Consider the following 255,578-nt stretch of genomic DNA (forward strand, 5'->3'; position numbering starts at 1 on the left):
CTTTTCATGGTGAGGAAGATAATTTTTCTTACAGAGAAAAAAAGTTGGCTTTTTTCCCAAATTGTTTTTCCTATATTAATCCCATCCTTTAATTTCTGAAGAGGATTTTCAAAGCAATGGTTGCCTACAGTTCTAAATAGGAAAAATATATGGGGAAAATGAAAACAGATAGGGAGCAGCCTGGGGATAGAAAGTGATACATTATATGCTGAGTTATGCAAATCAGGAATATCCAGGATTGGTTTAGAAGCTGTTTATTCAGACTTCATCTATTATTATTACACACACATTTTATGCTTCCTTCAGGAGAAGTCCAGACCTCACACAGTATAAGAAACCAAATTTCCCTCCTTCACATCTTTCTTCAGGATAGTACAGGGTCTGTAACTACCTATAGCTTTCATTGGCTTCTGAAGTTCTTAATTTGTATTTTCCTAATTCAAAGCCAGTAACAATTTAGAATACCACCCTAAGTATAATTAATAATATGAGTTTATACAACCAAGGAGAAATTTTACAACATGAGACATGGGGCAGACTTTAAACATAGTTTGCCTAATACTTTATTTCATTCTCTTCCTCAGTGAGTGATTGGGCAGAACATTGTTTCATGCTGTTCTTGACAAGTCCACAGATAAAAGAATTAGAGGTGTACTTTCTAAAAAATAAAAACTGGACATTCAGAAAAGGGCCTGCCAAAAGAATACCCACTTCTTTGAGAAAATGTGTTCTCTCCAATGTAGCCTCACAGCGAATATAGTTTTATAGCCACCCAGATTCATTTGCTTGAGGTGGCCGACTATAGAAATGGAATTAAGCAAATTAGTATTCCAATCACACCCAATTCTAAGAGACTGCCTGGATAATTGCCTGCAATTTTCTTGGCAAGGTTTCTCATAAGTAGTTTGCTATGGAGATTCTCAGTCATCCAGGTCATGGTTGTCCCAAAGGTACTTTTTCAAAAGGCAACTGGACTTTCCTTATTTTTTTTTCTTGAAGACATTTTTCTTCTCATCCAAGAAGCATCCCCAGTTCTGACTGAATGCTGAGGAATGGAAGGATTTATATTCCCTGCAGTCATCTGGTTGTTAGCACTTTGAAGGTGGGTGATTAATTTGCCATTGCCTCCTTCCTAAGATTAAGAGAAAGTAACTAGCCCAAGGTCACTCAGCTGACTTTGTGCCTAAGGTCTCCTTGAATTCTAGACAGATGCCTTAACCACTACACCAAACTGACTTTCAGTTCCCCTTTATTCAAATGAAATGAGCAGATCATAAATATTGGTCTGTCACTTTTGTCTTAGTCCAACTAGTTTTAATTTCAAACTAGCTTCTTAATTGTGCAAATGAGGAAAGAAAAACAATAATATAACCTGGTTACTACAGTATTTTAGAATAGCATTTGGAGACCCCTAGATCAAATCTAACCTTCTAGGACAGTGGTTCTCAACCTTTTTAATGCTGCGACCCCCAACCGGTCGTAAGTTGAGAACTAAACCGGTCGTAAGTTGAGGACTAAACCATTCGAAAATCGAGGACTACCCAACTGGTCGTAAGTTGAGGACTTTCCCTGCCGGGAGCGCTGTGCATGCGTGGTGCCACCCCCTGTGCTGGCTGAGGCGTAGCTGGCAAGTGGCAGAGACGGAGCAGGCCGACCACTAGCTGGCCCAGCCCAAGGGAGGTAAGGCACCCGCCAGAAAAGGGGGAAAAAATGGCAGACAGCCTTGCTTGGGGACCCCCGTTAAATGGTCGATCGACCCCAAATGGGGTCGCGACCCATAGGTTGAGAACCGCTGTTCTAGGAAGAGACACCTCCTAACTCCTCATTCACAAAATTAGAAGCAGAAAAATCACATCTAACATAATTTCCAGCTTTGTTTTACCATCCTTCAGAATAACCCAGTACTAGGGATGGGTGAAAATGTAGTTTAACAATTTTTTTGGCATTCACAAACATTTTCATAAATGGAATGGCAGGGATTTGAGATGAAAGCAATTCAGTATGAGAGAACATAAAGCTGGCAGATTCATTTATTTAGACAAAGATCTGATTGGATGACTATTATATGATTTGCTTTGAATCCCTGGGGCACTTTACCCTGTTGGTGGGGTTCAACTAGGGTTGCCATCTCTGCCTTTCTGAGGAGCTCCTACCTTGTTAGGAGCAAAACAAGCATAACATGGTCCTTTCCATGCTGGGTATAGCTAAGAAAGTGCATCAGATTTGGCCAGCACAGACTGATGAAAAGATTTATTTACTTTTTAACTAAAAATGTATGATTAAATTTCTTCGTAAGTAGCAAGAAAAACAGTGTTGACTTTCCATCTTTTCTCACTGCTGATCTCAAGAACAACACAGCTTAGCAGAAAATGTCCTTGCTCCCTTTTCTCAAGAAGTCAAGAAAGCAACCTGAGAAGCAAAGAAAAACATTGGAGATTAAGGTTGGAGAAGGTCTTGAGAACAGAATGAATTCAGAGATTTAGGAAACATCAAAGAGTTAAACATTTGGATTAGTCAAATGTCACATGGAAACCAAATTTGGGGAGAGGAGAAAAAAGTTTGGCTATTTCTTCTGTTTTTATTTTCATTCCACTAACAATTATTTCCAGTCATCCTCTGATGTTGACCTTGACTCCTTAAAAAGGAAACATGCCAATCTTAGCAAATGAAAAGCAGTAAATTGCACAGAATGAGAGTCTATATTTTAGATGCTTTCCTTTTAATACTTTTCTCACTGAAGGGAATATGGAACAAGCACACATCCCATGATATTTATCTCCATGCATAGTACATAAATGTTTCAAATTTCAGCTAGACTGTGATTATTTTATTTGATTACTTATTTTTCCTTCAGCATAGAAGGAACATGCAGCACAGGTTTATAAGATTAACAAGGGAAGATGCGGTTGGAAAAAGGACAGAAAGAATGTTCTTGCTGTTTATTGCTGTTTATTGCATGATTGATGTTCCTTTTAAGTGTTGAATGCTAAGTAGAACTTTTGGGTGGCAAAATTCTAGGAAGAGAAAATAAGTTTTATCACTAGAGAAATCTCTGCTGTCCAATCAACTGCCTGTTCCAATAGAGCTGCTCTTAGTGATATAGAACTGACTTCCCTTGATGTTCTAAATTAGCTCTTCCATAATCGGAGACAGAATAACTCTTAATTAATACTCACTTAATTAATAGGGGAGAAATAACAAGGGGAACTTCCATCTCTGACATTTAAATTTCAAACTTACCCAGTTACCCACCTTATGTTCATTACCTTACCATTTCCAAACTATTAGTTTTTAGGGAAAAATAGGAAATCAATATTGGTTATGTTACAGAAGGGGAAATTATGAATTGAATCATAATGGCAGGCCTTATAGGATTTCAATAATTCATACAAAAATGCATTGATAATATAAATATTCTAAAGGATTAAAGAAAAGATAGAAAAGGAAAATGTCAAGAAATATTTCTTTTCTTTATGACTGCAATTGGGTGGACATTCTTCATGCACTTGTCCCTACAGGGTTTTTCCTTGTTTAGAGAAAAATTAATGTATGTAGCTAAGTTGATGTCCCTAAGTTGATATCTCCAGGCTAAGAGAAGGGGATGACCAATGGTTAAAGAGGGGGCACTTTATCAGGCCAGAGTTGTTTGTTGACCTTGGAGCAGGCAATATTCTGTCTGAAAAGTTTAATTGTAGCCTTGGATTTTAAAGACACCTGAAGGCTGACCCAATTTTTGCAAACTCTTTCTCATACATTAAATAAAGTTTAACCCTTTTAATATCTTCATTCCTTACGCTCACACTGTTTTTAAGAAATGTATAATTTCAACTAGTAAATTATTCCAATTGCCATTTAATATGCCTGTATAGCTACATACAGTTACAACTGCTAATATTGTCCCAAAAATTTACAATACAATCTCAACAATTACAAGCTGAATAAAAGCCTGATCTTATTATAGTTATTTTAAAAGATAAGCTATTAATTGTGAGTTTTAAAGAAACTCCATAGTATACATTGGATGGCTATTTATATGCCATGAATTCTTTCAATGTAGACTATTTTGACAAAGCTGTTCAGCAGATTCATGCAATTCTTATTACAAAAGCACTCTTTTACAAAAAGTGCAAGTGGGTTAATACCTCCTGAAGAATTTTTTAAGTTAGGAAGCTATTGAATTAATGTAAAAATTTTAGAACAAAATCAGTTTATGAAGTAAGTCAGTAATTCAACTTTAGAGTCATCGCTGACTACCTAGCGCCAAGGTACTCTTGAAATGATATTCAGAGCTTCCAACATTTATTCATCAAGATTGTGTAAACTGAAAAGGCACATCATCAAATCAACCTGATGTACCAGCATTTTGCACAAATCAGCTTAAACTCTGAAGGCCTCTCTGAATAAAAATGAGGCAGCAGAAGGACAATAATGTATAAACAACATGATTTCCAAGAAAAAAAGGGAGAAGGATGCGGCTAAAAAAGTGCTCTCTCTCTCTCTCTCTCACACACACACATCACACATCACACATCACACATCACACTTTCAATTGTGTTCAACAACAGACTGGTAGTCAGTGAAACTCTTTTAACCAAAAGGCACCCATTCCCTAAGTACTCTTTAGTCTAGCCCAGTGTTTCCCAAACTTGACAATTTTAAGGCATGTGGACTTCAACTCCCAGAATTCTGGGAGTTGAAGTCCTCATGCCTTAAAATTGTCAAGTTTGGGAAACACTGGTCTAGCCGTAGCATTCTGGACCAGGTATAATTTCTGGATTTTTTTCACAGGCAGCCCTCAGCAACAACTTGTTATGGCAATCCACAGGATGAAAAACAAGGAATATGCTTCCATGGGCACTTCTGATGTTTGCAAGAAGAGGCACAGTTGTTATATTAATTTTAGTATACATACATACATACATGCATGCATACATACATACATACATACATGTGTGTGTGTATGTGTATGTATATACACAAAAAACATACATACATACATACATAAATACAAATATGGCTCTGAACTTTTTTTTGCCAATTGGGCCCGCAATACTTGCTGATGTTGTTGATCCATCTTGTTTTATATCTCTTTTGTGGATGCTTTTTAACAAGTGGGATCCATTCTATGGCTGCCTTGGTCCACCTGCCATCAGTTCTTCTTGCTATGGGACCAGCCCATTTCCATTTCAATTCTTTTACTCTCTTGAAGATATTGTATACTTTTGTTTGTTCTCTAATCCATGTGCGGGTCTTTCTATCTTGTCTAGTAATGCTGAACATGTAATCTTTCTATGGCTCTTTGCGCCATTCGTAGTCACTTGTCTGAGATGGTATAGCTTCTCTTGCTTGAGCAGGGGGCTGGACTAGAAGACCTTCAAGGTTCCTTCCAGCTCTATTCTATTCTCTTTCCCTAGCATATGTTAGAGCAGGGAGCATACACTGATTGAAAACTTTTATCTTCAGGCATAGGGGGAAGCATTGTTCTTGAAAATTATACTTAGCTTGCTAAATGCCTGCCAACCACATTTAACACACCATTCAATTTCATTTATTGTATCATCCTCCATTGAGATCCGTTGGCCAAAGTATGTATGTATGTATGTATGTATGTATGTATGTATGTATGTATGTATGTATAAATTTTATTACTTGTTTAAAAGAAATATCACACTACAGATTTTGAAAAAGACAAATAAGTAATGAAATTCAGTAAGTTAAAAAATAGTACAATATATACAGTATTTTGTGGGAGAAAGAGTCAGAACCCACTTAGATAGATAATCATCTGTCTGTCTGTCTGTCTGTCTCTTTTAATTTTTTATTCTGACTTCATTATTTTTACAAATAACTCAAGGCAGAAAACATATCCAACACATCTTCCTCTTTTATTTTCCCCACAACAACAACTCTGTGAGGTGAGTTGGGCTGAGAGAGATGACTGGTTCAAAGTCATCCAACTTGTTTTCATGGCTAAGATGGGACTTGAACCCATGTTCTCCCACTTTCTAACCTGATGCCTTAGCCACTAGATCAAACTGGTCCTCATTCCAGTATGTATGAACTTTAACCTTAATGTTTGTAAAAATGATGAGAAAATTCCCCAAAAGCAATTTTTCTAGTAGAATTACTAAAAAATAGCATGCATTATTATAAATGTCAGAAAACAACTACAGTATTGTAATTAGTGCAAAGACAAAGGAAGATTAACAATCAGCTATGCGTGTTATCAATGCCATTGCAAAGGTCTTGTTTGAATAAAAAATCTTAATCTGTCTGAGGAGAATGTCTGAAGTTGGGATTTGATTGGCAATTATTTCATGTGAACAGACAGAACTCCAAGAGAGCTCAGGGCAGAAAGACCTGGTGTAACAGCCTGGAACCTAGATGGAGATGCTCCTCTATCAGAAGATTTTAATAATGAGAAGACTCTCTTACTGACTGTCTGAGAAAGGAGCCATCAAAGCAATATCATGTCAAAAAACTCCATAGGTGAAAATATAAAAACTCAAGGAAGATTATTTCATTGGCCTTTACTTGTGATTCTTCCTCAGAAATTCCCCCAGACCTTAGGATTTGTTCTATCATGTGGCTCTACAGGAAATGAAACCCAAAGAAAAGTCAGCTAGCCATGTCCTAGAGCCAATAAATCCACTGAGATATTAGAACCAGCGAGTTACTCAAGCATATTCTTGGGTTCAAAGCCAATTACTACTGCATCAGTTACAAAAAGAGTCAGGCTGGAAGAGGGGGTGTGATCCAGTGATGTATACATAAGCTTGGGAAATTCTACAGCCAACTCAGAAATCAAGTCAAGGCAGGGGGGTTGTTGTGCAGCAAGGAAGCTGTCCAATAGCAACGATCAGTAACTTATGGAGCAGCACACACACACATACACACACACACACACACACACACACACACACACACACACACACGAAAGCCTTTAGGGACTCCCAGTGACAGTCACCACTCCCTCACCCTTGCCCTCTGGTCTTGGCTGATATTATACCTGAAACCCAACTGGAAACATTTGCAAAAGGGGCACAGCTCCCATTCTGACTCTAATCAAATCTCACAGGTCAGCCCTCTCAACCAAGATCAAGTTACAAATGTGGATTACCACAGATTGACCTGATGTTAAGCAGCAGCGATTGAAAGCCCAGTCCTCTGTGGCATGGGCTATAGCCCAGAGACCTCTGGAACAGTATCACATTCCCCAAGAGTGGCCTGCCCCATGTCTCTCACCATACCTCCCAGTACCTATGACCACAGAGATATTCTTATCTACCCATAACACACCAGAAATCCTTGCCTCCCTCTCCCCCCCCCCATTACATTGATAGGCTGAAAAATAGTTTACATTAGGAGTTCAAAGTGTCATGAAAAGAACATTGTTTCTGGGCATCATCTCAGTCTCAGATGATGCCATTCGTAGCTCCTAACAATTGTCTTCACCAAATTTAGTGATGCTTGTGTAACTGATCCTCAAGGAAGCTATTTGTCCCACATAATCTGATACCACAGCCTTGCACTTTTCTACCATTCAGCCCTTTCTTCCTCCATTCAGTCATGGCAGTGCTGTTCAGAAAGAGTGAATCAGAGATTGGAGATGCAGAGTGCAAAGATATCACAGGGCCTGATTTTGCTCTGGCCTTCACTCCCTGCAATCATGGCTCCTTGTTCTCCTATCCTGCTATATTTTCCTCCTAAGAAAACTCAGAACAGTCACAGCAGGATTCCTCTTTCAACATAATGTAAGTTTGAGAAGCAATAGGAGACCCCTTATTTGACTGAAAAACATGATTCAACAAGAGACTGTTGTTACCTTTACTTAGGAAGAGAAGCTTCCAAGCTACTGAACGGAAATACTTGCCTGCTGTTTTGACTTTGTTACTTAAAACTTACCTTTTACTCCCCGGTATATTGCTCCAATTGTATGTTTCACTCCCACTGCAAGTTCTACTCTGTTGCCTGGTGCTGATCTTGCAGAATGTAGATAAAAAGTAAAGATACCCTCCAGCTGAATATCATTTGTAGTGACTGTTTTCTTGACAGCTTTAAGGAAGCACTTGTCATTGCTATTTTCTCTTTCTGTATTTTTCTTTCTGTTGGACCTTTAGTCTAGCCAAGAACTCTGGAATTACCAGGCAACCTAACGTCCAAAAATTTAGTTTACTTGGTAAGTGCTAGGTGCTGCAAGGTGCTGTCCTCAACAAAAGATAGCACTTAGCAGCACATATACCTCCTTGAGTGAATCCTCTACTCCTGGATAGTGATTGCTCTGCAAATTATACTGATTTTAGATAAAGAGCCTAAAAATCAAGAAACCTAAAAATGTTGAATTGATGGCTATCTTCAGAGGCTAACCATGTAAAGAATATAATATTTTGGAAGTTGCCAAGGCATGAAAGACTATGACTAATTCTTAAAACTAGGGTTTGCAACTAGATTTGCACTACAATCATACTTGCTTCATTTATTTACTGAAATTTTAGTTAATTTCAGTAAATATTAACCTTCCAGCAAATTAGAGTGAGTCATCATAAAATATCCATACAATGGGCTTCCAGTTCCAGATCGCGACACTAGCAGACGTGCGGAGAGACTGCTCTCCCTGCCATCCGGTTTTCCTTCTTTGGGAGACCCTGGAAAGAGTCAAAAGTCGCCCTGGAGGGGCGACCACCATTGGGGAGGACCCTCGCCAGATTGCAAATGGGCGGCAGCCTCTCGGTTTGATCCGAGGCAGCTCCTCAGGACCGAAGAAGAAAAGAGCAGCCATTAACATGGCCACTCACTTAGTTGCACCAGCCAAAAACCCGAAGCACTAACAAGCACGATGAAGCAACTGGAGGAGTTGGGTGAGACTTTATTTTACCTTTTCTCTTTCTCAACTATTTTCCTGTAAAAACCCCTGGAAATACCCTCTTCCCCCAGCTTTATTCTGTGGCTTTTGCCTACTCTGGAAATATAAAGCTAAGAAACAAAAAAAGGACAACAAGATTAAATGACCACATACCTGGACTTGCAATCTCTGGATACCTGGGCTCCCTAGAGGTTCTGCACTTTTACAGAAACTTATTGTTTTACTCCTTTGCTAAGCTGGAAAAGAAAGAAGGAATATTTATTTTCTCCTTCTCTGAGCTGGATAAAAACTACATTCTGTATGTCACTGGGGACATCTTGTTGTGAAATTTGGTACAGCAAGTGAACAAAAAAATTTTTTTCTGACTGGGAGACTTCTGAGACTAAAATTTGTCCTTGACAGCAACAAAAAGATAAGAATTTGAAACAGCTGGGTGGTGAAAATAACTCTTTATAGTGGAGGTGGATAGTTATTGACTTTTATCAAAAATAGCCTCCACTAAAGGACTATTTATAAACATTACAGAAATGGAGGAACACCACCCATATACTTGAAAAAATCCTAGAGGCTACTGAGCTAACGCATTCTAGAATGAAAGATATATGTGCCACCTTAAAGCTACAAAACACAGCTTTAACTTCAACAGATGAACCTACAACCCAAAAAGCAACACAAGAAGAAGGAATTAATAACAAAGTAGATTTTAAAGAATGTCAGCTACAATCTACTCAGAAGTCCGACACCCAAACTTCGACCTCATTTAAAGACTCTACAACTACAACTACAACAGCAACAGAAACTGAAGAAAGCAACACTAAGATGGAACTTGCGGAGGACTTACATATACAATATACTGAGGATCCAGACAATCCAGATGACCCAAAAACAACTAAAACATTGAACATGACTTTTCATCTAAACCAGCTGAAACCAGAAGAAGAAGAAGACCAGCCTGAACGCATGACAAATATATTAAGTCAAATATAGAGTTTTAAACTATTTGGCCAACAATTTAACAATTGTGAAGAGACTAGCGTCCTTGATAGGCTGATGATTGGATGGTCTCCCTTGATTCAAATGATATATGCAGGAATGAAGGGAGATCCACCTGAGGATGTAAAAGCTCTTTTATGGAAGCCGGTTTGGCACAAAAGGAAGGCCAGAGTTAGACTTAAAAAATGGTTTTCCTTATCCAACACTTAACGGAAGATCTTCAAATTTCACGTAATGAGATAAGGAGATTTTAAAAGATATTATTTGATTTAATATTCAGGATTTATATTTATAAGGGAAACAAATTAATTACTAAAATAATTGTTCTGAATTATAAAATAGAAGATGGATTTAGAGACAAAGATTATTTTATGAGTAAGCAATGATATTAGAATGAGAAGTAGAATATGATTGTGAAATAAACTAAGAACTTATTTGAATAAATAATGTGTATTTTAGACATGATAATTATTTTGTAATGAACTAAGGGAACCGTAGGTTATCCGGAACTTAAACATTATGGACATTAAGCTAACTGGAATATTGTAACTGAAATCAGATAAAAATTAAAAACGGGATCTGGAGACATATAAGTTAAATGTTTTAAATGATTGAGTTATAGCTAGCAATCTATTAACATGAATCTGGTATAATAACTAAGGGAAACAGAGAGGAAATTTTGATGATGTAAACTGATATATGTATGGACAAGCGTCTTATTGGACTATGTATTGCCCAACCGCCATGTTGCTTCCTTAATACCCAAAGCTTTGTAAAAATGGAAAATTAATAAAACTTGTATTAAAAAAAGTATCCACACAATAAAACTTTACATGACAAAGATGTTGGGAGAATAAGTAAAAGAATTGTTTAAAATGAAATCCAAAAATCCATTCTAAATGTTTCAATCCTGAAATAGAAAAAGATGAAGATGATCCCACATGTCACCCATATCTTATTTTAAATATATACTTAAAATAATTTGCATGCAGGCTAAACTCAAGGAAGCCTTGTCCCCAATGAAAATAGTAGCAGCATGCATTGGATTCATGTTGCTTCATTGTAATGCCATCCATCTGACTTCAACACTGGAGAGAGAGAGAAGAGCAGATGCTGCAGCATTAGTATAATATATTCCTGGCATCTTAGCCTTGTCAGAAGATGAGCCACCACATTCTCCACCATCTCAAGTTTTCAGAGGGATGTACTGCAAATGGCAACACTATGCCTAATATAAAAGTCATCTTGTCTTAAGATTATGAAAGCATTAATTACAACCGATGTGCCTCTATCTGATAAATAAGCTTTGCAGGTTCCTTACCTTGTGGAATTGGCAAAAAGCTCTTCTCAGGGAAAGCTAAGCCTTCCCCCTTCTGTCTTTTTTTCTAAGAGTTCTGTGAAATTTATATGTGATTCCTAGGTAATTTTCCATAGCAGTTTCCATGGCCCCATTTGACAGCATCATATGCTGTATTTTTAAAGGCAATTTTCTGAAACGAGGCAATTTTGTTCATATAAACTTATAAAGCCTTACCCATTTAGTTTATAAATACTAAAACTGCATCTAAAGACAGCTGTTTTTAAACCATGAAAATGCCATATAAAATGAATTAATAAATACATATTTATATCTTTATTATTTAACAAAGGAAAAGTACTAATACAAAGCATTAAAGGATCAGCACAACCTCAACACTGATAAGCATAGCAATAAGAAAAAAGAGATCACCCATTAATTATCTTAGAACAAGTATAAAACTTGAAATCAAAATATGTATGTTATTAATTCTGATAGTTCTTAATGGAATTTTGCTGATTAGGACTAAATGATGTGTTTTTACCATTTGTTTATTGATAAGTGATGAGATATAAGAAGATCTTTTTTTAATCGTAATACTATAGAAGGTGTTAAATTGCTGAAGTTTTATACTAGTCTGAAGGGTGGAGAAGTCATTTCCTTTATTTTTTTATATTTAATTGTTTTCTTCTCTTTGCACTTTTTCTTTTCTTTTTGTATTTTTCTTCTAGTTTGCATTATCTTTTATCAGGCATACATTTCTCTTTCCAGAATGGTGTAATCATTCTTTTAGAGAAGCCCATTGCTTCCAGATCTACAGTTCTTTATATTTTGGGAGAGTCCTAAGACTGGAGATATGTATAGCTAAGAAGAAAAGAATGGCATATTTAACATATAGTGATTGATCCAGCATCATATTAACATTCCTTTTAGTGCAAGTCTAAAAGACAATAATGGTACATAAATTAAACCTTATTCCAGCTGCTCAATGAGATTCCAACAGAAGATTGTTACTGACCTTTATTGAACTTTTTCCAAAGACCCAGTGTATGCAGAGCATTGTTGTTGTTTCTCTGTCTCATTTTTAAAAAGGAAGCTAATTTTATATTGTTTAATGAAACTCCCAATTAAATACCAAGAAAGAACAAACAAACTCATTATTCAGGTTCTTGTATATAGTTTCCATTTAATAGCTTCTTTCAGCTTCCTACAACAAGAGTTACTGGCTCAGAAGTCAAAGATAATCTCCCTGTTCAAACTTCTAACAATAAAATAAATACTGATTAATTTTTTAAGAAATACTTCTTGATCACTGACTTCTTCTCTGGAATACTTTTCCCTCCCAGAGATTTAATTAGCTCCAACTTTATTGTAATTTAGAAAAACAATTTAAAAAGAGAGGTTTCTTTAAAACGCCTTTAAAAAGAAGACAAATTGGCCTCATATCCATCCTGATTGATAAGTGCAATTAATTACTATTTTTAGCATTGTCCCTCAGTTTTATTTTTCATAAAAGTGTTACTGTTTTCTAAACAAGGTTTGTTATCTCTGTGTTTTATTGTTAGGAATTTTTTTCCTTATATGTAACCAACATCTGCTACATGATGAGTGATAGAGATCAATATCCAAGGAATATGAAAATATGAAATTTGGAATGATGAAAAGCAAACAGTAAATACAAAAGATAGAAAAGATAGAAAAATACGTTGTGTCTCCGTGAACTGAAAAGAAAAGTGTTAATGACTCTGCTGGATGTGTCCTCTGATGAGGACAATGGAGAGGAAGTAGAATCAGGGGTATCTGGGGAGTCTTGGCATGGGTGATTCCCGTAGGGGTGCAGCCAAGGACCAAGGACCCCATTAGGTAAAGCAGTTCCAGCAAGCTTCCAAGACACTTTGCCTGCACTCATTGACAGCCTAACAGCCCAGCCCCCCTGCCCTAATTAGAGGCATGTGATAAAGAATCAACAACAGCAAGCAGTAAAAGTGACAATCTTGTCAACAAATTAGGCCATAGAAGAACCAATGTTGAGAAGTAAGCTACTGCATTTGGATAGACTGTACACAGATTGTGCCAAACTACAGCAGACATACAGCTTGCTAGCTTTTTGGCTGGCATCCACCAGTGCCAAAACCAAAAAGAAAAGAAAAACAGAAGGCCATAATGCACGTGAATGAAGATGGTCTGATCTTAAAGAATGCAGTCGATGAATGCACGCCAGAAGATGAAAGTATAAGCTTAATTATGAATACAAGGGCTTGAAGTATGAAGTTGTGTTATGTGGTATCCATATGAGCACATACAAAACTAAGGATCCATAGGGTGATAGCTGCAGGTCATGCTCCAATAATTGGTAATTATGGAAGAAGCAGGATAAATTTGTGGGGAAATTGTGCAACATTCTCAGTGATTGCAATGAGTGGATGGTTTGTATCAGGCAAGAGAACAGAAAATGCAATTGGGCCATTTCGATGAGTAAAAAAAGAATGAATAAAGCTAGTGAATGTTTGATGAGCATCTGCTTAGAAAAAAGGACTGTTTGAAAAAATTATTATTATTTCATGAGTTAGAAACTGACTTAGAAAAAGTCAGTATGTATAAATATGGAAAAGAAAACAAACAATGTTGTCTATTATTCCATAACTCAAAATGTTATGTTAAGATTGAAATGTTATGTTAAAATCTGCAGCTGTCAATATTAGGAAGAATTGCTACAGTAAAAATGAATGTATTGCGGAAGATTTTATTTCTATTTCAAACGATTCCGATAAAACTTGAGAGAAAATTCTTTCAAGATTTAAATTAATTGGTTTTGAACTTTATTTGGCAGGGGAAAAAAGCTAGAATTAAGATGAAAACATTACAAGATGCTAAGGAAAATGGAGGTTTTGGGTTGCAGAAATGGACGTTGTATTACCAAGCATCTGTGTTAACATGGGTGAAAGAGTGGATAACACTTAGAAATAAAAGGTTATTGTATTTAGAGGGACATGATTTACAATTGGGGTGGCATGCTTTCTTATGGTACAGGAAAAACAGAGTCCATAAGTACTTTCAAAATCATTTTATAAGAAATGCCTTGTCAACAGTATAGGAAAAAATTAAAGCTAAAATATATTTAAAAATTCCAGGGTGGTTATCAACGATGGAGGCATTTATACATCCGAACTTGGTAGACTTTGAAAAAATATGGACATATAAAGATATTCTAGATATTGATGGGAAATTAAAATCTAAACAAGAATTGGAAAATCAGGGAATTAACTTGTCCTGGTGGGCACATTTACAGATACAAAGTAGATATGAAAAAGATGTAAAAATGTATGGATTTTACAAGGATCAAACTGTGTTTGGTAAGATTTTGTTAACCTCAGATAAGAAATTAATTAAGAAAATGTATAACTTTTTGATAATTTTGGATATGGAAAGTGAATAAGTGAAAGAAACAGTGACAAGATGGGCAAAAAATTTTGGCTATAATATAGAATTAGAAAAATGGCAAATGTTATGGGAGAGAAACTATAAATTAACAATGTCAACTTCATACAAAAATAATCTGTATAAAATGTTTTATAGATGGCATCTACCACCAGCAAGATTAGCAAAAATGTTTAAAAATATGTCAGATAGATGTTGGAAATGTAAACATAACATAGGCACGTATTATCACATTTGGTGGACATGTGGTAAGGCAAAGGCCTACTGGAGAAAGATACATATGTGGTTAGAAAAAATATTGGGTGAACAAGTGGATTTTAAACCTGAACTTTTTTTACTAGGCATTATGCCTGAAAAGACTAATAAGCAGAAATTATATTTAATATTACACATCACTACAGCAGCAAGAATAATTTTTGCACAATACTGGAAGAATGAAGGACTGCCATCAGAGGAAGAAAAAATCAGGAAAATATTGGAATGTGCAGAGATGGACAGATTAACTATGAGGTTGAAAGATAAAGAAGATGCAGACTATTATCAAATTTGGAACATTTTATTCTTAGCTAGAGAAAAGAATGAAGGATTAGGAATTGAACATGTATTAGCATAGCAAACTCCAGACAACTTGTTGATTGGAAAAATTAACATATGTTGATGACAAAAACCCAATAAAATCTTTATATAAAAAAAAGATTGAAAGATTTAACAAACTTGTGATGAAGCAATCATGAATATGAGACAGAATAGGTTTTGGTAGTATCAGATGTAGATCTTGGGATAAATGGACATGGAAAAAAATGAAAGAAATGAAAGAAACTGTAATGAAAAGAAAAATGCAAGAAGAGAAAGCATTAGAACTGTATTAAACAACATTAGAAGATATATTAGTGTTCCAATAAACAAATGGAAAACAGATATAAGGGAAAATGATATGGAAGTTACTTGGAATGAAACTGGAAAAAAAATATAGAGTGTTGCTGATGGAGCGAATGGACCAAATGGAAAAGGATGTGGGTGGCATGGGCAAGGAAAATGCATGTAAGATAATAATTGCTGCAAAAAAATTGATGAGAAAAATATACAAGATCATACAAATTATTTTATAATGTATATGAGGAATATATATGGCTCCAAGAACATAGTTAACAAAGAATGACTAAGATTAAATGAGGTAGAGAAAATGCAGAGGAATTTTGATGAAAATAAATGTTTTACAAGTGAGCTAAACAAGGAAGCAGAAGCAGAGCTAACAGAATAAAAAAATAAAAGTGATGAGATCATCTAAATTATTACTGAAGTAAGGGAATGCTAGAAGGAATACATCAAAGATCTGCAGGGGAATGGTAATGATATATCAGACTGGAACAGAAATGAATGATTTAAAATCTTAATGTCAAAAGAAATTTTTGATTTTAAAAAGTCATGCATATTGTGGGCACATTGGAAAAAGTACATTGTAAGTAGATGATTGAACTGCAGAAATATTAAAACATGGATGATGTTTGGTTATGAGACAGCCCCGTGACTTCTTTGGCAGAATAATCCATGTCTTAACAATTGGAGGATTGCAGTAACCCTATATTAAGGGAAATGCAATAAGAATGAATGCAAAAATTGTGGAGGATTAGATTAACTGTGCCTGGATAAGTGTCTGGCAGTATGCTGACTCAAAGATGGACACTGAGCCAACAATTTCAATTATGCATTGCTGAGATGAATATTCTGCATTATAGTTACCAATTTTTCCTCCTGTATTGAACATATTAATCTGAACTATGAGAATCCAATTGTTCATAGTATGATTTGCCAGTAATTGCTATTGCTGAGCTTTGTTCTTATTCTATTTACATTTTCAGGGTTTGGTTTTTTTTTTGAAAAAGTAGAATCCCAAAGATAGAATGTATAGCAATTCTCAATCAGATTGCAAAGTGCGACTTAAGTTGTCTGCCTTGAACTTTTCTCATCAAGTTCTAATTTGTAATATTAATATTTGAAACACACACACACAATTTTTTACACATGCAAAAGTGTCTAGCATTCCTCTCTTATTAGGAGAAAACTGGCAGAATTTTCTGATTCTGCAGTTACCAATCTTCCAATGTAGGTTCAGGTATAGGCTATCCTAACTCTTTGTTATTTAAACTTAGGAAATGCTTCTTCCTAGTCTGAATTCTGCACACAGAATTGACTCTAATAAAAATATTGAGTATGCTTGTATATATCCACTGACAGTTCTGATTATACTTGACTTCCTAGCTACAATGTCTTGATTGGGAATTACAAAGTGGCCATCTCAACAGTCCTGGATAGCATGAGTTGAGGAAGGCCAAGTTGTATAGTAATAGCATTTAGACTTATATATCACCCCATAGCGCTTTACAGTACTCTCTGGGCAGTTTACAATGTCAGCATATTGTCCCCAACAATCAGGGTCCTCATTTTACTGATCTCAGAAGGACGGAAGGCTGAGTCAACCTTGAGCCCCATCAGGATTGAACTCCAGGCTATGGGCAGAGTTTTCCTGCAATACTGCATTCTTACCACTGCACCACCAGCACTCTTGTGTACACATTTAAATATAATATATATTTAACATGTTTAAATATCTTGTATAAACATTTAAATATAAGTTCAAGATCACAACCTACTACTTGACAAGATAGAAAAATGTGGGGTAGGCAGCATCACCACCAGATGGATTTGTAGCTGGCTGACCGGCCATACTCAGTGTGTGGTCCTCAATGGAACCGCATCTACATGGAGGGAAGCGTGTAGTGGGGTGCCCCAGGGTTCTATTCTGGGCCCAGTGCTCTTCAACATCTTCATCAATGATTTGGATGAGGGGATAGATAGGGAACTCATCAAATTAGCAGATGACACCAAGCTGGCAGGAATAGCCAACACTCCAGAAGACAGACTTAAGATACAGAAGGATCTGGACAGACTTGAACACTGGGCACTATCTAACAAAATGAAATTCAATGGTGAAAAAAGCAAGATTCTACATTTAGGCAAGAAAAAACAAATGAACACGTATATTATAGGGGGTACCTTGCTCAATAGTAGTAACTGTGAGAGGGACCTCAGAGTCCTAGTGAACAATCACCTAAATATGAGCCAGCAGTGAGCTGCAGCTGCCAAAAAGGCCAGTGCTAGGGTGCATTAACAGAGGGATAGAATCAAGATCACGGGAAGTGTTAATACTTTACAATGCCTTGGTAAGGCCACACTTGGAATACTGCATCCAGTTTTGGTCACCGCAATGTAAAAAAGATGTTGAGACTCTAGAAAGAGTACAGAGAAGAGCAATAAAGGTGATTAGGGGACTGGAGGCTAAAATATATAAAAAACGGCTGCTGGAATTGGGTATGTCTAGTTTAATAAAGAGAAGGACGAGAGGGGACATGATAGCAGTGTTCCAATATCTCAGGGGCTGCCACAAAGAAGGGGGAGTCAAGCTATTTTCCAAAGCACCTGAAGGCAGGACAAGAAGCAATGGGTGGAAACTAATCAAGGAGAGAAGCAACCTAGAACTAAGGAGAAACTTCCTGACAGTTAGAACAATTAACCAGTGGAACAACCTGCCTCCAGAAGTGGTGAATACTCCAATACTGGAAGTTTTTAAGAAGAGACTGGACAGTCATTTGTCTGAAATGGTATAGGGTATCCTGCCTGAGCAGGGGGTTGGAGTAGATGACCTCCAAGATCCCTTCCAAATTTTTTATTATTATTATTATCAATCATCGCACAGTCAGCCAGATGTTCAGACTGGATTTGGCATTTTGTCTACCTATCGAGTCCTTACCCAGGACCTGGGATAGGCAGATGTGGATGTTTGATGGTATTACAGATATCGTCGCAGGATGGAAGCAGTTCCTAGTAAGGCCGCCTTTTGCAATTGACTAATAGCAAATTTGTCAATGCCAATGGTGTTCAAATGGTACTCCAGTTGTTTTGGGATTGCACCCAAGGAGCCTATCACTATTGGTACTATCCTTGCTTGCTTTTGCCACAGTTTTTCTATTTCTATTTATAGGTCTTTGTATTTTATTATTTTTTTATTATTTATGGATCATCGCACAGTCAGCCAGATGTTCAGACTGGATTTGGCATTTTGTCTACCTATCGAGTCCTTACCCAGGACCTGGGATAGGCAGATGTGGATGTTTGATGGTATTACAGATATCGTCGCAGGATGGAAGCAGTTCCTAATAAGGCCGCCTTTTGCAATTGACTAATAGCGAATTTGTCAATGCCAATGGTGTTCAAGTGGTGCTCCAGTTGTTTTGGGATTGCACCCAAGGAGCCTATGACTATTGGTACTACCCTTGCTTGCTTTTGCCACAGTCTTTCTATTTCTATTTGTAGGTCTTTGTATTTTGTTATCTTCTCCAGTTCTTTCTCTTCTATTCTGCTATCTCCAGGCACTGCCACGTCCACTATCCAGACTTTTTTGTCTTTCTTATCGACAATTGTTAAGTCTGGGGTGTTATGTTGCAGGTGCTTGTCTGTTTGAATTCTGAAGTCCCAGAGCAGTTTAATTTTATCATTTTCTATGACTTTCTCTATTTTATGATCCCACCAGTTTTTGCTTACAGGCAAATGATATTTTTTGCAGATCTTCCAATGCACCATTGTTGCTACTTTGTCATGCCGCTGCTTGTAATCAGTCTGTGCAATCTTCTTGCAACAGCTTACCAAGTGGTCCACTGTTTCTTCAGCTTCTTTGCATAGGCGGCACTTACTGTCTGTTGCTGTCTTCTCAATTTTGACTTTGTATGCATTTGTCCTTAAGGCTTGGTCTTGTGCAGCCAGAATTAGTCCCTCGGTCTCTTTCTTCAATTTTCCTGCTCTTAGCCATTGCCAGGTTTTATTATTATCTGCTTTCCCAGCTATTTTTTTCATGTATTGGCCATGTAGTGCTTTGTCTTCCCATGCCTCTATTCTGTTCTTCATTTGGTCTTTCTTGTAGGCCAGTTTGGTCTCTCCAGTAGTTAGTAAGCCTTCCTGATATACTAATTTCAGTGCATCTTCATCATTGTTCTTCAGATATTCTTCCAAAGCCATTTTTTCTTCTTCAACCATCTGATGTACTTGTAGCATTCCACGCCCACCTATTTGCCTTGGTAGATAAAGTCTATCAATGTCACTGCGTGGATGAAGGGCATGATTCATTGTCATTATTTTTCTGGTCTGCCTATCCATTGCTTTTAGTTCTGCTTGAGTCCAGTCCACTATTCCAGCTGTGTACCTAATGACTGGGATTGCCCAGGTGTTGATTGCCTTTATGGTATTTCCTCCATTGAGTTTGGACTTTAAGATCTTCTTCACTCTCTTGATGTATTCACCTCTAATCTTTTTCTTGACTTCAGTGTGCTTGATGTTGTCAGCTTGAAGGATACCCAAGTATTTGTAGTACTCTTCCTCATCCAGACTCTTAATGTTATTTTCGTGGGGCATCTTGATTCCTTCAGTTTTCACTATTTTTCCTTGTTTGATAGTAAGTGTGGCACATTTGTCCAAGCCAAACTCCATTACAATATCTTGGCTATATATACGGACAGTGTTGAGCAGCGATTCTATTTCAGATGATGTTTTTCCATACAGCTTCAGATCATCCATGTAAAGGAGGTGGGATAGTCTAGCAGATATTTTTGATGTTTGATAGCCATGTCCTGAGTTATTCAGTATTGTTGACAGAGGAAACAGTGCAATAACAAATAGTAATGGTGATAATGAATCTCCTTGAAATATTCCTCTCTTGATATTAACCTCTCCCAGCTCTCACCATTGATCTGCAACTGTGTCTTCCATTGTGCCATCGATCTTTGCACAAATTTTCTGATGTTTCTACTGACTCCTGTTATTTCTAGGCACTTGATTATCCAATCATGTGGCAGAGAGTCAAATGCCTTTTTGTAGTCAATCCATGCAACATTCAGGTTGGTCTTCCTTCTCTTGCAGTTTTCCAAGATCATTTTGTCTATTAGGAGTTGATCTTTTGTTCCTCTGCTATTGGGGCGGTTTCCTTTCTGCTCAGGTGGAAAGAGATTGTTTTCAACTAGATGCTGTTGTACTGCATCAGCTACCACACCAGTTAGTAATTTGAAAGTTGTTGGTAAGCAGGTAATTGGCCTGTAGTTACCTGGTGTTGCCCCTTTTGCTGGATTTTTCATTATTAGGTAGGTTTTCCCAGTTGTTAGCCACTTTTCAATTTCTCCACCTTGTAGTATATTGTTGAACTGTTTGGCAATGAGTGGGTGTATAACAGTTAGATGTTTCAACCAAAACCCATGCAGTTCATCTTCACCTGGTGCTGACCAATTTTTGATTTTCTTTGCTCTTTTTTCTACCATTTTTGTTGTTATTACTAGTTCTTTCATTTCAACTTCTGTTTTATTTGCATCCACCTCTTTTAACCAAGCCGCATCCTTGTTGTATTTCTTTGGGTTATCCCATATCTGCTTCCAGAACTGCACTGTTTCTTCCTTGTCAGGTACTGACTGATTCCTTGCAGTTTCTCCATTGATGGATTGGTAGAAACGTTTCTGATTGGATTGAAATTGGAGGTTCTGCCTATAGTTTGCAATTCGAGCTTCATATCTACTGATTTTCCTGGCTATAGCTGTTATTTGTTGCTTTATTATTTCCAGTGCTTCCTTGATCTTCCTTGTTTCTAAGTGGTATTTCTTGATTAGGTATTCTTTGGTCTTCTTGTTCTTCAGCTTCTTTTCTTTCATCTGTTCTAGCTTGCTTGCATGTGATCTTAACTTGCTGATCTTATTTTCTAGTCTAACCTTCCATTTTTGTGGTGCACTGTTTGTTTGTTTTTCTTCTTTGTTGATTTTGCATCCCAGGTATTCAGTTATAACTGCAGCTGTGCTGTACATTAGTTGGTTTGTTTCTTGCAGTGAATTGGTGCTTATACTTGCTATTGCAGTATTTGCATCTTTTAATGCTTGTGCTAGCTGTTTCTTTGAAACAAGCTTCAATGCAGGCAGCCTTATTCTGTTGTTTTTGTGCTGTTCTAGATGCTCAGTTATTCTTTGTTTCAATTCTTTTATTTCTTTAGTTAGAGGGTTTTGTTCTTCCTGAGGAAGAGGTGCCTGGTTTCCAAATGAGAACAGTTGTATATCTCTACTGGATTCCTTCACTGCCAACTCCCCCTGGTTTGCCTCTACATTCTGAATTACTTCTGGTAAGGCTTTGATTTCTTTGCCCTGGGTAAACCTTTGCAGTTCGTCCAATTCTGTTTCTGTGAATACTTTATTTCATATTATAAATCGGCGTTGATCTGCTAGTCTCTGTTCTGTTATTTCTGATTCTGGATGTTGTTCTTTCCAGAACTGGTGCATTCGTTTTAGATACCCTCGTCTTGTTGGACTTGATCTGTAGTAACAGATCATTATTTCTTTATTTTCCATCACTGTGTATCTGCGACGGGTAAACACCTTTTCTTCCAGTAGTTCTGCAGCTGCTGGCCCTGGTTGCTCAGCCAACAGTCCTGAGTCCTGTAACCCATTTTTCACCAGATATCCAGGAACTCCAATATCTAGTGGACCTTGTTAACCCGGGCGACGTCCGAGCCGGTATGGCATTCTGAAATTTACGTCTCACCATATTTTTTATGGGAGAGACACTCTTTGTCTGACTCCTCTGATGAGACCTGTCCAGTATGGTTGAACCTCTGGCATAGCTCTCATCTTCCTCAGAGTACACAAGCCCCACAACCACGTCAAGGTAGTGCCTCACTGGGGGTTGTTGTTGTTATTATTATTATTATTATTATTATTATTATTATTAGTGTAAGATCATTTGCATCATAGCTGCTAACCAAATTTTGTGTAAGTAAAAGTCTGAGTCAGTAAAAGAAACAAACAAAAAACTTTTTTTTTTTTTAGAAAAAAAGCACATTAAGCATATAAATCAGTAATTGACTAGTGCTCCCAGGGAAAGATATAGCACTTAAAATGACTTTTAACTCAAGACTCAACATTGATTAGATTTGGGATGGCTGTCCCTTTAATAAAGAGTTGTGTATTAAAAAAAAACACTAGACTTGTAAAAGGGCATAAATAATGCATTCAAATAAATAAGTCTGGGAGCAATGTAATTACCAGCTTTGCTACTAACCTCACCTATAAAACTCCCAAAGGCAATTGCCAGAAATTTTGTACATTGCCATAGGAATTAATCATCTAAATGAAACCAAGTGTATCAATTTTGTTGCACAAAGTTTCTTTTAAAAAAAATCACTGGCTTTTGTTTTTTTCATTATAGAAGAACACTAATAAAAATTACAAGATTATTCTGACTAAGAGACCAAAAAACCCATGGTGACACAAAATTATGCAACTATTTTAAATCTAACGGCTCTTAGTTTTAGTGCCAAGACAGGAACTGAAACATAAGAGAGATGCTGCCTGTTGGAGTAAATAATATTGAGCTACATAGGCCTCTGCTTTGACCTGAAATATGGCACCTTCATACATTATCCAAAATGGAGGACATTCAACCTAGAGAATCCCTTTTTTAACATGTTATATATGTTTTTCTTCTACATAAACTACTGCCTTGGCTGTATTCATTTTATTTTGTTCTTGAATGGAAGAAATGAAATTGAGAAGATTGAGGTGGAGCTATGACAGACAGCTTCCTAAATTACTGGGGGAGATATTCTGCATTTATTGGCTCAAATGAACCAGGTGTACCTGATGAACCACCACCCCCAAGTGTGGACTTCAACTCACAGAATTCCCAATTTACAAGAATTCTAGGAATTAAAAGTCTATACTTCTGGAGTGTGACAGGTTGAGAAAGGATAAAAAAGAACAACATTTCCCCCCTATCTAGTGGTGATTGAGTGAAAGAGCCTGAACGAATGGGAAATCATAAATATCTGGTGCTTACAGGTAGACCTTGATTTACGACCACAATTGGGGCCAGAATTTCTGTTGCTAAGCAAAATAGTACTCAATTTTGTGACGTTTTTGCCAAGCTTGTTAAGTGAATCACTGGGGTTGTTCAGTGAATCATGCAGTCATTGAGCAACACTGACTCCCCCCATTGACTTTGCTTCGCAGAAGCTGGCTAGGAGGCCCTAAGTGGCAATCCCATGACCCGGGGGCCACTGTGTCTATCACAAATACCTGCCAGTTGCTAAGCCTCTGGATTTTGAGCATGGGACTGTGGGGATGCAACAAGGGTCATAATTGTGAAGACCAGGTTTTTCAGTGCCATAGTAACTTTAAGCAGTTACTGAATGGATGGTTGTAAGTCAAGGATTATCTGTATCTGAGAAGGCAAAATGGGACAAAAAGTTCAACACTGAGCATTTTCTTATTTCCATATGAGTCAGATTAGAACAGAGAAGTGGGAGTCATTTTTCCTTAAGAAAGAGTGCTCAGTGGTCACTGAGTCCTACCATTATTTACAGTACATTGCTTGGACCACAGAGAAAACACAACCTGTCAAACAAGGTGCTAGTTAGCACCTTAGGAGCTGCAAAAGAACATACAAACGAACCCATAACGTCTAGGTTTTAGCATCCCGGAGCCACTTTCTTCTCCATCAGGTATCCTGAGCAAAAATCAGAAAAGTATAATTTAATATTGCATGATCTATTGAGATTTTTTTGTTTAGGAAAATAAGTGATCTTTTTTTTTTATTGAAAATTTTTTAAAAGTTTTACAAATAAACAACAACCCTCACCCAATCCCTCCCAAACCCACCCCTCCCTCCCCCCTCCCCGAACTTCCCAGAACTGAATATAGGCTTATTTAAAATTTGTTAAAAAAAAAAAACTTAAACAACATTTACAACTTATAAAATAATTAATAATGATATATATATGATATAAGCATTAAGAAAAAAAGAAAATACTTAAAAAAGAGAGAAAAAAGAAAAAGGAAAGACAGAGAGAAAAAAGAAGGAAGAAAGAATAAAATAAAAGTTCATAAGACGGAAACAAAAGAAAAAAAGAAAAAAAAAGCAATCAATACAAATTATGAAAAAGCTAAATAATATTTTTCCATATTCAAATTGTGTTGAATAAAATTTATCCATTTTTCCCATACAACAAAAAATTTCTCTTGAGATTGCTCCTTTAAGAAAGCCGTAATCTTTGCCATTTCTGCCAAATACGAAACTTTATAAAACCACTCTTGTAAAGTAGGCAAAGAATCCTTCTTCCAATATTGTCCAACTAACAGCCTAGCGGCTGTGATCAAATTTAGCATCAGTATAACTTCCTTAGCATCACAGTCAGTAATAATACCTAATAAAAATAATTGCGGAGTAAATTTTACCCTCCTTCTAAAAATTCTTTGAATATTCCACCATATCTTAATCCAAAAGGCTTTTATATTTTTGCACGACCACCAAATATGAAAATAAGTAGCGTCCAAACAACCACATCTCCAACATTTGGGCTGTAGATCAGGGTACATAATGGACATTTTCTTTGGATCAAGGTGCCATCTATAAAACATTTTATAAAAATTCTCTCTTAAGTTCTGTGCTTGTGTGAATTTAACATTCCTCACCCAAATAAGTTCCCAAGTATCCAGTAAAATTGGTTCACCAATATTTTGTGCCCATTTAATCATACAATCTTTAATTAATTCAGATTCTGAATCCATTTCCACTAAAACCCCATAAACCCTCTTAATATGGGTTGGTCTTTGATCCCTTACTTGTTTGATGAGATTTTCATCTTCTCTAAGCCATCCCATATTACAATCCGTCTTCCATCTATCCACTATTTGTCTATATTGAAACCATGAATAAGTAAGATTTTCATGTGTTAAATCTTCCGAAGATTTTAACTGCCAATTTTGACCATCCCATCTAAGTAATTGTATATAAGAAACCGTATCCATCTTGACTCCTTTCTTTATTCCCTCTATCGCATGCCAAGGTATGGCCCATAATGGTATTTTAAAATCACTTCTATAATATTTCCTCCACACCCTAAGCAAAGAAATTCTTATAATATGAGATTTAAAAACCCGGTCCATTTTTTTATTAAAAATTAAATAGGCATGCCATCCAAAAAGTAAATCCCAGCCTTCCAAATGGAGTATTTCTACATTTGTTAAATTCACCCAATCACTAATCAATGTTAGTACCACCGCATCATAATACAATTTCAAATTTGGTACCTTGAGTCCACCTCTCTCACGGAAATCTTGCATAATTTTAAGTTTGACCCTTGGTTTTTTCCCTGCCCAAATAAATTTGTTAATACCTTTCTGCCATTCATTTAGGTTAAGTTCATTCTTTAAAATGGGTAACATTTGAAACAAAAAAAGAAACTTTGGCAGAACATTCATTTTAATAACTGCAATTCTACCCATAAGAGATAACTGTAAATTATTCCAATTCATTAAATCCTTCTGTACCCCAATCCACAACTTTTCATAATTATTTTTATACAGTTTTGCATTAGAAGCAGATAGTGTAACCCCCAAATATTTTACCTTGTCAACAACTTCAAAATCTGTTAAATTGACCAAATTCTGTTTATCACAATTAGTCATATTTTTTGGTAATATTTTAGTTTTATTATTATTAATTTTAAAACCCGAGACACACCCGTATTGCTGAATCAGTTGTAATAATTTAACTACCGAATAAGTAGGTTGATACAAAATAACAACCAAGTCATCTGCAAAAGCTCTTAACTTATATTCTTTTTTATTAATTTCTATTCCTTTTATTTCTTGAGACTCCCGAATTTTAATTAACAAAATTTCCAATGTTAAGACAAACAATAGCGGAGATAATGGACATCCCTGTCTTGTACCTTTTTCTATTGTAAAAATCTCTGATAAACCCCCATTTACAATAAGTTGAGCAGTCTGTTTTTGATATATATTAGATAAAACTTGTAATATATTTTGTCCAAAATTCATCTCCTTAATTAAACATAACATAAACTGCCAATTCAACTGGTCAAAGGCTTTTTCAGCATCCAAAAATATCAGCCCTGCAGGGACTTGGTTGTTTTTATCTAAATATTCTAATAAGTTAATAATTTGTCTAACATTATTTTTCATATACCTTCCAGTTATAAAACCCGATTGGTCCTTATGTATAAGCTGCTGCCAAACCCCCATGAACCTATTGGCTATGATTTTTGCAAAAATTTTATAATCCACATTTAAAAGAGATATAGGCCTATAGTTCTTAGGCAAGGTGAGATCTTGGTCGTCTTTTGGAATCAAAGATATAAAAGCATTACGCCATGATGGAGGGATCTCTAAGCCCTGTAATATATTATTAAAAAGCTCACATAACGGTTGGGTCATCTCTTCTACTAAAGTTTTATAATAAATAAACCATCCGTACCCGGTGCCTTGCCTAATTTCAATTGCTTAATAGCTGTCACAACTTCCTCATTGGTAATTAAACCGTTAATCTCTTTTTTCTGATCTTCTGTTAATTTAGGAAAATTAGCTTTACTTAAGTAATTATTTATATCTGTAGTTTGTACATTAGTACTCTTATATAATTTTTGATAATAATCTAAGAAAGATTTCTTTATCAATTCTTTCTGATAAACCAATTTACCATTATAATTTATTTTGTCTATAATTCTCTGTCTCTGTTTCTTTCTTAACTGATAAGCTAACCATCCCCCTGGTTTGTTAGCATTACAAAATGTATTTTGTTTCATGAACAATAAGTTGGTTGCAGCTTGATCAGCCATCAACATATTAAATTGTGTTTTTAATAATTCTATAGCTCCTTTCACCTTTTCATCTGAAGGATTTGAAATTAAAAGCTTCTCTTTTAATTTAATCTCATCTTCTAATTCTTTATGTTTCTGAGTCTGCTTCTGTCTATGAAAATTGTTCATTTTTATCAAAATCCCACGCATAAAGGCTTTACTTGCATCCCATACCATTGACATTGATGTTCCCTTATTCATATTTAAAGCAAAATATTCCTTTAAACATTCCTTTAGTTTTTGAACATTTTTTTCTTGTTTAAATAAATTCTCATTCAACCTCCAGGATCTCGTCTCTTCTTTCTCAGCGACCAATTCCATCCAAACTGGGCTATGATCTGTCAATGTCCTAGGAAAGATTTTAATATTCTTCACCCTGTTATATAAATCTGTTGTAATCAAAAAAAGTCAATCCTTGAAAAGGATTTGTGTCTGTCTGAGAAAAAGGTAAAGTCTCTTTCCTCTTGATTACGTTCGCGCCAATAGTCTCTCAGTTCCCAATCTTCTTTCAATTCAAAAAAGGCTTTAGGTAGTTTAGCCTGTTTGAAAAAAATAGAAGAACCTTTTTTGTCCTTTTGTGTATCTAAAACACCATTCCAGTCTCCCATTAATATCACAGACCTATAGTCCAACAGAGTTATTTTCTGATGTAACAACTTATAAAATTGTTCCTGTTGCTGGTTTGGTGCATACAGTCCCACAATAAGTATTTTCTTACCATATAAACCAAGTTCAACCATAACATATCTTCCTTGGGGATCTGATTCTACCAAACAAGCTGGTAAATTTTGCTTAACATAAATTACCACACCCCCTTTTTTCCCAGGGGCAGGAGATATGAAATGAGATCCCAAGCGAGGGTTAGCTAAGTATTTTTGATCTTTAAGTAAAATATGCGTTTCCTGCAAACAAATAATGTCATTGTTATGTTGCTTTAGATAATGAAAGATTTTCTTCCTCTTCTGGGGGATGTTTAAACCGTTAACATTCCAGGTCAGGAACTGTGCCATCTCCCTCAACCAGAGCCTGGAGAAGATTCCCTCAAGATCTGCTACTGAAGAATGTGTTGCAGAACTTTTGGGTCTTGCTCCTCCCACCGGCATTGAAACGATCTGATGAGCAGATTCTTTAGCTTCTTTCTTCTGTTGTTCCTTTTCCTTACGTTTATATGCTGCACGGGTCATTCTCTGTTCTTTAACCTCTGCTTGACGCATCCATTCCACCTGCCCAGCAGCCATCAAGCCTGATCCCTCAGACTGCTGTTCCACCTCTTTATCACTCAAGGCTCTCTGAGTAGATGAGGATGAGCCTGCACCCAGGACCGTATTATAAAATTCTTTAGCTTTAGCAACTGTGTTAAGTCTATAACGTGTCCCCGCATGGCTCAAAACAATACCCATCGGAATCTCCCATCTAAATGAAATCAGTCTTGCTTTGAGTTCATTTGCTAAAAAAGCAAAATCTTTTCTGCTTCTTAAGATTTTGGGTGGGATTTCCTTTAAAATAATAATATCTTGAGCAGCAATCTGGAATCTTTTGTTATAAAAAGCTTGTAAAATCTGGTTACGCAGAGACTTCTTAGCAAAATAGATCACCACATCTCTAGGCAAATTCTTCTGTTTCGCAATCCAAGAATTAACTCTGTAGATTTTTTCCACTTCTCCACGTAATTCATCTTTATCTATATTCAGAACAACAGCCAAATCATTGATCACCATTTCCATCAGATCTTGATTCTTATCTTCTTTAAGGCCTCTGATTCTCAAGGCATGTTCCATCTGTCTGTACTGAAACATAAGAATATCATCTTGTGAGGTTTCCACTTTTTTTTCCATATCTTGAAATTTATAATCCAAAAATTCTACTTTTTCTTCAACTTCTTCCACTCTGGAGTCCAGCTTCACAACCACAGAAGCCAATCCAGAATGCCTCTGATTCCAGGAGGTCTACTTTTTTGGTGCCAGCATTGCTGGCTGCTAGCCAGCAAGATAGCAAGCTGGATGCCTCCCACTCCAGCGATAAACTCAGGCAGAACTTTTAGAAGCAAACAGTTCTTTTTAATTCTAGAGCTAAAGAAGGCAGCTGTAACATGAGTCAAGGCTTGGCACAAGTCAAGACCTGGAAACATAAACAAAGCAATGAATCTAAGAGGAAAGGCAAGAAATTAGGTGAGATAAAAGTTCAAAGTACAGCAGGACAAAGTAAACATGATGAGCTGATGCTGGGAAAATTATTTCAAACAAACCTGCCCAATGAAAGCAATCCTTTGGTCTCAATTTTAAGGAATTTCCTCATTTGTGCTTTCTTGGCTTACCTTGGCTTGTCCAAGAGGAATTATTACTCTGATGCTATAAGAACTGTGATTTAATTAATACACTTTTATTAATCATATTTATTCTGGGATTCACCCTTGTGTGAATACAGTATCTGAATAAAAAATTTGAAAGTCAGCGACACAAGTACTGGGAGGTAACTTGTGTTTGTCTTTGAAATATTTCTCCCATTTGGGGAAAAAATAAAATATTAGGTAACTTTGGCACATAACGTGCCTCTCGCTGCAGTGGAAATCAAATATCACACTATTTAAACTCACACTAATTGTGACCTACCTGTAAGTATATAATGATACAATTACAGTTACTACAATTACTGTTTTTCTTTGGGGCTGAATAGCTGTTCCTGTGAACTACTGATTTGCTAATAGTAGCTTTTAATCCTAAAATGTAAGTTGCCTAGAATTTCTTTGGGGATTGAAGCAACATGCAAGTTGAAAGTCTCTAAGCGCAACCTACCTCACAGGGTTCCTGTTGTGATGAAAATAGGAAGAGGAAGGAGTATTATGTATGTATGCTTGTTGCCTTGAGTTACTTATAAAGTAGCAAAGGTGGGATAAAAATCCAGTAAATAAATAAATGAATATGTACACCTGCACAATATGATTTCTAATCTGCTTTAGAGTATCAGAGACTTCATGACCCCAGTCCCAGAGATACAGTGAATATGCTTTTTCCCCCCTTGAAATCTTCCTTTGCTTATATCAGTGAGGAGGGAGAGAGCCTGGTCTCTCACGGCCCTTCCCATATTTAAGAAAAACAGGTTTTTTTTTCTTTTCTTTTTTAAGGGAAAAGTTTGCATAGAACAAACTGCATTGTGACATTTATGTGTTGACAGCTGTCAACTTCCTTATTGCTCTTCACATTGCAATTGGGGAGAGAGAAGCTTTTTAAATTATTATTATTATAACGGCAACATTTGGTTAATAAAAGGCATTAATTGGCAGGAATCTCTTCTGGCACTTGTGCTCAAATAGCTAACTGATTTATGTACAATATGTTAAAAATGATCAGGTTTCCAGAGGCATTCCCCTTTAAAAACCAATGTTTTTTCATTGAAACAAACAAATAAATAATTAGCTCTACCAAGCAGTTATAGATTTTTGTCTCCTCTCCATTAACTGTTCTTTGAATGAAAATATTTCAAGAAATGTTACCACTGTTGCATGAGAAAACGCAAAAACTTAAGATTGCTCTTGCATGCTATCATATCATCTTTGTGGGCCTACTTCCATAAAGAAAAAAAAATGTCTCTGAATGTTGTCGATGAAAGTCTCAGTTGTTCAGCTGATTTGAAACTACACATCTTGCTGGGCTGGGGGGATAGGAGCAACTTCATTGATTGGAACTGCCTATCAGAATTATCTTACCTCTTGGTTCCTGTCTCATCTTCTACGAGATCAAGAAATAAACATTTTTAGAATAACACCTTAGATGATATACTCTTTTTTTCCTTAAGGAAATTTGTAGTCAAAATTTTCTGTAATTTTGGAAGGTACATCTACATTTTCTTTTCCTGAATCATAACTCTGCATTATTTAAATGATAAATATCTGCTCAACTCACCATCAGGTCGTTTCCCCCCTCATCGTAGCTGTCATATGAAGCCAGGTTGGTGGATGATCTGGCTGGAGTTTCCACTCTCTCCTGCTTAGGTGATGTGACCTGGGTGACCGGCTCCTGGGTGACCCAACTTGACTTTTCTTTGGTCGGTTGCTGAGCAGGTTTCTTTTTTTCTGATGGTCCCGATTTACCTCTCTACTGGGGGTATGTGACTGGACAATTTGCTGCTCGATGCCCCTGCTGGCCACACCTAAAGCACTTGATTGCTGGGCCAGTAGATGGCTTAGGAGATTCCATGGCCATGATCACTGGGATTTTCCATGGTGGCAGCCATCTGGGTTATTCTGGCTTCGGTCCAGTTCCTGGAGGAATTGGCTTCTTATAGCGAGCAAGCTCGATGTCTAGTTTCACTGCCATTCGGTACCACTCTTGTAGTTGATCAGGAACCCCCCGATAGATGCAGGCTTGGGATATATGGTCATCTAGCTCCTCTTTGAAGTGATGCACCAGGGAGTGCTTTGGCCATCTCTCAATCTGATCTGCTACTCTCCAGAATTCTCGCACATATTCCAATGCAGCTCTGCCGGCTTGCTTCACCTTGTGAATATATTCCTCGGCCTTGAGCGCTATGGACTCATCCTCAAATTTGGTTCTCAATCCCTGGATGAAGAGATGTAAGTCCCATAGGTCAGGCAATGGTTCATTGTATAAATTATTTAGCCCTCAGATGCTTACCCTTCTAGATTGGCTGCGACAACATCAACCATGTCAGCTGGATCTGGGTAGAAATTGGCATTTCGGTTCATATGGGAACGCACCTGATTAAGGAAGAAAATCAATTTCTCTGGATTACCATCAAAAGTGGCATTAAGAGGTGGCACCATTATGGGTTGTGGTCCGCCTAATTGCTGTTATCCCCCCAGCTGCGGTTCCACACCCAACTGCTGCTGGCCCCCCAGTGGCTGCTGTGTGCCTAGTGGTTGCTGTCTGTCCAGCAGATCATGCAGTCGCTCCAGATGTTGGATCAAGTTGCGTTGAACATCCACATTTGGGTCAGCTCTTCATGCCAGTCCTGTGCTTGGGTGATGGCGGTGGTAATAATCGGGGCTGCGTGACCAATGGTAATGGTCAGGGCTCTCACGGTATCGATGCTGGTCTGGGCTTCAATAATGAGGGCATATCTTGGGGCTGTTGTGATCCCGCCATCTGGGGCTTTCATGATGATGATGCCTGTCAGGAGACCATGACAAACAATGCCGATCAAGGTTTCTCCTATGGCCAGGACTGTCACAAAGGGGTCTCTTGGGGCTGTCAGAATGATCCCACCATTTGGATCTTTCATGATGGTGATGCTTGTCAGGAGACCATGACAAACGATGCCGATCAGGGCTTCTCTGACGACCAGGACTGTCACGTTGCGAGTGGTGGTTTGGACTTCTTGACGATTGACAATGACCCAGATTGTCGTGCCATGGGTGATGATGAGGTCTCTTCCTCCCCACTGGGCTTGAGGTCAATGCTGGTGCCTCCAAACGCAGAGTGGCCACCAAGCTCTGCCAGTAGGGCTAGGGCTTCTTCTGGGCATAATTTAGCACTGACTCCACCGGCTGTCACACTCATAGTAGGTAAGGAGCCAGTGACCTGCCCCTCACTTCCCATTTCTAGCCCCTTGAATTTTTCTACCAACTTCTCCACCGATTAGCTGCAGACTACTGACAGGTACTTCCACTACCTGAATCTTCTGCTGCTGCCAATCTTTTTGCTCCTCTATGATCGGGAGGAGGCACCTGCTTGCAACTCTGACTCAGCTACTTTTGAAGAACTCTTCTTCAGTTGGGTTGTCTCGGATGCTTAGAGTCTCCACCAGGCAGGGTCCACTCCAAAGACCACAATAGGTCCTGCATTTTGGGTCTCGCTTTCACTGCCAGAACTTCCAAACCCACTTTCTCCAACGACACAAGGGCTTGCTTTCCCTCCACTGAGGCAGCGGCCATGGCCAGGATGCGGGTTGTGAGTGCTTCTTTTCTCTCCATACTCATCCTCCAACCTCTCTCCTGGTTTTGGGAAGGTGACTGGAGATCAGGACCCCAATGATGTTAATGTAGATGTGAATTTTGAGTTAATGTCATGGTTCTGATAGATGAAACAGTAAAAGAACTTCAAGGCAAGAATTCTTCCTTAAAGAACATTTATTCAGAAACAAAATATCGGCACTTACATAGTTGAACCCAAAACTGAGATTCCCTTCCCCCAGATAAAAAGTAACGTTGCAATTCCCATCCCACAAATGCTGTCATAAATCACATTCCCCAATTAAGGCAAGATGCGGGCTTTTGTCACTGGTCTCTCAGCCTGCCAAAATCTTACCAGATCATATCCTTGAGTTCCCACACTTCTACATTGTTATGGCTAGCTAAAAACCTTCAAGCATTCATCCCATCTCCCCTCCTTTCTACATCTGAACTCTAAAAGAATAGAAAAGGCACATTAGAAGCAAAAGTAAAAATGGCTGCTGATTTTCAGTTGTCAGAGCGATGACATTCATTGTCACAGTGTTGACACTCAGTCTCTTGGTTTCTAGACCAGCACCTTAAGTACTAGACAAAACTGGGTCATATTGTATGTATACAGCCACTGCAATGTATAAATCATAACTTATGTCATAGCATTTTGTGTGAAGGCCCCAGTGTTCCCCCCCCCCAAAAAAAGCCTTGTCTTCATGTAGTATAGCAATCCACCCATTATTTAATGCATATATAGGAATATCTATGAAAGGGAAACGGGTGTAAGAGAAAATTGCTTCAAGATTATGTTTACGTGATATATTATTTCCTGCATGCTAATCTGCAGAATTAACTTGGCAGTGTGAAAATAAAATAAAATATGTCTTTGCCTACTAGCAGGGGAAAAAAACTCTTCAGAATGGGGGAAAATGTAATTAAAACAATTTTGACCTACATCAAAGTATACATAAATTTCAATGACAGAGAATTTATTTCATATTTGGTAGCAAATGTATACATATTCAAGATACTTTACTTAGAAAAAGTAAGCTATACATAATGGAATACCTTCTTTAAAAACTGGAAGCATTACATTCACTTATGTTCTATACATAAGTAGAGGCTCTGGAGAAATACTACCAGTATAGAGAAAAAAAGCTTACAGCAAAATATTCTAGAACAAAAATTATGGAGGGATTGTTGGTCCCCCCAAAGGACTAAGATGTTGCAAACCTCATTGTAGACAAAAATAAATACATAGGCCATATTTTGTCCTTCGGATATCTTGGGATGGGGCTCTAAACCAAATCCATCTCCCACATTATATGGCTCACAGGCATATGCACATAGTAACTTACAATTATCCAATCCAGATTTCTAAGAGTGCTATTCCACGAAATGTTCTGCATTTTAAATGCAGCAACCTGTTTAGAAAGTGGGATGAGCCCCCTGAGATTTAAGATCTGCATATGCCGGCTCTACTTCTGTCTCAAGCTTTATTTTTCTAGAGATTTCTTGGCCACCACGATCCTTCTAGAGCTTTTCCCTCTTTCTGGAAAACTAAAATTCAGACTGATCCATGCTTCTTGTGCCATGGGACCTATCACAAACTAGAGCTGGCATTTGGCAGTGGGTGTTTCAGAGAGCTCACCAGGTACAGCAGGGTGTTCCAGGCAATTACTACTGACAGGATATAAATAGAAACTCTTTTGTGCCAACAAATTACCCATTCAGTACTACTTGCTAAAAGCACTGTAAAGTTCTTTCTTTAGCCCATTTCATGGCCTTGCTCCCTATGATACAGGAGGGAAGATATAACAATACAGTTTGCAGAGTGAACCTGCTTATGACATGAACAAAACTGAGACTGCAGACTACAGTATGTATTTTTTCTATGTCCTTTCTAACATAAAGTTTACCCTAGCTTTGCTTGTTCATAGAAGTCCAACCTGTTCTGAGAATGATTTCAAGTGTTGTTGTTGGTTTTTTTTTTTTACTATCTGACTGAGACCTTAACATCTCTAGGGAAGTAACAAAATTTGTTTTAGCTGCCAGTTACAAAGGAAACTATTTTTCTCCTTTTAGGACTTTATGGATATACGAAGTGTCCTTCTGCTACTCATCCAGTTTTATGGACCGAATCAACATCTTCACTAATAAATTTCATAATTTGACATTTCAGTATTTCAGTATTTTATTTACAAAGCTATTTTATCATTCAAATCATTTTAAACATTTTAATATTCTACTTTTAGACATCTATTTACTGTGTATTTTAGTTTGATCCATTTTATGTCCATCAATTATTTAGTAAATGTTTATGTATCTTAATTTGAGCTCAATAACCCTTTCCCAAAACTGTATAAAATACTGGTTAGTGACTACAATAAAAATACTATTACTATAAATAATTGAATCCATATGTAAATAGTCAATTTTAATTATATTAGAAAGGGATGAAAAATGAGCAAAAGATGATTGCAAATTACATTTCAAAGCCTTAATAAAAATAGGGATATATAGCTACTATCAAAGCAATTGCTGGACATACATTTCTGGGCACACTATGCTCATACAATTAGGTGATTTTAATAAGACTGAAACTGGTGAATAAATGTGATGATATTTAAGTACTTATTTTCTCATAATCTGAGCATTTGCTAAGATGGCCTATTTTGTTGACACAGCTCATTGTAACTGCTATGTCTGGAAATGTTTGAATATTTTCTTTGTAACCTTGACAACCCTTTATATCAAAAAGGATAATTTTCCTAGCAATACACTGAATATATTCATACACACACACACACACACACACACACACAAACATTTAGTTTCAATTTTAAACGAGTCAGCTAGATTTGATTCAGTGATTTGCCACGGGAATTCTTGGTGTGAATCTGTTGAAATCAATAATAAATAAAAAAATATTTCATGAAATTTTAAGAACATTCAAACCAACCATAGTTTTTTTAATCATTAAATTCTCAGATTATGAACTGCATATTAACAAATTGAGCAATTAAAAAAGCTCAGAATGTTTGAATGCAGTACAATTATTAGAAGTAATTTAGAATGTTAGAAAAATGTCCCACATGTGATTTTCAGCTTAGGCTGAAAGCCCTAATATGCTATATCAAGAGAATAATTAATTCATTAATTATTCCCTAAATATATTTATTTTATAGCAGTCTGTCTTATATTAAGGTAGTTTGCCAATTTCTGGAGAAAATCATGGTTCAGTCTTGATTTGAATTGGGAAATTGTCTGCTGTCTTTAATGAGTTGCTATTGATCTCTTGGTGGTTTTAGAAGTACTAATAGAAATAATGAGGCAAATATAGTTATTCATTTGCAGAACTATGCAATCTTTGTTCCTTCTAAAGCTCTTTCACATTCTGTATTTTCTATCCATGAATATAGTGCTGATTTTTACCTTAGAGATCTGGATTCAAATGTCACTGCATTTCTTTATGCAACCAAGTACTTCGTAAAATAGCTTTCTAGTGTAGATGTTAATATTTGTACTGAGAAAGTAGTTTTTATGCTGTGAGTGGATGACAATGGAAAAACCGAGTCATTTTGTTTAAAATTTTGGCAAATTGGGAAGAAGTAGAATTTGGAAGCAACTACCTGCAAGTCAAGGTTTTTTTTTTGGAGATTCTTGAGAAAGTCTTTACATATTAATCTACTTTACAGGTTTTAAGGATGGCATCTTAAACGTTGTCTCAAAATAGACATTGTCTGTGATAGAAGAAGTAGGTTGTTTAGCAATCTAGGAGCTTCAGCTTGAAGTAATGGTTTGTTCATGGAGTCACAAGATAAAAGTGAATGGGAATATCTATGTAGGTTTCTGTGGATTCCATCAATTCAAATACTCCAATGTGCACAGAATATAACTGCCCTAATAGTAAATACAATACAAATGAGCACTGTTTTTATTCAGTTTTATAACTGGGGAAGTTGCTGGGAACTCACAATAAGGTTGGTAAGTTGGTTATGGACAAGAAAACATTGAAGAACAAAGCCAGCTAACACTCACTCCACCGTTCCCCAGAATGATCTCAAGCAGATCAAGTTCAGAGATCTTTGCTAATGAACCAGTAGGTCCATATGGAAGGATGCATGGAAACAAGTCATTTGATTCACAAAATCCACTTTTTGGAAAGCCTTTAAATGTTAAGTATTTTTACTCCACATTAAAGGAAATGCAGCACTATTCCCTAAGATCAGTGAAGCAGAAATAAGTAAATGCTGTGAAGCCATATGAGCACAATCCTGTGGAATCTTCTTGATAGCACTACATGAGTGATTGTTGCTGTTGCCGTAATTGTCTTTAATCTTAAGGTGATTAAAAATAATTCTAATTCTACCATCCTGAGATTTCTTAGTCAATTTCCCATTCCCACCCTGCTTAGTTTTGTAGGAAACATTTAAGGAAAGCCACATTGCCACTCTGATGGCTTACAAAGGATAAATAAAAAAACAAAAAGCTTCATTCAGTTAAAGAAAATAAAACAATAAAGTTTCCTTCAAGTTCAGTTCCCTTCCTGGTGATTTCATGGACAGGTTTTTTTTTTTTTTTTTTTTGCCAAAATGGAAATGGCTTTGATTCCTTTACTTTGGGTTTTGTGCTAATGTTAAAAGGATGGATAGGCCTAGCAACAGTATTCACCACCGTAGCTAAATTCAAAGGCAGTGTATTCTATCAAGTGTTGGCATGCAGTTGTGGTTTACATTTGACTTGTGTAATTCTCAGAAACCTCTAGTTTGCAAATCAGAAAAAGGGGTTGAACTGAATGGAAGTTGGGTCTGGCAGGATGCGTACCAGGTGCGCCTCTCAATTGCCAGGGTCCTGGGAAAGCTTTGAAAACAATTTTGCATGGTAAAATATAGCTGCAGCTTCCCTCCCCACCAAGCGTTGTATAATCCAGGTGGAGACTAGCCGCCTGTGTGCGTGAGTGAGCTGAGAAGATGCAAAGGAGGAGGAAGGCAGCCAACTCGGAGACAAACCCGCTCGCCTGATCTTCTCCTCCGCCTGCCTTCGCTCCGTTGCAGCGCCTTGGAGACAAAGAGCCTCCCACAATCCGCCCCTTTCCTGATTGCACCGCAACTGCAAGCCCCTTTCTGGACCAGGGATCTTCCTCCCCGCCCCCTCGGCCGGCTCCTCTGTGCCTGCAAGGCGAGGCGGATCAGGCGCAAGATGGCTTTAGCTGGCGTTTGCATCTGGCTTTCTTGCTGCTGCTGCCTCACGGCCGCCGCGGCTAATGCAGCCGCTGCCGCTGCCGCCGCCGGGCCCGCGGCTGCCGGGCCGGCTGAAGCAGACGGGGACCCTTCCAAGGAGATGGAGTGCAAGCTGAAGAGCATCACCGTGTCAGCGTTGCCCTTCTTGAGGGAGAACGACCTAAGCATCATGCATAGTCCCTCGGCCTCTGAGCCCAAGCTGCTCTTCTCGGTCCGCAATGATTTCCCCGGCGAGCTGGTGGTGGTCGATGACTTGGAGAACACCGAGCTGCCCTACTTCGTGCTGGGTGAGTCCCCCCTCCGGCCTAGTTGCCCCTTAATTTAACAGGCCCGGTCCCCAAACTCTTCCTGGTCTTCTCTGGATTCTGGAGCTCTGAGATCCCAAGTGACGACCACTCCAAGTTGGCAATCAGGTTGATTCTTTGCCCCCCCCCCCTCCGGCCTTTTGTGTCAATGAGGCGGCCACGGGCAGCTGTCCCCTGGCTGAGAGGCCCTCCGTGGCCCGCTTTCCCCAAGCCTAGGAGACGAGGAGAGAAAGGGAAGCAGCGCTGGCTGCGGTTGCTAGAAACTGGCTCCATAGCTCGCTCACTGCACCCTCCGTGCCCTTTCTCCAGTCGTGCGGCGGAGTGAGAGAGGGAGCCGGTAAGTGAGCGCACGCAGGTGGTAGCTGGAAGACTCGAACGGGCGGTCTGGACTCCAGAGCAACCGCTGCCCCTGCCTCGGTTTTCCTGGAGTGGGTAGCATTTGGGAGAGGCTACGCTAGGCCCAGCGTTACTGCGCGTTGCTTAGAGAAAGAAGGGGTGAACAAGTGGAGAGATGCTACTCCTGCTCCTGGCGATCACCTTTATTATTCGCTTGTTGAACCGAGTGATAGGAAGCTGCGAGGGAGATTGCCCTGAGCAGGCTCTTTGCCTCCGTGCGCACAGCAGGTGGAGCTGTGGGGGTGAGGACCTGCGATGTCACTGTTGCTCCTTGCTCATCAGAATGAGCTCCTAAGAGGATGACAAGGAGTCACCTGAAACTGCTTGCATGCCCCACTCAAACATAAACTACTCAAGTCCACTTGGCCTTGTTCTATTTTATATAAACCCAGTCTCTGTGATTACTTTCTGGATCAGTGTGTCATGTAAAACTCAGAAATGGGTTATCTATAGGTAATCTCATAAGAATACAGCCACTATCTCCATTTTCTCATTAAGGTGGCAGATAGAACTAAGCTTATCCAAGCAGACTGGATATTGCAGGATGTGAAATGAATGGAAGTAATCAAAATTTCAGTATATTTTCATGTTTGGGATCTTTGCTGTTATTAGGTTTTTGCTGTATCAGTTTAACTTTTTGTTCATTAGTGGAACATTGTTTTGATGTCTTCTTGGGAGCGGATGCTGTTGTATAATGACAATCCAATGACATACATTTCCTGCATTTTGTTCTAAAGTATAGGCATTTCCCTTCAGAAATTACCAATGATTGATCAAAGCTGATATAGTCAGATAACATTTAATCGCCAAGTTAGGGGGTGGAGCGGGGTGGTAAAAGAAGCATGTTTACACACCATGGCTATATGTAGATTAAAAATGAAGAATTGCTTATATTCCAGAAGAAGAGGAATTGGAATAAGGCTGTTTAAAGCAAGAACGGGCTGAGATATGCCCATCACTTGACATTTTTTGGGTTGCTAGGAAATTCTGATTAAGGACCATGATCTTACTCAAATAGTGAGCAGTAATGGACCCATATGGAATTGGGCCCATTTAGGTAATTAAATTCAATCTAGGTTTCAGTAGAGAGATACCAGTCAATGCATCCCCTCAGTATTCCTACTTGAATTGCTTTGAGAATAAATCTCAGTGAGAGAGGTAGGATAAATAAGTATGAATGGCTCCACCATTGAAACTGCGCTGGCTTGCTTTTGGCAAAAATGTAGGAAGGCCACACGTTGTCATTAAACTGATGATTATAATAGCCAGGCATAGAGGCAGCACATACACTAGCACAGTGGTTCTCAACCTTTTTAATGCCGTGACCCCCAACCAGTCGTAAGTCGAGGACTACTCAACCGGTCATAAGTCGAGGACTACTCAACTGGTGCAGCACCGTTTGCAGGATGGGACTTTTGGCGGGCTCAGCAGGGCAGAGACAGCGACAGCCTGGACAATTCCTATTGGCTTTTGAAAGCCAATAGAATTAGATTCTATTCAAGAAAGTCTATTCTATTGGCTTTCAAAAGCCAATAGAATAAAAGGGAGTAGCACAGCTAAGGAAAAGGGGAAAAAAATGGCAGACTGCGTTGTTTGGTGACCCCCGTGAAATGGTTGTTCGACCCCAAATGGGGTCCCGACCCACAGGTTGAGAACCGCTGCTCTAGCACCCTAGACCTAGAGGGTTAGTTGTGGCTCATTTTCTTCACTAGCAGCTGGCATAAAGCTAGGGCTGGGGAATGATCCTGAGCTAACCTTTGTTACCCAATTATTATTATATTATGTATTGATTTAATGAAGCATTTAGTATTTGCACTCATTGTTCATTCCAAAGGTGTCTCACTCTCAGTACAGAATCTTAAAACCAGATAATTAAAATGTGATGACAGTTACAGTCACATTAAACATAGTTTATGAAATAAAAATATTTTATTTATGCCAATGAAACAGATTTGGTACCAAATATCTTTTGGTAAAAGAGTTCCAGAGTCAAGGTCCCATCCCAGAAAGATAGCCTGATCGGTGTCCCTTAAGTTTTATTTTCTTTGTCTTGCAGAAACATGCATGTGTCCTGATCGTTGATTACATCTTTTTGGAAATAATTTCTTTCTTGCAGTAGCTATGCATTCTGGTGAGCAAATTGATCAAATGTGAACAAATTTATTAAGTTTCAGAGTTTAGGGGTGGGTTTTTTTTTTTTTTTTTTTTTTTTTTTTTTGCCTTTTGGGCTTCCCTAGAAATTTAGAAAAGGGGTTTTGAGATTCAACAGAAAAGAAAGGCTCAACGTCTACTATTTCCTCCAATTTCTTCATCCAAATTTCAGTATGGGCTATGTTGATTGTACTGCTGGAAATTTTATTCAGGAATATCTAGGGGTCTGAAAGTTTTTTACCCTTCCTCTTTAATGGCATACATTTCCATCCCAATTCTACAGGATCTATCCATTTTCTACTTGACAAACCCTCCTCTTTGCACTCATGTCAGCAAAAAAAGTAGAACAGGAAAAAGTATTACACAGGAAATGTAAAAGAAGGGAAGACTTGATATAGTTGTCCTTTGCTATATTGTAGTCCCAAAGGAACAGTGTCCCTCCCATCCCTCTGGTTTAAAATTAGCCTTGGGAGAGAAATCTTCTTCTGTGCTGCTGGGCTGAAAGAAGCTTCCTGTGTCCAGAATATTTTATGCAGTTGTGTGCCACCTATGGCTATATGCAGTGCTTTTTTTTTTGAAAAAAAAAAAAAAGGCGCCGGAACTCTCACACGTCATACAACTCGCCTTGCCTATCCTACAAGGTTCCATTCAAAAAAGGTGCCAGAACTCCATTCTGGGCGTTCTATGAGAAAAAAAGCCCTGGTTATATGTGTCTTCCTTTTCTTGGTTCATTCATTTGGGTGTATGATGGTGCCAGATATGGAAATGTGGTGGAGGCTGGGTTAAGAGGAACTACTACATCAACCAAATCATGTCCTTTGCTACACTTTATGACATAGAAGAGATGGCCAATCAAAGCCAAAGAGGGGGAAAAAATCTCAGGTATACTGACAATGTGACCTAAATTAAAAAGATAAAGGTTATATGCAATGTATAATAGAAAAATTGGAGAAGAAAAAGAGGGCAACAATTTTCTTTCCGCCTTTTCTTACAAAAGAATAGATTCAAAGGTGAACAAAAGAAATATATATCATGTGTATTTTACCTTAGTAATCTATGTTAAGTATCTTCTTACATCCTGTCAGCAATGAACCTGTGTAATGAAACTTGATACATAAAATTTGTGATGTGTATCCTTAATTATTACCTGACATCCTATACAACTGCAAAACATTTCCATAGAAATTCTCCTGGGCAATCTTTCTTTCATTTAATATCTGGTTATCTAGCCCATCAAATAGATGAGGTATGTTTTACACAGAAATGGTTCCTTGAAAATAGGGAGTTGAAAAACATCAAGTTTTTTTTTCAATGCATACAACAGAAATTGTTCCAGATTTTTTTCCCATATTTTTTTCTGTGTGACTCACTGATAGGGTATCATAAAGAACTTATACTGTATTATTGATGTTGTGTTTGTTATGTTTTTGAAACTTGATTCTAAATGTTATTTCATAATGGTGAGGCAAGGCACCAATCTTCATGACAGATCTGGAACTGAAGCTAATTGCAACCTTCTTGCAAATGCTATTTTTTACCACTGTACTGAAGAAAAAGAAGTGTTCTGCTTTGCATTATTGGGATAAGTAGCAGAAAGTTAGATTTTTCTTATCTTCTCACTCTGCTAGAGAGAATGGTCTATAAGTAATAGAACAATATCCAAACAAACAATAATATTATGCATGTGTTCTTCGCAATGTAGCAAAAAATTGAGTAAACTATGCCACTCCATTAATTTACAGAATGGATTGTTTTCTTTTTAAAGGATAAAGTTGCCATTCAGTTATGTAATTAGCCATTTGCTATCTAACAATCAAACTACATGTGATGCTGAGATGTATGCGTGCTAAAAATAAAATAGAGTAATAAGAGACAATAATAATAATAGAGGAATAAAAATTCCCTGGTGACAAGATATTCTATTAACTTAGCTTGTGTTTCCTTCGAGGAGGTGAATTTTAACATTTTAAGTATTTTAACCTTACATCAATTTTGAGGCCTTAATAAGAAAAAGTACCTTTTTTTCTCAAAGTCACAATAGATATGAACTTAGAATTCCCATACTGAAAGCTAGACCTGCACCATGCTAGGTTGATTCTTTGTTTGAGTGGCATTAAAATGTAGTGCCCATAGGGTAACTGTATAAGTGTGTGTTTTACCATCAAAATATATTACATATCTAAATAAATAATTGCATTTGAGTTTGAAAAGATTATTAAATTCCAATGGTTGTTACATTATTTTTTTATGGTACCCATGCATTCTCCCCACTCAGATGGTCAATAATTTAATTCTCCCATTCTGCAAACAATTACTAGCTATTCAGTAATTGATATGCAGTTCATCTTCAGCCTTCAAGACTTAGCTGTCCATCAAAATTTCAGCACTGTCTGCATGAGTCTTGCCTTTTGCATGAAAATTATATAAAGATCTGTAGGACAGAATTTTATTTTTTCAGTGAGTGCAACCATATACACTCCCTCCCCACTTTACAGTTCCTCTATTAAAATGCTATCAATTTGGATATATTCCCATTACTTTAAATTCACATGGCATACTTATTACGTTCATTTAATATTTTTCTGTTACCTATTTATCCATGTCAGGTTCTTACTGAAATAGTCTCTAGCACTGCAGGTTATATGGCTGAGTGATTTTTCACATGAAATAATTCTCTGAATATAGAAAATTACTACACCATGGAAAAGTGCTCTACCTATCTGACAGGCATCTTCTTTATTTAAAGCAGTGGTTCTCAACCTGTGGGTCGGGACCCCATTTGGGGTCGAACGACCATTTCACGGGGGTCGCCAAACCATGCTGTCCGCCATTTTTTCCCTTTTCCCTAGCTGTCCTACTCCCTCTTATTGGTGGCCACACCCACTTGGGGGTCACCACAACATGGGGAACTGTATTATGGGGTCACGGTATTAGAAAGGTTGAGAACCACTGATTTAAAGGCTTAATATGTCAATTGTTTTTGTAGGAAGGAGTTTTAAATCGTAAAATCAATCTGCAGATTTACCATCTCATAAATGAATAAGTGAAGCAATGTTTTTGAAAGGAGATGGAAAAAATACTGAGATTGTGGATAGTAAATGAATTAACAATGGCCCTTTAATTTGATATCCAATCTACAGCTGCTTCTCAGACAGCAAAAACTGTCTGTCTAGAGATCTGCAGCCACATTTAGCAAAAAACCAAAGATTCCAGAGCAGTAATTTACATAGCTGAGAGAAGGATGGTGTATTAAAATGTTCTTCTGGCCATTAATTTTTGATATCTCATCCTTGAAAATGATAGACCTGTATTTTCTCACGATTTTTGAAATTCTTCTTAATGTGCTTATAGCTAAAGTATAACTGGCACTATAACTGGTATTTTTTCCTGCTCTTGGTTTCTGAAAGATAAATCAAGATTTGTGCCAAATGCATCATGAGTCTAGCACACATTAATATAAATGATTGGACACAAAATACCAAGTTCTCACTGCATCATCCATTACTTCTTATTCAGATAGGAACATATCTGACTTGCTATTAAATATTCTTATATTCATCTTTTTAAAAGGTATCATGGGCAGCTTACCTCTACATTAGAAAATCAATACAGTAATGTACTGTACTGTGCTGAAATTAATACAACATCCACTAGGGTAGTGGTTCTCAACCTTCCTAAAGCCGCGACCGTTTAATACAGTTCCTCGTGTTGTGGTGACCCCCAACCATAAATTGCTACTTCATAACTGTAATTTTGCTTAAGAACCATGTTACTAATTTAATCTCTCGCTCTCTCCCTTTTTCTCTCTCTCCCTTTCTCTCTCTCTCCCTTTCCCTCTCTCCCTCTCTATTTCTCTCTCTCCCTTTCTCTCCCTTTCTTTCTCCCTCCCTTTCTTTCTCTCCCTCTCTCTCTCCCTTCCTCTTTCTCTCTCTCTCTTTCTTCCTCTCTTTCTCTCTCTCCCTCTCTCTTTCTCTACCTCTCTCCCTCCCTCCCTCCCTCTCTCTCTCTCTCTGATTGGGGATCGATTTGGAGTGCTGGGCACCATTGTGGCTGTCAAGCCCCGTGGGCTCGACATTCTTACGAGGGAAGGGCCTACACAGCCTGCCGCCGAAGCATGCAGATGGCTGCCAGAAACGCCACATAGGAAGAACAGCTGAGGGCAGCCTATCGGGTGGCGTGCAGGACTCCAATGCACCCTAGGATGGCCCGCCGGCGCCTGGTTAGAGCAGCTGGCCGGCACTCCATTGTGTCCGACTCCGGCAGGGTGGTATTCCCTGGCATCACAGAACGCGGCGCAGCAACGTCACTGATGGGCGGGGCATCCCAAGGAGGTCGCCGGTGCCTGATTGAAGCAGCTGGCTAGCGCTCCATTGTAGCCGGCTCTGCCACCGGTGGCAGGGATCCCTCACAGTTTGCGGCTTCTGCTGCGGTGCCCGGATCGGTTTCCCAGTGTGTGGGCATTGGAATGTTCGATCGGTATCCTGGTTGAAAAGCCCTGGGATAGAGGAGCAGTGTCTTGGTTCCTAAGACCATCGGAAATATGTGTTTACGATGGTCTTAGGCGACCCCTGTGAAAGGGTCGTTCGACCCCCAAAGGGGTCACAACCCACAGGTTGAGAACCACTGCACTAGGGGAAAGATCCTCAGAAAGTGATGCTTACTATGACAGCAAGTCCTAAAAGTAGTTCAACTTCTTATTTACAAGCATAGTAATTCTATTCATTAGGATGATTAATTCAGTGAATTAATTATTATTTTGAGAAGAAATGCTTAAAAGTTATCTTCCTTTCTTAAACCAAGTGTGACTTATCTTGCTTGCTGCTTCATTCATATATAAAGATATAGACTGTTTCCTTGTTGGGTGTTTATTTACTTAATATAATTGTATTTCAAACTTTATTCAGGAGCTTAAATGGGCATACACAGCACTGCATCCTCTTATTTTTCCTACAGTGGTCACCTTCTGATTTAAGTTGACTAATTTAGACTTACCCACTGAGTTTATGTGGCTCAAAACTTAAGCAGACTACTTTGCTTCTAGGCTAACTTCATTATACTATATTGGTTCTCAAAAACAGAGAAGTTGGTTATTAACAGTAGTTTACAATTCAAGAAATGTGCTGATGTAATAGAAATGAAACTAGGCTTCTATCATTGATTACTGTATAGTGCTAGAAGGAGCTATAAATCATTAGTAAGGCAATAGTTGTAGGAAGAAAAGTTTCTCTAGGTCAGTGGTTCTCAGCCTGTGGGTCGCGACCCCTTTGGGGGTCGAATGACCCTTTCACAGGGGTCGCCTAAGACCATCATAAACACATATTTCTGATGGTCTTAGGAACCAAGACACTGCTCCTTTATCCCAGGGCTTTTCAACCAGGATACCGATTGAACATTCCAATGCCCACATGCTGGGAAACCGATCCGGGCACCGCAGCAGAAGCCACAAACTGGGGGGGGGGAATCCCTGCCACCAGTGGCAGAGCTGGCTACAATGGAACGCTAGCCAGCTGCTTCAATCAGGCGCCGGCGACCTCCTTGGGATGCCCTGCCCATCAGTGACATTGCCGCGCCACGTTCCGTGATGCCAGGGAATCCCCGCCGGAGCCGGCCACAATGGAGTGCCGGCCAGCTGCTCTAGCCAGCTGCTTCAACCAGGTGCCAGCGGCCTCGGGATGCCCCGCCCATCGGTGACATTGCCGCATTGCATTCCGTGATGCCAGGGAATTCCTGCCCCGCCGGAGCTGGCCACAATGGAGTGCCGGCCAGCTGCTCTAACCAGGCGCCAGTGGGCCATCCTAGGGTGCATTGGAGTCCCGCACGCCATGTGGCATTTCTGGCGGCCATCTGCATGCTTCGGCAGCAGGCTGCATGGGCCCCTTCCCTCATAGGAATGTTGAGCCCTTGGGGCTTGACAGCCACAAAGGTGCCGCCCATTCAGTAGCCACCTCTCAAGAACCACCCCTCCGCCTGGCACTCATTGACCATTACGTGCTGTCTGTCGGGCGCAGCACGGTCTCATTGGGCCGTGGCAGTGCCTTGAGGCGATCGTCGGCTCCTCGGCTCAGGCCGGCCGCCCATCAGAATCTACGTTCTGCGATTGGTTGGCTCCCTCATCCCACAGAAAGGGCATGGCTCTTATGTAGGCTTGCCCTCTCGCGGGGCTCCTGATTGGCCCTGCGCCCTGGTGCCCCACCCCGAGAAGTGTGGCCAGGAAGTCCCTTTCCCAGGGAACCGTGCAATTCCGGTGCTATCGTAGGCCCCGCTGGCTGGGAAGGTGCACCGGAGTCCTGGCTCCCGGGAAGGTGATCAGCTCGCTCCTCTCCCATCGCCCACTCTGCCCGGCTCGAGCCTGCCTGGAGCAGCATTGGTATTTCCAAAGGTGGCCGCTTCAAGATCACATGGGCAGCCCCCAGCTACTCCCCTCCCTTCCGCATCTCCAAATCGATACCCAATCGTAGAGAGAGAGGGAGGGAGGAAGGGAGGGAGAGAAAGAGAGAGGGAGAGAGGGGGAGAAAGAGAGAGGGAAAAAGAGAAAGAGGAAGGAAGAGAGGGAGAGAAAGAAAGGGAGGGAGAAAGAGAGGGAGAGGGAGAGAGAAAGAGGGAGAGTGAAATAGGAGAGAGGGAAAGGGAGAGAGGGAAAGGGAGAGAGAGAAAAAAAGGGAGAGAGAGATTAAATTAGTAACATGGTTCTTAAGCAAAATTACAGTTATGAAGTAGCAACGAAAATAATTTTATGCTGGGGGGTCACCACAACATGAGGAACTGTATTAAAGGGTCGCGGCATTAGGAAGGTTGAGAACCACTGATCTAGGTTATCCTTTTGATCAGTTTTTTATACCCTTTTGAACATCATTTGAAACTTACACTTCTTTGAATTCAGAATTAGATACCATACAGTTTCTATCTTTCTGTTTCAAAAAACTGAAAGTAGCATTCATTTAAAATAAATGCATACTAAATTAACCCACTACATACTAGCTTAATCTTACCTTAATCATTATAATACATTTTTCCCAAAGGAAAATGTGTTTCACAGTTTAGAGGCGTTCATCAGACTATATACTTGCTATTCCTATATGCAGATTTACTTAAAGATAATAAATGATGAATGAACTGAAAGAAAATACCTTCAGAGTTAATCAGTTGTCTAAATGACTATTTATTTGATCCCTCCCCCATGTGTTTGATGTATTTTTGTTACTAATTTTTTTGAGGTCTTTGAAATGTGTCTATCTGGTTGGAAGGGAAGAGGGATGGAAGCTGTGAAATGTGCATGGTAAACATGCACAGCACAGATGGTGCCAACAGTGGTCTATGCAGAAAAGGTATAATGCATGGCTCCAGCAAACTCAATCTTTTGCTTGGCCCCACTTTTTTCATTTCTATATGTAAGTAGGTCTCTAGGCTGCCACAGAGAAGCTTATGTCCATGGCTCAGTTGCAGCCACAGGAAGGTTGCAAATCAGGCATTTGGTGCGTTTAAAACAGCCTGTGTTCAGCAAGCCTGGCACCGTTGCCACGGTAACTCATAGCAGGGGCCTATGCCACCTAGTCAAGCAAAGATGTATTAGGGATAAACAAGCAACAGTTTCTTCTTTGCTTTCCAAACTGTTTATATGTTTCCTGCCTCCTAAACATTCAGAGAAATAAAATTGGGGTGCTGGAAAATCTACATCTGGTATTATGAATAGTTTGTTTTTTTTGTTTGTGGTAATAATATATTTTTGTGATGTATAACTGCATAATGCTAAAACAAGATGTCTTTACTTAAAGAGTTGGGGAATCTACTTGGCATATATGTGTAATTGTTCCTGCCCTCTCTTGAAGAAGCTGGTTAAAAAAAAAGGAATAAAGAAGAGAGATGTTAATAAAGAAGAGAGATTCATGGTAGAATAGCTTTGCATAATGGCCATCAACCTAATATTTACATGTATCCTTCTACTTCTTCCCAGACTCTTTTAGAATGTAAAAAGGTATTGAAATGTATGTTTATATGAGGCTATTATTATTTCAGATCATGCATGTTGCAGATCTGTAACACTGAAACATAATATAGACTTCAGTTGGGGCCAGCATTCATCACCACACTCTCCTTCTATATAATTTGTGAATGAAATGGGCAATAGCAGCCCTATATAGACTTCTTTGCTAATGGGATTCAACAAGTAGCCTCCTCCTTGGGTGATTAATGAAGCTCATAAAAATATTTATAATATATATACTCTCTCTCCCTCCGTTCCCCCCCCCCATGTGTAATGATTGCACTGCCTTTGAAGATCATGCCAGAAAGTAGTGTCCTGTGTGTTGTCAGTCAGTTGACAGTACACCCATATGACACTAATTCTGCAGGTCTTGCATTGGATGCCAGTAGGTTTCTCCATGCAATTCAAAATGCTTGTTTTAATCCAGTGATGGCGAACCTTTTAGAGACCGAGTGCCCAAACTGCAACCCAAAACCCACTTATTTATTGCAAAGTGCCAGGGCTGCATCAGCATTGTGGTGTCCTCAGGGAGGGGGGGGGTGGCCCACTGGGTGGGCGTTTCTGCAGTGGTCACGACAGACTGGGTGAGCATGTCCGGGACCAGTCCCTCACCATCTCGGGGGCATCCCCACAGGGCAATGCTGCTTGCTCGCTCACTTCCTGCCCTGTCACTTCCAAACGCCATGTGATCGCTACTCTGGCGAACTCTACTTGGGCAGAGGGCTCTGAGTGCCACGTCTGGCATGCGTGCCATAGGTTCGCCACCACTGTTTTAATCTATAAACCCTGTTTGGCTTGGCACCGCTGTATTGTCAGGACTCCTCCAAATGGATTCAATCCCTTTCGCACATTTCTTCTAGGTAGCATCACCAACAGATAGGTTAGTAACTAGTTGACAACCACACTCAGTCCTCAGTCCCCGTAGTCCTTAATGGAACTGCACTTACATGGAGGGAAGTATGCAGTGGGATACCTCAAGGCTCTGTCTTAGGCCCAGTACTTTTCAATATCTTTATAAATGATTTAGATGAGTGACTAGAAGGGGAATTCATCAAATTTGCAAGCTGATGGGAATAGGCAACTCTTCACAAGATAGCTTCAAGATCCAGAGGGATCTTGAAAACTTGAACACTGGGCCCTATCTAACAAAATGAAATTCAATGGTGAGAAAGGTAAGGTTCTAAACTTAGGCAAGAAAAACCAAATGTACAAATATAGGTGGTGCCTGACTCAATAGTATTAACTGTGAGAGGGATCTTGGAGGTCTTAGTGAACAATCACTTGAATATGAACTAAAAGTGTACTGCATCTGCCAAAAAAGCTAATGCAGTCCTAGGTTGCATTAAGATCATGTGAAGTGTTAATACCACCTTAGAATGCCTTGATAAGACCATACTAGGAATATTTTATCCAGTTTTTGGTTGCCACAATATAAAAAAGATGTTGAGATTCTAGAAAGAGAAAGAGTGCAGAGAAGTGCAACAAAGATGACTAGGGATTGGAGGCTATAATATATGAAGAACAATTGCCGGATTGGGTATGGCTAATCTAGAGAAAAGAAGTAAGGGTGATATGATAGTTGGGTGGGCGTGGCCACGGTGGAAATGGCAGAGTGGGTGGGTCTGGCCGGGGTGGGTTTGGCCAGCTTGATGTTGCTCTGGCGGATGGGGCAGTGGGCAGGAGGACATCTTGCTCAGCAGGTCGGGGCATGGGGGAGGCTTCTGAGCTCTTCTGAGGGGAAGAGGAGGAGAGTGGGGAGGGGCTGTGCTGGTATCGGGGCTCCTCATGCCTTCCAAAGAGGCTGCCGCTCCGCTTGCCTGGCAGGGTGGGGGCGTGGTCGCACATGGAGACACACATAGGGCTGCTGCCTCACTTTCCATGCCGTGCCAGGACTGGGCTGGACTGGGCAGAGGCTCCTTGTGGCTTCTTCCCCTGTGGACATCAGGAGCGCCCATCCCACTTACCGTGCCTCCACCATCCCATGCTCTCCAGCCCGTTGCCAGCCAGCCGGGAATGCCGGGATGCCTCCCTTCAGGCTCTCTTGGCCTCTCCCCCCTCCAGGCTGGGGTTGCTCAGATTCCCCCTGTGGGGAGCCCTGCACCCATCCCCAGCCAGCCCTCCTCTTCCACCCTTATGTGGGTGGACCGTGGCTTACTGAGCCGGGTGTGCCTCTCCCTGCATATGTCCTCAGGCAGAGGAATCAGGCAGCCAGGGCTCTCGCTCCCCTCTGGCCTCCATCTGCCAAGGCCGGAGCTTGGCGTGCCTAGCTGGCTGGTGACAGGCTGGAGAGTGCGGATGGCACAGGTGTGGTAGGTGGGGTGGGCGTTCCCAATGTCCAGAGGGAAAGCGGCAAGGAGGCTCCGCGCCCAGTCCAGTCCAGCCCCGGCATGGCACGGCACAGTAAGTGAAGCAGCAGCCCCACGTGCGTCCAACCCAACCCTTTCAGAGCGCCGTTCTCCCGCCACCCAACCCAACCCTTGCAGAGCCCCGTCCCAGTTCCTTACCTCTGCCCAGCTGATTCTGTGGCCTCATGACAGTGGCATTGGGCAGGTTTGCTGAGGATCGAGCCGCGTTTGCCGCCACCACCAACCCTGCGCCCGCCATTAACCCTCCTGCCACCATGCAGGGTAAGGTTGCCACCCTGCCCCCACCCAGATGCCCTCGCATCCCCCAAGCAGTTTTTTTTTATTAACTTGCCTTTAGTCTACATTCCGTTTCTCCGTTTTCTTCTCAGCCTTCGCCATGTGTTTGTGGGACTATCGGTAAAAAAAAAAAGTTCCATGAGATTTTCTAATTTCTCATGGAACTTTTTTTTTCTCCCACAAACACATGGTGAAGGCTGAGAAGCGAATGGAATGCATCTGAAAGGCAGGTTAGTAAAAAAAAAAACGCTTGGGGGAGATGAGGGCATCTGGGAGGGAGCAGCAACCTTACCCTGCGCGGCTTTGGCAGGTGTCTGGCAGGAAGAGGGAAGCAACAGGCCCCGTCCCACCCCTCGCATGGAGTGCCCTGCTCCCGCCGCTGCTCCCACCACCACACGGCACCTTTTTTCCAACTCCAATGTGTCACTTCCTTCGCCGCTGTGTGGGACTGAAAATACAGTTCAATCAAGCAATTCCAACTTTGCGAGATCTTTTTTTCCCCCGCGAGAAGTTGAAATTGATTGATTGAACCTTTTTTTTTTTGCACATAGCGGCAGAGGCCTAGGACTGGGGCAATGGCGCACGTGGGCACGCGTGCCATAGATTCGCCACCATGGTGCTATCTAATACACATTCTTTTATCTTAACCAAATAGTAGGTTGTGGTCTATCCAATGTCTTACTGAAGTTCAAGTAGATTACATGGAACTTGGTCTCTGTCCTTTTACCTGAATTGTATTAGGTGGTTAGGGAAGATGTTTAATTCATTTTACTACACCATTTTCTAAATCTGATACTCTGGCTCATTGGTCCTGCTGTAGAAAAGGAAGAGACCCATGTCCTTCTTTTATCTAATCCAATGTTTGTTATAGCTCTTTCTTTGAAAAAAAAATATGGAAACTAGATTATGGCTCTTCCTGCTTTTATATAAAGGGAATAGGAAATTCCTTGAAGGACAGGGGGAAGACCAAAGCAATGGTCAGATGAAAGGGGCTTGAACCTGGGTCAAGAAATTAGTTTGAGTAAATGTCTCAGACAGGCCCTTTCCTAATTCACAAGAAAATAAAGTGATGGAAAAGGAAGCACATTCAGATTTAAAAGATTCTGTTACTGGAGCTCTTCCAAAAACAGTATTTCTAACCTTACATGCTGAAATTGTTAAACTCTACATATATAATTCTAATAGCAAGTTTTCACATTCTGAAAAGCATGCTAGATAATCTATCCAGATTGTTACTAAAAATGGCTTGTGCGCCTTAAAAATGTCTGGATTGGGCAAGCAATTGGTGAACAGCAGCAGATGGAGAGATTTAAAAAATGGAAAAAGAATTTCCAGATTCAATCGCCAATATGGCATGCAATTTTTACTCTGTCGATTACTTAGAAAATATTCATGCAAACACAAATGTAATACCAGAAATCATGGAGAAAAAAACAATAATGTTTCTAATCATGGCAGAAATTCAATTTCCTAATAAAGCATAACTTCATATTATGATTGCTTCTCACTATAGTCCATATAGGCAATTCCCTTGCATATGTTAAATTCAAAGAACTTATGTCTGAAATATCTTAAGATATTTTTAAACAGAGTTGTTAAGTCAGATGGTTGGAGAAATAGATTAGAAACAAAGGAGATATAATATGCCAGAGGCTCATGTTCAGGAAAATTAAGTTTTTTTTGAATGATATTCCACTTTTTTCCACCTAGAGGGGTTCAAGTCATGTTCTCTTAACCCATGTATTCCTTCTGTCATTCTGTTCTTTCCCTGACCTGACATTTAAATATATAATCTGGGTATCTTTGGCAGAATTTTTGAACTTCTTATTCAGAGCCTTGTCTTTTTCTGTGCATCTGATCACTATTCTTAAATGTCTGCCTCTTAAATCAGGAGTAAACAGCCTCTTGAGACTAAGAATTTACTCATGTTTGGAATTTTGCAATGTGCGCACCAACAAAAGATGGGAAACAGAGCCTAATGTGCCACAAAGAATCTATTCAGAAATATATACCTTGTTTTCACCTAGTTGAGTCCATCTCTGCAAAGGAAGAGTCAGATGTATACTAGGTGTATTTCCTTGTCACGGTATTACAACTCGAATATCAAACTATGTAAAGATATTTGCAGCAGGTATTCAGTGATGTTGATGCATGCACAAAAGTGGCAGAATTTCTAACCCCCTGCAGGTGCCACTGAAACACTGACAGCATATTTACTTGTCAATATTAAGGGCCTATGGTAGTGAGATGTCAGCCCAAGATACACCTGATTAAGAAACCAGTGCCATATACAGGTAGTCCTCGACTTATAACCATTTATTTAGTGACCATTCAAAGTTACAATGACACTGAAAAAAGTGACTTATGATCATTTTTCACACGACTGTTGTAAAATCCCCATGAACACATGATCAAAATTTGGACACTTGGCAACTGGCTCATAAAGTCAATGAGGAAGCCAGATTCACTTAACAATCATGTTATTAAAAACTGCAATGATTTACTTAACAACTGTGTTAAGAAAGATAGTAAAATGGGACAAAGTTCACTCAACAACTGTCTTGCTTAGCAACAGAAATTTTGGACTCAGTTGTGGTAAGTCAAGGACTTCCTGTATTTTATTATTTTTCTTCAGGCAGAATCTATATAAATCTGATAAACTAAAGATTGGTTTAGTCAACCCACCAACAATCCCTTTACAAGATTAATTTGACCTCTTTCCATAGTGTTTTTCTTCACATAGTTACTCTTTGGAAGTGATGGTAGAAAGTGGCCAATCTATTCAGCAATAACTGCAGTCATCACTCAGGATTTTTGGATCATTTGGTAATTAAAGTAATAAGTAATTAAAAGATTGGAAAGATCAGATTAGGAAAGTGAGTAAAATCATGTTACCTCTGAATCACAAGAATATCATATGAAGCTTTTTTAGAATGGAAATTATATTTCAGCTTTAATTACTCCCAAGCCAGCTGGTGAACGTTGATTGGTCCCTATACAGTCACGACAATATTTTGTCATTTAATGCCATATTGAGATAATCAGCTTCTTGGATATGGGAGTTGCAGACATTAATCCTCTTGATGATTGATCACAGAAGGGTGACAAGACCCTAAACTAAACAGTTGGCCAGGGACATCACTTTCTACCATATCTGCTGCTTCTATCTTGCTATGGCTGGTTGTATGCTCTGTGACAGCAATTAAACATTTAATAGTATGCAACTGGAATGTTGCCAGTATTTAAATTGGTAACTCAGTTTAAACTAGGAAATTTTTCCAGCTTAATTAATTCATGCTGAAAATTTAAAGATGATTGGATTTTATTTCTTCTTTATTTAAAGCCTTATTATTTTTATAAAAAATATACCCAAAACATTACACAACCCAGAGTAGCTGAAAGTCAGGCAATGTATAAATTTAATAAATTATTATTACATTGTGGTTGGTAACACAGTCAGACAGATGTTTAGACTGGATTTGACATTTTTATTCATCTGTGAAATCCGTCCAAGGGTCTGGGATAGAAGTTGTTTGCTGGTGTTTAAAGGTATCGTTGCAGTATGTAAATGTTTCCAAATAAAGCTGCCTTTTGCAATTGACTGATGGTTTTTTTTTCAATACTGATGTTCTTCAAATTGTGCTTCAGATCCTTTAGGATTGCATGCAACATGCCTATTACTATTAGTATTAGGAAAAAAGTTAAAACACAGAGCAATAAATATATGAAAAACAATAATAGTTCATAACCATTTACATATTATGTTAAAATGTGTAATAAAGTGTGTTTTCACAATTTATGTGGTTAAAGAATGGGTTTGGTGAGTTTCTTCAAGAACAGTTCATCTAGAGCTGTAATACTATTAGATAGCAGCTGTCAAGCCGCCATAGTTGAAGACATAATCCAGAAAGCAACAAACTATAAAGTTCAATAAGGAGTTTTAATGCAAGAATTAGTAATACAGAATCTTGAATACTGCAACAGGAGCCTCAAGTCCTCATTTATTAATTAGTCAAGTCCCTTTGAATATTTTGGACCTCTGCTTTCTCTGCTTTTTGCAGCCAAGAGTCATTTGCCTATTACGAAATAGCAAACTCTTCTGTCAGTTAGTTATTTATGCCTAACATTGCTCTTATTATTTTCTTGGCCTCCCTATAATGTCTGAAACCAGCAAAGAGATTAAGAAAACACTTATTGTTTGTTTCCGTTCAGTGGTCATTTGGATATTTTACTGGCCAGGTACGCTAACGTAGCATAATCTTGATAGGTATCTGCAGCTATGAATGCTCTCTTCCAGCTATCGTAGCCACTCTCCTTTGGACGGAGGCATCTCTATTTAGGTGTCTTGGGAAAGCTCTGACATAGTGTTTGGTTTTGATATGGTGTTTCTCCAAGATAATATCTTAGATGGTATGGGTAAAGGTTAATACAATGGTGAAATGTAATATATACATTAAGCAAATTGAAAAATGTAGAGATTCAGGGTTCTGAACTGATGCTTTCCTTTCTCTTCTACATGTGCACTGGTAGAATATAATTGGCTGATCGGAAATCAGTGACTCTCAAACTTGACTTTGTGAGGAACAACTACATTTCACTTTAATTTCAATATATTTGGAGATGATGACTTGTAAGAAAGCTGCTTAAAAACAATAACCACCCAGATCCAGGAAACAGGAAACTACAGACTAATCAGCCTTATTAGAAGCAATCTAGAATTAGGGAGAAACTTCATAAAAGAGAGAACAATTAATCAATGGAGCCGCTTGCCCTCAGAAGTTGTGGGTGCTCCATTACTGGAGGCTTTTAAAAAGAAACTGGACAGTCATTTGTCTGAAACGACATAGGGTCTTCTGCTTGAGAAAGGAGTTGGACTAGAACAGTGTTTCTCAACCTTGACAATTTTAAGGCATGTGGACTTCAACTCCCAGAATTCCACAGCCAGCAATGCTGGCTGTGGAATTCTGGGAGTCGAAGTCCACATGCCTTAAAATTGTCAAGGTTGAGAAACACTGCACTTGAAGACCTCCAAGGTTCCTTCCAGTTCTGTTATCTGTTAAAACTTTGTCCCTCAATTTCATGGAAATAGATTGGATCATAACTATAGTCTTTTGGCATTCAACCAGAAATAATTTCAAAAATATAGCCCTTGGCCACAAAAATATTTCTTACCGCTACTCTAAACATAGCAATAATGCAATCGTTTACTAGGCAGTAAGCTTTTTTTAAAAAATCCACCTTTATTAAAAACTCAAGGCAGCAAACATACCTACGTAATACTCCTTCCTTCTATTTTCCCCAGAACAACCCTGTGAGGTTGGTTGGGCTGAGGGAGAAAGAGACTGGCCCAAAGTCACTTAACTGGTTTTCATGCCTAAGGTGGGACTAGAACTTAAGGTCTCCTGGTTTCTAGCCTGGGGCCTTAAGGCTTCTGAGTAAAAATTTGCATAGGATATTTATAAATATTTTTTTCTAAAAAAATACTAATTATATTTTCCTTTATTGCTTTGTAATAATGTTAAATATCTTTAGCTCTTTAAATGATTCCAGTCAGTATTAGTGTATTGAGTGATACACTGTTGAGGGATATTATATGAGTTTATATTCAATCAGAATTTCTTAAGAGATCAAATGAAACCAATTCAGGGTGTTATTATGCAGAAACACTGTCTTCACTTGAACCTGGCTTTATTTGCCCTTCAAATTTTAAACACATACTGTACTGTAATCAAGTATGATTGGCATTATGTACTCTGATTGTCCAACACTTTTATTTCTCTTACCCTACAAAAAATAAAGACACAAACCATTATGAAAAGAATAAAGCACTGTTTCTGGTGCTGATATATAAAAGAACAAACAGGAGATTAAAAGAGAGGGTTTGGGGGTGATGGTGTTGTAGATGGGACCTATAGGGAGCCAAAAATGGGGGGGGGGAAGAAAGAAATGAAAAATGTAATTTTCTCAATGTGGCTTGTCACAGAGTACAATGACATTTTAAAGAAAGGTGCAGTTTTATGAGTTTTTCTAAGCTTGAGAGTCTAAAATGAACCTTTGTCAGGAACAAAACATTGGTTTGGAAATCCCTAATTCTGAGGAGGAGGAGGCTGGTTGAAAAGCAGCAGTTCAGTTCCCATGTCTAGTACATTTGCTCTTAGCCAAATGACTTTTCTGCATTGACTCTGGTATAAGTCTTGACACTTTGTTCTGATAATGCCCCTACTACTTAATCAGTTTGATGAGGAACACTGTGCTTTCTACTAGCCTTTCTTCTAAAATGACCAGGAAGGCCACTGAAGGTCTGTTAAATAGCAACTTTTGTAAGAAGGACTGGGATTTATGTTGCTGTCTGAATAGGTTTTGTGGTGTAATCCCGGAATTTATGTTGGTGTCTGAATAGGTATTGTGATAGACTTTATTAATATTTCAGTCTTTTAATTATTACTTGTGTTTAGTTTTTAGTATGTAATGGTTTTGGTTTTTAACCATAAATAAATCTCAGCAAGGAATCATTGACATTTCTTTTTCCCTATGCCTGTGGACTAGGTAGTTATATCTTATAAATTTATATTTTTAGTGGATATAGATCAATTGCAGCACTGCAATATAGTAACAAGCATGGCCATCCGACATCCAGCATTTTCCTAAAGGAGAGAAAAGGATGGTTCTCTCTTTTCATCTCTGCTGCATCTCCCAATTTTTTTGGTATTCACTGGCTCCTTGTAATGACCAGAGCCTGCTTATGTTATTGCTTGGTGTTGTTCTTCCTCAGGAGGTTTGGTTTCTCCAATTCCAAAATCTTTCAGCTAAAGAACGACTGGCAGGGAGCATGACAATGAGCTGAGTATACTTGACAAGGGTGACAAGGCCTGTCTGCAGTTCTCTGATGGCAATGCAAGAAGGTGACATGAAGAATTAACCTGTTCTCAGAACAGCCACTGAAGTGACAGTGACAGAGGAAAAAAGAAAAGAGTGCATGCATATGTTCAGCGGAAGTTTTTTTGTATGACCTTGTAAGGTTAACAAGTGATATTTCAGATCTGGTTTGTAGTTACAAATTGCTTTTTAAAAACTCTTTTGGGCTGTTCAATTAATAGCAGGTAACATTTTAGACATTAAGAAGAGGGAGGATTTTTTTAAAATAAAGGTAGATGAGGAGGAAAGGCTTAATTTACGATTCAGGCTTCTACTAAGACACATAGGAATTAACCTTATCTCTTTAATTTGCTATGCCCAGTGAGTTAAGAATTGGGATAGCTACTGCATATAACATTTCTGTTCGTAAGTGAAGTAATATCTTCCTGTGTGGCAGAGGTCACCTTAACACATGTAAGAAGTGAAAAAAAAAAGTATTTATATGGAATGTGGTAGTAGTGCTGCTTCATGGTTGATCTTACATGCTCTAAAACAGTGGTTCTCAACCTTTTTAATGTTGCGACCCCAACCGGTCGTAAGTCGAGGACTACCCAACCGGTCGTAAGTCGAGGACTTTCCCTGCCCGGGAGCGCCGCACATGCATGGTGTCGTCCCCTGCGCCAGCCAAGGCGTAGCTGGCAAGCAGCAGAGACGGAGCAGGCCGACCACTGGCTGGGCCACCAGCTGGCCCAGCCCAAGGGAGGTAAGGCACCCGCCAGGCCCCACGTGCGCCAGCAACCCTCCCTGCGCCCGCCGGCCTCCCACAGGCCTCCCACAGGCCGGTTGCGTGACACCAAAACCACCCCACCCCATTGCCGGCAATGGGGAAAAAGTCACGATACGTCATGACTCATCACATGATGTCGCGAGCTTGACACGCATGTTGTAATGTTTCCATTGGGTTCTCATCAGTAACATTCTGATACAGTGCAATCACAGAAATTCAAGCAGATGTGAATATGTCTTTTATTTGGTAGCTGTTCAAAATTGATGGCTGCTGAATCTTGTTCACAAGCTTTCATCTTTATATGGAAAGGGCAGGTATTAAGTGTTGATATACTGTATATCGCCTGCTTGATTTCTCATTATTTTATCTTTTTTTTCATGGCAGAAAGACTTCTTTTGTTCTGCAAAGGAGCCTGTGATACCTTATCATTTCCTATCCATGTAATTTGTGTTTCTAAGGGAGTGGAGTCAGCACATAAGCAATCAGCAAGCCTTATTATACTCTGCAGCTATGTAGCCCAGGGGGGTCACAGATCAGAATCTGTGTTGGAATTTGCCATGAGACTACAGGGTAAATACCTGTTTGGTTGTAGTCAACTTTGTAATTGTGATGAAGCTCAATGCGTTAGTATTTTTGCTTATCTCTCTGGGAAAGAACATTTTCAAGCAAATAGCAAATTTGCTTTGTAATATGTCCATATAGTATATAGATTCAGTAATATACTCAATGAGGGAAAACAATCCCAAGTATCTCTTAGATTGTGTAAGAAAAAAAACTCCCAAATTTTCTGGGTCAAACTCAAAATACATATTAGAAAAGAAGTAAAATATGTACAAGCCTACCTCTCTCACAAAAGCACTACACCTTTGCTTGTAAGATGTTTGAAGGGACAGTTTCTTATATAATTTCTGCTTGTGAACCTTGTACAGCATACTGTATGGCTAGCCCTTACTGGAGTCAGAGACTCTTATCTAGGTGAAGAGAAGCATGCTTCACATCCGGTTATATCAATGTGACACAGTTCAACAGAAATACCATTAAATTCCACAGTAGGGAAATACAACTATGGTATGGTTTCCTGAATCAAAGTTAGAGCAGTAGATGTAGTGGATTTATAATATAATTGAGCCAGTTAATTCTGTATTTTATAAATTGGATTGAATTAAGATGTTAACGCTGTGACAACGGATGTCGTCACTCTGACAACTGAGAATCAGCAGCCATTTTTACTTTTGCTTCTAATGTGCCTTTTCTATTCTTTTAGAGTTCAGATGTAGAAGGGGGGATGGGGTAAATGCTTGAGGGTTTAGCTAGCCATAACAATGTAGAAGTATGGGAACTCAAGGACATGATCTAATAAGGTTTTGGTGGGCTGAGGGGCCAGTGAGAAAAGCCCGTGGCTTGCGTTAATTGGGGAACGTGATTTATGACAGCATTTGTGGGGTGGGAATTGCAACTTGTTACTTTGTATCTGGGGGGAGGAAATCTCAGTTTTGGGTTCAACTATGTAAGTGCTGATACTTTGTTTCCAAATAAAATGTTCTTTAAGGAAGAAATATTGCCTTGAAGTTCTTTTACCGGTTTCATCTATCGGAACCATGACATAAGCAGTATAAACTGCAGAGGAATAGGGCAGGTGAGTTGATTCTGAATATGATGATTTTTCGGTTTGTTCTGTATCTGTTCCTAGAGAAAGGAGAGACTGAGTAAGATAATATATTGAATTACTTGTAAGCATACTAAAATTATAGGCAATAGCAGCAGTAGAAGTCACTGTTGCTATGAAGCATCCTCTCTAAGACACCAGAGAAAAGGAAGAAAAATTAAGGAGTAACCTTAGTTTGAATAAATCTTTTGTACAGCCCATGACATAGTGGCATTAGCCATCTAGTACATATTTTTATGATCAGCCTTGCACTGTCTCTGATAATCATTCTTTAAGCGCTGCACAATGGAGAGGTGCATTCCTCCCCTTCTCTTAATAGGTTTTCTGTCCTTATGTGTTACTTTCAAGTGTTAACACCTAGCAAAAACTGCCAACCTAATACATTCATTCTAGTAGGACCTCTGAGATATCATGTTTTTCTCAGTCTCTTGAGATTACTTGTGTTTTTAGCTGCTTCCAGAGGTGGGCATACTGGCATTTCTTTCTTTTCCACTTTTTCTTTTGAATCACAAAATTAGTGGATCAGAGGAATGCTGTGGGCATAATTTACTTGGACTTCAGTAAGGCATTTGATAAAGTAGATCACAACCTACTACTTAACAAGATAGAAAAATGTGGGGTAGACAGAATCACCATCAGATGGATCCATAGCTGGCTGACCGGCCGTACTCAGCGAGTGGTCCTCAGTGGAACTGCATCTATATGGAGGGAAGCGTGTAGTGGGGTGCCCCAGGGCTCTGTTCTGGGCCCAGTGCTCTTCAACATCTTCATCAACGATTTGGATGAAGGGATAGATGGGGAACTCATCAAATTTGCAGACGACACCAAGCTGGCAGGAATAGCCAACACTCCAGAAGACAGGCTTCAGATACAGAAGGATCTGGACAGACTTGAACACTGGGCACTAACTAACAAAATGACATTCAATGGTGAAAAAAGCAAGGTTCTACATTTAGGCAAGAAAAACCAAATGCACAAGTACAGCATAGGTGGCACCATGCTCAATAGTAGTAACTGTGAGAGGGACCTCGGAGTCCTAGTAGACAATCACCTAAATATGAGCCAGCAGTGTGCTGCAGCTGCCAAAAAGGCCAACACAGTGCTAGGCTGCATTAACAAAGGGATAGAATCAAGATCACGTGAAGTGTTAATACTACTCTTACAATGCCTTGGTAAGGCCACACTTGGAATACTGCATCCAGTTTTGGTCACCACGATGTAAAAAGATGTTGAGACTCTAGAAAGAGTACAGAGAAGAGCAACAAAGATGATTAGGGGACTGGAGGCTAAAACATATAAGGAACGGTTGCGAGAATTGGGTATGTCTAGTTTAACGAAGAGAAGGACAAGGGGGGACATGATAGCAGTATTCCAATATCTCAGGGGCTGCCATAAAGAAGAGGGAATTAAGCTATTTTCCAAAGCACCTGAAGGCAGGACAAGAAGCAACGGGTGGAAACTAATCAAGGAGAGAAGCAACCTAGAACTAAGGAGAAACTTCCTGACAGTGAGAACAATTAATCAGTGGAACAGCTTGCCTCCAGAAGCAGTAAATGCTCCAACACTGGAAGTTTTTAAGAAGAGACTGGACAGCCATTTGTCCGAAATGGTGTAGGGTTTCCTCCCTGAGCAGGGGGTTGGACTAGATGACCTCCAAGGTCCCTTCCAACTTTACTACTATTACATAGCAGTGGCGAAGAGCAGTGCATTTTCCTGGTAAGGCAAATTTATTCCCTCTCTTCTGTCTACATTAAAATGGAAGATGTGCTCTGGAGGTGACGCTGATTCCCTCTGGCAGCAGGTAGAAGGTGCCACAGGCTTCTGTGACACATGATGGTCTCCTGAGACATGCTTATGGCTATGGCTTGGGTTTTTTTTCCTTTGCAGAGGACAATGTGGGAAGTGGGGAGTCTGGATAATAACAATTCAATTATGTAGCTACCACCATAGTTAACAAAACAGCCAGCACTGACACTGTGGGAGCTAAGCATTCAACTGCTACCCAGGGAACCCAGATTCTGTTAGTGAGGGACACATTGTGATTTATAGCCTGTAATTGCAGTAATAAAAGCAAGCACACATTAATGTCCCATTACAAGGAGAATACATTTTGCAGAAATATGTACTAGAAAACAGGCTCACTGCTAAGTGCTGTTTAGTTTGTGCTAATATTTCTTTAGCTACTATAGGGAAAGAGTGTAGCTACTATACGGAAGGTTTCCCCGGCAAGTGGAAATAAAACAGATAAAAGAAAAAAGAATGAGCTTAAATTGCCTTTTTAAATCCAGACACAAGAGCATAGCTTAGACTGGGATAAATTTTTAGAGTGTCAAAACTAACTCAGTAAATACTTTATTGCCCCATTTACTCAATTTTGTAATTCTGTCTGGGTGCAACTTGTGTGGATGAATCTGTGTTATACTTCTTTCAAATGTAAGTTCATTCATTGTGCTGCCACATTCATTTGCAAATAGTTTAGTTAAGTCCACATAAAAATTCATGTATAAAGATAAATGTGTGCATATTCTTTCCAATGCACTCTTCAAGGAATGTTCCATAATATATACTCTGATTGGAGATTGGAGATCAGTGCAAAAACTGAACATAGTTATGTTTCTTTATATATTTTTAGTAAGTGGGAGCTGAACTAATTTCTCTCTGTTTTTAGCACAAGTTTTCTTTTTTTCTTTTTTTATAACTAGCCCTTGTTTCCTAGAATATAATTCTGTACTGTTCTTTTCTCCTTCTCTCTACCTTCCCCATTTTTCAGGCAGTATGATGTGAATGATTATGTTTTTTCACTAACTGATTTATTTACAAATTTTATTCTGTTCTTTTCATTGTTGCCAATGTTGTCTCTCCTTCTCTGTGTTCGCCTGCCTATGTTAGTTCAAATTCCTGGGGTTTTGCTTCAGCAAAGGCAGCAGGGCTAAATGCCAAAATGTAAAAACCTCAAAGAGTTTAGAATGGATTTCATCAGAACAAAGCATTTTTTAAAAAATAAATATATAGGCTATGGGAGCCCTAGTTTTAGACTGAGTTATATATTTCTTGTTTCCCTGGCAGTAATAACATATTTTTTTTTACTACAGGTAGTCCTTGAATTATAACCATTAAAAACTGTTTGAAGTTATAATGGCACTGAAAAAAGTGAGTTATGATTCACACATATAACTGCTGCAGGGTCCCTGTGATCACATGGCAACTGGCATGGATTTATGATGATTGCATATCCTGGAGTTAAGTCACCACCATCTGCAACCTTCCCAGCTGGCTTCTGATAAGCAAAGTCAGTGGAGGAAGTTGGATTTTGTGCTTCACTTAACAACTATGGTGATTTATTTTATGACCATAGCAAAGGTTGTAAAATTGGGTAGAACCTATTTAACAACAGTCTTGTTTAACAATGAAAATTCCACTTCCAATTATGGCCATAAGTTGAGGACTACCTGTAGATCTTGCCAGAATGACTGACCAGCTATATAAATTTACACCAACAGTATAGGTTATAAATGGGGAAGTAAGCATTGCTTGTTTTGCTTTACTGCTGATAATGACGTCAACTTTGTGAGTTTCTTTAAAATCCGAGCATCTTGTTTGCAGTGTTATGCAGTGCAGTGTTGTCAAACTTAGAAATGTGGTCTAAGCTTAAAACTGGGGTTTCTTTTGATGTAGGTTTTGTAGAAGCTTAGTTGAGATAACAATCCCCTATATGGATTGATTTGAAGATTAACCTAGACAGCTTTTTTTCTGCATAATCAGCCCTGAAATTGTTATTTTCTCCAGCCAACCACATTGAATCCAGGCATATGAGGCACATCAATTCAGCGATTTACATTTTGTTGTGATTTTGATTTGGACTGGACTTTGTGCCTTTAACTGTTTATTTAAATAAATAAACAGTTTATTGGAAGAAATAATTAAATCCTATGGTTTAAAACAGGAAGGCATGGAGGCAAATCTGCATAAAAATAAAAGTAGAGCAAAAAATAAAAAAAAACCCTTTTAATTACCGTCTTATGCATTTTGCCCCAAGGAACCTCAAGCATGGATTATCTTAGTGAAGCACAGCAATTGTTCCAGTCTCCTTTCAAGACAACTGTCCATTAATTATGACTTTGGAATGAAGAGATGTACCATTCTCAACATTTTGGAAAATGGTTACTCTTTTATGGACTGCTTATAGTGGCACACATGGGAATCCATATCTCTACAGGCAAGCCTTGTCTTTTCTTTTCCTTTTGTTGGCATGCTCAAAATAGCTAACCAGTAATGGGAACAGCAATTCTCTCATTACAGAATAATGAAAACTTTTTGATCAGAGATTTACAATGTTATATTAATTCATCTTCCATTGGACTTTGGTGAAAGAGGAAAGAAATGATCACAAACCACCTTTGCATTGACTTTCTTTGGGGAGAAGCTAATAATGTTAACAACTCACCAGAAGAGCAAAATGGCGAACAGGCAAATTGATCTATTTTACCCTGCTTTTGATAATGTCATGTTAGTCTAGCAGCTAGTGTAGCAGAAAATTGAAGGCTTCTTTCTTCTGTCTATTGCTAGAATTCATTGTCACTGAGTAGCTGCAATAAGGATAACAAATGGGAGGCCTTGGACCATCCCCTTGCCATAGGTGGTAGCACTACTTCTCTGTCCACTTCCCTCTGGAATTGAGATTTTTTTTTGTAACTGCTAGAGAAAACCACATACAATATTGCAATTTTTCAGCATTTCCCATTCTTATGTTTTACTTAACAGCCCCCAAACTAATTGCAAGTATTGCTTCAGGCAAAATATTGTGGAAATCCTCTTCCTAAGGTAAAACAAAATGGCTTGGCTGTTGAACAAACAGCTGCTAATTTGTCAGCTTCGTGTTTTGATTCCACTAAGATAAGAAGATAATATATTTTCATTTGAATACCCCTTTCAAACTTCTGGATTAACTGTAGCTGGTGAGAGTGACAAAAAACTACAGTTGGAAGATGCTGGGAATCCTCAATATGAGAATGTTATCATAGAATAGATACATTTGAGATCATGCTAGTTGGTTGTTTGATTTAGTAGCAGTGAAAATATTAAACACAAAACTGATTTCTGCTCAAGAGGGTTTATGACAGTCACGACTAGAAAGCTTGCCAGAGAAGGACATTATCAGTAATGTGAAAGAGCAAATCCCTGCTAGAGCAGGGAAGGAGCGAGTCATTTGGATGGGCTAAAATCATCCTCATATCTTAAATCAGCATAACCATAAGTCAAGAATCAGATAGTCAAATGGGGTAACTACTGAATACAGTCACCAGTGACTTTAGTGAGAGACAAGGTAAGATATGCAACATATCTTACTTTGTAGGGACAGACTATAGATACTCCCCAACTTTCAACCATTTGTTTAATAACTGTTCTAAGTTACATCAGCCCTGAAAAAAGTGACTTACAACCGGTCCTTGCACATATGACCGTTGGAGCATCCCCATAGTCACATGATCAAAATTCGGGCACTTGGCAACTGGCATGTATTTATGACAGTTATGTCATCCCAATGACCTTCCCAGTTGGTTTCTGACAAGCAAAGTCAATAGGGGAAGTTGAAGCTGAAATTGCTTAACAGTTGCAGGGTTTACTTAACAATTGCAGTGAATTGTTTAACAATTGTGGCAAAAAAAGTGGTAAAATCAGGCACCAGTCACTTAACTGCCTTGCTTACCCACAGAAATTCTAGTTCCAATTGTGGTTGTAAGTTGAAGACTACCTGTATATGGCCAGCTTATGATCCCTGAAGTGCTCATATAAAGAATAGTGGAAAGAAATGATGGAGACATGGATAATTATCTTGCTTTATTTATTTATTTATTTATATTTGCTCTTAGGTACTTATTTTTGTGATTAGAACAAAAAATTCCCAGAGCTTTAATTGTTTGTAGAATAGAACATTATAAAATTTACTTATTTATTTTCCTTTTCTTTTTTGTTAAAATCTGGTCTCACATTCATGCATTTATTAAACCTGTAATATGTGGGTTTCATCATTGCCATCTAATGCCATGATGGATATTATTAGTTTTAAAGAAAAAATAAAGCAAGTTCATAGAGCAATTATTACCTACATGCTATAATGATTCCAGTTGCTTGGACAAATGATACAGAAAACCTGTTGCCTTCAAGTGGTCCCAGGATGTTGAACTAGATGGACTTTTAGGTCTGATCTGGCAAAAGCTGCTGCTGTTGTTCAGGGTAGGATTTCTACTTTCTATAAATGGTGCTGTAGGGGAATCGTAACCTCCTTGGAGAATTTGTATGAAAACTGGTAATTACACAAAGCGAAAGATGTTTGCTTGAGGAAGGTTGGTTTCAGAAAAGACAGGAGGAATGACAGGAATGGCTGCCTGATCTATTGGATTGGCTAAACTGTTGCTGCTTAAAAATTCCAGCTTTGCTTGTTACTGCTAATCATTCTGACAGGCAGCAAAGACATTTACTTTCAGGATCTTTTGAGCTTCATAGAGCTTTGCTCCTATGGGAGGCAGTAAGTATGCCATTCATCTGCTCTGGTCCATATCATCTCTCCAGATTACCTCCCGCAATGTACTCTATTAATTTTTAGTGAACTTGGAATCACTGGAATAGCTTTTCTTCCTCCACCTTTATTCTTCCTTTTTCAAAATAAATTGTGATGATGCAAAAGAATTTTCTAAAGATGAATTGCTGTTGCTCTTCTTTCTTCGTTAACTTTTTGATAAGAGAAATAATAGTTTACATTCTTTTTATTGTTACTTCTTTTTAAGACTGCTTCTCCATTCTTTTCCCTGTGTCCAAGTAATTAAAGCAATATATTATTATGGGTTTTGGATTTTTTTTTTGTCATTGTTTCACGTAATCAATTGCTATGCATTTTAAAATAAACTTTGCTGCAAATCACACTCATTTTATTTCAGATCCTATTTGTATATTTTGCTTATTCAGATTCCCTGTTACTCCTTTTACATTGTTTAGGGAATGCAAAGAAACCCTAGTAGTATTTCTTCATATTCCATAGGAGAGGAAAATGGGTGAGAACAGGAAGCTTAGAAACAGTGCTGTTGATATCTTGAGGGTGAAAAAAGAAATTGTTCCTTCCTCCAAATGGTTTATAGGTTTGCGGCCAATCAATGCCCATCACAATGGGCATATATATGAAAGATGGAACAGAGTGGCAAAAATTGGGTATGATCATTGTTTTACTATTTTTATTGTTTCATTGTTGCTTTATTTATTGGTTTTATTATTGTTGTGCATCCCCCAGAGTTGCTTAAGATGGACAGCCATGTAAATTATTTAAATACATAAATAATTAAATACATTGCTCATTATCTGCTGTAATGATTGTGGTGTTAAAAAGGACCAGCTTGAAGTGCTTGCCTGCCAGTCATTTCCACAACCATAGTATTTTTTTTTTACTAATTTAGACTTTTCACTATGATCATATCTATAACATTGGCTGAGATATATAACTGGCATATTCTGTATAACATATTTTTGTGTAGCTATTAACTAGGGGTGAAGAGAATACCAAACCCTGCAGAACTTCACATAGAAAGGGTTGAGGACTTCTCACTTCCAATCTACATTAATTGGCATGGGCCCTATGGAAAAGAAGCAAACCAGCTTAATGTGCTGCCCACTCCCAAACCATTGAACTGATCCAGAAGAATACCATTACTAGGATCCAACTGCACAACACACCTGGGCAACTAGCCAGGAGGGGCATGGATCTAAGAAGCAGGGGGCTGAGCTCACAGCTGTAATGGCCTTGTTCACTTCCTCATGCCGAATAAGATCAATCTGTTCCCAGATAACAGGGCAGGAATGCCCTCTCCCCAGGCACGTATATCAGACCTATTTCAAAGTGTTCAGCTTGGAATAAATTCTTTTCTTCTGACCTTTTCTTCCCATATCCCGTCTTTTATCCATAAAGCATTGTAATTTCAGTGCCAGCAAAAGTTAATCAAATATTATTGGGAGTAACAGCATTTTTATTTTTATTTTGATCAAATAAACCAACTTTATCTTCCTTCTATTATGTTCCTTTTTATTTCCTAGAACTTGATCTCATTTCTTGTTTGTCCTTTTTCATGAGATTCTTCAAAGTTTAACAAGTCCCTTTTGTAAATCCAATATAGAAAAATTGTCCAGGTTGCTCTCTTGGTTTATTGTTTGTGTGTTCCTTTTAATTATTAAATCATCAAACAGTTTCTTTTGTATGTCCAGTATAGCATTTTTTTTTCATGTCATTCTCGTATTCTGTGATTTGTAAGTCCACTTTCAGCTCAGTCTGTCGAATCAAATAAAATATATAAGAACAAATGTTACGGAACATAGAATATGTAACAACAAATGTTATTTCTAATTTTAAATGTTTAAAATTTTATATTAATTGTTGATTGAGAGCCATGCATAAATCACTAATTCACTAAATGTTTTAAATAAATTAAGTATAATAAAAACTTTAGTTACAGTTATCCATAGAGGCAGATATTTCTGTTGACATTATTAATATTAGTTTTCTGATACCAGTTTTTGAAAGAATTTTTGAAAAATGTCCAATGTTACAATAGTTTGTGCTACTGTTAACTGTTAATCAAATGTATATGTTCTTTTCCTTTAAATGAAATCTTTAATTCTTCTAGTGTACAATTTTTTAAATTTTATGTTGGTTTTTTTTTTAAAAAAAGAGCAAAACAAAAGCATTATTCCATGGGGAGGATTGCTTGTAATTAATTCCATATTTTATTTAAAATTTATCTGAATCCTCAGTTCACTTAAGGCTTTCTAAAATCAAAGTTCTAATCAACTTTTTACTGTTTATTTCAAAAAATTTTTAAAGTATTTAAGCTTGTAGTCAAATTTTACTTTCATTAAAGATTGAATGTAAATTCACCCAGTGTTTTCAGTATTGTTTCTAATTGATGAAAAATAATTAATAATAAATTTCTTAAAGTGATCAGAAAAGGAAGTATGAACCCTACTCAAAACCCACCAGGGATTGCTGCCTCATGGTTTCTTCATGAGGATCAATTGTCTGGAACACTTTGGGTGTTTGTTTGTTTTTTGTCCCAAGAAACAGTCTGACCTTTGTTTTGACACTTCTCAAAAAATCCTTGAAGACTTTAACAGACCTATTTTATACGTCCAGAAAAAGTAAGTTATCCAAATTGTTTTTCTGGTTTAGTAATTGTACATCTCCTTTGAACAATGAAACATCAACTGGTTTCATTTATATATTTAGTATATCTTTCCCTATATTCTTTTCATTGCTTGTCATATTTAAATTTATATTCAAATTAATTTCAGAATTATCCAGTGTAGTTTATTCTTCTTCCGTAACTTCATTAACATAACATCTTTTTCAAATAATTTTAAAGAATAATGTTCAAAAAATACCCATCATAGGTTTTTTATTCATTCTTTAGTAATAAGACAACTATATTAGGTCAAACCTTTAAGCTCCCATTATCATATTTCCTCATAAAAAAACCCACACAATCATCATTTCCCATGGAAAGGGTTCTTCTAATTAATTTAAAATTCACAGAAAGGATTCTTCTAATTAATTCAAAATTATAATTCAAAGTCCTTCTGGACATTTAATCTATTATAAACTTTTCAGAATCAATACTCTTAAACACACTTTTGCTGTTTAATCCAAAAATTAATATTTTTCCACAAAACTTTAGAATTATATTTAAAAATTATTTCTCCAAGGTGAAAATAACTTATCTAGTGAATACAGTATAACTTGCTTCATCATTCAAAATCAATTAAAAAAAGAAATCTAGAGTGATTAAAAAATGGGGCTTACAAAGTCTCCTTTTTTTGTGTTAGGTCCTCCCTTAACTCCAGCCACTCAACTCATAAGCTGCGCAGAAAACATTGTTTCATATGATCATATGTACAGAGTCATGTGAGCTATCTCAAGATCTCCCCTTTCTCTAGGGAAACTACAGCGACCAGAATTCTATAGCCATCTCCTGATCGCCATTATAAATGCTCTCCTGTTATGAGAGGAACACCTAGCTCTCCATGTTGCTCACAATGGAAGTCCAGGAAAGTAAATGTTGACCTTTCAGTGAACCACCTGAAAGTCAGTACTTTCAGTACAGAAATGTTACATTTCATTTATGATAAAACAGGAAATTTAATAATCCATAAATTAAAGTTATCTTTTTAGTGGAAGTTTAATGCATGAGGTGATCCATGGGAACTGAATTATCTAAGACTTACATAACTCACAATTGTTTTGAGAGTAATCATGATTATTCTCCATAGTGCAGAAGACAATCATTTTTATTTTGAATTTGATTTCAAGTCCATATCAGTTGCAGCAGTTTTTTTTGAAAGGAAATCTTTTGATAGTAGAAACACACTATATCAAGAATTCATATATTTGGTATGCAGAATAGCTATGAAAATTAGTACTGTATTTCAGAAGATTCCGAAAAAACATGTGCATAAAAGACCTATTAATTTCAATAATATGTAATGTGGTACATTCCTAATGAATGAGTTTTCATGTTAAATTGTTAATCACGTACCCTGCAAAACATCTGTACATTTCAATTAGAGAACTGTGAAGTAAAATAAAATTGTTGATTAAATTCTTAAAAGTAGTCTTTAACTAGATGATTCAACATAAAAATATACCAAGAGTGTAGAAGATAAGAAAAGAAATGGAAGAACCAAAGAAGAGGGTGGACCTCTTGTCTTCTCTTTAGTGTGGAGCATTCCACACTAGACAGCAGACAAAAGTCTTGCTGTGTAAACTCTGACTTTATACTTACAAGATCAATCAAAATACATTGAAGGACCCTCTTAGTGTTTAACAGGTCAGGGAAGAGAGAGGATATTTTTAAATGTTGAACTGGAATGAGTAGACAAATTGGGTTTTGTTAGATGAAATGCACACAATTTGGGAGAGGGGCATAAGGGTACATTAGTATCAGGCAGATTTTGATGAGTCTGAATAGAAGCATGTGTCTTCACAAACATAATCTATCATGGATATATGTGCAATTTTCCTGTACACATAGATCCACAAACAAGTACTCTCTCAGGCATATTTACACAATCTCTAACACCCTCTATTTACAAGTAGAAAGCATAAACCAGCAAGCTGGGGCAGATGCAAAGTTCAACAAAGGACTTTGTGATGCAGATGCAAAAAAACAGTAGCTATTGATTATTTCCTGTGATTGTGTTTAGTTCCTGGCACAGTATTTTAGAAGCTTAATGGCATGTCCAGGAGAAAGAAACTAAGGGGATAAAGGGATGGAAAGAAAGTGTTATAAGGGATGGTTGGAAGCGTGGAATATGCTTAACCTGGATAGTCTTTGAGCGTATAAGGAAATGGAACAGAATCTACCAAAAGGCAGGGCATTTAAATGAAAAGGACAAAAGAACTTAAGTCAAAAGAAATTATCATTAAAGATGTCAGCACTAGCACAGACTACCTCAGGTGATTTTGAGGTGTTTAAGTTTGTCTGTCTGTCTGTCTGTCTATTCATCCATTTATCATCTATCATCTATCAAACCACAGAATATCTGAATGACTTTTTGCATGTTTTCAGTGAAATGCAAGCATGCCTGCTTGTATGCACGCCCACAAATAAATGTATATACACCCATCCACATTTATATTCACATACATGTGTATAAACTCTTATTAACTCCATTTGGGATAGAATGGGATAATACTTACATGTATCATCATCCTGCCCTTTTCAAACAAACTAGTTAGTAGTAAAAGAAGGTTCCTTATTTCCTTTTATTATGCAGTGGGCAACGTCTATGAGAACTGTATATTGTGTAGATGTGATTTAAGTAAGAAATGTGACAAGTCACCAAAGGACAAGTGCAGGCATTTTGCTGCTAAGTTCTTTTATGTATGTATAAATGTAAAAGTTCTGCAACATTTGTTTGAGACAGAATTATAAATCAGAGGATGGTGTCTATTAGCAAAGGACTCCCATAGTTACTGCATTTAGAGAGTCTCCAATCGACTATTAAAAAGTAAACTTGTCAGGCTCTTGGTTTAAAATTGTATTCTTCTTTCTCCACCCTAGTGCTTTACAAAAAAGGGAAAGCCAAATTCTGCAGCTTTTTTATTTACACAAAATATAACCTTTTTTGCAACACTGATTAACTGAATAGCACACAAATCTTTCTAAAATCCCTACTTCATTTGAGTATCTACTTGTCATAGGAATCCAAACTGGCCATGGTAGTCCCACTGGATGCCATACCCAAAAATCCTGGACAGCACTTAGAAAATCTGCACATTGAAAAATGTGCTTATCCCAAACTATTACAACATCCTTGGTTCTTGGGAAGAACTTGATGCATGTGAAAACTAACACCAAGTAAGCAGGTGTGATTTCACATTGTTGTGTATATAATAGTTATATGCTGACCAACTCCCAGCAATTTGGGGTGATTGATTTAGTTGTTTCAAGATGTATATAGAGATTTTTCCCATCTTTTAATTTTGTTTTATCCTTTAGATGTTGGGTTTTTTGACCCTGAATTAAACAAATGCAGAACAAATTTATTCTCAGTTATTTTATTTCCTGTTTTACATCTTCACCACACAACTTTATCTGTTCTGAATATTACTGAAACTGACTCTCTGGGTTAATAGGCTGGAGTGTAAACTGGAATAGTCTGAGTTTATTGGTGCTTATTGGTGCTTTCCATTATTATTGCATTGTCTGGGATTACAGCAACATCTGTAATGCATTCATGTCAGTTTGTTGGCCTCACTGGGGCAGTTGCAGCAGGCTTCTTAGAGCAGGGAATTAAACCGTCAGTGGAACATTAGTAAGAGTTATCACTCCACTTGCAATATGTGTTCAGTAAGTATATTGTGAACATGACTTTGACAAGCCAGACATTTTTCTTGAAGGGTCCATTGTTTGTTGTGGAAACTGTCATCAATGGATACTTATTATTCTAGGGTTATTTTGTGTAGCATGGTGAAGTACTTGGCCAATTGAGAAAAGTTACAGTTAAGAAATCCAAAAGTCAGGACCATTGAGAGCTGAGGAGAAGAGAGAGGACTAGGACAGCATTACAGGGGACCAGACTTCATGTAAATGCATTGAAATACTGAAGTGTGTGTGTGTGTGTGTGTGTGTGGGAGAGAGAGAGAGAGAGAGGGAGAGAGAGAGAGAGAGAGAGAGAGAGAGAGAGAGAGAGAGAGAGAGAGAGAGAGAGAGAGAGAGAGAGATATGTTGTATGTGTTTGTTAATCAGGATTGGGATGGTGACAGAAAGAAAGAAAACTCATCCTGTTCTCCCTTCTCCAAAGTCCTGGATTTTATCAGACCAGCCATGATTATATTTAACCTAAAGCCATCTGATATACAATTTTTTTTTTTTTTATCCATGCTAAAGTTTGTGGAGCTCACTAAAGTCAGGGAGTGTACAAAAGTGGCCTCAGTTATCTTTGCATTTATATTTTGGGCCCTAATAAATGAGTGCTGATATTATAGCTGACATCACTTTAATATATGGGCCTATTCATTTGTTAGATTTACATCCTGCTTTTTATTCAGAAGCTCAAGACAGTATACATAGTTCCCCCTCTCTTTATCCCCACCCCACTACAACAGTCTTGTGAGTTAGAGAGAGTGATTGATACAGATGAGCCTCTATGATTGATTGGAACTTGCCTCTCCCTGGTCCTAGTCTGACATCTTATTCGCTACACCTTTGTTCTTCCCTTCTCTCAATAGCAAGAATCAATGAAACCGCTGCAGTATTTTGGTTCAAATTGTGGAATTTGGCTGAATCCCAGTCAGTGTTCATTGGAAGCTTGTTAAACAACCTTTAATTTGCAACAAAATCAGGAACAACAGTTCTGTATTATTGGTTTCTGTCTCCCCCTCCACCCACACAAAGCAATTTGTCTGTCTTATTTGAGCCTCCAAATAGTTGTTATTGCTCAATAAGTAGCATAATAACAGAAACTTGGTGGGACTCTTCAAGAACCTAGAGACTAATAGAGACTAAATTATGTCAGTGGAAGTTGATGGGTTTTTTTTTTTTTTGACTGATTGTATTACTAAATGGGCACAACTAATAGAAAGCAGCAGCTGTGTCTGGACTTCGACAAACTCTGAAATAATGGCTTGCAAAATCTTATTAAAGAAATTAATTGAATTTGGCTGGAATCAAAGTCTTTTCTCTTGAATTGAAAACTGGCTAAGCAGTTCTAGCAGAATAGCATTTGTTCTTGAATGATGGAGTTGTGTGAATGGGGTAGAAAGATAAATTATATCCACAATTCCCACCTCCAGTCTTTCCATTTAATCGTATTGTGAACTCCCTCTGTTTTTCTTGAAACAATAGCTAAGATAGCTATCACAACCAATAAAGGAGCTGAATACTGTCTGAGCCTTCTTTCAGTTTTTGTACTAAAAGCATAGATACCAGTTATTGTCTTTCAGCCTAACGTATCTCCCTCATAGGGTTCTTCTGAGGATTAAGTCACAGGGTCAGATCACACTGAATGTTATAAATATCAGGAGACTGGGGGTTTCTGGTTACCTGACCAAAAATGTCAGGTAATATGTGTCGAAAAAGCTGATTTTCTTCAAGTAATTGAAACAAATAGATTTCTGACTGGAAAGGGGCTGGGGGGGGGTGTTCTAAGACTTTTTTTTAAAAGCAAAGATGTCACTATGTTAGAATCACCTTTTAAATCTATTAGTGATGAATCAGCACTGCTGTAGACTTTTGCCCATGGCCCTTACATCGGAGGAGACTGTCTTTTGTGGCTATGGGCTATAATTAACATTTAGGGGGATGGTATAGACCAGGGATGTCAAACTGCCAGCCCATGGGCTAGTTGCATCATGTGGAGGCCGTACCCACTCTGGCTCCAGCAATGCAAAAAAAAAAAAATCATGATATGTCATGACACATCACGTGACGTGGCAAGTTTGACACCTGTTGTGTAAACTCTACACCATCCCCCTAGATGTTAATTGCAGCCCATGGTTGCTACAGGATGGGGATTCAAAGTGAATGAAGACAGGATTTCCCAGATTTTTTTTTCTTCTGTTTTGAGGAGTAGTATGAGTGCCTGACTTCCAGTTATTAGAAGATTTTAGGTATGTTACATAATTAGTTTAGATACAATGATTTGCATATACTATTTGTATATACAACAAAGTCCCTGGCTTTGTTGTTAAGTTTTATTTCTTCTAAGCAGCTTAAAAAGGGATTCCTTTTTAAAATAGGGGTTTGAGTAGTTTAAAAGTTTAGCATTTTAGAATAAGCCTTTTGTAATGCTGATAGTTCATTGCAAGATCATTCTTGGTTTTCCATTAGAAAACAAAGATTGTGTTACAACAGGTGGAATAATGCTTTTAACCAAATGTTTCATGTATTGTTTTTGGAAAGGTTCCAATAATTTATTTTTATTCATACATTATGAAGGTTCATGTAGTTCCAACAATGAATGGAGAGAAAGCATACAGAGAAAAAAAATATAAACATTCCACATAAACCAGTTTTCACACACAAACTAAAAAAGCTCAGCACCCAGTATGAAAGTAACATTAGCAATGTTATACACAAGTAATTAACAACCTGGGAGCAATTGCTAAAATGCTTGTAAGAAATATTTAGGTACAAAAATAAAATAGGTGATTTATAATCTAACCCTAAGCACACCTGTCCAGAAGTAGATATTAATGCATTAAATAGAATGTATGCATTAAAAGAATATGATCAGTCTTTATAGAAGGTTGCAGAAGAGTTGGAATTCAGAATGTATTGTTCTTTTTAATCTTTTTACCTGCAATTTTTACTGAATTTTTAAAATAAATCATTTGGACCATTCTGGGATGTCAAAATGAAAGATTTTCCATGCTAACGATGTAGCAATGTTTTTTAGAAACATGTAGGACAAAATATCCAAGTCCTATGCCTGACTCCTATGAATTATTTATTATGGGTACACTTAGTATACCCCTGTAACACCTCTGCTATGAGGGTGCTCTCTGACCTTGTTTTCTTGCAGATGTTTCATTATCTTAACTAGGTATGAAACATATGCAAGAAAACAAGCAAGCTCAGAAAGTACCAAAGACCTCTCATTTCAACCCTGAGCTACAAATGTTCTCCTTCGTCGACACCTCTACTATGCTAGATGCAGTACATTTCTGGGTGAAATTCAAGAACTTGGTTCTAACTTATAAATCCTTTTATGGCCTAGGGCCTAATTAATTAAGGACTTCCTTACCCACTGTTTTTGTCCATCCTGTGAGACCTGACTGATAGGATAAGTTGGAGTGTGTCCATCCAGGTTATGTGATCTGAGTTTGCCATGATGCAGCCTTGTTCCATGTTATGTTCATTTCCTTTTTTGTTTTGAATTCAGTATTGCGATTGTTTTAAGTTGTGTGTTGTCCACTGACATTGTTGAGTTGGCTATCATTAGAAATAAAATAAAATAAAAAATAGCATTCAATTGGCTGTTGGTCTCTACAAAAGAGTTGAAATGTGCAACAAAATAGTAGAATTGCAGATATATTACCTAGGTCCTAGGATATAATATAAATGGTAATAATAGATTTAAAAATTAAATTTAATAGCTTTGAGCCACATGAATAGAAATACTGAACACAGAAACATATACAAATACACATACCTATTCATTCAGTTCAAAGGCAGTATTACTATGACTAGTTCTCATACCTCTCAGTCAGACTTCACTCTCTCATTAAGTTATGCAATATATATAATAGATGAATCATACCTATCAATATCAGAATATGCATCTGCCCCCAGAATCTAGGGCAGTGGTGGCGAACCTATGGCACGCGTGCCAGAGGTGACACTCAGAGCCCTCTCTGTTGGCACGCGTGCCACTGCTGCCAGCAGCAGGTCCATCAGGCGGCCACTGCTGGGCAGAGCAGGAGCCCCGCCCAGCACAAAGGAGACGAAGCGGCCGACTAGCAAGCTCAAGGTGGTAGAGCAGAGGTCATCAATCATTGTCAATTGGTGGACTGAAAAAAAGGGAGGGGGAAGCATTTTACATGCGTGCATGCATGCACAGGGGCACGAGCATGCACGTGCTGCAAATGGGGCAGAGCTAGTGCCTGCGTGATATTCACTAGCCCTGCCCCATTCTTGCGTGGTGCAATGCTTTGTATCTGCACCCTGCAGTGCGGCAGTGGCCATTTTTGCACCTTGCAGCATGGTGGCCCATTTTTGCGCCCCCGGGTTTTGCATGCCAGAGGCGGCACTCAGAGGTGCCTCCCTCCCCCCCCCCGAGGGCACCACAATGCTGATGCGGCCCTGGCACTTTGCGATATATAAGTGGGTTTTGGGTTGCAGTTTGGGCACTCGATTTCTAAAAGGTTCACCATCACTAATCTAGGGGGCTGGCAGTAAAGAAAAAAATAAGTATTGCATGTAAGGGGAGTAGAATTTGATCCTGAAACCATTTCAAAAAAGCCAACATGATAATAAAACTTTTTATTGCTCCCAGAAGCAGACCGGAACCTAACTACTACAGCTCTCAAAGCAGGACTGTTAACACAGATAATCTGACACTCATAATTATTTGAACCACTAAATTATGGACCAGCTGAAGCTTGGGATTGGTCTTTAAGGGCAATTTCATGTGGAACAAACAAAAGATGATCAAGGCATGAGTGGTAGCAACCATGACTTGCCACTCAGAAAAGATCATAATTAATGATCATGATTAATACACTGAGCTAAATTGAGCAGGGGCAACATCTTTAAGGGCCTCCAGTTTAGGAATTAATTCAGCCTGAAGTCAGAAGGCTTCTGCACTCACAGTTACTTTGTCTTGTTGGAATTGAGCCTCAGTTTACTCATCTTTATGCAGAACTTGTAGCCTCCAAATACTGTTCACTCAGCACTCTGACTTTTCATTCTGTTTCAGGGGACCTATTTCTAGTTTACGTATCTAGCTTGTCCCTACAATTATCCCTGTCTTAAGAAACCAAACCTTCTGATGACATGATTCTTTCATCTACTTTTTAACATTCTTATATTGGAATATGGGAAGAGGCATGCAGGCCAGAAGCTTAAAAGAAAGCAATTTTCTTAAGGCCACTGAATTCTGATCTAAACATTGGATTTTCTGAAATTATAATACAATACCTTAAAAGTTCTGATGAATGCAGTGTGTTACTGTGGATGCGAAATATCTTGAAAGATTTCATCAGAATTAAAAAGGAGTGATCTTCCTTTTTCAGCCTTTTTCAAAGATCCTTCTTCTTTGATTGTTTATATTATAAGAAGAACCATTATGCCCATTGCTGACATTTATGATAAAATGAGCACATGGCTAAATTGGTTACATAATGTGACATCAATATGTCACAAGTAGCTAGTATTACATAAGCAGAAAGAAATAGGAAAAAAACCTCTGAAGCAAAATGTAAAAAATTTATATTGTCACATCACACACATACTGTGCATACACACTAAGAATTTGATGGGGCTGATTTTCCTCAGTTCTGATGTGTTAAAAGAAATATTGTTCCTGCATGACACTTGACACAAACATGAATAAATTTGCCATAGTAGCATATTTGGGAAGAGGGAATATAGTACTGTATTCAGTTATCCTGATCAGCCCAGTGAAAGGATAGTTTCTTCAATATTTAAAGTGGGCTTACACAATTGTAGTACTTTGGGAAGGACATTATGATGAAGTAACTGGATGACATTCATCTCTTTACTCAAAGCTGAGCTAATTGAGCTTAGGTGATATTTTTATAAGTTCCATTCTCATATGTTTTCTGAGCTTTTTGTTTTTGTACATTGTCCTTTTTGCTACTATATTTGTTTATTTTTACCTGATCTTCATTATTTTTATAAATAACAAAGTGGTGAAAATACCTAATACTCTTTCCTCCTCCTATTTTTCCCACAACAACTAGGCTTAGAGACAGAGAGCAACAGGTACAAATTCACCCAGCTGGTTTTTATGCCTAAGGTGGAACTAGAACTCACAGTCTCCTGGTTTCTAGCCTTAACCATTAGGCCAAACTGGTTTAAAATCATTTTTTAATCTGTCCAGAAATCATTTGTATTTGAGTGAGGTGGATTAATATGACCAAAATAAGAATTTTCCTATCTTAGAAATGAGCAGTTCATACTCTAACTTCCAGAATATTCTAAATACAGGCACACAGTCACATAAATGTTGGTACTGCCAGATGATTTACAAGCCAGATGCCAGTTCAAATCTGGCTTGTAATCCCTTCAGATGTTTTATAAAAGCAATTTCTGCTGTCATCTTATGTGATAACTTCCTGTACTGTATGGCTTGCAGAGAAATTGAATTTTTACCATAACAGTTTTTATTATAAGCAAAAGCTGGAACAGGAGAGTTTTAATGGCTTTCTTAAAGGCCGGCAAGGTGGGAGTAGTTCGAATCTCGGGGGGAAGTTTTATAAGCATTTATGTCATGTTCTATAAATAAATTAACATTTAAGTCATTTTAATAGTAGAAATATGACAAATTAAGCATATACATTATTGTAGACAGTCCAAATTGCTAAACAGTCCAGCAGTAAAGTATTATTTTCAGATATAGAAAGACAATTGAGTTCTTCAGTAGATTATTCTAGCTTTTTTTTCAACCATAGTATTCCCACTATATACCATAGCAATTTGGTATATACTTCAAAAGTGTGTAAGCTCTCTTGAATTGAGTCTTCCAAAAGAATATTAACATGTGAAATTGTTGTTTCACTTTGAGCATGAACTATACAACAATTAGTGGATCTCTCAGTTTCTTCCTGAAAAGAGTTGTTTGTTTAATTTTAAATTTAAATGTATATAAATGTGATATTTAGGTCTTAAAATTAGCTTCTACTGATGTTCATTTATGAAATTCATTCCACTTCTTTATGCCATGCCTCCTTGTACTTTTGAGCATATAATTTAATGTATTCTAAATTTTGTAAGAACACATAAAACACTCTAATCCTAAGGGATGTTCTGAAGCACCTTTAGAAGTTGGTTCAAAGTTTTTCTACATTAGATATTTACGCAAACCAGACCTTGGAAATTTTTGGAATTCTCCATGCCTATCTTGGAAAAGATAATCATTTAGCTAGGTGCACTGAAGAAGACTGGGAAGGTGCAGATTCCTATTTAGCAGCTGTTATTTGTTCTGCTGACATACTTCATTTCTTTAGAAGTTTCATTAATTCTCTGCATAAAGGCCAGAAATGACTGCAAGGCTTTGTTCGTAAAATTTCACCAACTTTGTGCAGATTTTTTTGATTATCAACTCAAAACATAAAGGAATAAATGAATGAATAAATGATTGATACCATCCAATCAGTAATATTGGACATTGTCCTCTGAACAGAATAAGAGGTATGCAAAAGTAAGAAGTGAATGAAAGAAGAATTAGAAGGCTGAACTACCGTATATTCCGACGTATAAGGCAACTAGGCGTATAAGACGACCCCCAACTTTTGAGAAGATTTTCAGGGTTTAGAAAGTCATCTTATACGCCAGAAAATACAGTACAATATTGAATTTCTGTTTATAGATGAGCACAATAGGAGCTCCTTTGCTGCTAGAAAGCTTTGTCCTGTTAGTGCTTATTTCTGTAAAAAAAATAGGGCTGGCCACTAGGGGGCAGATTGGTTTTAAATTCAGAGAACAGCTACCCATATATTCCTGCGTATAAGATGACCCCTGACTTTTGAGAAGATTTTCAGAGTTTAGAAAGTCATCTTATACACCGGAAAATACGGTAATCTTATTCCAGTTATAGATTAATGAGAGCAACCATTGGTTGATCAAACCAAGCATGAGTATTTACTATTTAGTGTAACCCACAAAATGCAGATTAAAATCTATATACTTACGTAAAGGAGACTGTTATAAACAACATTATCAATCTGAAAACTCATCTCCCTTTGAGAAAAAATAATTGGGAAGAGAAGTAGTTAACTTCACCTTTTCAGTAAAAAGTCCCAAAATAAAGAATTAATATGAAGGATCAATATGTAGGCCTTGGTGTTCAGCTTGTCACAAATATAATAAACACAAAATAAAGGGTCCTTATTAGATTTCAGATGATGTGTCTAGGGAGAGATGGACCATGGCAGTCAATAGCTTCCAAATGCATGTATTTTTCCTCTTAGAATTTTCTCTATAGAAGAACTCTGGAAAGATACCTTCATGATGGTGATGGCATTGTCATAACCTGATGATAAAATAAATGAAGCTTTTAATTATGTTTAACAGTAAGCATGCAGAGAATGCATTCCAATGATTAATCCTAGAAGATAAGGAAATAGCAAATACTAAGAAATGATCTGGCATTTCTTTTTTCTTTTTTAGCTATGAAGGAAAAATACATTTCTAGTAACAATAGCAATGCCAGTCCAGAGCATATTCCCAGACTTTTTATCTTCTGAGATGTAGACACAGTGTTATTATCAATCACAGAAGTGATTGATCTTCTCCAGAATCAAGACTGATCTTCATCAGCATCAGGGTGACATAGAGATGTCATTGAACTATCTAATAGTTTTGATGGTGCTCTGAACCTCAGAGAGTCATCATATTTTCTTCTTATCTGAAGTAAGCATTGCCACATGACCCGAATAACCCATTTTCTTGAAATTCACCACCACATCGAAAAGTGCTCTTCATTTTTTTAGAGGCAGAATGTATACAAAATGCTTAATGTGAGGTTCTGGTTTTTTTTTTTTTTTTTCAAAAAATAAATGTGACATTTTGCTCTTTCAGAATATGTTTCCTACGGTACCTGTGTGAGAATGTGATGTCACAAAGACTTCCTGTGAGCATTTCAGAAAGTATTTGAGAAGGCCATTTGTCTGGTTTTGGAGCACCAGAGCACCTTTATTTTCAATGCTAAGATAATGTTTTATATTGTTTTTTGTTTTGCTAAAAGCATTTCTAAAAACATTGCCATATGCTCCCATGTTTCTCAAGCAATCTCCATTGCCAGCTGGAAAGCAGTGAAGCACAAAAGATCATGCACAGATCATTTTTTAAATTTTTTTTTCAAAACAAGCCACAACCAATCTCACAACATTAATTATTAAAGTTAAATTGAATTCTACTATGAATCAAGCTAAATTCCCCTTCATTCGAGATTTTGGTCCTGGTTAATATAACAGCATTATGAATAGGAATGATCAAGAAGAGAGCTACTGCAGTAACAAATTAAATTACAGGAAGCAAAAACTGAAGTCATTAAGCAACAGAACCCTGAAAATCTTATTTAAATTATTGAAATAACTTATTGACACAAAGACTATCTTTATTTTTGTATGTGGAAGGTACAATAGAAGCTTTTTCGAATTGACTTTGAGGTTATAGTATAAACAGTACAACCTAAGAGTGTAAAATGGTCCAATCGAACACATTTCAGTAGCTAGCATCATTAGGAATAAATTATTGATGATTTCTCACTGCATGGTAATTTTCTTTGTCCTATTGGGAAAGAAAAGAAAACGAAAACAAACCTCTTATGGTTCTTTCTAATAATGAACATGAAGTTATATCAGTTTCATTTCTTTGGCCTGTGTCTTCAGTGACTATCCAGTATGCAAGTGGGAAGAGGAAAAATGGCATTAATTCTGCAAAGAAAATGTGTATCGATTTATCCTGGCAACACAAATAGGCTCTTATTTTCAGTAACTCAATTTCTCCCTAGGAGAGATAGATTTATAAAGAAGACACCTTAACCTAATGTTGAAAATATTTTCAAACATTTGATTATTACCCACAGTACTCTTGCCCAGTAGGATTGAATGCTCCGATTTCATGCATAGTAAAATCAAGTAGGAGGCAGAGCGAACCATTTCATTGCGTTTCTTTCAGTGTGATTTCTCAATATAGCTTATAGGAGTTTGAAACTGTGGCCTGATTCTCATAGCTAAAAATAAATGCAGTATATGACGAAGTCATTGTATTTTCTTGTTGGCCATAGGGCAGTGTGGTTGTTGATTGCCCCATTGTATAGCCAGAAATTGTTTTATTGTGTGGAAATAAGCAATTGTGTGTATTTTTCCTTCAAGGGAGCTACTTAGAGGATTGTTGTTCCATGCAGACAGCATTAATTTAAAGATACTGCTTGGAGTAGGCATTTGAAAATATGAATCTGTCTTGCATGTCTATTAAGGCAGCATTTAACTTATATCCTTGAACCTCTTAGAATGGTGATGTACAGGGAGCTTTTTTCTGGCATTCAGCAAGAGTACCCTACAAAATTATTGTGCTCTTGAATTAGAAATGTTATTTTCTCGTTCCTACAAGAAGAGATGGAGCCCCATGGAGTTGAATATGCTTTTTCATTGCTAAAAATGACATGTAGCACTTCAGATCGACATTTGCAGTCCAGTCAACCTGAGCATAAATCTGGCTGTAGCATAGGTTAGACATATCATTGAAAGTGATTCTTTCAGTATCACATACTCACACTCACACACATACAAACACACATACACATAGTGTGAGATGTTGATTTGCAAAATGAAGTTTAGGAAAGAAGACTAGTTTTGGCTGAATTTGAAGGCCATAAAAAGTTTTGGCATTAAATTTGTTCAGTTATCCCAGGAGAGCATACTTAACCCAGTTAATAAATGTAAAACATGCACTATTGTTCATAATATATAATAAAGTAACTAAATTGCTGTCCTGGGTCAAATCCAAGTCTGTCATACCAATATTATGTTCCTAAAAGGGCTCCATATTAGAAAAAAATGTGTTGGTAGGACATAACACCAACACCGATTCCATAATGTTCATTTCTGGCAGCTGGTCTTTAGAGATACTTCATAGGTATTATAGATGCTTATTTTCCATGAATTTGTCTAATGTTTTTTAAAAATTACAAGATACACTTTAGTGTCCTTCTGTTTCCTTTTCATTTTATTCCCACAATATTTCTATGAATTAGATTAATCTCAGAGGACAACTAGCAGAATAAGCTTTGTGAATGAATGGGGATTTCTTTCAAATTAAAAGATAAAATAACTGTCAAGCTGAAACATAATTGGATACCACCATGCCTTTATCAGTACTGCATGTTGCTTCCAGTAAATTCTTTTTTTTTTAAACAAATTTTATTGTTTTTTTAACTTTTACAACAGAATGCTCAAGACACACCGTGGTGGTTAGGTGATCAATCATCCAAAAACAAAATCATATAATAGCTCAAGTAAATACATTAAATGTTCCCTCTCTATTTCCCTCAAATAATATAACCTATTTAACATAATCCATTTCTACATTACATATCTATAAATTCTAATCCTGTTTTGAACTTTATTAATTTACAGTTACCATAGTCCAATTTAATCTTAGATAAATGTATTATCACTTCAGGTATCCCTTCTAAAATACTAATCCAGATATATTCTAATTCATAATCTCATAAATTATTGATTTTATCACAAATCTCTCTTATTTCTTCAGATAGCATTTAAATCTCATTCAAATAATTATCATGTCTAAAAAAAAGAACACGCCTTTATTACACAAAACATTGTCTTACTAACTTAACACACTCAATTAGCTGTTAAAGCAATCCAAATTTCTAAAAACCTTTTTCATATTCTTATTCTCATTCCATTACAAAATAATTTTCATACAAATAAACATATTATTCCAAAAAATACATTCTTACTCCGTTTAACATATATATTCTAATAATCACAAATTTTCAACTTTAAATCTTAGTCCTTAAATCAATCCATATTTCTCAAAACCTTTTTAATCCATTATATATAATTTTAAATTTCTCTTTTTAGTCTTATTATGGCTTTCTTTTTATACCAAGCAGGTTTCCATAACAAAGCCTCTATTTCAGCAAATAGATCTCCCATTATTGCTTGTAATGTCATTTGGGTCAGTAAAAGACCTCCCATCCTCTGTTTTTTGATGCCTGGCTCCTGTCTACAGGATAAAACACTCGATCATGTCCAATTTTATAATTAGTAGTTGATTATCAAAGTTGTCATAATTCTCCAACAGTTGTAATTTCAAGTCCATTTCTGTTAGTTTTGCAATTGTAGATAGTTTAATTACAATCATTTTTTGGTCATCCAAAGTCTCCATAGGTTGTATGTAAATTAATTCCTCTTCTATTGTTTTTTGGTCTGTAGAATGATCAAATAGAGTCCGAAGGTCAGTTTGTAAGTTCACAGTAGAATTTCTGTTTATTATTTCTGCAGTTCTCTCTCTTATTTGGGAACATATTTCCTCAGTAGCTTCATAAATTTTTTCCAGTATGAGTTTACAGTTGAGTTGTGAATATGGTTTCTCCATTTCAGTAGTAACCAAATCCAATCCTGTTATCTTTTAGTGGAGGATATATTCCAAAACATTTAGTCAGTATCCACCCCCACCAATAACAGCTGTTGGACCAATACAAACAAGAAACGGTTGCAGTTTTAAATTTCTCCACCAGATGTCCTCAGTAAACTATGAAAGTCTCTTCCAGACACCAAGAATGAGATTAGCAAAGTCAAAGAGCTACGGAATCTCTTTTCCGGCTTCTCATAGAGTTGTTGTTGTTTTTTTTCCCCAACAATAAAGATTTATCCCTTTAAAAAAATAAGTCCAAGACATAGGAAAACAATATTCTCCAGCTTAGAAGATATAATAATAAAGTTTTATGATAAGGATTTTTCCAGGGCCCCCAAATAACCAAAAATAAAAATAGTCAATAAGAAGTTTTTTCCTTTGTTATGGAAAGCTCTTTTCCCCAGATAAACAAAGGAAACTCTTTCAAAGCAAGGAAGTAATTCCAAAAGGCTTTTAACAGGAGAGTAGTTAGGCAAAGAGAGAGAGGGAAAAGTCTCACCAGGATCATCCACGATGGTTTCTTAACGCTTAGATGTTCTTTTGACTTTCGGCTGGAGCAGCTAAATGATCGGCCATGTTATTGGCCGATCTTTTCTCCGTCGGCTCTGAGGAGCTGCGTCGGACCGCGGAAGGAGCTGCATCCTCCCCCTGCAATCAACGAGAGTCCTCCTCATTGGTAGTCACCCCTCCAGGGTGACTTTTCGACCCGATTAAGGGTCTACCAGCAGAGGAAAAGCAGGTAACGAAGAGAGAGAGACTCTTCGTGTGCCTGCACCCACTGCAACCCAAAACCGGAAGTCTCTTCCAGTAAATTCTTACACAGATAGAAACTGGCCATTTTTAAAACAATTAGTATTGCAATATTTCCATTGTCCAGGAACCCTATTATTAGATCATATAATGAGGAATTTCCTCATGAGAATCAGACAAATCAAAAAGAATATCAAAAGAGGAAGCAAAGCAGACTGAAATTCCTTTACCTGCAAGGACAGATTCATCTGTTTTTGCAAAGGGAGTCTTGCTGTATTTCCTGTGGAGTTAGAGGGCACGTGGTTTCCTATTGCTGAGAATTATGTCCCTTTGGCTTTAGAAGGGGACATCTTTGTTCCTCCCCCAAATAAGGTTGGCTTATTGTGTTATTTTCTATCAGCATCCATCTCTGGATCTCAGTACTTATAATAATGGACAATTGTGCTTTCACAAGAAACAAGTTTTTGAGAGGCATAAATACAATAGGTATGTCTAGTTAGAATTAAGATCTCAGTTAGATTTTGTATATAGCTGTCATCTCAATAAATCTGCTGTTACAGGTAATGTCTTATATAAGAAAACTAATCAAAGCAGTCTAAGAAAATATTATGTTAGCTCACAGCTGTTTTCAGCATTGGCCTGGCGGATTTTATGTTATTCTGTTACTTAGATGGATAACTCTCTATCACTCTGGGGGATCAAGATGGGTAATAGATACAATATCATGTGATAAAGATTATTGTGTATAAGGAGAACAAAAATATTAAAGTGAATCCCTAAATCTTTCCTCTAGGGATCCTTTCCACTGACTTAGGTAGGAGCCAGCAAAGGCATATCTATGTTGAAAATCCAGCACATTGTTAAGCTATTGGTACATACCAAGCTATGGTATGTTCTTAGTTCATACAGAACTGGACACATCTCTTGAGTTTTTCAGATAATCAGCCTGAACTTGTATGTGTCCTTTGGTGACTATTTTACAGGAAAGTTTATGTTTAGTAAGTAATTGGTAAATTTGAAGGCATCCTAGAGCCTGGGTTGAAAATCTCTCTTGTTCTTAAATATATAGATATTTGCAACATAAATGAGGACTTGGTACTGAGGTTTACGCAGTTGTACCAAAAAGATCTATATCTTAAGGAGAGATATAGGGAAATATAATCAATCATTCATTGTTGTGTTATTTATGCTGCAAAAAAGAGTTTATGGTATAAAATTTGGGCCAACATCTCCATCCATTCAAGAGGAGCCTGCAAAGTTTTTACCAGATTACTTTGTAAATCCCATAAAGAGGCTTCATTGAGGATTTCTGATCACAGATACTCCATGTCTAGATCCTTTTCTTTATACTTTTTGTATCCTCGTTTTGATAATCTCAATTTGTTGATAATCATGTTGTCTTCCATGCCTTCAAATTCTATAATGTCATTGTCTGTTAAAAGTTTTTCTCATTTTCTAAATCCTTTCTGAAATATTAGATATTAATATCTCAGTATATTTTTCAAAAAAACTCTTAAAGATAAGAAAAAGCTAAAGCTGGCTTAGTCATTTAGTCTTTTATGCCTGGCCCTTCAGTTCTCTCTACTATCCAATTGCAATCTTCATCAAGCTTCATTTCCTAAAATGGGTATCATACCATTTCAATCATTTTCCATGAATGTATTATTTAATTATATACTTCTTTTTCAGTTTTACAGCAAAAATAATATTTCAAATCTCTCTGGTCTCTAAATCCATTTCAAACTTTCTGAAATCAAAGTCCTTTTTCTTTTCTTTTTTGCTTTTTGCCAATTATAATATTACTTTAAATTCTTAAGTCTCAGTTTAAAATTATTTAAATCTAAAGAATGTAAAACTCAATGGGTGTCAAATTGAGCTCACAATTTTGAAAGCCTCTAATATCTAGTAAACATATAATTTAACTGTATAGGTGGTTAAATTAAACAATTCCTTATGAAAGATTTCACTGCTACTTGAGAGCAAAGATGTCATCTCCCTTGGCTCCTGGTGTTCAAACCTGCAGAAGACTGCTGTTTTACGATCTCATAAGGAACTGCTGCTCAGAGCATTTCTTTGTGTAGATGGATTCAGTCAGCCATGATTCACACCAGAGGCCACCAGGGTTATCTCAAAGGAAAATAGCAATAGCGCTTAGACTTATATACTGCTTCATAGTGCTTTACAGCACTCTCTGAGTGGTTTACAAATATCAGCATATTGCTTTCAACAGTCTAGGTTCTCATTTTACCAATCTCAGAAGGATGGAAGGCTAAGTCAACCTTGAGCTGGTCATGACTGAACTCCTGGCTTGGGCAGAGTCAGCCTGCATTCTAACTACTGTGTCACCATGGCTCCGAGTTGAGCATCAGTGATGTAAAGTTTTTAATTGTACATTTAAGAATGTGTTGTACTTCTTCCTATGAGATCAGTAATATAGGTAGTCCTCAATTTACAACCATAATTAAGTCAAAAATTCTGTTGCTAAGCGAGACATTTGTTAAAGGAGTTTCCCCCCATTTTACAACTTTTCTTGCTGTTGTTAAGAGAATCACTGCAGTTGTTAAATTAATAACAGGGTTGTTAATTGAATCTGCCTTCCCCGTTGACTTTGCTTGTCAGAAGTTGATAACATGATCCCAGAATACTGCAACCATCACAAATATGAACCAGTTGCCAAGCATCTGAATTTTGATCATGTGACCATGGGCATCCGCAATGGTATGAGAGTATGAAAAAATTCATAAGTCACTTTTTCAGTGCCACTGTATCTTTGAACTGTCACTAAATGAACTGTTGTAAGACGAGGACTACTTGTATTTAAGATTTATACATGGCTAGACTTGTTTATCAGATTTAATCAGAACCATGTGAAATAAACTTCTCAATATTAAACAACATGATTAGTATTGTGTCCTTTCAAATATTGCCTACACATATATTGACTAACTTGATAAAAATATAATTTATTATTTTAAAAAAAGATAAATGTCAAACATTTCTATTTCTATTGCAAAAGTATTTTCAAATCACATAAGTTTTTTTTATTGGCAACAAAAATAAAGTGTCTCTTTAATAGACAATTGGATTATATGGGGTGCATATTTTAAATTGAGAGTATGTCACATAAGTGACATCTTTTTGGAAGATTTAATCATCTTAATGCAGATTCTACAAAAAATAGGTCCTCACTCTAGATGGTATTGGGCATTTCTTTTCATTTGAAGGAAAGCGAAATGAAATCATCCAGCCAAATGTTCTGTTCCATATGTCTACTTCCATGCATGGAACAAGTGCTTCATCTTGTAGGAAGAGCCAGAAAAATCAGTAACCAGTACGGAGATGAGCATTATTGCCTTCTAATAACAAACTCTTATCAAAAGATCCAGGAGTACTGAGGTAAGGACATTAGCAACTACCGGTATCCTCATTTGTGCAGCAAAACTCATCTCTCATCCCAAGGAGGTGCTTTTCAGTCCTTTTTGAATAACAACTGTACCAAATCCTGGGGCCCTTCAGATGTATTGAGACATCATGCCTGAAAATTCAGCCTAGAGGAGGCTGATTTTGGGAAAAGGTGCACTATAACTTCCTACATTCCAAATGGCAGCATATTGTGAAATATGCCATATGTCAATTTTGAACAAGCATTTCCCTCCCTCCCGCCCTCCCTCCCTCCCGCCCTCCCTTCATATTTGTGTGCCACCCATCTTGCCTAGCTGTTTCTAAGAATCAAAATAATGTGGAGTTTAGAATGAAAACATATTTTCCTCTGCTTCATTCTTTCTTCTTTCTCTCCACAGTGTCCCTGTGCATTTATGATCCTGAGAAATAGGGTTCTTATTTGACTGCTTAAAATGGTTTTGAGTCTATGCCAGAAAGGCACTTAGTGCTTCATTTAATATCAACAGGAAGTGAACAAAGCTTCCTTGTCACCTTTACACAGTGGTGGGATTCAGCTGGTTTGCACCACTTCCATGGAACCGGTAGCTAATTTTTTGTTGCCCAGACCCAGAATGGACTTCTGGAAGCAGCATCCACAAAGAGAACTGGTTGTTTACATATTTGAATCCCGCCACTGCCTTTACAACTTACTTTCAGAAAGAACAATGGAGTATTGAAAAATAATGGAAAAATATTGAAAAAAGCTTGGAGGGATATGACTATAATTTATTGCAAGCGCCAGTAGAAAACATTTGTCCCATGGTTTTATTTAGTGACAACCCAATGTTTGTAAATACTTTCATTAATACTTTGGCCATATCCTGTGAATAAAAAGAAATTCTGCATTCAAAACAAATTATTACTACAGGTAATCCCTGACTTAAGACCACAACTAAGCTCAATGTTTCTTTTTAAAAATAACTTCTTTATTTTTAAGCAAGACAGTTCTTAAATGAGTTTTGTTCCATTTTATAAGTTTTCTTGCCAGAGTTGTTAAGAGAATCACTGCAGTTGGTAAATTAGTAACTTGGTTGTTAAGTGAATCTGGCTTCCCCATTGACTTTGCTTGTCAGAAGTTTGCAAAAGGGGATCACATGTCCCCGGGACACTGCAACCATCATAAATGTGAGTCATTTGCCAAGCGCCTGAATTTTGTTCACATGACCATGGGGATGCTGCAAAGATCGAAAGTGTGAAAAATGATCATAAGTCGCTTTTTTTAGTGCCGTTGTAACTTTGAATGAACTGTTTTAAGTTAAGAGCTACCTGTAACCTATATGTACAGAAATGGTATCTTGAAAATTAAATGAACTGAAAGAAGCAAAGCCTATAATAGCCAAAAAATTGCTGAATGTAGGTTCAATATAAATGGAAAGTATCTCTATTCCAATGATCCTCAGTGATTATGGCCAAAATATAACATTTAGGTCTAGGACCTTTAGGTTTCCACCATTGGCCATGCCCACTTCGCCTACAGCCACCTGCTTCAGCCCATTCACAGCCAGCTTTCCTCTTCTGTTGGCCCTTCCCTGGCAATTCTCCCTGGCAATTCTCACTCTCACTCTTCGGCCTGGCCCATTCGCCCAGACACTGTTTGTCCTGGGTGTTTCACTCAATGGGGCAAGATGCCAACAATGGCGCTTGGAAAGGTGAGTAAGAGGATTGTGAGGGGGATTCAATTATTTAGTGTTATTTAAAGTTTTCTACTGGCATTTGCAATAAATTATAGAGCTGCTGGCCATACATGGAGGTCGAACAGTGGTGGCATGCAGTGGAGGGCAGCAGCTGAACTAGCCATTAGGTGTCAGGCTGGAGTCCACATGCGGAGGCAATGGCAGGGGGGCTTAGTGAAAATGGGAAGCTGCCGCGGGCAATGGGCAGGCAGCAGTGGGAGGAGGTTTCCCATTTTGACCCCTCCCCGCTGCCCTCCCCCTGCAGATCTTGCTCTCTTCCAGTTAGAAGAATGATAAAGGAAAGTTTTACTATTTCATCTTGTTGCATGGGTGAAATCTTATGCTGTGCATTTTAGAAAAAAAGCAGTGGTTTTCTGTCACCTCCATCATAGAAACAAAACCAACAAAATTAGAGGAAGAAAATTAACCTGTATATGAGAATGAAAGTGTATCTTGGCAGCTATGTACCAACTGATCAGTGGGAAGCTGCAGCCAAGAAGATCATGTAGCAAAGTATCGACTGATGCCTAAGAGAACATGGCTACCTCCCAACAGCAACAGCACACAAGACCAGCAGAAGAGAGATACACCTCATGTGAAGGAGCATTTCCTCAGGCCATAGTGGGATCAAAGTCCTTGGTTGTTTCCCTGATCACGAACAGGATAGTGATAGGATAGGTTAATGATGGGAGATTAAAGCACAATGCATTTGGTAAAAGGACAAGCAAAGGTGAACCAGCCTAGTGATGTGTATTCTAGTGACTTAGTGGTAATGTAATTCTTGGGTAGAGTTCATCCTAACCACCCGTGCAAGGCATAGCAGCACCAAGAGGTAATGTATCAAGTGATGGTTTTTCTGGAGTGAAATTATATGTCATCTTAAACCATCTTACATGGGCAGAACTGTTAGGATGGAAGAAAGCAGTTACAATTTCTACAACCTTCACTCTTCCTCTGTCTCCAACCCACTAAGACTTCAGTCTTCTCTTGGACAAGAAGCAAGCAAGGAAGTGTACCCTGGGGCTCCAAGTCTCATCGTTCAAAGCATCCATCTAGTCAACCAGATAGAGAATAAAAGGAAATACCCCTTGACATAATGTTATTAGCTACCAGTTGGGCAAATGACAGCAGAAAGATTGATGTGCTTGTAAGACATCTTGAAGTTCAGATTAGTCCTAGAGATATCCATTAAAGTTCTCAAGACAGTCAAAAGACAGTCATATCTCTCCAAGAACAAAGATAAACATCTCAGGATTAATAGGTCAATAGAACATTCATGAAATATAGGTACACTAAAGTAGATAACTTGGAAAACACCTTCCACAGTGAGTTTTTATCTTCTTTACAATACTAAAGAAATATGGGGATTGGTAAGCTATCTTCAGCCTCAGCCTTAGAAACAAATTTGTGAGCCTTGAACTTCGAAGATTGGGACATTAAAGTTAAGGGAGGAAGACATTATACTAAATGACTTTCTTGCCTTAGTGGAGTTGTCATCCAATTAAATCTCACATGAGGAGTTTCAGTTGAGAACACTCCCTTTCAGATTAACACCAGATGGTTCACTCCAGTGATGGCAGCACTCATGATCATGCCTGCTTTGATTGTCAGAGCATCCTTTCTGGGAAAAAGCAGTGAATAGCCTCCAGTTTCATTGTTGCAAGGAAGATGGTTTGATTTTTTTTCTTGGGATTTATGATTGGTTTTGGGTTCTAGAGATTCTAAAGATTGATAACCCTCCCCTCTCAGATTCAGTTTAAAGCCCCCCTGATGAGTTGGGCCAGTCTTTTTCCGAGTACATTTTCTCCTGTTTTTGCGAGGTGCAGCCTCACAAAATAAAGATGTAGGAAATAAAAAAAGGACTGGTCGTGCTACAAGAGCAAAAATGATTACATTAAAAGAGAATCAAGGATTAACAAAAGGAGAAGCAGCATACCAGAATCTAGGAACTATTTAAAAGAAAAGGAAGTCATTGGCTGTTTGAGTTATGAAACTGTTCCAAGGAAAAGCCACCCATATGCATTTTATTTAAACATCTTTGTCGTAGTTATGCTGAAAAAATTACACCTCAGAATTTGAAAAAAAAGGGTTAAAAGAAAATACTCTAAGAAGTAATTTTTTTTTCTTCAATACAAATATATATTTTAGAAGATAACTGAGTTAAGCATCTAGCTAACAATCTGGGCATTCCTCAAACCATTTTGTGGCTTTAATAAAAAGCCTGGATTTAAAAATATATAAAAACAGCACCTCTTTTGATTTGAGCTCAATTTCTTAAGTCACAGAGCTTTTTTTACTTTGTAATAAATTATTGACTAGGTTCATACAGTGCATTCAATGATAACTGATTTATTATATAAACCACAATTGTCACTATAAAACAAATATAAATAAACCACATTATGACTTAACATGATGTGCAGATCTAGCCTTAGTAATACAGTGAACTCTGCAATGCGATGGACCAAACTTTCTACATGTCTGAAATTTTCTTTATATATTTCTTTAAATATTTTTTATTTCTTTCCATTATCCAAGTTCAATTTATGGAGAACTACCAACACAAGGATTTTGTAAATTTTTGCCATTGAATTAGTGTTACGTTCACTCCTGACAATTGCCACAGGCTGCTTTTTAGGCTAAGAGGGGGACTGGCTCAGGATCAGCCAGCTGGCTTTCTGCCTAAGGTTGGACTAGAACAGTGGTTCTCAACCTTCCTAATGCCGCGACCCTTTAATACAGTTCCTCATGTTGTGGTGACCCCCAACCCCCCATCCAGCTGGCTGGGGGGGGGGGTATCAAAAACTTGACCAAAAAAAAGAGGAAAAAATGGGAAAGTATAGGTAGTCCTCGACTTACAACAATTCGCTTAATAACTGTTTGAAGTTACAACAGCACTGAAAAAGCAAATTATGATCATTTTTCACACTTACGATTGTTGCAGCATCCTCAGGGTCATGTGATTTACATTCGGATGTTTGACAACTGATTCATACTTATGACGTTCACAGTGTCCCAGGGTCACGTGATCAATGGCCAGGGGGTGTGGCCAGCTGATCACTCAGGTTGCAGAGTGCCTGTGGGGGGGAATCTGTGGGTCTCTGGGATGGGACTGCAGTGGGTGCCTGCCTTCCTTCCATCCCCTTGTCCTTCCTTCCTTCCTTCCTTTCTTTCACCTCCTTCTTTCACCTCTTAGTCTCTTCCTCCTTCCCTCCCTTTCCCATTGTCCCTTCCTTCCTTCTTTCCTTCCTTTCCTTCACCTCCTTCTTAGTCTCTTCCTCCTTCCCTCCCTCTCTCCCATTGTCCCTTCCTTCTTTCCTTCCTTTCCTTCACCTCCTTCTTAGTCTCTTTCTCCTTCCCACCCTCTCCCACTGTCCCTTCCTTCCTTTCCTTCCCCTCCCTTAGTCTCTTCCTCCTTCCCTGCCTCTTTCCCATTGTCCCTTCCTTCCTTCCTTTCCTTCACCTCCTGCTTAGTCTCTTCCTCCTTCCCTCCCTCTCTCCCATTGTCCTTTCCTTCCTTCCTTCTTTCCTTCCTTTCCTTCGCCTCCTTCTTAGTCTCTTCCTCCTTCCCTCCCTCTCCCATTGTCCCTTCCTTCCTTCTTTCCTTCCTTTCCTTCCTTTCCTTCACTTCCTTCTTAGTCTCTTCCTCCTTCCCTCCCTCTCTCCCATTGTCCCTTCCTTCCTTCCTTTCCTTCCCCTCCCTTAGTCTCTTCCTCATTCCCTACCTCTCTCCCATTGTCCCTTCCTTCTTTCCTTCCTTTCCTTCACCTCCTTCTTAGTCTCTTCCTCCTTCCCACCCTCTCCCATTGTCCCTTCCTTCCTTCCTTCCTTCCTTCCTTCCTTCCTTTCCTTCCCCTCCTGCTTAGTCTCTTCCTCCTTCCCTCCCTCTCTCCCATTGTCCCTTCCTTTCCTTCACCTCCTTCTTAGTCTCTTCCTCTTTCCCTCCCTCTCCCATTGTCCCTTCCTTCCTTCTTTCCTTCCTTTCCTTCACCTTAGTCTCTTCCTTCTTCCTTCCCTCTTTCCCACTGTCCCTTCCTTCTTTCCTTTCTTTCCTTCACCTCCCTCTTAGATTCTTCCTCCTTCCCTCCCTCTCTCCCCTTGTCCCTTCCTTCCTTCCTTCCTTCCTTCCTTCCTTCCTTCCTTCCTTCCTTCCTTCCTTCCTTCCTTCCCTCTTTGTCCCTTCCTCCCTTCCCTCCCTTCCATTGTTCCTCCCTTCCTTCCCTCTCTCATTGTTCCTTCCCTCCCTCTTTGTCCCTTCCTTCCTCCCCCCTTCCATGCCCAGGAAGGGACAAGGGGAGGGGGATAGGCTGCCAGTGTGGCTGGGGGCTTTACTGCTGGCAAACCTGCCTGTGCACAGGCAGAGACAGAGGAGAGCTCACCCAGCTCACTTGCTCAGCTTCGCCGAAAGGCATGCCACTTGCTAAGTTAGCAGAAGCTCCAGGATCAGCGCTGGGCTACAGCTGATTCACACTTCTGCTAAATTAGCAAGTGCATGTTTTCTAGCAAGCAAGTTTGCTGGGCAGGAGCCAAGGAGAGCAGCTACAGCCGTGAGCTTTTTCGACCCCTTTGCTTCTCCCCCTCCCCCGCTTTCATGAGGATTGTGGCGCCCTTGGGAAGCCGATCGTGCTTTGAAGCTTAGGAGAGGAGGAAGAGTCCCTTCCTCCTTCCCTCCCTCTTGCATCAGCTGGCGCAAGTTCGGGGGTCGCCAGCTGACAGGAGGGAGGGAGTTGGGTGCTGCAGCGGTCTCCCCTTTGCTGACCTGCATGCATGAAAAGAAGTCAATCTGGTTGCTGCACAGTGAGTCTCTGGGGAGAGCGGGGCCTTGCTCTGCGCCTGTGCTCTTCATGAGCCCCCTGCAGGGCACATTTGGTAGACTTCGTGCAGACTGCCGCCAAGCACCATATTTTCCACAAACAAGTGAGGTGCAGCGGGGGGGGTGAGGGAGAGAAGGCGGTTGACAAGCCCTGCCTAAGACCATCGGAAATATGTGTTTTCCGATGGTTTTAGGCGACCCCTGAGAAAGGCTCATGCGACCCCCAAAAGGGTCACGACCCACAGGTTGAGAACCGCTGGACTAGAACTTACAGTCTCCTGGTTTCTAGCCTGATACTTAATCACTATACCATACTGCTTTCCATTATTACAAGATATGGAGACAGTGTCTGGGCTAGAAAGTTAAGCAGTCAGTATCTAAATGGGAGATTTGGGGATTACAGAACTGTAGGCTAGACTGGGAATTAAAAAATAAAGTAGAAGGGGAAATATCCTCACAAAATAATGATACATTGTGCACACTTGAGAGCTCATGTTGATCAGCCAATGGTCTGAATACAGCTTATGAATTTGGTTCAAGGTGCATCTAGGAACTAATAAGGGAAAATGTGTTGGATGTTACTTCACATGTACTGTATATCTCATGTGGGAAGCTAGGACTCAGCTAGGATGTTTTGCTTAAGATCTTGTTGCTTAGTGATGAAATTGCCAATCCCGACTGTGGGTTTTAAGCAATGACTTCCTGTACTTAGTTCAATGCATGTCTCTTTCATTCTGCCTTCTTCAGTGGTCATGATTGCCAGGGTCTTATGCAGAGGAGGAGAGAGACTTTAAGCCAAACGTGCACAGCCCTCGCATTTGTTCAACTATTCTCTGCTGTTTCTCTGACATTCATGCAGACTTGCAAATTGCCAGTTACTCATGTCTCCAGGGCAAACACTAATTTATTCTCAATAAGCAGCTTATGTCAGATACTTCACAAATGGTCCTATAACTAAATGCTTTTTTAAAGGTGAGTTGTAGCATTTAATGTGTGCTGTTAATGTTTTTGTTTCCAGCCATCTTCTTGTAAAAATGTTTAAGTGCGGGTATCACTTTCAGGCAAAAGATCAGATATTATGTTCTGGCTCCTAAATATGGGCTAGAAGAACAGAAGATTAAAGGGAAATTTTGAAACAAGAATGTAATAAGGGTATGAAAAAGCTATTCCTGTAGTTTCAAAGATTGTTTTACTCTGGCAGTAAAATTACTTGAGGGTATCTTTTTAGTCTATAGTTTTATACACTCTGCCGTGCTTTACATTTTAATTAATATGCACATTAGAAAAATCTTTTAATTTGGGCACTTCCTTGATTTTTTGATTTAATTTAATGTTTATTTATGGGGTTAATATGCTTAATAAAATGTATATATATAAAGTGAATCAGATAAAAATAAAGAGCTCTGGAATGTAAGGTAAAAGGCTTTTTTATTAATTGCTGAGCTTTCGTTAACAACCTGTTAACATCATCAGAGCAAAGGGCTTATTAAAGACACACACACACACACACACACACACACACACGTGTGTGTGTGTGTGTGTGTGTGTGTGTGTGTTTTCAACTTCGAGGAGCACGAAGCTGAAAACACCAGCCTGAAGATGACGAATGGGACTTCGTCAAAACGTCGCCAAATATATATATATAGGATTAAAATGAGAATACTTTACTAAAAATATACTTATACTAAAAAGTTGCCAAGCTTTCGCTGGGGGAACTCCCCAGCATCGTCACAGCTAAAAGGCCATTACAATAAAGGTGGTTTAAGTAGGTTCATGTAACGTTTGCGCACGGCTCCTAGACTGTGTTACTGGCCCTGATTGGCCAGTTGATAACCAAGATGTGTCTATAACGTTATGTTCTTTTCTTCGGATGCCCTTCCCTATCCTCCACTATTGGTCTTTGGAGGCGTTAGTAACCTTGCATCCCCTGCTCTTCCGATAATACCAACGCCTGCCGTATCGGGGGGAGGATTCAATCTGATGTTTTCTTGTGTCTTGTGATGGGGATAGGGTTCCACTAACTGTGGGTTAATATTCCTTCCCAATTGTATACCTCTCTCCTCCTTTGTCATGTCAACAGCTCTTATCTGAGTATGGTATGCCTCAGCAATCATGTCTTTATTCCCCACCCCAGTCCTCCTTACATCCGTTCCCTCCCGTTGTTTGGCACTCAAACCACTCTCATTACTCCTCCCCTTACTGATCGAGCGGGTTGTCATTCTATGCTTTCTCTCCCCTCTCCATGTGGGACGCTCCTCCTCGTTGGTATGGGCAACCGCACACTCCGAGATTTTAACAAGTCTTTTAGATGTTCCGGCTCCACTGGTATCGCTTCTTCCCTCCTGGGGGGTGTGAGCCTCACATGGGGTTGTTGGGCGGTGCATAGATCATCCATATCGGGCGCCCCCTCCCTTTCTTTTTCCGTGCGCGGGGAGTCCGTAGCCTCTATTCCAGCGTCCACATGTTGGGGTGGGAGACTCTCTTGCTGCACGGTCCGGCGCCGGTCACCTGGCAAGGGGGTGTTGATGGTATAGTTATTTACGTCTGTATGCAGGCATTCCCGGTGGTGGGGGGATGCGGCTTCCTGTCCATAACGCCGCAAGTGTTGGTATGATCGCTTGCGATGTAATGAGTGGTAATTTGAGTCCCATTTCCGCAGCGCTTATTGCGCTGGATGCAAGTCAATGCGACGATTAATTGAGCTACGATACAGGTATTAGCAAAGTCAAATCAGTGGCCCTCTTGCGCCATATGCATCCAAAGTTGTGAATGCTGCTCGCCCCGTTTTATAGCCAATTGGTGTTCATGGAGAAGACCCCCTACCTCCTATGGAGAAATCATCTGTTGTCTATAAGATCAATTGCAGGAATTGCCAAGGCAACTATGTGGGGGAAACAGCCAAACGCCTGAAGACTCGTCTCCATGAACACCAATTGGCTATAAAACGGGGCGAGCAGCATTCACAACTTTGGATGCATATGGTGCAAGAGGGCCACCAATTTGACTTTGCTAATACCTGTATCGTAGCTAGTGATGCCACGAAGGGAGGCCGGCTACTGAAAGAGGCCTGGTTCTCAAATGACAGCTCAATTAATCGTCGCATTGACTTGCATCCAGCGCAACAAGCGCTGCGGAAATGGGACTCAAATTACCACTCATTACATCGCAAGCGATCATACCAACACTTGCGGCGTTATGGACAGGAAGCCGCATCCCCCCACCGCTGGGAACGCCTGCATACAGACGTAAATAACTATACCATCAACACCCCCTTGCCAGGTGACCGGCGCCGGACCGTGCAGCAAGAGAGTCTCCCACCCCAACATGTGGATGCTGGAATAGAGGCTACGGACTCCCCGCGCACGGAAAAAGAAAGGGAGGGGGCGCCCGATATGGATGATCTACACCGCCCAACAACCCCATGTGAGGCTCACACCCCCCCAGGAGGGAGGAAGCGATACCAGTGGAGCCAGAACACCTAAAAGACTTGTTAAAATCTCGGAGTGTGCGGTTGCCCATAGCAACGAGGAGGAGCGTCCCACATGGAGAGGGGAGAGAAAGCATAGAATGACAACCCGCTCGATCAGTAAGGGGAGGAGTAATGAGAGCGGTTTGAGTGCCAAACAATGGGAGGGAACGGATGTAAGGAGGACTGGGGTGGGGAATAAAGACATGATTGCTGAGGCATACCATACTCAGATAAGAGCTGTTGACATGACAAAGGAGGAGATTGGTATACAATTGGGAAGGAATATTAACCCACAGTTAGTGGAACCCTATCCCCATCACAAGACACAAGAAAACATCAGATTGAATCCTCCCCCCGATATGGCAGGTGTTGGTATTATCGGAAGAGGAGGGGATGCAAGGTTACTAATGCCTCCAAAGACCAATAGTGGAGGGATAGGGAAGGGCATCCAAAGAAAAGAACATAACGTTATAGACACATCTTGGTTATCAACTGGCCAATCAGGGCCAGTAACACAGTCTAGGAGCCATGCGCAAACGTTACTTGAACCTACTTAAACCACCTTTATTTTTTTTTTATTGAAAAATTTTTAAAAGTTTTTACAAAAAACAGAAAACAACGATACAACAACAAAACAAAACAAACCTCCCCCAACCCTCCCCAAACCACCCACACCCTTCCCCCCCCCAGAGCTTCCCAGAGCAGAATATAGGCTTAATTTAAAAAGTTAAAAAAATTATATAAAAAGAAAAAAAAAAGAAAAAAGAAAGATTAACAATAGAATATATATATATATATAAAATAAAAATTATAAAAAAGCTAAATAATATTTTTTTATATCCAATTTAAATTGTATAAACTTTATCCATTTGTCCCAAATAGCAAAAAATTTCTCTTGCGATTGTTCTTTTAAGAAAGCCGAAATCTTTGCCATTTCCGCCAAATAAGATACTTTAAAAAACCACTCCTGCAAGGTAGGCAAAGATTCCTTCTTCCAGTATTGTCCTACTAACAACCTTGCGGCTGTGATCAGATTCAACATCAATATAACCTCCTTTGCATCGCAATCAGTAACTATACCTAACAAAAATAATTGTGGAGTAAATTTTACCCTCTTTCTAAAGATTCTCTGAATATTCCACCATATCTTAATCCAAAAAGCTTTTATATTTTTACACGACCACCAAATATGATAATAGGTGGCGTCCAAACAACCACATCTCCAACATTTAGGCTGTAGGTCAGGATACATGAGAGACATTTTTTGTGGATCAAGGTGCCATCTATAAAACATTTTATAAAAATTCTCCCTTAAATTCTGGGCTTGTGTAAATTTAACATTCCTCACCCAGATAATTTCCCAGATATCCAGTGGAACTGGTTCTCCAAAATTCTGCGCCCATTTAATCATACAATCTTTAATTAATTCTGATTCTGAATCCAGTTCCACTAGAACCCCATAAATTCTCTTAATATGGGTTTGTCTTTGATCCTTTACTTGCTTGAAAAGATTTTCATCTTCTCTAAGAAAACCCACCTTACGATCCAACTTCCATCTATCTGCTAATTGTCTATATTGAAACCAAGAATAAGTAATATTTTCATATACTAACTTTTCCAATAATTTTAACTGCCAGTTATGTCCATCCCATCTAAGTAATTGTGTATAAGACACCGTGTCCATTTTAACACCTCTCCTTATGCCCTCTATCGCGTGCCAAGGTATAGCCCATAGTGGTATTTTAAAATCACTTTTATAATATTTTCTCCAAACCCTAAGTAAAGAAGTTCTTATAATATGAGATTTAAAAACCCGATCCACTTTCTTATTAAATATTAAATAGGCATGCCAACTGAAAAGTAAATCCCATCCCTCCAGATGGAGTATCTCCAAATTTGTTAAATTTACCCAATCACTAATTAATGTTAAAGCCACCGCATCATGGTATAATTTCAAATTCGGTACCTTGAGTCCACCTCTCTCACGGGAATCTTGCATCATTTTAAACTTTACCCTTGGTTTTTTCCCTGCCCAAATAAATTTATTAATACCTTTCTGCCATTCGTTTAAATTAATCTCATTCTTCAAAATCGGTAACATTTGAAACAAAAAGAGAAACTTGGGTAGGACATTCATTTTAATCACTGCAATTCTTCCCATGAGAGATAGCTGCAACTTCTCCCAATTCCTCCAACCACCTTTATTGTAATGGCCTTTTAGCCCTGACGATGCTGGGGAGTTCCCCCAGCGAAAGCTTGGCAACTTTTTAGTATATTTTTAGTAAAGTATTCTTATTTATTTATATATATATATATATATATATATATATATATATATATATATAGATATATATATTATATATATATATATAAATGTTTTCTGATGTTTTCGCGGGTGTTTGTATGTAGGGTGTTTGTATGTAGGTCTTTGGTTGTTTGGGTTTTCTCCTGTGTAAAATTGGAAGTGTCTTGGCGACGTTTCGACGAAGTCCCATTCGTCATCTTCAGGATGGTGCTTTCAGCTTCGTGCTTCGAGGAGCAATGTGTGGTCTTAGCTGTTTCTTCCTTTTAACTGCCAGTGGGGGTATGAACTGATTGGGTTGGAGATTGGCTGTGTTCTGATTGGGTGGGGGTGTATTCTGATTGATTAGGGACATGGCTGTGCTCTGATTGGCTGGGGGGTTGGCTGTGCTCTGATTGGCTGGGGGAGTGTTCTGTTTGGTTGTGCTCAGGTTAGTCTGAGTTGCAGGGGGGTTTAAGATTTTGGGCTGCCTTGCTATTTTTTGGCTTCACGTTCGTGGTCGTGCCTCATTTTCATGGAGGGTGTCAGTTTGCTTCATGTATGGATTGGAGGGGTTTAAAGTGGCTAATGATGCAGCTGTGGTCTGGCTTCTGGTTTGTGGTCGTGCCTCATTTGGAAACCCGCCCTTATTGACAAACGACTCCCTAACACAAAAAATGATACCAGACCCACACTCACAAAAACCACACAGGATGTCACCACTACACATCCACGCAAAAAGCAAACCCAAAGCTACACCGATGATGAGGCACGACCACAAACCAGAAGCCAGACCACAGCTGCATCATTAGCCACTTTAAACCCCTCCAATCCATACATGAAGCAAACTGACACCAGTATTGTTATATATATAACAACAGTATTCATGGGAATACTGAATTCAATCTACTCTGATATAAAATTTACTGTAGAGGAGGAAAAACAAAATTCCCTTGCTTTCTTAGATGTATCCATCTATCGCCAGCCAGATGGATCCTTACATACGAAAGTATTCCGTAAATCAACTCACACAGACAGGATCCTCCATTATCAGAGCAACCACCCAGTTTCCCATAAAATCAGCTGCATTAAAACATTATTTAAGCATGTTGACTCCCACTGCAGCACGGATGAGTACAAGAATGAAGAGAGGAAGCACCTCTTTCGTATATGCCGGTATAACGGTTATCCAATAAGATTTATCAGACGCTATAGCGCGACATCCCACCTCCAGGATATCCAACAAAGAGAAGAACCCCCTTCACAAAAAACACGTGTCTCCCTCCCGTACATTAATAACATCTCGGAGGCCACGGCCAGATTGCTGGCCCCCCATGGAATAGAAGTGGCTCACAAACCCAATCAAACCCTACAATCTAAGGTCATGCGCCCAAAAGACCCCCTACCCACTATGGAAAAATCAGCAGTTGTCTATAAAATTAACTGTAAGAACTGCCAGGACAACTATGTGGGGGAAATGGCAAACTATTGAAGACGCGTCTTCACGAACACAAACTGGCCATAAAATGGGGCGAGCAGCATTCACAACTCTGGATGCATATGGCACAGCAGGGTCACCAGTTTGACTTCACTAACACCTGCATCGTAGCTAGTGATGCCACGAAGGGAGGCCGGCTATTGAAGGAGGCTTGGTTCTCAAATAATAATTCAATTAATCGCCATATTGACCTACATCTGGCGCAACAAGCGCTGCGGAAATGGGACTCAAATCACCATCCCATATGTTACAAGCGATTGAATCAACATCCACAGCAATACAGACGAAGAACCGCACCTCCTCTTGGCCAGGAACGACTGCACGGGATCGTGACTGACCACCGACATCCCATTGACATCTTTCCACCACGTGACCAGCGTCAGCCCACGCAGCGGAGGAATTCTCCACCACAGCACGTGGATGCAAGCACACTGACAGCGAACCCCCCACCGACAGAAGAAGGGAAAACTCACCAGATAGACGATCCAGGCACCCCCCAACAACATCGAGACAAACTCACACCCTTTGAGGGGAGAGGAAGTAACAACAATAGTTCTGAGATGCCTGAAGTGTTTAATAGTAAAATCCCTAAATCCGATACCGTCCACAATGACGAAGAGGAACATCTAATACAGGAAAGGGGGAGGGGGCACAGAATGACAACCCATTCGCTCAGCAGAAGAGAAAGCAACATGGGCAAAAAACATGCCCAAGTACCACCAAACTCTTCTTGGCAGGAACGGGAAGGATTTAGTTTGGATACCAGACAACGAAAGGAGATGGACATAGGAAACGTCATAATGGAGGATGGAAATATGAACGTTGAAACATATAATATCCAGATAGAAACTACTCATAAGATTAAGGAGGAGGAGAGCACACAACAAAAAGGGAACATTGGCCCTCAGCCAAGAAGGATCCACTCCCTTAACAGGATACAGGGAAACATTGGACTAACCCCCCCCCCCGATATGACAGGAATGAACACCAACATCAAAGGAGAGGGAGATATAAGATTACTAATGAATCCAAAAATCAACAACAGAAGGATAGATAAGGGAACCCGAAGGAATGATAAGAAAGAACACAACGTCAGAGATGTATTCTGAACATCGGCTGATCAGCTGGGGCCAGTTACGCGGTCGAAGAGCCGTGTGCAAACGTCGACCAAACCCATTTAAACCATCTTTCCTAGAACGGCCTTTTAGCCCTGATGATGTTGGGGAGTTTCCCCAATGAAAGCTTGGCAACCTTTTTAGTAAAGTATTTTTAGTAAAATATTTTTACTTATAATTCTCCCGGTGATCGTGTATTATTTATTTTATTTATAACTATGCCTGGGAATCACATTTTTACTCACATTATTGAACATACATACATACATATTTCTAAAATTTGGATTGCTAGCAAAGAATTAAGGGAGAACTGGAATAGCTATTTCAAACTCTTTAGCTCTTTTCAACCAGACATACCCTTCTGAGATTCGAACCTGGGATGTCTGCATGTTAGGCAGCTGTATTAAACCTCTAGGCCACAGGCTCTGTCTCACTTTTGCCAGCTGTGTTAGGGAGGGAAGAAACAGGGGAGGAGTTATCTAGAATGCTGTATGTTACACCCTGTTGATTTCTCTCTCCCATATTTGGGTCAACAGGGTGTAACATACAGCATTCTAGATATGTATGTATGTATGTATGTATGTATAAATAACTGGAGTATACTCTTCCCGGAGATCGAAGATTGCATCATTGAACATGTATGTATGTATGTATAGTAAGAAAATGTATTCAGATATAATGTCCTTTTTTGAAGATTTTTTTAAAAATGCAGATTAATGTAGATATGGTCCACCCATTACTGAATGCCTGTGTATTAAAAAGTGTTTTCTCATAATTATACTTACCGTATATGCTGGCGTACAAGGCGACCCGGCGCATAAGACGACCCCTGTCTTTGTCGCCGAGCCGCATTCCTAGATCGTCGTCTTATACGCCGGAAACTACCAGTATTTCCGGCGTATAAGACGACTCGGCATATAAGACGACCCCCGTCTTTGGCGCCGATTTTAGCGCTTGCGGAAGTCGCCTTATACGCCAGCATATACGGTACTTTTAGATCCACTTCAGTATCTCACAACATTGCTGGCTTAGCTAATGCAGAACATGCAGCCCATTGAAAATCACAGATTTCTCTGAACAGAATAAGGCAATGAATTTGAAAAGCACTTTTCAAATTCATTGGCATAATCAAACACCTCTTCTAAATGTTAAAGTTGCTTCATTCTCCATAAAGCTCAGTGAAGCTATTTCAAAGGTTTTCTCAGTTTGTACATGTGTAGACAACAATTCTCCTGGTGCTGAAGGTGGCAGAAGTATTATATAGGCTACTAGAGGTAGCCTTTGAAATCTCCATGTAAGTTTTCTGGAATACGCGGCTACCTTCAGGAGGGAGGCGTTGCTCTCACCAAAATATACACTATAATACAAAACTGAACTACTGTTGCTCACATCCTGTACAGTAGGTTTGATTAGGCATCATGTTAGCATGCTTCCCCCCCCTCCCAAAGCAGGGATCATAATCCCAGACTTGCTATTTATTAAGCATGCTTACGCACTGTAATGAATATGTGGTTCTTGGTTTTGTGGGATTCTTAAGTATAAACGCAAAGAAATACATCTGTCATTTTTTTCTACTAGTTCCTTGAAATTTTTACATTGTGTGTTGCTTCAGAGAATGATTGCAGTGAATGCAGAAGGAGGCAGCTCAGTGAAGGTGAAATGGATTTCTTTCAAAGCTCTGCTTTCCATAAGCAAGTGACCTCCTCCTGCTTCAGAGGCTCTTAAAAGGAGCCTGTTTCCCTGGTGTACTAAGCCTACCATGTTCAAATCTTTGCTGATTTATATAGATCATCAACATACACACAGCTTTAATTGTCTCCATATCTTTGAGCCACAGACAGATTTATGACTTAAGCAAATTCCTGAAACTCTGGAACAGGCTTGATTAGACCCCAAACTCCCTTGCCCTATTTAGTTTTTGTGTAGTGGGATCAGTGGACTTCTCCCCTCCTTTCAGGAAAGATATATTAATGAGCTGTGGTCAAACCCATCTTTTTTTCATTTCTTTCTTTTTATTTGTCATGCCAGTAAATTAAAAAAAAAAAAACTTCTGTTGAACTTCTTTGTAATGAATTTGCCTTAAGACTGGCCATTCTGGTTGAGGAGTTCTGGGAGTTGAAGTACACAAGTTGTAAAGTTGCCAACATGAGAAACCCCTGTTCTATGGAACATTGATAAGAACTGTTGTGATAGTGAGACAGTGCCTTTTCTGTAGGGGCCCTACATTCCTTTGATATTCTTCCCAAGGAAGAAGGTTAAGCTTATCTGGCTTACAGTAGACCACAACTTTATTCTGGTGGCTTTGGATAATTTGTGATACTGTACTATTTTATCTGGTGCCACTATTTTTATGTGTAACGTATAATGTATATGGTATTTTAATACTTTAATCTTGTTTTTCCTATAAATTGTTATTGCCTTTGGTTGTATGATTTTAAATTGCTTAACTGAATACTATAAATGCCCTTTGGAGGATAATTCATCTTGACATTTATGGAGTAGTGTTGTTATTAAATCAAGTTTTGAAACTGCATGAACACAATTTGAATTGTAAAGATTACATACACAGAGACCCATCATACTAATTCCTTTTGGAGTAAGTAAAATTATGCAAAACAAAAAACAGAAAAGTAGCAAAATGCAGTAAGCAAAATAAACTTAGGAAAGGAGAGGAATATCACTGCAATCTGACTAAAGATAATTAATGACAATCCTGTTCACTTTACCATTCCACATCTTTTCTGTACTTTCTGGTGATGATAATGATTGGAAGCTTTCTGATACAATACTGTGTCATGGAAATTTAGCTCACAAGACCGGTCCGAATAGTGACTGGGAGATGAACAAAAGGTGTTTAGAGGAAGCATTTATCACAGATTAGATGAAGAATCTTCAATTTGCAAAGCATGTCTTATTTCATTGAACAATAGCTGCTTCCAAAGAATTATATTGGTCTGCTATTCATAAGGCAACTAAGAGCCAGTGGTCCTCAACTTATGACCATAACTGAGGTGAAAATTTCCATTGCTGTGCAGGACAGTTGTTAAGTGACTTTTGCCTCATTTTATGACCTTTATTATTAAGTGAATCATTGCAGCTAAGTTAGTAACACAGTTGTAAGTGAATCTTGCTTCCTTGTTGCCATTGCTTGTCAGAATGTTGCAAAAGATGATCACTTGATCCTGGAACACTTCAACCCTCATAAATACATGCCACTTGCCAATCATCCAAATTTTGACCATGTGACTATAGGGATGCTGCAATGGTTGTAAGTGTAAAACTGTTAGAGAATTTTAATTTCTCTAATTGGTGAAATATTGCAGAAACTGTGTCCCAGGTTTTATCTAAACTGTTCAACACCAATAAAACCTTCTGGGACTCAGGGAATTTAATCCCACGTTGTTCTAAGTCCAAAAATAAACTTTGCATTTTATTTAAATGCTGTTCCACAGATTCATCTGGTTGCAAACAGGCCCTGTAAAGTTTTCTTGATAATTGCACTATATTGCATGCAGAAACATTCAGGTGCACAGCTCTCAACTTCAACCATATCCCCTTTGCAGTCTTTAAATTTGCAACATTTAGAAATTGGTCATCATCTAAATTCAAGATAAGATAAGCCATAGTTTGATCATGGCTTTTCTGATCTGCTGCTGCAAACACTTGTGGTGGATTTTCAACAATATACCACAGCTCTTTTGCTTTGAGCAAACATTCCATTTTAGCAACCCACACGATGTAATTCTTCTGGCCCAAACGAGGCACACAGCTTTCTTTAAATTCCATTGCAGCCATTCTGCTAATTCTGCCTTGTTCTTATACTTTCTAAACCAGTGGTTCTCAACCTGTGGGTCAGGACCCCATTTGGGGTTGAATGACCATTTCACGGGGGTCGCCAAACAAGGCTGTCCGCCATTTTTCCCCCTTTTCTTTGGCCACGCCCTTGGTACCCAGTGATGTATAAGTGGTTGGGGGTCACCACAACATGGGGAACTGTATAATGGGGTCGCGGCATTAGAAAGGTTGAGAACCACTGTTCTAAACACAGGCAATTTCTTCCAGCTTTAAATTACAATGCAGTCCTTAGTAAGCTCTGGGCCCATAACCTGTTAGAGAATTTTAATTTCTCTAATTGGTGAAAAATAAATCAGAAGCTCTTACAGTTGACTGCATTTAGCTGATTCAAATAACTTTATATTTATATAAAAATATTTACAATACCATTCTTCTTTACAGCAACATAGCTTAATTGAAGAGTTCTTACAGAGACAGACCAGAGATAGACATGAGACTGGAAATCCAGCTCCTAACTCAGGGGTAGGCAACCCAAAACACTCAAAGAGCCACTTGGACCCGTTTCCCACCAAAAACACAACACCGGGAGCCGCAAAACCCTTTTGATATCTAAAATGAAGATAACACTGCATATATCCTTTTTTACCTTTATTATAGGTGTGTGTGTGTGTGTGTGTGTGTGTGTGTGTGTGTATAATACACACACACACATACATACATACATACACACACACATTAAAAATAAAAGTAAAAATATGACTCTTGGGAATATCCATACCATTAAAACAATGATCACCAAGAGAATGCTTTAAGAGAATAAAATTACATACACACAGAGGTAAAAAAAGGATATATGCAGTGTTATCTTCATTTTAGATGTCAAAAGGGTCTCTCTCTCTCTGTCTCTCTCCCTCCCTCCTTCTCTATCTGCCCTTGGTCTGCCACTCCTCTTCCCCCACTCTCTTTCTTTCTCTCTCTCTTTCCTCTCTCTCTCCCTCTCTCTCTCTTTTTCTCTCTCTCTTTTTCTCCCCCCCTCCTATCTGCTGCTCACCTGGCAAGCTTCAAGCTGTTGTCCAACAAGATCAGGGGTAGGCAACCTTGTCTCTTTTATGACTCATGGACTTCAACTCCCAGAATTCCTGAGTCAGGCTAGCTGGGCTAGCTAGCTCTCTCCTGCCCTTCCTGCTTCCTGCAGAGACGCAGCAAAGGGAGGAGCTCAGCCCAGTAAGCTTTTCAGCTCCTCGGAGAACACTGTGAGTGTACTCTCTTTTACACACACACACACACACACACACACACACACAGAGAGAGAGAGAGAGAGAGAGAGAGAGAGAGAGAGAACCAGGGAAGCGCAATTGCCTCTCTCTGTCTCTGTCTCTCTCCTGCAAAGGCAGAGGAGGTTGGGAGCCACAGGGGAAGGCTCAAAGAGCCGCATGCGGCTCCGGAGCCGCAGGTTGCCGACCTGTGTCCTAACTCAATACTCTTTTTGCATAGACTCAATAGCACTTTCTTCACATTGGCTGACTGAGTTACCACATGACTCTTCCTGTTCATGAATATTCCAACAAAAACATGGTCATGTCATTTCAGTGCTGTTGTGACTTCAGACAGTCACTTAAACGAGTTGTCATAAATTGAGGACTACCTGTATAGTAAACGAAGCAGTTGGATTAGAAGAAACACAGACTACAATTTTCAATTGTTATAGATATTATTTGACTAGATTCTGTTTCCAAATTCTGCCATATAAAATTATGGTTAAAATGAATAAAAGGGAGAATGTGTATTGCAATGAGCTTGTTGGAAGAGTTATGATATTAAAGTATTAAGAAATCACTCATGATCATCCTATCTCAGAGTATAAGCCTTGGTCCAACTGAGAACTCAGATCTTTGCAGATCTTTAGATAGAGCCTGGTAAAGGTGTGAGCCAGTTCACAATCCTGAGCTTATTTGCAGCTGAGATAAGCTCTGTTCATGATCCTGGGCTTATTCATAGCGTAATACCCATCCCATACCTGTCTACAATACAATAATAATTGTTTGTAATTGGGGAAACTGCATTCTTCTTGAGGAACATGGGGAATGTAAGAAAGTATCTAAGATCAATGGCAGAGGAAAAAGTAGTCCATGTGTGTTGAAGCTGATGAACTAAGAGCCTCTGGCTCTGATACCAAAGATGCCTGTTTTGTGAAAAAGACAGATGGTAGAGAACTTGGGAGAAAAGAGTAGCTGAAAGTCTGTTCGTTCACTTAGGATTTGAGCCTTGGATTGACATAATAATAATAATAATAATAATAATAATAATAATAATAATAATAATAATAATAATAATAATAATTAATAATAGTAATAATAATTGGAGTTCCTGGATATCTGGTGAAAAATGGGTTACAGGACTCAGGAGTGTTGGCTGAGCAACAGGGCCAGCAGCTGCAGAACTACTGGAAGAAAAGGTGTTTACCCGTCGCAGATACACAGTGATGGAAAACAAAGAAATAATGATCTGTTACTACAGATCAAGTCCAACAAGAAGAGGATATCTAAAACGAATGCACCAGTTCTGGAAAGAACAACATCCAGAATCAGAAATAACAGAACAGAGACTAGCAGATCAACGCCGATTTATAATACGAAATAAAGTATTTACAGAAACAGAATTGGATGAACTGCAAAGGTTTACCCAGGGCAAAGAAATCAAAGCCTTACAAGAAGTAATTCAGAATGTAGAGGCAAACCAGGGGGAGTTGGCAGTGAAGGAATCCAGCAGAGATACACAACTGTTCTCATTTGGAAACCAGGCACCTCTTCCTCAGGAAGAACAAAACCCTCTAACTAAAGAAATAAAAGAATTGAAACAAAGAATAACTGAGCATCTAGAACAGCACAAAAACAACAGAATAAGTCTGCCTGCATTGAAGCTTGTTCCAAAGAAACAGCTAACACAAGCATTAAAAGATGCAAATACTGCAATATCAAGTATAAGCACCAATTCACTGCAAGAAACAAACCAACTAATGTACAGCACAGTTGCAGTTATAACAGAATATCTGGGATGCAAAATCAGCAAAGAAGAAAAACAAACAAACAGTGCACCACAAAAATAGAAGATTAGACTAGAAAATAAGATCAGCAAGTTAAGATCACATGCAAGCAAGCTAGAACAAATGAAAGAAAAGAAGCTGAAGAACAAGAAGACCAAAGAATACCTAATCAAGAAATACCACTTAGAAACAAGGAAGATCAAGGAAGCACTGGAAATAATAAAGCAACAAATAACAGCTATAGCCAGGAAAATCAGTAGATATGAAACTCGAATTGCAAACTATAGGCAGAACCTCCAATTTCAATCCAATCAGAAACGTTTCTACCAATCCATCAATGGAGAAACTGCAAGGAATCAGTCAGTACCTGACAAGGAAGAAACAGTGCAGTTCTGGAAGCAGATATGGGATAACCCAAAGAAATACAACAAGGATGCGGCTTGGTTAAAAGAGGTGGATGCAAATAAAACAGAAGTTGAAATAAAAGAACTAGTAATAACAACAAAAATGGTAGAAAAAAGAGCAAGGAAAATCAAAAATTGGTCAGCGCCAGGTGAAGATGAACTGCATGGGTTTTGGTTGAAACATCTAACTGTTATATACCCACTCATTTCCAAGCAGTTCAACAATATACTACAAGGAGGAAAAATTGAAAAGTGGCTAACAACTGGGAAAACCTACCTAATAATGAAAAATCCAGCAAAAGGGGCAACACCAGGCAACTACAGGCCAATTACCTGCTTTCCAACAACTTTCAAATTACTAACTGGTGTGATAGCTGATGCAGTACAACAGCATCTAGTTGAAAACAATCTCTTTCCACCTGAGCAAAAGGGAAACTGCCCCAATAGCAGAGGAACAAAAGATCAACTCCTAATAGACAAAATGATCTTGGAAAAATGCAAGAAAAGGAAGATCAACCTGAATGTGGTATGGATTGACTACAAAAAGGCATTTGATTCTCTGCCACATGACTGGATAATCAAGTGCCTAAAAATAACAGGAGTCAGTAGAAACATCAGAAAATTTGTGCAAAGATCGATGGCATAATGGAAGACACAGTTGCAGATCAATGGTGAGAGGCTGGGAGAGGTTAATATCAAGAGAGGAATATTTCAAGGAGATTCATTGTCACCATTACTATTTGTTATTGCACTGTTTCTTCTGTCAACAATACTGAATAACTCAGGACATGGCTATCAAACATCAAAAACATCTACCAAACTATCCCATCTCCTTTACATGGATGATCTGAAGCTGTATGGAAAAACATCATCTGAAATAGAATCGCTGCTCAACACTGTCCGTATATATAGCCAAGATATTGTAATGGAGTTTGGCTTGGACAAATGTGCCACACTTACTATCAAACAAGGAAAAGTAGTGAAAACTGAAGGAATCAAGATGCCCCACGAAAATAACATTAAGAGTCTGGATGAGGAAGATTACTACAAATACTTGGGTATCCTTCAAGCTGACAACATCAAGCACACTGAAGTCAAGAAAAAGATTAGAGGTGAATACATCAAGAGAGTGAAGAAGATCTTAAAATCCAAACTCAATGGAGGAAATACCATAAAGGCAATCAACACCTGGGCAATCCCAGTCATTAGGTACACAGCTGGAATAGTGGACTGGACTCAAGCAGAACTAAAAGCAATGGATAGGCAGACCAGAAAAATAATGACAATGAATCATGCCCTTCATCCACGCAGTGACATTGATAGACTTTATCTACCAAGGCAAATAGGTGGGCGTGGAATGCTACAAGTACATCAGATGGTTGAAGAAGAAAAAATGGCTTTGGAAGAATATCTGAAGAACAATGATGAAGATGCACTGAAATTAGTATATCAGGAAAGCTTACTAACTACTGGAGAGACCAAACTGGCCTACAAGAAAGACCAAATGAAGAACAGAATAGAGGCATGGGAAGACAAAGCACTACATGGCCAATACATTAAAAAAATAGCTGAGAAAGCAGATATTAACAAGACCTGGCAATGGCTAAGAGCAGGAAAATTGAAGAAAGAGACCGAGGGACTAATTCTGGCTGCACAAGACCAAGCCTTAAGGACAAATGCATATAAAGTCAAAATTGAGAAGACAGCAACAGACAATAAGTGCCGCCTATGCAAAGAAGCTGAAGAAACAGTGGACCACCTGGTAAGCTGTTGCAAGAAGATTGGTCCACTGTTTCTTCAGCTTCTTTGCATAGGCAGCACTTACTGTCTGTTGCTGTCTTGTTATTATCTGCTTTCCCAGCTATTTTTTTAATGTATTGGCCATGTAGTGCTTTGTTTTCCCATGCCTCTATTCTGTTCTTCATTTGGTCTTTCTTGTAGGCCAGTTTGGTCTCTCCAGTAGTCAGTAAGTCTTCCTGATATACTAATTTCAGTGCATCTATATCAGGAAGGCTTACTGACTACTGGAGAGACCAAACATCATCATCATCATCATCATCATCATCATTATTATGGATCATCGCACAGTCAGCCAGATGTTCAGACTGGATTTGGCATTTTGTCTACCTATCGAGTCCTTACCCAGGACCTGGGATAAGCAGATGTGGAAGTTTGATGGTATTACAGATATCGTCGCAGGATGGAAGCAGTTCCTAGTAAGGCCGCCTTTTGCAATTGACTAATAGCGAATTTGTCAATGCCAATCGTGTTCAAATGCTGCTCCAGTTGTTTTGGGATTGCACCCAAGGCACCTAAGACTATTGGTACTACCCTTGCTTGCTTTTGCCACAGTCTTTCTATTTCTATTTGTAGGTCTTTGTATTTTGTTATCTTCTCCAGTTCTTTCTCGTCTATTCTGCTGTCCCCAGGCACTGCCACGATTATTATTATTATTTTTATTTTGTGGTCACAGACCAAAATACAAGTAGAACAAAAGAAAACACAAGAAAAATATAATCACAAACAATTAACACCAGAAGCCTTGGCTAAGGGGAATTACAATGTTCTCTTCTAATAGTTACAGCTCTTAAAAGAAATTTAGAAACCTGAGATGTAATATAGGAGGGGCCATCCCCTAGACAATATAAGACCAAATTACTAATATTAGAACCAGAGGGATCAATTCCAAGGAGAGGCGGTAGTTTAATTCTGGCTAAATTATACATAGGGCAGTATAATAACACATGCTTCACAGTTTCAACTTCAGCCCTATCACAGGGGCATAATCGCTCACTAAACGGGAGCCTCTTGAATCGCCTGTTGAGTAGTGCTGAGGGCAAGACATTGAAATGGGCTATACTTCTTCTATACTTGGGGATGGTTAGAGTTTAGAAATAAGAGGCCATCCATAATTATTAGAATGGCTAAAGATCAAAGGGGAGCAGGTTTTGTTGGCTCTGGCTCTTAAGTATTGCAAATCTATGTCCACAAGCCGTTGGACTACCCTAAACTGGGCGTCCTTGAGACTGTAATCTCCCAGAGCATCCCCCGTAAAACCTAGCAAGTGGAGTTTCTTTGTCAGCTCCCTCTCCCAACGAGAAGTATGAGAGTCAGCAATCACCAGGGAGAGGTAGCTGCCAGGGGCTGCCGAGAAGAGCATCCGAAACCACCATTTGAAGATGTTAAATCCACGCCATGCATTCAACTGAATGAATGCCCAGATCCAGGTACATCGAAGCAAATCCAACACGGGAGAAAGATCCAGAAGTTTCCTAAGAAAAACAGCCTGGGTACTTTCAATACAATCCTTGAAGCCTCGTATCCATATGGGAATTCCATAAAGAGTTTGGGCCAGGGTTTTGGCTTGATATATACGCAGAGCAGAAGGAATAAACTGGCCTTTTTGGGTAAAAAAAAATCTTATAATCTGCTAATGGCTACAGGAGGCCGAATTCAGCACCTGGGTTCAATGATTAGTCCAAGCACCAGTATTCTGAAATTGAATACTTAAATACTTAAAATGGAAAACTTGCCTAACAACATTACCATTGATAGCTCAGTTGTATAATTTCCAGGCTCTAGAGAATACCAATACTTTGGATTTGTCATAATTAATAGACGAATGGTTCTCAGCACAGTAGGACAGAAATGCAGAAAGCAATCTTTTTAGATCGAGCCTTGATTGTGATAGAAGGACCGCATTATCAGCATAAAGAAGAAGCGGAATCTTCGTATTTAACAACTTTGGGGCATAGGACTCAATGCGTTCAATATAAGAGGCCAGGTTGGATAAGAATAGATTAAACAGACGAGAGGCCAGGACACAACCTTGCCTAACTCCGCTCTCAGTCGGGATAGGATTTGAAAGTTCTCCCTGCAAGCCACACCTAACCTGGCTAGAGGTCTGATTATACAAAGATCTGATTAAGAACAAAAGACGTCTGTCAATAGAACTTGGATGCAATTTTGACCACAACAGTTCTCTAGGGACTGAGTCAAACGCTGCCTTTAAATCAATAAAAGCAGTAAAGAGTTTGCCACCTTATGTAATAGCGTATTTATCAACCAGGTGTGCTAGGACAAAACAATGGTCCAATGTGGCACAGCCCGCTTTAAACCCAGTCTGCTCTGCACCAATAATGTTAGACTCCTCAACCCAAGTGAGGAATTGATGTTGAATATATTTAGCATACAATTTACCAATGATGGAAAGCAGGCTTACAGGGCAATAATCGGCAGGGTTGTTCCTGTTTCCTCATTTAAAAACTGGAATAATAATTGCTAGACTCCAAGAGATAGGAATCCTACCAGTGGAATTAATACGGGTGAAGAGTGTTGCCAAAAGAGGAATCCACTATTCGGGATTAGATTTTAGCAAAATGGGGGTATAGCATCGGAGCCAGGGGCTTTGCCTGACTTAAGTTCTGAGATAAGCTCAGAGATTTCAGCATGAGTCACGGGTTGCCATATAGGAATTGCAAGAGGCAATTGTGATCCAAGCTCGGTCGAAATTATTGAAGCCTGGAAGATTAACAGAAAAATGATTTTCCCAATCTCTGTTAGAAATACAGCAGAGAGGGAGTTCTTGGTAATCAGAGAGAGAGCTGGCAACAATTTGCCAGAATAGTCAGGTGTTTTGCTGGATAGAGAAGAGAAGTAAATCCCACTTCTCTCTCTCTTTAGCCCTCTTTTTCTTAACAATTAGCCCTTTATACTTCTGCTTCAGGCGGTAATAGTCCTCTGGTGGGCGTTTGTCCCCTCGGTTACGGTAAAGCAAGTAAACCTGGTTAATCTGGTTCCTAAGCATCAGACATTCTTTATCAAACCAGAAATTGCTTCTTAAGTGATATGACCCCTTGGCCTACAATTGGCTCCTAGCTCCCTTTGAACACTATTAATTAGTGATTCAAAGGCCAAGATTGTCTCTGAGCCATTACTTGTTAGAACCTGATTATAAAGGCTAAGACATTCCGGAGATGATAAAAAGGAGTGGAACTTTCTTTTGGTATTAGAAGACCATTTGATCCTCTTTATATAGAAGGCCACATGGGGATCCAATATCTGGGGGCCTTTATTTAAGCGTATATTTGAGGAAAGCCCAATAATTGTAACCAGGGGGTAATGATCGCTCTCTGTGCGGCAGTCCACATAAAAAGCATGGACTGCCTTTCTTAGTAACTGAGAAACCAGCACAAAATCAATAATGCTACTCCCACGTGAGGAACTAAAAGTAAACTCACCGACTAGATCACCTGGGGTACTCCCGTTAAGGATTATCTTATCATGTTGGGATGCTAAAAGTGCTAACTGAATACCAGCAAAATTTGTTAGTTCATCCTTAGAATGTCTAACTGAAATCTGATGGCCTATTACCTGAAGGATTTCTTGGGAGTAAAGTGCCTAAATCGATGGAGGAACTTGGACTCCCAGTCGGGCATTAAAGTCACCCCCTATAAGGATGTATAGCCTGGAAATTTTGTTTCAATACAAGTAATATAGTTCTCCAGTTCATCCCATTGAGCCTTAATGTCGGCTTGCCTCACCGTTGGAAGGAGGTAGACGTTAAACACTAGTAATTTGCTGCGTCCTCTCTTAATTAGGAGCACCATAGCTAAAGAGCCACAGGGGGACAGCTCCACTGTCTCCACCTTTAAAGAGGTAGAGACCAAACAAGCCAAACCACCCTTGGGTCTTCCCATCGCCGATTGTTTGATGGCGGCCAAGGAGGTGGCCATAAACCCTGTAAGGGATATCTTATCACATGCCCAAGTCTCCTGAAGCAGAACCATATCAAATGTCTGAATATAGTTGGTAAATTCTATAGTACCACACCTTCTCCCCCAACCTGCTATGTTTCACAAAAGACATTTAAGAGTACAGAGGGGGGTTGCCAAATTTGTTAGTCATTCTACATAATTTATGTTTTCAAGGGAGCCCTTCTGGTCCCAAAAGATACACCCATTATTAAGAGGCAGTGTCACCCTCATGGGAAATAAAGGCAGGGAAGGGAGGAAGGGAGGCGAACCTTGTTCATGGGGCTGTAGAACTCTAAACGCACTCCAGTTTGTACTTGTAGCATTAGTTGGATGCTTGGGTGGCAAGCATTCAGTGGCATCAGCAGACGGAGTCTGAGGGAGCCCATGATCTTCATATTGACGAGTTAGACATCCTGGAAAAAGGGCCAGGGGAACTTCCACTGATGAATTGGTATGGGCTCCCTGTAATCCAGTGAAATCCTTATCAGATAATGAGAGACTCCAAAGCTTGGCTTTAACTGCAGCCAGACACTTAATAATTTGGCCCTTTCTGAATGTGGGAGCGCACGAAAGGAGTCGAAGAGCTGTATCTCCTCCTGGTTCCAGAAATTATCTTGAGATAAGTCAGTCACATGAATAGATGGAATCCCAGAGTCACTGGCCTGGGGCTTATTCACTAAGAACCCTTGAATACCCTAGGCTGATGTCGCTTCCTTTGAGGCCATTTCTTCCCAGCTGATCAAATCAAGGCAAGGATCCTGAAGAGATATTACTCACTGAGGGGGGTTGGTTGGATTGGCAGTAGGAAAATCAGTCAAAACCCCATCAAAGAGGGCACCATCAGGAGATTTCACAAGCATAGATATATATTTAGTAGATGGATTAATATCAGAGATGATGTTCAAGGTTGGCACATTAACATGTGCTACTGAAGATCTTTTAGGGGCAGTAATTCTCCTAACACTCACAGGTGGTCGATTACTTAAAAGAGGCTTAGTCGACATATCTTTGAAGACTCTTCTTGGCAAAATGCTGAAAAACCTTAGTAGAGATCTTCTCCTGAAGAATAGTTTGGGGGTGTTAGAATTGTCAAAACTAAGTAACACTAACACTCGAGTGCAGTATATAGAGGAGGGTAAAAATTCAACCTTCTTCAAATCATCAGCTTCCAACCCCAATAGCTGTAGTATATGACCCCTTGCCAGCCATATTGAGCCCCAGCGCGGCAAGTAGCTGTTAATAGGATTAATATTTAGGGCCACCTGTTTTGGCTGTAAAACCTGGTGACTGTTTTCATCTAGGGAAATGGAGTTCGAACTGTTGATAGGGTTACATTGAGCAGATCTTTTGCTGAGGCTTTACAAGGGAGGCCCTGCTACCGCATCGGGATGCCGAGCGGCCGGCCCAGCACTAACGTCAGCAACCCAAGAAACCAAACAATTTAGGGTACTTGTTATTTTATCAAGCTGGAGCTGTATGCTCGCTGTTGTATCTGCAACCAGGAAACATTGCTGAGCCAGAAGTTCTCTAAGGGTGGGCTCATTTAAAGATCGATTGGGGACCGTAGCTTTAGGGGAGCTTTGTTCTCAACTTGAGGGGCGACACCCTCAACCATTGAAGGATCGCCATGACTGGCAGCAGCCAGTAAAAAAGGAGCTAGAGTTTTCAAACAAAGAGGCCGAGCCAAAACAAAGCCTTCCATCTTGGATTGCTTCAAAGAAGGTTGAGGAACCAGGTCAGTTAGGGATCTGCACCTTTTCTTTGTCTTCATTGTGTTAAATAACACAATAAAGGAGGAGCAGTGTAATATAACAAAAGATAATCCTCAAGACAAGTCCTGGATCCAAAAAAGCCAAGGGCCAAGAGTCAAGAACAAGCAAGGCTTCTCACAAGTAAGGCAAGAATCCTACCCTCCTGCCAAAGCAGGGAGTAGGGAGTGAATAAAAAAAATCACAAAATAGTAAAAAGAAAATACTAATAAAAAAATGGTAAATAAATAGCTCAAATAAAAATCACTCAAAACTAGAAAATACTAGGTTTCCTGACAAAGCAGAAAAACCTATATAGCAACAACAAAAAGCAGCAGCAAGGCATTCCCATAGCTGAGGCCCAGCTCAGGATATCAAAAATACAGCTAAAATATAGCTAATCCGTAGCTGAAATATAGCTGAGAGTAGATTAAGTGGATTAGTGACCACACTGCATAAAGTTTCAAAAATGTAAGAGATTTAAATTTAAAAAAATTGAAACAGTAAGTTGGTTTAATCTAGGTTAAAAGCAGAGAGCCTGCTTGCCTGCTGCTGCTGCTCCCTCCCTACAGCCAATTGAAATGCCGTGGATTCACATGTATAGGTTGTAAGGGAGATTTCCTGTGTGCTGCTGTATGTTGAACTTCATATGTATTACTTTGTAATTCTTGGTAATAAAAATATTTATGTAGTCCTGTAATGCTGTAATCATACTTGGGAATGTAGAGCTGATAAAGATAGAGAGTCTTAAAAGTATATTAGTACAAAATGATGGTAGAAAGTGGCTGTTCCTGTTTTCTTCCTGAGGTCAGGAAAGTGAGGAAAACTGATCATTTATTAGCATATAATAAAATATAATTTTTATTTATTTATTTAATTCATTATTGTTTGTTTGTTTACATTTCACCACTATTATTTTTATAAACAACCCAAGGTGATGAACATATCCAACACATCTTCCTCTTATTTTCTGTGCAACAACAACTCTGTGAGGTGGGTTGGACTGAGAGAGAGTGGTTCATAGTCACCCAATTGACTTTCAGGATGAACTCACAGTATTCATCTTTGTAGCCTGGTGCCTTAGCCACTAGACTAAAGTGGCTCTCAGAAATATAAATAATGTAAGAGCCTTGATTAATAATGATGATGATGATGATGGAAGGGACCTTGGAGGTCATCTAGTCCAACCCTCTGCTCAGGCAGGAAACCCTATACCATTTCAGACAAATGGCTGTCCAATCTCTTCTTAAAAACTTCCAGTATTGGAGCATTCACAGCTTCTGGAGGCAGGTTGTTCCACTGGTTTATTGTTCTAACTGTCAGGAAGTTTCTCCTAGTTCTAGGTTGCTTCTCTCCTTGATTAGTTTCCATCTGTTGCTTCTTGTCCTACCCTCAGGCGCTTTGGAGAATAGCTTGACTCCCACTTCTTTGTGGCAACTCCTGAGATATTGGAACACTGCTATCATGTTCCCCCTCATCCTTCTCTTCATTAAACTAGACATATCCAATTCCAGCAACCATTCCTTATATGTTTTAGCCTCCAGTCTCCTAATCATCTTTGTTGCTATTCTCTGTACTCTTTCTAGAGCCTCAACATCTTTTTTACATCATGGTGACCAAAACTGGATGCTCTCAAATCAATGCTTATATCAATGCTCTCAAATAGAAAGATGTATGGCACCTAACAGCAGAAGTTGGGAGGGAACAGATTGGGATTAGGCATCTGAACAGTAAAGTAAAGTCCCATTCCTCTGCAAATGAAGGAAAGATTGTTATGGAGTCCATATCTATCCATAGGCCACTTTGGGCAATTCCTGCATGAATTTGTATTGAGCTATTGCAATTGAGGGTGTAAATTCAGATCAGAAGACTCCTCCATATCTCTGCACACTGCTAATCCAGTTCTCTCTTTATTTTTGAATCCTTTAAGGACTTGAGAGCCAAAATATATGCTGAAGATAGGAAGGCATAAAGTTTTTAAATGCCGTACTATGGACAGCGCATTTAGTAAGGTCTGTACTGCATCTTAGAAAAAGAGATCTTTTTGTTTCTGTCACAGTGAGAGATGGAACTTTCCATAGAGAGGCTGATAGAATGTCAGATAACAATTATCAAAGCTGAATCTCTTAAATTAAATGACTCAGTGTTGAATTTCTCTGCCATCCATTTGTGGAAAGGTAAAACACAAAGCTCTTACATTAAAAATAAAGTTGTAGTTGGTCAAACATCTATATTTCCCTGGCTTCAGTGAATAAGTTATTAATTTCAAACAAATTCTAAGCTCAAAATAGTTTTGCAAATCAAGGGTGTCATCGCATATTCAGAAAGAATAATCGATCACAGAGGCAAATGCTGGATCAAACACCATGCCTCAGTTATGAATACATTCACATTCTGTATGATGAACAAGCTTTCTTTGTTCCCTGCGCTATGCCTTAATTTGCAAAAATACTTTGTCCTCTGTTATAATAAGCACTTAAAGAAATTAGTCTTCAGTCCATCATCTGTATAATGCATTCTCTCCCCCTACTCCAAATGCACATTTTACTTAGATTTCTTAAATATGCTTAGATGCCTTGCCAAGAGGGAATGGCCATTGCCTTGATAGTCACCTTGAATAGTCATTGTTTGTTCATAGGTTTTGTTCAATTAAGGTGGCCCAGGAAGTCACATCCCAAGTTCCCTTAATAGCAAGAAGAAAGCACAATTTGATTTAACTGGCATGAATGGACCGTAAGAATGATGCTAATGTTTTGGCTTGGATATTTTTCTGCTTAAAATGCTTCCTCACTGCTAGTTTTTCCTTTAACTGCACAAAGATGGTCTGACATATCTTTCGCCCCAAGGCTGAAAAATTTCCAAAGAAGAAAGAACAAGGCATTTCTTTATACTAGCTGTGTGCTGTGGTTGCATTTATATTTTAGAAGGACAATGAAGACCTGAGTGTGCAAGATCTCATTTGATACTCAAAGGAGCCTAGCACTCATCTTCCTTCCTTCTGCTTACCTGAAGGAGTGTGTTCACTGATCATCCAGTTGCAGTCAAGGCTCAATTTGAACGGCATCTCAATTCATTCTAAAAGTTAATTCAGCTCATGGTGGTTTCATTGTATGAACTATAACTGTTTTATAGATGGATATTTATATTGATATTTATATGGATTTGCGATAGTGGCAAATATCTGTATCCCGTGTAGGATAAGGGTGAAGGTTCATTCTCCAAGCTTGTGGGTTGGTTTTTGATCATTTCATTACAAGGCTAGGTAACATCTTCAGCAGAGTTTAGGGGATGTCAGTGCCAGTGTTCTTTTTATAAGGGCTTCAGGTGTGGGTGTGTCAAGTGAGGGTCTGTGATGGGTCTTGTAATGGTCAGGTGTGAGTCATCAACGAGTCTTGTGATGGGGAGGTTACACAGGTCAGGGTTATTGGGAGGTGAATCGACTGCACAGCCAACCAGAGACAGCACTGACCCTCCACCAATCCATGCAACCCCCTTCCCACCAGCAGTTCACCTCCCAATGATCCTAACCTGTAATCGACCCATCACGAGACTCACTGATGACTCATACTTGACCCATCACAAGACCCATTACAGACCCTCACTTAACACACCCACACCTGAAGCCCTTAAAAACAGAAGAACACTGACATCCCCTAAACTCTGCTGAAGATGTTACCTAGCCTGGTAATGAAATGCTTGGAAACCAACCCAAGCTCAGAGAATGAACCTTCATCCTCATTTATATGAATATTTAAATAAAATAATATCACTACTTAGATATTATTAGTTATTTTTAACAACATAAATGAATTATAATTTCCAATTTTTAACAAGGAAAAAATAATAAAAAAAAGAACTGGGTTATCATAGCAAATTAGAATGTAACAGATTGGTGTTAAACAACCATAAACAAAAGATAGAATTTGCATTCTCAAATTGTTGTCCACCATGTATTTATATTATTCACTTTACAAGCCTTTAAAACAGGGGTTTCCAAACTTGGTAACTTTAAGACTTGGGGACTTCAACTCCAGAATTCCTCAGCCAGCCATATTGGCTGGGGAATTCTAGGAGTAGAAGCCCACAAGTCTTAAAGTTGTCAAGTTTGGAGACCCCTGCTTTAAACCACTGCACTTAAAAATTGACTTTGAGTGCTATACAATTCTTTTTTTTTCCCAAAACAGATTAAAGGAAATAACAAACAATAGGAACCCAACAATCCATACAAAAATACATAAACAATTGGAATATAACAGTCAGTGGTCCAGTCATGGCTGATGAAACAGCCATGTTTTTATGGATTTTTCCCAAAGCCAGGACAGAAGGGGGTCATTTAAATACTTGAACATGAGCTATTCCAAATTTTAATTTTAAAAAGAGGAGTCAAGTCAAATTTAGTATCCAAATTCAAAATTCTGCCTGCTTTTCTCTCATATTTACAGTTTTGTTTTAAATGTTCCATCATTGTTTAATGAACATTAGAAATTCAGCAACATTTCATGTTACTTACATGTAAAGCTTTACTTTGTTGAAATCACTCCTTTTTCCATAAGAATATTGTCAATGCTGGGATCAGTACCAGGTTTCTTTGCACTAGATTTTGTTCATGACTCAGATCCCCCAAACTGAATTCATGCTATATTGTGGTGGGTACCTTATTTTATCTCAGTAGGGTTGCCTGCCTGTATTAGTAAAGGCCTGCATTAAGGCCTGCAAATATAGAAGCCCTTCAGCATCCACTCCTTGTTAGTTTTGCAGCAGGAATGACCTTTATTAAGGAAAGGAACTGCCTACTTGTATCATGTTTAAAAAGGACTAGGGCTATATGCCCTTGGTATGCTAAATTACTGCATTTGTTAATGATGTCTTTTTAAGGGTACAGCTCATGAATCTATATGATGGGGTAGCATATTTAGATCCAGGGAGGGAAAAAACTGGAAAGTACAGCTTTCAAGTTCAAAGTTTGAAATATATTGATGGTAAGGCTGATTCTCCCAAGTGACTTCCATTAAGGCCTTAGATGAAAAGTCATTAACACTGGCATTAACTTCCAACAAATAGATTAAAAAACAGCCATCTGGAGCCAGGGGTTAATAACTGTAAGGGAAAACATTTGTTACCTTTCAGTATACAGCGTATGGTAGCATCAGATGTGACCAGTGCCCTTAGCATCAATTGCAGGTTGACTTTCTCAAGCACTCAAATGGTATGAGATCATAATGGTGACAGATGCTAACTGTAATGATCATCTGTGCAGACATGATGGAGAGGAATGGGCAAAAATAATATTGACGGGACAATCCTCAAAGAGAAGAGAATGCAGAATAATTCACGAAAACCCTGCTGTAGCTTTTGCATTGAACTCCATTCATGTCCTTTTCATTTGGAGCACCGTTATTTTTTTTTGAGCACATTGTGTGTCAGTAGAATTGTTCATTTGCACTGAGGGCTCTCCCCTATCTTATGGAGTTCTGCCCATCCCCTTTTTTATTTAATTCTTCAGAATGACTTTATTTTTGCTAGAAGTAGCCAAAGCTGGAGATATGATGAGATCAAATTTAGTGGCTATTCTGAGACATTAAATGCTGAAATAAATGACACTATGTCTACATAGAGGCAATTGACACAAAAAGTAGGATAAGATTATATAATAGGACCCAAGGGGATTTTTTTATGATGATAAGATCGTACCCAATGGCTTTAAACAGTTATTTTAAATATCCAGTAACTCCACGTACATTTGTAGCCTGGAGTTAGCCTTATAAGAAAAGTTAATATTCTGGACACATAGCTGATTTATTAAATTAGTGTCACCATGAATTGGCTCTTCAGCTTCTCTAGCTGTATTTAGACAAAATTTAATGTGCCCCTGGGCAAGAACATATGTAAACATGCTGGCTTTCTTAGTTGTGTCTATGCAGAGTTCACATTTTCTTTTAAAAATCATGGGTGTACTAAAGATTTGTTATTTAATTCTATAATAATAAGGGCAGCAGAATCCTATAATAATAAGGGCAGCAGAATCAGTGTGGAAAGAAGATTGGGGAGCTATTGCATCAGGGAAGAAGAAAGGTAACATTTTGAAACTGCAACTCCAATAACATTTCAGAGTTCAGAGAGGTTGTAAGGAGTCCTTCCTTAGCAGAGATCTGATAGATATAGATTATAGATACGTATGAATTTTACTATACCATAAAAGTATAACAAAGAAAAGAAAAAAAGAAACAGGATTTTGACTTCTGCCCTTTGTTCTATCAAATAATGGCCATCTTACTCCTCACTGTCCCTCTTTAACTCTTTCTAATCCTCAAATCCATAAATAATCAGTTGTCTTTTATTCTTGCTGCAGAAAGTCCATATAGGTCTTCCAGTTTTTTAAAAAAGACTTCATTAGTGATCTGAGGCTTAGACAAGTAATAATAACAATAAGCAATTAGCTTAAATTATGATCAATACAAAATGAGAAGGAAGGACTTAGGGATCAAGTTAAGAAGACCTTTTAAAACAACTGGAAGAGATGAAAGAACCAGCACATGGACATGCACCAACTTGCCAAATGTAGTTGAAAAGTTTAAAAAGATTAACTAATCTTCATCACTGAATTAATTTTTCTAACTCTCAGCTCAGGACACCACAAACGCAGAAGTGAGACATCTCATTTCTGCAAACAACTGATCCTTTGCTAACAGCTCATGGGCAAAGACATGAAGAGGAAAAAGTTTAACAAAGTAGCAGACAAGTTGAAATGAGTGAGTGAATATGTGCACATTCATGAAGCGAGTGAATGTGTACATATCACATGAAGTTCTAGTACCACTTTATAAAGCCTTAATAAGACCACACTTGGAACACTGCATCTAGTTCTGGTCACCACAATACAAAAAAGTTGTTGAGACTCTGAAAAAAGTGCAGAGAAGACAACAAAAATGATTAGAGGACTGGAGGCTAAAACATACGAAGAATGGTTACAGGAATTGGGTATTCCTAGTCTAATGAAAAGAAGGACTAGGGGAGACATAATAGCACTATTCCAATATTTGAGGGGCACTACAAAGACAAGGGGGTCAAACTATTTTCTAAAGGACCAAAAGGCAAGACAAGAAACAATGGATGGAAACTAATCAAGGAGAGAAGTATCCTAGCACTAAGGATAAATTTCCTAACACTGAGAAAAATCAACCAATGGAATAGCTTGCTGTCAAAAGTTATGAATATGCCATCACTGGAGGCTTTCAAAGAGACAGGACAACCATTTGTCTGAAATGGTATAGGGTCTCTGCGTGAGCAGGGGGTTGGACTAGACTTCCAGCTGTATTATTTTATCTTTTAAATAAGCATGAGTTTATATATCAACAACTTCTAAAGTTAAGTACTTCTCACAGTGAAACTTGAAAGTTGACATGTTTTTCTGGATACAAGACTGGATATGACACAAGTAATCTCTGGCAAACATATTACGTTGACCAGAATTTAAATGAATGGTACCATTGAGTTGCCAACTAAAATTAAGACCTGATTTCCTCTTTGAACTGAACTGAAGTCAGCTATATCCATTCCTTTAAATCAAGGTTGTATAACTGTTCTGAGAGAGGGATCACAATCCTGCTTTAATCAATCTCCCAAGAACCATAGAGATTATTTTATTAATTAAATTTATAAAATTTAAAACATCAAAAAGTATTTGCATGTTTAGATGTAGTGATGAGATGGCATCACTGGAAGATGCAAGGAAAAGTTTGTTCCTTCTTTTCACTTTTTGGAGATTATGAGTATTGGGGGGGGGGTTAAAGGAAAGAGTATAAACTCATCTGAATGCACCTATATTTTCTTGCTTCCCTATATCTTATCCTAGCTTTTGGTCTTTTGTTTGCCAAATTTAAGTGGTAAAGTTAGAGAAGGGGACTCTGATGGTATCAATGCAAGAATATTAGCTGGCAAATACTGTTCTGGTTTTTTAAATAAGCTATCCTGGTATGTTCTAAAGTTCTAGTACACTTTCCATTGTCCCTGACTAATAACTGTGCTGGGTTGGGTTAGTGAGAGAATCTTTATGCTAATTTGCATTTATTGTCCTCTCTTATCCACAGAGATTTCAGGCAATACAGAAGATATCCCGTTGGTGCGCTGGAGACAGCAGTGGCTAGAAAATGGCACCTTGCTCTTCCACATCCACCATCAAGATGGCACGCCCATCTCCCCTGGTTTGGAGCCCACAGAAGAACCCCAGAGCGAATCAGCAGAAGAAGAGCTACGGATCCTTCACATCTCAGTAATGGTGAGTATCCATTTTGGCCTTCAGTTTCAATAAAATGCTATCAGCTTTTACCCAATAATCCAGGTAAGAATGTTATTGTGTTATTGAGTCTTGGACTTCAAGAGAGCTAATTTCAATAAACTTAGAGAGGGCTTGGGAAGGATTCCATGGATGAGAATCCTCAAGGGGAAAACAACTCAAGAAGCTTGGGAAATTTTGAAAAATGAGATAATAAAAGCACAGTCTAGCACAATACCAACGAAGAGGAAAAACAACAGCTCTCAAAAGAAACCAGCATGGCTGCATAAAGAACTCTCTGACAAATTGAAAGATAAAAAGGACAAGTATAGAAAGTGGAAAGAGGGGAACATAACTAAGTCAGAGTATCAGCAAATAGCCCGAGCCTGCAAAGATGAAGTGAAGAAAGCCAAGGCTCAAAATGAACTAAGGCTTGCGACCAAAGTCAAAAATAACAAAAAAAGCTTCTTTCAACATGTAAAAAACAAGAAAAAAGTGAAGGAAATGATTGGTCCATTAGTGGGTGGAAGTGGCAAGAAGGTGACAAGCAACAGGGAGAAAGCAGAACTATTTAACTTGTTTTTTGCATCTATCTTTACACAAAGGGAAAAAATAGACCAACCTATCAAAAATAGTGCCATAAAAAACAAAATAGAAACACACGTTAAGATAGGCAAGAAAATGGTGAGCACCTGTCCAGCCTAGATGAGTTCAAATCGCCAGGACCAGATGGATTACACTCCAAGGTTCTCAAGGAACTGGCAGATGTGATATCGGAACCACTGAACTATATTTTTCAAAGATCCTGGAACACAGGGGAACTACCAGAGGACTGGAAAAGAGCTGATATAGTTCCCATCCTCAAAAAAGGAAAAAAAATGGATCCAGGAAATTACAGACCTATCAGCCTGACCTCAATACCTGGGAAGATCCTGGAAAAGATAATCAAACAACGAATCAACGAACACCTAGAGGCAAACAAAGTCATTACTAAAAGCCAACATGGGTTTGTCAAAAATAGATCATGCCAGACAAATCTTATTGCATTCTTTGACCAAGTGACAAAATTAGTGGATCAGAGGAATGCTGTGGACATAATTTACTTGGACTTCAGTAAGGCATTTGATAAAGTAGATCACAACCTACTACTTGATCAAGATAGAAAAATGTGGGGTAGACAGAATCACCACCAGATGGATCCGTAGCTGGCTGACCGGCCGTACTCAGCGAGTGGTCCTCAATGGAACTGCATCTATATGGAGGGAAGTGTGTAGTGGGGTGCCCCAGGGCTCTGTTCTTGGCCCAGTGCTCTTCAACATCTTCATCAACGATTTGGACGAAGGGATAGATGGGGAACTCATCAAATTTGCAGATGACACCAAGCTGGCAGGAATAGCCAACACTCCAGAAGACAGGCTTAAGATACAGAAGGATCTGGACAGACTTGAACACTGGGCACTAACTAACAAAATGAAATTCAATGGTGAAAAAAACAAGGTTCTACATTTAGGCAAGAAAAACCAAATGCACAAGTACATTATAAGTGGCACCATGCTCAATAGTAGTAACTGTGAGAGAGACCTCGGAGTCCTAGTAGACAATCATCTAAATATGAGCCAGCAGTGTGCTGCAGCTGCCAAAAAGGCCAACACAGTGCTAGGCTGCATTAACAGAGGGATAGAATCAAGATCACGTGAAGTATTAATACCACTTTACAATGCCTTGGTAAGGCCACACTTGGAATACTGCATCCAGTTTTGGTCACCACGATGTAAAAAAGATGTTGAGACTCTAGAAAGAGTACAGAGAAGAGCAACAAAGATGATTAGGGGACTGGAGGCTAAAACATATAAGGAACGGTTGCTAGAATTGGGTATGTCTAGTTTAACGAAGAGAAGGACAAGGGGGACATGATAACAGTATTCCAATATCTCAGGGGCTGCCATAAAGAAGAGGGAATCAAGCTATTTTCCAAAGCACCTAAAGGCAGGACAAGAAGCAACGGGTAGAAACTAATCAAGGAGAGAAGCAACCTAGAAATAAGGAGAAACTTCCTGACAGTGAGAACAATTAATCAGTGGAACAGCCTGCCTCCAGAAGCAGTAAATGCTCCAACATTGGAAGTTTTTAAGAAGAGACTGGACAGCCATTTGTCTGAAATGGTGTAGGGTTTCCTGCCTGAACAGGGGGTTGGATTAGATGACCTCCAAGATCCCTTCCAACTTTACTACTACTACTACTATTATTAATAATAATAATAATAATAAACATATGGAAACTCGTAACATGATTTTGAGAATAGTGAAATAGTGATGATAATAGCTTACAGCCCTAACATGTAGTTCATTAGAGTGGTTTGCAAGAAAGACATCTGTGGAATTTGAAGTGAAATATAATTTTTGCAATAAGTATTTTATTCTGTTACTACCTACTCTTCAGCTGTTTTACACATTTGGCTGGTTCAGAACACTGTCTTGTAATAGACTAAATATGGCATATATTTGTTATACTAGGTGCCAGGGATGAATACCATTTATTATGTCATATATCTTTTATTATGGTAAATTGATTTGTTTTCTTGGTTTACTGAAGTATTGATATGTGAAAAGATTGTACTAAATTAAGTTCTTGTCCTTCGTGACCCAGAATAGATGAGGTCAGCTTGTTCCCAAGCATGGATAGAATATAACTTCAATGGCAACAATGCTTGTAGCTCATTACCTTTAAAAGATGATTATACAGTCTAACACAGGGGTCTCCAACCCCTGCTCCGTGGGCCAGTACTGGGCTGCAGCATGCCAGCAACTGGTTCACACAAACAAGCAAAGCCCCATTCGTGGGATGCAGGCAGCACACAAAACTACACATCCTCCGGTCCTCTCTCCATGGAACCGCTCCCTGGTGCCCAAAAGGTTGGGGACCTCTGGTCTAACATGCAAATGTTCCTGGTGAAACATAACTTAAGCCAGTGGTTCTCAGCCTGTGGGCTGTGGACCCTAGGGGTCCATGATGTTGTCACAGGGGGTCCACAAAGGCTTGAAGAAATGTTATGATTTAAATATTGAATTAAGTCTTGATGGTTCGTGGCCACAAAAGGTATTTAAAGGGGATCCATGGTGAAGAAAAGGTTGAGAACCACTGGCTTAAGCTAACCACAATGACTGCCCAAATTCAGCCCCAAAAGAGGGAGACAACAAAGATCAAGGTTAGACTCTCAGTTAGAAACGAGAGACTTTTGGTTGAAAATGTGCTTCTTTGAGCTCCTGTTTCACATGTCTCACCAGTTTATTTATAAAGAATGGATATGGACATGTCTTAAGTGTGCAGGTTTTTCCCTTCCATTGCTCAGTTCTAGACTCCAAAAGGACTCTGAAAAAATTGTCTTCAGCATCTTGATCAGGAGAAGAATCAATGATCAAAAAACAAGAAAATGCAATTTTGATAAACAGTGTTTATAAACATAGCCACTAAGAAAAGACAGCAGAAAAAAGTCTATACAGGTAGTCCTGTAATTGACCCAGGAATTGTGTTGTAAGTCATGCCAGTCATTAAGCAGGCCATCACGTGAGTGATCTAATTTTGCAAGATTTTTTGTGGTGGTCCTTTAGTGAATCACTATTAAGTGAATGATTAAGTCTTTAAGTGAATCAGTTTTCTGCAATGGGCATTTTTTGTTGAAAACTGGAAGTAAACTCTTGTTTCCGACATAGTAGTCATAAATTGCAGTTACCTGAATGCAGCATTCTGTAAACGGCCATAAAATGTGAACTGGTTATCAAGTGCCCAAAATGTAATCACTGACTGTGGGGAGGGAGGGTAGCCATCAGAACTTTAAACCCGGGTTGCAAGTACCTTTCTTAGAGTCTGTCATAATTTTGAACAGTCCTAGTAAATCAAAGATTTATAATCTTATGACAGAGTATAAATAAAAACTAAAAAAGCATAGACAGCAGGTCATAAAGATGGTCCAAGATTCCAGGAACTAAGTAAAAAGACAGTGAAATAATTGATACAATTATTACACATGTTGCTTTTATCATCCAACTGTATTGTTGGGAAATATTCATAACATGGGCTTCTTCTGTTGTTCTTCTATTCTAGTTTGTATTTAAATAAGTTCTGAAAGTCTGATTTTCCCCCCTTCCTCAGAAGGTTCCCCTTCTGACTATTAATATGCAAATCCTTTTTTTTTTTTTTTTTTTGCAGATAAGGGGACATTCCAGTTCTTAGATTAGATAGTAATATTTCTTGATTCTAATTTTGCACAGGAGCAATTATCTTGGCCATTGATAGGTTCAGGTTTCAGATTTTATAGGAAGTGAACTTTGATTACTTTTGTATATCTTGCACAATGCCTGAAGTGTATTGGTCATGGCCTCCATCCTGCCTGCACCATTTTTGTTTCTCTTATTGTAAGAAGGAAGTACACCTTGTACCTCTTGTATATACTGTAATTGATTGGATACTAGCCAATCAACTATTGTTGCTACAGACTGTTGTTATGCAACCACTGAATATCTTTTGGAACAGATTATTTAATTCAAACAACCAGCAGGGAGAGAGGAATGAGACCCATGGCTCAGAAAAGAGAATGAAAAAGACTGCTTACCATTGACTACTTTGGCTTCAAATCTTTTGGCAAATACAATATGTATTTTTAAAATTTTCTCTTTTTTTTAACATTTTTTATTAATTTTCTAATTTTACATTTAAATATTTGAAAAGCGACGTGGCAGCTGAGTTGGTCAATAATTCAATAACATACAAATATCTTTAGTACAGTTGTCAAACTATTACATTAAATAATTCCTCTCCTTTCCCCTTGGTATTTACTGTCTCATATTTACTGTAACTTAATACAATTCTTATTATATCGCTTAAATAAAAATAGCTTTCTTACATTTATCAATAATTTTTGTTTATGCATATCTTAGTTGTTTAAACATTCAATCTTTTTTTGACAATCAATGTCCTGGTTAGTTTTTCCAAATTTTAGTTTCCCATTAATATTTAAATTTAACGTTTAATATTTATAATTTCCAAGTTTTGAATAACCCCAATTCCCTTTATCACAATACATCACAGGATCTACTGTTCAGGATACACGTCTTATCTATTTGGGTTCTCACCATCTTACATCAACCAATTACTAATACAATATCATATTCTTATTTTCTAGTAATTTTCAAATATCTTGAATTTAGTAACCAAAATTTCTGTTATTTCAACATTTAATACTTCCTCTCTTTTTCTCTTAATGACTACTATCTCATATTTAAGCTAATAATTTTTATTATTGTTGCTAAATAAGAACATATTTATTACATTCATCAATAAATTTTCAGCTTATATTTATCTTACTTACCTTTACATTTAATCTTTATAAGCAAATCAACATTCAAATTTAACTGTTAATATTTATATTTCCAAGTTTTAAATGAAAAGCTTACTTTATCTCCACTCATTACAATATCTAGTATTCAAAGTACACATTTTATCTATTTGAGTATATTCTAATTTAATTCCCACTAGAAGTCAAAACCCCAATTTTCTTCAGTCTTATTCTAGCTTTCTTTCTTTGCCAAATCGTCTTCCATGTCCGTGCTTTTGAGTCATCAAATAAATCTTCCTGCATTGTTATGTATGTTGTTTGACATAGAAAAAACTATCCAGTCACCATTTTTTTGAGAGGACTAACAAATCATCTCTCTATTTTTCCATCTCGACGTAGTTGTCCTGAACCCTTTATCTTCTCTTCAGTCTGTTCTTCTTCTTGATCTTCAGGTTTCTTCTGATTTATGTAGAAAGTCTTTTCCCTTTTCCATATTGTCTGTCCCTTTTCTGGATTTTCCATTTCCATTTGTTGATCAATTGAGTCTTCTGTCATAATGTTCAGTTGTTCCACTTTTTCTGTTGTATTCTGCGTAGTGGACTTTTCAGTTGTAATCAAAGTTTGAGTTCGTATCTCTGGGCTGACATCTTGTTCTTTTCTATAACCTCTTTTTTCATCAGGGGCTGTTAAAATAGTTTTATGAATTGCTTTCAACATAAAAAGAATCTGTTCCTGGACTTCATCCATATTCCTTTGTAGTGTATTAAGTTACAAGCTTTACAATCAGAGAATACAGAAAAAAAAATTGTCACTGAGTATGGAACACAGCTGGGCTTCTCACAGCTGATGTCTCAAGGTTGCATAGCTCTTATCATTTGTCTGGGCTGCTGGCCAAGTCTCTTTTAAGAAATAATAAGTTGTAATGTCAGGTTTAGCCACAAGATGTCACCTTTACCATTTAAAGTTTTCTTTTAAGTCCCAAATTCTTTTAATCTTTTCCATTTTGCTTCTTTTTTTATAAGTAAAAACCCTGATGTTCAATAAGGATTGAAATTCTTTTAGTCCACAAACTTTAAAAAGTAAAATTCCAATTAGGATCAAATTATTCTTGCAACGTTTTAAATTCCCCTGGATAGTCAGTTGCCACTGTTTCTAGAGGGAGGGGTAAATTCTCCCTTCCCTCTCCACAGGGGGAAAAATACTTTAAGCAGCTTTTTCAGGTAAAAAAAAAAAGCTAGGGATTTAAGAGAGGTAGATCTCACCCAGTCTAATCCCCACTGCTTTAAAGTTGCCTGGTGGTAAGTGTGACTGCAGCCTAGTGACAAGCCATATTGCTATGGCCAGTCTTTCGTTTGCCAGTTTGGAGGGCTGCCCCGGATCAAACAGGAATCCCCTCCTTGCTGGTCGCCCGTACAGGGTGACTTTCGACCTTTTCCAGGGTCCCCCAGTGATGCGAAACTGGATGCAGAAGACAGAGCTCGTCTTCCAGATGTCCATGGCGGCCAAGTCAGCAAACCAGAAGTCTTAGTTTTAAATTTTTCACTATTAACAAGAGTTAGGCTACTTCCAGCTCGTAAGCCGAATATTGTTCTAGAAGACAGAATACTTGCAAGGTTAAAAAGAAAATCAGTTTTAGAGATTTAGTAGGAAATGTAATTACAGTATTCCTTACTCTGATGTCTTTCTTCCTTATTAATCTGTTAGTAGGTTAATATAACATAGGGTCTTTCTGAACTAGTTGAATTAATTTTCAAATTTGTTAGCCTTTTTTATGGGTTCTGGCATATCATTAAAACTTCTCTTTCTCCAGGTAGCTGACATCTTTGCTGTTTTTTTTAAAGTAATATTAATGTTATATTTATTTTCCCAATGCATTTATTACTGTAGCAGATTTTATCTCTCACTCAAATGGGCATGGAGTTTTTGGGTCTACAGAGTATAACAAATGTGAATGGCTATGTGGTCCCCTTGACTGATATCTACCCTAAAACTTTGAAAGGGGGAAGGGAGGAGAGATGGTCAGAGTAATAAAACAGTAGGTATGTTGCAATATGTTAAAATGTATAAGAAATAAATAAATGGCCCATGTATAACTATGTCAAATATGTCACTGGCATAGAATGTCAGGCATTATATAGTACTATGTTAGAGTGGCATACAATTTTACATAATAACTTTGTATAAATTAACATGCATGAATGATGCATTCAAAGCCCGCCAACAAGACAGAAGGGTTTGCTCAGAAAGATTTCAGTTTACACAGCATGGGTAAAACTACTACCAGAATGAAGAGTTTGAAGAAATTAGTCTCTCAACAAAACATGGTTCCCAAAACATGTCATAATTTATATATGTATTGGATGTGTCAATGCCATTCAATTGGGAAAATGCCAGGAGGTATGAGAAAAATACCAATATGGATTAGGATTGACCAAGCATTGATGGACTGGTGAAGCCTTCTTTTTCTGAAGATACAGACTATATGTTAGCTATAGCCCTTTGTAGTCATCAAATAGAATAAGGTACCATATGAGGTGAGTGTTCTGTTCCAATTCTTTCAAAACTCAAACCTAGCCTGGCCAATGTGACTTTGAATTATGTAGGATGTGTACAGTACACCAGTGAAGCTTTTTGCTCAAGCGAACAATTGAAGTTGTGAACCTGCCAGTATTTCTGCCGTTCTGAATTTCTGGATAAAGAACATGTATCAGAGGTGTCATAAAATCTCTTTTTTCAAGCCTCTGTTTGACATTCTGTTGAGAAAAAGAAACAAGATTAGTGTTGAAGAGGTAGAGCTTTCCTTCTTAAGTGATGCTGAAAAACCCTACAATTCCTTTTGCAAGCAAAGGATAATTAACAGGAGTCAACATGTCATCAGACAGCTCTGATATTGAGGACGAGGCTGGTTAATGAAGCCTGCTTTAATGAGACCGTCAGTATTTCTCTTAAATTGCTGCCTGAATAGGCTTTCTTCTGCAATGTTTTGCTTTTGATTAGTTCTGGACAAAAATTAATAATGGCAAAAACAAAACTACAAGCAGCATTTAGAGCCTTTTTTTGTTTACCCCAACAAGGCTGCCTGCTAACTGTCTGAAAGAGTCCTTAAGTATGTGCCCAAGCCTTCCTTAAAATAAAGGACAGAGACTATCTTACAATCTGGTATTGAGTTGCACCTCACAATGTCTACACACAGAAGTTATTTTTCCACTTTCTATTTCTATTTTCTGTGTAACTAGGTACTGTCTTACGGATATGCACCTTGGCTTTTCTTTCAGTAAAATGAGATAAACAACACTGCTTTCTGTTTCTGTATTGAGGGCTGGTACTATTTAGATCTATTATTAAATTCACATCATAAGGAACGGAGCATCCTAGTACTGTGTGTCTTCCAATCTCTGTTTGGAATTGCAAAAAGTGTGTGATACTAGCTGTGTTTGAAGGTGAGAAAGCAGAGAGAGAGAGAAATTGCTGTTTTTGGTCCAACAGTACAGCATTGTTTTGAAGATAAAATGGTGACAGGATAACTTCATACGCTAACCCTGAAATTACAATTATGATTTCAATTAGAAAATAATTGGTTTACTGTGAAGGCAAGGGGCGGGGCAAATTAAATAGCAGGAGATGGGCTGGACTTGGCCATTGTAACCAGAGGTGGCTTCCAAAGTGTAAGGGAGAAATGTCCACTCTCCTGATCAGCACTCTGGGTATTGGAGGTTGATGCCCCATCTCATGTTTTTCTCCCAGCACTTTTGTGCTGGCATCTTCAATAAAGTTATGCCACTGCGTCTTCACCCTTGAATCAGGCTGTCTGCCATATTCTACAAAAAATTAAAAGGGATCCTGAATTAGGGGGAAAAAAGTGATTCTTATGAACCAACCCAAACCTGCTAAATAACAACTGCTAGATAATCATAAGGCAGCGAATGACATAGCAAACTGAAACTAACAATGGTTTGCCTGCTCTTCATTTTCACCAGCTATCTTTAGTTTAGAGCTTTCCTTCCACCCTCTTCTTTTCTGCATCTTGTTTGTTCCTGTTTGGGTTAAAAAAAGTGATGGAAACAATGGATTGCTAAGGGCACTCTCTTTTTTGCTCTGGCCTCCTGCCTTTCTACCTGGAATCAGAAAGGGAAATTATTAATGTTCCCCTCTGGATTTGGGCTGCAGTCTTTTAAATCCTTAATGATCTGTCTGCTTTTTTCTTAAGTGTAGCAAGAAGAAGGGACTAATAATGCATGCTTATACATAAACCATGAGAATTCCTTTTAATTCAGTGGAATTAACTCTTTGAAAGGTAAGTAGATAGATAGGATTGCATCCTTACATTCAGTAATATTCTCTCTGCGCGAATAATTAAATTGACCTGGTAGATGCTGGAGGAAGTGTGGAAATTTTGGGATAATGCTTAACCAGATTGCTCAATATACAAAATATTGAATAAATGACAAGAGATTAAGCCTACTCCACATAGACAAATCAGGTATATCAGAAAGAAGACCTCAAAAATTACACTGGGGTTTTTAATTTTCTTAAAATTAGGAGAAGAATCCAGTCAGGTGAGTTCACACAACTTTTTAAATTGATGATAGGGTTACCTTTTTATTTTGACACAATTATTGAGAAACTGTTCCTTCCAGCACAGGTCTTTAGAGCATGTTATTCCCAAGCTAGTGTCATGGTTCCGATAGATGAAACCATTAAAAGAACTTCAAGGCAAGAATTTTTCCTTAAAGAACATTTTATTAGAAAACAAAGTATCAGCACTTACATAGTTGAACCCCAAACCGAGATTCCCTCCCCCTAGATACAAAGTAATAAGTTGCAATTCCCATCCTACAAACGCTATCATAAATCACATTCCCCAATTAACGCAAGACGCAGGCTTTTCTCTCAGCCCGCCAAAATCTTATCAGAACATGTCCTTGAGTTCCCACATTTTACATTATTATGGCTAGCTAAACCCTCAAGTATTTACCCCATCCTCCCTTCTACATCTGCTTTCTAAAGAGAAGAGATAAGTCATGCTAGAAGCAAAAGTGAAAATGGCTGCTAATTCTCAGTTGTCAAAGCGACGACATCCATTGTCACAGCATTGACATCCGGCTCCCCTTAACAGAAAGGAGTGATCCTGCTATTTAAACAGAAGCATAGTTTAAGGGCTGCCCCTTGGCTTGTTGGGGTGTTTGTCATAGAATTTACGGATGAGCCTATCAGCTTTCACATCATTGGATTTTACCCATGTGGATTCTGATAATGGGTATCCCTTCCACTGTACTAAATAGTGCATTTCCCTTTAAAAATCCTAGAATCAAGAATACGTTTTACTTCATAATGTGTTTGTCCAGCTACCACTAGGGGACCAAGTGTTTTCTTGGGAGGAGGTCGTAAAGTAGAACCCCAGAATAGGGGTGAATCTTCCCTAAGAGTCGTGGGAGTTTCAATTCCACAGTAACTGGATTTATGATTCTGACAATGGGGAAGGGACCTAGGTATTTCGGCCCCAACTTCTTACTAGGCAACTTAAGTCATAGATATTTTGTGGATAAATAAACCTTTTCCCCAACATGGAAAGATCTTTGGGGAGATCTTCTTTTATCAGCTTGTTTTTTATGTGTCTCTGAGGCTTTTTTCAGCACTGCTTTTGTTTTGTTTCAAACCTCCCTCCATTTTGACACCCATTGGTCAAGAGTCTGGGAAGTAGAGGGTCCTTGAGGATGCTCAGGTATTGGGTTGAATTCTTGGCAACCTTAAAAGGTGTAAAACCAGTGCTGCTATGAATGGTGTTGTTGTAAGCCATCTCAGCAAAAGGGAGGAGGTCAGTCCAGTTCGTTTGTTGGTAGTCCACATAGCACCTAAAGTATACTCCACCATTGAGTTCACTTTTTCAGCCGCCCCATTCGTAGACAGATGAAAAGCCGACGACAATCGTTGCGACAAGCCAATTATTTTCAGGAAACTCCTCCAAAACTTGGCTGGAATTGCACCCCCTGTCAGAGATTATCCATTTTGGAGCACCATGCAGCCTGTAAATCTTGGCTAGTTTCTGGGTTGATGAAAGTCCCTTGCAAGTGATAAAGTGAGCCTGCTTTGAAAAAAGGTCAATCAGTCCATATTACTGTATTTCTTCTGCTTTCAGGTAACTCCAATATAAAATCCATAGCAATCTCTTCCCATGGCTGGGAAGGGTCCACAACTGGCTTCTCTGAAATTCTTTTCATAGTGGCACACACCACACAGCTTTTGACATAATCTTCTATGTCCTTCAAACATGGCCACCAAAACTGTAGCATTTTCAAATAGCCAAAGTGTCCAGCTTATTTTACATCATGGCTGCGCTGAACTGCATGGAGGAGGAGGGTTTCAGGCAGATACAATTTCCCCCCCTTGTAAGCTAGTCCACCTCTACTGGTTAGGGTGGTTTGATGGTTTTTAAACCATTGGTCATGGAGGAGTTCGTGCTTCAGCTGTCTCATCATGGGGTCATTTGGGTTCAGATCTGTCATATGTGGGGCTTTCTGCGGTGTTAATTGAGAAACAACCTGTGCCATAGGCATAATTGAATCATTGACTTGTTCACACTGGCTTTTATACTGAGGCAACCTTAACAGGGCATCAGCCAAAAAGTTCTTCCCTCCCGGTATGTACTTCAGGGTGAAATTAAATCGGTTGAAATATTGCGCCCATCTTACTTGTTTGGGGGAAAGTTTGCGAGGAGTTTTCAATGCTTCTAGGTTTTTGTGATCAGTCCTTACTTCGAAAGGCACCTTGCTCCCTTCCAGGTAGTGCTGCCAGGTTAATAGAGCCAATGAATTGCAAAAGCTTCTTTCTCCAAACTGCCCACCTCCTCTCGCAATCAGTGAATTTTTTTGAAGTGTAGGCACAGGGTTGTAAGACCCATTATTATTCTTTTGTAAAAGTACTGCTCCGACTGCTACATTGTTACCATCGGCTTGAATCACAAATGGTTCCCACGGGCAGAGGTGCTTTAAGATCGGCTTGATTGCAGAAAGTCTTTTTAAATTCTCAAAAGTGGTTTGACAGTTCATAGTCCATGTTAGCAATTGGCCCGGTCATGGCTTTTCCCCATCTTTACCCATTTTCAATAAGTCGGTTAGAGGTAAGGCAATTTCAGCAAATGAGGGAATGAATTGACGATAGAAGTTTGCAAATCCCAGAAAGCTTTGAAACTGCTTTCGAGTCGTTGGGGGTTGCCATTCAATTACAGTTTTCACTTTGACAGGATCCATCTCTATTCCCTCACTGGAAATCCAGTAGCCCAAATAATCTAATCGGGTTTTGTGGAACTCACACTTTGATAATTTAACATAGTAGTTTCTTTAGCACTTGTCGCACTAAATTCACATGGTCACCCATATTGTCGCTATAGATTAGGATGTCATCAAGATACATCAAAACTCTCTTGTATATGGTTAATCAGCTGCATAAAGACAGCTGGAGCTCCTTGTAGTCCAAATAGCATACTTTTGAATTGATAACTACCCATAGGACAGTTAAAAGCAATCTTCCATTCATCTCCTTCTTTTATTCTTACTGAGTAATACGCTTCTCTTAGGTCTAATTTGGTGAAAATGCGGCCCTTTGCTAGATGGGTTAGTAGGTCCTTCAGGAGGGGAAGGGGGTATTTATTCTCTACACTCACAGCGTTTAACCCCTTATAGTCTACACAGAGCCTCAGTGACCCATTTTTCTTTTCCTTAAATAACACCGGAGCGCCCACCTGGGATTTAGCTGGTTCAGTGAAGCCTCTAGCTAAATTTCTATTCACATACTGCTGTAGTTCCTCCATTTCGAGGGGGGACATAGTGTACATTTTTGCTTTAAGCAGCTTGGCTCCTGGTAATATTTCAGTGGTGCAATCATTTGGCTGGTGTGGTAGAATTTCACATTCCTCCTCACTAAATGCTTCCGCTAAGTCCCAGTACTCCTTGGGGATGAGTGGCTCCCCTAGCAGGGGAATAGTGGCTACTTTCACTGTTTCTGCTGATGGATTGGGTTCCCCGTTACGTCAAAAGAGCCACAAAGGTGGGTCAGGTCCTATCAGCAATCTCACAGTCCTCATCCCCTTTCTCCATCAAATAAAAGTTTTCCACTTTTCTAGTCATGCTAGACCTAAAATCACAGCTTCAGTCATTTTAGGAGCCACTACAAAATGGATGAACTGCAAATGTTCACTTATTTCTAGATGTACCGGTTCAGTTAGGTGGGTGACTAAGGTCCCTCCCATTAAAGATCAATCTGCTTGTTTAAATCTCATAGGTTTGGAAAGCAATCTTGCTGTATGCCCATTTTTAGGGCAATTAGCAAGCTGATAATGCATCAGGAGCACCCTAAGTCCATTAGCACCTTCAAATCCATTTGTACCCCTGTCTTAGGGACTCCCCCTGCATCGGGGATAGTCAGAGCTGCAGTGACATGAGTGGCAGCTGGGGCTCTCAGAGTGGCTATGCCGGACAGGGATAAAATAGCTTTCTTGGCTTCCAGGGCTGTCACATCGATGGTGGAGGGCTGGACTTAATGACTGTCAGCAACGATTGGGACTGGCTCACTGTCGCTAATGGTCTGGACTTTTCTCCTGCACAGGGCTCGAGGTTAATGCCGATGATCGTGAAAACAGGGAGGAAGCCCTGGCCCCTAGTATGGGACTAGGACTTCTTCTGGTCGAGGAATTTCCCTTGCCTCGATCATCCTCTTTTTTGCTGGTGGACAGCGGACAGGTGGTACGCTCCTTGGCTCCCATCTCCAGCCCTTCAAATATTTCCCTAAGGTGCTCAACCAACTCAGGACTGCAGTCAGGTACTTCCAATCATGGAGTTGTCTGACGGTGCCGTTCTCTTCACCCCTCACCTATCAGGAGAGTGTGTTCTTCGGGGAGCTGGCAGCGAGTATTCGGTCTCCATTGCTTTTGAAGAATCCCTCTTTAGCTGCTTCATTTCTGATCGCTTAGGATCTCCACTAGGCAGGGCCCACTCAGATGACCAGATAAGTTCTTTAGTCTTTGGTCTTGTCCTCGTCACCGAAGCATCCGAGGCCGTGCTTTCAACTGGCGCAATGGCCTGTGTTTCATCCGCCGATGTACCAGCTGTGGCTGCGGCATTGGTGACAGGGTTCTCCTTCTTCTCCATATTGGGATCTTCCCTGAGTCTTTGTCAGACTCGCCCCTGATTTGGGTTGGTGATTGGAGCTCAGGACTCCGTAATTTCAAAGAAAAAGTGAGTTTTAATGTCATAGTTCCAATAGATAAAATCGTTAAAAGAACTTCAAGGCAAGAATTTTTCCTTAAAAAACATTTCATTAGGAAACAAAGTGTCGGCACTTACATAGTTGAATTCAAAACTGAGATTCCCTCCCCCCAGGTACAAAGTAACAAGTTGTAATTCCCACCCCACCAACTCTGTCATAAATCACATTCCCCAATTAATGCAAGATGTGGGCTTTTCTCACTGGCCCCTCAGCAGCCAAAATCTTATCAGAACATGTCCTTGAGTTATGTCTCCCCAACATAGTTCTTAGAGCAGTCCTCGCAGTCAATCCTATAAATGAGTGTAATTGCTGAGGTAGTACTCCAACAGTTAGAGTGCATAGCGATGGCCCAATATCGACCTAAATTCTGGGCCCGCTATGTGGATGATACCTTTACTGTCATCAAGAGGCATCAAAAAACTAACTTTATGGGCATACTGAATTCGGTATACCCAGACATCCAATTCACGATGGAGGAAGAAAGTCAAGGTTCACTGGCATTCTTAGATGTATTAGTTCATCGACAGCCAGATGGGAACTCTTGACACCAGGGTATACCGAAAACCAACGTGCACGGACAGAATCCTCCATCACAAGAGTAATCACCCAGTGGCCCAGAAAGTTAGTTGCATTAGAGCCCTGTTTAAACGGGTGGAATCCCACTGTAGTACTGCCAGAGCAAAAACAGAGGAAAGAAACCATCTTTTCCGTATATGTAAATGTAATGGATATCCAACAAGGTTCATTAGGCGCTTCAGTGTGCCACCTGAACCTCGAAGAGATCCGTGTACAAATGAACCTGTACCACAGACGACGCTGGTTACCCTCCCCTATATCTGCAACGTCTCTGAAGCTACCGCTAGATTACTAGCACCATACAATGTTAAGGTAGCCCATAGACCCAATCAGACGCTGCGTGCCGCAATCATGCGCCCCAAGGACCCACTCCCCACCATGGATAAGTCAGCAGTCATTTATAGGATTGACTGCGAGGACTGCTCTAAGAACTATGTTGGGGAGACCGCCAAGAGAGTAAGAACTAGGGTCCACGAACATAAACTAGTGGTAAAGAGGGGCAAACAATACTCACAGATTGCGGCACATATGACTGAATCAGGCCACCGATTTGATTTTGAAAACGTACATGTCTTGGCTAGTGACAATACGAAAGGGGGCCGCTTGCTTAAGGAGGCATGGCTATCCAATAAGGACTCAATCAATCGGCATATCGATCTTTGCCCAACCCACTTAACGCTGAGGGCTTGGAGCATGGGCAATTCCCCACCCCATTGGAGATATCCTAAAGAAGTACGGAATATACCAATGGAGAGGATTGTGGAAAAGAATTCCCCCTTTCACCATCCGCAGCCCGGGAGTACTCAAACGGAATGTAGACAACGATCGGGACTTCCCCCCACCCCCAGAATGGTTAGGCATCTCCAAGCACTTGAAGAAGTGCCAGGAGACACAGGAGCACCAACGTGTGGACTGAGAGACTGCACGCACTCCCCAGGATACCCGGAGGAGAGAGTGTCGTCCAATAACAGATCCGCATCTGAAACACCCTTGGCGAGAGTGTTGAATTACCTGCCACATTTGGGAGAGGAAAGGGCAACTTCTCCAGCCCTACCACCTGTAACAACTCGATCGCTCCGCTCAGCAACACCAACTCAAACATGCCAACGGGGGGTGTGGAGTGAACCCGATGAAGATATGCATGGGAGGAACTCCGGGAGTGGAGGGGAGAGAACAATGAAGACTGATACTCCTGACTGCCATATAGAGAACACCCAAGGCGAGTTGATTAAAACTAGGATAGAACACACCAAGACCGGAGATAAAGAAAGGAGACGTCTGGGGGCAACAACTACCAGATCGTACTCCAAAAGGGGAGGAACGACCTCATTAACATGTTTGGAGGATAAGACCCGCCCACCCCACCTTGCAATGCCGATCTGCCCGTATCAACGGACAGCACGGAAGAGCTCTCAAAGCGATACCGCACAAGCAAGGAGCAAGGAGGAAACAAGGGGCGTGGCAGTAATCAACTCGAACAACATCTGCAGAGACCATGACTGGGGAAAACACAAAGAAAACAAGAGACAGTGCGATGCGACGGGGCAATCAGAACGGAGTGGGGAAAGGGGAGGAGGGAGGAGTGCAGCTAAACGAAGTAGGGGTGGCAATAAAGCAAAAAAGGAGGGGGGATGTCCCATCAGACCCCGAATTTGGCAAAGAGAAAACACCCAATGACAGCTACACAAGTAAAAAACGCAAGAAAGCAATCATTGCCAATAAGAAACCGGCAACTGAGAAACAGCCTATTGCATCAAGCCCAATGACAAGATCTAGGAGCCGAGTGCAGACTCTGGCCAATCTATAAAAGAGGACTCTCCCACTGACCGGCATTTTGAGCCCTGATGATGTCAGCAGTCGCTGACGAAAGCTAGGCGTTTTATTAGTTATTAACTTTTATGGCGATTTTATTGATATTGTATTAAATTTTACTAAATTTTACTAAAAATTTTAAATACTCCCTGGTGCTCACGTTTATTTGCTTGGTTTTAAATATGTATGTGTGTGTATATGTGTGTGTTGTGTGTATTATATATATATATATAATCTCACTAAATAAAGTTCTCTCTGTCTCTCTCTCTCTCTGTGTATGTGTGTGTGTGTCTCTGTGTTTCCTAAATATATATGTTTCCTAAATTTTTTGGATTGCTAACAAAGAATTAAGGGGGACTGGGATAGCTATTTTGAGCTGATTAGCTCTCATCAGCCAGACATACCCTTCTGAGATTCAAACCTGGGCTACTTGCACGTTAGGCAGCTGTGTTGACCTTAAGCCACAGGCTCTTTCTCACTTTGTCAGCTGTATCAGGGAGGGAAGAGACCAGGGGAGGAGATTCATCTTGAGTGTTTTTTTGTTGCACCCTGTCAGCCCAAATAATTTAGGAAACACAAATGATGTCGCAGTAGCAACTGCTACCTGTGGATGGCTCTAGATTGAGCTGATCCAGGCAAAAGATTTCTTCCTCCCATATTTGGGCCGACAGGGTGCATAAAAAACCCCCCCTCAAGACATATGTGTGTGTGTGTGTGTATATATGTATGTATGTATATGTATATGTATGTACACACACACACACACACAGAGAGAGAGAGAGAGAGAGAGAGAGAGAGAGAGAGAGAACACTTTATTTAGTTATTCATGCTGTATTGACTATAGGTCTTGTTGTGTATCCTTGAGCAATATGTTATATTCAATTATTTATAATTAATTAGATACACTAGAAATAATATAAGGCATATTAGATCTCTTGTTTACTTGTGTTCTGCTTTTTCACTCTCTTTACTCTTTTATAATACTGTTTATTATTTTCTTTTAAACGTTTATTTAAAAGAGGAAAACAATGTAAGATGTTTGGCTCACTATGGATTTGAAACTCATTTTTTATTGCTTCTTTAATACCACTCACATTGGTTCTTCTAAGTTAATTAGTTATGAAATAAGAGTCAGTGTAAGTAAGTAAGTTTATTGTTTTAGCCACAGGATGTAATAATGTAGTATAGCATAAAATATAGTAAAACAAACTGATAATAGAATAAAGAAATAAGAAAAAATATTGGATGCAAACAAAGTAAGTCACAACTATAATTAATTAAATATTTCTTTCTCAGCTTAAATGAGAAAGCAAAAAAATGATAAATGGTAACTACTAAGAGTACAAAACATGTCTGTGGGAAAATAATTCAGTTGTTTAAGGTCTGAGCCTTTAAAATTCATTTACCATCAATAATTTGTCACCTTATCAGGAATATGGGTGGCATATAAATTTAATAAACAAACAAACAAATAAATTGGGCCTTGATTTGATTGTAAATGTGGACATAGCGAATCATGCCCTGCATTTGACTGGCATCACAAGGACACAATTGCTGTTTAAAAGAATGCTGATAAAAACCCGTCTTCGAGCTATGCTGAAGTCATGGTTGGTAAGCAAAGGGAGGCAGATGCCCTTCTTAGTGGGATAACATTAAGCAGATATTGGGAGGGGCCTTCTGTGCTTTTTATATTGATGAAAGATGAGAATTTGGAAGATGTACAGGAAGTCCTCAACTTAACAATCAGTGCAGTTGCACTGACAAATGTAATTTACACTCAATCCTTGCAGCTATGATCTTTGTAACATCCTCATGGTCACATTATCAAAATTGGGGCACTTGACAACCTGCATTTATTGACAATGGTTGTGTGTGTCAGGGTCATGTGGGGAAAGCCATTTGCAACCTTCCCACCTGGCTTCCGACAAGCGAAATCATTGAGGAAGCTGGATTCGCTAAATGAATCCATGATTCTTTTAACAATTGTAGTGATTCATTTAACAACTTAATTCAAAAAAAGGTTGTCAAATCAGGCACGACTCATTTAACATCAGCCTTGCTTAGTGACAGAAGTTCTGGTCTCAATTGCGGTTGTAAGTCAAGGATTCTCTGTACTGCAGTTACGTATTATGTAATGGCATCCTTTTTAAACAGCCTACTTCTAATCACAGTTCTCTGTTCCAAAAACGAAGTTCTTCCAAGGGGAATGAGAGTTGCTGTTTTGCATATTTGTTTCATGTGGATAATGTTTCTTGTCTAGAATACATGTACATATTTGTGGAAGAAAATTTGCATTTTTCAAAGTGTTGCTAGGTGACACCATTGCATGGTTACACCAGCAGCCAATAAAAGTTTATATTTCTTAGTTTGTCAATAAAATTAAAATACACCCAGGTTGCATAAACCTTTTACATCAATTAGCGATTATAAAAGAGTATTGGAACTGAATTTTAATTATTAAGGGAAACATCATTTGTTTTGCATCAGCTTCAAATAAAATTAACGTACTACAAATCCTTTTTATACATTGAGTTCCAAATTGAAGCTGAGCAGTATCTGCATTTAGTACATATTGAAAAATGTAGATGCAAACTCTAGATTCAAAATTCAGTTTATCTCAAGGCAGCAGGAAACAAACCATTCTGTAACATGATTTGCAATCAGAAAATGTTTTTCCAGATTTTTCATTGTCATCTTTCAATCAGGCAAGAACAGGAAATGGGTCCCTCATGTCACATTCATTGAAACAGGAGCATGCAGGGTACTTGATAGCAACATAAGCAACATTAACAACAGCAAGTTCATCAAATCCATGAACAACACCATGAAGTCTTTATAGTAGAACATATGGAACCCAAAATCTTGCAGTGGGAGCATTTTAAAATTCTTGGAGATATTCTTTTTGTTATTTTTATTGCTGTCCGGAAACTTTGAAATCAGATGTTAATCAGTCAGTCAGTCAATCAATCAGTCAATCAACAGACATTAAATCATGTTTAATATTCAGGGCATTAATGATAATCTAAAGAACACCAAGCCTAGCAGTCAACTAAAACAAAGAAGTTGCTTTATGTCCATTTAAATACAGGCTGATCCTAAAACATGGACCATGGTCAAAGGAATCATTTGGTTCTTTGAGTGCCTTTGGGATATCCTAGCTTTCAGAACATGCTCATTTGCAGTCAAGAACACCATCAGACACTCTTGTGGCATGTGGCTTTGCAGTTATTTTTTAGATATTACATTCAGTGAATTACATCCTTTGCAGCGGGCACTGTTACAAGTTTAGTTAGTGAAAATAGCCATTTAATTAAGACATCGTTAAAGCTCATCCACTGCTGACATCAGGAAATATATTCCAAGATCACACATGGTATTGCACTGACTTCTTGCTTCTTGCAAATTAAGCCCTGTGTAAGGACCCACCCCACTTTGCATCTTAAGAAGACAGAACTCTTGGAATATTTCTTCCAACAAGCATCCTTTATGAAGAATAAATGGTTGCAGGTGTTCTAGACAGGACCTGGGGCCCAAGCCCTATGGTTCAAGGTTTTAAGGGGTCCCCAGCAGTCCCACCCCACCCCACCATCTTTCCAGCGACAAGCCCAGGCGTTACATTTCCACCCCCTTTTTCCTCCCTGCCAGTGGAAGGGAGACTTCAGAGAGGAGTAGATGAAAGCTGATGGCCCCATTGTTATGATTTAGTCCTTTTGGTGGTATCCACACTCAATCCCTTTGAAGTTGTACCAAAGGAAGCGAGGGCCATAAAACCCCTTTGTTCACACCCCCCTTCCCCTTCATTGTATGACAGAATCCAGAGAGGGCAAAAATGGGGTTTTCCATAGTTGATAACTAGAGATGAAATATAATTGGATTCTGACATCCTGCCCCCTTAAAAATAAGATAGATTCACCTGAAAGAAAACAAAACAGGTATAAAAGTTAGTCAGGCTTGTTAAGATACTCTGTGTGAAACTTCTTTAATAGCTTCGGGGCTCTGACATGACGTTTATGGACCCACTCATTTTGTGAGGCAGGGAGGTGTTTCCATGCAACTAGGTACTGAGTCGCTCCATGATATTTCCTACAGTCTAGGATTTCCTTTATTTCGAAGTGTTGTTCACCCTCCACCATGATTGGAGGTGGTGGTGGGGGGATTTTTGGCCGTGATGATGACTGATGCTCTCTTTTCAGCAAGCTGCAATGAAAAATTGGGTATATTTGCCTAAGATTTTTGGGTAATTCTAATTCTACTGTTACTGGGTTTATGATTCTTTTAATTGGAAAAGGCCCTATATATTTTGGTCCAAGTTTTTTACAGGGTTGTAGGGACTTTAGGTATTTTGTAGATAGGTACACCATTTCACCTATAATGAATGGTGTAGGCTCAACCCTTTTTTATCGGCTTGTGCTTTGTATGCCTGCCTAGCTTCATCTAGTGCTTTTCTAACTATTGGCCAGGTGTTTTGTAATTGTTCCATCCATTCTTTCAGTGATGGGATTGCCGGTTCGTTTGGGGTTAACTCTGGCATGGGGTTGAAACTTTGACCGATGGCTATTTGAAAAGGAGTGTAACCTGTGCTGGAGTGGACTGCATTATTGTAGGCAACTTCTGCGAAAGGGAGTAGGTCCATCCAATTTGTTTGCTGAAAATTAATAAAACATCTTAAATATTGCTCTAGTACTGAGTGACAGCATTCTCTTTGTCCGTCCAACTGAGAGTGATGGCTAGATGTCAATCCCTGAGTGGTCCCTAAGAGGGATAAAAATTCCTTCCAAAATGCAGACGTAAATTGCACTCCCCTATCAGAGATGATGCGTTGGGGTGCCCCATGTAAATGTGCTGGACGAAAAGTTTCGCTAAGGCTTTTGCAGTGGGAATCTTTTGGCAAGGGATAAAGTGCACCTGTTTGGAAAACAAGTCCGTGACTGTCCAGACAACAGTATTCCCATTGCTTTCTGGTAATTCCACTATAAAATCCATGACTATTTCCCTCCAGGGGGCTGAGGCAAAATTCTCCCTTCCAGGTGGACTAACTTTGCATACGGGATACGTTGGTCATTACTCACATGGTGCCAGTTCCTTGAAGGCAACAAAATCCCCTTCTAGGTGTGGACTGAGCACAAAAATTTGGAAGCCCTGAAAACACCCAGGAAGCTCAACCCCAAGCAAGCCCACTGGTCCCAGCATTTTCACCAGTTCCAATTTACGCTCAAGCATTTGCCGGGAGGAAAGAACTTCCTGGCAGATGCACATGCCCCAATATAACAGCATGCGAGCCACCGACTCTAAACCGATGATGGTAGAATCACAACTGGCAGCGCCAGTAACCACCAGAGCCCAAACTAAATTAAAACCACAGCTGGGCAGCCAAACCGGAATTGAATTCCTGAAAAGTTTGGAAACAGATGAATGGTTCCAGAAAAACAAAAATGTGTGCACAATAAGAGATGGGCTGCCTTGGGTGAGGGAAAAGTTATATATACCAACAACCCAAAGAGTCACATTCATGCAGCTTTGCCACGACACAAAATCAGCAGGGCATTTTGGATTTGTAAAAACATTACACTTAATTAAATGGCAATTTTGGTGGCCATCCATAAAAAAAGGACATAGAAAATTACATGGCCAGCTGCCCAAAGTGTGCAACTGCAAAGAGGTTGCAAGGGAAATCACCCGGACTGTTACAAACAGTGACAAATCCCTCAGGATTATGTGATTACTATTTCTAACCTTCCCAGACAGTTTCTCCTTCAGTCTTGATACATTAATTTTCACATTCAGTATACTTGTTGCTATATATCAGGCATGTCAAACTCATGATGACACATGACGTATCGGGACTTTTCCCCCATTGCCGACAATGGGGGGTGTGCAGTTTTGGTTTGATGCATCTGCCCCTTGGGCCAGCAGTTTGACATGCCTGTTATGTATAGTCTATGTATAACGTTTTCTGCAAATTGTCACCCACTAATATAGATCATCTTTATACAAAAAGCACAGATACATTCATATCTCCAGCCAACGGACCACAAGTATGATATATTGAATAATTAATGATGCATCAATTCTGCTTAATTATCATCATCTACTGCATTAAGTGGCAAACTTTTGGCTTCATATATACACAAAATATTCCAAAATTCAAGCAGTTCTTTTAATGTAAATGTATAATTATTTTTCACATATATAGATTTCTTAGTGATCTGCTGAACAGCAAATATTTACTGCCTGGCACAATGCCTTATCACAATTCTGTAGTTTTATGCATTGTAACTTTTTGTGCTCTTGCACTCAGAATTCTGTTAAACACTTTCCGAGGGCAAACTTAACAAACTAATGTCCCTGTAGGTTTTACATTTGTCCTTGCTAACTTTCCTTTTGCATAGGAAATTATAATGGCATTCTTCCAATTTTTAAACACACACATTACAAATGTCTCAGGTTCCATTAATAAACCACATCCATATTTACACACACACACACACACACACACACACACACACACACACACACTTCCACTATCTATACTTGCAGTTTTTTCATTCTTCAATATTCTCATAGCATTTATGATTTAATTTGCATCATTTTTTTCTGGGACACAAATATTTATACATATTAATATAACTCTATTCTTCAATATGTCATTAGCATATTGATCTTAATTGACTTATTCCAGGATTGCCTCACTTCAGTTTCATTCATAATAATTAATCAGTTTTTACTTACTTCAAATCATGTCCATCAAAATTTTATCTACCTTCTTTAATCTTAACTGTTTCCTACTCTTTGATTATCTTGCTGCAGCCTTTTCTCATTGTACTAATCATACACTGTTTTTCTCTCATAATTTTTCCAGCAATCATTCTAACATATATGCTTTTTATTCATATATTCTTTTGCTTCTTCATTCTACTTAGCATCCTTTTTGTAGTTCCTGTTAGTGTAAATCCACACACTTTTGTATGGATTACAGAATTATTTTTACTTTGTTCCAGGCAGTTTCCATATTTTCTTTCCTTATGGTTACTTCCACTACACTGTTGGGTAATCATCTTCTAATATTTTTTTTTTCACTCAGGAGTTACACATTACTTTCCTGCAGCCATTCTTCTTTAATTCTATTCTCTAATTCTATTGCCAATTTTCCCCAAGGTTGCATAATCAGAACCCCTCATCACTCCTGTATCTTTCACTGATTCTCTTGTTCTTTCCTCATAAAATCTGTAATGTTTTTAAACTGATGCTCTTTTGTCCTTTACGTATATGTATACGTATATGCAGTGCTTTTTTTTCTAAAAAAAAAAAAAAGGTGCCGGAACTCCGAATCCGACCGGACACTTCTAAGAGCCTATATTAGGACTTATTTAGTGGCGATACGAGCGGCAAAATGTTCGCATTTTTCCGCACTTATTGCGTTTGCAGAATCTCGCCACACCACCCTGTTTAGGGTGACCCATTCCCTACTTAATGTTCGGGAAGCTGGGGAGCCCTTACAGGGTAGAGCGGAGGAATTTGTGCAATTCTTATCAGACAAAATTGCTCGGATTCGGACAGACCTAGACTCCGATTGGGCAGGGCCTTTTGAGATGACTGGGGCAGGTCTTAGCTTAGTTTTATGGGATGAATTTGAGTCTGTGACCGCTGAGGATGTTGACAGAGCGGTGGGAACAATGAGCGCCTCCACTTGGTTATTGGACCCGTGTCCTTCCTGGTTGGTCTCGGCTACCAAGGAGGTGACACAAAGCTGGCTCCAGGTGTTGATCAATGCTTCGTTGAGGGAGGGGTCTTTTCCACAATCCCTGAAGGAGGCGGTTGTGAGGCCCCTGCTCAAGAAGCCTACCCTGGACCCGGCTGATTTAAATAACTTCTGTCCAGTCTCCAATCTCCCCTTTGTGGGGAAGGTTGTAGAGAGAGTGGTGGTGCTCCAGCTCCGACGGTCTCTGGATGAAGCGGATTATCTAGACCCTTTTCAATCTGGCTTCAGGGCCGGCTTCAGCACAGAAACCGCTTTGGTCGCGCTGATGGATGATCTCTGGCAGGCCCAAGACAGAGGTTATTCCTCTGTCTTGGTGCTACTTGACCTCTCAGCGGCTTTCGATACCATCGATCATGGTATCCTTTTGCGACGACTCGAAGGGGTGGGAGTGGGAAGCACCGTTTTATGGTGGTTCTCCTCCTACCTCTCTGGCCAGTCGCAATCGGTATTGATGGGAGGGCAGAGGTCAACCCCGAGGCCCCTTGAATGCGGTGTGCCACAGGGGTCAGTCCTCTCTCCCCTTCTATTTAACATTTATATGAAGCCGCTGGGTAAGATCATCAGACAGCACGGGGTGAGGTTTCATCAGTATGCTGATGATACCCAGTTATATATCTCCTCCCCAAGCTCTCTCAGTGAAGCGGCTGATGTGATGGGCCGTTGCCTCGAAGCCGTGAGGGTCTGGATGGGGGTTAACAAACTCAGGCTCAATCCTGACAAGACCGAGTGGCTTTGGATGTTGCCTCCCAAGGATCATGTCGACTGTCCAGTGTTGACTCTTGCGGGGGAAAATATACCCCCTTCGGAGCGGGTTCGCAACTTGGGTGTTCTCCTTGATCCACAGCTGAATTTGGAACATCAATTGACGGCTGTGGCTGGGAGGACCTTTGCACAAGTTTGCCTGTTGCACCAGTTGCGATCCTACCTGGACCGGGAGGCTCTCCTTACAGTCACTCACGCCCTTGTCACCTCACGTTTGGACTACTGCAATGCGCTCTACATGGGGCTACCCTTGAAAAGTATTCGGAGACTACAGTTGGTCCAGAATGCAGCCGCGTGAGTGATAGTGGGTGCTCCTCGATACACCCACGTTACACCTATCCTCCGTGAGCTGCACTGGTTGCCTATTGGTCTCCGGGTCCAATTCAAGGTGTTGGTCATTACCTTTAAAACCCTATATGGCTCAGGGCCAGGCTATTTGCGAGACCGCCTAGTACCTCATAGTTCCCTACGTCCGGTTAGATCCCACAGGCTGGGCCTCCTTCAGGCCCCGTCAGCCAAGCAGTGCCATTTGGCGGGGCCGCGGAGGAGGGCCTTCTCTGTGATGGCGCCCATGCTTTGGAATCAGCTCCCCCCGGAGATTAGGACCGCTCCCACCCTGTTGGTCTTCCGTAAGCTACTTAAGACCTGGCTTTTCCGGCAGGCCTGGGGTTTATAAAACCTTACCCCTGGATGATTGTTTTTGTATTGTTGTTTTGTTATGTTTTATGTGTTTTTTATTGTTAGCCGCCCAGAGTCCTTCGGGAATGGGGCAGCTTATAAATTTTAAAAATAAAATAAATAAAATAAACTCACACATGTCATACAACCCGCCTTGCCTACCCTACAAGGTTCTATCCAAAAAAGGTGCCGGAACTCTGTTCTGGGCGTTCTTTGAGAAAAAAAGCCCTGCATATATGTATGAATAGAATTGTGCTTAAACCAACCATTTGGAGCAAGCAACCTCTTCTAAGCTGTTTAGTATCTAGTGACTAAGTAGTCACTAATCTTATTTGTTCTTGGATCTCTGAAAGCCCAGTTTTTCTGTATTCTTTTATCTCATTCTCAGTTATTTATATCTCAGTAATATTTTCCCCTGCATCACCTGAAACTTACTCCTGATTGTTCTATTATCACCATTCATTGAAATATAACATGCAACTATCACCAATTTATGGATTCCTATAGATATAGGAATCAATATAGATATAATTTTAATAATATCATTTCTCTTTAGCCCTGTATGCCATATTTAAAGTGTAAGCTTTCACACCTTTGACAAAAGAGTGGATTTTTTTTATAGGAACTTGTAAATTATATATACAGTACATTCCATTAGAATTCTTAAGTTTGAGGTTAGTGGATCTATAGTAGATGAGCATCCCTCAACGATTATTTTATCTCTTTCTTCCAAATTCTTTAAGTTTTAATAATCCATTAAGCTAAGATTGTTACATTGAATAAATAACAAGAAGTTGTTTTCTGACAATGAAGAGTTCTGGATCCGATCTTGGCAATTCCACTATGTGCTGATGGAAGAAACTTATATTTTCTCCCCTTAGCCATTTCCTTAGAATAAGTATGCTTTTACACACACACATACACACACACACACACACACACACACACACACTCACACACACACACACACACCAAGAAATCTGCATTGATAGCAACAAACCTTTTTTCTCTTTTTTAAGTCTCTAGAATTCATGATGGGTTTTAAAGCAAATGATTAAGGGGGAACTTTCAAACTTTATTAAAGATTCAATCACTTTACCTGTTCATATTAGAGACTGGGAAAATAAACCCTGAATTGTCTCCAGAAAATAGGCATTTAAATATATTATATAGGTTAGCCTTCAAATAGAAGTGAGAGATTATTAAAGGCTGAACATAACTTTGAGAACTCAGACTTCTAAAAGGGATGGAGTGGGCATCTGCTAATCCTAACTTTGTCCTCCTCCAGGATAAAATTTAATATATTAATGAGGTTAATTAATTTCTTAATTACTTAATCTTTGTCATGGGACCAGCCACTGGAGCATTATTCTCTTGTGATTCATTTGGTCGCCTCTATAGCCTTATTTAAACAAACCCTTAGAATCTTGCTCTGTCTCCAGGCCTTGCATCAGAGTGGAAATTGGAGCTCATGCATGATATTTTGATTGGTTATTTTCAGATTTTTTCACTTGATGACCTAGTTCTTTCTTTTTAAGTCATTGGTTGTTTTGTTTTTCTATTGACTGTATTCTTTAAGCTTTCCAGAGTTAGAACAGATTGGGGCAGCTTACATGTCTCATAAATAAACAAACTACTCTTGGAGATCCTTAAGTTGTCAGTGAGAGGATGTTATGATATGCAAGTTGAAAACTGCAATCTTCAGTTTTCCTTCCATAATATTTTCTAGTCTTAAGTAAAGCAAGCACTGAGTTACTTGATATAGTGACAGGCTTTCATACCATCCTCATGACTTTGATATAGCCCCCCAGCATAGCATAATATTGTTGACAGTGCATAAAACAATTCAGGATTTTTAAAATACTGATTTTGAAACATGCCCTTAAAATTTTGGTTTTGTTTACTTTTCAACAGCAATGGAGAGAACATTTGCATTCTTCTCTAGAAATGTTTTAGTAGAATTAGGATTTTTTTTTCAATGCCTTTTAAATTATTTTATTCATTTTATGTTAAATTCACCTTTCTGTTTTGGCAAATATTCAAGATGGGTTCTGACAGATTTCTGAAAACTTAAACTGTGGAACAAATATAATAACTAGTGAATTTATTTCTATTCTGATCGCATTTTTCATGTGAGGTACCCCTCTGTTCACATAGTCCATGATGACTGTTTTGTGGAGACTTCCAAATATTTGTGGGAATATCTAGTGATAGCCTTTGAGATATAGTGAAATTTACAATAATATTAATTTATTGTATTAAACTGATATTCATTTTTAAGGAAAATGCCTTATGTAAAACTGCTTTAAATTTTAGTTAAATTGCTTACTGCTTCCCTAGAACGTATAAAAGCACAGAAGGTTGTATTACAGAATATTCTAATTTTTTTATGGGAAACTCCAGGGGCAAATGTCATTCAAAATTCTATTTTGTTTTATAAGTTTTTTTTCTATTAAATGCATAGATATTTGCATTATTTTAGGAAATATGAGAGGCTTTGGGCTTAAATTTGCATCTAATAGAATTATAAGAACTAACCCAAGAGTTGTACCTGATAAAAACACTCAGGGCTGTCTTAAATGTTTGCTTCTCAATTTAATTTGCAAGTATTTTTCCCTTAAGGAAAGGTACGAACATTTTCATTAGGCCAAAAACAAAAGGGGATTGAAGTGTAACAGCTATTATCACGCTCTTTGCCAGCCATTGCTCTGTTGTCTATTTAGTAATTTTCATTTATTTCTTTTTCCTAGTGAAGCAGGTGATGGTTATTTTATTTTATTACAACAATCCATTACATATAAAGGAAGATAGAAAGACAGACCATGACCAAGAATAGACATGATGCTGTTAGTTGATTGGTTTTGGTTTTATATATATATATATATTTTCCCCATGCTTTTAAAATTTAAAGGCTCAATAGACTGGAGACCAAAACTTTACATTGAAGATATCCTTAGCAACTACATCATTTTTTTTCTCTTTTAAATTATAAAATAAGTTCAGAGGACCCAGTCCAGATTGGAAGTTGAAGTTTTAATTGTTTATCATTTGCTAGGTTTCCAATCCAGACTGGATACATTGAATTTGAATTTGTATACATTGAATATATATTATGAAAAAGTGATTATTTTATTTCAGTTAAAAATATATATATATATATATACATTGTTCTCCCCCCCCCCAAAAAATTACCGGAATCACAGTAAAACCTATAGTTCTATACTTCAACATTCTTGTTAAAATCCCAACCTAGTTTAGATTCCTTATGCTGGTTTTAGACTGTTTTTTTTAAAAAAAATAATAATAAAGCTGCCAGATGGGCCTTTAAAGTAATATGGATTTTGGCCCTCAAGCTTTGACTTTGTTTCACACCTGAAGTATAAGACTGAAATTCTGGTTAGTTCTCAACCCCACTTTGATTATTTCCACTTCTTGAAAAGTTACCTGAGAGGAGAAGATATTGAAGAAGCAGGCAAATACATTGGAGAGAAAAGAATTAAACCAGCGGTTCTCAACATTTGTATGACGGCGACCTCCGTCACACAAACGTTATGCGCATGTGCGGCGCCACCCCCGGAGGGGAGAAAATGGCGGATCGCCGCCTTTGGCGACCCCCGAAAAATGGTCGATCGACCCCAAATGGGGTCACGACCCATAGGTTGAGAACCGCTGAATTAAACAGAAGCAATCTTTCTTTCTCTGTTTTCAGCTCATTCTTCATCTATAAAAGGAACAATATAGTTTGGAAAAAATCTATGAAATCCTATAGTCCAGCTGTCTGCTCAATGCAGGCTCTACTTAAATGGAAACCACAACTTAATCTCCTGAGAAACTACATTGCATGTCTCCATTAGCTGGTGACATGGCCAGTGTTCATTCACCCGCAACGCCATACTAGTCATTCCCTGGCACATTTACAGAGTTGGTTAGATATACAAGAAAATTCTTAAAGGGGAAGGCACTGAAGAGGTATTTGACTCTTTAAAGTTGTAATAATTTTGTTTACCATTATCTATAAATACAATGTTTAAAGACTTGGCATCATTAATAATAAAGCTTTTGTAAAGGCTGCTTCAAACTACTGAAGTTTAACTTATATTGCTGTTGCCAAGGGCAAAATTACTATTCTGAAAATTAATTTATGAAGTCATTGTTTCATGTAGCATGGAAAGCATTGGATTAATATAGCAATAGCACTTAGACTTATATACCACTTCACGGTGCTTTACAGCCCTCTCTAAGTGGTTTATAGAGTCAGCATATTGCCCCCCAAAATCTGGGTCCTCATTTTACCAACCTCAGAAGGATGGAACCCTGAGACAACCTTGCGCCAATGAGAATTGAACTGCCGAACTGCAGGCAGGTGGCAGTCAGCAGAATTAGCCTGCAATCCTGCATTCTAACCACTGTGCCACCATGGCTCATAAAATTCAACCGAAGGCCTTCCAGTAGCCAACCTATTACAGATCAGTGAGAAATGCACAACTGCACAGGTCCCATTCATTTCGGTAATGCCCTCCAGGTTAGCTAATTGTGATTGTTTCCTTAATTAATTCTATTATTTTCCCACAAACCTTGAGGATGGAATCTTGTTTTCTAAAATGGGGAATTCTGAATCTAATATCAAGTGATACAGTGTAAATATACAAGTGTGCTAATTGATCCTGCCTGATCTTGAGGTTGTTTCATTTTGGTTTTCACAGGGAGGGATGATTGCCTTGCTGCTTTCCATCTTGTGCCTGGTTATGATTCTCTACACACGCAGGCGTTGGTGCAAGCGCCGTCGAGTACCTCAGCCCCAGAAGAGTGCCAGTGCTGAAGCAGCCAATGAAATTCACTACATCCCCTCAGTGCTGATTGGTGGCCATGGTCGTGAGAGTCTGCGGAATGCCCGGGTGCAAGGTCACAACTCCAGTGGAACTCTGAGCATCCGAGAGACTCCAATCCTAGATGGTTATGAATATGATATTACTGACCTGCGCCATCACTTACAGCGGGAATGCATGAATGGGGGTGAGGATTTTGCCAGCCAGGTGACCAGAACACTGGACTCGCTACAGGGCTGTAATGAGAAATCGAGCTTGGATCTAACACCAGGTGGGACTTAATTGTAATCAGCATCTATATGTTGACCTACACCTATATGTGATTGGATAAGTTATTAGGCATATATTTAGATCATTATATTTTGGTGCCTTTAATGCACTGCTTATTTGACCTAATTTCTCAAAATGAAATGCTGGTATTTTGTTTTCAGTCATATAATCCATCACTTTCCTATTGTCCCTAGCATGGCTAATTTCTGGCTACATAATTTTGGACTACCAGATTATCTGGCTGCGTCCCTGTGGAAGGTGACTTAGAATAGCATTAACTGTAATAAAGCAATAGGAGGCGCATGCTTCAAGGACAAAGTGGAGATAGTAGGTCAAATCATGAATTTTGACTGTTAACAAAGTACATGAAAGTATTTAAAGTTTTCTTTATGGAATATTTAGCCATATTTTCAGTATGGTAAACAGAAAATTGGGTCAGGCTTTCTGTAGACCAGGCAAGATTACTTGCTTTTATCAGCTTTTGTGTTTCAAGCAATATCCAAAAGTCAAAGATAGTTGATAGAAGATAGTCAGAAAAACAAATTTCTGCATTGGCTTCTATCTCAATATAATCATATTCAAGCTGTTTGTTGTTGTGCAATTGTTTCTTCTGTGTTAAAACTGACATGGGAACACTTGAGGTAAGTGGAGATTTCATGTGCTTGTTATTGGCAGTGAGAGGAAAACTCTCATTGGCTTCAGCAAGTATTTATATGCATGTATGTGCTTCACAGGATGCAGAAGTATGAATGTAGCACTTGCTTTAAGTCTGCCAGATTTCTACGGGTCTAAGACAATTTGCAGTGGCCAACTTGCCATGGCCAACTCACCACAATCAACTCATCACAGTCAACTCATCACGGCCAACTCGTCACTGGACAATTCGCTGTGGGATAAAGGTTAGACTAATTTCAAAGAAATGGTGGAATGGAATCATTAAAGAAAGGATGAAAAAGGAGAGGCAGAATGAAATGTGAATGACAAAAATATATATATTTAAAAAAAATAATTAAATTGAATTGTTTAATTGTCCCATAGAAAGTTGTCCTGTGGCGAGTTGGCCATGGCGAGTTGTCCCGCTGTGGCAAGTTGGCCATGGCGAGTTGTCCATGGCGAGTTGGCTGTGGCAACTTGTCCCATTCTGGACTTGTGCTCCCATTTCCTCTGAAGCTATTTCTAGAGATCCAGACTGAAGTGCTGCATAGCCCTTATGCCTTGAACCTCTAGGTGAGGTAGAAGGTTAACTCCCTCTTCCATCCTCCATAAATTTTATAGTTTTGATTTGGTTTCTCTCTGTCCCTCTACCCTCCCATTCCCAGTTTTTTTTTTAAAAAAAATCTCTAATAATACAAGACCATCAATGGTGATGGTGACCATCAATATCACTGCTTTTCCTCTTGAACGTGAAAAATTTCAGCAGGAGCATCCATAACAATTTGATTCAACTTTTGCAAAGCTGTTCCCATGGGAACTTTTGTTTAGGCTTAGTTCTTACTTTAAGATAATCCTTTTGAATGCATTTATTGTTGGGATGTAAAGATACTGGGATAAAACCGCAAGCTTGCTCTGAACATACAGATGGTTGGTTACAGTAGAAGGATTTAACTTCTATTGCCAGCTGGTCCACATCTAAAGATGTTCCAAATTTAATGCTTGGATAGCTGGAAATGATTTTTTTTCTTATTATTATTCCTATTCTTTTTCCTTTCCCCTTTTTGCCTCCTTTTCTCAAAGTTTTAACTTAAATTTTTCTTGTTAGGAAGTGACAATGCCAAGCTCTCCTTGATGAACAAGTACAAGGATAATATCATTGCCACCAGTCCTGTGGACTCCAACCATCAACAGGCAACACTGTTGTCTCATACATCTAGCAGTCAACGCAAACGGATCAATAACAAATCACGAGGTACCATCTAGAGGTTTTTTTCCTGACAATGGATGGGATGGGGCAGGGTGCTACCTGTAAGGTGATTAAATGCATGAACAACCTTGAATTAGATCTAAGAGTACACTTAGTCCCATCTGTTTCCATCAGTAGCTAGGAAACATGCAAGGGCTGTATTTGCACATCACATTAAGCCACGGAATCAAGAGATGCAACTTAGATTAGGCTGAGAGCCACAGTAGAATTTAAATGCTGTGTCTGGGGTTTTACTCCAGAGCCAGAATGGGGCCAGGAATATAGATCAAAATAATAACAATAAGATTGTATAATTAATTGACACAATTTTCTTCCAATCTATGTGAACTTTTAGCTATTTTACACATTCTACTTGTGCAATTATCTTCTTTTTAGAGCCATCCAGGATTGTACTATTAGAACATGATACAATTTTGATCAGTTTTGTCAGTTTATATATATATATATATATATGAGAAGAAATGTAGCATTATAGGAATTATTCCATTTCTGTAATAGCCTCCTTTTACACCACTTTGCTTATCCTTGCAGCCAATTTGCCTCTGCAAAGAGGAAAGGGAAACAATTTGAGTAGTTGAGAAGTGTGGCAACTGCTTACATAAAACAGTCACTGTGCTGCTTTTCCTCCTTCCTCCTCCTAAGATACATTCTTCAGATGGCTATAGAGATGAGGATAGGAGGGAAAGGAAGGTTAAGTGAGAGCAGCAAGAAAGTGAGTGGATGGAAAAGCTGTCCATCCTACCACAATTTGCAAAAACTCCTGTGCATTATCAAGATGTGGTAATGACTAAGAAAGTTCCAGGGTTTCATGAAAACTTGAGAAATTCATGTGGTCTGTAGTCTGTCTACTTGTAGTTTAAACATGATATGTGAACATAGACTTTGGTTAAATAATAGATGAATTCTGGTTAAATAATTAGATACTCTAACTATTGCTTACTTTTTAAAATCACTCGTATGTGAGCCTAATGAATGGAAAAAGGTGAGCAGAAAAAGTTGCAAAATCTCCAGCTTGTCATTTTCCAGTCCCATGTGACTCTTTTTAAGGTGCTTTTTCATTTGCATTTTATGCAGGTGATATATAGGTGTTAAAAAAAAAACTAACTGAAGAGGGGTGATTTTGAGCTGAAATAATGATAAAGAACCAGTTAAGGACAATCCTTGTTTTGTTGCCTTGCTTCAAAAAAGAAGAGGGAAAGGGAGGAAGAATCAATTAATCCAGGCAACATGCAAATTGATAATCAAAAGGCCAACCAGAAGCATATTCCTATATAAAGCCCAGTCAAATTGCAATGGAAGTCTGTGCTTCTCAGCTCTTCTTTGTTGTCTAGCTTTTTTCCTGAGAGATTTCTGCATAGCAGTTATGTCCCATTCAGTCTCATCTGGAAGCTTACTAAGGGATTTACCTGCTGTAGGTCCCAAAGACAGAATAGGAATTTTATTGACAAGATGCTTGCCTTGGTGTTGAGCATCTTTGCTGCTGAACTGGCAGAAGTGATGTCTTGAGTTTCTTTGAAAATTCATCACAAGTATCCTTGGAATCTTAGACATTCATGCCAAGTCTATTATATTTTTTTAAACAAATTTTATTGGTTTTTTAATTCTTAGAACAAAGTGCTCAAAACACACCGTGGTGCTGGGGTAATCAAACATCCAAAAGTAAAACCATATATAAATAACTCAAATCAATACATCAAATATTCTCTCTCTATTTCCCTTAAATAGCTTAATATATTTAAGATAATCCATTTCTAATTTAAATTTCTATTAATCCTAAACCTGTTTTGGAGCTTTATGAATTTACAATTACCACAATCAAGTTTACGTTTAAATAAACACATTATCAATTCAGGTATCCCTTCCAGGTATATTCTAATTCCTTAATTTTATCATAAGTCTTGTTATTTCTTCTTCCACTAATATCTCCTAATTAAAATAAAATATTGGTCTATCCTATACATATCTAATCCATCCATCAATCAATCTCTTTAAGATAACAAGATAATATCAAACCTTAAATCATTTCAGTCCATTGGACGAGATTCAAATTTCATCCAGTTAATTATCATACCTAATAACATCCATATTATCAAACAAAAACATCATCTTATTAAATTAACATTCAATTAAATATTAAATCAATCCAGATCTAAAACACCTCTTCAATTTTCTTCATTCCATTACATAATAGTTTTCATACAAATAAACCTATTATTCCAAAGAATACATTCTTAATCTATTTAATATATATATCCTAATAATCACCCATTTTTCTTTTACTTCTAACTCAAAATCTTAATCCTTAAATCAATCCATAGTTCTACAGTGCCTTTGATCCATTACATATGATTTTAAATTTCTCTTTTCAGTCTTATTCTGGCCTTCTTTTTATGCCAGTCAGGTTTCCATAACAAAGCTTCCCTTTCAGCCGATAGGTCTCTCTTTATTGCTGGTAATATCATTTGAGATAGTAAAAAGCATCCTGACCTCTGCACTGGACATCTGTTTCTCTTATCCTTAAAGCGTCGTTGCTTTAAAGGTTCAAGTCTCAGTCTTTGATTTTTCTGATCCTCGAAGATATAGATGAAATGCTTGTAAAATAAATTCCTCTTTAATCTCAATTGATTCCTCTTCTAGTATGTTTTGGTTTGTAGAATGGTCAGATGTAGTCTGCAAGTCAGTCTGAAAGTTTGGGGTAGAGTTTCTGGCTCTTAATTCTGTAGTAATCTCTTTCATTGTGGCACATATTTCTTCAGTAGCCTCATAGATCTTTTCCAATATAAGTTTACAGTTTAAGTGAGAATAAGGTTTCTCCATTTTAATAATAATTGAAGAGAATCCCTTTTTTACTTTTAGTGGAGACTGTAATTAATAAAAGTTAAGCAATGTCCACCCCCACAATTCCCACAGCTGCATCAGCTTATCTTTACTCTTCAAGTGTAGTTTGAAGGTCAAGTCCCTCTCATCTCCAAACAATAATCAACAGTTGCAATGTTAACTTTCTGCCACTAGATGTCCTCAGTAGATTAAAAAATCTTTTCCAGACACAATTTTTTCCCTTTTTTCTGTCTTTTAAAGGAAAAAGTGGAAAGAGAAATAATCTTCCAGTATAAAATAATAGTACAGCTCAGAAAAACGTTTTTTCTGTATCCCAAAGTGAATGAGAATAAAGTGTAGTCTTTAAAAAAATTCGTTCTATCCTTTTGTTCAGTGCCTTTCTTCCCATGCATACAAAAGCTGCTTTTTCAAGATGGAGAAATAATTCCATCAAAGCTTTTATAGGCAATAAAAAAAACAAAATAGGGTGAAGAAAGGGGCAGAAGAGGTCTCACCCGGATCATCCGCGGTGGATATATTACGCTTAGATGTAATTGTGACTTCGGCTGGTGCAGCAGGGTAATCGGCCTGCTGCACCGATTACAGGATGATCTTTGCTCCATCGGCCCTAAGGCAATAGCTGGAGCCACGGGAGAAGCTGTTGCCCTCCCGCAGTCACCAGCTAGTCTCCTCCTCGGTGGTCACCCCTCCAGGGAGACTTTGGACCCACTAAGGGGTCTACCGGCGAAGAAAACCCGGCCAGAGTGGAGACGAGTCTCTAGAGATGACCAGCGTTGACGCGTACCGGAACCAGACGTCCACGCCAAGTCTATTATTGACTAAGTATATTTTGCAGTCATGTTTTTATGCTGACTTTTGGAATATGACTGATTGCTAGTGGTTGCTGAGTTAAGTGTCTTTTGTCATGAATGGGTCATTTCATGTGAGATTTGAACTGGACAAACTGGATCTTGAGACGTAAAGAAGCTAAGAGATTCTTAGACATTCTGGGGCATTTTCTTAGGGCATTAGATGGCAATTTGACCACAGCTCTAATCTCACTGTACAATAGTGAGCTGAAAAGGCCCTCTGTTACTCCTGAGCACTTCTTCTGCTTATGAGTTGCCCAAATGCCTCTTAATTTAACTGAAGAACTCCTGGCACCGAAGCAAATTGATTGATGGTTTGTTTAAGTTCAGTAACAGTCACTTTCTAGAACTGAATAGAATAGAAATAGTTGTAATAAATGCAGTAAATAAATAATCAATAAATCAATTAACAAATGGACAGCTCAGGGCATACAACTGTATTTTCTGCATGGAAATGGTTAGAGTGAAGAAAACTTTGCCACATCAATGCATCTTCCAAGAACTGCCTCTTGGGTGGCAACAGAATCGGAGTGTGACTTGGGGTGTCTCCTTGATGCCTGTCTGTCATTAGACGGGCAATTGGATTCACCAATGTGCTAGTTGTGACTTTAACTTGATTGAGATGCCTCAACCTCAGTCAGCTGCATCATAATAAACTCTTATCTGGATTACTGCATGTAAAAGCTACCCCTAAAGATAGTTTAACAACAAAATGTAGCTGTCTAATTTTAAATTAGTGGCTAAATGGGATCTCATAATATTAGTTCTGCTGCATCTAAACAAGCAGCAAATTATTAATAAAATGCCCCTGCTAGAGCATGGTCCAGTCACAACTAAAATTAACAAGTAAAACTAAAGCTAATAATAAAAAATGATAAAAATAATACTTCTGTGTCCCAATCATCTAACTTGACTAGGAAGATTTATAACAAATCATCTATCATCTGTCTATACCAACTGCCATTCTCAGTATCTATTCACAGTCACTTCTACTTTATTAAATGAATAAGCTTTCAAAACGTTTCTTAAATGTATCCAAAAATGTGTGGAGCCAGAATAGAGAGAGAAGAGAATTCCATAATTGATTCTATGTGCATTGTATTTTAAAATATTTCCCAAGAATCAATCTGCTGTAGAAACTATTTGTGGCTCTATTTGTGGACTTGGCTCATAGTATGGTGATCCATTTCAGTGGTCAACCATTTCAGTAGTTGTGAGATGACAATACATTGCCTTCTTTGAAAAAATACTTGAAGACACAACTGTCTTCTCAAGCATTTATAGAGAAAGAACTTCTTTAACACCAGATTGATTTTGCTAGAATCTGCTTTCCTTTTTAATCAAAACAATATTTTTTTTAATTTTTGTGCTTATTGCTGGCTTTACTGTGCTGATTGTATTTGAAATTTCTTTTCCCATTTTCTTTTAGGCCATATATATTCTTTGGGCAGAATAAAATTAAGTAAATGAGATATATCTTTACTATAAAGAGGTGAGAATGTGAGGTGATACAAGAATAGCTAATACAGGCAATTGTTTTGTTTTTGTTTTTCAACCTAGCTGGCTCTGCATTTCTGAACCCTGAAGGGGATTCTGGGACAGAAGCAGACAATGACCCCCAGCTGGCTTTTTACACAGATCCATCACGGAGCAGGCGGCGCAGTAGAGGTAAGCAGCACTATGAGCAGGGAGTAGCAAGTACAGTAATATGAAATGGCTAAAGGTATTGTGGTGCTAGAGGTCCTTCAAGATTAAGTATGTCTCTCAGCATGTTTTAATCACATGTCTTTTGTGCATGCTTAAATAGTAGCAGTAACTCCTTTCCTGCTGCATTTTCTCATTATGGGACAAGGAACACATTATCCACTGGTGCTACCATTAGTTAATAGGATATTTTTTTATCTTTGCATTTTTCACTCCCAATGCTATGAAGAAGAATTGGGCAATTCTGCCATCCCTTTCTTCAGTGCATGAGCTGATACAGTAAAGGTTTCCTCAAACAGGGAAAACCACTGCTCGAGGGTGAAATGGATGTAAGTTTAAAAAAAAAAATAGAAAAACCTGAATATTTTGGAAAGCCTAAATAATTTGAAGCCCTTCTTTTAAAAAGGATTCCCAGCAGAACTGACACAACTATTTTCCAGACCAATAAACACATTTCTTTGATAGATTTCTCTCTGCATGAGCTGCTTGGATGAGATCTCTGAAAAACCAGCCCTGTTTGCATGTTATGCATCCCTAAGGCACTTAACTGCACTGTCAAGGAGTTGGTTGTCATGGAGAAACTAACCCATTAAAAAATGGAGTGGGAAGGAGGGATTAAATATTTTAAAAAGTATACATATTTTCCTTTGAATCAGGATCTCTTCTGGCCAGGCACAATACATGGAGGCTCTCACATCTAGTGACTTGCAGACTGACCCCATATAAAAAACCCAATAGGACCTAAAAAGTGTGCTAAGTTTCTGGTGTCTCTCAAGCAGATCATTTTCCTAGCTCTCTCCTGTAATAATTGGGCAGAAACGGCAATGGCTCAGCTATGTTTGGATGCCTCAAAAGCAGCTGGCCAAAGAGTGACATAGATAATGCCCTGTTCTGTGATCCAGGGAAACTTACCAAAGATTCTGGGCTGGTTCTACAGACTGATTGCTTTGAATGAAAGTTACTTGGACTCCCTTTGGGGAAAGTTGTAAGACAGAGCTCTATGTTATTTCAAGTACTGTGTGTCAAGCTCTGTAAGGGTGGCAAGTTCAGAAAATAAGAGCCAATTAGATTTTTGAAAAATAGAGTAATGTAGCAAAATCTTTTAACGCCTACCAAAGGAGTTGTTCTGCACAATTGGTTAAGGCAAATTTATTCTGAATTTCTTTCTTATGTTTTTCCTCTGGATTCAAAAATCTCTTCTGCTGTTCGTCTGTTTCCTTCCTTAATTATCTTCTTGCCTTTTCTGTGTTTCCAAGGTCTATTAAGACATTCCATCACATTGTGCTAGCTATCTAGAGAAATACGTGTTGATCCTTTTGGCAAATATACTACAAATAAAATCCAAGATATCAGTGATCCCTGGCTGGTCAGGTCTTCAGTGCAAAAGCAGCCAACTACTCTGAGGGGATTGCTTTTGTCTTTAATCTTCTGTCATGTTTCTCAATTTAACATTTTTTCTGTGATTGAGCAAAGGTAGAGATAGTAAGACATATTCTTTTGTTTTGCTAACTATTCAGAAATCTAGATCTTAATTTAATTATAGTACTTTTATTATAGTGATAAGCCAGGTCAGATGAGTTATATGTACTTTCTCTTCTATCAGAGTACATTCTAGCAATTTCTGAGACAGTGATGGAGAGCCATGCCATTCCTTTTATGACTCTCAGTGAGTACTCAAAACAATCCAATCAACTCTCTGGTTATTTTATGCTGAATTTAAGATGGTATCATCTCTTTTCCTTCTCTTTCATATTTTGTTTTACCTCTTATGCTGGCCTAAGGCTGTAATAAAATAACTCAATAAAGATCCAAAATGCAGACGCAGCGCAGAATAAGAGACAGATAGGCAAGCATTGTTGTCACTCAATGATGTTATATTATGACCTACCTGGTGCTTGAGGGGGCCATACTAACCTTGACCTCTGAGTGATACAGCTCTCCTAGATCATATACAAGAAATCCTCATTTAACAACTGCCTCATGTAGCAGCAATTTGCAGTTATGATGGTGCGGTGCTCACATTTACAACATATGCAGATCTGCAAAGCAAAGGAAAGCTGAAATAAAATCAGAAGCATATATAGGTGCTGTTTCACTTAGTAACTTCTTCACTTAATGACTGAGTTGCCACTGTGTGGACACTTAAGAAGGATTACCTGTAGTTTCTCTGTTTTCTGAGGAAGAGTAGGGATTTAAAAGAAATTATTTGTAGATACATACAGCTTCACTGTTAATTTCAGTACTGATATAGCACCTCTAATATTGAGGTTAGTTCAGGTAGATGTAATTATTTGGAATCATATACTGCAGTTAAGAAACAGAGGTGTCAACACTGTATTTTTCTGAGACTACTTAGCATAATACATACTAAGCAGAACAAAAGTTTATATAGCTGTGCAATAAAATATATTAACCACTAGGCTATATCTGTGATCAAAACTGTAGAAAAACAACGAGGTTATTTTTGAGTATATAATTACAGTAGCATTACCCATACAGAGTATGCCTTTCCTATTTTAACAAGGGGATTTGAAACTGTACAGGTATGACTATAAGCATTCTGATCTAATCCTATCCTTTCCAAGTGCAGTCCTTTGTTGTCATGGTTTTTAATGGTGATTCAGTCTATTCATGGACAACCAAAAAGCTCCTTGCTGAAAGACAAAATAATTTTGCATTATCTCAGTGCAGTGCTCAGGCACCAGATTGGAGAAAATTAATGTAGATTATATGTATGAGTTCACAAATGATTTCAGAGAAGAAAATTACCTACGAACCTAGCAAAGCAGTGTTGTCATTGTTTTAGCTTTCACCTTCTGGAGTATTTCAGCTGTGGTTAAGGACACATTTTTGAGCAGGGCAAGGAGTATTTGATTCTTTTGACTCAGAAAGTGCACACTTCTAGTTATCTGGAAGCAAGCCATCTGCCCATCTGGATTTCAACTGCTTTCTCATTTTTGGAAAAGAGATTATGCATGGGAAGTGTTTAGGCAGAGATCTAGTTTCTGTGTTTAAAAATCTTATCTAAATCTATCTATCCTTAAATATGAGCCAGCAGTGTGCTGCAGCTGCCAGAAAAGCCAGCACAGTTCTAGGCTGCATTAACAGAGGAATAGAATCAAGATCACATGAAGTGTTAATACCACTTTACAATACCTTGGTAAGGCCACATTGGAATAACTGCATCCAGTTTTGGTCACCACAATGTAAAAAAGATGTTGAGACTCTAGAAAGAGCACAGAGAAGAGCAACAAAAATGATTAGGGGACTGGAGGCTAAACATAAGGAATGGTTGCTGGAATTGGGTATGTCTAGTTTAATGGAAAGAAGGACTAAGGGTGACATGATAGCAGTATCCCAATATCTCAGGGGTTGCCACAAAAAAACGGAGTCAATCTATTCTCCAAAGCACCTAAGGGCAGGACAAGAAGCAGTGGATGGAAACTAATAAAAAAGAAAAGTAACCTAGAAGTAAGGAGAAATTCCCTGACCTTAGAACAATTAATCAGTGGAACAACTTGCCTACTGAAGTTGTGAATGCTCCAATACTGAAGGTTTTTAAGAAGAGACTGGACAGCCATTTGTCTTAAATGATATAGGGTTTCCTGCCTGAGCAGGGGGTTGGACTAGAAGACCTCCAAGGTCTCTTCCAACTCTTATTATTCTGTTGTCTGTCTGTCTGTCTGTCTATCATCATCTATCATCTATCATTTCTGCCAATCTCACAGAAGCAATTCTGGGCTTTGTATAACAAGATGACTATCTTAAGAGCTATAAGGTAAAGACCTGAAAGAGATCAATGTAATTTTTCTAATGATATTATTAAATTGGCATTGTTGGCTTTGTCAGTAGTTTGACTGTTTTGAAAATTGGCATGTATAGTATCATTACATGATTACATAAAATGTAATCTGGACACAACATCTGGACTATTAATGCATTAAACTTTGATGAATACTTATACCTGCATACAAAAAAAGATACAAACAAGGAGTGTGTAAGTTTGCATGTACAGATCCAGGTTCAAACATCTACTATTATCTGTTAAGACATGGGAGAAAAGAGATAGGGTGTTCACCATTATTATTAAGAGTCTCCTCATATATTCAAGTGCTTTAGAATAAGTCTAAGGGAGGGTTTAAGTCTCAGCTTCATTTGCTTTATATGGTTGCTGAATACAAACACAGAATTTCTGTAACCAGTTTCACCCAGTACAGGCAACAGAAGCAGACCATGATTTTTGTTTTATGTTAAAAAAAAAAAAATTTGCTCAATGCATTTGTTTTGAAACTCATCCATTTTCATTTTTTCCCCCCAAGGAACTCATTTTACTTTCAGTTTTTACCACAGATACATCCTTTAGATGGCTGGCTAAAACATACACAAACAATCCACACAATTCACATTTCATATGGCCTAAGGCCGTAAAAACAATCGGCTAAGCATAAGAGCTTGTCTGTGGCTTCAGTTTTTACATGCTACCCTCGCAGCAAATCTGAGCACTGCTTCTGCCTGGATGGGATGTCATACTGCCTGTCACAGAGAGTTGATGGCAAAATGCCTTGACACCCGGGGAGGTGTAAAGAGGCTGCCACTCAGGGAAGCATGACTGAGACAAGAATAGATTCCGTTTGGAGAAAGCAGGCGGTCTGAAGCAGCCTATGGAGTAGCATTAATTACTCTGGGGAACCTGATGTCTATGCACTTGTGGGCTGGTAATGAGGGATACTGCTGTTCACAGCCACCAATTAGGATATAGGCTGTTAACTGACACTGCTTCAGGAAATTGCCCAGCTTTATTTCTAAATCTACACAAATGAGCAAGACTGTTTCTCACATGCCTTCCCCCTCCTCCCCCCCGAAAATGACTGTATTTCACCTTGGTGTTTGCACCTCTTTCTGCTGAATGGTCAGAACCCCAGGTTCATAAAGACCCCAGGAAGAACCATTGCACTAGCCCAGGGCTGTAATTCATAAAAGGCACCACCAAGAGCTGTTGTGCCAGCTCAGTGTTGAGGCCTGTGAGAGAGGCATATTTGGATGTCACTGACTTCCTTTTCTTACTGTTTTAGTGGGTTCACCTAGAAGTCCTATTAGCAAGACAACTCTGACTCTCATCAGCATCACCAGCTGTATTATTGGTCTGGTCTGTGCTTCTCATGTGAGTTGTCCACTTGTGGTCAAGATAACACTTCATGTACCAGAACATCTTATTGCTGATGGTAAGTCAGTCTTCTACCTGTCACTTCTATTGTCAGATCAGTATTAGGTGTAACATGCATGTAAATGATTGTTACTAGAGCATACTGTGAAACTTTGACATGTATTTGCACACTGGTCAGCTAAAAAACGAACTACTTTTGACTGATCTTTCTCACTGGCTTTTGTCTACAGTATGTAACATCTTCATTAGCCTTCATTAATCTGGTATCTTTCAGATTTGCTGGGATTACAGTTCCCTGGATTTCTACTTTTAACTCAAGCTGAAAATTCTGCTTGTTGCAATCCTGACACATCTGGAAAGCACCAAACTGAAAAAGCTAACATCCTCCAAACCTGTTGGCTATTTATCCTTTTCTATTAGTTGTGGATATGTACATGAATATAATCATGAATAAATCCATAAAGAACAGATTAGAATTTCAAATGGTCATCCTGTATTTCTTTTTTTTTTCCATTTCCCTGACTCTTGATACCTTCTGTTCTAATTACAACTCCCAAAACATCTTACAAAGATCAGTAGCATGGTTGCATCTTCTCTCAGTCATACAATTTAAAAGGCACACCATTCCAATAAAAAGAATGGGAGAGAAGGAAGATTTCTGCTTAAGATTTGTACAGAAATATTCATAGTCAAAGCCTGGCTGGAGTAGAAATGTTACCCTCTCTGTTCTATTCATATTGCCTCTAGAAAACTATATAAAATGTGCATCTGGATAAACTTCATTTGCAGTCAAGATTCCGTGAGAGAGATTTTTCCACAGACCGGTTTCGTGTGCTGCCTGCATCCCGCAGATGGAGCTTCACTGGTTTCTGGCATGCCACAGACTGGTGCCAGTCCGCAGACTGGGGTTTGGGGACCCTTGTGTTAGATCATCTGTTAGGATAGAGTTAAATACCATCAGTAGATGGGTGATACTCAATTATACATCTCTACCATGAGCTTCCCAAGTGATGCTGTCAAGGTTCCTTCTCAGTGCTTGGTGGTTGTAAGTATGTGGATGAAGGGAAATAGGATCCTACTTAACCGTAGCAATATCAAGTGGTTGTGGGCTTTGTTCCCCACCCAAGAGAATGCAATTGTAAACATTCTCTCAGATTGAGTAGAAGTGCAATCTGGAAATCCACCTGGATTCATGGCTCTTGCTCAACAAGTTGGGGAAGCTGTGGCCATGAGGCCCTTTGCCCAGATTCATCTTGTGCACCAGTTGTCCATGTTTCTGACTCTGTAGCCTATGTTCTTGCTCTTTCATGCATTGGTCATTTTCCATTTGGACTGCTGCAATGCATTCTACTTGGGGATGCCCTTGAAGACTGCATCTGATTTAGAATACAGCAGTAGGAGCAGTTGGGTACTCCTCAATATCCTTATATAATTCCTCTGCCTAATTAATTATGCCAGTTTCTAATCAGTTTCTCGATGCAATTCAGTTATCCCCACTATTTCCAAGTGCCACAATCCTGTTGGCTTTTCAGAAGACTCTAGAACAGGCATGCCAAACTGCTGGGCCATGGGCCGGATGCGTCACGTCAAAACCGCACCCACCCCATTGCCGGCAATGGGGAAAAAGCCATGATACGTTGCGTGACGTCATGTGACTTCACGCGTTTGACATACCTACTCTAGAACTTGGCACTTGACTCAGACTCTAGAACTAGGATGTTAATGTGGCATAGTCCATGTTTGGTCTGCTTGAAAAAATAGTGTTTACTTCACATCTTTACTGTTTATATTGTTTTGCTATTATTCTTTTACTTCTTATATTTACCCACCAGAATTGTTTGAAAGATGAGTGAGTGCCCATATAAATTTGCATAATAAAGACATGAAAAAGTCAAGAAATTCTCACTTCCCACACTAATGTGCCAACACAATTTGTTTTAAGTCAAATTGGTATCAATACAGTGAGAGCTGTGCATTGGAGAAAGTATATTTTCTTCTTTACTATGGTATTTACCTGAAAGGACAGTTACGTTTTTTTCTCCAAGAAAATAATCTCAAAAACTGTAGGAATGTCTTAGATTCATAGAAAATATCATAAAAGTAAGATACTTTTTCATAATCTTAAATTCAGTATACAACTAGAATCAGTGGCCTTTTTAGCATAAACAAGGTAAAAATATTAACAGATTTTATTTTAAAGCATAGGCTAACTTTGAGCCAACATGCTTACAGAGAAGAAAATGTGCCTTATGAGTACAGAGCCCCATTTTCTTTTCCAAACATTTCCTAGAACATTGGAAACAAATGCTGCCGCTGCAAAAATGCTGAGCTGTGTCCCACTCAAGACTATGCCATGCCTAGGCCCCCACTCACTTTCTGTTGGCAGATGAAGTGAAAGAAAAACAGAATCTGTCAACATATATGTCACATTTGCCACCTGATAAATGAACAGCCAATAAGAGATTTTAGCTTTGAAAAATATTATTAATTCAACATTGGCCTTAGGGGAGGTTGATCATACCAGATTGGGTGAATGTGTGTTACATAACTTACTCTCCAATACCGAAGACAGAAAGATTAGTTCTTGTGGAAAACTAAATGTCAGTTAGGTTGAAGCAGAACTCTGCTTCCTAATGGGAAACTCTTCTGTGTCCCAATAATTTGTTTATTAAGGTATACAATTTCTTATTGTGATCTGAAGTGAAACAGTCTAATCAGATGTTTTGATATCTAGGCCAATGAGATGGAAGATGCTTGTGAAAGAGGACAGGAGTGGAGGGTGGAGAACAGATCAGATTCATGGAGCAAGTGATCCTGATTGAGCAAAGAAATGAGTTGTCTTAGTTGGAAATTTAATAGGAGATTTTGTCCTTGGAGCAATCTGGTTTCATGGATCTCTGCTGGAGAGTCAGCTGGCTTTCATGGTATCAAATTTACTTCAAATCTTTCTGTTATTTGAACTATTTTGTTAGCCTATTCAGGCTTTTGTATAAAAAAATCATGATAGGAGATAATAGACACATGTGTAGACATATCTACCGGAGATAGACATGCTAAGTCTAAAGCACCTTCGATGATCAATGGCTGGATCTTCAAAACAGGATAGATAATTGAGGATGTTTGAAGTGGGTTCTGGAAGAGGTATTTCCAGGTCATTTCCAGAAGGGAAAGAAAATACGCCTGCCTAATATTTTTGTTCACAGAGAAGAGCCAATGCTTGTTAAATTACATTAGAAAAGTAACCCTGAGGATATTTTCTCACACAAATTATAAAGTGGATTTTAAGTTATATTAGACAAAAATATTCATTCACATTACAAATCAATTTTCTTTTGTATGTGGCATGAATGAGAGGAAAAGCTTAGGGGAAATTTAGATCTCACACATGAAAATGCATTCAGTGCTCCTCTTTCAGAATGATGCAGTTTCTTTTCATTTTCTATTGCAGGAAGCCGATTTATCTTATTAGAGGGGAGCCAACTGGATGCCAGTGACTGGTTAAATCCTGCCCAGGTGGTTCTTTTCTCCCAGCAAAATTCTAGTGGGCCGTGGGCCTTGGATATGTGCTCCCGAAGACTTCTTGACCCTTGTGAACATGAGTGTGATCCTGAAACTGGTAGGTGGGTGCAATGTGATCTGGGGGATTGTCAAGTTCCCAAAGTTATCAAAAACTGGTGAGAAAATGACCTTTATGTTTCCTTTGTTTTTATATGGTGAGAACAAAAAGTCATACAAAGTTTCTTATCTTGAATCCAATCTTTCCTATGAACTATTTCAAGAAATACTCACACACAAATTTTATATATTTTCTGTTAGGAGGAGAACCTGAAAACAAAAAGAATTTTTAATATGAATAGTGCTGGATTCTACCATATCTTCAACAGGCACAATTATGGATTTCCAGGTGCCACCCCCTAAATCTAGAGATGGTATATCTCAGGAGATTGGTCCAGCCTTCTCTCTTCGGCACATGCTCACGAGAGGCATGTTTGTTCCCCTTTGATGTGATGTGACTCATTTGCCCATCGTCTCTGCATTTCATTTATTCACAACCATCTGCCATTGCAGCTGCCAACTCTAGCAGGCCTCTGAGGGGGATGGTTTCAAACACCCTCTTAGGGCTTATTTCTAAATTCATAGATTTTTGCCAGCATTCTGTAAAAATGGTTATGCCTTCCTTAAAAGAAAAAAAAAATAACAAAACAAGTACTTCTGTTGTGCCTTTTGTTCTTTTTGGCTGTAATCTGACTAAATAGCTGTGTAGCTAGTATTTAAAGCATACAACTGTAGAGTCCTCTTCTTCTTCCCTATCCACAGATAAGCCCAATATAATTCAAAAGACAGAACTTACTCCCAACTAATTCAGTTGTAGCCTTAATGTAGGCTTTCAGAAATGTCATCTAAGGAGAGGAGCAAAGAAGTGCATTCATATGTCTGTAAGCCTTAAAGCACATATGATTGCAACTGGAGATTTTTTTGGCATCATAATAATATATGACAGGAAAACTCAAAATATTTCATTGTTTGAGATGCAGGATAAAATGGGACCATAAGAGACTGCTGCTTGTTCTAAGTCACTTATGAAGCTAGTGTTGTCATTGAATCCTATTTTAATGCTAGCAATGTCTAACATTAATTCCATCACCTGGGAGAAGCAGTCTGGTTGGGGGTTCAAGTGATCAATCATACTGTTGATATCTCAATCTATTCTTAACCATTTGCAGCTGAGTAAAAATAATTATCTAAAATGGACACACAGAAATGTAGAACTCTGTTTTCTAGTGGTTTAAGGCATCAGGCTAGAAACCAGGAGTGAGTTCTAGTACCACTTTAGGCATAAAACTGGCTAGGTGACCTTGGGCCAGTCACTCTTTCTCAACCCAGAGAATGTACACTACAGGGTTGCTGTTGGTGGTAAAATAGGAGGAGGAAGAAGTGTATGTTTGCTGCCTTAAATTATTCATAAAAATAACAAAGGCAAGATATAAACAAACAAATAAATGAACAAAATAAACAAACAAACAAATAAATATTATGATCCCTATTCATGATTTCCATTTTAGTTGCCAAAAGATACACACGAAAAAAAGGTGACTGTGGCAGGGGGAATAATGTGTTGATTTGCCAAAAGCCTGGCCAAGTAGAGGATGAAACAGCCATCAGAATAGGAATTCACTTCTGAATGAGTGGCTGGTTTGAATGGGACAGTGGGAGAGCTTCACTCTGGTGGCCTTTCCACTGAGTAAGCATCTTTCTTTTCCCTACTTTTCACCTGTTGGCAATTTCATTCTAGCAATATGAAAGAAGAACAATTTCTTTCTGTCAACTTTCCCTTCATAATTTTATAATGTTTTGTTATGCTCTCCTCTCACAGTATGATGCAGTGTGACCTTTCATGTATTTCTTCAAAAGTATGCCCTACTACATTCAGTGATTATAGCCTTATTTCTTTCTAAACTAATGTAATTCCTTTGGGATTGGTATAGCTGGGTTTTCAAACAGGAATGCCTGAGAGCTAATCAGGAAGAAGACCCTGAAAGGCCCAGAAGGATTCCAAATAATTATTGTTTTTTTATTTATAAAGCAGTGACCTGGGTGCATAAAGGAAGGAAAGGGAATAAAATAAAATAAAGAGTATAAAGGTGTAAAAAAGGTGTAAGCAAAAGATCTTGACATCTGATTTCTTGGAATTTCATTTGGTGGAAAATCTCTCACAACTGTTACATTGGATGACTTTTATTATTATGACTTGTGTTACTGGGCATTTGTATGTTGTTGCTTGCAAGCTGCCTAGAGCCATAATGACTGAATCAATGAAAAACGTTCATATTAAAAAAAAAAAAATTTCAGGTTCCAAATAAATAAGTATTTTCAGATTCATCAATGAATAAGGGATTGTGTCAGAATCCAATTATATTTCATCTTTAATTATCAAATATAGAAACTCCCAATTCTGCCTTCTCTGGATTCTGCCATAAGAGGGAGAGAAGGGGGAGAACAAAGGGGGAGAACAAAGGGGCTTCCTTCAGTACACTTCAAAGAGCTGAATGCTGAATGTGTGTTTATTGTAACCTCAAAGCGTTAGCATACCAAAGAAGGGTATTTGCCTTTCATGTAGTTATCTGAAGTCTCCATCCAGACGGAAGAAAGAAGAAAGGGGGTGGAATTGTGATACTTGAAACTATCACTGGAAGGGGGGTTGATTGGGTGGGACTACTGGGGAACCCCTTAAAACCTTGAATGGGGGAGCTTGAACCCCAAGTCCTGTCTAGCATGCCTGCAACCATTTTCTCTTAATAAAGGATTCCTGTTGGAAGAATTATTCCAAGAGTTCTGTCTTCTTAAGATGCAAAGTGGGGTGGGTCCTTACATTAGACAGGACTTGCAAAATTAATCCACCTGGAAGGGAGACCCTTGCCGGGGGATTTTGCAAAAATTTACCATGTCAGACAATGGAGCAAGAGAGGGGGAAAACTCCCTGGAAAGAGAGCCGCTGACCCAGTTGGAACCTTGCCAGATGTTGGGATCCGAGAGGCCAGATTCCTCAGGAGAAGAAGTGGTCGATGGGCGTTGGAAAGAAAAGTGAGTGGGGAAAGGAATCAAGAAAGGTGACCCTGAGACGGGGGACCAAGCAACCAGAATGGAAGCAGGAGATGGAGAAATCCCTGCACGCAAGTGAAGAGGGAGGAAGCTGGGCCGTACTCAGACTGGATCCTAGAGAAAGCTATTGACCTGATGAAGAGAACTCTCAGCTCCCTAGGAGAGGAGAATACTGAGCCCTACGGCCGCCCCAGTTCCTGGAGCCGCAAAGGGAGAGACACCGAGGGGGACATGGAACCTGCAACCCCAGGGACATCTACTGATCCAGGAGCCCCCACCCCCTACCGGACCACAGATGGCAATCTGGACGGAAGGCACTACCACCCACAACAGAGGCACCGATCCATTCCAAGACGTCCACCGTTGGAAGTGAAATTCAAAGGGGAGCCAACACGCTTGGGGTTTTTCCTAACCCAAGTCCTCAGCTACATGGAGGAATATGGGCAGGATATTCCCAGCGACAAAGCCCGCATCCGGATCGTGCAATCTGCCCTGGATGGACCAGCTGCGGATTGGGTAGTGAACTTGCATGACTCCAATGCCCCAGAACTCAGTAACTTCAACCGTTTCATGTCCTCTTTGAGAAGACGATTTGAAGACCCCCTGGCTGATCGCAAAGCCCGTGAAAGAATAACAACGATGAGGCAAGGCAAACGCCCAGTGGCTGAGTATACACAAGAATTCTGGGCCATTGCCAGCAAACTGAATTGGCCAGAAGACATCCTCCTTGGCCATTTCAAAGACGGACTAAACTATGATCTATATGATGCTTGCCTGCCCCGAGGGGACCCACATCGACTTGAGGAATGGTACGTCTTGGCAGAGGAAGCAGAGATCGACATATTGAAGAGGCACCGCCGAAGGAAAACAATGGAGCCGCCCCCCGCCTGAGCTGACACACCAACCGGTGAAATCATCGGATACAGCCAAGAAGCAAATGGGGTGTTTCAAGTGCGGAAGAGAAGGGCATCGAGCTGTAGAATGCCGCTCAAAGGCCCCCCAGCACAACCCAGACAGATCCCCAATCAACAAACCCGGAAAGTATTCAGCTAAGCCAAAAGAAACAGCCATGAGAATGATGGAAATTGCAGAAACCCCCACCTCTGCTCACCAAGGGGAAAGAACTCCAGCCTACACCACAGGGCCGGTGGATGCCTCAGGTGACAGCTCGGAGGGCGAATCCCTGGTAAGTGGATGCATCACACCCATCTTCAAAACAGTGACTATATTAATCCCCCCCATGCCCAAAGCTGTGAAGGTGAAAGCCTTAATAGGCTCTGGCTGCACCCGCTGCCTCATTAGCCCAACACTAGTTGGGAATCTGGGCATCCCATCCAGGAGACTGGAACAACTAATCTCATTTGGCCAGCTAGATGGATCCATAGCGGGGGGGGTGCCAGCTACCCTAGCCACTTTGCCAATACATCTCTCCCTGGGCAACCATGAAGAGGACTTAACGTTTGTGGTGACCCCAGGTATGGAATGCCCAATGATTCTAGGGATGGAATGGTTGAAAAAATGGAACCCCTGGGTAAATTGGAAGACGACAGAAATCAAATTCCCGAAGGGGGACCCTATGGACTTAAAACCCCAAGGGAGGCTACCAGAATCAAGAATAGAAAAAGCATCCATAGGAGAGGAAAAAAGGATTAACAGAAATACCAGAGGAATATAGGGACCTTGCTGAAGTCTTCAGTGAGGAGAGGGCGAATGAGCTTCCCCCCCACCGACCCACAGACTGTACCATTGAATTCAAGCCTGGGGCAAAACTCCCGAAGCCCAGATTATACTCCATGAGCCCAAAGGAGAAGGAGGAAATGGAAAGATTTATAAAAAAAAACCTGGAGAGAGGTTTCATTGAGCCAGCCAAGCCTAAAGTGGCTGCCCCGGTCCTTTTTAGAGAGAAGAAGGATGGCTCTTTACGTTTATGCGTGGATTATAGGGCCCTGAATACAATCAGTGAAAGCAACCTATACCCGCTGCCCCTCATGAAAGACATGCTGTCACACCTATCGAAAGGGAAAATTTTTTCTAAACTAGACCTAAGGGAAGCTTACTATCGTGTAAGAATTGAGGAAGGGGACGAATGGAAGACTGCATTTAACTGCCCCATGGGGTGCTATCAATTCAAAGTCTTGCCATTTGGACTACAAGGGGGCCCTGCAGTTTTTATGCAATTAATCAATGAGGTTCTAAGGGAGCACCTGTTTAAGGGGGTCCTTGTTTACTTGGACGACATTCTTATCTTTACTGAAACAAAAGAGGAACACGTCAACCTTGTCAGAGCGGTTTTAAAGAAGCTGCGAGCCGCCGACCTATATGCCAAACTCTCAAAATGCGAATTCCACCAAGAAAGGATAGACTACCTAGGCTATCGCATATCCCCACAGGGCATTGAAATGGACCCAGAGAAGGTGAAAGCAGTATTAGATTGGGCGCCACCCCGCACAAGAAAGCAACTACAAAGTTTCCTGGGTTTTGCAAACTTTTACCGCCAATTCATCCCCTCATTTGCCCAGATAGCCTTGCCCCTCACTACCTTACTAAAAACGAAGGGAGCATCCTCAGTAAAACCTAGCCAGCCACTAACATGGACAATGGAGTGCCAAGCAGCGTTTGAGAGACTAAAGAGACTTTTTTCTGCCGAACCAGTACTAAGGCACCCAGACATGGACAAGCCCTTCATAATACAGGCAGATGCAAGTGATGTGGCAGTGGGGGCTGTGCTATTACAAGAAAATGATGATGCAGTATTGCAACCCTGTGCAGATACATCCAAGAAACTCACGGAAACAGAACAGCGCTGGCCCGTATGGGAGAAGGAGGCTTATGGGATACGTTGGGCATTACTCACGTGGCGACAGTTCCTGGAAGGCAACAAAATCCCCTTCCAGGTGTGGACTGATCACAAAAATTTAGAAGCCCTGAAAACTTCCAGGAAACTCAATCCCAAACAAGCACGCTGGTCCCAGCATTTTCACCAATTCCAATTTAAGCTCAAACATTTACCAGGAAGAAAGAACTTCCTGGCAGATGCTCTATCTCGCATGCCCCAATATAACAGCGCACGAACCACAGACTCTAGACCAATAATGGCAGAATCACAACTGGCAGCACCAGTAACCACAAGAACCCAAGCCAAATTAAAACCACAACTGGACAGCCAAACTGGAATTGAATTCAGAAAAAGTTTGGAAACAGATGAATGGTTCCAGAAAAACAAAAATGTGTGCACAATGAGAGACGGGTTGCCTTGGGTAGGGGAAAAGTTATATATACCAAAAACCCAAAGAATCACGTTCATGCAGCTTTGCCGTGACACAAAATCAGCAGGACATTTTGGATTTGTAAAAACTGTACACTTAATTAAACGGCAATTTTGGTGGCCATCAATAAAAAAGGACATAGAAAGTTATGTTGCCAGCTGCCCAACCTGTGCATCAGCAAAGAGGTTGCAAGGGAAATCGCCAGGGATATTACAACCAGTGGCAAGTCCCTCAGCCCCCTGGAGGGAAATAGCCATGGATTTTATAGTGGAATTGCCAGAAAGCAATGGGAATACTGTTATCTGGACAGTCACGGACTTGTTTTCCAAACAGGTGCACTTTATCCCTTGCCAAAAGATTCCCCCTGCAAAGGCCTTAGCAAGACTTTTCATCCAGCACATTTACAGATTGCACGGGGCACCCCAACGCATCATCTCTGATAGGGGAGTGCAATTTACGTCTGCATTTTGGAAGGAATTTTTATCCCTCTTAGGGACCACTCAGGGACTGACATCTAGCCATCACCCTCAGACAGATGGACAAACGGAACGGTGCCATTCAGTACTTGAGCAATATTTGAGATGTTTTTTAAATTTCCAACAGAGTGATTGGACGGACTTACTTCCTTTTGCAGAAGTTGCCTACAATAATGCAGTCCACTCCAGCACAGGCTACACTCCTTTTCAAATAGCCACCGGTCAAAGTTTCAACCCCATGCCAGAATTAACCCCAAACGAAACAACGATCCCTTCGCTGAAAGAATGGATGGAGAAACTACAAAACACCTGGCCAATAGTCAGAAAAGCACTAGATGAAGCTAGGCAGGCATACAAAACACAAGCCGATAAAAAAAGGGTTGAGCCTACACCATTCATTATAGGAGAAATGGTGTACTTATCTACAAAATACCTAAAGTCCCTACAGCCCTGTAAAAAACTTGGACCAAAATATATAGGACCTTTTCCAAGTAAAAGAATCATAAATCCAGTAACAGTAGAATTAGAATTACCCAAAAATCTCAGGCAAATACACCCAATTTTTCATTGCAGCTTGCTGAAAAGAGAGCATCAATCACCTCTACGGCCAAAAATCCCCCTCCCCCACCACCTCCAATCATGGTGGAGGGCGAACAACACTTCGAAATAAAAGAGATCCTTGACTCTAGGAGATATCATGGAGCAACTCAGTACCTAGTTGCCTGGAAACACCTCCCTCCCTCACAAAACGAGTGGGTCCATAAACGTCATGTCAGAGCCCCGAAGCTATTGAAGAAGTTTCACACAGAGTATCCTAACAAGCCTGACTAAGTCTTATACCTGTTTTGTTTTCTTTCAGGTGAATCTCTCTTATTTTTAAGAGGGGCCGGATGTCAGAATCCAATTATATTTCATCTTTAATTATCAAATATAGAAACTCCCAATTCTGCCTTCTCTGGATTCTGCCATAAGAGGGAGAGAAGGGGGAGAACAAAGGGGCTTTATGGCCCTCACTTCCTTCAGTAACTTCAAAGAGCTGAATGCTGAATGTGTGTTTATTGTAACCTCGAAGCGTTAGCATACCAAAGAAGGGTATTTGCCTTTCATGTAGTTATCTGAAGTCTCCATCCAGACGGAAGAAAGAAGAAAGGGGGTGGAATTGTGATACTTGAAACTATCACTGGAAGGGGGGTTGATTGGGTGGGACTACTGGGGAACCCCTTAAAACCTTGAATGGGAGAGCTTGAACCCCAAGTCCTGTCTAGCATGCCTGCAACCATTTTCTCTTAATAAAGGATTCCTGTTGGAAGAATTATTCCAAGAGTTCTGTCTTCTTAAGATGCAAAGTGGGGTGGGTCCTTACAGATTGTGAGATTGTGACACAGATATTGTGTCATATTTGCTGACTTATTTATTTATTTTCTAGCCCTGGTGATGTTACTAGTTAGGGTAATGAAATGTCTGCAAGAAAACAAGCAAGCTCAGAGAGCCCCCAGGACCACTTACTTACTTACTTACTTACTTATTTGTGTGGGATAAGAGATCAGAGACTGGTCATAGAACAGGCATTGTGTATTACACTACAAATGTCCAGGCTCCTCTTCTTGTTGATCTTCTGACTCTTTGCCTATTTTCTTGCCATTTTATGTTTTGTTCCCAGCTGTATGATATACTATATGTGATGAGGCGGTGAGAATGGTACGCAGGAGGCTGGTAGAAAAGCATTGTGATCTTGTGCTTTTTATCTCCAATTTGTTTCCTAATAATTCCTAGTATGACATTTTTCTTTTTCCATTCCTGCTGCATACTAAATTGACAGCTCCCAGCAAAACTCATTCCCTTTTCAGAGTTGTTACATAACTCATGTATTATTCTCTTGTTTTTGTTCTTCCACTTCTAGGTGAATGTCTTTGCTATGAAGGTTACATGAAGGATCCAGTGCACAAACACCTTTGCATCAGGAACGAATGGGGCACAAACCAAGGGTAGGTGATTTTCATAGCTCTGCCAAATTGTTGCTTAGCCTGAGTGAAGGCGATAGCACCTCAAGCAGCCTGACGATCAAGCAAGACAGCTTGGAAAAGTTAGAGAGCTGCAGTAAAAGCCAAGTGATGCCTGTAAGGAAGTACTCACAATGTCATGGACTTAAGTTTACCTTGTAGGGAGAGAACTGTTGAAGTCAGATGATCGCTGATGTTGAACAAGGATGCAGCTAATAAAGTTTCAGGGTTTTGAAAGTAATAAAAGTTTTATTTCATGAAGACTAACTCAAGGCTTCGTATCTGCTGTGACCAACATAGAGCAGGTCCACTTGCCCCCATTCAACCAGTTCCATGGTGGATAAACTAAGGTGGAGAAATTCTTTGTAACTTCAATTATCAAGGTTGCTGGTGGTCAGTAGGTCTGTGGACTTCAAGTCAAATGTTGACTGTTACATTTAAAACCCTAAACTGTATGGCACTGGGATGAATAAGATGACACCTTATTAAAATCGAATGTGCCTGGTCCAGTAATTCAGTAAGAGAGCTTTATTTCAGATAGCTTTTGGTACCAGCTGATTTTGACTACCTGGCTTTTGGGAAGGGGTGTTATTGGGGCATTTAATTCTTCTTTCTATATTTATTTTGAGAGTTGGATATTGGTCTGGATTTGTTATTATTTGTTTTCTTTTTGTTAGCTCTTGTACATCACCATATGTCCATTGGCATTAGGATAGGTTATAGGTACAATAAAAGAAATAGAGAGCCAGTTTGGTGTGGTAGTGAAGGCACCAGGGTAGAAAACAGAGCTCTCTGAGTTCTAATCCTGCTTTAGGCACAAAGCCAGTGGGTGACCTTAAGCCAGCCCTTCTCTCTCAGCCTTAAGAAGGAGGCAATAGCAAAATAATTCTGAAAATCCAATAAAACTGCAGGGGCTTGTGCAAGGAGCCACCAAGAGTCAATCTTGACACAAAGGGAGAAAAAAAGGGGGGAAAATACATACATACAAAAGTTGTATTGCATGATCACGAAGAGTATTGACTTCTCTGCTGTGTCAGGAAGGAAAGGCTGGCAGTGTTTTTCAATACTGTGTGGCGTCTCCTCCATTCAGTTAATGGAGGAGAGAGTTCAGAAATTGTGAGAAGATTCACACGAGCCATTTTGACTGTTCTTTGCAGTGTTGGATAAATTTGCCTCATCTTGGTCTCCATTGTTGGGCAGATCACAGTGAGCACTCCTTGTTCTGTTCAGGTGGATTCTTCTCAGCCACAATGTAACTGAAAGGAATCCATAATGGAGCATGATTAATACTTCTTTCAGGATGGAATGTTTTCTGCTTCAAGGAAACATTTACGAGAACTCTGTTTGAAAAAGCCCTACCTTGATCTAAGAAGATTATTAAGTCACACTAAGCTATTCCTTTCTTGGTTTAAGTAACTGAGAAGAGCCCAATTCACTTGACTACCTGGAGTCATTGTCATTTGGATTTTGTTTGGGATTGGAACTGGCTTGGTCATCTTCCTTAATCACCTTTGCCTATGTAGGAAAATTGCACCTTGTTGCTAATTTCCTTGAATGTTTTGGCAGATTTTCATAAAACCAATTATGGTATTTTTCTAAATTATTTTCTGGTATTGGCCTAAGGAACACTAAGTGCTTCTGGTCATCCTGTTAGGCTATGTGTTGAAGGGGCCAATGTGTTAGCATTGACCTTTTGTGAGCTGGTTGTACTTAGTGACAGTTATCCTCTCCTTATCCTATCTTGGCTATGGCAGTGAACTTTATGGGGGTCTTACCTTGAAAAGTATCTTGAAATTGTAAAAGACTGGGACTTGGCCCCTAAGGCATGCAAGGTATAGGACTTGTGTCCTTCCTAGAGATCATTTAAGCCAGTGGTTCTCAACCTGTGGGTCGGGACCCCATTTGGGGTCGAACGACCATTTCTCGGGGGTCGCCAAACAACGCAGTCTGCCATTTTTTTCCCCTTTTCCTTAGCTGTGCTACTCCCTTTTATTCTATTGGCTTTTGGAAGCCAATAGAATAGACTCTCTTGAATAGAGTCTAATTCTATTGGCTTTCAAAAGCCAATAGGAATTATCCAGGCTGTCTCTGCCCTGCTGAGCCCGCCAAAAGTCCCATTCTGCAAACGGTGCTGCACCAGTTGAGTAGTCCTCGACTTACGACCAGCTGAGTAGTCCTCGACTTACGACCGATTGGGGGGTTGCGGCATTAAAAAGGTTGAGAACCACTGATTTAAGCATTTTAATGCTGCCTCTTCCATTGTGAACTTGCTAAAACCTTAAATTTAAAAAAGAGGCAATTTTGACAATGTTCCTGTGCTGGGAGGTCTGTTAGATACATAGAGACGTATGTTTGTCCCCCGTCCTCCCTCCTCAATATGTAGGAAAAGGGAAGGTAGACCTTTATTTCTAGGCTTTTAACTGTAGTTTGATTTTTAAGGTTACTCATTATTGCATTTAAAAACATTGTATTTTCATGTCATATGTTGTAAGCCTGAGCATGGATGGGTGGATATAATTCTAACTAATAATACATTGGAATGGGCATTTGCTTGTCTTTGCATTACACTCTTGCAATCAATCTGTATAATCAAAATGTATAACAACAGTAGCAATTTTACTTCCATATTTACAGGATATAAAACCACCAAACAATCAATATAATATAATCCCAAATTCTCAAAATAAAACATCATATTAAAAAAAAAATTCAGACCTTAATAATGGTGCGACGTATTGTGCAAATGGTGGCACAAAATTGGGCAACCTGAATTGATATTTTCGGATCCTTATCTGAAAGTAGCAACTTTAGATAAAATTCATATCCCCTGCCTGGAAATTTCTTCAATATCGGATATATAAGAATCTGTCTAGAGTCTTTATATAAAGATCAATGAAGCAACATATGGCTTAGAGTTTCTATAGAGCCATCACCACATGGACACAACCGAAGGTGCATAGGAATGCCCTTAAACTGTCCAAAATGCATAGGAATGCCCTTAAACAGTCGAAAAAGGACTGCTGAGGGCAATGCATCCAGCCTGGCTAAGGTGAAAGCTTTACGAAATTTTGAAATTGTAATGGAAAATAGATAAGAAGCTGGAAAGAATCGTTCTGGAAGCAAGTGACAAATGTTGGAATGTGCCACCTTACTTAGGTTTGTTTGGAGATCAATATCCCAGATTTGTTGTTTCAAGGCAGTTCTAGCATTATCAAATTCTAATGAACACAGACTTTCCATAGAGAAGTCCAGCAATTTAATTTTATCTAGGGCTTTTTTTTCCCCACGACGATTTAAAATGATCTACTGTATAAATACTAATGGGGCTAAACCTACAGGCATCAAAATTAACTTTAGCCAAAAGGTAAGAAGAACTATGCTCTAGCTTTCAATGAAACTGTACCTATTTCTACCCATAGGATGGCATTTTTGATACTTTTAGGTACCATCAGTATGGCTCTAATAAACTTATTTTGGATAATTTCAATAGCATTAAGCTTTGCAAGTGAACATATTTGCGAGCCATAAAGGAGCTGAGGGACTGCCTTAGCTTGAAAAACCTTATACTCTTGCTTGTAACCCTGATCAGTTGGAACAAAGTGCTGTAGAGTATGATTGCTTGAGCAAAGGGAAAATTTACCATTGTCTCCATGTATTCGAGAAACTCAACTTCGGTATTGATATAAGATTAAAAAACTCAACTCCATTAAATTCCAGCACAAAATGATAGAGCTTCTTTTCTTTTTTTACAATCTAGTCCTGTTTATAGAATTACTGTGAAATCAGCCCTTGCAGTTCAGTGATCTCACTTTCCCTATTTAGTAGTTGACCTGAAAGTAAGGTGACCAACCGTCCTCCTTTAGGGAGGACAGTCCTCCTTTTGTAAGTTCTGTCCTCCCTCAAAAAGTGTCCTCCTACATGTCCTCCTTTTCAGTCTTTGAAGACTAATCTGCAGGGCTTTTTTTCTCTCATAGAATGCTCAGAATGGCGTTCCGGCACCTTTTTTGATGTTTTTTTTTTCAACTTTTGCATGAGCTGTGCTACTCCCCCTATTCTTTGAAAGCCAATAGGAATTGCTGCTGAGCGTGCCAAAACACCTGGCCGGCAAACTTTGCACATGTAAATTGTCTGCAGCGAAGGCGAATTGGCAGGAACTTTGCACCCCTCCCTGCTGCCAACTACCCCATCTCCTAGTTAGTCCCGAAGATACCTGGAGGAGACTGGAGCGGCGATGCCACAGTAACTTTCTCTTGATCTTTGGCCCTGCTAGGGCAATAATGGCTGCGGGAGCAAGAGGCGGGGTGGCGGGGCTGCTGCGGGCCGGGGTGTGAGGGGCGGCGGTGGCCAGCTGCCCCCATGCTGTGGGAGCCGTGGGGTCTGCTCTACATGGGGCTGCGCAGGGTGGACGGTGGTGCTGGCAGGGCGGCTGCAGGCAGGGTGTGTCGATGGCAGGCTGCCCCCCGGGCCGGAGCCGGAGCCGGCACAGCTGGTGTTTTGGGAGCCGCGGGGCCTGCTCTACACGGCGGGGCAGCAGTGCTGACAGGGCGGCTGCGGGCGGAGGTGCAGCATGTAAGCATAATTACAATATAAAATGTTATTGTTACAAATGTTTTTATTATGCATTTATCATATTATAGTGTATTCTGTATTATTGTTGCAATGAATAAAATGTTTCTTTTATTTACGATATTTTTTTCTTCAATTTATTTGTATCCTTTTCATTGTAAAAAAGTTGGTCATCTTACTGAAAGGCACGTCTGAGCTTGGTAATTAAGTCTGTAAAATTTATGTTGTTTGGTGACAGAATTTCAAAGAATTATTAATCCCTCTATGGTTGTATCCTTTGATTATAGGAGACTATAGAAGAAAATGTGTATTTATTTTGTTACTGTGCTTATTTCACTCTTGGTATATTTCTATATTTGAGAGCAAAAAAATACTAAAAAGGAGAGAGACCACACTGCCCCCTAGTGCCTAATGCCTACTAATGGAAAATAAAGCTTGCAGAAGCATTTATGAATTGCCAGATCTTTGTGCAAACATTTCATATTTTCCTTTAAAATTTTCAAAGCAGAAATCTTTGTGTGTAGCACAAATGCATATAATATCTATCTATCTATCTATCTATCTATCTATCTATCTATCTATCTATCATCTCAAAATAGTTATATAATAAGTGTCTTTAATATATCCTCTCTATCAGGTCTGCCTCCATTCAAGTCCTAAGAAAGAAAACCCCCAACTCCGACGATTTAGAGAAGAGATACTTTTACTAAGAATGAACTGATAGCAGCAAAAGCAAGGCAAGATCTGAGTAAAAACCATGCGAAAGTTACACATTGAAAGTCCTCCCACTGCCTTCCCCCCATGGTCCAGCCCAGCAGGCTACTCAATGTCCAGCATGATGTTATGAGAAAGCCTCTTCAGTAGATGGGGCATCTCCAGAGGCCTGGGATGGTTGGCCTTGGCAAAGTGTAAACATCTCCACTCTGATGATGGGGAGTGATCCTCCCTTCTGATTCTCACAGGAACACTTCACACCAGCTCACTTCCCCAACCCAAATACCACACAGCCTCTCCTTCTGTTCTATGGCAGCTGAGGGCAAACAAGCAGCAAACTGCAATCTGGCTGACATAGGGCCCTTCCACAACAAGAGTTAGCCTTATAAAAAAATAAAAACCATAAGAAAAACAATACAGCATTATCTAACCTAGGTTTATCAGGCTACTTCCTGTGAAACACCTGACGAAGTCTAGGAGCTCTAACATTGCGAACATCTACCTATTCTGATTGGGAAGGAAGGAAATGCTTCGATGCCATTAGATATTGGATTTTTCCCCATGTACTTTCTGGTGCCTAAGATTTCTTTGACTTTAAAATGTTGTTAAAATCCAACTGTACAGTAACTGGGTTTATAATCTTCACAATTGGGAATGGCATTATATATTAGGTCCCAATTTCTTAATCCCTGGGGGGGCGGGGAGCCTAACAACTTTAAAAAATTCCTGCCAAAACTGGGAAGTGAAATGCACTTTATGACAACTTCTTCCCCTGGATAAATCTCAGTCTCATCAATAGCAGGATAGGTGAGTGGGTATTTAATTCTAAAGGCATTTGGGGTCTTAGTTCAGTATGTCAACTTATTCTTGGCCTGTACAAGGAAGTGATACTAAGCTAGATCACATAAGAGATAACACGTACCATATGATCTTCAGAAACTTACTTTACCTGTTTTTTATTACCGCTCATATATAGCTTTATTCTTCCCTGATTTCCCAGCAAAATCATTGTTCTTGCCAACAGTAGTGGAGAAATTACTGTTTTCCTGGGGATTGCTTGGCAAAGGAGGAGAAATCTCAACCTTCCCTTCAACTCCAGCAGTTGTGAAGGGACAATATATGTAATCCCACTTTCATGTCTCAAAGTGTTCATGGAGGCCAGTATCATTCCCCAACAAGTTTGGAAAGCATTTTTCTGGCTGTATCAAAGGTTTTACTCAAGGCTAGACACCTTCAGAAGTTCAGCTATGCCAGGTTAGAAAGAAGAAAGCTGTTGAACCTCTTGAAATGAGATATCTATAAGCAAGGAATCTTTATAGGAAGAGGATAAAAGATAATAGTGGAGGACAGAAAAATAGGGCAGTATTGTATAATTCCTGGTCTGAGCATTCACTGAAGAGGAAAAAGTCCTCAAAAAAGGGGAGTTTATCTTGAAAGTACAGGTAGTCCTCACTTAGTGACTGTCTCATTTAGTGATTGCTTGAACCTACGGTGGTAAAAGAATCTATTAACCAGTCCTCACAATTTACAAGCTTTACACCATCTATCTGCTCTAATTTTTCACTTGCTTATTTACCTCAAATCAAGATGTCCTCAAAGAGAAAAAGAAAGAACTACAGTTCAGCTGAAGGAAGTACTGAGAAGTGAAGGAAAACTGAAGCAAAATCATAAGCATAGTTGTGGCCATGTTTTTTCACTTAGTGGCTGTTTTGCTTAATGGCCAGGTTGTTGGTCCCAATTGCAATTGTGAAACGAGAATTACCTGTACTATATTAAGGGGGACATGAGAGTAGTGTTCCAATATCTCAGGCGCTGCCACAAAGAAGAGGGAGTCAAGCTATTCTCCAAAGCACCTGAAGGCGGGACAAGAAGCAACGGATAGAAACCAATCAAGGAGAGAAACAACTTAGAACTAAGGAGAAACTTCCTGACAGTTAGAATAATTAACCAGTGGAACAACCTGCCTCCAGAAATGGTGAATGCTCCAACACTGGAAGTTTTTAAGAAGAGACTGGACAGCCATTTGTCCGAAATGGTATAGGGTTTCCTGCCTGAGTAGGGGTTGGACTCAATGACCTCCAAGGTCTCTTCCAACTGTATTATTATTATTAAGGATCATCGCACAGTCAGCCAGATGTTCAGACTGGAGTTGGCATTTTGTCTACCTATCGAGTCCTTACCCAGGACCTGGGATAGGCAGATGTGGATGTTTGATGGTATTACAGATATCGTCGCAGGATGGAAGCAGTTCCTAATAAGGCTGCCTTTTGCAATTGACTAATATCGAATTTGTCAATGCCAATGGTGTTCAAGTGGTGCTCCAGTTGTTTTGGGATTGCACCCAAGGAGCCTATGACTATTGGTACTACCCTTGCTTGCTTTTGCCATAGTCTTTCTATTTCTATTTGTAGGTCTTTGTATTTTGTTATCTTTTCCAGTTCTTTCTCGTCTATTCTGCTATCTCCAGGCACTGCCACATCCACTATCCAGACTTTTCTGTCATTACTATTATTATTATTATTATTATTATTATTATTATTATTATTATTATTATTATTTAAATTACTCCAGTTCCTTACCTGTTCAAAAAGGCAAAAAGTCACCCTGCTTTCTTCTAAATCAGTGGTTGGGCATCTTTCTGTTGATTGTATAGTTGTATACTTTACAGTTGGACCCAAGGGTGTTAGATTAGGAATGAAGGATTCTATTTGTACTCATGGGAGTTCACTCAGTGACTTTGGGCTTTCAGTTCAATCTTGTCTCAGAATTGTTGTGAGTATAAAATTGGAAGAATACATGCTGTGTAAAAGTTCATTAAGAGTTACCAGAGATAACAACATATCTTTTTTACCATGATCGAAAGAATCAATATTATATTCCTTACTTTTGCTTTTAACAATCTTGATTATTAGTCCCTTCAAATAATATCCTAGAACTTGATTTCTTTTCATTTGTTTTTTTCGTCTTTTCACACAAAATTCTTCAAGCTATAGCAAGTCTCTTTTTTAAATTCAATATAGGAAAATTATCCAGATCAGTCTCTTGGTTTCTTATTTGTATATCCTTTTTAGTTTTTGAGACATTAGCCAATATGTCCAGTGCAGTATCTTTTTCAATATCATTCATATAGTCTCTTGTATTTAAATCTACTTTCAGATCAGTTTCAATCTTGTCAGGTAAAACTTTTCTTTATTTATAACATCTATCAAGATAGACACTCTTAAAATTAACTCCCTGGATCCATTGTTCAAAAATATCCTTGTTAAATGTTAAACTATTTTGCTTCCAGTTACCTCTAGTGTCCAATATTCAATGACTCGTCCTATTGTATTTTTTAACAGAATTCAAAACAAAAGCACTTTCCCATGAGAAACATTATAATAATTCCTTAGTCCATTTGTAACTTTCAGTTCTAATCTCCCTATTGCCAATAATAATAATAATAATAATAATAAAAACCCAGTGAGGCACTACCTTGACGTGGTTGTGGGGCTTGTGTACTCTGGGGAAGATGAGAGCTATGCCAGAGGTTCAACCATACTGGACAGGTCTTATCAGAGGAGTCAGACAAAGAGTGTCTCTCCCATAAAAAATATGGTGAGACATAAATTTCAGAATGCCATACCGGCTCGGATGTCACCCGGGTTAACAAGGTCCACGCTAGATATTGGAGTTCCTGGATATCTGGTGAAAAATGGGTTACAGGACTCAGGACTGTTGGCTGAGCAACCAGGGCCAGCAGCTGCAGAACTACTGGAAGAAAAGGTGTTTACCCGTCGCAGATACACAGTGATGGAAAACAAAGAAATAATGATCTGTTACTACAGATCAAGTCCAACAAGAAGAGGATCTCTAAAACGAATGCACCAGTTCTGGAAAGAACAACATCCAGAATCAGAAATAACAGAACAGAGACTAGCAGATCAACGCCGATTTATAACACGAAATAAAAGATTCACAGAAACAGAATTGGACGAACTGCAAAGGTTTACCCAGGGCAAAGAAATCAAAGCCTTACCAGAAGTAATTCAGAATGTAGAGGCAAACCAGGGGGAGTTGGAAAAGGAAAAGTAGTGAAAACTGAAGGAATCAAGATGCCCCACGAAAATAACATTAAGAGTCTGGATGAGGAAGAGTACTACAAATACTTGGGTATCCTTCAAGCTGACAACATCAAGCACACTGAAGTCAAGAAAAAGATTAGAGGTGAATAATCAAGAGAGTGAAGAAGATCTTAAAATCCAAACTCAATGGAGGAAATACCATAAAGGCAATCAACACCTGGGCAATCCCAGTCATTAGGTACACAGCTGGAATAGTGGACTGGACTCAAGCAGAACTAAAAGCATTGGATAGGCAGACCAGAAAAATAATGACAATGAATCATGCCCTTCATCCACGCAGTGACATTGATAGACTTTATCTACCAAGGCAAATAGGTGGGCGTGGAATGCTACAAATACATCAGATGGTTGAAGAAGAAAAAATGGCTTTGGAAGAATATCTGAAGAACATTGATGAAGATGCACTGAAATTAGTATATCAGGAAGGCTTACTAACTACTGGAGAGACCAAACTGGCCTACAAGAAAGACCAAATGAAGAACAGAATAGAGGCATGGGAAGACAAAGCACTACATGGCCAATACATGAAAAAAATAGCTGGGAAAGCAGATTATAATAAAACCTGGCAATAGCTAAGAGCAGGAAAATTGAAGAAAGAGACCGAGGGACTAATTCTGGCTGCACAAGACCAAGCCTTAAGGACAAAGGCATATAAAGTCAAAATTGAGAAGACAGCAACAGACAGTAAGTGCCGCCTATGCAAAGAAGCTGAAGAAACAGTGGACCACCTGGTAAGCTGCTGCAAGAAGATGGCACAGACTGACTACAAGCAGCGGCATGACAAAGTAGCAACAATGTGCATTGGAAGATCTGCAAAAAATATCATTTGCCTGTAAGCAAAAACTGGTGGGATCATAAAATAGAGAAAGTCATAGAAAATGATAAAATTAAACTGCTCTGGGACTTCAGAATTCAAACAGACAAGCACCTGCAACATAACACCCCAGACTTAACAATTGTCGATAAGAAAGACAAAAAAGTCTGGATAGTGGACGTGGCAGTGTCTGGAGACAGCAGAATAGACGAGAAAGAACTGGAGAAGATAACAAAATACAAAGACCTACAAATAGAAATAGAAAGGCTGTGGCAAAAGCAAGCAAGGGTAGTACCAATAGTCATAGGCTCCTTGGGTGCAATCCCAAAACCACTGGAGCACCACTTGAACACCATTGGCATTGACAAATTCGCTATTAGTCAATTGCAAAAGGCGGCCTTACTAGGAACTGCTTCCATCCTGCGACGATATTTGTAATACCATCAAACATCCCCATCTGCCTATCCCAGGTCCTGGGTAAGAACTCGATAGGTAGACAAAATGCCAAATCCAGTCTGAACATCTGGCTGACTGTGCGATGAGCAATAATAATAATGATAATTTTAACTTGTATTTAAAGCTTCTTTCAAGAGAGTTTGAAGGAAACTCACTATTGTAAAACTTGTCATTCCAAAGGTTCCTAATAGCTGAAAAAGCAGTTAAGAAGCAATTTTTAAAAAGAATTTGAAATAGAAGTATACAATCCCTGTACACACACACAAGCACACACTATATAGTAGTCCTTGACTTATAACAGTTCATTTAGTAACCGTTCAGTTACTGAAAAGAAGTGACTTATGACCATTTTTCATACTTACGACCATTGTAGCTTTCCATTGGTCATTGTGATCAAAATTCAGATGCTTCATATTTATGACAATGTCCCAGGATCATATGATCACCTTTTCAATCTTCTGACAAAGTCATTGAGGTAGCCAGATTCACTTAACAACTATGTTACTAACTTAACAACTGCAGTGATTCACTTAACAACTGTGGCAAGAAAGGCCGTAAAATGGAGCAAAACTCACTTAAGTATCTCACTTAGCAACATAAATGTTGGGCTCAATTGTAATCATAAGTCAAGGAATACCTGTTTTTTTGTGTGTGTGTGTGTGTGTGTGTGTGTGTTTGTCAGGCTAATTATAATTTTTAAAGGTTACTTCCAAAAGTAAAAGTTTCATAAGTCAGTTGTGTGAAGGAATCTTCCTGGGTACCTAGGGCCACTGGGGATGCACACGAATTCCTTGCTGCCTCTTTTTTACGTGTCACAATGCAACTTGTACAATATGAATCAGGCTCCCAGGGAACCATCACCTACAGTTCTGATCACAGTTATTGGGCTGTGATAATAATAACTGAAAGGTTATGGTGATGTATATTTGTTCTTTTGCCCTTCCAATTATAAGATTCTAAGCCTCCAGCCTAAGAATTTTTCTCCTCCAGTTGAGTCAATTAGATAGATGCAGGGCTTTTTTTCCCCTCATAGAATGCCCAGAACGGAGTTCTGGCGCCTTTTTTGGATGGAACCTTGTAGGGTAGGCAAAGGCGGTTGTATGATGTCTGTGAGTTCCGGCACCTTTTTTTTTTTTTTTTTAGAAAAAAAGCACTGGATGCAAGCATCGTTCAAGGATTCAGACGGAACATCAGAAGTCTGTGTTCAGTTTCCTTATTTGCCTTAGTTCCATAGAATATGTCTCGTAGCATTGATTGATTGATCACTAGGAATTGTATTATTCTTGTTCTCCCCTGGAGTTGCAACTCCCTCCTCCACAGAGAAGCAGTCTTCCTCTTCCCAATCTAGAAGGGGGCTAGGTTTGTTTGCCCGGGTCACAAGGGGGGAAGAAAAGAGAAAAGGAGACTTACTTGCAGTATCCATTATCTGAAAAAAGTCTTTTATCTTGGGTTGTCTGGGCATTGTCGCAGTCATGTTTTTCCAATCAGTCCAAGGTCCATTTAGTCAGCTACATTACAATTTCACTAGACTCTGGCTTCTATTAAAAAAAAAAAAGACTCTGGCTTTTATAAAAAAATCTGTGACTTTTATAAAAAGTCAATCAGGGGTTAAAACGGGTTTAAAAATAGGTTAAAGTGGGTTAAAATAGGTTAAAAATACAAAGTTAAAAAGGGGTAAAAAGTTAAAATAAAATTAGAATAAAATAAAATTTAAGAAAAAAAACCTTTTACTTTTACAGCCTTTGCTGCCTGTCCACCATCTTGTAGAAACATTCTATGAGTTCTAGGTACTCTTGCTCTGGGAGTCACTAGGAATTCAATATGTAGTGGGCATGAGTTAATACTCACAACTTATGAGCTGCTGGATGTAGAATATGTACATAACTGCATATAACACAGATGAGATAAGTGGCCTGCTGTGCTGTCAGCAATTAACCATTTTAATCATGTAATACCTTAGTTTATACATAAGTTTACAAATTTACATAAAATTTTTCAGTGGGTATAATTGAACCACAGACGTGCACATTGAAATTGCTTTGGGCTAGGGTTCAGTTCACTGGGAGAATTAAGAACATTCCTAACTATTTCCAATTTAAATCAATTTTGAAAGCCCTTACCAGTATTTAGTAATACATCATATTGCCTATACATTTGTACTTTAAGATATTTAATTTTAAGTTAATCTCAGAGTCGGAGCTGAATATTTTTAAATCTTGTGTATTGAATATACAAAACATTTTATTTTTATTCTTCAGACTTCTGTAACAAGTCCCCCTAACTCTTAATTAACAAATAAATGTATTCCCAACACAGGAGAAATTGCCAAAGAGCAGAACCGCTGACTAAGGGTATGGAAAATTGCCTGAATTGGAGCCTAATCATTGTAATGGCTTGTGTGTAAGGCAAAGAGGTTCTAGCATACTGGCATATATAAGAATCCTAATTATCCATTTATACCCTTTAGCCACTGTATCATAATTACAAATATGGTAGTTAAGGGTTGTCAAAAAAGGACAAAATTGAATTTTTCATCCCTACCTCTGGAGGTTTATGGCAGAAAAATAGATTGTAATCCGTGTTAATTAATGGGAATAATAGACCAGCAACTTCTTAGTATAAAGCCTATATATATATAGCAATTGCTCCTAGAAGCAGGAAGCTGAAAACACCAGCCTGAAGGTGATGAATGGGACTTCGTCGAAAAGTCGTCAAGACACTTCCAATTTGACGCGGGAGAAAACCCGAATAACCAAAGACATATATATATTGCTCCTCGAAGCACGAAGCTGAAAACACCAGCCTGAAGATGACGAATGGGACTTCGTCGAAATGTCGCCAAGACACTTCCAATTTTACGCGGGAGAAAACCCGAATAACCAAAGACCTACATACAAACACCCGCAAAAACCTCAGAAAACGTGTGTGTGTGTGTGTGTGTGTGTGTGTGTGTATAATTTGTATAAGCTGAGATATGCCCCTCCATTTCCCCATTGTCTGATCACTAAATGATCAGACACAAGGTTTTTGAATGATTAGGATCAAATCAACCAGCCACCAGATTCAGACAAATTGGCATAGCTTCAGAAAGGGGCATTAAGAATGATAAGGCTGCTGGAAACTTAATATGTGATGTAAGATTGAAGGTGTTGGGCATATTAAATTTGAGACTAAAGGAGTTAGATATAACAGTGTTCTTCAAATATCTGGAATCATGGTTGGATTTAGTCAGACAAAAATTTATGATCCTTTGTTGACAACTTAAGTTTTAAAATAGTCTGGTACAGCCTTCTTTAGCATTTCTACGTTTGAAAACAGCTTTAGATGAATGGTTTAGATCAGTGGTCCCTAACTTTTGTGGCTTGGCAACCTGGCTGGGGGGAGGAGAGGGGAACTAGGTCATGTGAGTGGCGGGCCGGTGCACATACGTATGCATGCCGGCCCACTGCTTGTGCAAGTTGAGCTGTGCGTGCATGCGCGCGTGCTGCCCTGGTTCCAAATAGGCCACAGCCTGGTTGTGGCCCGGGGGTTGGGGGACCCCTGGTTTAGGTGAATGGTTCTTCCTTTCTTTATTCCTAACCTTTAATCTTTTCAAACCATCAGTTTCCAGTTCAGAATCTTCTAATTTTCACTACTAACTGGTTTTCCAGATTATTTCAGTAATTCTTAGCCTTTTATAGGCAAATTCTTTGCTCATGGTAATTGCTTGTAACATCTTTGAAGTTTCTTCTTTTTGAGTTATTTGGATTTTTTTTCAATCTTCTCACAGATCTTTAAACAACAAAGCCTTTACTATAGTTAAGGAAGCTTTCCAATTTTTGACTAGTCTAGCAAGATAACATTCTGGCCTGTCATTATGCTTTGCTTATAAATGTGTTTATTCTCCAATTTTTATCTGTCTTTCCTTTCAACTTTTGAGTGAGAGAGTTACTTTTAAGTGGCCTTTTGCCTTCATTTAGCTTACCTGTTTCGCTGTTTATTTTCTTGCTCTCCCATGATGCAGGCTTCCTTTACTCATACAGTTATAGGTAGTCCTCAACTTACGATCACAATTGAGCCCAAAATTTCTATTGCTAAGCAAGATAGTTAAGTGAATTTTGCCCCATTTTATGACCTTTTTTGCCACAGTTGTCAAGTGAATCACTACAGTTGTTAAGTTAGTAACATGGTTGTTAAATGAGCCTGGCTCCCCTGATGACTTTGCTTGGCAGAAGGTCGCAAAAGGTGATCACATGACCCTGGGACACTGCAATCGTCATAAATATGAGTCAGTTGGCAAGCGTCTGAATTTTGATCACATGGGCATGCTGCAATGGTCCTAAGTGTGAAAAATGGTCATAACTCACTTTTTCAGTTGATGTTGTAACTTACAAACTGTTAGTCAAGGATTACCTATATCTAAAGCTCTTCATCATGCTTCTGTCTTGAATTCAGAGTGACATGCTCATACAATAAGTACAGCATGTTTAGAATTAACCTGATGCAGAACATAAACAAAAAGGTAACAGGTATCATTTTGAGCATCACTAGAGATTTTGAAGTAAGTAGACCACTTAGATTTTGAAAACTGGATTTTGAAACCGAGTTTCAAAATAAATAGTTGAAACGATTTGAAATAATTCTGAAGTTAAAGGATTTGGGTCATAAGTGAAGCTTTCGCTATTCTGTTAAAAAGAAAATTCTCTTGAGTGTCATCCAGGAATATCTGAAGAACTTTTAAAAAATAATTCTTAATATTTCTCTGTTTAGCATTCTTCCTGCTGTCAAATAAGCCTGTAAATAACACACTGGAGTAGTAAATTGCTACCTTTGTACAGTGACAGTTTGTACCCCCACTCTCAAGCCTTCACCAAACAAGCCAGAGATAAATGGTTGTTGCTTCTTAGGTGACATTCTGCAATGAACCTTTCTGAATGGCTGACCTCTTGGGGTTTTGGTTTTGTCTTTGCAATAAGGGGCATGTATTGAATATTTGGGCAGGGACCTAGATCTCCATATAAACCAGAAGATGTCAGCCTCTAGTTCTTTAGCCTCTTTTTATATGTTACCTCTGAAGATTGAAGCTGTATCAGTTTTCCCAGTTTTGGTATTGCAAATTCAGGACATCCATGGTTCATTGCAAAACAGAATAATGGAATAAAAGAATAATAGAGTTGGAAGGGACATTGGAGGTCTTCTAGTCCAATCTCCTACTCAAGCAGGAGACCCTATACCATTCCAGACAAGTGGCTGTCTAAACCTCCAGTGATGAAGCACCCACAACCTATGGAGGCAAGCTGTACCACTGGTTGATTGTTAATTGTTCTCCATGTCAGGAAATTTCTGTTTAGTTCTAAGTAGACTCTCTCCTTGATAAATTTGTATCCATACTTTTTGTCCTGCCCTCAGGTGCTTTGGACAATAGATTGACAATTCCTCAAATATTGGAAGTCTTCTATCTTGTCATCCCTGGTCCTTCTTTTCATTAGACTAGACATTCTCAATTCCCACAACCATCCATCATATGCTTTAGCCTCTAGCACTCTAATCATCTTTTTGCTCTTCTCTTTCTACAGTCTCAATATCTTTTTTGTATCATGATGCCCAAACCTGGATGTAGTATTCCAAATGTGATCTTATCAGTGCAGAATAAAACAGTACTAACACTTCACCTGATTTTGATTCTATCCCTCTGTTGATGCAGCCTAGGACTGAGTTGGCTTTTTTGGGAGCTGCAGCACACTGCTGGCTCATATTTAAGTGGTGGTGCTCTAGGATCCCTCTCATAGTTACTGTTGTTGAGCCTGGTACCACTTATTCTATACCCATGCATTTGGTTTTTCTTATCTAAGTGTAAAACCTTACTTTTTTCACCACTAAATTGTGTTTTGTTGGATAGGGCCCAGTGTTCAAGTCTGTCAAGATCCTTCTGGATCTTAAGCCTATTTTTTAAAGTGTTGGCTATTGCTCCCAGCTTGGTGTTGTCTGCAAATTGCAGACCAAATGAACCACTTGCTTCTACAAGGGTGGTCCTAAACCCAAGGAAGTTTTAAAAATGATAATACTACAGGCCAGCCAGTCTGAGGATTCCTCTCTCCCAATATAGCAGATGTTTAAAGGAGATAATTAAAGGAATGTTTAATACCAATTCTTATATCCACATTGACTCCTATAGCACTACACCATCTAGTCTTCTGAAATTAAATTGGACAATCTCCTTTAAGGGAAGAGTCAGTTATTTCACAGACATCAGAAAATGGAATCCATTTTAGTGGATGTGATTAGGGATGATACTTCTTGCAGCTTATTAGACAACAGCTATTAAAGCTAGTCTTCTCAGCAATAATATATTATATTATTGGATCCTCTCCTTATTCCCAGCTCTTAGAATCCTTATTTGGTGGTGCAGTGATTAGAATGCAGTATTGCAGGCTAATTCTGCTGACTGCCAATTGCCAGCAGTTTGGCAGTTCGAATCTCACTACCCTTCCAGCCTTCCGAGATCAGTAAAATGAGGACCCAGATTGTTGCAGGTCCTCTCAGAGAGGGCGGTAAAGCACTGTAAAGCAGTATATAAGTCTAAATCCTATTGCTATTTATAAACCTATTTCAGGACCATAGTACATATCATCTCCAGCAATCACAATTTAAGTTCTCTGGTTGTTATTTTATAAGTCAGGTTAAGTTATGTTAGGTTAGGGACTGTTACACCAACCAACTCTAAACTATGCACACATGTAGTCATAGCACCTTCCAATTTGAAAGAATTCTGAACTACCATGATTATAGTGTCTAATCTCTTATCTCCATTGCTGTCTCAAAAAGCTAGTCACCTAATATAACAGAACCCTGCCTGTGCTCCTCATCCCACCTCCTGGTCACAGTTTCTGTTCAGTAATTATCCCAGTCTGGAAAGAGGGCAGAAAGGCACCAATTCCTACCAATTCACCAAGAAAATGTCTCAAATTTTTGAAAGATGTTCAGGGTCAGGAATTAGATTTATTCACTTTTAATTTAGAAGCTACTTCTGTGTTCTCCATAAATGCTGACCAAGCTTCATTCGACATATTTTAAAAGATAGCATGGATAGCTGGTTCTTGAGCTTTAAGGTGAAGAAGATAGACAACCTTATGTTTCTCCCATAGGACAGAGAGGTATTCCAACTATTTTTTGGGTGAGATGTCATGTATAATTAATACCATCCAGCCCAGAATGGAATGTAGAACAAAGAAGATAGCTGTAGCAGTTGAACTTCATATCTGGCTCCAGGCAACTCACCTGTACGATTACAGGATTTTCCCATTAAAAAAAGGAGAGATAAGTTGTTCTTGATGCAGCTTCTTACCTTGTGACAAGCCTCGCCCTTTATGGAGTAGGCCCTGTGGTCTAAACATGCCATTTAGAGGTAAGAAAATATTCCAGATTATATTCAGTAATGATATATAAGAGCCCATAAACACAACAAAACAGAGAAACAGACAGGGATAAATCTTCCCATTGCATAGACAGCCCTGAAAGGGACTTTTCAATGAAGAGACATGATGAATGCTGGATATAGTAATCTAACCCAAGACTGTTAAGAATCTGAAGCTTCACTCCTCTGACCAGCCTCTTTACTAGGACAGAGATTGGAACTGCAAACTGTTTCCCTCAAGGGCATTTTACTCTCAACTCTTCTGTTAGAAACTCAAGAAATCATTCCTTCCAGTATTGAGATTGAGTGATCTGTCATGTAGGATCTATTTTTAGCCCAGAAAGTGCTATGATGTCCGATTAACTATAGCTTCTAGATTTGGGACCAGCTTTGGGAAATGTTCAACCATAATAGATGTCATGACATTGACTGTTATATATAGAGGACATTAAATCAAATTTGGGTGTTTCTCTTGATTCTATGTCCCACCTGAATTTTTATGACTTTTACTCTAATTCAAGATGACCATTTTCTCTAAAGGAGTTATCAACCCAATTTTGGAGAAGGAGGTTGGCTCTGATTTTTATTTCAATTATTAAACAGTAATTTTATTATTAGTTCACACAAGTTTAACATCAGGGTTAAAACAAGGGCAAACTATCAGAGCATCTTAATCTTCCAAGACTTGATTACTGATTCCAAATGTGCCACCTTAGAAAAAGAAACTGCACTAGCATTAATATCAGGCATTAAGGATCAGGCCTATATGTGAAGGTCCAATTAAACTGATTTATTGTTACTCATGCCTATGCACAGGAATTTTCTCAACTAACTGTTAATGCCTATTAGGATAAGAGTCAATGGAATTCAAGGGGGAGTTGGATGTGACTATGTAGAGATTCTAGACTGATCCCTATTTTAACTCTGCCCCAAGTTCTGCCATTCTTCCCCTAGAGTCATAGAGCAACATACTGCTAAACTCACTTACATTAAAATATTTTAGGATATATCAGAATGTCTTAACAAATACAATGGGCTTTTAACACGTTGTAATTGTTAAATTTTTGAGGTATCATAGTCTGTGTTATGTATAACTTGCATCTGCATAACTATGTTTCTTCTCCCCTCCTTTGAAATATCCCTCTAGTGAGTCAGAAAAGAATACCAGCTCTATAGTAGAACATTCTAAATTTCCAGCATATCTACAAAGAGGGAAAGTTACTCAAAAATCCAAATATCAGCATGAATTTGTCTGACTCCAGTACAAATGTACTGTATAACCTCCCAATTTCAAGCTATCCCTCTTTTCCTCATGATTAAAAACCAAATCCAAAACTATGACATTCTCCAGCGTGACGAGTGGAGAATCCACCAATGGGTTAACTTCGTCTTCTGCCCGCAGACTAGTCGTCCAATTTTTCTCCACCTCTCCTCTTGGAACCTCCCTGACCCAGTCTCGACTAGTCTTGAGCCCGTTTAGACTGAATTCTTGACTCCTGAAGTGATTCTTCTTTAAGGTCGTATATTTTGGTCAATCCGTGGTGGGGGAGGTACTGCAAGAAGGAACGGCTGTTCATTTGAGCCCTTTCTGCTGCCGGATTGCAGTTCAACCACGAGGCTGGCCTGAGCCCAGCCGATCACCAGACAAACAAGGAACCGGACGCCATTTCCCGGTCACCAAGTGTGACCCTGAACAAAGGGAGAGACAATCTCATTTCCCCCCCCCCAAACCAATCGTCCCACAAAGCTAGCCAGGATAGCCAAAGCAAATTCGGAATACATTAGCATAGCTGATCAGCGGGCAATTTAAACCTCCCGCAGATCATATGGAAGTTGGCGAGCCGCGTGGGAACAATAGGGGGCTGGTGAGCTGCAGAGGAATATCATAGCTCTCCAAGGCTCTTGCCCTAAATTCAACTAAAGACCTCGAAGGCTCCTGTTATTTTCCATTGCCTGAAGCGGGGATTAGCTGGTCGGCGGAGGACTTTTAAACTCCGCAGCTCCCTCACAGAGTTTCCCTGCATCTCTGCAACTCCCTTGCAACTCACGCTGACCGTATTCCACTGAATACAAGCGCAGTTGTTTTTTTCTTTGGGCAGTCTCCAGGAAATTCAGTTGAGGGAGACACGAGAGAGACTTGGGTTTGACCAATAACAACCTCAACTCACCCAAGCTCAATCCTTCTTCCTAGCCACATAGGAATAATAATAATAATTAAAGTAATAATAATAATTAAAAAAATAAAAAATTGATATTAATAATAATAGTAATAATTGAAGAGCACAAGACATAGATCAGCTCACAATTACCCTGAACCAGACCGGAATTGAATTTTATTCCAGTTAAGAATGGCAGATACCAGCACAGTTCAAACAGTGCAGGAACCTGCCACCACCAGCCCACCTGCTCGTAAAAGACAGAGATCACCCAAGCAGGAGGTGGCTAGGAAGATCAAGGCCAAGGCAACATCTTTGGAAGGCCTTTTGGAAGGCCAAAAGGCCTTCCAAAACAGCGGATAGGGAGGCTAAGCGACATCACCAGGCTCTAGAGAGACAATTCTCGCGAGCCGAAAGGAGACAAAACTCCACTGAAGATGAATTGGAGCCACCCAATTACAGGGAGGAGGAAATTTTTGGCACAAGATAGCCCAGCCAGGAACCTCTGGAAACAGAGGCTGATACGGAACAGGGGGACGGCTCTCCCCTAAGCAAAGGGCCTGGAGATCTGGGTTCAGAAGCAGTCACCCATCGCTCAGATAATCATGGAGCAATGTCTTCAGAGCACCTTCAATCCCTGATATCTCAGGCTGTCGCACAGGCCATGGCCTCCTCAAGACACCATTGTTCCAGAACAAGGTCTGTGGCCTCTAGGGGTGGCTCCCGCTTTTCTCAAGAGGAGGCCTTTGAGTACCAAGACTCTATTTCCTCCTCCAGGCCCACCAGAGGCAGGAGGTCTCCTGCAGAGGCCCATGAGCTGGTGGATCAGAGACTGTCGGACAAAGAGGATGTATCTCCAGATCCTCCCCCATTTGTAGGCCTGTTTAATCCATCCTTATTCAAGACGCTACTACATAAAGCCAGTGGCACTGCAAAATATAGAGAGGCCCCGATTCTGCAGAAAGAAACCTCCATCAATCCCTCAACTAGTAAGGCCACAAACAACGAAGTGTTTTCACAGCCCACCTATACCCAACACTTTGTCCCCTGTCCACCTCTCTTCTTTGATTCTGTTCAGAACAACATGGGGGCACTGGGTTCCTTCCTCCCAATGGGGGGGGGCAGACAAGAAAATGTTCAACATAGATCCAGCACTATCAGAGATAATAAAAATGCCAACAATAGATGAACCCATTGCAACCCTCTTTTCTCCACCCCTGATAGCCGGGGATGCAGCGGAGGCCCTGAAATCAGAAGACAAGAAGATGGACCTCATCTTCCGCAGGGTATACCAGGCCTCGGCGTGGGTAATCAAGGCACGCATCACTACATCCTTTTTCACCAGGGCATCTCTTCTTTGGCTGCGCCAACTCCAGTTGAGTATTCCCCCAGTGGAGGAGAAAACTCACCAGAATTTATGAAGGTTAGTGGCGGCAGCGGATCTCATGTCAGATTCCTCCTTACATGCAACCAATTTCTCTGCCAGAGCAATAGCGTACAACACTAGCGCACACAGATTGCTGTGGCTCAAGCATTGGAGATCGGATATGAAGGCTAAGTGGCATTTAGTGGCAGCACCCTATAAGGGTAGCTGGCTCTTTGGCGAGGCGCTTGACCCTTACCTAATTGAAAATAAGGACAAACGCAAGATCCTGGCCCCTCCTGACAAAGAGGACGGAGAAGAGAGCTGCCTCCTATTCCCGTAGACCGGCCTTCCGACCTGATGCAGGCATGGATCAGGGGACCTTTTCCCATCCCTATCAGCCCAGATCGGACCATCAAGGTGAGAGCAACAATAACAGTGACAGGTTTAGACAACAGGCCCAAGCAAGATGGCCCTTTCGAGGAGCTGGGGGGCGTCCCTACCGCAGATCCAAGTGATGGCCCAGGGGTCCCCCCATTGGTGGCTGACTAGCCCTTTTTGCCCACAAATGGCAAGCCACCACCACAGACCTCTGAGTCCTAAATACCATCAGATTCAGCCTATCCCTAGAATTCCTCTCAACACCCCCGAACCGGTTCATTCCTTGCCCATCTCCAAAAGATCTGATCAAGAAAAACCTCACCAAGGAGGCCATCCAACACCTCCTGGACATTCAGGCTATAGAATTGGTAGAAAGAGATCAGTGGGAACAAGGATTCTATTCCATCCTATTCATAGTCCCAAAGAATTCAGGTAGGTGGAGAGCAATACTAGACCTAAAGAGTCTGAACAGACACCTGGAGTACAAAAAATTCAAAATGCAAACCCTTCACTCGATATTAGCAAGCATCAGGAAGGGGGACCTTCTGACATCCATAGATCTGACAGAGGCCTATCTTCACATTCCCATACTTCCGGATCACCGGAGGTTCCTCAGGTTCTACCACACAGGTCAACACTTCCAATACAGGGCCCTCCTTTTGGACTTTCTTCAGCTCCCAGGGTGTTCACAAAGGTATTGGCAACAATCGCCGCGCACTTGAGAACAATTCTGGTGCGCATCCAACGCTATCTGGATGACATTCTCATCCAATCCTCATCGGCCCAGACAGCACAGTCAGACCTGGCACTGACTCTGAAAACCCTTCAAGACCACGGGTTCTCAATAAACTTTCAGAAGAGTCAGACCGTAACCTCAAACCGTCTTCTTCATCTGGGAGCGGTCATAGACACACAAAAGTGCACGGTCCATCTCTCAGGACCGTCAACACAGCATTCGAACCCTGGTCAGGCTCATCTGAAGGAAACAGTCCTCAACGCTGGCTACATTATCACAGCTGCTAGGAAGATGGTGTCATGCCTCGCAATCATACCTTGCACAAGGCTACACTCCGAGAGCTGCAATGGTTCCTACTTCCGTTCCAAAGAGTGGGGATAGGCTCCTCAAACCAAAGAGTGAAGGTGCCACCAAAGGTCCTGAGGTCGCTCCAGTGGTGGTCCTCCCCAGCGATGGGGAAGGGACACTTGTTCAGGGAAGCCAACCTAGTCATCCTTACAACGGATGCCAGCCTATTCGGCTATGGAGCGCACCTGCAATCACAGCTAACACAGGGTCAATGGTCAAAGAAAGACCTAAAGCACAACATAAACTGGCTAGAACTCAGAGCCATACACCTGGCTATCACTTCCACAGTGCAGTGGTGCATCGACACGTGCTCATACTCACAGACAACGTGGTGGCCAAAGCGCATGTCAACCGACAAGGAGGCACGCGATCCAGGGCCCTCATGAACGAAGCACAAGCGCTGGGAATCTGGGCAGAAAACAACCTAGCCCCCATCAAGACCGAGCACATCTTAGAGAAGCCAATCGCCAGGCAGACTTCCTGAGCAGGACAACGATAGACCACTCAGAGTGGAGCCTGCACCCTGCTCTCTTCAGAGAGGCAGCAAAGAGATTCGGCCATCCCATGTTGGATCTGTTTGCCAGTCCAAAGAACACTCAGATTCCGAAGTTCTTCTCTCGTTTTCTGACACCAGGAGCAGAGAGACCGGATACACTTTGAGGCCACTGGCTGAAAGGACTGCTGTATGCATTCCCACCTCTTCCTTTGATACAAGCAACCATCAGGAAGATATTGCAGGAGCAAGCGGAGATAATACTCATTGCATCGCACTGGCCAAGACGCCCGTGGTTTGCCGATCTCGTAAACCTATCTACATCTCCACCGTGGAGGATTCCACACAACCAAATTTCTCTCAACCAGGGATCCCTGCTACATCCAGACCCACAGTGGCTCCAACTGACTGCCTGGCGCTTAAGCGGAGTCTCCTAGAGAGAGACAACTTCTCACAAAGAGTCATTAAGACTCTCCAGGCCTCTAGAAGGCCTACAACTAACAGGATCTATGATTCCACTTGGAAAAATTATTGTGGTTGGTGCAACAGGCAACAACTAGACCCATGCAACATCTCTATCCCAGATATCTTAGACTACCTAGCGGAAGGCCTGGATAGGAGGTTAGCACCCAACACAGGTGTAGACAGGTGGCTACCCTATCAACCATTCTTATCTACGGCAACTCTGAAACTTTAGCCAGATACCCAATGGTGTGATCCTTTGTAAAGGGCGCATCTAACAGCAGGCCACCCTTCCTGGGATCTACCTAAGGTTGTACAGGCCATAACCTTACCTCCATTTGAGCCTGCCAGGACCTGTGACCTAGAGTACCTGATCCTTAAGGTCATCTTCTTAGTCACTGTTACCTCAGCAAGACACATCTCAGAACTAGCAGCCCTGTCAGTGAGGGAGGACCTTTGTACCTTCCACACAGACAGGGTGGTGTTATGTTTGGACCCTCCTTCATTCCAAAGGTCAATTCCCTATTCCACAGAGCACAGGAGGTGGTGCTACCAAACTTTTGCCCCAAACTGTCCCATGAACTGGAGTGCAAGTGGCACACCTTAGAGGTTCACAGAGTTTTAAAGCAGTACATCAAGCGAACGGCACCCTTCCGTAGATCGGAAGCACTGTTTGTCTCCTTCCATTCTCACACAAGAGGTCGGAGGGTCACTGCATCCACAATCGGTAGCTGGATTAAAAGGTGTATAGTGGAGGCATACAGGGGACAGTCCTTGACGGTCCTCAGACAAATCACTGTACATTCCACACGCAGTGCTGCAACCTCAGCAGCATGGGCAACTCAGGCTTCGATTGAAGAAATATGTAGAGCGGCGACATGGACGTCGCCTTTCCCTTTTATAAGACACTACAAATTAGACAGATTCGCATCTGCGGAAACCTCCTTTGGCAGGAGAGTACTCCAGTGCATAGTATCAGAGAGTGGGACACAGACCCAGACGGCATCCCACCCACAAGGACAGTGACGCTTTGGTATGTCCCATTGGTGGATTCTCCACTTGTCATGCTGGAGAAGGGGCATTGGTCTTAACCTGAATGCCTTTTCTCAGCGTGACGATGGAGAATCCACTCCCACCCTTGAGGCCAGTCAGGTCCTGTGAGGGGAGAGGATGGAGTCAACGCAAGAAAACATAGCCAACTAGCTTTCGCCTCGTCAGGACTGGGTCAGGGAGGTCCCAGGAGGAGAGGCGGAGCAAAATTGGATGACTAGTCTGCAGGCAGAAGATGAAGTTAACCCATTGGTGAATTCTCTGGTGAACGCTGAGAAAAGGCGTTCAGGTAAGACCAACGCCCCTTCCAGTAACAGATGAGACAAATATATTCCCATAAACTCCTGAACAACTCCAATCAAGATTGAAGTTTAACCTTCTAGAAGTCCTTGACAATACGTTCAAGACCACTTTCATCAGTTCAGGTAAGGAGGCTGACATGTATTATACTAGAAAAATCCCCAGTCTGTCCTGAGTGTCCAACACAAGATACCAACATTCTGAACTGACTTATCTGGAGAAACAGAAAGAATTTCTATAGAGTACCGCAATTCCCCTTCTTTACTCCATGGCCAATTCTAGTGCTTCATCCAGTGTAGTCATAGGAGCACTTATTCAACTAAATCAGTGTTACAAGTTTTCACGTTATCTTTATGGCATTCAAAATCTGAGGTAGCGGTCATCATATGCTGACTTCAGATTGGGGAAGGAAAGTATAGAAATGGGAAAACACAGGTCTATTTCCTTTTGCTTCTGAGGGACATTATTCATGAGTTTTATTAAGCTACTGATGGGTTATAGTCTTTTAACTTCCCACTAACTCCACAAACTCCAGAGACCATAAAGAATATTTAAAAGTTTGGAATTTAAATACTGTAAAGAATATTAAAAAGTTTGGGATTTAACTGGGCTTTTAACTGCAGCAGTTCTTGGATTACAAGAACATTTGTGAGTCTTCCTTTACAAATTGGAGCCTATTGTCTCCTGGCACATTGCTAATGTGGTACAGAAGAAAGGACTCTAGAGGAGTAGCTGCATTAATATATTAATAAAATATTTAATTTTTAGTAACTGAAAGATTCAACAGCCACATTCAGAATAGAAGAAATGCAGCTGTTAATGCTACTGAAGTTTAACTTGGTGTAAGACCCAATATGTGTATTATAATTAGAATGGGGATTGAAGGATCAAAAATGAGATTTTCAGAGGGGGGGGGAGGGAGAGAGACTTGTGAAGGGAAAAGGAAGCTGAAATGGGCTAAGAGGTTGGTAGGAGAAGGGATGTGGAGAAATTACAGAGAATTAGGGGGGAAAAGATGGACCTAGTGAGCAAAGCGGGGGTCTTTCACGGGCTGCTGAAAAAGAAGCTGTTTCAAAAGTGAGCCAAAATTTCCAAAGAGCAATCAGCAAAAGGGTTGCTATGGTACAGTATGTGGTGAGCACAATAGAATGTAGGATCAATTTACTTTCAGTAGACATAGTGTGTGTTAGGTTTACTTTGTGCAGATATGCAGAGGGAAAAGAGAACTTATCTGCCGTATCTAGAGAGAGAGTAAGAAGGAAGATTGACATTTGCTGGCCATGATAGGTTGCCAGCTAAGTTTTAACTACGGCCTTATAGAGAAGTAACCACATTTTAAGATAGGCATACTATCATTTTCACTGAGATAACTGTTGGCAGCAGAAAGATAGCTAATGAACCAAACATACAGCAGTTATGTCATAGAATAATTTGTGATAGTCCATTTCTATTTGAAAGCTTACAAGGGAAGAGAGAGATGAATTATATGTGCACTAGCCGAATTTCACTTGGCTTTGTATCTTATTGGAAAAGCCAACCTTTCAAAGAAATTGATGTCTTTTTATTCTTATTATGCTAACTAAGTGTAATGTGAAAACCAGAATAGTTCACAAGAAAAGCCTTGTCTGATCAATCCCGAGAATCCATAACAGATTCCATTACTCTGTGCTTCAAGAAACTATAGCAAAGTTTGTGAAAAGAGGGAGCATATTCTCTTTCTGAGAGAATTTGGCTAACATGGTTCAGCTGTTCCAATTCATTCCTTCCTCTTGTGAGATTGTCACCAGAGCAAATCAGATGGCATGCTAGTTTGACACAACTGAATCCTGTGTAATTCCTATTTACTCGTGAATAGCATCCTCTGCCCAGCGGCATTAAAAAATCAGCTGAATGAAGGGAAAGAACACAAATATTTAAGCACTTCTGCTAGAAAAGACAGTGATTTTCCCTGAGGGATTGCATTCCTTAAATATGTCTCTTTCTCCTCGAAAAGTTGACACTTTAAAAAAAATGACACTTGAGAATTCCAAGTAGCTGTATCAAAGATTTTCAATAAAAATGAAATGGGCGGCCTTTCTCAATTTACTGCTTTCTAGATAGGTTGAATTTAACTCCCATAATCCTAGTCAACTTAGATTTATTATCTCTGTCCCCATATTATCTAAAATTCTTGTCTTCAGCAGACTTTCCTATCCAGTTGTTGTGTACTTTTTCTTTGGCTTTCATCCATTCTCTTCTATGCTCCTTAGGTTTACAGCTTGCTCCAAGAACATCTGTCTTATTTTAATTGACTACATGTGATGGTCAAAGTAGTTTGTCACTAAGTTGGGTCAACTATCACATGAATTACTTATGCCAAACCCTTCCCCCAACATTATCTACCCCCAACTCAACAAATGATAATTTCCATCTCCTCTAATACATCTAATCACTTTAATTTGATTGAATAAATGACTGGATATCAATAGCAAATGCATATAGGGCAATGGCATCATAGGAATTTCCTCTAGATTCACACTTGAGACCTTGCAAAACCAGACAGGTTTCCAGTGGGCATGGCCCCTGATTCCCAGATGCCTGAATGCCTCACATTCTGCTTTCTATCAACAGGCTACAGACAGAAAGGGACAGGTGTCTCTGTCTCTGGGCTGGACAAATAGTTCCTACATTCCTGACTTCCTCACCTATCAGCCACTACTTAGTCCTTCAAACTCAATCACTGTGATTATCTTTATCTGGGGTGTCCTTGGAAGATCTCAAGCCCCATCTTTAATCTCTCAAAAAATATTCTTATTGCCTTTAGTCTGGCACCAGCATTTCCCTCTATAATTGCTATCACAGGCCTGCATAATTCAAAATAGAAATAGAATATTCTCACATTCTATCCCTGCCCCAGTGATCCTTTGATCCAATGATGCCTCACTCTGCTGCAATGCTAGTCCTATCATCAGTTATTCCAATGGTGCATCAGGTCCCACCATTGTTGAGATACCTCCAACAATGGAAAACAGCTCAGTGTATAATTCAACTGCTTTCACTTCTGTTGCTACTGCTTCAGTACCAGTCAGCTGCCACTCAGCAGCAGAAGTAGCACTGTCATCACCAGTGCTGCCACTCATCTGTCATCCCAACTGATCTCTTCCACCATCTGACAGATTCCCCAACTACACATAGGCCAAGCAATTTCCTCCAATGACCTAAGGAATCTTCTTTTGCCAGATCATATTTGATGTTGAAGAAGCAAAGTCCAGATGGAATCCAATAAATACTATAGATTATTATGATAAGATAGACTGTCATAATTATTGGATCTGGGTATTGTAGCTTATGCTGGTATAGCCCTGGAACTAAGCTTGAGAAAGTGCCAGCCTGTTTTCTTGCAGTTTTTGGTCTTAAAGGAGATAGCAGCCAAAAGGAGAAAATAAAAAGGAGTGCAGTATTGATAAGTAGCAGTCAGGCCAAGGAGATTTTCTTGGAGCTCCCAATGTCTGAAACTAGATTAAAGGGAAGGGGGAAGAGGGACAAAAAGAGGCTGCTGTTGCCAGATAACATATAATCCTCTTTTTTTCTCTCTGAGAACTTAGTAAGTGCCTGAGATGAGGGAACTTGTTCTCCTACTGAGTCTTGTCCCTTTTTTCTGATTGTCATCCTTAACCACTCTGCTTAGCATTTTCCTGGGGAAAGAATAATATATTTTTGCAGTGGTGAGCAAAAACTTTACTTCTCTTGTCTAATTATACTTTCAATGCACCCTATCATTGGCTGGATGCCCATTCTTGAAGTCATTAGTCTTCACAGTAGGAGGGAAAGTTCATCAAAGACTCTGTATCCCAGCAGCCCCTGCTGGGCCATTATGCACCAGAGGATTCCTGAGCAAGAGTGTTACATCTGCTGTGTTAAATCTACAATTCACTTTCCTAGACCTTAAGTAGACATGTCTTTGAAATGGGGCCTGGGGAGAGGGCTACATACTATCCCCAGTCTCTTTCATTTTAAAAATAAGTTAGCAATTGAGAGCAATACAGGATCTAAAGCAGTGGTTCTCAACCTTTTTAATGCTGCGACCGCAACCGGTCGTAAGTCGAGGACTACCAACCGGTCGTAAGTTGAGGACTACCCAACCGATCATAAGTCGAAGACTTTCCCTGCCCGGGAGCACCGCGCATGCGCAGTGCCGCCTCCTGCGCTGGCCGAGGCGTAGCTGGCAAGGGGCAGCGACGGCGCAGGGTGACCACCGGCTGGACCACCAGCTGGGCCAGCCCAAGGAAGGTAAGGCAACTGCCGGGCCCCACGTTCTCCAGCAACCCTCCCTGCACCCGTCGGCCTCCCACCTCCCACCCCTGGCCCTCTTTTACTTACATTTTTAGTAGTTGCTCAGCAGGGAGGGATGGAAGCTTCCAGACAGCTCGCCTTTGCTGCAGACAACTTGCAGCACCGTTTGCAGACTGGGGCTTTGGTGGGCTCAGCAGGGCAGAGAAAGCCTGGAGAATTCCTATTGGCTTTTGAAAGCCAATAGAATTAGACTCTATTCAAGAGAGTCTATTCTATTGGCTTTCAAAAGCCAATAGAACAAAATGGAGTAGCACAGCTAAGGAAAAGGGGAAAAAATGGCAGACTACGTTGTTTGACGACCCCCGTGAAATGGTCGTTCGACCCCAAATGGGGTTGCGACCCATAGGTTGAGAACCGCTGATCTAAAGTAACTAGAGAAGAGGTTGTTGATAAGTAAGAATGCAGTAGAACGGATTAGTGTAACATGTTTTCAGTAAATATGGAAAAGCTTAGTCTTTGCTACCACAGTTGACTTTTCTTTGATAATATTTGGATGGTGCAGGTAGTATTCATATGAATTGTGTTGAAGACATGCTCACACACCAAGTGCTGTTTGCAAATTGCCACCGACATTTTAATGAAATATTTTTATTTCATGCATTTATAAGAGATATAAATATATATTTAACATTTTTTAATGAATTAATGGACCAGTTTAATATATTGTGATGTCTTGTAGATTATTGTTGTTTTCTTCAGTTGTGTAAGTTTCTGATATCAAGTTAGCATATTTGTAAAGAGACAACACAACTATTAGATGTTAATAATGGAATAAACATTTAAAATCTTTTAACACATAGTTATGATTGAAATATACATGTTAATGTTTGTGAGTTAAAACAGCTTGTGTATTCTCATTGGGAAGTGAGTGAATATAGCTCACTAGTAGAGAGCATCTGCTTTGTGTGTATTCAGTCCTAGGTTCAGCTTGTGGGAAAGGGAAGGAAAAGTATTGGTTTGCCAAAAAATTTGTAGTTGCTGCTCTGAAAAATAATATCGGGGCCATTAGATATTTGGCCACCTTCCACAAATGGCTTTTTGATTAGAATTCACACATTTTCCAAAAGGGCTGCATGCTCAAAACATATTGCTAAACTGATATCTACATGCATACATGCAAAATGAAAATGTTTATCTGAATCTGCAAGTGTTTAGTTCAATACATGTATACCATATTGCTTGACAATAAATACTAGAATACAAGCATGGGGAAAGACCTATGCTGGTGTATCATGAAATTTGGAAGACCAATGACAAGAATCCCCATGTATTTCCATAATTAGATCTTTCTTCACAATGTATGATACATATTGTTTATCACATCTGGGTGCATTTGTCTTGATTTATAAAGCATGAAATGGTCCTGAAGTTCTGCCCTTTCAATCTTAAGACATTTATCCTGTCTCAAAAATTTCTCACCATTGGGGAAAGGAGAGACTGAATTGGGAGACAAAGTTGAATTTCTGGTAGTGTGGACCTGTATCTGTATGTACTACCAGTGTAATGCCAAATTTGCCATTTGATGTTATATGTAACTGTCAAGAGCACCAGGTGTCTGTCTCTGCTTCTACTAATGTATGAAGTGCATAAAGTCTGTTTGAATCTGTGCTGCAGTATCTCTTTCAAATTTCTTGAAATATCCTGCAAGAATTATGATTTCTCTCCAGGTTAAAATTTGACTTATTTATGTCTTTCTTGATCTTTAACTCACTAACTCCACTATGTACTTTTCTTAGCAGGAGTGAAGACTCACTCTCTAACTTTTGGGGCAGTCTTTTTAAAGTGTTGTAAATATTTTAGTATATGCCTGTTCCACTTTAACCTTTTCTGTTTCCTGTGGGGCAAATGTAGACAGTTTCTTAAAGACAAAATGTATCAGTTCCATGACTGAAGTACCAGTAGGAAATCTAATAGATGTGTGCCTTCCCCAGTCTCTCAAATCTCTTTCCTGGATGAATTGCCATAGCTGTTGAAAGTTAAAGAGGGTGGTGGGTGAATGTCATTTTATATTCCCCTTTGAAGTGTTCAGATTTCATTTCAGAAAGAGGTAAGAGCACAGTGATATTTAATTTAGATACCTCTCTTTTTTCCTGAAGCTTTCACTATTTATAGGGGTACTTGAAAGCAGGACAGCAAGAGAAGTACCTCATTACTGACCCCATATTTCACATTTTATGAGAGCCACTCAGTTCCACTATTGGTTTCTGAAATCTAGTTTCCACTTTGCATAGTGGTTTCCATAAGAAGGATCTTTTGGCATTTCAGCTTCTGTTTGAGCTAATTTCCTTCTGCTCCTAAATTAGAAATATTTCACTGGGGGGAATAAATGTGACAGAACTTTGTTTCAAAGAACTAAGTTCTTTAACTATATTTTCTTTTCATTATTGTTTTGGTTGAAAATAAGAACAGACCATCATAAGGACATATCTAATACATCCTATTTCTTGGGAAATGGAAATCATTTCATAGCAAAAACAGACCTTCACTCACCACCACAACTTGATTCCCTGTCTCTGAATCTATGTAGGGCCCTGAAGCATTCTGAAGATAGAGATAGCAGCAGCTGGAAGCCAGTGTTTTGCTTTGAAGTGTTCCTGCTACCTAGGAAAAAAGAGAGAAGGCCTTGAAGAATAGAATAGAATAGAATAGAATAGAATAGAATAGAATAGAATAGAATAGAATAGCTTTATTGTCATTGTGTAACTCACAACAAAATTAAGTAGAAGAGTACTTCACTAGGTCTATGTCTCTCTCCTCCCCCCCCAAAAAACCCCCCCTGCATGATTTACTTTTGTATGTACCTTCCAAAGCACCAGAAGAAAAGATGAGAAACAATGGATGGAAACTAATCAAGGAGAGAAGCAACCTGGAACTAAGGAGAAATTTCCTAACAGTGAGAACAATTAACCAGTGGAATGGCTTGCCTTCAGAAGTTTGGGTGCCTCATCATTTGAGGGTTTCAAGAAGAGACTGAACAGCCATTTGCCTCAAATGGTATAGACTAGACTAGAGTCTCTTGCTTGAGCAGTGGGGGGGGGGTTGGATTAGAAGATCTACAAGGTCCCTTCCAACTCTGTAATTCTGTTATTTTAGTCACCTTTGTAGCCTTGCTGCTTAGCCTTTGCTTTCAAAAGTTCCTCCATCAAAGGATTGGCTGCCTATGTTTTTTGGCTTTTTTAATCTCTGCAGCAAAAGAGAATATAGTACAGTAAAAGATTACTAAAATAGTTCACTATATTTTTCTTCCTATGCTTTCCTTCTGTTATAACTGTCCCTGAGGAGTAGAGTGGTACATTTCTGATTCATTCGCATTGTTATTCTTCAGGAAGTTTTTAATTGGAAACAAAATGGAAAGCTGGCACATCTGCCATGATCTGCTGCCTCGCTTCTGGCCAACCAGAGGGTCGGGCGGTTGTGAACTCTTTTTAGGAAGAAATTTTATTGGTTTTTTAGTTTTTCAAACAAAATGCTCAAGACACACTCTGGTGTTAGGGTAGTCAAATATCCAAAGACAAAACATATATACATAGTTCAGTCAATACATCTAATATTCCCTCTCTTTTTCCCTTAAGGAACATAATTTATTTAAAATAGTCCAATTCTAGCTTAAATTTATTCAACCTATACCTGTTTTTAAAGCTTTAAAAATTTACACTATCATAATCAAGTTAACTTTAAGTACAAACATTATCAATTGGGGTATCCCTTCCAAATATATTCTAGTTTCTTGATTTTATTATAAATCTTATTTAATTCTTCTTCCACTAATATCCCTTAATTAAAATAACATATTAATATCCTATACATATCTAGTCCATCAATTAATCAATCTCTTTAAACTGACAGAAAAAAATCAGACCTTAAATACTTTCAATCTATTAAGCAAAATTCAAATTACATCCAGTTAATTGTCATAACTAATAAGATCCGTGTTATCAAACAATCAAATCATCTTATTAGATTAACTCAACATTACATAATAATTTTCTTACAAGTAACCCTATCATCCTAAAAAAAGAACACACTCTTAATCCAGTTAATATATATTCCATTAATCACCCCTTTTTCTCTTACTTCTAACTAACAATCTTAATCCTAAAATCAACCCATAATTCTAGATTACCTTTAATTTATTTCCTAAAAAATATCTCTTTTAGCTAAAATATTGATCTATCCCAGACCTATCTAATCCATCAATCAATCTCTTTAAGCTGACAAGATAACATCAAACCTTAAATTATTTCAATTCATTGAGCATCAAGCAGATAAATCATCTTATTAGAGATAGTAATTTTCATATAGATAAACTTTGTGTATCTTCCATTAATCACCCGTTTCCCTTACATCTAACTCATAATCTTAGTCCTTAAATCAGTCCATAATTCTAGGTTGCCTTTAGTCCATTACATAAAATTTTAACTTTCACTTTTTTCAGTCTTATTCTGGGTTTCTTCTTATGCCAAGTAGGTTTCCACAGCAAAGCTTCTCTTCCAGCTGATAAGTCTCTGTTTATTGCTTGTAGTGTCATTTGGATCAGTGAGAACCATCTTGGCCTCTGCATTGGTCCTCTGACTCTCTTAACTATAAAGTCTCATTGCTTTAACATTTAAAGTCTCAGTCTTTGCTTCTGGTCCTCAGCACCATAAATGACTTGCTTATAAGGCAAAATCAATTTTTCTTTATTCTCAGTCAAGTCCTCTTCTTGTGTAATCTGTTTTATAGAAGAATCAGGTGTAGTCTGAAAGTTAATTTTGAAGTTTGAAGGAAAGATTCTGGCTCTTAATTCTATAGTAAATTCTTTTATTGTAGCACATATTTCTTCTTTAGCCTCATAGATCTTTTCCAGAATAAGTTTACAATTTAAATGTGAGTGCAACTCCATTTTAAAAATTGTTCAGCTGCAGACACCTGTCCTGGTCGAGAATTGATATGACATGGATGTCAACAGATTTATTTACAAAATATAGCCATAGAAACAAGCACATGGGCAGATCACAACCCAGTTACAATCATATGGAAAGGACAAAAAAAAGAGAACAAGATGGACATTAAACCAAACTATATTGAATGAAAAGGATTTTCAGCAATATATGAAAAAAGAAGTACTTTTCTCTTTTAAGGAAAACAAAAAAGAAGATACTTCACTTCAAATGTTTGGGACACGGCAAAAGCATACACTTGCTATCACTTATTTGGGAAAAAAGAACAAACAGAAAAGACAAAATAAGGGAAAACTGGAGGAAGAATATAAGACACTTGAGAAAGAATTACAGAAAGATACACAAAACAAAAAGATTAAAAATTTAATGGAACTGAACAAACATAAAATGATCTTACTAGAAAATGAAGAAGTGGCAATGAAAATAAAGGCAGCTAAGCAAACCTTTTTTGAGCATGCAAACAAACCAGGGAGATGGTTGACATATAAAATTAAAAAGGAGAAAGAGAAGAGATGGATTAAACAATTGGAAGATGCTGAGGGGATTTTACAACATCGAAATGAAGAAAAGAAAAAAATAATTTGGGAATATTATGAGAACCTATACAAGCAACAAACAGTTTCAGATGATAGGATAAAACATTTTTTGGAAGAAACAGAGATACCTAAAATGCCGGAGAAATTTAAAAAGCTATTAGAAGGGGAAATAACAATGATGGAATTAATAGAAGCAATCAATAGACAAAAAAATGGTAAAACACCAGGACCGGATGGACTACCAGCAGAGCTATATAAGACATTGCAGGAAGTACTAGGTAATGTAATGTTGGAACTTTATAATGAACTTCTTTCTGAAGCTAAGATACCAGATTTGTGGTCCGAAGCTCTTATTACTCTCATACCAAAGGAAGAAATGGAGACACAGAAAATAAAGAACTACAGGCCGATTTCCCTACTGAATGTGGACTACAAAATATTTGCATCAATAATGGCGGAAAGACTTAAAAAGTTTTTAAATGAATTTATACAATCGGATCAAAATGGCTTCTTACCCAAAAGACAGATTAGAGACAATATGCGAATTATATTGAACACACTAGAATATTATGAAACACATCCCGAGAAACAGATGGCATTGGTGTTCCTGGACGCTCAGAAGGCATTCGACAATGTGAACTGGCAATTCATGATAAGCCAATTACAGACTATGGACTGTGGGGAGAAATTTATAAACGTAATCAGAACAATTTATAATAAGCAATCAGCCAAAGTAATGATAAATGGAGATATGACTGAGAAGATCAACATTATGAAGGGAACAAGACAGGGCTGTCCCCTATCTCCACTGTTGTTTGTTCTGACATTAAAAGTATTAAATAGACGTATAAGACAGAATAATGACATAAAAGGGATGAAAATTAAGAGGGAAGAATATAAGCTACAAGCATTCGCAGACGATTTAGTATTTATTTTGGAGGAACCATTAGAGACAGGACCTGTATTAATAGAACAAATAGAAAAATATGGTGAGGTAGCTGAGTTGAAAATTAATAAAGATAAAACCAAAATGTTAGTGAAAAATATTATTGAAAAACAAAAAAAAGAACTGGTGGGAAAATTAGATATACAGATTGTAAAGAAGGTAAAATATTTAGGGATCCACCTGACAGCAAGATGCACAACAATTAAAGAGGATAATTATCATAAATTGAAAAGACAAATTGAAGTAGATTTGGATAAATGGAAAAATGTACAACTATCATTAATGGGAAGGATTGCGATAATCAAAATGAATATATTACCATGATTATTGTTTTTGTTTTCAACAATACCAATAAGATTAGAAAAGAAATATTTTGAAGGGTTTAATAAAATAATCTTGAAATATATTTGGCAGGGAAAAAAGGCAAGAATTAATCTAAAAATGTTGCAAGATACAAGATTGAGAGGTGGGTTTGGTCTACCTAATTTGGAATTGTACTGTCAGGCTGCAGCATTATCATGGATGAGAGAATGGATCTTACTGAGGAATACAAGATTATTGACATTAGAGGGACATGATTTACAGTTGGGATGGCATGCTTTCATATGGTATGGAAAAAACAGAATACATAACTATTTCCAGAGACACTATATAAGGAATTCTTTATTTGTGGTCTGGGAGAATGTAAAGAGAAATAATTATTTGAAGATTCCAAACTGGCTCTCAACTATGGAGGCACTAATACACCCCAATATGTTTAACATGGGAAACATTATAAGATATAAAGACTTATTAACAGATATGGGGGAGTTGAAAACCAAACAACAATTAGAGGAACAAGGAATAAAGATGGATTGGTACATGAGAACGCAAATACAATCTAGATATGAAAAAGATGTTAAAATAGATGGTGTTAATTTGGGGACAACAAAGTTAGATGAAATACTCACAGGAACGGAAGAAAAATGGATTAAAAATTGTATAGTTATCTACTACATATGGAGTTAGAGAAGGAACAAGTGAAAGAGACAATGATAAAATGGACAAGGAATTTTGGATACACAATTGAATTAGATAGATGGCAGCAACTATGGGAAAGAAACTATAAATTGACAATGGCGACTGCGTATAAAGAAAATATGTACAAAATGTTTTACAGATGGCACATGTCTCCTGAAAGATTAGCTAAAATGTTTAAGGACAGGTCTATGAAATGTTGGAAATGTCATCAGATACCAGGTTCCTTCTACCATATGTGGTGGACGTGTGTAGAAGCTAAAACTTATTGGAATATAATTAGAACATGGATAGAAAAGATGATACAACATCGTATAGAACTAAGACCAGAAATATTCCTGTTGGGTATTCTACCAGAGAAATACAATAAAGAAAAAACATATTTAATTATTCATGTAATTACGGCAGCCAGGATTGTGTTTGCACAAAATTGGAAAGCACTGAAAGCCCCCCCAGAGGGAGAGGTGATTGGGAAAATACTGGAATGTGCCGAAATGAATAGACTAACAATGACAATTAAACATAAGACAGAGTCAGACTACTATGAAATCTGGGGAACTTTTTATAATTGGCTGAAAAGAGAATATGGTTAAAATATCTAACATCAATTTAGATGGAAGAAGAAGGAGCAGATAAGGAGGGAGACCCAGGCGACACAGTATTGAATAACTGGAGGTTGTATAAATGTTTATAGAAGTATATACCGAGAAGGTTAGATAAATAGAAGTATTAATCTTATTGTATATAATACAGATAGGGAAATTTGGAGAGAGGAGTTGCTCGGACATTACCCCTGAATTGTATCTGAAGAGGGATGAGAGGGAAGAAAGGAGAGGAGAGAAAGGAGGGGAGGAGGAAGTAGGAAAGTTGAAGAGGAGAAGTGGGGAGAAAGGGGAGGAGAGTGGTGAAGGAGAGGAGAGGAAGAAGAGGGAAGTAGGGAAGAGAAGAAAGGGAGAAAGAAGGTAGAGAAGAAGGAGTGTGGATACGGTGAAAGGGGAAATGGGCGAGCAACACCAAAAGTCATGTGTATGTATTTATTTCATTTTATTAAAAGTATCTTATAAAAAAAATAAAATAATAAATAAATAAAAATTGTTCAGCTGCATCAAATTATCTTTCTCTTGAAGAACAGTTTAAAGGCCAAAACCATCTCCTCTCCAGATAGACAACAAATACAATATTAGCTTTTAACCAGTAGATGTCCTCAGTAAGCTAAGAAATCTTTTTCAAAAGTCGTTTTTTCTTTTCCCTTTCTTCTATTTTTTTCAGGAAAAAGTGGAGGAAGAAATACTAAAAAAAGCAGAACAGCATAGATTGATAGTAGAATTCTTAGAAAAAAACTTTTTTCCAGTACCCCAAAACTTATATAAAGAAAAAATGTAGTCTTTGAAGTTTTGTTCTATTCTTTTGTTAGCCTTTCTTCCCAAATATAGATGCTGCCTTTCCAAGCCAGGGAAATATTTCCAAGAGGGCTCTTAAAGGCAAAAAGAAGCCAAAAGGCATAAAGAGAGGAAGAAAAAAAAAAAGATCTCACCCGGATTCACCATAGTGGGTTTTCAAGCTTAGCTGTTCTTTGACTTGCGGTTACCAGCGGCTAAGTGATCGGCCATTTTACTGGCTGATCTTCTTCTCCGTCGGTCCTCAGAGTCAGCCCGGACAGCTGGAGGAGCCACCGCTCCTCCTTAGCAGCCGAGCAAAGTCTCTTCGACAGAAGTCACACCCTCCAGGGTGACTTTAGACCCGCATAAGGGTCTACCGGCGGAGGGAGGCTAGCCGACAAGGAGACAAGTCTCTTCATATGACTTGGAGCACCACAACCCGGAACTGGAAGTCAGTTGTGAATGCTTTTAGCTTCTTGGGGTCTTAGGTCAAAAGTCCATAACAACTGGAATAATTGGAGACAGAAGAAGTATAGAGGATATGTCGTGGCTAGGCATGAGAAAGAGGATTTGCATGGTTTACATAATTAGTGACCGTGTAGAGACCTCCAATCCAGTACAGGTTAGAAAAAATGAATGAACTGGTTGTCCTTCTCCGTATAGGGTCATCTCAGGGAAAGGTAGATAATAAGTAGAATTAAAATAGGTTTAATTCATCTTTGGAACTTTTTTTCTATTAAGATTAAGATCCTATTTTCATTAGGTAAAGCCATTAGGGGAGTCTATGCAGAATCACAGAAAACTTACCCATTTTCAAGGAAGGTTACATAGCACCTACCCACGTTTGCAATCTGTTATTTTCCAATCATCCAGACCACAAACCTACAGAGAATATATAATAGTTGAACTCCTCAAGCCATACCAGTCTTATTCTTATTATACTCAAAAAGTAAAATGCCCAAGGTATAAGTGTTCCACTTTTTAAAGCAAAACAAAACAGCCTCAGTTTTCAGACACTTTGGGAACACTTCTAAAATGCTTTATCTGTTATATTTTGATTAAAGTTTTTTTTCAGCAAAAAGTCACACTTAAACTGTCTCATCTCATTATCTTCTCTTTTAAGATACAAAATCACCTCTCTTTTCAGTGTCATGATTCTACAGAGCGTCTGTTCCTTCCAGAAGAGCTTGCTGGTTTTTAATTCTTTTTTTCTCCTTGCTGTGCCTTTTCTGACCTTCCCTGTCAGTATTTATGCTTCTTTCATTGGCTTTGCAGAGAGGTTTACATTTTCTCTTGGAGAATCTAAGATGAATGTTTGAATTGTTTCTATAAAGTACATGATGGAATTATTCCTTTCAGACAGAAAATTCACAATAGGGTCAGACTTAGGGCAGTTTGTGTTCAATAGGCTTTCTAGCCAATGCTAACGAATCTTAAGCCTAATCTTAGAAAGCAGATGTTTTGTATTCAAAGGGCAGGACAAGAAACAATGGATGGAAACTAATCAAGGAGAGAAGCAACCTGGAATTTAGGAAAAACTTCTTTGTTCTGAGAACAATTAACCACTGGAACAGCTTGATGTTAGAAGTTGTGGGTGTGTCATCACTGGAGATTTTTAAGAAGAAATTGGACAGTGACTTGACTAGAAGATCTCCAAAGTCCCTATTCTGATTTTATTTAATAAGCAGGTATTACAGCAATGTAAATGCTCCTTTTAACATTTAGAAGAAATTCAGAGCATGAATTTACAATTTAGTTATCATGAATTTTCTTCTTTCCAGCAATATGAAGGTAAGTTAAACTCAGATAACAAATTATTTTGAAGGTACTTTCTTATAGGTTCTATTGTTTTTTTTCAAGTTTTTGTTTTGATTTTCAATAGAACACATAGGCCTTATAGAATAAACAAGCAAGGATATGTCTAGACCACCATAAGTTTAAATAAGAACATGTATTTTTAATTTTTATTTTAATTAGATTGGAGGAGAGGGAGGGGGAAGCATATTTCTCTGATGAACTAAAGAAAAGCCCAGTTTTACATGTATAGAAAAATAGTTTTACCCTGCTATAATCAGCCTTGGTTGATCTAAAAAAAAAAATCTAGGAAAGATTGAGCTTGGTTAATAATTGGGTGGAAACCATAAAGACATACTTTCCTATAGATTATACTAAGAAATTTAAAAGTTAAAATAAAATCCTGGGAAAAGGCACTGCTAAACCCTTTCCCCACCATTTGCTAAGGAAACAACATGAAGTAAAGCAAGCCACTAGCATTTGAGCTCAACACTACGAAGAGTTAACTTACTTACATATATATTAGTATGGTATTCAATTAAATTATTAAAAGTTAAATCAGTGGCAGGCAGGCAGGTCAGTATCAAGCAATTAGGCTAGTATATATCATCTAGATTTCTAAGCAGTTCACTCCAGAATGTAAAGTATTTTTTCAAATGAAGTAGGATCTTTTCATACCATTTTATAATTAATACAGAACAAAAGTTATGGTCACAGTTTTGTAGCATTAGCCTCTGAATAACCATTAAAGCATAGAATTCCATTTCCATTGCCTTCCTTTCCATCCCCAGATAGTTTGTAATTCAAAAGTATATGAACAGTTACAAATATACTTGTGGAATTAAATTCTATATGAAATCAGTTTTGAAAAGATGCTGCTATGGCTCACTGTCAGATCAAACCAATTAACTTTGAATGCTCAACATCACTTCTAAATTATATGAATGAACAATTTCTTTAAAAAATCTGTATTTCATATCTGCTTTCGCACTTGGACATTTAATCTGATATAATTCAATGGCTGTTGTGAATAGCTATTATAGTCTTATTATTTTGAAAAGATCAAGCTATTTTCTAACACAGACATTTTGAAGCCCTTGAGGGCTGTCAGTTATATGTAGATGTCAAAAGACATTTAAATCATTGCCTCTCAGCATTTTTTAAAATGATAGTTACACTGGAATTCCTCAAATAATAATAATAATGAACCATTATCCTATCTAGGGTATATACTCTACCCAGACTGATAAAAAAAATGCTGTTGTGAGATTTGGTTTAAAATATTAGTTTAGCATTAGCATAAGAATGTTTCTGAAGATGTTTTGACTAATACAAGATGCTGCTTATAAACAGGAAATGGCATCCATGTTCAAAAGGTTCCTACTACTGTAGACTGAACATCAGACTGAATAAGCCACTGATCTGATCAAGAGAGATTTCTCTGGAAAATCACACTGGTGCCCATCATGAACTTTGACCCACCATTTTTTCCCGATTATTTTGATTGAAATAGTACATAAGAAACTGGCCACAAATTGACAATGTTTCAATAATCTAAATGCATTACTATTTTTTCAATTTAGTTTTCAATTTTTTCCTGGTGATTCCTAATATGGATCTTTTTTCAGTAGCTAAACACTGGATAAACTTTGTTACTGAGCTGTCCAACACGGGTCCAGCTCCCTACACAGGTAGTTATTGCCCGTTTAGTCTGTCTCTGTCCCTCCCCCCCTCGTGTGAACCTAGTCCACAAACCAGTGAACCACTTTCTTTTTCATAAGATTATTTCCAGGAATATGACTTCTCAGACTATTTGAAATTTATTTTTTTCTAGGAACACCACTATATAGAAACAGAACATGCTGTATTGCATATGTTATACTTTACATATTGCTGCTAAAAGCCTTTGGTTGCTCATTTTTGCATTTTTTATTGTCTTTGCTCTCACTCTGCCAATTTGCTATGTTTTGAGTTCTCATTTTGCAAGACCGTAGCATTTTGAAGGCAGTTTTCTGTTTCTAATCATTTCTCTGATGTTGCTAACAGTGGTATTCTTTTGAATCATGGGCCAGCATCTTGAATCATTTCAAGATGCTGGCCCGAGCTATATTATTTAATAGGCTATTAATTTTTAAATTAGTCCACTAGGCTATGTAGATCTACATTTGATGACTGTTCAACATATATATATATATATATATATATACATTCTTTTCATACTTATGTATGTATGTATGCATGTATGCATGTTATCATTTTGCTTCTGGGCTCAATTCAAATTATTGTGCATCCTTAGGGTATGAATTGTTTAAAACCAGAATATGCTAAGAATTGCCTACACCCATTTCAAACTGTTTGCACTGTTTACTGACACATCCCTTCATATTCCATCCTCCCAGAGCTATGGTAGTACGTACAAGTAACAGAACATTTTCTATAAGGTGTGGAGAAGATAGGCTACTCTGCAAAAGAAAGTTTGCCTAGCTATGTTGTTATTCATAGAGTTGTCCATCCCTAATTTAATATAGAGTCCCCAAGCTTTTGGGAACAATGGACATACTTTAAATACCTATCTAATTTTTGTTTAAACAATTGATATGACCAGTGATCTCCCAAAAGTGATTCTGGATGTTGCACAAGGCCTTAAAAAGAACAGATCAACAAACCATAGCAGTGCAGCCCACAAACAGGAACCCATATACACAAGCTGTGAAATCAACTTGTAGTAAAACTCTTCCCATGCAGTTATGGATAAATGAATAAGCACTTCCAGTTCTCCATTCACAATCTCATATGTTTTTTGACCAAGGTAGCCAGGTTCTGAACTTAGAATAAATCCTATTAATTAAAATACATCCATATGAATTGTTCTGTGTAATTCTGCTCAGTCTTGTTTTCAAACCATTCTGTTCCACTGTTTTCTGTTGTCATTCAGTTAAGGAGATATTGAATCCATTCTCATATACATTTTTACTACAGTCGTGCTTTTTCTTTTGATCATGATTATTTCATTGACATTTCATGGGACTACATTTTAAGACTATGTACCATGCCATAACTTGCAATTTGAAAGTTGAATTGTTCTTTAAAATGTCAAATATTTTTTTTTACTAAGTGTTGAAATACGGAATGCAAGACGATCAACTGAAAAAAAAGAAAGGCTTAATGGCATGGGAGCTAGAGATGGTGCGCTATGAAAAGTAATATAAGGAATAAAACAGGGATTTTTTTCCAAAATAAAAATACTTTTTAACCCATTTGCAGGTGGTTTCTTCAACCATTAAGATGTATAATTAAATAGAAATAATGTTAGGATGCTAAAATTCCAAGTTTCACATTTTGCTTTGTAATTAATGGAGTAACTGGTCTGGTTTCCTTTGTTCAGCATAACCCCTTTATTCACCAATTTTATATACGGATTGAATGTATAGCTTGAGTAACATATGAAACCAGGCTCATCAGGCACTGAACTGCATTTGATTGGCTTTTCTTTTCTTTGTGAACTATAAAGAGTAGTCAGCTAAAATACTCACCAAGAGGTAAAGAATCCTTTTACCAAGCAACCTGCAGGGAACATAAAGGAAAAGAAGAGAGAAGCACTAAAGAGAGAAGAACATTGGAAATAAACAAAGTGACATAAATGACAGGTGGCAAAATGATATTGACTGAAAAGATGGAACAAGTGAAGAATGATCATCCTTCTATTAGGCCTCTAAAAGAGCAAGTATAATAGTCTCTAAGTTTTCATTGTGCACATGGAAAAAAGCCAATATCTCTTTCGGGAAATGGTGGCAGAGATAATAGTTAGAGTTTCTATCCACAGGACACATTTTAAAGTGTTAGAATCACTGTAGAAAAAAATTGTTTGTTTCTTCCATTTTCTATCCTGTGAGTTCCAACCAGTGCATATGTCAGTACGAAAAATACCAAAATCAGTAATGATAGTTTTTCCTCCAAGATTCTTCAGATTGTATCCTATTTGAGAGGGTTTTGCAAGTGGGCTTACACTGGCTGATTCTGAATTTCAGTGGGGTCAGGCTGTTCATCGCTGTGAGTTATCAATGAGAAAATTCTGTAGCATATTTTATTTACTCATTCATTCATTTATGAAACACAATTCCACAGAAACCACCTGGCCATGTCTTTGATACAATAATTAATCTCCTCCTCCTTTTAGCAATAATATAATCAATTTGTTTTCTATGTATTAACTAAGGTCTTAGTTTATATAGACTACTAATAAGTAAGTGTTCTCCAGATTTGAGTCAGACTTGGGCTAGATTTTATAAGCATAAACAAATAATTTTTATTGCAAAGTAAACTCTATAATTTTTGTTCAAGATAAACCAAGCTAAGATTTACAGTCTAAATATTTTTCAGTTATTTTGGAATTAAAATCTTTTCTCCTTGAAGCTTTTCTCTTAATGTAAATTAAATTAGTTTTGTTATTAAAACCATAATTTAATAACCTGCATTGGCCAGAATCGTATTCAGTGATGGATGGCTAAATAAATTTGATTAATAAATAAATAGTAAAAATTGAAAAAATGTTTTCATGCAGTTGCTGATTTATTTCTCTGATCCTTCAGAATTAGATGCATTTTTATTACAGTTCTAATAAAAGAGACTAATTTGCATATTAACACATTTGTGTTTAACACTGGTTTTAAAGAATGTTCTTGATTCAGTTGTAAGCTAATATAGAAAAAATAGGGGTGCTTTCTTTTTAATATGCAGTGCTATAGAGTACATATTTCAAATTGTAAAGATATTGTATAAATGAATGAAAATGAATTTCACAACATGTTCAAAATATAGAAATAAGTTTATATGTATTTGTGTGCATACAGTATGTGTATACATACATTGTATACAGTATATACAGTAGTATACACAAAGTCAGTTTCTGCAAATCTAGTTGGATGTTTCTTGATGCTGATGGACATCTGACTCATTCAAATAAAAGAAGTAATAAAAAGTTCTTGGCTTAGCATTAGATTTTTATTAACACATGCTCAGCCTTGATCCCGGGGAGTGTTCAAATATATTAGTGCTGGCTACTACAGTGAATCCTCCCTTTCCATCTGGGGGAGACTATCATACTCCTTGCCTAAAATGTCATTGCTATTATATAGTGTCAGACTGGGAGGCTGTTATAAGAATTCAGCTCTGTTCCTTTTTGTGGGGATTAAACCCAATATGTATTTGTGAAGTTCTAATGTATGGAATAATTGAATATTACATTTTTGTTTTTAGTTGTTCTGATATAGATGCCTAGAGTCAGTTTACTTCTTGAGTCAGTTATCAGGTTCTCAAATAACCATACAACAAATAATTGGGAAAAGCTGGTCCACTTATACTTGTTTCTGTGCTTCATGTGTTATTCCCTTTTTCCAGGCCATGGCCATATACCATATTCCAGCGGGGATTTGATTTGGTGCTGGGAGAACAACCTTCTGACAAGATATTCAGGTAGAATTCAGCATCAGATTTGGTTGTGTGCTGTCAGTAAGGAGAAACAGCTATTAAGGGGAAGTCCTGGGATTTCAGTTAGAGATGTACCCCAGCATCTAATATGATTTTGCTTAAATTAAACTTGAAACAGTATGAATATGAATTCTAAGTTAGATCTTCTCAAATGACCGTATCTCATACAGCTTGCTGTTGGCTTATGAAAATGTCAGTGATTGTCTGAAGGACTGAATGCAAAATTCAACTTTTTGAACTTTCAGTTCAAATTTTATATTAAAAAATCCCCAATTTGTGGTAAAATAGCAATCATAAAAGCTTTATAAGAATATATGAACAAAATGGTTTTGGTGAGCAAATTCTCTTTTTGAGCCTTCTTCATATTAGCTTCCAATCATAGTGAAATTTCTCCTGGACTGATGACATGATTTGTGCCACTCTCCCCTGCCATGATGTTACATGCTTTGTGGGAAAGTAATTGTGGCTAGTTGCCTACTAATAAGGGAGAAGGTTTCTGTTGCAGGGAAGATAGCAAAACTACAAGAAAAAGGGAAAACAAGCATTACTTCCTGCAGTCACTACCTGTGGCAATGTCTGTTTCTTGCTTGTTAAAAGAATTGCTCTTTCCTTAAAAAAAACTTCTTTTTTTTCCTCCCTCCTCTATGCACGTCTCCTACAAATTCTTCTAGACAGAATTGTCACCTTATTTAAAAAAAAAAAGATAAATGAAATAACTCAACACTTAATAAGGTGTATCAGTGAAAGATACATAGATCCTCAATGACACATTTTTTGCTACCTTGAAATTGTAGAACTGAAAAACTGTCTAGATAATGTTAATTGCATTTAGTATTAAATCAAATAGCATTATGATCATGGAGTAGAAGGAGTCACCATACATAAGTTGTGGTCGGTCTGTCTGTCTGTCTGTCTGTCTCTGTCTCTGTCTCTATCTCTCTGTCTCTCTGTCTCTCTCTCTCTCTCTCTCTCTCTCTCTCTCTCTCTCTCTCTCTGTGTGTGTGTGTGTGTGTGTGTACATTAAATAAGATTGGAGAGAAAGAAGTAACCGAATTGCAGACTAGGGCAAGGTAATTTAAATAACCTCTCTCTGCAAGCATAGAAATAAACTAGTAGAAAAATACTAATTTCTTGTGTTTTTCCATGTAGTTTTCAAACTGATTAACTCTCTCCTATGAATGCAGATTCACCTACACTCTCGGGGAAGGGATGTGGCTGCCACTGAGCAAAAGCTTTGTGATCCCACCTGCTGAATTGGCCATCAATCCATCAGCCAAGTGCAAAACTGATATGACAGTGATGGAGGATGCTGTAGAGGTCAGGTATGTTCCTTTCACAGATGAATCTTTGGAATGGCTGGAAATTATGCATGGCAGAGAAAGAAACTCCTATTAGTAATGAGTCTCTGCTGAAGGATCACCCATCAGAAATGGAGCAGTTCCAGATGCTATAAATTATATAAAATTATGTACAGATGGTCATTTTGCTGGTCCAGCTCTATTTTATTTCTGTACTAATAATCATATGCCTACATTTAGAGTATGGCATTTGAATAAATGCAATAGGCAGGAGGGGACATCTGGAAAGTGTCAGTGCTCCTCCTTTGTTCTACATGAGATAATTGACCAGAGAAATTATTTAGGGAACTTTTGAATTATGTCAAGTTAGTTTCACTCCTGAGAAATAAGCAAAAGGGGATAATTCACTGATTTATTTTAAAGCATTTATTTTACATCTTCAAATGTATTAACATTTTAACCTACCTAATAAGAAATATTCTCTGAGAAAAATATGTAAAATTGATATAAAGATGACACTTTTCTGTTAAAACAATCTGATAGTTTATCATTTTTTAAAAAATCCTCCTAAAACTATGATCTGCCATATATCATGGAACAAACTTGAAGTAATCTAAAAGCAAAATTAGAAAAGTAGTTCAATTAAAATAGAACCTACTATCAATTGAAATACATTATTGACTTATCATCTTAATGTATACACTGGCCTGAACTTACAGTACTACTGTGTGTAAGGTCCATGCATTGAGAAATGATGTCAGAATCCAATTATATTTCATCTTTAAATTATCAAATATAGAAACTCCCAATTCTGCCTTCTCTGGATTCTGCCATAAGAGGGAGAGAAGGGGGAGAGCAAAGGGGCTTTATGGCCCTCACTTCCTTCTTTACACTTCAAAGAGCTGAATGTGTGTTTATTGTAACCTCTAAGCGTTAACATATCAAAGAAGGGTAATTGCCTTTCATGTAGTATCTGAAGTCTCCATCCAGACGGAAGAAAGAAGAAAGGAGGTGGAATTGTGATACTTGAAACTATCACTGGAAGGGGGGTTGATTGGGTGGGACTACTGGGGAACCCCTTAAAACCTTGAATGGAAGAGCTTGGACCCCAAGTCCTGTCTAGCATGCCTGCAACCATTTTCTCTTAATAAAGGATTCCTGTTGGAAGAATTATTCCAAGAGTTCTGTCTTCTTAAGATGCAAAGTGGGGTGGGTCCTTACATTATACAAATCAGCAGGGCATTTTGGATTTGTAAAAACTTTACATTTAATTAAACGGCAATTTTGGTGGCCATCCATGAAAAAGGACATTGAAAGTTATATAGCCAGTTGTCCAAAATGTGCCACGGCAAAGAGGTTGCAAGGGAAAGTGCCAGGACTATTGCAAACAGTGGCAAGTCCCTCAGCCCCCTGGAGAGAAATAGCCATGGATTTTATAGTGGAATTGCCAGAAAGCAATGGGAATACTGTGGTCTGGACGGTCACGGACTTGTTTTCCAAACAGGTGCACTTTATCCCTTGCCAAAAGATTCCCACTGCAAAAGCTTAGCAAAACTTTTCATCCAACACATTTACAGATTGCATGGGGCACCCCAACGCATCATCTCTGACAGGGGGGTGCAATTTACGTCTGCATTTTGGAAGGAATTTTTATCCCTCTTAGGAACCACTCAGGGACTGACATCTAGCCACCACCCTCAAGGAAATGGGGGGGCTGAAAAAATGAACTCAGTACTTAAGCAATATTTAAGATGTTTTCTTAGTTTCCAGCAGACCGAGTGGGCGGACTTACTCCCCTTTGCAGAAGTTGCCTACAATAATGCAGTCCACTCCAGCACAGGTTACACTCCTTTTCAAATAGCCACCGGTCAAAGTTTCAACCCCATGCCAGAATTAACCCCAAACGAACCAACGATCCCCTCGCTGAAAGAATGGATGAAAAATTACAAAACACCTGGCCAATAGTCAGAAAAGCACTAGATGAAGCTAGGCAGGCTTACAAAACACAAGCCGATAAAAAAAGGGTTGAGCCTACACCATTCATTATAGGAGAGATGGTGTACTTATCTACAAAATACCTAAAGTCCCTACAGCCCTGTAAAAAACTTGGACCAAAATACATAGGACCTTTTCCAATTAAAAGAATCATAAATCCAGTAACAGTAGAACTAGAGTTACCCAAAAATCTCAGGCAAATACACCCAATTTTTCATTGCAGCTTGCTGAAAAGAGAGCATCAGTCACCTCTACGGCCAAAAATCCCCCCCCCACCACCTCCAATCATGGTGGAGGGTGAACAACACTTCGAAATAAAGGAAGTCCTTGACTCTAGGAGATATCATGGAGCAACTCAGTACCTAGTTGCCTGGAAACACCTCCCTCCCTCACAAAATGAGTGGGTCCATAAACGTCATGTCAGAGCCCCGAAGCTATTGAAGAAGTTTCACACAGAGTATCCTAACAAGCCTAACTAAAATTTTTACTTGCGTTTTCTTTCAGGTGGATCTCTCTTATTGTTAAGAGGGGCCGGATGTCAGAATCCAATTATATTTCATCTTTAAATTATCAAATATAGAAACTCCCAATTCTGCCTTCTCTGGATTCTGCCATAAGAGGGAGAGAAGGGGGAGAGCAAAGGGGCTTTATGGCCCTCACTTCCTTCTTTACACTTCAAAGAGCTGAATGTGTGTTTATTGTAACCTCTAAGCGTTAACATATCAAAGAAGGGTAATTGCCTTTCATGTAGTATCTGAAGTCTCCATCCAGACGGAAGAAAGAAGAAAGGAGGTGGAATTGTGATACTTGAAACTATCACTGGAAGGGGGGTTGATTGGGTGGGACTACTGGGGAACCCCTTAAAACCTTGAATGGGAGAGCTTGGACCCCAAGTCCTGTCTAGCATGCCTGCAACCATTTTCTCTTAATAAAGGATTCCTGTTGGAAGAATTATTCCAAGAGTTCTGTCTTCTTAAGATGCAAAGTGGGGTGGGTCCTTACAAATACTCTTTCTTATAATTTCCTACCTCACTTTCTAAAGCAAGCCACATTCATTCAGAATGACATAGTTTATACTCTCTCTAATCACATTAATAATATGGACAGGAATGAATAAATCTATAAAGCTCACTTCAGCTTTAGTATTGATTTTTATATCATTAAGTTGAACTTGGCCATTTATTTTTTGCATTTTGCCCAGCTTCAGCCGCCCCCGCCCGCCTGCCCGCTGTCCCTACCTCCCCTCTGGCATCCCGTTGCAGGGACTCGAGCACTGGTTGCGCAGCTCTGGCAGGCAGCTCCAGCAGGCAGGCAGGTCCAGCAGGCAGCCAGGGCGGGCGCGGGGCGTGGGACGGCAGCCCCCGGGGCTTCCTCCTTTGTGGCCGGCGATGGTGGCGGCGTTGGGTGCCGGGGCGCTCTCGGCTCTGCGGTGAGCGGCCGGCATGCTGGAGATGCAGGTCCCAGGAGCCAGGGAGAGAGAACGACAGAAGAAATCTTTACTCCAATTCCCCCTCCCACCTATCAGCTGTTCAGCAGGGAATGCTGGCACAGTCTAGGAACCAAGCGCAGACGTCTATGGAACCTGTTTGAACCACCTTGTTAGAAACGGTCTCTAAGCCCTAAAGATGTTGGGGAGTTTTCCCAACGAAAGCTTGGCAACCTTTTAATATAGTAAAATACTTTAATTAAAGTATTTTAACTTTAAACTCTCCTGGTGAACGCGCTTTATTCATTCCATTTATAATTATGCCCGGAAGTCGCATTTTCACCATCATTATTGAATATATATATATATATATATATATATATATATATATATATATATATATATCCAAATTTCTTTTTCTGACAAAAAGTTAAAGAATTAAATTGGGAGACTAAGATGGCCATTTCAAGCTCGTTTGCTCTCTTCAGTTAGCCACACCCTTTATGGGATTCGAACCTGGGTAGTTTACATGCTAGACAGTTGTTTAACCACCAAGCCACAGGCTGTCCTCCCTTCTTTGCCAGCCAAGTCAAGGGAGTATATACAGGAAGTTTTTCAGACAGACCGGTCTGATTGATTACATCTTGGCATTTTAACTGCTAAACTGCAGTTCTACTTTTTACAATCTCTTTTGCCTTGCAGCCCCCCAACTAGGGGCGTTAAACAGGCTTAAGTTGCAACTGCGAAACATTTACAAATCTAAATTTCTTTGCCAGCCGAAAAACTGTCTGAAAAACTTCCTGTATATACTCCCTTGACTGATGATGAGGCACGACCACTTTAATAACAGAATAATCAGAGAAGCCATTGAGATAGAAAAATGCCCACACAACATGAGCAAACGAGATGATACCTCCCGCCTACCAGACATTTGGAAACCATTTGGAAACCCGCCCTTATTGACAAACGAGTCCCTAACACAAAGAATGACACCAGACCCACACTCACGAAAGCCACATAGGATGTCACCACCATACGTCCACGCAAAAAGCAAACCCAAACACACACCAATGATGAGGCACAACCACAAACCAGAAGCCAGACCACAGCTGCATCATTAGACACTTTAAACCCCTCCAATCCATACATGAAGCAAACTGACACCCACCATGAAGATGAGAACGACCACAAACGCGAAGCCAAAAAATAGCAATGCAGCCCACCATCTTAAACCCCCCTGCAACTCAGACAAACCTGAGCACAACAAAGTCCCCACCCAACAGAATACACCCAACCAATCAGAGCACAGCCAACCCCCCATCCAATCAGAGCACAGCCAAGCTCCTAACCAATCAGAACACACCTCCATCCAATCAGAACACAGCCAAGCTCTCATCCAATCAGTTCATACCCCCACTGGCAGTTAAAAGGAAGATCATACATTGCTCCTAGAAGCACAAAGCCGAAAACACCAGCCTGAAGATGACGAATGAGACTTCATCAAAACGTCGCCAAGACACTTCCAATTTGACGCGGGAGAAAACCCGAATAACCAAAGACCTATATATATATATATATAGGTGCTTTGCGCACCGCATTTCGACTAATTACTGCAAACTGGCATTCTTGCATGCCTGCCTTAAGGAGGACCTTCCCCCTAAGTCACTCAGGAGAAAGCCTGCTATCAACTCCATGGAATGCCGGCAAGTTGTCCATCAATATCAGCGCCGCACTATACGAGCACTTATCAATGACCTACATAGACGGATCAATAGTCTAAAGGCATGGACTCAGGAACATCGGGAACGATGCCGTAATGAATTGATGGACCACCATTTTCAGGCATTGGAGCAGCATATTCGGACAACTGCCAGAAGAGCAAACCAGCGTGTGAAAGGGACACTCCAGCACAGGATGGACGCCCTCCGAGAATCTGGGAAAAGAAACCCTCCCGTGAGGCTGGTATGTAATCTCTCAACAAAAGCACTCACCCCCTCACAACTTACTCTATTACAACAGGACGCAGGATGTAACCTCATGGACGCCTATACATTGGATTTTGTAGCAGCATTAGAACCTGCTATGGGCCATATTGAGGTGGGGGAAGAGGTGAAGAACTTTATCAGACAACAAGTCACAGGACTGTTGATGAACCACAAAAACCATCAGGTACTATCGAAAGATGAAATGGAGGCTATGGAACAATTAAAGAAAGACAACTCCATTGTGGTATTACCCGCGGATAAAGGAAGGGCCACAGTCGTGATGGACAGGGTGCAGTATACCAACAAAGCACTTGAACTACTTAAGGATACTACAGCGTATAAGGTAATAGAGAGGGACCCCATGACGGCACTTAAAAATCGTGTCAACAAGATACTTAATGGCCTCAAACATGGGGGGAGGATAGGGGACAACACCTTGAGAAGGGTACGTCAGCAATGGCCAGATTCTATGGGCTACCCAAGATCCATAAGGACGGCGTCCCCCTCCGCCCTATTGTAGCATTTAAGAATACCCCGACTTCGGGTCTGGCTAGGTGGCTGAGTAACCGTATCAGTCACTTGGTCAGCGATAGCACTACCACTATAAGGTCAGCAGGGGAGTTCTTGGATATGATTAGGACCCTAAGAATAGAGGATGATGAGCTAATGGTGTCATTTGATGTCGTGTCGCTCTTCACCTCTATCCCACAGGATCTCGCGGTCACGGTAATAAAGGACCGCTTGAACCAGAAGGGCCTAGGGCAACAACTACAGGACTCCCTCCAAATTAACGATCTAGTAGACCTTTTAGAGGTGTGCTTAAAAACCTTTTTTACATTTCAAGATACCACGTATGAACAGGTCAAAGGAACACCCATGGGGTCCCCAATCTCTAGCGTCATAGCGGAGGCTGTGTTGCAACAACTAGAGCATGTAGCGTTGGCCCAATACCAACCTAAATTCTGGGCCCGCTACATTGATGACACATTCGTGGTCATCAATGTAGGCATACTTGTGGGCATACTCAACTCGGTATACCCTGACATTCAGTTCACGGAGGAGAACCAAGGGAAACTGGCGTTCTTGGGCGTAATGGTCCACCGCCAGCCAGATGGGACCCTGAGCACGAGGGTATACCGAAAACCTACGCATACAGATAGAATTCTGCATTATGCTAGTAACCATCCTATGACCCACAAAGTTAGCTGTATAAGAACGCTATTTAGATGAATAGACTCCCATTGCAGCACAGCCAAAGCTAAAAGGGAAGAAAGAAACCATCTCTTCCAAATATGCAGACGCAATGGTTACCCTACCAGGTTCATCAGACGCTGTAGTATACTACCCAAACCCTGGATGAGCCCGGATATGGAGGAACTCCCATCACAGATAACCTGTGTCACCCTCCCTTACATCAGCAATGTTTCAGAAGTGACAGCCAGGTTGTTAGCCCCCCATAAAGTGAGGGTGGCTCACAGACCTGATCAAACTTTAAGATCCAAAGTGATGCGCCCAAAGGACCCGCTCCCCAACATTGAAAAATCGGCAATCATATATAAAATCAACTGCAAAGATTGCCCTGTCAATTATGTTGGAGAGACTTCAAAAAGAATGAAGACTAGGGTCCATGAGCATAAATTAGCAGTAAAAAGGGGGGAACAGCATTCCCAAGTATGCGCGCACATGGCAGATTCTGGACATTGCTTTGACTTTGATAATATATGCATCCTGTCCAGTGACAACATGAAAGAGGGCCGGTTACTAAAAGAGGCATGGCTCTCTGACAGGGACTCTGTCAACCAGCACATTGACTTGTACCCGGCACATCTCACCTTAAGAGCATGGAGCATGCGAGATCGCCCACCCCTAAGGAGACATCCTGCGACAGTACCACATAACCCTAGGGAAGAAGTTATGGAGTGGATGAATTTTTGCCCCCCACAACAACAGCAACGGCCCATGGACATTCAGGAGAATAATCAACGATCGAGGGACTCCTCCCCTCCTGCTCCAGGACCATGCACACACTCCCGGACAGTGAGGGAACGGTTGCATGATGAGAAAGAGGCAATTAGCCAATGAACAATTATTCCCGATCCCCCGAAACCCAAAACAACGATGATCCAGCAACATCGAGAAAAAAGGAGGATGGGACCGGCTTGTCCTGTGATGACAGTCCATCAACAGAAACAACAGAGCACCAATCAGAACGCCCGAGAGGATATAGAGATCGAGAGCAGCGTGAATGGGGGGGGAAATGCAAATAAGTGTAGAACGTGATAGAAACTGTAAAAAAGATCATTGTGTTGATGGAGGGAGGGACATAAAGGAACCAGGCATACGTATTCAAAAAAGGAGGGCACACAAGGACTTGTATGAGGAGGAAGGAGATATTTGAGGGATTCAATCTGACACGGAGTCCGAGAACATTGATAATGGGGTGAAAGAGCAAGTAGATGTCAGACGGAATGGCAACGATAGAAACGGAGATTATTCAGCCAAAGGGAGGGAAATGGAAAGCAAGGGATGGGGAGAAAGGCTGAGAGTGCGCCCCCATAGAATGAGGGATGACAATTGGGGAGCAAGTAAAGATCAGAAGAAGGAGGAAGGTAGGAGACGCGGAGGTGTGAAGAGGGAACAACTTAGAGATACGAACCTCCCTAATCTAAGACAGTGGGAGGTAGAGGGGAACAATGACATACCCACAAGCAGTAAAAGCAAGAAAAGAAGAGTCATCAGCATGGAAGCCATAATTAAAAAGCAGTTAAATCAATTAGGACCTATGACAAGATCTAGGAGCTGTGTGTAAATGACGGCTCACCTATAAAGGCACTCTCCCATAGACCAGCATTAACCCTGACGATGTCAGAAGTATCTGACGAAAGCTTGGTGATCGGTGATGGTATTAAACTTTTATAGTTTATTATATTCCTGGTGTTCACGTTTTATTGGTAATTGACTATATATATACTGTATATATTCCCTAAGCAATCCTTTATATACCTTTTGTGTTTATATTTTGAAGGAAGACATTAAATTCAGAGAAAGAAGCATTTCTCCACAAGAGTCCATTTTCATCTATGTATTTATTTCAGAAATAGCAGAATTGGCAAGCTTGTATCCAAATGGGAATCAATCAAATTTCTCATCCATCTCGGTGATAGTCCTGAAAATACTACATCCGGCTCTGAAAACTTTCTGCAGTGCTATATGCATCAGTTGCAAAAAGAATTGACTGATATTTTGTGATTGCCTAAAAGAAGAAAGAGAAAAAAAGTACTTGGACAGAGTATGGTGATAATCATAGAACTTTAACACAATAAAGCTCCACTCTAAACTATACAATACACGTTTTACCATAATTCTCAGGACCTGTACTCTGAAATCATTAGTTCAAACAGTGCAAGTTTATGGCTAGTAAGGAAAATTCTGAACCATTTAATCAGTGATGTCAAAGAAATATGTATACTAAAGAAGCAAATGTACTTTCTGTGTACTTCTAATAATAAATGTGCAAAATCTATGAGGAAACATTCATCAGTCAATTAGATTTGAAGTTGGAACACAGTATTGTAAGTCATCTGGTATATATTCAGATTTCTTTGTATAAAGCATTATTGTGATCATTAATAACTTGTTAACGTCATGTTATCTCTGTCACTTATTTTTGGCTGTTCTGTGCCTTTTATCACATTCTATTTTACAGTAACAATTTAGATTGCAAGCTTTTCAGTCAAATAATGAAGAACTTTATGCCTCTCTCCTCTTGGGGGGTTGATTCCCATCACTCTTGTTCAAAAGAGTAGTAAAAGATGGGAAGAATTACAGTTCATCAACTTCAGGCTCTTTTCTGCTTATATCACTCATCAGTGATATTTGAACCACTGGTGTGCTGAATTACTGTTTTCTATCTTATTAAATGGTCTCCAGAAGATGGTAGAGGACAGGAAGGCCTGGAGGAACGTTGTCCATGGGGTCGCGATGGGTCGGACACAACTTCGCAATTAACAACAACAATCTTATTAAGTTATAATTGTTACTATAATTGCAAATATGTTTTATTATGTTGCAGGGAGGAACTGATGACTTCTTCCTCCTTTGATAACCTGGAGGTTCTCCTAGATTCTTTTGGCCCAGTACGGGACTGCTCCAAGGATAATGGGGGTTGCAGCAAGAATTTCCGCTGCATCGCAGATCGAAAATTGGACTCCACTGGATGTATGGTTCGTATGTGTTTGATATGGAATTATGAAAGGATGTCCTGGAGAAATGAGAATAAGACAATAAGGTTCCTTGACAAATGGAGTTCTTTGGATTTGAGCTTGTTGATATAGAGCATTATAATTCTGCAGGCTATATGGTATCCTCATGCAACATACAGAGCTTACCCAGGCAAATAGAGGATCTCAGGATTTAAACTAGTTCTGATATCCTCACTTTGCCTTGTTTAAGACAGCAGATCAGCACAAATTGTGTATTGAGATACCTTTTACAAAGAAACACGTGCATAACATGGTGCTTTATTTTTCTAAGACTGACCCCAGTTTTCTGCTCATAGCATAAAACTAAAACCATGAAAAACATACCATGCTCCTGCTTTGTCTTGAACATTAAGTTCTGTAACTATTCTACATTCTACTAAATTTGTAAAAATGTATTTAAGGCTATCTTACGTATTATTAGCAACCTAAGCGTGCTATGCTGAGAATCTAGTTACATCTACATTAAGTTTGTACCATGCATATTGCATCCTTTTTGCAATTCGTTTTAAGCAGAAGTGAACAACCTACAGGATGAAGGGCATATGTACCAGCCTATGGCCAAATATATGTGGCCATCAACATAATTTCAAAAGCTCTCTGTCAGAAAGACATCAAAAATGAAATTGAGGAAACTGAGTGCGTCAGAAAGAAAAAGGAAAAAGAGGGAATGGTAATGACAGAAAGATAAACAATGTTGCCCTTAAATCACTCCTTGATTCAAATCCCCCCCCCCATTATTTCTCTGCAACCTCTAACAAATTATTCCTGGAGGAGGAATACACTTGTTCTCCCCTGCTCCAAAGGAAGTTTCTAGGCCCTGATCTAAAGCATGATCTAGATAGGACAAAGGAAATATACTTCTCTCTCCAGTGACTTTGCTAAATTGTTCTGTTCCCACTCAACCACCTCCACTTCAAGAAATGGGGGGGGGGGTTCTCAAGATGTTATGGGAAATGTTGTATGTCAAATTAGAGGAGAAATGAAGGAGCTTTTAGAAGAGAGAAATAACATCTTGAGGGAGGACATAGTATTGGCTTTGAAAGGACTTGTTTCTGTTGTTGAAAAGCTGGACTCTCATATTGAGGATGTTGCAGACAAAGTGGATTCATTGGAGGATAGGGTTGAAAGTGTAGAAAAAAGGGTGGAAACTTCACAGGATGAAATTGTTATGTCTCAGTACAGAGAGATGGAGTGCGCTTTAAGAATCAGGGGCTTGAGGGAAAATATGCAAGAAAATCTGAGAGAGGTGGTGGCAAATGATATTGCTGTGATTTTGGAGAGGGATCCAGAGGATATATTCAGAGAAATTGAAAAAATATTTAGAGTCAATTCGTGGATCGCAAAGCAGAGAAATTTGCCAAGAGATGTGGTGATTTATTTTGGAAAAAGATCTTTACGCAATGAAATTATACAAGCATTTTACAATAAGAGATTCCAGATTGCTGCTCAGGATGTTATAATTTTAAAGGAGATTCCATCTAAAATTTTAAGAAGAAGAAAGGACTTTGCTTTTTTATCAGATGAACTTAAAAAGCGGCAGATGCCATTTAGATGGGATATTCCAATTGGAATTGTGGTGAGTCACACGGGGACACATTATAGACTTAATACTGTCTCTAAGGCAAGAAAGTTTTATATTTCGGTCCTGGGAGCGCGCTCATCACCATCTATAATGTTTAAAGCTTTGGAAGTGAAGAAGGGAGAGCAGTTGGCCGAAGATGAAAGCTGGAAAATTACAGGCAGAGTTGTTACAGCAGTCTGAGATGAAAGAACACAGAATGACCTGAGCAGCACATAGACGAAAAGAAAAGGAGCAACAGAAGAAGGAAATTAAAGAAGTTACACAAGAATTTGCTTCTGAGCCTGTGGGAGGAGCAAGACCTAAGAGATCTTCCTTGGTTCAATCTTCGATGGTAGATCTTCAAGCAGTCTTCTCTAGGCTAATAGATGGAGGAGATGGCAAAGCTCCTGACCTGGAATGTTAATGGCCTTAATTCTCCACAGAAAAGGAAGAAAATATTTCATTATTTGAAGCAATATAATAATGACATTGTTTGTTTGCAGGAAACCCATATTATTTCAAAGGATCAAAAATATTTGATTAATGCTCGATTGGGTTCTCATTTTGTATTTTCTGCTCCTGGGGAAAAAGGGGGTGTTGTTATTTATGTTAAGGAAAATTTATCAGCTGTATTAATAGATTCTGATTCTCAAGGGAGATATGTTATGATTGAAGTGGGAATGTATGGTAAGAAATTGCTTATAGTGGGTTTTATAGATTTTTACACCAAAAATTGATTTCATTGGATTATAGATCTGTTATTCTGATGGGGGATTGGAATGGAGTTTTGGACACACATAGAGATAAGAAAAGATTTTCTACTTCTTTCAAGCAAGCCAAACTACCTAAGGCTTTTTTTTTACTTGAAAGAGGATTTGGAACTGAGAGATTTCTGGTGGGAACGTAATATGGAAGAGAGAGACTTCACTTTTTTTTCTGACAGACATCAATCGTTTTCAAGAATTGACTTTTTTCTGATTACAACAGATTTATATTTTAGAGTAAAAAATATAAAGATTTTTCCAAGGACATTGACAGATCATAGTCCTGTATGGATGGAATTGGTTGCTGAGAAAGAGGAGAGAAGATCTTGGAGGTTGAACGAAAATTTATTTAGACAAGAGGCGAATGTTCAGAAACTTAGAGAGTATTTAAAGGAATATTTTATTTTAAATATGTATAAGGGAACCTCAATGGCAATGGTTTGGGATGCTAGTAAGGCTTATATGCGTGGGGTTCTGATTCAAATGAACAAGGCTTACAGGCAAAAACAGATGCAAAAGCATAAGGAATTGGAAGATGAGATCAAAATAAAAGAAAAAGCATTAATTTTGAATCCTTTGGATAAGAATGTAAAGGCTTCTATAAATTTGCTTAAAACACAGTTTAATATGTTAATGGCTGATCAGGCTGCAACTAATTTACTTTATATGAAACATAATACATTTTGTAATGCAAATAAGCCAGGTAGGTGGTTGGCTTATCAATTAAGGAAGAAACAGAAGTCGAGAATTATAGATAAAATAAATTATAATGGTAAAGTGGTTTTTCAGAAAGAATTGATTAAAAAATCTTTCTTAGATTTTTATACAAAATTATATATGGGTAAGAAGGTACAGAATTCAGATATAGATAAATATTTACAAGATGCTCATTTTCCTAAGTTATCGAATGATCAAAGAGATGAGATTAATGGATTTATTACTTCACAGGAAATTATTATGGCAATTAAACAATTAAAAGCTGGTAAAGCACCTGGCACCGATGGATTGACATCAATTTATTACAAGACTTTAAGTGATGAGATGATAGAGCCCTTAAAGCAGTGGTTCTCAACCTGTGGGTCGGGACCCCATTTGGGGTCGAACGACCATTTCACGGGGGTCGCCAAACAACACAGTCCGCCATTTTCTTTCCCCTTTTCGTTAGCTGTGCTACTCCCTTTTATTCTATTGGCTTTTGAAAGCCAATAGAATAGACTCTCTTGAATATTATTGGGCTTAGAGACTCCCCCATCTTGGGGAAGGGCTTTTATATCTTTGATTCCAAAAGAGGATCAAGATCTTACTTTACCAAAAAATTATAGACCTATATCTCTTTTGAATGTAGATTATAAATTTTTTTCAAAAATCTTAACCAATAGACTTATGACAGTATGAATCAAGTGATACATACTGATCAAACAGGTTTTATAACTGGGAGATATATGAAGAGTAATGTTAGACAAATTATTAATTTAATAGAATATTTGGATAAAAACAATCAGATTTCTGCAGGATTTATTTTTTTAGATGCTGAGAAAGCCTTTGACCAGTTAAATTGGCAATTTATGTTAAGGTTGGTTGAAGAGATGAATTTTGGAGATAAAATTTTGCAAGCTCTTCGAGGTATTTACCAAAGACAATCGGCACAACTTATAATTAATGGAGGTTTATCTGAGGTTTTTCAAATTGGAAAGGGTACAACACAGGATTGTCCACTGTCTCCTTTGTTGTTTGTTTTAATGTTGGAAATTTTGTTGATTAAAATTCGTGAATCATCTAAAATAAAGGGAATAATGATTGATAAGAATGATTATAAACTAAGAGCTTTTGCAGATGATTTGGTTGTTACTTTGTCTCAACCAACTTATTCTGTATTAGAGTAGTTACAGTTGATAAATCAATTTGGACAAGTTTCCAGTTTTAAAGTCAATAATAATAAAACTAAAATACTATCTAAAAATATGACTAATTTGGATAAGGAGACGTTGGTTAAATTGACGGGCTTTGAAGTTGTAAAAAAGGTCAAATATTTGGGGGTTTATATAACTGCTTCTAATGTAAAATTGTATAAAAATAATTATGAAATGTTATGGTTTAAAATACAGAAGGATTTGAATGATTGGAAAAAATTGCAATTATCTTTGTTAGGGAGAATTGCTGCAGTTAAAATGAATGTTCTGCCAAAATTCCTTTTTTTGTTTCAAATGATACCTATTTTAAAGAAAGAGGCAAATTTAGAAGAATGGCAGAAGGGTATCAATAAATTCATCTGGGCGGGGAAAAAACCAAGAGTTAAGCTTAAAATTATACAAGATGTTCGAGAGAGAGGTGGACTCAAAGTGCCGAATTTGAAATTGTATTATGATGCGGTGGTTTTAACATTGATTAGTGACTGGATCAACTTAACAAATTTAAATATACTTTTTTTGGAGGGATGGGATCTATTATTTGGATGGCATGCGTATTTAATTTATAATAAAAAGGTGGATAGGGTTTTTAAGTCCCATATCTTAAGAATTGCTTTATTGCGTGTTTGGAAGAAATATTATAGATCAGATTCTAGAATACCATTGTGGGGAATTCCAGGGCATGCAATAGAAGGGATAAGGAAAGGAGTGAAAATGGATAGTATTTCTTATAAACAACTGCTTAATTGGGATGGGAATAATTGGCAATTAAAATCTATGGGCGAATTAGCGCAAGAAAATATTAATTATTCTTGGTTCCAGTATAGGCAATTATTAGAAAGGTGGAGAATAGATCAAAAAGTGGGTTTTATCAGGGAGGATGCGAATTTGATGAAACAAATTAAAGATCAAAGTCGAACTCATATAAAAAGAGTTTATAGTGTTTTAGTGGAACTGGATTCAGAAACAGAATTAGTTAAAGATTGTATGGTTAAATGGGCTCAAAATTTTGATGAGCCGATTTTATTAGATACATGGGAGATAATCTGGGTGAGGAATGTCAAATTTACTCAAGCTCAAAATTTACGAGAAAATTTTTATAAAATGTTTTACAGGTGGCACCTTGATCCACAAAAGATGTCTCATATGTATCCAAATGTGCAGCCTAAATGTTGGAGATGTGGTTGTTTGGATGCAACGTACTATCATATTTGGTGGTCATGTAGAAATATAAAGGCTTTTTGGATTAAGATTTGGTGGAACATTCAGAAGATTTTTAATAGAAGGATAAAATTTACACCACAATTGGTTTTGTTAGGTATTATTGTTGATTGTGATGATAAAGAAATTATTTTAATGTTGAATTTAATTAAGCGGCAAGGTTGCTGATTGGGCAATATTGGAAGAAGAACTCTTTGACTACTTTAGAAGAATGGTTTCTTAAAGTTTCTTATTTATCTGAAATGGCAAAAATTTTGGCTTATCTGAAAGACCAATTGCAAGAGAGATATATTTTGGTGTGGAAAAGATGGATGAATTTTATACAGAATAAATATGAGATTAGAAAGTATTACTTAGCTTTTGAATAACCTATGTTTAAGGGTAATGGTTAGAATCTCTGTTTTTATGTACTGGAGTTAAATTATTTAAAATTTTGTTTTTGGATGTATGTATAATTGCTTGATGTTCATTTAAGTTGTATGTTTTTTGTTGTTTTTAACCCTGTATTCAGCTCTGGGAAGGATGGGGGAGGGTGATGGGGGGGTGGGAGGGGAGAGTATTTTATTGTAAAACCTTAAAAATTTTCAATTAAAAAAAAGAAATGGGGGGGGGGTTCTATTAATTTAGTTTTAGAGGAAAGAAAACCTAGAAAGGAAGCTGCATGCTATATAATTAACATACTAAGTTTGTTGCTCTCTATGCACCTGACAGGAAGAAGCATTTATACTTGGCATCCTAATGTGTGTATTTGCATGATAAGAATATTGCAAACATCTGTTTGTGTGCTTGCACTTTACATTTTCAATAGATGTGTTTTTAATCGACAAAGAGATTCTTAAATGAATGTAAAGTGACTTGAGAGTTTCTTTATTAGCATAATATGTTACAGTTTTGTTTAACCGTTAGAAAAAAATTCTGGAGTTCCAGAGATAGTGTCCTTTGTATGATGCTTCTCTTTAGATCAAAGTTTATTTATTTGTTCTACTACATGTTCTTAAAATGATAGGAAGACTACAGAATGCAAAATGAAGTACAATTCAGATTGAAGACAGTTTGCCATCAAAGAGGCGAGGTATATATAGATTACCATTGCATAGTCTACAAATCCTTATCATTCAGATTTAGATAATGGATTCTTTAGTGCTGGAATAAAATCCCTGGTGGAGAAGCTTTTTACTAGTATGTTCTTTTTGCCCTTTATAGAAATTTATATGATTTTATTGCATGCTAGGATAGCATAGTGTTTTAGGTACTAACCTATGAATTCAAATGTTTACCATCCATAAAAAATATCCTGTTTGCAGTACGAGAATTATGTAAATTGAATGGATTAAAAAAATAAAAGTGATTTGGGATAAAACTGAAGAAAGGAATTTCTGGAAGCAATAGTGTAGAGTTTTGGATGGGTACAATTGTGTTATGTTTAGCAGTGGAATTGAAACAAATGCTATAAATGCTAGTGCCCATGAGGAAAAAAAAAATGATATAAAGGAAATGGTATAAGAATGATTGAAAAATTGGTAAAACGGCAGATATAACAGCAAAACATTAAAATATGGGTGTAATTTTGACACAGATTGGTTATCTAGCTTGTTTAATATTAATATTGTGTGAAGCCTGCAACTGTGCCTGACCACTGTGAGAATGCAATTATTGTTTCCTTTTAAATAGCAAGAGTAAATGCAAAAACTACAGGTGAGTTAGTTTGCTACATGTGCCTGGGAATATGTTTGGCAGAATTTTGATTTAATTAATAATATTGGGGAAGAAAATATGTATGGGAAATGCTTTCCAGCTTGATGCTGAGCAAGTGATATGCAGATGAGCTTGTTGCTCTTCAACAATTATTGAGAAACATATGAATCTTAGAAAAATATAATAAATATTTATTGATTTGAAGAAAGTGTATAGTAAAGTGAATTTGCCTATATTTTAGTTTTGCATGAATATGGAATTGAACAGTATTGGAAAAAATATATGTGAGACAGAGAAGACATATAAACACCATTGGTTGCAGGATCTGAAAGCACACCACAACAGTCTCCCAAAATATGAATCAAGCACCATCCTAGTAGCAGACATCCAACAGTGGGTCAAGAATATGAAGAACTGGACAGCACTTGGCCCAAACATAATTCATACCTAGTGACTAAAGAAACTAATAGCCACGCATGAATGTCTAGCAGTACAGATGAACCAGCTGCTAACAGCAGACTCACACCCAGACTGACATAAGAAAGGACAGTGCTGATCATGAAAAACCATGAAAGAAAGAAGAACAGCACTGTCCAATTACCAACCAATAACCTACCTACCTACAACATGAAAGGTCCTCTCGGTCATCATAGCCATCAAGCTCACACATTAGGAACAACAGAAGAGATTCAAAACATGAGTTGTTCATAAATACAGCAGTTGGCCAAGACTCAAGACCACTCCGACCACAGCCTGGCTTGACTACAGCACAGCCTATGACTCAGTGCCACACATGTAGATCTATCATGCCTGGCTCTATACAAAGTCAACAGAGCACAGAGACCTTCCTCAAAAATATAATAAGATATGGAAGAAAACAGTGGAAGTCAGCTCAAAACAGTTCACACAAGTGACCATCAAATGCAACATATACCAAGATAATGCATTTAGAATTAAGAGTCCTGAAGAAGCTTCAGAGCTCAAGAAGCTTCTTGGATGAGAAGCAAAATGTCGTCAAAGAAAAACAAGAAAGCCCAGTTGCCTCGTGAAAAAGCATCTTTGGGATAACTATGACCTGGATTACTGAAAATCTCTCTAGACATGCCCCCATTGCTGTTTTGCATAGGCTTGAACCCTCTCAACGAAATAATCACAAGAACTGGATATGGATAAAGGTTTAAGAGTATAACTATCATGAGCCACCTCCTCTACATGGAAGATATCGAACTGTATAGCTAAGAATAATCAAGACATCAGCTCATTGATATACCTGATCTACAGTGAGACATTGGGATTGGAGAAGTGTGGATGGATGTAATTAAGAAAGGGAAGGTAGCTAAGACTGATGAAGTGAAACTACCAATGAGGCACACAGCAGACATTTCGACCAGCTACAAGAAGGTACTTATGTTAGAGTCAAGAATGAATGAACCATAAATGAATTTTGGTTGAATATAGAAGTGAAGGTTTGCTGAGGTAGTTTGGTTATATAGGAAGAAGAATGAAGATCAGATTGCATGGCTAATATTTTAAAGAAGTGTGAATAAGTCAAAAGGAATGGGGAAACTGAGAAAGTCTTAATTGGATGGAGTTTATGAAATCCTCAAGAAAAGAAAACTGAGAACCTATAAACATGAAAAATAGCGTGTAAGGCAGTGTGTGGACAAGGAAAGGAAAGGAAACTTCATGGATCATTGCATTGAACTACGAAAGGAAGGTTGTAGGATAGGATAGGCCTCTTTTAATTCTAAGCTTTAGAAGTTCTACATGTTGTATTAGCTGTGATTGCTTCTTATGGGAACAAGAAATCATCTGTGCTTATGCAGAGTGTCATTAAAGGATTGTGGATCAGAATATGTCATGGGTTTCCTCAAGTTTTGGCTCTGACATTCTACTAAGCAGTAACATGGGGACTGAACCAAGAAATTATTTTTTTCTCTAGAGTGTACTCCTTTCTTGCCTGCTGTCTTTGTGCATCTGCCAATTTCATTTCTTACGAGGAAATACATGCTAAGTGCTTTGTGGCAGATGTTCCCTTCATCCACCTCTGCACTGTATCTCATTGACTCACAGCACATCTTCCTGCCCCCCTTTGCACCAGGGCTGTCATGAGAAATAGGTGGAAAGCAATCCATCTGTTTCATACTCTGGCTGTGAAGCTGCTGAATGTGTCTTAGTGCTGACATTCTCCCTTTTCACCTGCTTTTGTGCTGGGAGAGGCATTGTGCCAAAGATGGATGTGTAAAAGAATTAGTGGAGGGATCAGCAAATGGAAATATTTTTACACAGCTACCTCTAAAATAGCTGCTGAGAGAATCTGTGCTGACAGCAGCAGAAGTATGGATTAAAAAGAGGAGGAATCTGTGCATAGAATTCCCTTCTCTGTAACACTCAAGCTAGACAACACGCACAATTACAACATTTAATAACATATTTCATATATTCATGCATAAAACATTCTTAACATTATAGCTTGCTTCATTATGCAGATATATAATAGACAAATACACAATCTAAGCTGATAATATATAATCGTTTTAGTCAGTAACAGGGTTTTAAACAAATGTATATCCATTTTAAACAATGAATTAATATTAGGGATATATCAGAGTGATACATTTCTGAAAACCTCTTGGTGTTACTTTCTGTTCCTTAAATCCATGAAGTAATAATACATGTTGCTATTGTGGCCAAATCTTGTAAAGCAATTTCATGATCTTTGTCACTGTCTGACGATGAATTTTTAAAATGGATGTATGTGTGCAGAATTGAGTTTGAGAAATTTTGCAGTCTCATAGTTCAGCATATTTTTGCATATAATTTAGCTGTATTTCATTTTCCATTTAAACATAAATTGAATGCATTTTGCAAGCATTATTGTGTGTTGGCTTAATGGTGGAATGCCTTTGCTCGCTTGCAATTTCTCACCCCTTTAATTGTATGAAAATGTTTTGGAAACTTTTCCCAACAAAAGCAGGGTTTTTTTGTTTTGTTTTGGGTAAAAACAAATAAATCATAGCCTCTCTAAATTTAGAGAACTGGAAAGTGAACTATTGTATTATGCTATGATATAATCACTCATGTGCATTTAAACATGTGTACCTGTAAGGACCTACCCCACTTTGCATCTTAAGAAGACAGAACTCTTGGAATAATTCTTCCAACAGGAATCCTTTATTAAGAGAAAATGGTTGCAGGCGTTCTAGAGAGGACTTGGGGTCCAAACTCTCCAATTCAAGGTTTTAAGGGTTTCCCCCAGTAGCCCCACCCAGTCAACCCCCTCTTTCAGCGACAGTCTCAGGCATTACACTTCCACCCCTTTTTCATTATTGCCTGGCTGGATGGAGACTTCAAAGAAACTACATGAAAGGAAAACGGCCCCATTCTTATGGTTAGTTCTTTTGCAATACACACATTCAGTTCCTTAGAAGTATACTGAAGGAAGTGAGGGCCATAAAGCCTCTTTGTTCTCCCCCTTCTCTCCCTCTTATGGCAGAATCCAGAGAAGGCAGAATTGGGGTTTTCTATATTTGATAACTAAAGATGAAATATAATTGGATTCTGACAGTACCTTTCACAAACACTTCCCTGTACCTGTGAGATGTATGTGTGCATGTGTGTGTTCATATTTTACCTATTGGTCTGAAACTCCAGAATGTTTTATTCATCCATTTTTTCTTGAAGGTAATGGGCTTACCTCCAGTTCTTTATATTCAGGAGGCCCATAGTTTAATCTTGGGTATCTTTAGAGAGAACAAAAAAGACCTTCCATGGCCTTAAGTTTGGAAGCTTGAAGATTTAAGCCAATCAATATAGATAATAGCAAGCAGAATTTCTTTTGAGAAGCCTGAATTTATCCTATAGAAAGATCTTGAAACTGAATTTAAAAAAAAGAAAAAGAAAAGAAAATTACTTATAGAAAGAAGGCAGAACTGGCAGACCTGTCCATCCCAGTGCTAATCTATAATTATAATTTCCAATGTGCCTCTTTGTGAGGTAGAAATATTCATGGAAGATGTGACAAGACATATAAATAATACATCTGATATAAAATCATGGTCTTGTACAGCCAACGTGATATATCTGCAAATCTTAAATCCTGTTCTCTTGAGTTTCAATGTTTGTGTGGTGCAATGAGATAAAACAGGCAGACCCTGCGGCTGTTTCAACCCCAGGTGCAGCCATTGGAGAGAACCATGTCAACAAATTTTTTATCCCAATAATATTTTTATTGCTTTTAAAATAATAACAGAAAAAGAAAAAAGAGGAACAAAATAAATAAATGCATATGTTATAAAAATACATAACAAATGCTTAAAAATAAGGGAAAATACAAAAATATCAAAGGGTATTTGTTGTTAAAACAATAAGTTACACACACACACTCAAGTGTGTGCATGTGTCTGTGTTGTAGTTCTAATATACTTATATAACTATTGTGTTTTTTTAACCTACTGTACTTTATATAAACAAGTCTCCTATTTCATAAATATTTAGCCATACAAAATCTATGTAATCAGGTCTTCACTCCATTTACCTTTTGAATGTTGCAATATCACACTTATAGCTAAAATAAAGGCATGGAAAATCCATTATATTGTGTAACTGTCAAATTCCATGTAATAGGTATTTAATTGAAGATGATAGATAGATAGATAGATAGATAGATAGATAGATAGATAGATAGATAGATAGATAGATAGATAGATCAGTGGGTGGGGGGAGGGAGGGAGGGAGGGAGGAAGAGAGAGAGAGAGGTCATGTGATCACCACTTGAGACCTTCCAGCTGACTTCCAACATGCAAAGTCAATGGGGGAAGCCAGATTCATTTAACAACCACATGGTTCACCCAACAACTTCAGTCATTTGCTTAACAACCATGGCAAAAAAGTTTGTAAAATTAACAAAGTCACTCAACAACTACCTTGCTTAGCACCAGAAATTCTGGTCTCAATTGTGGTTGTAAGTCGAGGTCTACCTATGGAATGTAATATCTGAAAAAAGATTGAATCTTTTTTTCCATGCTAAATTGATTTTATGAAGAAATCAAACATTGCAAATTGGGGGGAAATGGTGATAAGGAAAATTTGGATAAAAATGGGGATATTGACTTTGGATCAATTGATAGATGACGAAGATGAATTTTTAACCTACGCTCTGCTAAGAGACAAATACTATCGATCAGACATAATTCAGTGGAAATATTTACAGCTACAATAGCTGTTAATATTATTTAGACCAGTAGCATTTTCAATTTCTGAGATACCCGAGACATTAGAACAAGTTATTAAAACTTTTAAATTTTTTTTAAAAAGGTACTATTAGCTCTAATGACAATTTAATTTGATAGGCAGATGATTAGAGATAAGTAGAATAAAGAATAAAGTTTTTACATTGCCTAGAAAAATGGGAGTGTCTTAACTTCTATACCTAGAATGTCAACGAATCTTAACCTATGACTTGTACAACAAAACATAACATACAGAATTTATTGTACTCCATAACATCTGTATAGAAAAGGATTGCCTAGGCCAGGGGTAGGCAACCTTGGCTCTTTTATGACTCGTGGACTTCACGTGTAGCATGGCTGGCTCAGGAATTCTGGGAGTTGAAGTCTACGAGTCATAAAAAAGCCACAGTTGCCTACCCCTGGCCTACGATAGCATTTTATTGGAGATGAAATATGAATGATGCTTCTTTAAGACACAAGTTTTTACAATATCCTGTCCTTACTAAATTTTGGGAGAAAGTAGTAGTAGTAGTTGTTAATTGCGAAGTCGTGTCCGACCCATCGCGACCCCATGGGCAACGTTTCTTCAGGTTTTCCTGTCCTCTACCATCTTCTGGAGTCCATTTAAGTTCATGCCTACTGCTTCAGTGACTCCATCCAGCCACCTCATTCTCTATCGTCCCCTTCTTCTATTGCCCTCAATCTTTTCCAGAATTAGGCTGTTCTCCAGGGAGTCCTTCCTTCTCATTAGGTGGCCAAAGTATTTGAGTCTCAACTTCAGGATCTGGCCTTCTAAAGAGCAGTCACGGTTGATCTCTTCTAGGACTGACCGGTTTGAACGCCTTGCAGTCCAAGGGACTCACAGGAGTCTTCTCCAGCACCATAGTTCAAAGGCCTCAATTCTTTGTCGCTTAGCCTTTCTTATGGTCCGACTTTCACATCCATACATTGCAACTGGGAAAACCATGGCCTTGACTATACGCACTTTTGTTGGCAGGGTGATGTCTCTGCTTTTTAATATGCTGTCTAGATTTGCCATAGCTTTACTCCCCAGGAGCAAGGGTCTTTTAGAAAGTAGAGATCTATGTAAATGTGACTGTGTGACAAAAGCTAAAATTTTCACAGGATATTTCTTTTCTCCTGAGAAATAGCATATGGGAAGGAAAGAAATGTAATAAATACATATTGCAGCTTTCCCCAACCTGCTTTCCTTCAGATGCATTGGGCTACAAATCCCAAAACAGAAAGAGGTTGGGATATTGTAGTATGGTGGGACTTGGAAAGAATGCAGAAAATTGCCCTTCTTGGAATTTTCTGCTGATGACTTACAATATTGTTTGACCTGAGTTAACACTAAATCAATATGGAAGGATATTAATTCAGGTTTTAATTTGTTAGACTATGCTCAAGGCAGTTTGTTTGTTTAAACAAGTGTATATACAAACATACTTGTACAAATGCAAATATATTTATAAGCAAACATGCATACACACACAGTACTCATTTCTTTTTGCCCCATAAAAATAACCCTGACTGCCCCCAAGCCCCCCAGTCTGTTTCCAAGTCTAAGGACTGGCCTGAATTTGCATCACTTGAGTCCTAATTCTACATCATAACCACTAGATTAGACTGGCTGTCAAATTGAAAAGGTA

At 38.9% G+C, this 255,578-nt stretch overlaps 1 protein-coding gene across 1 annotated transcript; it reads left to right on the plus strand.

Annotated features, from left to right (window-relative positions):
- The first annotated feature begins 37,899 nt into the window (after positions 1 to 37,899).
- Positions 37,900 to 242,131, plus strand: LOC120301031 (astrotactin-1-like). Its single transcript, XM_039327691.1, has 13 exons — positions 37,900 to 38,756; positions 128,517 to 128,704; positions 159,585 to 159,978; positions 160,712 to 160,876; positions 161,737 to 161,883; positions 167,145 to 167,252; positions 172,361 to 172,510; positions 175,901 to 176,068; positions 184,695 to 184,779; positions 230,492 to 230,566; positions 231,766 to 231,903; positions 241,358 to 241,503; positions 242,058 to 242,131. Exons 1-13 carry the CDS (start codon positions 38,429 to 38,431, stop codon positions 242,129 to 242,131), a joined length of 2,166 nt encoding a protein of 721 aa, XP_039183625.1. The 5' UTR covers positions 37,900 to 38,428.
- Positions 242,132 to 255,578: the final 13,447 nt, after the last annotated feature.

The sequence above is a fragment of the Crotalus tigris genome, unplaced genomic scaffold (genome assembly GCF_016545835.1).
Source record: "Crotalus tigris isolate CLP2741 ecotype Arizona unplaced genomic scaffold, ASM1654583v1 scf7180000024365.304078, whole genome shotgun sequence".
Taxonomy (NCBI): Eukaryota; Metazoa; Chordata; class Lepidosauria; order Squamata; family Viperidae; genus Crotalus; species Crotalus tigris.

Excerpts from the sequence above, each read along its gene's own strand:
- LOC120301031 (XM_039327691.1), top strand. The coding sequence starts at position 38,429 with ATGGCTTTAGCTGGCGTTTGCATCTGGCTTTCTTGCTGCTGCTGCCTC. Across the intron at positions 167,253-172,360 it reads GAGCAGGCGGCGCAGTAGAG|TGGGTTCACCTAGAAGTCCT; the intron begins GTAAGCAGCACT and ends TTACTGTTTTAG. Across the intron at positions 184,780-230,491 it reads GAATGGGGCACAAACCAAGG|GCCATGGCCATATACCATAT; the intron begins GTAGGTGATTTT and ends CCCTTTTTCCAG.